Source organism: Lissotriton helveticus, chromosome 3_1 (assembly GCF_964261635.1).
Source record: "Lissotriton helveticus chromosome 3_1, aLisHel1.1, whole genome shotgun sequence".
Taxonomy (NCBI): Eukaryota; Metazoa; Chordata; class Amphibia; order Caudata; family Salamandridae; genus Lissotriton; species Lissotriton helveticus.
The window spans coordinates 7616110-7904467 of record NC_136061.1 but is presented as its reverse complement, the minus strand read 5'-3'; the positions used below and the strand labels follow the sequence as shown (position 1 = coordinate 7904467).

Genomic DNA, 288358 nt, shown 5'->3' with positions numbered 1-288358 from the left:
AATGTTTGGGCCCCACCCCCATACCCTGTCTAGAGGCCAAGAATCTGGGAGTCTGGGTAGATTTGGCCCTCTTTTATGAAGGCCACATCCGCCGGCTAGTGGGGAAATTTTTTGGGGTACTAAAAACCCTCAACAAAACACTAGATCTGCGTCCACTAGAGGCCATTGCAAAAAACACAGTTGATGGACAGAATGTAGAACAATGTCATACATTCACCCCAGTACAAGGATCTGGGCCTAAATCCATCGTTTTTTTGCACTCCACACCTCCCTGGGTTAGACACTGGCTATATGCAAATCCGCTCTGACCCTGTGCCTCATGGGAACAGTCCAGTCCGAGCTACCAAGCCATGACTTTCCCAGACCGGAATCAAGCATCCAAGGACCGGTTTCTGGCTATCAGCCTTCATCAGCCTGGATAGCTTGACTCCAGTGGTGTGGAGAGCCTGGGACTCACGTCTGAGCATACCCAGCCCACTCGGGGTGAAAATTGCAAAAAACACAGTTGATGGACAGAATGTAGAACAATGTCATACATTCACCCCAGTACAAGGATCTGGGCCTAAATCCATCGTTTTTTTGCACTCCACACCACCCTGGGTTAGACACTGGCTATATGCAAATCAGCTCTGACCCTGTGCCTCATGGGAACAGTCCAGTCCGAACTACCAAGCCATGACTTTCCCAGACCGGAATCAAGCAAGCGAGAATGGGCGGTCACTCATTTCGCCTCTTAGCTGCACAAAACTGGAATAAACTCCCGCTCTGTCTGAGGATGGAACAATCAGAAACCAGATTTAGGAGTGTTCTTAAAACTCACCTGTTCTCTGATTAGTTCTTAGGATGAGTTTTTGGGCCTGTGGCTTCCCTCTACTATTTTGAACGAGCCTCTTCTCCACAGCGTGGGGACACGCCGGAAGGCGTAACCAGGCGCTTTATAAACTCCTTTATTATTATTATTTTTTTTCTTTCTGCGTGTTTCTTCCTCTTTCTGTACATGTCCTACCTCTGTAGGAAGAGTTAGAAATGATCATTTTACAAACCTTCAAAATTTACAGAAAAAAACATAGGTTTCTGGGACGTTACTGTTAGAAATAATCATTTAAAAAACCTTTGAAATTCACTGAAACAACCATAGGTTTCATGGAAGTTATAGTTAGAATTTCGCATTTTTTTTTAAAACTTTATTTCGTTCTGTTTAGACCATAAAAGTACATATAACATACATAGATATCTGGGACATAGCGATTGCATTTCTGAATATACATAATGGAATATACATATTGGAGGGGGGTATCACATCACACACAAATTCATCATCTATTTAGAATTAAAAAATTAATTAGTTTTATAAAACAATAAATACTATTTAAAAAGAGTCATTCTCTTTTTTTAAAAGTGGGAAACTGGCTCTCAATAACATAAGATATTCCATAGCACTGCATGATTATAAATCTAGATCGTGTCGCTAATTTCTAATAACATCAACAATTCATTAGAGGTTGCACCACACTTCATTGGACTAAAACAAGACTAATAGTTCCAATCCATTATTAAAATGTTTCCAATGCTTCTTAAAATCTCAGTCCATTTTTAACTCTAATGTACATCACATTGCAAAGATATTTGGATATACAGAAAACCACCATTTGCCTAGTATCAGATCTTAATATACGCTCAGCTTGTCGACAATGTCGCAATTTTAAGTTGTTACATAGTGGTTTAATCCATCTTTTCCTTGGACTTTCATAAGCGGGGCAGAAAAATAAAATATGCATGTCATTTTCCTTAACATTATACAGGTCTTTACAAAAAGTGCACTTGTCTAAGTCTTTGTCATTTGGATTGTTACCCCCTTTGGATTCGTTCTCTTTCGTAAGCAGAACCCCATATCTAAATTTCAGGTACAGAGATTTGGCAAATTGTGGACTTGTTTCATCTAGCAATGGTTCAATCATCTAGCAATGGGTCAAACTGTGAAGTGTCTTTAAACGAAAGAAAGGCTGAGGTTAAGGATCCTAGGCTGGTGACATGTAGTATGTTAGTACTTATGTAGTTCCAAAATGAAGTTTTTACAACCTTGCTACATGCCCTAGTTAACTCTAATGGGTTGTCCCAATAATGAGACAAACCTATTTTTTCAAACCAGCTCGAGATGTGTCTGAACCACAGGATGCCCTTTGAAAGCCCACAGGACATAACCTCTTGAAGACCCCTTCTGTAATGCACCAGTTCATCCGTTGACCAGATGCGTACCCAATATAAAAGGGGCGTAATGCTGCGAGACTATCCGTGCGCTTTAAATGAATGTCCAGGAATACCGAAAGCATCGGGGTTCTATTCGGCAAAGACAATAGCTTACGAATACATTTATTTTCTCCTATTTCTAAGCTACGTTTGCAGAAAGGACCCCAAAGTTCCGCCCTATACAAGGCGGATGACTGAGCCTTGAATTTAAAAACCTCAATAGCGGGGGAAACTGACTTAGTGATACTCCCTCCATGTTTCTTTGTGATCGGAATACTATTTTGTAGCAGGATTAATCTATTTTTCTCCAGCTGTGGTTTCCAAGTTAGCTTAGAATCCAGTGTGATGCCTAAATAATTAAAGCTACTCACATATTCTAGTCTTTGACCATTCAGCTCCAAGTTCTTTTTAAAAGCTTTTTTTGGATTAATAGACATATATTTTGTCTTAGATGGATTAATCTCAAGCCCTTTTTTAGTACAGTAGCAATGGAAGGAATTTAGCAAGTTTTGGAGACTGCTGGGTGTCTGAGAGATCAAGATGGTGTCATCTGCGAAAAGTAAAGAAGGTGTCACCTCCCCACCCAACTTGGGTGAGTCATTTGTGCATCCTCCCAAAAAGCTGGGGATGTCATTTACGTATAATGTAAACAAGGTAGGTGCCAGCACGCAACTTTGCCTAACGCCTCTTTTCACAGGTATTTCTCTCGTCAGTTCTCCCCTCGGTCCCCATCTAACTTTAGCATAATTCCTTTCATGCAATCTGATTATCTGTACTAACAATTCGATAGGAACCCCGATATCCTTCAGATGGCACCATAGTTTGCTCCTGGGGACCAAATCGAATGCGGCTCGTAAGTCCACGAAAGCTATATATAAAGTGCCCTGCCTAAACGTTATATATTCCAGCAAAGGCATAGAAATCTAAAGGCCTGGTCAATAGTACTGGTCTTCTTTCTGAATCCAGCTTGGAATTTTGTCAATATATCAACCTCTTCCATCCATAACGATAAGCGAGCCAATATATGTCTAGCAAATACTTTCTGGGGAATATCGATCAAGCTAAGATAATTCGTCGGGTCGAGTCTGTTTCCCTTTTTAAAAATTGTGACTATTTCAGCCCCCTTCCATGAATTGGGTATAGAATCGAATTTAGCAATCGCATTACAGAGCTGATTTATATAAGGACCCCAGATGCTCATATCGAATTTTATCCGGGCCTGGTGCTTTACCCGGTTTAACTATTTCTTGGACTAAGCTTGTTTCCTTCAATGTGAAGGTCAGATTTGCTGCCTTTGCTATAGTAATCATGTCCTCTGATATTTCAAAGCTGCTGCTGTCATCAAATTCAGAATAGAGGGCTGAGAAATGGTTCACCCAAGTATCTTCATCTAGAAGAGGTCCCTTTGGGCGTTACCTGTCCTGTTGCCCTTAGCAATCAGGTTCCAGAATCCCACCTGATCCTTTGCCTTGGCTGCCTGTAATAGATCTGCCCATACTTCCTCATCCCATTTTCTTTTTGTGTGATCTAATGTCTGTTTGTATGTGCGCCTTTCCACCCTTATATGTTCTACATCTTTGTCCTTAATGGCTGTGATTAGCTCATACTTCGCTAGTCTGCATTCTTTGTTGTAACATGGCTCACCATTTCTAGCCTTCTTGGAATTTTCTGAGTTCATTTCTTTGGGGACTTTACTTAGTGCCATGGAGGTCTGCCACCCTTACTTGTCCTACATCATTTTCCAAATACGAGGAAATTACATCTGAAAAAAAGTAAGTAGATGCTGGCCCATGTTCTATTGTCCCCAAGAATAAATGGCCATTTGACTACTCTATTATTCCTCTTTCGTATGATTTCATCATCTAGTCTGCCAGTGTCACCACCACCAGATAAAGTTATAGAAAATATTTCTGGTGAGGCCGACAAACTCAAGGGTCGGTGGTCACTCTCTGTTCTAGGATCTATTCTGAAATCACGCAAATGACTCCAACATTTCAGTGATACTAATATGTAGTCTATATGACTGCGTGAATTGCCTCTATTAAATGTATAGGCTTTGGGTCTATCCGATGGGAGTCTCCCATTGCAGGCCCTAAGACTATGGGCCATTGTAAACCTCAAAAGTTGTTTAGTGGATACTGTACATTTAGCTGCTTGTTCGCTAATCAGCTCTGGGATATTATATGCTTTGTCTTCATCTTCCATTAGTTCCCCGAAGCCCACTACAAGCTCGAAGTTGGAGTTGAAGTCACCCCCTACTACGATATTTGGGTTATGCCCCAGTGACTCAAGAGCAGAATCCAACCGGCTAATCACAGCTGATTCACTACTTACAGGGCAAGGTCTATTGTAGACGTTATAAAGGTGTATAATCCTACCATCCTTAGCCGTTAATTTTAGGCCTAATATATCTGGGGAAGAAACATGGTGAGGGGCAATAGCTATTTGTAAAGATACTCGTATCCAGATCACCAATCCACCTGAGGGCCTGCCTTTTACAGAGGGAGTCGCCTCCACCCAATATGTTTTATAACCCACTCTATGAGGAGTATCAAGTGACCAAGTCTCTTGCAGGAGAATATTACCATGAACCTCTATGTATTCATGCCAGGTGGAATCCCGCATGCTCCTTTTTAAGCCCGCAATATTCCAGGATATAATATTTATAGCTGGTGTAAGCCGTGATAATTCATTTATCAGCCTAGGGATATTGGGGTTTAAATCAGGTACTATTGGTGGACAAGAGGAAGGAGCCTCAATCTTTACAACAGAGTTGTCACTGAGTCCTTTTAATAATACCATATCCAGCACTTCAATTGTCGGTTCTTCCTGACCTTTGGGGTAATGGCCCAGCCCTGTCTGTTGGTCCAACGTGACTCTCTTGTCCAAACATTTTGCCCTTCCATTCGCTCTTAATATATCCAACCCAACAATCCTATCCTTTACAAGTCAATCTAGATCATCCAGAGTGGATAGGATCTCAAAAGCGTTATTCAACTGCACCACTATTTTGGGGTTTGTTTCAAGGCCTCTCTCTTTTGTGGAGAAGTGTGGCTCAGTGGTTAGAGGCGGCAGACCCGGAAGCTGAGATTGGCCGTGGACCAGGGTTCGATTCCCCGCCTCAGCGGGTCTTGGGCTAAAAAATTCAAAGGACTCGATAATTCTTGCTCCGGTGCCTACTCAACTCATGGGGTCACACTCTGCGACTCTGGGCAATAGCTTGCTCAATCTCCACTACGGCCCCTTGCGGCGGGATGCCTGGCTTTCACCTTGTGAATACCCTGCCGGGATATCTCACAGCGGAATACCAGGACGGGTTCCCTAAGCAAGCGCTTATATACCGGGTCGGTGATTTGCGCTATATAAATACATGTACATTTACATTTGTACATTTACATTTTGGTCTGTAGAAGTATCCCAATGGTAGGGTGCTGATGCTTGTGTACCCCCGGTCAGACATGTCTTTATTATCCAAAATTGCCCTAATCGTTTGTGGCCGCCTAAAATTTACAACCACGCAATCTCCACTTATATTCTTCCTGGATTCGCCCACCCAGCCCGCCCTGCGTACCATCAGAATATCCGCTTCTCTCATTGGATTGAATTGTCTGAATTTTGCTAGCCAATTAATTACTTTATTTTTCAAGCTTAGACAATTTTCTTTCTGTCCTCTCCGGAGCACGGGAACCCCTGTTAGTATTAGGGTATATGGACTTGATGCTGGTGGAAGCCTAAGTACATCTTCATTGGGAATTAAATCTGTGTCCTTTGGGTTATATATGGGTGGTGTATTCGCCTAGAGGCTTAGTCTTTTACTTCCTATGTTCCTAAATATCAACCCCCCGGTGAGGGAGGACAGGGAAGCCCTTCCTTTAGAAAGCCCACTAGGAAATCGGCTGGATTCCTGGCCTTACATTACCGTGGACACCTTAAAATTTTTGGCGACCTCCATTAAATCAGGCTCTCCGTGCGATCCCCTCCCTATTAACATTCTGTGCCAACTGGATGACGGTGCATTAGGAACTATCGCCGAGTCACTTAATGCTTCCATCCGTCTGGCAACAGTTCCGGCATCGTGGAAGCACGCTATGGTCAGCCCTCTGTTGAAGAAGCCATCTGCTGATCCAGAGGTTCTTGCAAACTACCGCCCAATATCTCTGTTGCCTGCTTTTTCAAAGATTTTAGAGAAGCACATCCATGGCGTGCTTTCATCGTACACGGAGAACAACAACTTGCTCCACTATTCCCAGTCGGGCTTCAGGGCAGGTCATTCGACCGAGGCTGCCCTCTTGGGAGTCACGGAGAAGATCAGGGGACTTTTGGACGACGGGCAAACGGTTGCTCTCGTCCTGCTCGATTTGAGCGCGGCCTTCGACACCATCTCGCACAACAGACTGCTTGCCAGGCTGAGTGGGGATGGTGTCGGAGGGACCGCATTGGACTGGATTAGATCTTATCTGAGCAACCGGACGTTTCAGATCTCGTCCTCACATGCCCAGTCGGATATTTTTCCGTCATCCCATGGCGTGCCCCAGGGCTCAATTTTAAGCCCATTATTTTTCAATCTTTATCTCCGCCCCCTCGCTGATTTAGCAGAGCGGGTAGGTCTTGAACTTATGACCTATGCGGATGACTCACAGATTATTTTTTCCCTCACCAACGCAGAGTCTTCATCCCCTTCAGCCCTGAAACTTGGTCTTCAGGAGGTCTTCAGCTGGATGTCAACAAACCAGCTGAAGCTCAACGGGGAGAAGACGGAGATTCTTCTCCTGGGAAAAAATCGTGATCTGTGGCAGGAGAGGCACTGGCCGCCATCTCTGGGTGCTTTCCCCAGTCCAGCTACCCAGGTTAGAAACTTAGGGGTGTGCATCGATGATTCTTTATCGATGAAACAACAGGCTAATAAAGTGGCTGGCATTTGTTTCACGATTATTAAATGGCTGCGGAAGATTATCTGGATGCTGCCTGTGGATACCCAGAAGACCGTAGTCAATGCGCTAATAACATCTAGGCTTGACTACGGTAACATTCCATACCTGGGCTCCAACCTAGCTGTAACCAGGCGGTTACAGCTGGTCCAGAACTCCGCAGCCAGGCTGTTGTGTAAGATTCCTAGGACAGCAAGGATCTCGAGCCACCTTAAAGACCTACACTGGTTGAAAGTTGAGAACCGGGTCCGGTTTAAGGCCTTGACCTACATGTTTAAGATCAGAGCGGGAACCGCACCACGGTATCTGCAGAAACTGGTTAGGCCCCATGTACCTGTACGGAATCTTCGCTCTTTAAATGGAGCAACTTTCACGGTACCCAGATTCAAACTGGCCCGAATGGGAGGTAAATCCTTTTCCCACCGGGGACCAGTTCTTTGGAACTCCCTTCCTTTAGCTCTGCGCAAAGAGGAGAACTTCGCCAGTTTTAAGAAACAAGTTAAAACCTGGCTGTTTAATAAATAACTGTTTAAATAAATAGCGATCATTGTGTTGCCAGCAGTTGCTTTCTGTGTCTTGTTCTCTTAGCCATGGCGCCGGGAAACCCTTTGTGGGTATCTGTGCGCATTACAAATGCAAAAAATAAATAAATAAATAAATAAATAAATAGGAGGATAGCCTTTCGATGTCTGTTGTGTATTATTTCCTTGTCCGCCCCCCGTTGCTATTCTATTCCCTGTTGCGTGCTTACTCTTTACACTGGGGCTACTTCCAATCTGTTTGCGACAAATAGTTATTTCAAGTTCAAGTGGGATGGACCTAAATTCTAATAGGTTTCCCTTGTCCTTGCTGCGTTCCCCAGTAATGCGGCTATTGATATTCTGCTGCCCTTCCAGAGGTCTTAGCGCCTCATTATTGTGCGCGGCTAGGGCAGATAAAAGATCTTCCTTTGCAGCATCTAGGGATCTTTTTAGAATCGACTCAAGGTCCCTATTATGATCTCCAGGGTGGGTATTGTTCTCATTAATGTTATGCTCTGTCTGGGTGTACACACTCCTCCCAACTATTCTAATTGGAACAGTGCTAGGTTTAGGTTTCCCTCTTTGTGTCACTGCCCCAGTCGTCCTGGTCTTTGACTTCCTAGGGAGTACTGATTTCTTTTTTGTGCCCTGTTTTTTTACCGCCAGCTGTTTCTGGTTCCTTAGTCTAGTCCCTATTGGTAGACTAGAGATGTCGGTTGATTCTATTGAAGTGGAGAGATTTGTACAGTCAAAAGGTAAATCATCCACTATTTCTGTTGCTGTTGACATCTGCAATGGGATTACTGGAGTCCCTGATAGTCTTGGTGGATTACTCTGCAAAAAGATAGGATCTAAGGACAACCTCTTTCCAGCAATTTGAATCTCATGATTTAAGAGTGATTCTGCCCTAAGAATAAAGGCGTCCAAAGTGCCTGCCGGACCTTCACGCTTACTCATGTTTACCTCTACTTAATCCAGGTATATAAGGGTGAAAGTAAGAGACGAACACACACTTTGACAATAAAACCCAACATTTGAGAAAGACGAAGATGAATGACGGTACCGGCTACTTCTTCGAGTTCTTTCTCACCGGTAGGCCAAGTCTTTATCTGAGGTGAGATGTTAGGGAAATGGCCCAGTCCAGTCTCTGTCAGGCTATGACTGGCGCGGAATGGCCCGCCCTTTGCCCAGGCTTGGCATTGCAGCACCAGGGCACGCCTGCGCGCGTCCCGCGCTGCGGGAGTGTATGGCCGCTCTTAAGGGCCTCAGGCGCCCTGATACCGCGTCACTGCCGTGCGCGCCGCGAGGCCCCCCTGGGAGTTGAAGTCCGGGGCCTCGCGTGTGACCAGCGCATCTCCGTTCGCTCCACCACCAGCAGGGGATTAAGGCACCAAAGGGTCCGGGAGAAGACTGCTCCGTCGAGGGTCCAGGTAGGGAGCAGCCAAAATGATGCCCGCATTTTAAAAACCTAAGAAATTCACTGAAAAAAACACAGGTTTCAGGGACGTTAAAGTTAGTGGGATATTTCACTTGGCGGAGTGATTGCATACGTACATGGTGCTGGCAGGGTGATTGGAGGTGTGAATGTGTGGGCAGTAACTGGGAAAATGAAGGTGTGAATGAGAAGCATGTAGGTTGTTAGGGGACTGCATAGATAATGCACATGTTACTGTAGCAGTGCATATGTTACTGCTTGCGTCATTCCATGAGTATATGGGTAGTGACTGGATGATTAGAGTGCTGCATGGAGAGTGTATGGTGAATTTATAAGAGCTTCTGTTTTGGCGCAGTGATTAGATAAGGACATGGAATTGGCTGGGTGATTGGAGTAGTGCATGGGGAGTGACAGTGTGTTTGCTGGACTGCGTAGGGAGTACCTGGGAAAATGAAGGTGTTAATGAGTAGCGTGTAGGTGGTTAGAGGACTGCATAGATAATGAAAATGTTATTGTAGGTTGCATTTGTTAGTGCTTGCGTCATTCCATGAGTACATGGGTAGTGACTGGATGATTAGAGTACTGCAAGGAGGCTGTATGGTGAATTTGCAAGTGCTTGTGTATTAACGGAGTGATTGGATTAATATATGGTACTGGCTGGGTGACTGGAAGAGTGCATGGGGGTAACAGAGTGACTGCTGGACTGCATAGGTAGTACCTGGGAAATTGAATGTGCGAATGAGTAGTGTGTAGGTTGTTAGAGGACTGCATGGATAGTGCACATGTTATTGTAGCAGTGCATATGTTAGTGTTTGGGTCATTGCATGAGTACATGGGTAGTGACTGGATCAATAGGGTATTTGAAGGAGAGTATATGGTGAATTTGCAAGTGCTTGTGTATTAACGGAGTGATTGGATTAGTATATGGTACTGGCTGGGTGACAGGAGGAGTGCATGGGGAGTGACAGTTTGATAGCTGGACCGCAGGGGTAGTTCCTGGGAAAATGAAGATGTGAATGAGTAGCGTGTAGGTGGTTAGAGGACTAAATGGATAGTGCACATTTTAATGTAGCACTGCATGTGTTAGTGTCTGGGGCATTGTATGAGTACATGGGTAGTGACTGGATGATTAGAGTACTGCAAGGAGAGTGCATGGCGAATTTATCAGTGCTTGGGTATTGGCGGAGAGATTTGATTAGTATATGGTACTGGCTGGGTGACTAGAGATGTGCATGGGGAGTGACAGTGTCTTTGCTAGTCTGCATGGGTAGTACCTGGGTGATTTAATCTTACCTGTTTCAAGTAGATATAAAATTATGTGTTACATTTTTTCACTTCTTTTATTGTAATGTAAATTTAAAATATTTTAAACTTCAGTAGTAGGGTCTGTAAAAGAGAAGACAATAAATGTGTTATTACGTATAATTTTTTAGTTTTTAAACGCTACATAATTATACAATTACATCACATATTCAATTTTCCTTTTTGATGTCTTCAGATTCTATTGAAATTCACTATGCACAGTGATTTCAATGTTGATCATCAGATGACAGCACAAAAAAACAATCAATAAGATTATTAAGAAAAAACATATTTGTCTTCAAAATATCTACAAAAAAACTCCACTCTGTATTCAAATTTTCACAGATGAACATCCTTACTAATTTCAATTTTTTATTCAATTTTATTTGAATATGATTCGGAACTCAACCGAGATCCACATATATAAAAAGACAAAAAACATGCTTACTAACATAGAATATAGTACAGAGATCAAATATATGAGCACTTTCTTTCAAACACAATTTTCCAAATGCAATATAAATGAACAGAATCAATAAATCAAACCGTAATTATAAACATCTTCCCAATTGGCCGAATGATGTTTCTGAAAACATTTGCGATGAGGATATCCAAGATAGACTTCTAAATTCATATTCACGTTTCCAATAGGGCGAATGATGTATCTAAAATCATTTGTAGTGAAAATATCCAAATTATGTACATTAATTCATGTTGACATCTTCTCAGAATTTTGGCATAAAAAATATTAGACATGCATTTGGTAGTTGATTAGGCAACCAATATTTGAACTCTAAATGTGCATCATTACATAATGTCCATCCTTTATTGCATTTTAAATACACAGTATAGTGTCCAGCTGTTGAAGTAGGTCCATCGTGGAAAATAGTAGCCACTGTTTTAAAAGTTCTTCCTGAAATAGACACTTGACCCGCTATACAATTATTAATTTTGCTCTCCATTTTTGTTCCATCTGGTCTACAAAGTTGCAGGATTAAAATTATGTATTGTCCAAATCTTTCTTAATATATCTTGATTGTTCAGTTCACAGCATGCACAGAAAGACATATTAGAAAAAACAGAATACACAGCAAAATAAACAGAAGTTGAAGATCAGGGTAGAAAATTAAATTAATAGGATTTTCACAACAACATTTCCATATGTTGCAGCATAGGTTGCCAGATCTTCAGCCCTAGTTACTTCTTCTTCACCGATTTAATACGATACCGTTTAATTTCCAAATGAAATACATTGTAGAACTTAGCTCGCCACATTTCGTAGGCAGGCGCCTCTGGTTTCAGCCACATTGTGGCTATGCATAAATCGAGCAACGGCCATTGCCATAAAAATAAAATAACGATAAGGATAGCAAATCTCTGCAGTTTCTCTGTCGTTACACACCCCAAATAATAACAGCTCACAGTTTATAAAGCATTGGACCTTAGTTGTTTCAGGCAAAAATTGTTCCAGATTTAGAAAAAATTATCAAAGCACGTTACAGTCAAAAAATATATGTACAATATCTGCTTCCTCAGCTTGACACCTAAAACATTTTCCATCATACCCATTTCCCCACTTCATCATTTTAACTGGCGTATGGTATAAATTAAACACAGTTTTATAGTGTTGGGAGCGTAAGTTTGCAGTCAAAAAAACAATACCGGCCATATCAATCGAATCTTGCAGGAATAAACCAGAGCTACTCAATCGATTCTGCCATTTGAAGTCTTGAGCTGCAATATCATCACTTTGCTTTGAAAGTAGTATTTCATACAGGATCCCAATCTTTGCCCCTTTAAACACTGCTTCAAGAAATTCATTACTTAAAATAGTCTGTGGTCTACAATGTTTATGTAAGAAGTCACGTAGCTGCAAATATTTAAAGAAATCATTCTTAGATATTGTATATTTTCCAATTAATTCCATGAAGGGAACCAATGTTCCATCTTTAAAAATATCCCCTAATCGATGGACCCCCTTGTGTCTCCATGTTTTCATTTTTGCATCCCAAAATACTAATGGAAATATTTCCATAGAGTCAAGGGGGGGTGTAATAATTAATCCGGTCTATGGACAAAATCTTACACAGCCATTTCCATAACTTTAAATCTTGTACGTTTAAAATAACTAGGCTCATGAAATTTAAGCAGAGCTTCACACGCCGGTTTCCCTATTAACATCTGGTAAATGTTGGGGATTTCAAACTGCCTTGTTTCTCCCCCAATTGCCCAGTAAGTCATATTTTGCATAAGACATACTAAATAATAAAAAGCAAAGTTTGGAACCCCCATCCACCTCGGGCCAATGGTAACATCATATATTTTGAAGCACAGCGTGCTTCCATCCCCAAATAAACCGATCCGTAATAGATTGAAGCTGCCTTAATTGCACCCATGTCAGCTCAAGAGGTACCGTCCGAAAAAAATATAGCACTTTGGGGAGTATACACATCTTTAACACATTTTGACGCCCGTCCATTGTTAAATGTAACCATTCTACTTTTTCTAACTGTCTTTTAACTGACCCTAATATATCCGCCCAGTTTACATCAATTATCTCCTGAAGGGACAGCCTGATTTTAATCCCCAAATATTTTGCCTCTGGTGTTACTCGCGGCTTGCCTGGGCACAACCCCGCAGTGCATAGTACCTGAGTTTTAGATATGTTTAATTTATATCCAGCAACCAAGCCAAACTCTTGAGTCAGACATTCAATCTCTCCTAATGCTTGCACAGGGTCCGCTGTCACCACCGCAATATCATCTGCGTAGGCGAGGACTCGCACCTCGTATCCACCCACTACCATTGATTGTATATCATTGGTAGACTCCAATAGCTGCAATAATAGCTCTATGTATATGGCAAACAGCAAAGGAGAACAAGGGCATCCTTGCCGTGTGCCTCTAGTAATATTGACATAAGATGACTCATGGCCCATGGTGCAAATCTTAGCACGAGGGCACTGATACATAGTTTGTAGTGCCTGCAGAAATGTAGGTCCAAACCCCATCTTGTGCAATATAGACCATAGAAAGACCCATGTGACTCGGTCAAATGCTTTTCCAGCATCTAAAAAAATGATTCCAATATCCTTTTGAAATGCAGTTGTATAATCAATTCCCGATATAACCCTATGTAAGTGATTGGACGTACGTCTGCCTGGAAGAATCCCGTGTTGATGCCGAGATACTAGCGACGGAAGAACATGTACAAGCCTGGTTGCCAACATTTTAGAATATACTTTTGCATCAGCATTTATTAATGATATGGGCCTATATACACCCGGGGGTCGGGGAGGCTTATCCTTCTTTTCAAAAACCACTATGTTTGCTTCATCCCAGGAGTCCGGAGGATTTCCACCCTGAGCAACCAAGAAAGTATTTAGCATATCTTCCTTTATAGTGGAGAATAACAACCGATAGACCTCCAAAGGGAGTCTGTCAGGGCCGGCTGCTTTCCCCAATGCTAAATCTTCTAATGCTGTCTGTAGTTCTTGCATGGATATTGGAGCTTCCAGTACTTCCCTCTCAGAAGGCCCCAAGTTAAGGAAATCAAAATCTTGGAGGTATTGTATAATCTGGTCCTGAGCAACAGGATCTTGAGTATATAGGTCTTTATAATACATACGAAATACCTCCATAATACCATCCATAGTTTCTACCATATCCCAGCTGTCATTCTCCAGAATTTCTATACTTTGAGATGCCTGTCTACCTCGCATTCTTTGTGCTAAGCATCTGCCCGTTGCTTCACCGAACTCATATCTTTGAGCCTTATATATTTTAAACTGAGTAACTATATCCTGATTCCAGGCCCCATTAATCTTAGCTTTACAGCAAGCAACCCTAGTTTGTGCTGCATGACAATCTGCATTTGAACGAATTGCAGAAATAAGTTCGCACTCTGCCTGTCTAAGTTCCTCAAGCAGGATTTTTGTTTTTTCTGTTTGGTCCATCCATAGCTACAAGTTTCGCCCCGAGACCAGCTTTAAAAGAATCCCAAACCATTGATTGAGTAGCTGTGCCTCTAATATATTCTAGAAACTCCTTGGCCCATAGCCTGATATGACTTATATAATCTTCATCACTAACAAGCTTTTTACTGAATGTAAACATTCGCACTTCCCGCGAGGTATTGAGGCAAGTCAAATCCAAAACCACCGGACTAGGATCGAAAGTAATTCGAGGCATTATTTGCATCCTTGCACCGGCAGTTAAAAACCGGGGTTGGAAAATATAATCAAGCCTAACTAACTTGGAGTGTGGAGAAGAAAAAAAAGTATATCCTAGATTCCCAGGATTTAACGTCGACCACCCGTCAACAAGGCCATGTTGGAGAATCAGCTGATGCAAGGCCCTAAATATCTTTGGTTTACGCCCCTTATAGTCCTTAAAATGAACATCCCATGTTTGAGGATCTCATGTATGTTAAAGTCCCCAAGTAATACCAAAAGGGTGGTCCACTGTGCTAATTCTACATTAAGAAACTCCAAAATTTCTGCCTCCTCTAAATTAGACCCATACAGTGTGCATATGGTTATCTTGGTAGCCCCTATAATGCATTCCGCAATGGCCCACCACCCAAGATTATCAGCCCGCACCCGGCCCGTACCTTTTACAGCGTGGCGGACCAAAATGGCCACCCCTCTATTCATTGTGGATTGTCTAGATGCCGAAAGCGAAGTAAATCCCAACTCAGATAACACCCTACTGTTAGACCATGGTATATGAGTTTCCTGTAGACCCACCACATCCGGAATAATTAAACGCAACTCGTTAATCACACGTTTCCTTTTCAAAGTATTATTTAGCCCACAAACATTAAAAAAGCAAATACGAAGACCCCTAACTGCCATTGCACCTTGTATATTGCAGGTCGTTGACATATAAACAAAAGAATAAACCTACCCATTGCTGCCAAAGACAGATGCTTTGAACTGACATTTTCCTTTTTTCTCCCTTACCCAAACCCCTACCCCAAACCCCTATCCCTTACCCAGTACCCCACCAGTGCCCCCAAAGCCTCCCCCACTCCCCCACAGCAAGCCCCCCCACCCACCCAATGTGAATCCCCCCCCCCCTTAACTAAGGCAATAGGGCTAGTCGCCCTTGTGAGGCTCGGTGAGTAGCTCACTAAATACTTGGCCCGCCAGCACTCCAAAATTAAAAAGTGATAACATTTCAAATCCATTTCCCTCCCCCAAATGTATAGTCAATAGAAGAGAATCAGCATTTTTTAAATGATTGCAATATTGCTGATAGAATGAACCACACCAAGATAAATTTACAGGTCCGTCAGACCAATGTATGAAGGTACTCCTTTGCAGCAGCCTCAGATGTAAAGAAGCAAGTCTTAAAGAAAGGGGAAAAAAACCTCTATTTTGTTTTTCTTCCTTGCAACTGGCTATATAATGGCGCCTGAGGTGGCTCGTGGTGGAAAAACAAGACCTGCTGGGGAAGGGGCAGTGGGGACATGCGCTGCACTTGCCGCAAGATCCAAGGAAGCACCGGGCAATGAAGATATCGGTAGCGCTGCAACGGGAAAAGACGTAGGTTTAGGCACTCCCAGGATACCACAAATGTTTCAGCCTGTAGTAGGGAAAAAAGCCAGCTCCTCTGCCTCTAATCCTAGTGTTGATATTCTTGAAGTAGGAAGTCAGGAAAGAAGTACAAGAGACACTATTGAGCAGCACCATTCGCTTCAGACTCCTTTGCCTTTCGATATACCTTCTGATATACCCCAAATTCTGGTGCAGGTAGGGGATAAAAACACGGGTCAAATGGAGGAAGGCGATGGGGCAGCTAGCGAAGAAGTACATTGAGTTCTATTCACTCTCGGAGCATTCGGAAGGATCCGATCTAGAAGGGGACATTTTGTTATCAGAAGATGGACAGAGTACAATCCCCCTACAGCACTGGATGGAAGTCAACATCAAAATGGCTCTTCTGGGGGCTCGTTTAGCCAGGCCTCTACTATTTGAAAGAAAGATAGGTCGGGCAGTTCGGGATCGGAAATGACAGATTGGGATCTCCCTGGCCAAACACCACCTATTGAGAGATTGGTCTGACAGCGCAAGCCAGCGGGGGGGGGGCAGTACCAGAGATATCTAGTCAAGTGTCGCTGGAGGAAATTTACCGGTCTATTACGACCACAGGCTGGAGGCTCGAGCTGAGCACTTAAAGACGCACACTGCATGTAGAAAACTGCAAAACACTGTCCGACGCTTGGCTAAAACATGTAACGATTTTACAGATCGGATGATAGAGGCCGAGGCTAGGATATCGTCACTAGAAGACCAGATGACGACTCAAAGGGCAGATGTTGCTGAAATAAAGGCACAGAAAGACAATGTCCAGGATAAGATTGTTGATTTAGAAAATCGTTTATGTCGTAACAATTTACGCATCCTTGGAGTTCCAGAGGGCCTTGAGGGTCAGGATATATCCAAATTTGTCGCGGAGCTGTTCGAGGAAGCACTCCCTGAAGAAAAAGAATGGAACTGGAGCCGCGAAATACAGCGGGCCCTTCGGTTCCCATTTCGGCAATCAATCAATCAATCAAAGCATTTGTATAGCGCGCTACTCACCCGGAGGGTCTCAAGGCGCTTGGGGAGGGGGGTCCGCTACTGCTCGAACAGCCAGGTCTTGAGCTGCTTCCTGAAGGCGAGGTGGTCCTGGGTCAGGCGGAGGTGGGTCGGGAGGGAGTTCCAGGTCTTGGCGGCGAGGTAGGAGAAAGACCTTCCCCCTGTGGTGGCTCTTCGGATGCGGGGGACGGCGGCGAGGGCGTGGCCGGTCGATCTAAGCTGGCGTTTGGGAGCGTAGAAATTGAGGCGGCTGTTGAGGTATCCTGGGCCTTGGTTGTGCAGGGCTTTGTGTGCGTGGGTGAGGAGACGGAAGGTGATTCTCTTGTTGACCGGGAGCCAGTGCAGGTCTCTCAGGTGTCCGGAGATGTGGTTGCGACGGGGGATGTCCAGGATGAGTCTTGCTGAGGCGTTCTGGATCTGCTGGAGTCTCTTCTGGAGTTTGGCGGTGGTTCCGGCGTAGAGGGAGTTGCAGTAGTCCAGTCGGCTGGTGACAAGGGCCTGGGTGACCGTCTTCCTGGTCATGGAGAGGGAGGAGTCCAGGATGAAGCCCAGGTTGCGTGCGTGGTCTGTTGGTTTGGGTGCGCTGCCAAGAAGTGGGCAAGTTGGTCCCCAGCAACCACGGGCTATATTGATTTCCTTGAATAATTTCTTGGCAAGGCAGGTACTATATGACATGGCCAGACCCGACCGGAAGAGAACCGGAAAAGGCATACAGTTTTTTGTTCGACCAGATTATTGCCATCACACCGTCGAAATGCAATGGAAGTTACGGCAGTTAATTACTCCTTTCCAAGCTAAGGGCCTACAAGTCTTTTTGTTGCAGCCAGCAACTTTAAAAACAGTATTGTCCAAATCTTTCTATAAATAATGTTGACAACATTTCCAATTTCCTCTGAGTACATTCCATATCTTGATTAGCTGATTACACGAATTTGTTAAAAGACACTGTTTTGCAATCTGGTATTGTTAAATATATGAATCATTCAGTGTCTATTTTAGTGGTAGATGAAAATGAACAGCTGTCACATGTATGATCCCATTTGTAACATAGTACAAACATATTTTCTATTTGTATTCCTTCATCTTCCAAAACTGCAACCATTTACATAAGAAATTCTTGAGCATCTTGCTGTAAATTGTGAAGAACCAGCACATGGATCCAAAAGATGCCGCACGCCAGAAGTAGAATGGATTTAGTTTTATCAGTATTCAACTTTTCAAAAATGTAATGTAACAAAGAATCAAATCTTTTGTCTCGATTTTCCATAGTTGCTTGCTTTAGATTGTCTAAAAAAACACAACGCTTACATTACATTGGCTTAGCAGTTGATACCTGAACTATTTTCTAACTGATATCCTACAATATTAGCAACCGTGTCCATATTTTCTTTTCAGACTCATCATTCTTTTCAATTATTTTCCTCTTTGCAACCTCACTTAAATTGTTATCATATTTTCATTTTGGACATATCAAAGGTTTTCTGTAAATAGGATATTCACCTAAGCTAGGAGCAGACAGGCACATGCATCAAAGCCTTTTGTGATCGCAAACGGTGAGAATCGCAAAAATCAGCCGTTTGCGATCGAAAAGTTAGTTTTTGCGATGCATCAATGGTCATGGCCCTCACAATTTCAGAATTCGCAATTAATTGAGAGTTCTCAAATTGCAATTGCATTTACGGAATCACATTTTGCGATTCCTTAAATGCAATGCATTAAAGTTAAAAAATCTGCGATTTCGCAAATAGGGGGAGCAAATTACCATGAAGTTGAATTTGATGGTAATTTGCACAACTTTGAAAAATGCACTTTTGTGCATTTTTCAAAGTTTCATGTTGTGCACACAAATGTGCACAGATCAATTTTAGGGGTTAAACAGGGTGTACTTTTGACACCATGGCACCCTTGAAATTGCCTTCTCAATTTGCGATTCTCTAATTGAGAATTGCAAATTGAGAATGTCATTAGGCCTATAGGAATGAATGGGGAGGTATTCCTTAATTGCGGTTCGCAATTTGCGAGTCGCAATTAAGGAATGTTAAGAAATCGCTATTTTTTAAGCGATTTCTACATGCATAGGCTTTTGCGATTCCTTAATTGCGATTCCGTACAAATCGCAATTAAGAAATCGCAAAAGCCAACATTGATGCAGGTGCCTGAGAGAGTCTTCTTAACCTATTGTACTCTTTTATACAATTTACATCTGCACTAGACTTGTGCTCATCAAAATCAATCAAATACAATCCAGATAATGTTCTTACTCAAGACAATGCAACATATGCCATAACCTTTTTAAAAACAGAACTTCCAATATTTACCAAAGCACTGTCTACACTTAAACCTTGAGATGGTCTGACACCCCAATCAAAAGGTGGGCGTAGTTCGCGAAGTAGCGCTGCGCGAAGCTACGCGAAGTGCACTTCACAGTACGCGAACTTCACGTAGCACTACGCAAGCTGCGTAGTAGCATGTTCGCACTGTGCAAGATGCATTTTCAATGATTGCACAGTGCGAACAAGCATCTGGCACTGTGCAATCATTGAAAACGGCATCTTGCACAGTGCGAGCTGTAGTTTTCTGCCGCTCGAGTAGATTTTTACTCGAGCGGCAGCTTTCTCAACGCAAACAGGTAGTTTCTCATCGCGAGCGGTCGCGAGCATGCACGACCACTCGCAATGAGAAACCTGACCTCCCCGCGTTGAGAGTCTCGTGGGGATGTCATTTTGCTTGCTCACGGTCGCGAACATGATGTTGAGGATCGCGAACAAGCAAAAAATTACCGCTGCACTAGGCTACACTGCGCTACACGTGTTCGCACTGTGCTACGTGCAGCTCGCGTAGTTGTGAAGTTGCGCAAACTTCGCAAACTACGCGAGCGTAGCGTAGTGCTTCGCCCAGGGTTACAACATAGCCACTGGCAGAACGTGTTGAATGGCATTTGGCTGGCAGTGTGTGTGTGTGTGTGTAGTGACCAGCAGAAAGTCAATGCAAATACACATATTGTTACCCAGCCCACCCCCTTCACACACACTGCCAACCAACTACCTGTTCAAACACACATGCATGCCAAATGCAAGTTCAGAAATGCAGCCAATCAAATGCCATCCCCACAGTCTGCCAGCCAGTGCCAGACCATACACACCACCAGCCAAACAGTAGTTCACACACATTGCCAAGCAAAGGCCAGCCACACACACTGCCAGCCAGATGCCAGTTCACATATATCACCAGCAAGACACCAGTCCTCATACACAGCCAGCCACATGCCAGTTCATATACACCGCCAGCCAAAGGCCAATTCACAAACACCTCTGGACAAACACCAGTTCACACACATTGCCAGCCAATTGTTAGTCAACACACACCACAGGTAAACACCAGCAATACATGCTGTCAGTCAGATTCCAGTAAACACACATTGCCAGCCAAACAGCAGTTCACAAACACGACCAGTCAAATGCCATTCAGATATCCTCATGAAGCTCAATACCACTTTCATTTCTAAAATACTTCTGCAATTAGCAGACTGCACACAGGAAAAACTAAAACATTCAACTTAAAACATAATATCATATATAAAATGAACCTGTTGATAGAAGATAAAATACCAACTATGACCATACACAACTGGTGTTACTAAAAACATCAGACTAATACCAACCAGGGCACAGATTTACAAAACCGTTGTGCAGGCATTTCTCACACAAGACAATGAAAGACAACACAAGGGCCTAACTGATATTTATTATTTACTAAGCCAGTAGTAGTCGAGATGCCTTACTAAGACAAGTAGAGATACCTTGCATGGCTCATGGCTCTGCGTGTCTAAGTAAATCCACAAAAACTCAAGGAGTGCAAATCACAGCTTTGCATTACTCTGTGTTGTAATGGCATTCCATTAGTGGAGTTTCGGCATTCCCATGCATACACCCATGGATATAGGTATCAAACCTGGGAGTGCTTTAAAATGCTACACCATCCCAACAGAGGCATAACTAGGAGAAATATGTTTGTTTTTCCTTGGTATTTCCTCTTTCTATGTGTCTACATCCCTCAGCTAGGTCAAGATATTCCCCTAACATTTTAATTATCAGTTTTTGTCTGCACACACCCCTGGACCGGAAAGAGAACTTAAGTCATATAAAATCACAACTTGTTATTTGTGGAACCTATTGGAAGCCACAGGGCTCTCCTCTACCCGAGACTCTAGCCTCGGATTTCCCGCCAACTCCTAAATCCTGAAGTCGATCCTCCCCTACACTCCACCTGCTCCAGACACCACCTACTTCCAACTCTGACCATATCATCTCCGCAGGATCCACACTGCCTGTCCTTGTCATTTTTCCTCCCCCTTTTTTTGGCCTAAGTTCTCTCCTTCAAATGTCCTCGATGTCCCCTAATTCTTGCTCTAGGCTCTCTCCACTATCCACACCTCTTGTCCTCATCATTCTCCCTCCCCAAAGCTCCTGCCCTAGACTCTCACCACTGCCCACACCACTGGTCCTCACCATTCGCACTCCAACCTCTTCCTGTCCTAGCCTCTTTCTACTACCCTCATCAGCTGTACTCGCATTTTACCTCCCTCCTTTTCCCACCCTTGGCTCTCCCCGCGACCCACGCCTCCTGTTATCACCATTCTGCCTCTCCACAGTTTCTGACCTAGGCTCTCCCCACTACCCACACCTCTTGTCCTTACAGTTCTCCTTCCCCACAGCTCCTGATCAAGGCTCTCCCTATCAAATGTTATATCCATCTCTCTCTCTCCCTCTTTCTGCCTTACAATCTCCCTACTAACAACATCAGCTGTCCAACCTGTTCTCCTCCCTCTTTGTGCCCTAGGCTGGCCTCACTACCTACTAGTCCTATCCTTGCTGTTTTGCCTCTACCCTCTTCCTGATCGAGGCTATCTCCCTACTAGCCACACTTCCTGTCTTCACCATTCTCCATCTCTGCACCTCCTGTCCTTGGCTCTCTGCACCTCCTATCCTCACTATTCTCCCTCTGTGCACATCTTGTCCTAGGCTCTCCCAACACCACCTGTCCTTGCAGTCTCCCTCCCTCCTCTTCCTGCCTATGCTCTCCACACTTTCTTTCTTCTTTTTTCTCCCTCCCTCACCTCCTGCCCTAGGCTCTCCACATGGCCTGCTGTCACCGTTCTCCTCCCCCTCTTCCAGTTCTAGGCTCTCCCCACTGCCAATATCTCCTGTCCTCACCCTTCTCCCTCCCCACAGCTCTGTCTCTAGGCTTTTCCCACTACTCTCATCACCTGTTCTCACTGTTCTACCTCTGCCCTCTTCCTGTCCTAGACTGTCCTCTCTACTCACACCTCCTGTCCTCCCTCCCACAGATACTGCCCTAGATTCTCTCTAACACATGTCTTTGTCATTCTCCCTCCCCGTATGTCCTGCCCCTGTCTCTCTCTATCACCGGTCTTTTCTGTTCTCCATCTGCTCTCGTCCCGCCCCAGACTCTCCTCACTACCCACACCTCCTGTCCTTGCCGTCTCCCTCCCCCTAGTTCCTGCCCTGGCTCTCTGTAGCACCTGTCTTTGTAGATCTCCCTCTGCCCTCTTTCTGCCCTAGACTCTCATTACTACCCACACATCCTGTCCTCCACTCCATAGATGCTGCCCTAGTCTTTCTTCTTCACCTGGGGGTAAATCATCTCTGGACGTGCGGTGCTGAGGCTCCGCGATCGGGCCAGCAAGTCCTACGCTTCCCAGCGCCGATTTGGACAACAGACACAGCAGACAAGTGTCGGAGGGTGAGCGGCGCCCAACGATCCCCTCAAAATCCGGCACCAGAGGGGTTTTTGCGGAGCGGGAGACGGAAAAAGGAGACCGGGACGGAGTGTGCCGATAACAAAATGGCAGCCGCCCGTTATTAGTTGCTGGCACGCACGTCGAAGATCACAGCAGACAGCCCCAGCAGTGACAGAGAGCTGCGGCCTGCCTCCGGTGTGGCCCGCAAAGAATCAACAGCGACTGGAGGCCCACTGTGCCCTCAGTGGGAGTGGGGAGAGCCTTAATGAACAGCGACTGAAAACGCAGCAGGATATCCTCTAGAAAACAGTTTTGTCGGCGAGGGAAACACCGGAGGTTCTTTGCGATGCACCGTAGGGGCCCAGAGGCGGTGAGTAAGAGGGCAGCTGGGGTTTCCAGAAGCCCCCACGGGAGTCTAGGAGATGGGAGAGAATCTCAGAGCAACAAGGATCAATATTTTATAGGTCGGAGTACCGCACCTGACCTTAAGATGACAGAGGATCCAGACACTGTTGGTGACACTTTGTCAACACTTATCCCTGCCTGACCTTAATATGGTGGACACCCTACTAACGATTTTGATTGTTTAGCTTCTCTGGGCCAGGTCCACTGCTCACACACCAATATTTGATGATCATTCTGAGGACTCTGTTTTTCACTTGGAACTTCCAGCACACTCTGGAAATCTTTTATCCGGACTACATTCATGGAGGTCATTTTGAAACCACTTTGTGCTCCCACAACCTATAGTTAAGCGATCCCTGCAAACTAAAATAACTTAGAGGACTGAGCAATCCCTCCCGAGAGAAGAAGAAGGTTCCAAGCAGGAAACTAAAAAGGGAAACAGTACTTCCAGCAACTAAACAGAAGCTTACTAAGCTAAAGAGTCAGCCATCTTGCAATGGTATTGACTGCTCCCATTCACACCCACAACAAAGTTGCAAGAAAAATGATCCCCCTTCACAAGATGGCAGCACAGCAGTGGAGGTGAAGTTAGGCCACGGGGATGCCTTGCGCAACTGAGCTCCTTCGGAGTGTTGACCGAGGGGGCTCCAGGGTTTCCCAGCGGCCGCTGAGAGCAGGAAGAGCTGAGAGGCTGCGACGGTGATACCCTGCTGGGAACGGCCCAAGTGGAGAGGTGCTACAGTCCAGCAGTCCTGGAGTCATGGGAGTGCTTTTGTGTGTGCGTCTGTGTGTGTATGAGGGTGTGTGCAGACGCACGTGTGTGTGTGCGCCTTTGCGTGTTCTCATTTGTGTGTGCTTGTGCTTGTCTCTGCCTGTGATGGTGTGACATGTATTTGGGTGTTTTTTGTATTAGAGCATGTGATTCTATGTGTGCTTGTGTTTGTGCACGCAGATGTTTCTGTTTGTGTGCTTATATCTGTGTGTGTGATGGTGTGTGCATGTATTTGAGTGTTTTTGTATTAGAGCATGGGATTGTCTGTGTGCTTGTGCGTGTGGATGTTTCTGTATGCTTGCTCGTATGCGCCCTCTGTTCGCGTATGAGAGTGTGTGTGCACATTTGTGTGTGCTTGTGCAGATGTTTCTGTTTGTGTGCTTATATCTGTGTGTGTGATGGTGTGTGCATGTATTTGAGTGTTTTTGTATTAGAGCATGTGATTGTATGTGTACTTGTGTTTTGGATAGTTTATGTATGTGTGCTTGTGTGTGTGTGGGTATATGCTAAATATGGCCGCAAAATCCGCTCCGCTCGCGAAATTTGCGAATTTTCGGCAATTTCCCGATCCTTCAATCTCGCGAAATTGCCAAAAAATTTGCCAATTTATGAGCGGGTGGATTTTTTTTTGCCCCACAGGAAAAACAGTTAAGGCAGTTGCTCGAGTTGAAGCTAACTTTGTAACCATTTTAGAATGGCGCCTGCAAGCTGACAGAGTGCTTGCTGGCGCCATTCTAAAATGGTTACAAAGTTAGCTTCAACTCGGGCACCTGCCTTAACTCTGTAAGTGCTTCCTGTGGGCCAAAAACTAAACCTCAACAGGAAGCACTTACAGATATAAATAAAGCAGGTACCTGAGTTGAAGCTCAAATTCAGTAACGTTTTAAACAGCCCAAAGTATTAGTGAGCACGGTCGAGGCTGGGCAAGTGTGCTTTAACCCCATATCTGCCGTCGAAAATTAACTGTAATACCTGAGGAAGGTCTTTGCATCCCTGAGTTTCTCGAGTGCAATCCCCGTTCCTGTGACCAGGAGGCTGCTTTCTCCTCACCTGCTGCCCTGCTTGCTCTCTGCCCCTTTATACATGAGGCATGTTGACACGCAAAGGAGCCCCGCACCACACACTAGCGGTATCAAACATCTTCCCGCCCTTTCCAACTATGATGGACAGCTCACTCAAGGGACCTCGGTGCCTTTTGGCGCTGTGGCAAAGTTACAGGCACACATGGTCAGTGGAGACAAATCTTCTGGCCCTACGCAGCTGCAGTGTAGGAAAAGCACTATCATTTACCCAACAAGGTAGCACTTACTGATGAGCCAGTAAAAGTACTCCACTTGAGTAGAGGTATTGCACTAAACTGTGGCATCTTCGTGGATAACTATGCAGGGCAGGATTCATTCTGGCATGAGGCTCCTGTCACAAAAATTAAACCTCAACAGGAAGCACTTACAGATATAAATAAAGCAGGTGCCCGAGTTGAAGCTCAAATTCAGTAACGTTTTTTATCATACCAAAAGCATTAGTGAGCACGGTCGAGGTTGGGCAAGTGTGCATTAACCCCATATCTGCCGTCGAAAATTAGCTGTAATACCCGATGGAGGTCTTTGCATCACTGAGTTTCTTGAGCGCAATCCCCGTTCCTGTGACCAGGAGGCGGCTTTCTCCTCACCTGCTGCCCTGCTCGCTCTCTGACCCTTTATACACAAGAAGCATGTGAACACGCATAGAAGCCCCGCACCACACACTAGCGGCATCAAACGTCTTCCCGCCCATTCCCAACTATGATGGACAGCTCACTCAAGGGACCTCGGCGCATTTTGGTGCGGTGGCAAGTTTCAGGCACACATGGTCAGTGGAGACAAATCTTCTGGCCCTTTACGCAGCTGCAGTGTAGGAAAAGCACTGTCATTTACCTAACGAGGTAGCACTTACTGATTAGCCAGTAGAAAGTACTGTAGTTGAGTAGAGGTATTGCACAAAATGTTGGCATCTTCGTGGTTAATTATGCAGGACAGGATTCATTCTGGCACGAGGCTCCTTTCACAAAAATTAAACCTCAACAGGAAGCACTTACATAAATAAAGCAGGTGTCCGAGTTGAAGCTCAAATTCAGTAACATTTTAAGAAGCCCAAAACATTAGTGAGCACGGTCGAGGCTGGGCAAGTGTGCTTTAACCCCATATCTGCCATCGAAAATTAGCTGTAATACTTGAGGAAGGTCCATGAGTTTCTCAAGCGCAATCCCCGTGTAGTTCCTGTGACCAGGAGGCTGCTTTCTCCTCACCTGCTGCCCTGCTCGCTCTCTGACCCTTTATACACAAGAGGCATGTTGACACGCATAGAAGCCCCGCACCACACACTAGCGGTATCAAACGTCTTCCTGCCCTCTCCCAATTATGATGGACAGCTCACTCAAGGGACCTCGGCGCCTTTTGGCGCGGTGGCAAAGTAACAGACACACATCGTCAGTGGAAACAAATCTTCTGGCCCTTTATGCGGCTGCAGTGTAGGAAAAGCACTATACATTTACCCAACGAGGTAGCACTTACTGATTAGCCAGTAGAAAGTACTCCAGTTGAGTAGATGGAAATCTCAAAAATCCGCGTTTTTGCGGGAAAATCCGCAAATTTGCGGACTTTTTTGCGATTTCGTGCAAATTCGCGAACCGCAGATCCGTAAAATTCGCCCATTCTTAGTATATGCGAGTTTGAGAGTGTGAGCACATTTTTGTGTGCTTGTGCATGTCGGTGCATGTGATGGTGTTTGCATGTGCATGAATTTGGGTGTTTTTGTATTTGAGCATGGGATTTTATGTGTGCTTGTGTTCTTGGATATTTTCTGTCTATGGGCTTGTGTGTGTGCATCAGTGCGCATATGAGAATGTTTGCTCACATTCGTATGTATGTGCGTGTGATGGTGTGTGGACGCTGTCCTGGATATTGACTTTAACTGCCAGATACCTGACCTTAGGATGGCCACCAGTGTACCAGTGTACAGTACAGTCCCCTGCCTGACCCCAAGGATGGCTTCCTTAGTCGTCCCCTACATGTTTTTACTTCCCTGGGACTACAATTGGACATTGACCAGACCTTGAACCCATTCCATAACCTGCCGTCACATCAGGACTTGGAACCTGGGGAACTTACCCCAGACTGTGGCGACATAGCGATTTGGCCGAAGCCCGGTGGAGCTACCACATAGCTAAAGAGGAGATGCGTTGTGGACTCCCCCCCTGCCGTCACCTAACCAGCCGGACCTTGGGCAGATTTTCCCCTCGTCTCTACATCCTATCTCCCTCCTACCCCTTTACCCTACCCCCTTACACTGCATTGCTCCATTCACCTTATCCCCTATCTTCTTTAAATGCTTTTCTTGATACTTATGTAACTTTTAACTGCTGTAAATTCCAACATTATTGTTCCTCATATAAAGCGCTCTGATTCCTTCGGGTCTAGCCAGCGCTATATATTATCTCATTAATCTAATTTGTTTCCATTTAGTACTCTTTCTCTCTTTGTCTACCTCCCTAGCTCCTAGCTCCTATCCCCTCTCCCTTGAATTTTCTCTCCTTTATTGCTAGTCTACCTAGCCCCCTGTCCTTTGTGCCCTTTTACTAAGCACTCCTTCTCTCCTTGTTAGGGAAATATCCAATATTTATACTCTGGAGTCTCAGCGAAGTCGCTGAGAGAGTCCACTGGGTCAAGGGAGGCACTCATAGATGAGGTAGGGTATGGCACCCCTTGCCAAAGCACTTCCTCTCCCCTTTTTGGGGAAGTATCCATAATGTAGGCCTTGGAGTCTCAGAGACCCCTCTGAGAGAGTCCACGGTGTAAAGGGAGCCTCCCGCAACTGAGATAGGGAAGTGATACCACTTCCCCTGGGATCACAGCTTACTGGACTTTGGACGTTGCTTTGACGTAACTATGTTGCTATGCTCTAATTACTGTGTAACCTTTGTAACAATGTAACCTGTAACTATGACCTGATGCTCATGTAAAGCGCTCTGATACCTCCGGGTCTAGCCAGCGCTATATAAAACCTATAAATAAAAAAATAAAAAAATTAATTACCTCCCACTTCCTGCCTTAGGCTGTCCCCACTACCTGCACACACATGTTCACAGTAATCGGAACAGGCAGCTGGCAGATTTAACCGACAGGAAGTGGGAGTGGAACGGGGCCTTGTACTTATGTTTCCACTCTTTTTACCTCAAAACCTCAGTGCTTGAGAAATGTAGCCAGACAGGAAGTCCCGATAAGCTATTTTTACTAGGCAGTCAGCAGCCTACATCCCATCCACCCAACCTTCGAAGCACAGTGTGAAGAACATACACCTTAAGTGCAGACCTCTCCCCCTCTACGGTCTCAGGTCCATCATGGACGGCTGGTTTTCATCACTCACCCTCCTAAGCCTCCTTCTTGGTGAGAACTTGGCATTGACTCAATGGTAAGAGATGAGAGCACTGCTATAGATTGATTAATTGTTGTTTTTTCAGCAGGTGCATTCACGAATGATGAGATGCTACAACTGAGATCAGAGGTGTGGGGTAAGCAAGGAGATACAGAGACGCTGAGCTGTAGTTATTCCACAGACAAAAACTTCCCCTGTCTCTTCTGGTACCGCCGGTCCCCCCACCAAGGTCTGCAGTATCTCCTCCGAGAGGCAGGGAAACCCTCTGCCTGCTCCCCGGACATTGCAAGTATCACTGGCGGGAGACTGACGGCTGTGGCCAACTCAAGCTTCACCAGCATCACCATCCACCACCTGGAGATGGGAGATTCAGCAGAGTACTACTGTGCCATGGGCGATGGTGCACAGTGGCACATCACCGCCCCAGCATGGTACAAAAACTCACAGTCTGTGACCCCGATTCAAGGGCGGTGGAAGAGGCCGCACCACCACCCAGTACTGCAAGCCTCACCGTCTCTGACCTAGAATCAAGGGCCATGCAAGACGCCACTGAAAGAACCTAGTTCTGAAATAGAAATTCAACTTGCAGGCTATGTTGGAATTGTGCGTTAGAAACACTTTTCAGCTGCTGCAGAAATGTTTTCACTTAGAAAATGATGCAAACAATAATTCGCCCACCCCATTACATGAAGAAATCCTTATTAACACTGCAAATAGATATATTGGGCCCGATTCACAGAACTAACAAAATCCTAAACTTACTACCATTGTGGTATTCACAGAATGCACTTACACATTTGGGTATTTACTGAAGTTAAGACTCCTAAATGCCTTCTTTGAATACCGAAAGTCTTAAAAATAGGATTTTTCTCAGTTTAGGATCAGTAAAGTTAGGACTCCTAAAGTGAGAAACCTGCTTAGAATGTGGTGGTTTGAGGTTCATGCTTTAGTCAGTTTCTTCACCCAATAACAGATCATTGACTGTAATACAATAAGGCTTGTGGTGTTTCTTATGATAAATAATGATGACATCTTCTAGCGTAGGTCAGAAGGATCTCATGAGAACTTTCCTCCGTGTAGCAAGATTTTAAACAGTGTTTTACTAATGTAACAGCGTTAATATTTTTCATTTTTGGCTTTAGAAAATGTTATTGAAATTAAAACACATTACAGTAGAAGCATTCAAATAATACATTCTGGCAGAGATGGGTTAGCGTTATACATTAATAACAACGGCACAGAAGGTTACACAGTGACAAATCAATCAGCCAATTGTACCGGTGTCTACAAGGCGGTCATGGGTTTATGGTGTAGGACATCATGGACATTGGGCTTATGAGTTTGATTCCATAGCGATTTGCGCAGCAGCTGAAGGTGGCAGGAATTGGGGATCTGCCCCAGGGGTATTAAGGTGCTCATCAGCATCATCTAATTAATAGAGGTATGTCACTGGGAGGCCCAGGTGTCATGTGGTCGGCTCGCAAGGGAAATGAAGTTCCAATATTCAGCCAGGTATATCTGGCAATGTACTGCGTCCGCAAGCCAAGCTTTGGTCGACGGGACTGGTCTAAGCCCCAATGGATCGCCTCTCTGTGCCTGGCCAGCAACAACAGCATCGACACCAATCTGCAACTAGCATCAGGGATCTCTTTGACATAACCCAGTAGACACGTAAGCGGGTCTGGCACAATGTGATCAGAGGTGATGGCGCTAATGATTTGGCACACTGTCTGCCAGTAATTGGCTATCCTCGAGCATGCCCAGGCCAGGTCAGGTGTGTGAATGTGGCACCAGTTGCTGAGCAGCACGTGCATCTCGCATCTGCGATTAGGCCCATTTTGTGGAGGGCTACTGGGGTGCGATATAGTCTATGTAAGAATTTGAAGTGTATCAATCGTATCCTATAATTAGGGGAGAGTCTTTCAGTATGATTGCAGCAGTATTGCCACTGTTCTGGTGATGGCCCAATAGCCAGGTCTGCCATCCATATGCAACGTGCGCGCTCAGTATCCATCAGGGAGGCTGCATGGGTAAGCGCATATAGCCTGGTGACAAGTTTGCAAGGCAATGCAGTAGTAGTAGTATGTAAGTGCTGTGTTAGGTGGTGGAGGGTTCGGGAATGCACTATTAATGTTACTACAAGTGGCTCAGATTTGATAACACAGCAGGTGGTCAAGCAGGGTGAGCAGCATAGTTTTGGTATGCAAGGGGAGAGGGCAGAACTTCCCATTAGGATAAAGGTCTGCTTTGGTACATATGCCCAGGAACTTAGCACAACATGCCATCTTTCTGTTGTGCAGTGGAGGAAAAGAGGGCTTCTCTGCCAGATTCATTGTTGGCGCATATTGTGTCAGCATCTGTGTAGGCCAGGGTGGTAAATTCCATTCCACTTGCTGTATTTGCAGAGTTGGGTAATTTTGTGTTCCGCAGAGAACGTGGAATTGCCAAAAATTCCACGATCCACAGCTTTACGGAATTTTTTGCATGTTCGCTCAAAATGTGTGTTTGCGAGATATTTCCCCCCGAGCACACAAACAGCATTCGCGAACAGGAAAAAAGCATCGCAAGCGGGTGGAACAAGCAATTCCATGTGTTCTCGGAACTCTGCGTGCTCGTGGAGATTTTTTACCTTTTTGCAGAATTTTGCGTAGTGCGACTATGCAAATTCCATCCACCCCTACACCTGTAGTTTTGTGAATGCCCTCCCATGCCGGGTGCACGTACTCAACAGTGTTGATTTCTTGCATGGGAACTCTGTACAGCAGACATAATGCCATCTGAAGTGGGCAGGGGGATGCCAGGTCCGCCTCAAATACTACATGTGGCTGAAAGGGTGTTGGGTGTAGCCAGAAGTGGAGGAAGCTGGCTTGGGCAAAATATGCATTTATTTTGAAGTTTGGACCCCCATCCTGCCACGCAAGAAGGGTAATGTCAAGGTTTTGTAGGCAATGCGCGATTGCCATCCTGCCCACAGAAACATAATTATGTTTGAGTGTAGTCACTTGAAGAATTGTTTGGCAAGGGGAGCAGAATATTCAGAAACAAGAATAATAGTTTCCCCAGCACCACCAGTTTTGTTATGGCAATGCGACCTTCCAGGAAGAGTGGGAGTTTATTCTAAACCGGTATATTGGTTTTCATCCATTCAATTGTAATGCCAAAACTTGCTTTCCAAAGCTCCTCCGGGTCTCTGCACTGCCATATACCTAGGTACCTGGTTGGTTCATTTGAATCAAAATAATGCATTACACCATAAAACGCCTGTTTACCTTGCACAGAAAATCACGCTGTCAGGAGGAAACCGAAGCACCAGGAGAAAAGACAATCTACTTCTGAAACCAGCTTGTTTTTGTAAGAAAAGAACTTATGACCGAGCGCTCTCTGGAGCAGCACCACAAAGTTGGAACGCACTCTCCCCTAGCATTAGGAAAATTCCATCCATCGCAGCATTCAAAAAAGAAGCAAAATTGTTTTAAAGGAGAACATTTCTACAATGAGACCTTGCTGCAGTACCTATGGATTCAGTCATTCCATGCTTGCTTCCAGTCATCCGCCAGCCTCTCACTTCACACACATGAGAGGGTATTCTTGTAGCACATGTGGTGGTGTGACTTAATGCGCCCGATACTGACTCAATTACTGATTCGTTATTTTGTTTATACGCTTCCCTGAAGTGTACTGTTGTAAAGAGTTTGTAAATTGCAATCTTTGGTTCTAAATGGTTCTAATGTTGAAATACTTCTGTAAAGCGCTCTGATACCCCTCGCAGGGTCATGTTCGGGCTATAGAAAACACTAAATAAAATAAAATAAATGAAATAAAGAGTACAGCTTCCGCAATAAGATCACCAGCATTTTGCCAGGGCGATCTTCCTCTCCCTATCAGCAGGCCTGCGCCGCCCGACCCAGATGATTCACTTCGTGCTCGGCTTCAGTATGATATTCGGAGAGCTTTACCCTAATGTACACCAACGCAGTGGGGTTAGGGTGGAAATTGTACCCCTGGTCTAGTTTTTTGATTTCCACATCTGGCCTCTCCTGGGTATCTCAAATGGATTGACGCACTCCCGATTGTTTGGCGATGATTACTCCCGATTTCACCACCTTAAAGGTTTCCCAGAGGGTTGAAGGAGACTCCACTGAGCCAGTGTTCAGCTCAGAGAATTTAATTATAGTGATGCACAGTTCTTCTTTAACCCCTTTGACGCTCATGACGAGCTCAGCTCGTCATGAACAGCGGGTTTTTTAAAAAGTCAGCGCACAGCGGGAAAACCCGCAGCGCGCATGGTGTTAAATGCAATTTTTCACAATGCGAAGGACTGCAGGTGCCATGCAAATATTTGCTTCGAAGTCTGAGGAATCGGTAGGGTCAGTCGTACAGTAGAATGGTCGAATACGGTGCGCGCCATATGCTCTACAGAGGTGGTTGTTATATTCTAAGCCATGCACTGTACCTTTAATGAAATTGTTATGTTCTACTGTCACTGTGTTGTGAGGTCATCGCATCTTGGTCATGGTGGAATGTTATGATTCAATGCATGAGACAAACTGCATCAAGCACAGATTAGACTGGCAGTGAAGAGCTGTGTAGATTTTACTCAATAAATCTTATTTTATTTATCCACTTGTCTTGTGGATTTACTACAGTGGTCCAGCAGACGACATCGAGGGAGACCAGCCACAGATCAATGCGGGACCAGGAGCCATGTGTGTTTGAAATGCAGGTGCCCTCGTGGCTACCGGTGTAGGCATGGCGGCAGGTATATTCTCGCATTCATGAATGCAATGTGGCAGTGGCCTTTGAGGGCTGCAATCGCGTGCCTGAGTGGGCTAGTGCGCTTTGTAGTGCAATATTGACCTCGCTTCCCCCTACCAATGGGCAGGCGCCGAGGGAGGAGATACATTCAATCAATCAATCAATCAATCATGGACATTTATAGAGCGCACTACTTACCCGGAGTGTCTCAAGGCGCTTGGGGGGGGGGGTGCTGCTACTGCTCGAACAGCCAGGTCTTGAGCTTCTTGCTGAAGGAAAGGTGGTCTTGGGTCAGGCGCAGGTCGGTCGGGAGGGAGTTCCAGGTCTTGGCGGCCAGGTGGGAGAAGGACCTTCCTCCTGTTGTCGTTCTTCGGATGCGGGGGACGGCGGCGAGGGCGTGACTGGCTGATCGGAGGTGGCGTTTGGGAGCGTAGAAGTTGATGCGGTTGTTGAGGTAGCTCGGGCCTTGGTCGTGTAGGGCTTTGTGTGCGTGGGTGAGGAGACGGAAGGTGATTCTCTTGTTGACGGGGAGCCAGTGCAGGTCTCTCAGATGTCCGGAGATGTGGCTGCGTCGGGGGATGTCGAGGATGAGTCTGGCCGAGGCGTTCTGGATCCGCTGAAGTCTCTCTGGAGCTTGGCGGTGGTTCCGGCGTAGAGGGCGTTGCTGTAGTCCAGTCGGCTGGTGACGAGAGCCTGGGTGACCGTCTTCCTGGTCTCGGTGGGGATCCACCGGAAGATCTTTCGTAGCATGCGCAGGATGTTGAAGCATGACGAGGAGACGGCGTTGACTTGTCTGGTCATGGAGAGGGAGGAGTCCAGGATGAAGCCCAGGTTGCGTGCGTGGTCTGTCGGTGTGGGTGCGGTGCCCAGGGCGGGGGGCCACCAGGAGTCGTCCCAGGCAGAGGGCGAGGAGCCCAGGATGAGGACTTCCGTCTTGTCTGAGTTCAGTTTCAGGCGGCTGGTCATCATCCACTCGGCTACATCTTTCATCCCTTCATGAAGGTTGGCTCTGGAAGCGGCGGGGTCGTTGGTCAGTGAGAGGATCAGCTGGGTGTCATCGGCGTAGGAGATGATGTTCAGGTTGTGTTGGCGTGCGATGGGCGCGAGGGGGCTCATGTAGACGTTGAAGAGGGTGGGGCTCAGCGAGGATCCTTGAGGGACGCCGCAGATGACTTTGGTGGCCTCTGACTTGTACGGTGGTAGACAGACTCTCTGTGTTCTTCCGTCGAGGAAGGAGACGATCCATTCCAGTGCCTTCTCCTGAATTCCGATGTTGCTGAGACGCTGCACTAGGGTGCGGTGGCAGACAGTGTCGAATGCCGCGGAGAGGTCCAGGAGGATGAGGGCCGCTGTTTCTCCGTTGTCCATCAGGGCTCGGATGTCATCGGTGGCAGCGATGAGGGCGGTCTCGGTGCTGTGGTTGGCTCGGAAGCCAGACTGTGAGGGGTCGAGGGATCCATTTGTCTCGAGGAAGGCGGCCAGCTGTTTGTTGACGGTCTTCTCGATGACTTTGGCTGGAAACGGGAGGAGCGAGATGGGGCGGTAGTTCTTGAGTTCGCTGGGGTCCGCTGTTGGTTTCTTTAGTAGAGCGCTGAGTTCGGCGTGCTTCCAGCTCTCTGGGAAGGTGGCGGTGTCGAAGGAGGTGTTGATGATGTCCCGCAGGTGGGGTGCGATGACAGCGTCGGCCTTGTTGAAGACGTGGTGAGGGCAGGGGTCGGTCGGAGATCCGGAGTGGATGGAGTTCATCATGCGGGCGGTGTCGTCGGTGCTGATCGGAGTCCAGGCGCGGAGGGTGGTGGTGGGCGGCGTTGCTGCGGTCGTTGTGTGCGATGGTTGACTGCTGAAGCTGTTGTGTAGGTCCGCGATCTTGTTGTGGAAGTAGGAGGCGAGGGAGCTGCAGAGGTCTTGCGATGGGGTGATGTCGTTGTTTCCGGCGTTGGGGTTGGAGAGCTCTTTCACGATGTTGAAGAGTTCCTTGCAGTTGTGTGCGTTGTTGTCCAGTCGGTCCTTGAATGCAGTTTTCTTGGTGGCGCGGATCAGTTGGTGGTGCTTCCGGGTGGCAAGCTTGAGGGTGGTCATGTTGTCCGGTGTTGGTTCCCTTCTCCAGACTTTCTCGAGTGCTCGGCAGTTCTTCTTGGAGTTCTTGAGTTCGTCGGTGAACCATGGGGCTTTCTTGCTGCCGTGTCTGCTGGGCGGGGTCCTCAGAGGGGCGAGTTCGTCCGCGCAGTTGCTGATCCACTTCGTGAGGTTGTCCGCGGCCTGGCTGGGGTTCGCTGAGCTGGCGGGAGGGTGCTGACTCAGGGAAGCGGCGAGCTGGTCGGTTGTGATCTTGTTCCAGCTTCTTCGGGCAACCTGTTGCTGGTGGTGGTGGGTCGTCGTTCTTCTGAAGGTGAAGTGGACGCAGCTGTGGTCCGTCCAGTGGAGTCCTGTGGCGTGGCTGAAGGCGATGTCTTTGCTGGATGAGAAGACGGCGTCGAGTGTGTGTCCGGCGAGGTGGGTGGGGGTGGTCACCAGTTGCTTGAGTCCCACATCTGGGGTAATAAATGTGAATCATCTGTGCTCGGGCCATATACAGCTATACAGCCACCATAATTAGTGGTTGTGCATAGAGTGTCCCTACCAGTATCACGTATCTGCCTGCTTGGTCAATATAGGTTTGCTAAGTGTGGCAAGGGAGGTCTCTTTTAAGCAATATGGTAACGCTTCTCGCATTTTTAGAGTAGACCGAGGAATAGGAGTCACTCCAGCAGCCAGTGCGCAGCCTAGCTGTGGTACTGGCAGTGAGGTGAGTCTCTTGTAGAAAGCAGACATCGATCTTGTGTCTAGCAAGGTAGATGTGTGTATCAGTTGTAATTTACCATGGTCGTTCATGCCTCTAATGTTCCAATTTGAAAATGTCCCTTCAGCCATGCCTGAAGCCTGAGGGGTGTTTGGTGTCGTGAACGCTGTTGCTGGCCTTGTAGCATGGGGATGTTGTGCCATTGAGCACAGTGTAGCTGACATTGAATGCAATGAGTATCATATTTGAGGTCAACCATTTGTAAAAACTTAGCAAAACCCAAGGATATGGATGTGGTACCATACATCCTGTTTAAACCGCCCATCCTCTCCCCCCTCCCGCTCCAACCTCCCAATTAGGTTAAGACTCAGTACCCCTCCTCCCGAGGAACACCAACTTGAAAAGCGCCGAAAGAACATGGGAATTATCTCTGGGGATTTATGGGCTCATCCAGACTTTGCCCTTGCCATGAGGCAGGGTGGCTGAGTGAAATTGTACGCAATTGCACGCGGTATGTAAAAACTTGGTTGGCTACAATCAGACAGATGCGAGGCAATAATGTACGGTGACGGCCCTGCCATGCTTCAGTTATGGAGTCCACTTCAAGCGGGGCACTGCACCATGGGAGCCATTCTCTTGCATATATAGTTAGTCATTGTCATTGGTGCAGCTATTTTCAGATGCAACGGATGGTCCTCGGGGACAGAATTGTGTAATTGTTTAGCAAATGTCATAACTGCTTTCGGGTCTGTGAAGTAGCAAGGCTTGTCATCGGAGTCCATCCGCAGGTTGGCTCGGTACATGAGGGCTGTTGTAAGTTGCAGCTGCTGGAGCAATCGTTTAGTAGGTAGACAGTCTTGCCCAGTAGAATACACATTCAGGGTGAAGTCAGAGTAAAATGAGAGAATGTTGCCTTGGTGTCTAACCATGCCCATTTCTCTGGACACTCACAATGCTTCACAGATTTTGGCAGATTTTTTCGCTCAGTCAGAAGAGCTCACTCAGGGTGCAGCCATCTTGCCTGCGGTGAGACCACGCCCCCCACCAGCGTAAATGTTTACTGTGGGAATTGGATGAAGAGAGATCGGAAGCTGACAACACCATCAAGGTTTTAATGATTCAAAGTGTTGAGGTGGTATTGCAGCCTACTCCCTAGACTCACAGTAGTTTTCAAGCACAAAATATATATTTTGTATCTTTCCTAGTACTATACTCACTATTTATCATAAATCGCCTCCCTCCAAGTCTCGACCCATGACATTTCACCTGTGATAGCCATGAGTGACCGATGAGCTGCATGGCTAATTCAGCTGCACTACATTGTTAGCTGTGCATTATGCATCTGCCTCAGTTAATGTGTAGGCCCCTTTACCAATGTCACGGCAATGCAAAAAGAAATTGTTGTGTTTTCCTTCTCTCCCTGTGCTCACTCACTTACTTCCTAGTACATAAGTAACTGCAGTCCTTTCCTAACTTCCTTGTTCTGTCCCAGCCTACCATGAAATAATAAGCAAGCATTTACAATGCAATGGTCTCGGCATTGTTAAAGGTAGAGGTATTGGCATTGCTCATGACATTTTTTTTTTATTTTGCCGAACCAACAAACAGGCAACAGATAGATTGACTAATACAGGCTAGTAAACGTGTGCACACATACAGTCAGGCTACACACAAACTGGCAAACACAGACTGACAAACACAACCATGCATACACACTGCCAGATTAACAAACAGACAACATAGAAACTGCCAAATAGATACAGAGACTGGCGAACACAAGCATACACACCCACTCTCAGGCCAACACACAGCCATACCAACAAAAAAGACAACACGCAGACTGAGAAACAGACACTGATAAATACAAGTATACATATCAGGCAAGCAAACTACCACAGGAACACACCAATGGACGGACTAACACATGGACTGCAAAACACAGAGACAAATGCACAAACAGCAGTACATAGTTACACACAGTCACACACACTCACCAACTGGCGGGTAGACAGAAAGACATGCAGAGATTGACTATCACGGTTATAGCTCAGCCTGACATGCGGGAGAGCCATCCGTCTTTGAGGCTAATAGAAGCAGGGCACTGACGTCTGGTCCTGCCTACCAGGCGAGAAATACGTCACAGCCCCTCGGGGTGGCAGGATCATTAACCTTCGCCCTTCCGACACGGGTTAGACTGGGGAATGGCCTCAACCTTCATTTGGCAAACCTGTATTTAGCAAGTCAGCTTTCTCCCATCTCTGCCCGCCCGACCCCCGCCTCCTCCCAGAGACAACTGGAAGACAACGGGTGCAGCACAGGGGTGAGCAGAGACTGGCCGGGGAGCCTTCTGCCTCTAAGTTTCCGTGGGTGCAACCCACACAGGGCAAAGCAGGCAACAGGGAAACGTATTTAACATTTTTCGAGCTGCAGGTCTCACATAGTACATCGGCATACAGGCAGATGGACATGCACAGTAAACATGACTTTGTGGGCAGGAAGTTTGTGGGGTGAACAAGGTGGGTGGGGTGGGTAGGAGGGGGGCGGCGACTCGCACGGGGGTTAAAAAACACATTTAAAGAAAGCTTACCTGACTGCTCGTGTCCGCGCCAGAGCAGAGGAAGCGGCTCTTGTTTTCGTCGTCAATCGAGGAAACTGCGGTGGACGGAGATCGTATCTTGGATGGCATCTGCACGCTGGGGAGCAGCGGGGAGAGCACGTGAGCGGGCACCAGCAGGGGTCCCCAGACTGGCTGCTAGAGATACAGCCATGGCGATGTGTGGGCGGGGGGAGCGCCGGATCCTCTGCACGTAGTGTGGACCTTGAAGGCCGGCTTTTTTTCGGAGCCTCACCCCCCGGCTGGGCTCCACTGCAGTGGGAGAGACATCAGAGGTTTTGCTTTGGAGTCTCGGTGGTTTTCCTGTGCTGGGACCCTTCGGCAGTGGCGGGAGCTATGGGCCTTGTGTTCAACACAGCGTGTGTGAAAGGAAGCGGCAGGAGCAATTTTCACCACCTCCTGGGCCCCCGTGCACTCGCAGTCCTCGGTGGTGTACCACCCTTACAGCCACCACCAGCCGCACATTGGCACCGGCGTGAGGTGCGTGCGCTCCTGGCTGGAGCCGCTCTCCGGGGCCGTGTTCTTCCCGGGCTTCGCGGCCACCAGCAGGCATTACGGGCTCAAGCCCGACTCCTTCCCCGGCAGGATGGGCGACTGCGGCCCTAGCGACCCGCGCAGCTACCCGGATTACATGTACGGCTCCCCCGGCGACTTCCGCGACAGGACCCCGCAGATCATCCCTTCCCCGGAATCTGAAGCCCTGGGCTCCAGCAAGCACAAAGACGACAAGGCGGACCTGGACCCGAGTAAGTTTGCACTTATTGCTGTTTACAACCGGGAGTGGGAGTGGTGGATGGATGGAGAATTATAGACGTGCCTTGAAGTGTCCTCCATAAAATGTAACTACCTTGGGCTGTTAAGGAGCCCTTTATAGGGCTTCTCCGAAAGCCACTGTTCCTGCAGAGAGGCTGTAAAAACAGAAGATGCAACACCAGATGTGCTCGCGTGTGGGCGGAAAAGACTGCAGCTGGGCTCCGAGCCGCTGGGCGAAAGCCCCATCTACCGTTTGTGCCGGAGCATGTGCGCTGCATCACCGTACTCGGCGCCGGCTGGGCAACAATGGCGGCCACAAAGCTTACGAAAAATTCGGATTCGGGGGCGTGTTTTGCTGTGCTGAGTGACGGAAGACGTCACGAGCTAAAGAAGAGCAAAACTTATGCCTCTGAATCCGAAAGAGACGGGGCTTGTTTGGAGTGACTCCCTTCTCTTCCAATGGCTGGCCTCCATTTAGGAAGACAGCCAATGGAAGCGAACGGAGCACAGAGGCGGGTTTAAACTGCCCTACCCCAAACCATAAGATCTCCGGACCGGAAGATGCGCTTTGCGCAGCTTATAGGTCCCTCGACCTAAAAATACGCTATTTGCTTGCACCACTTTCCTCTGGCCAAGTGATATATTTTATTATTGCTTACATAACGTATTACGCCAGTTACAATTTTTCCCTTTCAACAATTGCCGAACAAAGTGACTCACTACTAGCAAAAGCTTAGGGACTTTAGAATGATAATGCGGATCTTTGAAATGTCTACCTATGTGGCTTATTCCCTCTCACTTACCTGCAATCGACTGAGTAAAAAAATTATTTTCTTTACTGCCAAGCAAATCTATTTTGTTGGAAACCAGTAATGTATAAAGTGGTGATGGAGGTTGAGGCCAGGGATTATAGTGGGACTAAGAGTAGTAGCATTTTGCGGATGGGATAGGCTGTGATGAGCGTGCCAAATGCAATATCCTGTTACTTAATCCTTTCCCTGTAATTTAATGCATTGCTTTTCCGAATTAGCAGACAGGAGGGTGTCTGGCTGCACAATTGTCTTTTTTATAATTAGTTAGTAGTACACCAAATGATGTAGATCTTTCTTATTAACTATTCATTTGCCTTGTTGTAATCGGAGTGAAATTGAGGCCTTTAACAGAGCATGACCATGACAGGAAAAGAGATGATTGTCCAGTACAGCTGCCCCACCTGCAGACAGTAGCATGGTACCGCAATACAAGTATGTCTGTCTAGGGCGTGAGATGAGCTGGCATGCCTACATTAATCTAGCTCAACAAAAGAGAGAAGAATACTTGTAAACTCCATAGTCCTCAATGCCTGAAACTTTAATCACAACAGAATTTAATGGCCCGAACATATCACCAAATGTTATGTACTGCTAGTGCTACTGTACCACTATATCATTTTATGTGTATTGCTAAGAGAATTAGTTACAATTCATCTTCTTTCTTTCTTGATGGAGCTACTCCTGCCAATCCGACTTAACCTAACAGGAAGCTGGGGGCCTTCAGGGCCAAATACCAGCGTCTGGAGACTGAGGAGAAAGAGATGGCAGCAGCTCCAGCTGGGCACCAGCCAGGCCCCAGTGCATCTGGTAGTCACCCGCCATGGTCAGAAAGCAACCGCCTGCCGCCATTCTACCACTGCTGCTCCCCTCTATTTTAGAGCCTTTCAGCATTGCATTCTCCACAAGCTGGTGTGCATGGAAGACAGGATTGAGGAGCGTTTGGACAATTTAGAGAGGAAGCCCCTAGCTCTACACTAGGCTTCTCTCTTTATTATTCTTTTTTTGGTGGGTGGGACCTGTTGGGGAGAGGGTGGGAATGTGGGAGTTTGAGGCATTTTTGAGGTTTTCCTATTTTTTCTTTAAGGACAGTTATGTAATTTGACTTTTATTTTTGACTAAGCTTACTTTAAACATTTGTAGGGGTTAGGGAGATGGGTGGACCAGTTGTTGTGGGTTTACTAGTTTATTTACATTTTTATAGTTATGTATTATTTAAATCTTTTTGTGGTTGGTACTGTTTTACTACATACTACTGCCTTTGCAGCAGGCCCACTGCCAGATTTAAAATCTGCTGATAGTACAACAGCAAAAAATAGTTATGCGGTACCCTCACTTGTCCTACTATGCTATGCACCTAGTCTCTGCAATCTGCAACTATATTAACCCCTAAGGACTCGGAGGGGGTGGGTGTGTGAATTTCCATTCATATAGAGTATTGCAGTTCAACTATAAATCCCCAACAGTTATTCTCTTACATGATTAGATGAAGCGATGGCTGCATGGTGGTTTCTCAAGGTGCCATAGTGGTGGTAGCAGACAGTAGCAGCAAGCTAGCTCACTAGTCAAAGAGTGAAAGCCCTAGACCCAGAAGTGAGGTCCCACTGTCTCGTAGCCGAACTCAAACTGAAGGATACTGAATATTCATTACAGGGAACTAATTCATTTGTAATAAAAACAGAGTTAATGCAGTTGTTATATGCAATGTTTACAAAAATAATGAGATAGTCACCAGAGATAGACTATTAGTACACAAGAAGAGAGAGACAATCAAAAACATATGATAACAATGCATAATTACAATAATCAGAATGGTGAGCTAGTAAAAGTTTCAAAATTTAGTCGACTTAAATTAAGAAGTGGACAAGGGTAACCTTGAGGTAATACAGTGCCTGAAAGATGATGCTAGCATTTATGTTCCTCTGAATTTTTTTTAAATATTGAATACTGTGCGTGGGTGGTTAATCTAAATTTATTACCAGTGTTGGCTATGCAAAGACTTGAAGAAGATCCTTGCCCTTCACAGAGTTGGTGTTACTTTTACCACATCCGCCACACCAAATGTGAGCTCAATTAATGGTATAAATGTAATTTAGCCTAACCTCAATAGATCGCACAGCCCTGGGGAAGCGGAAGGGTAGTTCAATGAATGATGGGAAGGGGGATTTGAGGGAAAGGAAAACATTCATCTTGGCAGCCGACCATCATAAATCTGTCCTGGGAGGAAAAGGAAATGGAGGAATGATGATTAGAAGTACAGGTAAACCAAATCAAATTATCCGTCTGCTCCTAGAGAGACTAAAGTTACATTATGTTCTGTGGTATCTACTTTGAAAGATAGCAAATAAAATTTAAATATTTGTAGGAGTCAATTAAACAAACATAAACAACACATGCACAGTTATAATGATTAAGGAGAAAAAAATGATACTGTGATGCCAAATTGGGAGTTGCATCTGCATTCCTCATAGACTGTCCATCAACCTTGGGTGCCTGGTGGATGCAGTTCGATAAGGTAAGTGTGAATATGTTATATTGTTTTTCCAGTATGGCTCACGCCAAGGGGGCCTGTAGATTGAAAAACAAAAATGACGTTGAAGAATCAAGGAGAAGAAAGTTGAGCCGCATAAGGAGTGCACCAAGACAGTATGGCTAAATATCTGTTCCAGTTATTTTAAACAACAGGTTCCCCCACCTAACCACCACTTAGCTTCGAGTTTTAGCCAGACAGCACTGGGCACACACACACACCCAGCAACATAGCAGATTCCCAATCAAGTAAAAATCAATGCAGGCCTGTCACTCACGACTCACCACCACTTCACAGAGTTGTGTAGGTCCGTTGTTTACCTTTAGGCCACTGTATTCTTTGGCGATTTCTGAGTTAGTGTATGCCTTACTGCTTACAAAAAACTGTTTACTCTTCCTTTAGAAATTATAGGACATGGGACTCCGAAACAACATTTTGTACTAAAGTTCCCTTTACACTTGTATTTTGGAAGGCAGTATTTCTCACATCGATGACTTTGAAATTGTAAAACTTGTTGTCTCAATATTTTTTCTCCTCCTTCTCTTGGAAAGACACTTGTAAGATATTGTTCAATGAAAGAAAAAACAGTTTCATCAGTATCAGTTTCAAATGTTGGTGCATTCTTTATCTACAATACCATCTGTATATGAGGAGCACCTCTGGCTTGATACTCCTTTCTCCCAAAACAATCTGCTACCTTTCCAAGATTTGGATTATTTTTATTGCAGACCAGCTTACCCGTCGCGCATTGCTGCGATCTCGGAAGAAAGGAAATTCAAGGAAACTCGTTATGATAACATTCAATTTACATTGTGTCATTTTTATTGAAACTTATATTTTAATATGGAAAACATTTCAAAGTGTCGTTTTAATTCTATTTATTTATTCGAGTGCTTGTGGATACACGATTTTTTGTTTTTCCGTCTCGTACGTACATCAGTATTCGAAAGATTATGAGGGCCCTGGGGGGGCCGATATTCAAAAAAAAATTATGCCAGAAACCTTTGCGGGAGTGTACTTAACAACTTCCCAAAGTTTCCTGGCGATCGGATGAATGCTGTTTTATTTCTATTTATTTATTCAAGTGCTTGTGGATACACGATTTGTTGTTTTTCCGTCTGGTGTGTACATCAGTATTCGAAACATTATGAGGGCCCTGGGGGCCAATATTTAAAAAAGTTATTATGCCAGAAACATTCGCGGGTGTGTACTTAACAACTTCCCAAAGTTTCATGGCGATCGGATGAATGGTGTAGTAATGCATAAAGGACAAATGGACAGACAGTCAGACAGACAGACATACTTTTGTTTTTATATATATAGATAAATGACATCATAGCTTGAAACCTATAATTAAAATATCTGCACACATTTACAGGATCCAAGGAACAGAGTTCTTCAACTGTCTTCAACTCAATGTTTTACACATTTGAATTTGCTTCTTGTAGAAATTCAAGTAAATCGTCCCACACATATATTCAGCACAGCTAAGTGTTACAAACCATGTAGCAGTACCTAAGTTTCTTAACATGTATTAAGTTCTCCATGATGACGATACCAACACCCATTGGTCCCACATTGGCACACCATCAATTGAATTAACTGAGATTATAAATGTTCATCTCTTTGTTGAACTTTGCCAATGAATTCTGTTGCAGAAGCATGTGGAAGATAAACACCTGTTTTTTAATATGTGGTTCATTGCATATGAATGTGCATACAAATCACTTTCAAACAGAAGATGAAATATATATGAATGCACTGACGTAATCTTGGATCTTCAGAGAACAAGCTTGCTGAGCCCTGTTCTGAAGCTGGAATCCATACAGCCCACTCATCAAATTGTCCACCTTCTTCAGTAGCGAAAATAGGTGTGGAAAACAACAGGTGTCTAAACTTTTCTCCACATACACTCATCAGAGTTCCCTTAGCTTCCTTCATTTTAAATAATTAAATGCTGTTTCCAATCATTTCCTTTGAATGTAGAGGATGTGTAGTATTTTGTTCATTAATCTCTTATCTCTTATACTTGTCTAATTTTTCCATTTGGTCACTTGAAATTTCTGTTTCATCTTCAAACAAGATTACCTGTTCATCATCATTTACATTCTATTAATAAATATTATTTTAAACCAGATATAATGTAACCTTTTGAGGTTTATTAACATCTACAAACTCTTGCCATATTTTTTTACTCTTGGTTGGTACTTCATTTACTAGAATAACTATTGGCTCATTTTCCTCCCTGTCTACACCAACAGTTTCAATATTTTTCTTAAAACATAAAGGTAAGCACACAACTCTTCCTTTCAGACCTCTTTGTAAATCTATTGGTGGCAGATTAACTGTTTTAGGCTCCATACAAACTATAGCCTGAAACCGGTGTACAGATTGAATAATAATGCACTTATATGTATTTAAATCTACCAGGTCCTGAGAACCCAAATCCGGAGCCCTGAACCCTAACCCGGAGCCCTAAACCCTAAAGCCTAGCTACCAACTCTAAGTTGTTATGAACTGCTCTAGCTGGCATTTTGTTCTCTTCTATATTTTGTTGTAACACTATTTACAAAGAACTTGATCAGTAGCCAACTCAAACCGACCTTCTACCAACAAATTGCTGCCACTTATCATTGTTTTCCTTTCCACTTTGTAAATATAAATCAACATTCCTAGTTTGACTTCTAGGTGACTACATCAAAAACAAATACAAATATAGTTTTGTTTTTCAGATGAAACTGTCTTAAACTTTGTAATTTCTTCTGCAAACTTGTCAATACTAATATGTTACACCTGTTCTTCAATACCTACACGTATCAAGCTCTAACGTTCTCTACACTCCTCTTGTGAACCAAAAAAACAAAACTGTATATCATCACAAACTTTTTGTACATCTGATAGTGAACCGTGCAGAAGAGCTGTGTTCCTTTCACTTAAACATAATGCAGGACACTTTATATAGTAAAGTCTCCTTACTAACTTCCACATTTCTGAGTTGTGTACTGCTAACATTCTTAAATGATGAAAAGTACTTTGACACACTTTTCTTGATAGACAAGCTAGAGAATGACCCTGCAAGTTAGTAAATTTTCTTATTTTACATGGATCTAGTACTTACAACTTCTCAATCTTCTGTTTAAGACTTATATTGCATATTTTTGTAAAATAATATGTTATATGACTATAGATTCCTGTTGGATTCTTCAAATACTACTACAATCCCACTTATATACAGGAGCTTGTGTATGCTTCCGTTGAACATCATCAGATTTTACTTCTTCCACACTCCTAATAACCATTTTTTTCTTTTGGAATGGGACAACCATCTTTCATCTCATAGCATCGACCCCTATGATCAACTGCATGAATTACGGCTGCCTGTTGAAAATAGCTTTCTTCAATGTTCTAAGTGTAGCCATTGAATGTAAAGGGTAACTTATTTTATTTTAGAAGTTCTGTCCAGATTGGGTCTTTGGACTAGATTAAAATCGCCTCCAATAATCACTGGGCTATTAGTTAACAAAAGGGCAGCCTCCAATTTCAGTAACGGATCCGGGTTGTAAGGATTTGGACCATAGTAACTAACACAGACAATTACCCTGTTCTGAATTTTAATATTAGCTAATATCCATCTCCCCAAATAATCTGTAAAATTACTTTCCAGTTTAATTCCACTGTTTGATCTTATAATTGCAGCTTCTCCTCTTGTACTACCCCTCGGATTTGGGCTAACTACATCCTGAACCCAAAAACATTTTTTAAGCATAGTCACACGTTCGCTTTTTTCTAAATGGGTTTCCTGTAGAAGAATAACATTTGCCTCGGATTTCTTGAGAGACTCCATAATACGGGCCGTTTTTTCACAGATATCACCCCATTCACATTCCATGAGGTGAGATACACCAAGTCCTTACTCATTCATTAATTGCAGAGGGCCCCTCTCTCTCAATCTATAACATGTAAAAATGATCGACTCCACGTTCATAAAACAGGCTAAGAAAAACAAAACATTTAATAAAAGGATACCAATAGTAAATGGAAGATTAAGGGCACCATTTTTTTCATTTTTCTCCCAAATGCTCCCAACACCCAGTGACCCCCTCCCACCCGCTCAGAGTCCTTAGACCAATGGTAAGAAGTTGGTACAGAAACTGGAATAGAAAAGACAGAGTTTATTAAACCTCATGAGGTGGAACTACATTCACACAACACCCATCGGTATAGTATGAGGTAGCACACTGACTGGAAGGAGCTGGGTCCTTTTATACCCACAAAGGGGCTCAAAAGAAGGCGGTACAAGTACAAGCTGCTGTTCTCAGGCACATACAAGGCCATACAGAAAATCCACAGTCGACACGTGGGAGGAGCTAACAGTTAGCTAGTTGGAGTAAACACATCCTGACAGTTACATGCTAGGGACAGCTGTATGCTCTTCTGTGCATGTGCAAAGTAGAGGAGACTAAACATATCTTGTCTCTAGGCAGATTTCAAGAGCAGTTGACAGAAAGGTAGGACAGAGCACATGGCATACAAAATGGCCGATAGAAATACAAAATGGATTCTGTAAAATGGGCAAGATAGTCTCTAAATACGACATGTCTTCTGCTAATGCTTAGCCCAATTACTGTTAAATTACCACAGACGACCCTTTCAGTATTTGCTGAAGACATTCGTGTGTCTAGGGTAATCTGTATCTGCATCCTGTATATTCATATTCATCATATTAGAAATGTCACTGCTTAACATATGCTGTTCTTTTGTAACACTTCTCTTGGCAGGTTTACAAGCAGTAATGCACATAGAGCAAATCATGGGACCACATTGTATACAAGTACAGCATGTAAATGGTATCACCAGTAGTACACATAGAAAAGTCAGTAGTTTCCAGCCCCAAGTAACAAAGAGTGTCCATATCCAGTTTGATGTCCATGTACCAGTCTCTGGGTGAATGTCTGCAGAAATCTTATGCAGTTTAGAGATTGCGTCATAACTGAAGGCGAATGGTCTGGGATGATGACACAACAGCTGCTACCGATGATGCGGCACGCACCACCACGATCAGCCAAGATCACATCGAGCACCATCTGATTTTGGAGTGCTACAATTCTTGCAATTTGCAGTTCTTCTGTAATGTTCCCAAGTGCCATAATGGTCTGATTGGTGACAGCTTCCACTACACGAGTCAATTGTCTGATCTTTCTACTGTTTATTGCAGCACCCACGAAGAAAAACAAACCCAAATTGAAATCAACATACTGTTGCAAATTGGTATCTGTCTGGTCAACCTAATCTGTACTTATTGTCCGTTTATATCTATTTTTAGAAACATCATTATATAGTTTCTTTTCAAGATGATATGATGCAGGTGCTAAAAACATAGGTGGTAACAGAAATGATATGTTGCATATTCCTGACCATCCAATAGGTAATTGGTAAATTCCTTTATTACCGCATATGAAATAGGTGTTGTGAGATGATGTAAAGCTACTATTATTCACGCCTTCAATATTCAATACAGTAATACATTCATTTTGTCCTACGGGAATTCTCCCAACACTGCCAATACATAAATCTGCTTTTGCTTGGGTTACAGATATCACAAAGGGTCCAATGTTCTTCATATTCCTCACATTTGTGAAGACAGATGGTGTTGAAATATTGGCCGGTTGGTATTCATCCCATTCCCATTTAGTCCCTTTGGTTTGAGGATAACCGTTCTCATCTTGGTAACATTCTTTATTCAATCAAAAAATGATTCCACATACTGAAGGCTTTCCATAGGCAAACAAAAGGGCATACCAAGTTGACATGAACCATTATGAAAAAACGGTAGAGGATTAAAATGCGTTCCTCCTTTCTTCTGGTGCGCAGGTATCATCCCACACACCCAACAATTGATAGTATTTGTAGCGTTATGGGTATGTTGCAACAGCTGAATGAATGTGTATTCAGACAGGACTGTCGATGTTTCTGCTCATGATAAGGAAGGGTATAATAGTAGTGCTCCAGAGGAGCTGGAGTAGTTACAACAAAAAGCTGTCGAGCAGAAACTGCTTTCTCAATGAACCAAGTGGTTATTGCCAAAACCACCAGGGCAACAACAAACCCTACAGCACAAATCATTTTCTTATTCGTTTTAATTGACAACGATGCTCGATCTTTCTAAGAACTTGTTAAAAACAATCGTTGGAGCTCTTATCCCTTGGGTAGGCGCTGATTTCTTCACCACGAGCCAAGACGGGTGTCACTACACTAATGCAGGGCTGAGCCCCCCCCTTGCCTCATTGGCTCTCCATTTCACAAACCCAGTGATTTAGCTCAACCAGTCTCGTTCAAAACTGCAAATTCTTTCCTCGGTCTCAAATTGTATCACGATGTTCCAGGAATCGTGTGGTCCGGGAAGACTTCCGTAGACTCGTCAGATGAGATAGCTTGACCTTTCTCCATTTCCAGAATCTCTCGATGGTCGTTCAGCACAGCAGGTTCCACTAAGGCGGGCCATACACGCTTGCAGTGTGTGGTATGGAGCCGGTTATTTTTGTTCGTCACTCAAACCGCTGTCCTTGTAGCCAACAGCACCTGCTCCGGACCTCGCCACCTCAGCTCCAAGCTGTTCGTTATGTCAAACGCCTTGACCATTACATGGTCACCAGGACGGAAATCGTGGGCCTCACCTGTAGATATATCAGGAAGAGCTTCTCGAACCTGTTGATGAATAGAAGTCAAACTGTCAGTTATAAAAAATGTAAATGTCGGAATTTGTAAAGCGCACAGCTACCTCCACCGGAGGTGTCCCGGCGCTGTCTGTATACCGCTTAGGAACCCTTCCTGGCTTTCCTGGGAAATGTCCACTCCTGGGAACCCCCCAGGTGCAGCCAGGCATCCCAGCGCTTTTGGGGCCGTTGTGGAGACTAAGCAAGCTATTGCCCAGAGTTGCAGCGTGGGACCCATGATCAGAACAGGCACTGAGGCGAGAATATCCAGTCAGGGGAATTAATGAGCCGGAGACCCACCGAGGCAGGAATCGAACCCTGGTCCCTGGCCAGAGCTCTGCATTAAGGTCTGCCTGCTCTAACCATTGAGCCACACTTCTGAGCCAGTTAACTGTGCCAAATAATCGCTCAACAGAACACAAGGAACATCATGTATGGGGCTTGGTTTAGGAACTCCCCAAATGTTCATCGGTCTTCCAAATACTACCCCATATGGTGTGAGACCTGATCATGACTGTGCTACTGATCTTATGGACAACAGTGCCAAAGGCAATGCATCCTGCCACTTTAGGGACGTAGAAGCCACTATTTTCGCCAGCTTCAATATCAAGGTAGCATCATACCTTTTCACCAATCCTGCTGATTGTGAGTGGAAGACTGCATGGAATTTCTGTTTGATTCCTAATCCTTTCATGACACGATCAACAACTTGCCCAATAAAATGAGGTCCGTTGTCGCTCCATAAAATTTGGCAAACACCATACCTGAGGAAAAATTCCTTCAGAAGCAACTTTGCTATAGTAAGAGCAGTATTATTCTTTGTAGGGTACGCCTCTATCCATTTACTGAAGGCACATACCACCACTAGGACATATTTCAGATTATTAAACCATTCAAGCTGGATGTAATCCATCTGCAAAACTTCAAAAGGTGCGGTTGGTGTAGCAAACCCTCCTGTAAGAGTTTGTGTCCCTTTTCCAGGATTGTACTGCCAACAGATCAAACAGGACTGTACCACTCTTTTAGCTGTGCTGACAATCTCAGGATGCTCCCAGACTTGCGTAAGCAATTTAGTTATTGCTAGAGCTCCAACATGTGCCAGCCCATGTGCCATTTGAGCCATAGGTTGTAAATAAGCTGCAGGTAACTTCCACTTATCCATGTCTTAGTTGCGCCAACAACCCTCATCGTCCAATATTCCTTCTTTGGACCATTGCTCAAGTTCTGCTACAAAGGCAGATCTCTGTACATCTAGTACTTCCTCCCTAGCATCATGACATTGTTCAGCTTGAGATTTCACTACGTACATGGAAGTAGTGGTTCGTTGAATCGCAGTTTCACGAGCTACATGATCTGCAAAGGCATTTCCTTGTCCTATTTTGTCAGTGACCTTCTTGTGTGCGCTACACTTCACAATCGCTATTTTTTGGGATATGTCAGTGCAGTCAAAAGGTTATGCACTAGTTCTCCATGCATTATCTGCATCCCGTGGGACGTAAGGAAGCCTCTTTCCTTCCAAAGTAGGCCAAAATCATGGACCACTCCAAAAGCATAGCGGCTATCTGTGTAAATGTTCACACATAAATCAGTACTAAGCTCACACACTCGTGTCAAACCTATTAGCTCAGCTGCTTGAGCTGACTTCTGAGGTATGCAAGCTGTTTCCACTACTGTTTCAAGTGTGGTGATTGCATATGCAGCTGAGGTTGTGCCATCTGGCAATTTCAAACAGGACCCATCAACCCATAATTCCCCATCTACATCTGAAAGGGGCGTAGAGTGTAAAAGCTTTCGTATAATCTGGTGTACCTAACACTGGTGCAGAGCAAAGAGCTTGTTTCATCTGCCGAAAAGCAATTTGACATTCATCTGTCCAAGGAAGAGGAATCGGAGTATTTTTAGTCAAACGTGCTAACAGTGGTTTAACAATGTGTGAAAAACCCAATATCAATTGCCTACAAAATGAAGTTAAACCACTGAATGCATGGACATCTTTCTGTGTGGAACGTACTGGAGTGTCTAAAATTCCTTGAATGCGATCTGGTGTCAATGCACGTCCCTCCTTAGACAGAAGATGACCTAAGTAGGTCACCTTCGGTCTACAATATTGTAATTTCTTCCGTGATACTTTATGGTGTTGTGTCGCAAGAAAAGAAAGCAAGGACAAAGTACATGTTTCACACTGTTCAGGTGTATTTGCTGCCAACAAGATGTCATCAACATATTGTATGAGAGCCACTCCATCAGGCAAAATTAAAGAATCGAGTTGTCATTTCAAGGCTTGACTATAGATACTCGGACTCTCAGTGTACCCTTGAGGAACTCTACAAAATCGATATGATCTATTATTCAAAGTGAAACTGAACAAATATCGGATATCAGGATGAATAGAAAACAAGAAGAAAGCATTCTTCAAATCTACTACTGAAAATGTAGTTGCTGTTGGAGGGACCAGGGTAAGCAATGTCGTAATGTCAGATACTACAGGATACTGTGGTACTACAATCTTATTGACCTCCCTCAAGTCAGTGATAAATCTATAAGTCTTAGTGTCAGCATCTTTTTTCAAAATAGGAAGAATTGGACTATTCCAACATTGTAAGGAACTTCTTCCACAACCCCCACTTTAATTAAGTCATGAACAATGCGTGTAAGTGCTTCCTCTCCTTCTCGAGAAATTTTATACTGAGGCAATCTTGGCAGTGTAGCAGTATAGCACCCTCCTTGACACTGCTATGCCCTGGTGGAATATCCATAACCAAACTGAGCACGATCATTTGTATTACCTATAGGCCCTGAATATCCTGAACGATTTCTAAGTTGTCCCCGACCACGTGAGCCCTGCTGAGCACGTAGCACCGGACAATTAGAAATCCAATGGCCAAATTGGCTGCAATACGCACACTGATTAATAGACAAATCTCCACGAGTAGAGGGTGGAAAAGACAAACCACAAGATCAACGTCCTCTTCTATTATCACCTCTATAAGGCGAGCCATAAGCTTGAACTATCATAACCTTCATTTTTAACTCCTTAGATTTTTTATCCTCCTTACTTTTCGCTTCTAATTCTTGCCGTTCATAATATTGAGCCATAGTTAGAAAAGAAACCGGAGAGGAGGTTGTCCATGAACTTTCGCTATCCTTTAGGCAACTAGCTATTTCTGCAACAGGTTTGTGACATATTTATTGACAAACAGATGCCTACCCGTGTCATCTGTCAATGACTGGCCACTAAAATCGTTTAATGCTTCTTCAAAGCGTGTGAAAAAATCGGAAACTGATTCATCTATTTTTTGCTTGCATGACGCTAACATAGTCCAATCTATCTTTTTAGGGGTAATAATCGTTTTTTTAAATTTAACCAATATAGCTGCTGGAAGATCTAAAATTAGTCGACATGGTTTTTGTGCAGGCTCTCTATCGTTATCTAATTGTTCTATATCTGACCATATTACCCCAAATGTCGCACGATCATCAGTTTTACGCACAGTTCTCCACATATCAGGCGGTAATATTAATCAAAAAAAACAATTCAATGTCAGACAAAGTCATAGTACAAGAACTAATGGCACTCTCAATTTCATCATAAAAAGCTGTCGGATTCTTTAGTGGATCAGGCAATGCATTTTTAAGAGCCATGACATCTGCTCTATTCCAAGGAGTGTAAACCCAATTATAAATAAAATTCTCTTTTGTATCAGTAGAAGTCTTATCATCACTTGTGCCTGTTCCTTTAGGAGGAACATATAAAGGCAAGGCTTCCCGCATAAGTTTCACATTTACAACATTCTTATCTGTTTCGAGCGTCGGAGCTCGTGCCATGTTGATTCGAGATGTTTGTGCAGCTGCGTCTGCTGCCTTTTTTTCCTCCGGCAAACGGACTGCTTCATCACGTAGTTTAACCAAGCACCTGATCGTGTCAGACACTTGGGAGAAGACAAAAGAACCTTCACATAATTGCTTACAGTCTGCCGCTATATCAATTGGCTCTACTTTCATTGAATATTTCCTAAATCGCTCAAGAACCTCTCCAGCAAATATCTTGGTGAAATATTTTTGTTCCCTTTCCGACCAATTCCGAATAGTATCTAAAATTTCAGAAACAGTATTAGTACTACGATAGGCTTTACGCGCCGCAGATCTAATCTGTGAGGAACGTTCGGCATTGAGCGAGTGTCTCGAGCTTTATCGTGATCCGTAGGAGAGTCCTCATCTGACTCATCTGGAGCAGAGGGAAGAGTATATGGAGGTAGAAAACGATCTAATAAGAGAGAATCATCTTGGGATTTATTCAGAATAGGATAAAGAGGCCTACGAATAGCGTATTGGCCATTTACCTGTAACTGACGCTCCCTATCTTCCCTTTCTTTAATTTCTTCATTTCTCATTTCCAATGCTTTCGCATGCACACTTTTACGCTGTTCTTTTTCAATCAAGGCCTGTTTACGCTTCATTCGCTCTCGCACTTTTTTCTCCCACTTTCGCACACAGTCAAACATGTCTTGCCTAGCCTTTCGCTTGAACATCCGTTGCTCCACATACTGAATCTTTCGCAAATCAAATGACCCATGCATAGGCCAATGCAACTCAGGATCCTTATGGGTATATTTGTTCAATAACGTGCTGTACATTATGGACGAAATACCATATTTCATATACATATCCCTATGTGGTGTCGCCTCCGGGGGGGGGGCGGATGTGCCTCATTGATTCTCAAATTGGTATCACTATAAAAGCAACACATCTTACGAAGTTTGCTGGAAACAGGCATGCCAAAAATAGTGCAAAATATGCAGTATTATAAAAAAGTAGCGCTTAAAGTACTCTTCGTACGTTGCGCCGTTCAAATTTCATAGGAATAGAGAAAAATCTCCTCATTACCTGCCTATATGTGTTGCAACACAGATATGGTTCATTTACACATACAATATTTTGGCCAATTCATATACTAATGCCGTAGTAAGCGTTTCTAAACTACCTTACTAATTCAAGGCTTCATACTTACAGCAAGTGCCATAAAACGGCTCTTACCAGTGAAATGATGTCCAGGTTCCTCCTGCCAAGTTCTCAAATCGACCAAATGGTCACTACACAGCGGATCAACAGAAGAGATCTCAGTCGAGGACCGGCACCACCTGGATGGTCAGATCAGAAAGAAAGGAAAAATGCCGTGGATGCCAAGACTCGGGTCTCCTTTGGCAGTGATCACGTCCAAAGCGAGATTCTAATCCTTCGTCTCGACCAGTCCTTCGGGCATCCGAGTCGCCGATAAGCCCCACGTTGGACGCGCCAATTTGTAGTAGCAAGCCTCAGCCAGTCCTACTAGTGCAAGGGTTCGCCCTTCTCTGCTCAGAGTCCTTAAACCAATAGAAAGAAGTTGGCAAAGAAACTGGAATAAAAAAGACAGATTTTATTAAACCTCATGAGGTGGAACTACATTCACACAACACCCTTTGGTATAGTATGAGGTAGCGCACTGACTGGAAGGAGCTGGGTCCTTTTATACCCACACAGGGGCTCAAAAGAAGGCGGTACAAGTACAAGCTGATGTTCTTAGGCACATACAAGGCCATACAGAAAATGCACAGTCGACAAGTGGGAGGAGCTAACAGTTAGCTAGTTGGAGTAAACACATCCTGACAGTTACATGCTAGGTACAGCTGTATGCTCTTCTGAGCATGTGCAAAGTAGAGGAGACTAAACATATCTTGTCTCTAGGCAGATTTTAAGAGCAGTTGACAGGAAGGTAGGACAGAGCACATGGCATACCAAATGGCTGATAGAAATACAAAATGGATTCCGTAAAACGGGCAAGATAGTCACTAAATACGACATGTCTTCTGCTAATGCTTAACCCAATTACCGTTAAATTACCACACCTCCACTCCTGTGCTATTTACAATTTATTTACAAATTAAATCTCTTCGGCCTGAACTGAGATAGATTTACAATCTATTCTGCTCCTCCCATCTGTTGTAATAGTGCATCCACTTCCTCCGGTTCTCGAATATTATACATCTTGTTTTACCACATGATCTTCAGCATGGTGGGGAATTTTATATGGACATGCCTCCCCTAGACCGGAGTCCCTTCATTTTTTAACCTAAAAGCCATTGCCGGTCTGCTGTTCTTTTGCCCATATCAGATCGTATTGAATAGGTGGAATCTCCAAACATCAATGACCGATCTTTTAATGCCCGAGCCAAAACAAGCTCTTTGATTGAATAGGTGAGAAAAAAAAACAATACCTTACTCGGGGCTTTCCTCCCAGTCTGTAACCTATAGGGGTCTCTATGCACTCTCCGGAGCTCTTTCCCCCAATCTATATCTGTTATATATTGGAGAATCTCCCCTACAAACGAAAACTTTTATATCCGCCCCTTCTGCATTTTCATTAATTCCAAGAAGGCGGATATTATTTTACCAGGCCTGCAGCTCAAGCCTTTCCATATCCTGTTTTAATGCCTTTTTCCCTTGTTTGAGCCTCTCAATGTCTCTGAGATTGGAAGCAGAGGTCTCGCAAGCGCCTTCACCTCCTTTTCCAAAGTCTCCGTACGTTTAGCTTATCCATCAATCTTCTGCACGAGGATCTCCCCTCTATCTTCGATAACCTTTTGATTACTTTCAGAAGTCTTGAATTTAGCTAAAATCTCTTGCCTCAGACTATTTAAAAGGTCTACCAACTGACCGACCGCCTGAGACCCCTGAAGTGACTTCATCTCGAGGAACATGCGACAGTTCAGGACACAAAGCATCATTTGAAGTTGACCATATGTGTCGTTTTTAATCGCTGCCCCATTCTGGGATGATTCAAGTGGGTTTTCCTGAGCCTCTGCAAGCGGAGTAAAACGATTCTCAAGCCTCAATTGACTACCCTGAAACACAGGGGATACCATGTCCTCCGCTGAATTTGGCACACTCTTATTCTCTCCGGCAACCGGTTTTGAGCCTGCAACCTGTTCCATTATTTTGAAATATGACTTGAGAGAAGGGAGTGGTTTGGGTAATGTCCAGAGTTTCTTGACCTACACTTTTTAATTCGAGATTTTTTAGAGTCCTTTTGAAGAGGTTTTTTAGGAGTCCCCACTGAAGAGGATTCATCAGCTTTATCTTTACTTGTCATTTTCTTTTTCCTTTCAAGAGCTGAACGAAGCTGATATCTACTCCTAGCTGACTGTGACCTCCCACCTTTATTATTGATATTCTCACTCCGAGGGTTTAGCTCTTCCGAAAGCGCGTTACCTAGTGTAGGCACCCTGCCCCTCCTTCACCAGAGCTTATGGGGTGTTCTATTTTAGATGTTAGGGCACGGGGTGAGAATCGCTCTCAAACCACTCCTTCCTGCCTTAAATATGGCTGCTAACCCCGTCCCGCAGCTGAGAAGAACCCAAAAGTGAAGAAATTGGTGAAAAAATTAGCACGCGGGGTCACAAGCAATCTAGTCAGGCAATCCAGGAAATATAGGTTGGCCATTTCTAAACTTAGGGACCTTGTTTGTCACATGCTTTTTGTGAGCCAAAGTAGAAAAAATACCGCACTTACCTTATCCTGTGTTTTGGCTAAGTGTTTAGCTGGTCTAGATGCTTTGGGCACTTTGCCAAGGCTATTTAGTGCCAAAGTGCATATGCTCTCTATTGTAATTTGTTGTAATGGACTAGTGACTCCATGATTAGATTTTTAGAATTCCTTGTCAGACGCTAGTACAGTGCACCAGGATTGCCAGGGCTTGTAAATAAAATGCTGCTGGTGGGCTTGCAGCACTGGTTGTGCAACCCACAGAAGCAGCCCGTAAAGTGTGTCTCAGGCCTGCCATTGCAGAACCTGTGTGCAGTCTATTACTGCTATGTTGACTTGGCAGTACATCAACTTACCAGTCCCTAAACCTTCCCTTTTCTTCATATCAGACACCCCTAAGGTAGGCCCTAGGGCAGGGTGCATTGTATGTGAAAGATAGGACATGCCCTGATGTGTGTGGCATGTCCTGATAGTGAATTACAGCCAATTTTGTTTTTTGCTATTGCAAGGCTACCTGTTTTCCGTAGGCCAGATTGGGCAGTTTGATTTTACCATTTTATAATCCCAACTGACTCAGGGAACTAGGTAGAAATTGGAACTTGGTATGCCTGAACTCAGAATGTTAAAATACATCTTTTAGTGAAGGTGGTTTTTATATTCTGTGTTTGAAAATAGCACTTTTAGAAAGTAGGTATCTTCTTGCCTAACCATGCAGTTGTGTCTGCTGGGTTTGTGTATTCAATGTCTGGTTTGTAAGTGACAGGGGGCTAGAGAGGGCCTTGGCTCAGCAGTCTGATGAGTCAGGGCTGGGCTGAATAGGGCCTGCATTGAATAGAGAGTGGGGGGGGGAGATTTCCTTTCACTGCCCTGAGCCCTCATAGAATAGAGAGTCGGGGGAGGAGATTACCTTTCAGCTACTTGAGCCAGGTCTGCTTTCAATAATGCTGTCCCCACCTCCTGCCAGAAAGCTGCACAGAATGGGTTTTGGCTGGGCACAGGCACCCTCTGCCTTCAGAGCACATTTACTGGTATAAATATGAGGTCCCAGACCCCAGAACATTAGATCACCTCTGGGAATCAAGACAAACCTTTACCAGCTCCCCTGAATTCCCTTGCTGGGAATTCTACCTGCAGAGAGGTACATACAGTTGGTTGGGCCCTCTGAAAAAACTGCATGTCGTTGGGAGCTCGAAGCGCAACGCAACAACGAGATGCGTGTCACCACAACAGCAGTTGCCGTTGCATCGCTGAAGAAGCGAGTCACCGGCGCAGCTGTTCGCCGTTGCATCATTGCACTGCTCACCCACATCGCCCGACTGCATGATCTTAACATCCTCTCCTACGCTGATGACACCCAGTTGATCTTCTCCCTCACCAAGGATCCCCACACCGCCAAAACCAACCTCCATGGAGGAATTAAAGCTGTCGCGGGGTGGATGATGAACAGCCGACTGAAGCTAAACTCGGACAAGACGGAAGTCCTCATCCTTGGATATACCCCCTCGGCCTAGGACGACTTTTGGTGGCCATGCGCACTGAGATCAGCTTCAACACCCTCCAACTACGCACGCAACATAGGGTTCATCCTCGACTCCACCCTCTCCATGACTAAGCAGGTCAAAGCTGTCTCGTCCTCCTACTTCAACCCCCTGTGCATGCTCCGAAAGATCTACAAGTGGATCGCCACCCAAACTAGAAAAACAGTCACCCAGGCCCTCATCAGCAGCAGGCTGGACTATGGTAACACCCTCTACGCAGGAGCCTGGGCCAAACTCCTGAAACGACTTGAACGCATTCAGAACGCCACCCCATGCCTTATCCTCGACATCCCTCTCCGCAGCCGCTTCACACCCCACCTAAGAGCCCTGCACTGGCTCCTTATCAACAAGAGGAATACCCTTCAAGCTCCTCACCCACACACACAAGGCACTCCACAACACCGGACCAGCGTACCTCAACAGACGACTCAGTTTCTTCACCCCCACCCGCCAGCTTCGCTCCGTCAACCTCACCACAGTCCCCCGCATCCGAAGACCGACCTCCGGTGGCAGATCGTTCTCTCACCCCGCTGCTAAGACCTGGAACACCCTCCCCATCACCCTACAGCAGACTAAAGACCTGCTGACCTTCAGCAGACTCCACAAGACCTGGCTTTTCGAGCAGTAGCAGCATTCCCCCCCCCCAGCGCCTTGAGACCCTCACGGATAAGTAGTGCGCTTGACAAATGTTTTGACTGATTGATTGATTGATCGACGAAGTGTGTTGCATCACAGGAGAAGCATGTCCCCACCACAGAGGTCACCATCGCATCCCCGGAGGAGAGTGTCGCAGGGCCTGTCGCGGCTCAGAAGTTACCGAGTTCTCCGCATGGCCATCGCGCATGCACGCATCACACATAAAGTTGTCAAATCCCATCAAAGATTCCATTTTGTTGAATCACTGTGCCATCTTGCTGCATCGTCACCGGGCCGCAGTAAGAAATGACGCATTAACTCTCCACACAGTAAAGAAGCGAGCCTCAACTCCCATGCGCAGCAGTAACGAACCGAGGCATCCACCCCCTGAGTGCAAGGAACAGTGCATTAACTTCCCTGTGACCCTTTTGTTTGCATTGCGTGAAGCATCCCAGGTACATTGAGAGTAGAGTATTGCATTTACCATCTACACTGAACTAATCTATTTTCTACCAATTTAAAGACTTATGTTGGATTACAGTATTGTGGATTTTTGTTGTTTGTTCTTGTGTTAAGTATAGTAAAGATTAAAAAAAGTAATTAAACTGGTGTGGTGTCCATCTATAGTTACTGTATTACTGTATGTGTTCACAAATGCTTTACACAGTGCTTCTGAGATAAGCCTGTCTGCTCACGCCTTGCTACCAAGGGGGTGAGTAGGTGTTATTTGAGAAGTGTAGTCTGTTAGAAAGGCGATGCCAGGGGAGACAGAAGATGTCTGACTGACCACCCCGAGACCCACCTCTCTTTATGGAATAGGCCGAGCGCCGTCGAGAGGCCTCCTAGGCTAGGCTCCTCTCCTACAATCGTAACAGCCGAGCAATCACACCACTACAGAGGGACACCACACGAGAGTAGATTTAAGAGTCTTTATATAAAGAATAAAGGGAAGTTCTCGCAGCAATATGTACAGGGGGATCGGGGGATCCTCAAAAGTCTCAGTATCAGGGGGAAGGGGGTAGCGGGACAGTCTTGGTACCACTGGTACTAGGATACCCTACGCACAGCTCTCAATCCTCGAGCTGGGGGGGGTGCAAGGAGCCGCGACGTCGTCAGCAGGGCTCCGAAGGTGGTTCAGCTTGGTCGAGTCGCGACAGCGTCAGCAGGACTCTGAAGGTGGTTCAGCTTGGTCGGGCCGCGACAGCGTCAGCAGGGCTCCGAAGGTGGTTCAGCTTGGTCGGGCCGCGACATCGTCAGCAGGGCTCCGAAGGTGGTTCAGCTTGGTCGGGCCGCGACAGTGTCAGCAGGGCTCCGAAGTTGGTTCCGTTTGATCGAGCCGCGACAGCGTCAGCAGGGCTCCGAAGGTGGTTCAGCTTGGTCGAGCCGCGACAGCGTCAGCAGGGCTCAGAGGTTCCAGGCACAAGAGTTCTTATCAGGATCAGCCGCGACGAGGTCAGCAGGGCTTCGACTCCAGGATACAACTAGCGTCTGGACCCAGGGCTGGCCCAGTTATAGGACTGGAGTCCTTTGATGTCCGGACCCTCGCGCCTGGAGGGCAGAGGGGCCGGGATGAAGGTGTCCAGACACCCAGCAGGGGGGTGGAGCCTGCACCCAGGGAGGCCGGAGTGCGATCGATACCAGGCATCCGGGGACGGCCGGGGCCATCGAAACTCCCCTCCTCCTTGATCCGTCAAGTGGCCGCTCTACCACCTGGGCTGATCTTGGTGCCTCGATGTCGGGGCTTCGCTGGGGCCGCAGCCGGTGTCGGGCCGAGGCCACGTGCTCGGGACGTGATGGCCCCAAGATGGAGTCGGGCATGAAATGTTGGCCCGGGGTGGTGACCGGACCTGCAGAGTTGGGGCGAGCCGAGTTCGCCGGGTTCCAGCGGGGGAGAGCTGGGGGTTGCCAGGGGGGGCTGCTCTCGTCGAGAGTTCGTTGAGGGTGGTGTCCGGGGGGGTGACAGCGGGTCGATGGAGGGCCGATGTCGTCCAGGGTCCGCCATGCGGGAAGGGTAGGACCACGCCACGAGGCCGGGTCCAACACATGTCCCCTCCAGCTGAAGGCGGGGAGAGTCACCCATCTTCTTGGGGACTCTCCTCGTCAAGGCGGAAGAAGCGGGACAGGCCATCAGCGTTGGCGTGGTCGTTGCCAGGGCGATGCTCCACAGTGAAGTCCATCCCTTGCAGGGAGATGGACCATCGCAGCAGCTTCGGGTTCTCGCCGCGCATCTGCATCAGCCACCGCAGGGGCCGGTGGTCGGTCTGGACCCGGAAGTGGGTGCCGAAGAGGTAGGGCCGAAGTTTCTTTAGGGCCCACACGATGGTGAAGGCTTTTCTTTCGATGGTGCTCCACCGTTGTTCTAGAGCCAGCAGCCGCCGGCTGATGAAGGCCACAGGATGGTCAACCCCCTCGGGGTTAATTTGCGACAGGACCGCCCCGATGCCGTGCTCCGAGGCGTCAGTTTGGACCACAAACTCTCGGCTGTAGTCGGGGGCTTGGATCACAGGGGCGGTGCACATGGCAGCCTTCAGAGTCTCAAAGGCCGTCTGACACTCGGGGGTCCAGTGTACTTTCTGTGGTTGCTTTTTGGAGGTCAGCTCAGTGAGGGGCCCTACAATGCTCCCATAGTCTTTTATGAAGTGCCAGTAATATCCAGTGAGCCCCAGGAATGCTCGGACTGCTGTCTGGGTGACCGGGGGCTGCCAGGCCACGATGGCGTCAATCTTTGGTTGGAGGGGAGCCACATGGCCGCTCCCTACTTGGTGCCCCAGATAGGACACAGACCCTTGGCCTATTTGGCACTTGCTGGCTTTTATTGTCAGTCCGGCCCGTCGGAGGGCCGTTAGGACCTCCCAGAAGTGCCTCAGGTGCTCGTCCCAGTGGCGGCTGTACACCGCAATATCGTCCAGGTATGCGGCACTGAACTCCTCTAGCCCCGCTAGCACCCTGTTCACCAGTCTCTGGAAGGTAGCCGGGGCGTTTTTCATGCCGAAGGGCATCACCTTGAAATGGAATTGGCCATCGGGGTCGAGAAGGCAGATCGCTCTTGGGCACCAGGGGTGAGGCCGATCTGCCAATACCCGGCCGTGAGGTCGAAGGTGCTGAGCTACCTGGTGGCCCCCATGCGATCGATCAGTTCATCAGCCCGGGGGATGGGATGGGCGTCGGTCCTCGTGACGGCATTCAGTCCCCGGTAGTCGACACAAAACCGGAGTTCTGGAGGGGCGCCGGGGGCGGTGGCTTTAGGGACCAGGACAACTGGGCTGGCCCAGGGGCTGTCCGAGGGCTCGACCACTCCCAGGGCTAGCATTTTGGCAACTTCAGACTGGATGCAGGCCCGAACTCGGTCGGGAACTCGGTAGGCCCGGTGTCGCACGGGCGGGCTGTCCCCGGTGCCGACATCGTGGACACACCACTGTGTGACCCCGGGAGTGAGCGAAAACAGGTCCGCAAACTGCCCCAACAGCTCTTGGCAGTCCTGGCGCTGTTCGGAGGTCAGGGCAGAGGAGAGGGGGACTCCTCGACGGAGCCGTCTTTTTCAGAGTACTTCAGGAGGTCGGGCAGGGGCTCGGAGTCGTCTTCGGCTCCGTCATCTGTAGCTAGCAGCAGGCTCAGCTCCGTGCGGGCAAAGTGAGGCTTGAGCCGGTTGGCGTGCAGAACCCGGAGGGGGTTCCTTGGGGATTCCATGTCCACCAGATAGGTGACGGGGCTCTTGCGCTCCACTACTTTGAAGGGCACCGTCCATTTGTCCTGGAGGGCACAGGGTTCGACCGGGGACATGACCCAGACTTGTTGGCCCGGTTCGAACTGGATGGACGAGGAGTTCTGGTCATACCAGCGTTTCATCTCCTCCTGACTGGCCTCTAGGTTGGTCTCGGCAAGTTCCCGGAACTTCCGAGTCTGGTTTTGAAGGGTCAGGAGGTACCGGTAGACATCTGGCGGGGCATCTCGGACTGTAGTCTCCCAGCCTTCTTTGACCAGGCTGAGGGGACCTCGGACAGGGTGTCAGTACAATAGTTCAAAGGGGCTGAACCCCAGGGACTTCTGAGGTACCTCCCGATTGGCAAACAAGAGGCAGGGTAGCAGGACGTCCCATTTGCGGCGGAGGGGTTCTTTTAGGCCCTTGATTATCCCCTTGAGTGTTCTGTTAAACAGCTCCACAAGTCCATTTCCTTGGGGGTGATACGGGGTGGTGAACTTATATGTGACCCCGCACTGTTGCCACAGGGACCGCATATATTTTGATATAAAGTTTGTGCCCCAATCACTCACGACCTCTCGGGGGAACCCCACTCGGGAGAAGATCCCCATTAGCGCTCGGCCCACCACGGGGGCCGTTATGGTCCGGAGGGGGATGGCTTCTGGGTAGCGGGTGGCATGGTCCACCAGGACGAGGATGAAGCGGTGTCCTTGAGAGGTGCGGGGGTCCAGGGGCCCCACGATATCGATCCCCACTCGCTCGTAGGGGGTTGTTACCACGGGAAAGGGTTTGAGCGGGGTCTTGACTTTTCCCCCGCTCTTCCCGCTGGCTTGACAGGTCGGACAGGTCCTGCAGTGATTGCTCACATCGTTACGCATTTTGGGACAGTAAAAATGGGCCACCAGGCGGCTGTAGGTTTTGTCCTGCCCCAGGTGCCCTGCGAGGGGCACGTCGTGTGCCAGGTTTAAGAGGAAGTCTCTGAATTGTAGGGGGACCACCAACACTCGGCTGGGCCCCAGTTCGGCAATTTTCTGTTCACTGTCTAGGAGGTCGTGGTCCCAGTAGACCCAGTGGGACCCCAACGTGTCCCCAGCGGCTTGAGCTGCGGCTTGCTGCCGGGTCCCCTCGAGGGAGGGACAGGTCTTCTGTTCCTGCCGGAATTGTTCTCGGGTGGGACCACCTTCCTGGCGCCATTGGCCTAGTTCAGGGATGTCGCCGAGCTCGGCGATGTCTTTGCGGTTGGGCCCCGGGGGCCCGGACTCAAGGCCGGTTTCTTCCTCGACGGCGGGCGGCGGCGGCGCGGGCCACCATTGTTCTTCGGTCGGGGCGGCCTCGGTCGGCACCGGGGCCCGGGCTGCCATGGATCAGGTGGTTGCGCAGACCCACTCGGGTAGTCCCAGCATCCCCAGATGCTCTCTCCGCTCGACTTGGGCCCAGGGTGAACTCTCGAGGTCGTTCCGGAGGAGGCAGTCCACGGGGGCGTCGTCCCGGACAGTCACTTTTAGCATGCCCGAAACCCCTCCCCACTCGAAGGGGATTCGGGCCATCTGGCACAGGGTCTCGGAATTGTCGGCGGCCAGCACGGGGCACAGCACATTTGGTAGGATCTGTTCGGGAGTCACCAAGTGGCAGCGGACGGCTGTCACACTGGCTCCAGTGTCACGGAGTGCTTCGGCCCGGCGTCCATTAATGTTGACCCACTGACAGTATTTTTGGGTGTTGCTCGGGAGTGGAGCCCGGGGGATCATGTCTCTCTCGCCCAGACTGACTAGGGCCATTACGGCTGGCTCCCACTCGGTCTGGTCCTCGTTGTAGACCTCTTCTTCTTCCTCACCTCCTTCTCCCAGGGTTGCGGCAGCGATCTGGCGGGTCGGAGGCCCGGTGGGGCCGGGACGCTGGTTCATGGGGCAGTGGGGGTCACTGGCAAAGTGACCTAGCTGCTGGCACTTGTAGCAGGTAGCGTTCGGGCGGGGACCCCGCCGTGCTAGGGGGGGCCCTCTTCTGGTCAGGGATGGCGAAGTGTTGTTCTGGGGCGACCCCCGGGGTGGACTCCGGGGCGGTGCAGGCGGGAAGTCTCGGCTCCGGTTCTGGCCTCCTCCGCCACCTCGCTGGCAGGGGTGCCCCTGTGTGTTCCGTCCGGATTCTCCTATCCGGGTCCGGGGGACCCGGGTGCTCACCCATCGATCGGCCTCGATGGCGAGTTTCCGTGGCTCGGTCAGTTTGCTGTTGAATAGATGCTGTCTGAGCTCGACAAAGCAGTTGTTGGAGAGGTGCTCCCATACGATGAGGTCGAACAGCTGCTCGTAGGAGGTCACTTTGCTGGCCTTGATCCACCCTTCTAGCGCTCTGCTATAAACGTTCACGTACTCCACCCATGTAGTACTGGGGATCTTTTTACAGTCTCTGAATCTCTGCCGGTACATCTCAGGGTTGAGTCCATACCGGGTGAGCAGGGCGTCCTTCATGTGATCATAGGAGGACATCACGTCGTCGGCCAGTTCCAGCAGGGTGTCCCTTCCTTCGCTGACGAATTTCCCCCAAAAGCCGGCACCCCAATCTTTTCGGGGTATGTGGTGCGCGGTCATGGCGACTTCGTAGGCCTTAAACCACTGCTGGATGTTGTCATTTTTATAGTACTCTTTGACGACATCCTTGGGAATGTGGACCTTCGTGTCGGCAGGAGGCGGGGGGTTTCGGATCACAGTGGCGCCAGCTTCTTCGCTCTTGGCCTTGATCTCCAGTTCTTTGAGGCCACGCTCGTGCCCGAACGTGAGTTTCTTTTCTTCCAATTCTCTCTGCCTCCGTCTCTCCTCCAGGTCTTCTTGCAGCCGTAGTTGCTCAAGGGCCATTTTCTTTTCTGCTAGCTGGAGTTCTCCGTCCAGCCGGAGTCGGGCGAGCTCCAACTCGTGGAGCCGGCTTCTCTCTCGTTCTCGGGCGTCTTCGTGGGAGAGGGCCGTGTCTCTATCTGCGGGGGCTGCTAAGGTTTCCTGGTGCACGTCTGGGACCGTGTCACCTTCGGTTGGGGGTGGTGTCTCTCTGGCCTCCACCCATGTTTGCAGCGCTTCTTTAAAATCTTCTTTGGTACTTAGTCCGGTGGTAGCGATACCTAAGTCTTTGCAAAATAGTTTGAGTTCTTTATGTGTGTACCCCTCCAATAGTTCCTTCTGGAACTCTGCGGTCGTTCCGGCTTCCTTAGCACTCATGGTTGCTGTGGGTCTCTGTTAGTAGTGGGCGAGTTACTCGCTGTACGATATGCGTCGGCTCGGATCCTGTCGCCTGCCACCAATGTTAGAAAGGCGATCCCAGGGGAGACAGAAGATGTCTGACTGACCACCCCGAAACCCACCTCTCTTTATGGAATAGGCCGAGCGCCATCGAGAGGCCTCCTTGGCGAGGCTCCTCTCCTACAATCGTAACAGCTGAGCAATCACACCACTACAGAGGCACACCACACAAGAGTAGATTTAAGAGTCTTTATATAAAGAATAAAGGCAAGTTCTCGCAGCAATATGTACATGGTGATCGGGGGATCCTCAAAAGTCTCAGTATCAGGGGGAAAGGGGTAGCGGGACAGTCTTGGTATCACTGGTACTAGGATACCCTGCGCACAGCTCTCAATCCTCGAGCTGGGGGGGGTGCAAGGAGCCGCGACGTCGTCAGCAGGGCTCCGGAGGTGGTTCAGCTTGGTCGAGCCGCAACAGCGTCAGCAGGGCTCCGAAGGTGGTTCAGCTTAGTCGGGCCACAACAGCGTCAGCAGGGCTCCGAAGGGGGTTCAGCTTGGTCGGGCCGCGACAGCGTCAGCAGGGCTCCGAAGGTGGTTCAGCTTGGTCGGGCCGCGACAGCGTCAGCAGGGCTCCGAAGGTGGTTCAGCTTGGTCGAGCCGCGACAGTGTCAGCAGGGCTCCGAAGGTGGTTCAGCCTGGTCGAGTCGCGACAGCATCAGCAGGGCTCCGAAGGTGGTTCTGCTTGGTCGAGCCGCGACAGCGTCAGCAGGGCTCAGAGGTTCCAGGTTCCAGACACAAGAGTTCTTATCAGGATCAGCCGCGACGAGGTCAGCAGGGCTTCGACTCCAGGATACAACTAGCGTCCTGACCCAGGGCTGGCCCAGATATAGGACTGGAGTCCTTTGATGTCCGGACCCTCGCGTCTGGGGGGCAGAGGGGCCGGGATGAAGGTGTCCAGACACCCAGCAGGGGGGGTAGAGCCAGCGCCCAGGGAGGCCGGAGGGCGATCGATACCAGGCGTCCGGGGACGGCTGGGGCCATCGAAACTCCCCTCCTCCTTGATCCTTCAAGGGGCCGCTCTACCACCTGGGCTGATCTTGGTGCCTCGATGTTGGGGCTTCGCTGGGACCGCGGCCGGGGTCGTGCCGAGGCCACGTGCTCGGGACGTGATGACCCCAAGATGGAGTCAGGCCTGAAATGGTGGCCCGGGGTGGTGACCGGACCTGCAAAGTTGGTGCGAGCCGGGTTCGACGGGTTCCAGGGGTGGGAGAGCCGGGGGTTGCCAGGGGGGGCTGCTCTCTTCGAGACTTCGTTGAGGGTGGTGTCCGGGGGTGTGACAGCGGGTCGATGGAGGGCCGATGTCGTCCAGGGTCCGCCATGTGGGAAGGATAGGACCACGCCACGAGGCCGGGTCCAACATAGTCCCTTACCCTAACAAGAAGCAAGGGTCCCTATTTGAACAAAGGTATGTACCTCTGCCAACTCGAGACAGACAGTTCTACCGCTCTACTTCGAAACATTCAAACCCATATCTCTTTAAATTGTTTTTGTGATATGTTGTTGTTTTTACTAAAATGCATTTTTTTCCATTAAAATTCTTTGGTTCCTTGTGCTTTGTAGTTAAAAAAATATTTTTCCTTTCATTACTATTGTTTATCTTTAATCTTTCTGAAAATCTTTTAAGACATTGTTTAATACTGTTAACAGAACAGACTTTATCCTGAGTAACATTTTGGTCTTTTTGTAGTCCACTCTTTTTACTTTGGTTTACATACTTGTGTTTTCTTTGTTGTCTTCTCTTTTCGTGTTTTCTTGCCATCTTCAATTTTTAATCCAAAAAAATAATTTTCAAAAAAAGAAAGAATAGTTTCAATAGTTTCTTACTTCAATTAAGTATTTTAAATTAAGTACATGTCAATATTCATAATAACTAGCAAACAATTACAATTACATTGCTATTCTCTTTGTAACAAATAAAAAAGGTAGCGAAAAAAAGCAACAGAGATGAGACATGTGCAGAAAGATGAAATATAAATGGAGAAAGATGCAACAGAGGTGCAGAAACAGTCAAGAGAAGTGCAGAAAGAAGCAAGAGAACTCCAGAAATGCAAAACAGCAATCTTCGCAATATTACTATTGTAAGTCTCACCATGTTCCTAAAAATATGCATACATGCAGCTCCACCTGTTGATGCTGGCATCACACATAATAGAAACATACAAGTAGTTCTATACCTGTGTTACACACATATAGAATCTTCAGATGCCCAAAACGTATGAGAATGCATGTGGAATTATAGACATACCCCAGTCTCAGGACCATAAACATCTTAAAATGTCACAGACTGCACTTCCCATTTCAAGCAGACATGTAAAATTATGCGGCCTATTTCAATTGTACCTTTATGGCATGGCAGTAGGCACGTATGTGCTGTAGGATCCTTACGTGCCCTAGATTACTTGTGTTGTGTTGTCACCCCTGAGGCGGAAAGCCGGGGGCTGCTAGCTAGGAAGACGCTTTCTTTCCATTGCGCTCATTTTAATTATTTTTGCATTTGCAGACTATCGCTTTTTTAATCTTTTTTAAAAAGTGTATGTACTTGTGCCTTTTTTAAATATTGCTATTTGCACTTGAAGACTGCTCCTACCTCAATCCCACTCCCCGCACAGGCGATCAGCTGCTGGTGCGAGTGTGGGGTGGACGCCATTTTGGGTGAAGGCAGGGGTAGCGCTGTAGTTGCAGCTGCCTCCCGCCCTCTGAGGAAAATTGAATTTTGCCTTGTCATATGTGCCTACGTGTTCCCCATCCTATGTTATATGTGCATGATTAATATGCATATATCCCCCTATGATCGATTAAAGACGCAATTATAGTTGTGTCCAACGTTAGTATGCCAGTTTCCAGTTCTCGTGTAAGCAACGAGAATCAGGCCTATGTTGCCAACGTTTTACATTGTGCACGATAATTCACCCCATTGTCCCCGTTTCTAGGCCTCAAAAGGGCCCGGCCACCAGATTCAAGCTCCAGTCTCCTGAACCCACTCTGAGGAGCGATGCAGCCCCCACCTGCATCCCTGACCCTTCACTTACTTCCTGCCGCGCAGCGCGGTGCCCGGCCTGGCTCTGCCTGCCTGTCTGCCAAGAATATGTTATGCCTCTAGTTATCAGTTCAGCTCTCCGTCTTCACATTCCTAAGCTAACGAACCGCATAAACAGCTTCAGCTATAGTCTAGTCTTTCTGTCTCCATGCAAGAGAATTACTGAATTAATGTCCATAGAAGATTCATAGCACACGCAATACATGAAGAATATATGCATGCACCAGCCTTAGTGTCAAGTAGCCTTTGCCCTGATAACTTTTTAGATTCTATCAACATGTACTCCAAACACCAGATACCAGATATGCTATAGGTACATGTCGTCCTGACATCGCAGACTTTCGTCTCCTCTTCTAGTGCAGAAGTCAGAGCCCCCAGCTCTCCTTAGTTACACGTCATGGTCCGTTTGCGCGCACCACTAGGTTAAAGGTTCCAGCTGCCCAGGTAGCCCCCTCCATGTATCCACCCACTTTATGACACTTCTGTGACGTTCTCATCACATGTCTTTGTACAGGCCTTCTTTTTACGCCCATGTATTCTTATCTTACGTTTGTCACTTGTTACGCCTACTGTATTCAATGCAATTATAATGTTTTCCTATATATACTATGTACTGTTAATAAGACGTTGCAGCTGCCACTCGTGCCATTCTATTTCAGGCTGTTCCGATCCTGTCCCTTCCCTTATGCCTAATTAAAGCCTGTTCAACTCAGATTCCCCGGATCCTGCCTCTTATTTATTGAGCTATCTGTTTTATTGAATGTATAGAAAAATAGTACAGGTAATTAATTATTTATTTACCACACCTCCCTGACTACTTAAACCGCTAAAGAACGTGGCCGCACAGATTACTTGTGTTGTGTTGTCACCCCTGAGGCGGAAAGCCAGGGGCTGCTAGCTAGGAGGACGCTTTCTTTCCATTGCGCTCATTTTAATTATTTTTGCATTTGCACACAATCGCTTTTTTAATCTTTTTTAAAAAGTTTATGTACTTGTGCCTTTTTAAATATTGCTATTTGCACTTGAAGACTGTTCCTACCTCAATCCCACTCCCTGCACAGATGATCAGCTGCCCGTGCGTGTGTGGGGTGGACGCCATTTTGGGTGAAGGCAGGGGAAGCGATCTTGTTGCGACTGCCTCCCGCCCTCCTCCTATATATGAACACCATTCCCCGACGGCGCAGCGGGCAGGCACAGCGGGCACGCCGGTAGCGTGCCGGCGGCGCGCCAAAGGCAAGCTCGTCTGCACCCATCATCGCCAGGACATCGCCTCTCGCCTTTACCCCTGGTCGAGGTCTGCGGGAAGTCCGTCACTATGATAAAGAGGTATTACTTACACTGAACCCAGGTCAGAACTGTGGTAAGCTGTCGGGTCAACTAGGGCAAACATGCTTACAATGTACATCCTGTGAATTCGCTGTACCTAGGCCCTGTCTGGCTGGACAGAGATCGGGGTCTTCCAAACAAATACAGCTTACTGTCCTTCAATTGAACGTTAGATCACTCGCTAAGCATTACGTAGAGATACGGACACTCATTCTAGAGGAATCCCCTGATGTTTTCTTCTTGTGTGAAACGTGGCTGCACGATAACATGACTAGCTTACCCAATCTTACGCTTCCTGAAGGCTATCTGATTAAGTTTGTTAATAGGGATGCAAGGGGCGGCGGGATTACAGTCATTTATAAAGAACAATACACCTGCTCCTTCATCAAGGAAGATATTTGTGGTTGTGAAGGCGCTCGCTTTACGATTGTCATTAGCCCACGTTTCTCACTGTCAGGACTATATATTTATCGACCTCCAGGACCTGCTTCTAAGTTTATTGAATCTCTACTTGAGGTGGCCAGCTCCTTGGTGGTGGGATTGGCTAATTTTACGATCTTAGGAGATTTAAATCTCCATTTTGACCATGTTCACGACCCAACCATCAAGAATCTCTTGATGGACTTAGAGATTCCTTAATTCAGGGCGCTACGCACTCGGCAGGGCATATACTGGATCCACTGTTTTCCAACATCCCGAAGGTTAGCACGGATGTGCCTAAACCTATGGGATGGACGGATCATTACCTGGTTAAAGCCACCGTGGAGGTCATGGAGCCATTCAAAAGAGGGGTTGAATTGGGTCTTTAAGAGGCCATGGTATAAACTTAAATTAAAGGACCTCCACACCTCCTTAGGGACGTTTCCCTGTGGGGACATTGCGGATCCCAATACAGCATATACCACCTTCCATGACTGGATCGTGAAGGGACTTGATGCCCTCATCCTGGCTAAATGGACTAAGGGGCGTAGATCCCCCTCTAACCCCTGGTATAATGACGCCCTGAGATCCATGAGGAAAGACTGTAATAAGGCAGAGCGAACATACAGAAGGGACTATGAAGATGGGGATAAAATGATGTACCTAGCTAAATTAAAACTCTATCATAAAGCAATTTGTTCCACACGTGCGACTTTTTATGCGGAAGAAATTAATGCTAGTTCTAACACCACTAAATGTATTTTCAAACTGGTGCAGGAACAGAGTAATAGAACCCCTGCCTCTAGAATTACCTCCGCACAGCAGTGTGATGACCTTGCCAATTTCTTTGTAGAAAAGGTGCAACAAATATATAGGTCATTCCCGCAGCACTCTTTGGACCTACACGTCTCCACTAATACTAATAAATACTAATGCTGCGGTGCTGCCCTGACTCTCATACCAGAAATCACGAATGATGAGCTGCCCAAACTATGTAGGAAAGTTAAATCTGGTTCCCCGGCAGATCCTATGAGGCCGACACAATTCGTTGAGTCTCTGATGCTTTTCCAGCAGCCTTTGAGTTTTATACTTAACCTGTCCTTTTCTATGGCCAGTGTTCCTACTGCCTGGAAACAGGCATGGGTCTCACCAATGATTAAGAAGCCCACCCTGGATCCTTCTAAACCAGAACATTTTAGACCGATTTCCCTTCTTCCATGTGTGGCTAAACTCGCTGAGGCCCACGTTAATAATATGCTGTCTCAATTCATGCACGATAACGGAACCCTGGACCCATCACAAAATGGGTTCAGGTCGGGTCATAGTACCGAGTCTGCCCTACTGGCCACGACCGAACATCTCCGGACAATTCTTGACGCCGGTTAGAGTGCAGCGCTGATTTTGTTAGATCTCAGCACGGCCTTTGACACGGTATCGCATGACATTCTGTTATATCGTCTGGAGATAGCTGGGATTACTGGTCTCGCCCTGGAATGGTTTTGTTCATTTTTAAAGGACAGATCCTTCCGGGTGTCAGCACCCCTGTATCTTTCTCAGTCCCACCACAGCACTCAGCCCGTCCCTTTTTAATCTCTATGTGCAGCCGCTTGCTAAAGAGTGGGACCTTACGCTGGTATCATATGCAAATAATACTCAGCTGGTCATCACTCTTACTGAAGGGCCATCTACATCGGCCACGAGATTTAGGGACGGGATGGCTACAGTAGCCCAATGGATGACTGACAATTGCCTGCAGCTTAATGCAGGCAAAACGGAGGTGCTGCTTGTAGGGAAGAACACCACCCACTCGAATGAACATTGGTGGCCATCCTCTTTGGGCACCATGCCAGAATCCAAGTCACTAGGGAGTCTGGATGGACTCCTCGCTCAGCTTCCAGACCCACACCAAGAGAGTGGCAGCCACCTGTGTGGGTCTGTTGAGGGGCCTAAATCCGATACTGAAGTTCTTTGATTCTAAAGTACGGCAGCTTATTCTCCAAGCCACCATCCTTTCATGCCTGGACTACGCCAGTGTGCTGTTCTTGGGCGCTAATAAAGCCGTGATAGCACGTCCGCAGAGAGTTCAGAACTCTGCAGCAAGGACCTTGGTAGGCCTTCCTCGTAGATGCTCTGCCAGAGCTACGAACAGAAAGCTGCACTGGCTTCCAGTTGATTCTCGAATCCAGTTCAAAGCTCTCTGTCTGGCGTTCAAGATTCCTAAATCCAGGTGCCCTGATCTCCTGTGTCCGCTTCTTACTCCTTATGTGCCCCAGTGTAGTTTGCGCTCACTGGGACAACATCAAGTGATTGTACCTCGTACCAAGCTATGCCGCATTGGTGGTCGCTCCTTCCGGGTGCTGGGAGCCAAGCTTTGGAAATCCATCAAAACCTTTCTGTTTCCTCCTCCTTAGGGTTGCTTGTCCCAGCCTCTATCAACACTGCATTCATTGATCTACCAGCGCCGGGACGCCTCTTTGCTGGGGCAGCTGTCGCGCTTACACAAACTGCTAACATAACATAACATAACATGTGTATAGTGCTGCCTATATAGATCTTAGGTCATGCACACTGAAGAACCTATACCTCAAAGTCACTTGGGAGTGCCAAAGGATGGTCTTGGATGGTGTCCTGCCAAGCTATTGACATTCAAATTATGATCAACCTTTCTGCCAAGCTTTTTATGGTGTTACTGAGAAGAAAGGTTGCAACCGAGGTGAAAACGCTTCCTTTTTTCTGGATCCCACTTCAGAATCTATGTTGGACGCCGTTGTCCGAGCCCTTCCTGTGCTGCTACTCTCAGACCATGATGCTCAGCAACCCCATTTTGCCATAGCTAAAGGTAGACTCATCTGGCACTTACCTACCTTTACAGCAGAGAAATGTCACGCAATAAGGACTCCAACAGACCGGCAGTTCATCAGGAACATTGAAATCGGCTTGGGGGTATACCGCCAGCCCAATGGCAGCGGATTACTCCAGCCGCAACTTCATAATATGGCTGGTGGGAAAACCATCAGCTCAGAGGTGTACTCTGTCCTGCCGCGGAGGAGGTCCAGTGGTAAGACCGGCAAACTTGTTGTTATCCGGCCCTCAATTTCCTGTCAGAGACAACCTTCTAATTGATGGGAAACACTTAGTAATTTTCAGGAAGTCTCCAGGTATTAATGTGTGTGCTTACTCAGTCTTCTATTTCATGTCTTAGTCTCTTGCCAGAGATGGCCTCATATGAAATTATTAGTAGTCTTTCAAAGGCTCCTGGTAAACTCTGGATGGCAGGCTATAAACACTGCTTTCAAAACTAGCCCTCTGCTTGGCTTTGTCTATCTTTCTGAAGAAAGAGCTGTGTCTCCCGTCAGCTCTCTCTTTGGGTTCTAAGTTCCACTGTCTGTGAGAGAAGTAACCCAGACAGCTTTACTGGAAAGCTCAGTGCCAGCTTTCCCTCTTGGAACTCCGTTCCTTCACTAGAGCTTCCAACAAACTTGAAACCTGAAGCACAGTCATTTAGCTGTGTCTCCTTGACAACAACTATCATTGTGTCACCACTAGTCAATTCTAGCCATTATGTGGGCCTCAGGTTAGTGCAGTGTTGGACTTGGCACTTTTTGCAGGGTCATCCCTAAACTTTTTGCCTTTCTCCTAGCCTTTTTTCTGCTCTCTGTGTTGAATATAGTAAGATTGGTCTACACCTGTTTGGTCTATTTAATTTACCCGTCAGTACCTTGTAAAGTGGTATCTCATATACCCAGGGCTAGAAAACTAAATGCTACTGGTGGGTTTGCAGCGCTGATTGTGCCACCTACCAAAGTAGGCTTTCAAACCTATCCCAGGCCTCTGCCATTGCAGGGCCTGTGCGCGCAGTGCCACTGCCGCTGTGATGTGGCACCTAAAGTGTGTGCAATGTCTATGACCCCCCTTTTACTGCATGCCAGTCAAACCTAAGGTAGGCCCTAGCTAGCCCTATGGGCAGGGTGCTAGGTAGGACATGCACCTTAAGTGTGTAACATGTCCTGGCAGTGACAAACAGCCATTTTGGTTTCTCACTACTGTGTGGCTGCCGTCCATTAGGAATGTATGGGAAATTCGATGATAAGTGTTTCAGTGGTAATTCCTCATATGAGAGGAGCAGCTTGGTCAAGTTTGGTATCTTTGGGATGGTAATAATAAATGTAGCGCAATGATGTGCGTTGATTTATTACAACTATTTTGGACATGCTACTTTTAGAAGTTGGCATTTCTGTGTGCTATGTGTCCGCCTGGCTGATAATAATTGCATGTCTGGCTTTTGAGTGACAGGAGCTGGTGAGGTATGTGTCACTTCAGGAGGGGCAGGGTGAGTCAGCACTAGACTGAATGGGACAACTGCATTTGGAGTAGTGGGAGGAGAAGTACCTGGTCCCTGAATAGGTCTGGACCTAGCCTGTACAATACTGGCTCTGCCCCCTGTGGTTGGTCTGATGACGAGCTCCCACCTGACAAAGGGGAAGAGGAGCCTGGTAAACAAAGGGCTCCAATTCCCCCTGAACCAGTTTCTGCTGGTTCCCCCAAGCCCTGTGCCAGGGCAGACTGAGCCCAGAAGTAATATAAATATAGGGGCTGTGACCCTATGAAATGTTGTATTGTGCTTGAGACTGTGGGCTTGCTGCTGACGCTGGGTTCCAGGAGGACCTGCCTGAGGGACTGCCTCCCTGCTGGAGGGCCCTGTGTGCTGGCCTGACTGAGTCCAGCCTTGGCCCCATTAAACTTTAATGACTTCCAAGAACCTAGCGCCTTGTGGAGCGCTTCTATTTTATTTGCTGACAAAAGCAAGCGTGCCCCCTTTCTCAGTGACTCTATAAGTAAATACCAGATCAACAATCTCATTAAACCTGGTATGGTATTTTTATTTATACCTGTTTTTTTAAAAAAAATTATTTAGAGCAAGATTTCAAAAATGGCAGAAAAGAATACACAATACAACACAATTACTTTTCACATTAAGCGCAAAACATTTTTACACTATACATACAGATTATACAAAACAATTATAAAGACTTCAAATGTTACATTCAACACAAAATGCACATTACCGTGCCACGAATTTACAGTATATTGAACCATTCCATACTACAAGAATTATTTACATCAAACGATCTACTTCTTAAACAAGAGAAAAAGAACAAGAGAAAACAACCATGAGGCAATATTATTTTAAACCACACTAAGTATTGACTCTTGTTGAGTTTGCCAGCTCTTGCTGGTTTTGCCGACGCGTTTCAAGTAAGGACCAAGCGTATCCGAACTATCATCAGGGCTCTTGTTAATATTCTGTTGGAATGTAAAAAGATACCGTTTTACTATATTATTTGCCTCTTTTTAAGTACGTATTAAGGCTGTTTGGATAAACTTAAATGTACCTATATTTTCTTCTGAATATGACCTGTTTTGGTTTCTATTCATAAACAACATCCGTGTTTCAGGTCTCCATCGGTTACTCTTATGTACAAGCAATCTGGAGGGGGAACAAAAGAGAATTGTCCACATTCACCATGCAAACTTGTAATGCGTTGCTGAAAGTTCTATTTAGAAATTAGGGATCCATACCTCAGTCTTGTGGATCTTTCTATACCAGGTGGGGCAGAGGAGTTTCGTATCTTGTGATTTTTCCTGTTATGAGCAACATATATCTTAATTATAGTATCTAAAATTAAATAACTACAGCCTTTTGATATATATCACTGGCGCATGAATCGTACCTGTCTTGGATTTCGCTGGTGATTACTCTATTTCTTCCTCGTAAATGACACGTGTACCTGTATAAACAATGTACCCGTGAGTGCGACGTAGTTTAAAATCATTCACACAATGTCATACTTTGGGCCCGAAAAACTGTTAAATTAGTACCTGTATTTCTGCTCGACAAGGACTAGCCTCTAGCCCACACCTCCGGCCCCAGCCGGGGCTGTGGAAAACAAAGTCGCGCTTGTGTTGTATGGACGTTGTGTCCCTTTATACCCAAATTCCTCAGTAAGAAGCTCTAGAGGTAGTTGAATTATTCTTGGAGAAAAGGGAAGACCACACAGAGTACCTACTGCATTTATTCTCAAACTTGCAGCAATAGCTTTGCAGAAGAACTATTTCACATTTAATGACCAGTTTTACATGCAAATCAAAGGCACCGCCATGGGGTGTCCTTATGCTCCAGAAATGGCGATACTGTACATGGAACAATATGAGACCATGTTTGTGGACAGTAATAATCCATACAAGGACAACATTCTACAGTGGTGGCGATATATAGATGACGTCTGGCTCCTGTGGCAGGGGAGCCAGACCGAACTCTTAGAGTTCCACGATTGGATCAATAATAGACATATGGATATCAAATTTTCCATTGAAATGAGCACCACCACAATGACGTTCTTAGACGTGGAGGTCACTTGTGAAGATGGCAAGTTAAAAACATCGTTGTATAATTGTTTCGTATAATCTGTATGTATAGTGTAAAAATGTTTTGTGCTTAATGTGAAAAGTAATTGTGTTGTATTGTGTATTCTTTTCTGCCATTTTTGAATAATTGTTTTTTAAAAAACAGGCATAAATAAAAATACCATACCAGGTTTAATGAGATTGTTGATCTGGTATTTACTTATAGAGTCACTGAGAAAGGGGGCACGCTTGCTTTTGTCAGATTTATATAGGGTCCAGCCCCCCCTCAGCCCCGCTAAGGACCTATCTCCTTTTTGTTCACTTCTATTTTATTTGCAGCACGGGCTGCGACCTGGGGATTCCCCTACGTTGCATGTGTAGTCTGCAGCATGCTGCTGGCAAGATTGCTGGAGGCAACCCCGGCGTAGGGATTTCCCCTGAGTTCCTTCGGAGAGCGGATGCCCACCCAGCATTTGGAGCTTACTGGCGGATGCTTGTGTGCTTATTGAGAAAAGTGGATAACCACCCCGCAATTGCCTGGATTTGATGCAGTAGCCCACCCCGCATTTCACAGCCATGATCCAGAGAGAAGACAATGCTGCCAACCCAAAAGTCAGGCCATTTGCCTGATTGTGAGCGTGGGGGCAAACTAGAAGCAGGAAGTAACCGAGCCCTGTGGGCTCGCATCCACAGTCCGGAGGAGCAGGGAGAGGAGGTCCGAGTAGCGGAGGACCTGCAGGGCACACTGCTGGTGCCTGCCCCTGGTGGAGAGCTGAGGGAGCGGTGGGAGGAGGAGCAGCTTTGCTCCCCCGCAGTAGCAGCTGCCTCGGATTGTAGTGGCTTCGAATTTTCTCCCCGCATCGGAGCCCCTTTCAAGGCACATTGTCAGTGCCAGGGGTTTCTGAGCGGACCCACAGGAAAGCAGGCCGCTAGAACGTTGGGGACAATTTTGTTGAAAGAGCCCCAGAGCAGTGCCCCAGAGCACATTTCCTTCAAAGCTGCACCACACCAGTGCGGGCAGAGTGCAAGAGCCCCAGAGTGGGGCTCAGGCTGCACAGTGGTGCCAGGCCTTGTTCACAGCTGCACCACACCACCACGAGCAGCTGCCAAGGTGGGCACATTTGTAGGTCAAGTCCAAGTGGGGGCTCTGGCGGCACAGGAGTACCAGTGCCATTATTTCTGTGGGGGCAATTTTGATTGCTTTTCTGAGAAAGGAGTGAGGTGCACTCCTGCCCTGCCCCAGCGCATTGCGCCCTTTGATGTTGCTGCATTGGCAGCCAAGCCCTGACATTTCAGACATATAGCATTCGAGCCCCAGAGAGAAGGCCAGTTGGCCAGGGGGTCAGTGTTAGGTTGGTAGGGCACCAGGCCCTCATGTGATTTATGTAGTACCTATGATAAATGTGTTTTATGCACCATGATTTATGCTTATGAGGTTATTGCATACTGTGTTTATGCTGGCGCTGTTTATTGCCTAATGTGATTTATACTTATGAGGTTGGCGCATAATGCAACATCTCTAAGTACACATTTTTCACATATGATTCATTCTGGCTATCTGAACAGCCTGGCAAAACAAACAGCTTCGGAGCTTGGTACATGTTTAACTCTTTTTTCAAAGACTTGTTTTCAAACTGAGCGTTAGCCAACTCATGTCTCAGCTCACTATGGGCCATATGTAGGTAGCTTAATACCGGTCGGTAATGGCCAAAAATTGGTACATTTGCAGTTACCGACCGGTATTAAGCTTTTTCTAATAAAGGTGTCTTGATTTTAGAATTCGGTAATTTACCGATTCGGTAGTTTAAGGATTTGGTAAATTACCGATTCCTTAAAATACCGAATTGGTAAATTACAGAATCCTAAAAATCCTATGTAGGGAGCACTCAAGTGAGTGCCTTTTTCATTTAAGGATTCGTTATTTACCACCAAGTTGGTGGTAAATATCAAAAACCTTTTGATAGAAAAGCAATGTTATGCTTTTCTAAAAGTGCCATGTGGCAGACATACATGCCCTCAGGGCATGTATGTGTGCCACATGTGCACAAATGCACGATTCAGGGGTGCAACAGCGTGTCATTGTGACACCCTGCCACCCTTGAATATGTTCGCCCTATTTCCGATTCGGTATTTACCAAATCGTTAATGGTGAATGGCTTCCCATTCATTCCTATGGGCCCCCAGGACCATAGGAATGAATGGGAATTACCGAATTGGTAAATACTGATTCTTAAATATTGAATATTACCGATTTGGTAAAATTTACTGAATTATTACCTACATACTATTTACCGATTCTTAAATACCGAATCGGTAACATTTGGTATTTAAGAATCGGTAAATAGAGATTACCTACATATGGCCCTATGTTCTTTTTCCAAATATTAATTCTTTTGATACATGCTAAACAATACATTCAAAGTGACACCACTATTTCTGTCTGAAATACCAAAGTGATTTCCCTCTTTAAGAGAGGCAATCTCCCTCTCAAATAACTCAGTTGGCATCTGGGACTCTGCAACTGAAAACATATGCTTTTTAGAGAGCATTTTCCCATTTTAAAAATGAACTTGTTTTGAATCCTGGCAAGTGACGCCAAATGTTTTGCTTTAGCCTCTCAGATAATATAGCTCCCGCATGATGGCTCAACACTTAGCAAAGCAGGACACATAACACAAAATAAACAACACCTTCAGAAAAGGTTTTTATTTTACAAAATGCAATGACTCTCTTTTTTAGAATAAGGCTTGGGGTTTTATTTTACACAATGCTCTCTAGCAGAAAAGCTTTCCCTGATGCCAAATGCACAACATTGAAATATATAGAGAGATATGTTTATATGCAAGCAATACTAACACCCTTGGTAAATATAACAGCTACATGCATGAATAATACTGATGAATAAACAAGCAGCAAATCGTATGAGATATGACTCAAGCAAATATACTGGACGTCCTGCAAGAGATCAGAAAGATATATACATTGAATGATTACTTTGGATGTGCACCTCAACTCACTCACATATCACAAAGAAAACACCTCTGATCAAAGCCACTGGCCAAACATCACAATGGGAATAATCAAAGCTCAAGCACCTCAAATGACCACAGCCACTGGAACCCCACATCACAATTGCACTAGTCAAAACTTAGTACTTCACCTGGTGCATACACTGCATCTTAGCGCACTCCTGTCTGGGGGAATCAAACAGCTGTGGTCAAGAGCTCAGCAACCAGGGTTCCATGCTCCAAAGTAGACAAGTCCTACCCCGTTCTGATTCCAAACTCCTGGTTTCTAAGTCAACAACGTTCAGCTTTATAATCACAAAACACATACTAGAACGTTTGAAAGTTGTCCCTCCATGCCAGGAACTCTCCTGAAACTGGCCAGCTTACAGGCAAGCATTCCATGGCAGGAAGGAGTTCTCACGTTCTCTCGCTTGTTTCAGCCTTTATCTTGATGAAGCTCACGAAAGTACATTAACCAATATTTCACAAAAACAAAAAGACCTTGCATGTGATTAACCCACACAACTTGCAAGCGCTGCTGTGCACACAGATAAAGCTCAAGCAGGCACAGTAAGAATTCAGGATGACATGAGGCCATGTCAAAGCCAATAGTAAGAACTTCATAATTCTACCAATGTACAGCACAATGCACATTTGTGAACACACTGCTTATAGATTCACATACTTCATCTCTCAATGTCTTATAGCATTACATACTTCATCTCTCAATGTACAACACCGCACATATTGATGCATCACTGCACTTCAAGATCAAAATGTATATTCCACACCTCTCTCCCTCTCTCATGCTTTCAAATGCACATCCCACACGTTCTGTTCTTGGCAAGGCTGTCCTACTCCTTGACAGCTCCCGCTGAAAGACAGCAAGAGTACAAGAAATACACTTTTAAGAGAAACAGGCATATGTAGGACGTTTTACATTCAGGCTCAGATAAAATAACACACAAAAGTCAGTTAAAATAATGATGCTCATAGGTCATCACTCTAGTACTACAACACACTCTCAGGTGCAGTGTGGAGGTTTATATGCAGACACCCTGAGGTGCAGTAAGGAGTTTTTAATGCACACACCCTGAGGTGCAGTGTGTAGTTTGCCATGCACACACTCTGAGGCGCAGTGTGGAGTTTGTCATGCACACGCCCTGAGGTGAAGAGTGGAGTTTGTTATGCACACATCCTGAGGTGCAGTGTGGAGTTTGTCATGCACACACCCTGTGGAGCAGTGTGGAGTTTGTCATGCACACACTCTCAGGTGCAGTGTGGAGTTTGTCAATCACACATTCTGAGGTGTAGTGTGGAGTTTGTCATGCACACACCTGGAGGTGCAGTCTGGAGTTTGTCAAGAACACATTCTGAGGTGCAGTGTGCAGTTTGTCATGCACACTCTCTCAGGTGCACTGTGGAGTTTGTCATGCACACACTCTCAGGTGCAGTGTGGAGTTTGTCATGCACACACCTGGAGGTGCAGTGTGGAGTTTGTCAAGCACACACTTTCAGGTGCAGTTTGAAGTTTGTCATCAACACACCCTGAGGTGCAGTGTGGTGTTTGATATGCAGACACCCTGAAATGTAGTGTGGAGTTTTTGATGCACACACCCTGAGGTGCAGTGTGTAGTTTGCCATGCACACACTCTGAGGGGCAGTGAGGAGTTTGTCATGCACACACCCTGAAGTGCAGTGTGGAGTTTACCATGTGCACACCCTGAGGCGAAGTGTGGAGCTTGTCAAGCACACACTCTCAGGTGTACTGTGGAGTTTGTCATGCACACACTCTCAGGTGCAGTGTGGAGTTTGTCATGCACACACCTTGAGGTAAAGTGTGGCGTTTGTCAAGCACACACTCTCATGTCCAGTGTGGAGTTTGTCATGCAAACACCCTGAGGTGCAGTGTGGAATTTGATATGCAGACACCCTGAGGTGTAGTGTAGAGTTTTTCATGAACACATTCTGAGGTGCAGTGTTAAGTTTGTCATGAAAACAACCTGAGGTGCACACACCCTGAGGTGCAGTGTGGAGTTTTTCTTACACACATCCTAGGGTGCAGTGTGGGGTTTTTCATGCACACACCCTGAGGTGTAGTGTGGAGTTTACCATGTTCACACCCTGAGGCAAAGTGTGGAGCTTGTCATGCACACACTCTCAGGTGTACTATGGAGTGTGTCATGTAAACACTCTGAGGTGCAGTGTAGAGTTTGCCATGCACACACTCTGAGGTGCAATGTGGAGTTTGTCATGCACACACCTGGAGGTGCAGTGTGGAGTTTGTCAAGCACACACTCCCAGGTGCAGTTTCAAGTTTGCCATGCACACACCCTGAGGTGCAGTGTGGAGTTTGATATGCAGACACCCTGATGTGTAGTATGGAGTTTTCATGGACGCACTCTGAGGTGCAGTGTCGAGTTTGTCATACACATACCCTGAGGTGCAGTGTAGAGTTTTTCATGCACACATCCTGAGGTGCAGTGTGTAGTTTGCCATGCACACACTCTGAGGGGGAGTGAGGAATTTGTCATGCACACTCCCTGAGGTGCAGTGTGGAGTTTACAATGCACACACCCTGATGCGAAGTGTAGAGCGTGTCATACACACACTCTTAGGTGTACTGTTGAGTGTGTAATGTACACACTCTCAGGTGCAGTGTGGAGTTTGCCATGCACACACTCTGAGGTGCAGTGTGGAGTTTGTCATGCACACACTCTCAGGTGTAGTATGAAGTTTGTCATGCACACATCTGGAGGTGCAGTGTGGAGTTTGTCAAGCACACACTCTCAGGTGCAGTTTGAAGTTTGTCATCTACGCACCATGAGGTACAGTGTGGAGTTTGTCAAGCACAACTTTCAGGTACAGTGTGGAGTTTGTCAAGCACACACTTTCATGTACAGTGTAGAGTTTGTCACGCACACACCTGGAGGTGCAGTGTGGAGTTTGTCATGTACACACTCTCAGGTGCAGTGTAGAGATTGTCATGTACACACTCTCATGTGCAATGAGGAGTTTGTCATGTACACACTTTGGGGTGCAGTGTAGAGTTTGCCATGCACATATTCTGATGTGCAGTGTTGAGTTTTTCATTCACACACCCTGAGGTGCAGTGTGGAGCTTGTCATGCACATACTCTCAGGTGTAGTGTGGAGTTTGCCATGTGCACACTCTCGGGTGTGGTGTATTGTTTGTGATGCACACACCCTGAGGTGCATTGTGGAGTTTGACATGCTCACAACCCAAGGTGCAGTGTGGAGTTTGCCATGCACACACCCTGAGGTGCAGTGTGGAGTTTGTCATGCACACTCGCTTAGGTGCAGTGTCGAGTTTGTCAATCACACACTCTGAGGTGCAGTGTTGAGTTCGTCATGCACACACCCTGAGGTGCAGTGTGGAGTTTGTCATGCACACACCCTGTGGTGCAATGTGGAGTTGTTCATGCACACACCCTGAGGTGCAGTGTGGAGTTTGTCAAGCACACACCCTGAGGCAAATTGTGGAGTTTGTCATGCACAGGCTGTCAGGTGCAGTGTGGAGTTTGTCAAGCACGAACCCCGAGGTGCAGTTTGGAGTTTGTCATGCACACACTCTCAGGTGAACTGTGGAGTGTGCCATGTACACACTGTCAGGTGCAGTGTTGAGTTTGTCAAGCACACACTCTCAGGTGCCGTTTGAAGTTTGTCATGCACACACCCTGAGGTGCAGTTTGGAGCTTGTCATGCACATGCTCTCAGGTGAAGTGTGGAGTTTGTCATGCACACACCCTGAGGTGCAGTGTGGAGTTTGTCAAGCACATACCCTGAGATGAAGTGTGGAATTTGTCATGCACATACCCTGAGGGGCAGTGTAGAATTTGTCATTCACATGCTTTCAGGTGCAGTGTGGAGTTTGTCAAGAACACACTCTCAGGTGCAGTTTGAAGTTTGTCATGCACACACCCTGAGGTGCAGTGTGGAGTTTGTCGTGTACAAACTGTCAGGTGCAATGTGGAGTTTTATAAGCACACACTCTCAAGTGCACTGTGGAGTTTGTCATGCACAGACTCTGAGATGCAATTTTGAGTTTGTCATGAACATACTCTCAGGTGGGATGTTGAGATTGTCATGCACTCAACCTGAGGTGCAGTGTAGAGTTTGTCATGCACACACTCTTAGGTGCACTGTGGAGGTTGTCATGCACACACCATGAGGTGCAGTGTGGAGTTTTTCCATACACACACCATGAGGTGCAGTGTGGAGTTTGTCATGCACACACCCTGAGGTGCAGTGTGGAGTTTGCCATGCACACACTCTCAGGTGTAGTGTGGAGTTTGTCATGCACACACCCTGAGGTGCAGTGTGGAGTTTGTTATGCACATGCTCTCAGGTGCAGTGTGGAGTTTGTCATGTACACACAGTGAGGTGCAGTGTGGGGTTTGTCATGCACACACCCTGAGGTGCAGTGTGGAGTTTGTCTTGCACACACCTTGAGGTGCAGTGTGGAGTTTGTCAAGAACACACTTTCAGGTGCAGTTTCAAGTTTGTCGTGCACATGCTCTCAGGTGCAGTGTGGAGTTTGTCATGCACACACCCTGAGGTGCAGTGTGGGGTTTGTCATGCACACACCCTGAGGTGCAGTGTGGAGTTTGTCATGCACACACCCTGAGGTGCAGTGTGGAGTTTGTCATGAACATGCTCTCAGGTGCAGTGTGGAGTTTGCCATGCACACACTCTCAGGTGTAGTGTGGAGTTTGTCATGCACACACCCTGAGGTGCAGTGTGGAGTTTGTCATGCACATGCTCTCAAGTGCAGTGTGGAGTTTGTCATGTACACACAGTGAGGTGCAGTGTGGGGTTTGTCATGCACACACCCTGAGGTGCAGTGTGGAGTTTGTCTTGCACACACCTTGAGGTGCAGTGTGGAGTTTGTCAAGAACACACTCTCAGGTGCAGTTTCAAGTTTGTCATGCACATGCTCTCAGGTGCAGTGTGGAGTTTGTCATGCACACACCCTGAGGTGCAGTGTGGGGTTTGTCATGCACACACCCTGAGGTGCAGTGTGGAGTTTCTCATACACACACCTTGAGGTGCAGTGTGGAGTTTGTCAAGAACACACTCTCAGGTGCAGTTTGAAGTTTGTCATGCACACACCTTGAGACGCATTGTGGAGGTTGCCATACCCACAACCTGAGGTGCAGTGTGGAGTTTGTCAAATACACAACCTGAGTTGCAGTGTGGAGTTTGTCATACACACACCCTGAGGTGCAGTGTGGGGTTTGTCATGCACATGCTCCCAGCAGATGCACAGAATTATTTCAGTTTTTACAACATGAGACCCAAAAGTAGTTCAGGCTTGAATACTGACCTACTTGTTGGTAGCATCTCTTTCATCTTTTGCTGTGACAGATGTCACATTCATTTCAACTGTACAAGTATGGTGAGGTGTGCCATCTTGTAGACACATGAGTAATTGTTATAGAGCTAAACACTGTGGGACACTGGAAATAGGTAGATCCTTTTTGGAGGAGGAACCAAGCTAAGAGTCCTGCCAGGTAGGTGAAATGGCTTAGAGTGGACATCATTTAGTGGCACCTATTTTACCTTGTAGGTAGGTGACCCGCAGATAGTCAACAAAACACTGTGCCTGCCCTTACAACAAGGTGAACTATCCCTTCTCTTGGATATTTCAATCAGTCTCAGTAGTGGGTATATCTTACTACTACCAGTTTCAATGTCTCATGTAACTCTTTCTTTGGATATTCATATCTAAAACCACGTGTGTGTGTGCAAACTAATTCCTTGTGCTGTGCTGCTCTCTTACTCTACCCTTCTCTGGTAAAAAAGGGGAGGGGAGGTTGGCAACGCCTCACGGGAGCAACCACCAAGGGGGGATGTGTCAAACTGGTACTCGCTTGACTCCCCGCTATATCACGTCAAAGAATAAAGTGGAAAGTGCTAGTGGAGCCCAGTTCTTTTTAACTGAATAGGTCCTATAACTCATAACCTGGAGGTCAAGCCCTATCACTTAGGTGGGTCACTCACATAACTACACTGAGTTTCTTTTTGTGCACAGTTTTATCCCCTTTATTTTCAAGGTTGGCAACTGCTGATGATGATATAGCGGGGAGTCAAGCGAGTACCAGTTGCTCCCGTGAGGCGTTGCCAACCTCCCCTCCCCTTTTTTACCAGAGAAGGGTAGAGTAAGAGAGCAGCACAGCACAAGGAATTAGTTTGCACACACACACGTGGTTTTAGATATGAATATCCAAATAAAGAGTTACATGAGACACTGAAACTGGTAGTAGGAGTAAGATATACCCACTACTGAGACTGATTGAAATATCCAAGAGAAGGGATAGTCCACCTTGTTGTAAGGGCAGGCACAGTCTTTTGAGGAGTATAGTGAGTAGGGGGCAGCCTGTACCCAGTCCAAATCCCCTTTGGGCCCCTTGTTGTTTGCCGCAGATAGTCAACACATTGTTCAGTGGCAGCTGCATCGGTGTAGCTATTGGTACCCAAGTTAGGTGACCCAGATAAGTGTAGACATCAATCAAACAATCAATCAGGGGGCTTATAAAGAGCGCTACTCACTCGTGAGGGTCTCAAGGTGCTAAGGGGGTGAGGGCTGCAGCTCCGGTTCAGTCAAAAAGCAAGGTCTTTAGTTCCTTCCTGAAAGTGTGCAGGGTCGTGGCGTGTCTGATGTTCACCGGGAGCTCGTTCCAGGTCTTGGCCATGATGTGGCAGAAAGCTCTCCTGTCTGTTCTGTTTCTGTGGATGCGGGGGACCTCTGCCAGGGCGAGGATGGCAGAGTGGAGATTTCTCCTGGGTGCATGGAAGGATACTCTCTCATTGAGGTATTTGGGATCAATGCTGTGGTGGGATTTGTAGTCATGGGTGAGGAGTCTGAAAGTTACTCTCTTCTCGATGGGGAGCCAGTGGAGGTCTCGTAAGTGCTTGGTCATGTGTTCATGGCGCCATGTCCCGAGGACGAGTCTGGCTGCGGTGCTCTGGTTGGTTTGGAGTTTGTGTAGTAGAGTTCTGTTCGTTCCGGCGTATATGGAATTGCCATAGTCCAGTCTGCTGGTTATGAGCATGTGGGTGACGGTCCTTCTGCAGTTGTGGGGGATCCATTCGAAGGTCTTACAGAGGATGCGCAGACAGCTGAATCTGGTGTAAGCTGGAAGACATCACTTAGGGGCAGCTTTGTGGGTGAAACTAAGGGTACCACCATGTAGGCGACCCGGATTAGCCTAGAAATCACTAAGGGGCAGCTCTGTTGCTGGGGCGACGGCACTGCCAGGCAGGTGACCCAGTCCCAGTCTACACATCATTATAAATGCAGAGTGGATGTCGCAAGTTGGCTCCTTTACAATGGCAATAATGCTATTTCTGGTGACATCATATTGCATATCGTCAGATCTGATTAATCCTACATATCCTGTGTGTGCCTGTGTATGCCACAGACTGATCGCTTCTGTAGGTTGTGGCCGTCTGTCATAGTTCATTGGACAAAGGCAGAGAGCCTCTCCCCATTTCAACAAATGTGACAGGACGATCAGAATTGTTTTTACATTAAAGCTTATTTTACACTCTAGTCCTATATGTTTACTTCCTGACACAATCTTTTCATGTTCTTTGTTTAGTAAGAACCTGGTTAGAGCAGTTGATGCTGCAAATTTTTTTGTACAAGACAGGAGCTCTGGCTGAGATGGTTTTAAAGAGTACTGAGCTCTGCTTGTAAGTGTACAATATTTATGTGTACTGTTAATTTGTAAATTTAGTATGATTCTGGTGTCTATATTATGTTTTATTGGACTGTAAAGTTTAATAAAGTTGCAAAAAAAATAATAGCAAAAGGTGTTCTCCCTCGCATGTCTTCCCTGCTTAAACTCTTCTAACTAAATACATACTGGGCCATATGTACGATGAAATGACAAAGTGTGGTGTTAGCCTCTTTGACTTAACAACACGCTCCGCTACTTTGGAAATGCAAGGTGCACCTAACTTACGACGATATGGTGCAGCCTTGTGTTTCCCCCTGTGATGGAGCTAAGTGTAGCAACTTAGCATAAATGCAGGCACCCTTGCACCATAGTGCAAGTGTGTCTGCGTGCAGGGTAAGATTGTTTATGAGCAGGAAGGTGTCCCACCATCTCTCACTCTCTCTCTCTCTTTGACACACTCTCTCAGACGCTCAGACACTCTCTCTAACTCTCTCTCTGACACACTCTCTCAAACTCTCTCACGATCTCTCTCTCTCTCTCTCTTTAACACCCTCTATCACTCTCTCTTACTCTCTTAATTTCTCTCTCGCTCTCTCTCTCTCTCTCTCTGTCTGTGTCTCTCACTCTATCTTTGTCCCCCTCTCTCTCTCTCACTCTCACTCTTTTTCTCTGACACTCAGACTGTCTCTCACTTTCACTCACTCTCACTTTCTCTTTCTCTCTCTCTGTCTCTGTGTGTCTCCCTCTGCCTCTGTCTCTGTCTCTGTCTCTGTCTCTCACTCACTGTCACTCTGTCTCTCTCTTACTCTCTCTTACTCTCTCTCTCTCTCTCAGTCTGTCTGTCTTTCTTTCTCGCTGTCACTCTGTCTCTCTCTTTCTCTCACTCTCTCTCTTGCCTTCTCGCTCTTGTCAGAAACTCTGTGGAGTCTGTCCCAGGAAACACACAGTAACGAGGCCTCTTTATTGTAAAGGCCTCTCTCACTGTGTCAGTACGGAACCAACCAGGTGCTTTTTGGGGGAGGCACAGCGCTCTACGTCCGCCCAGGTGAGTGGATCACCCTGGATCTGTGTGGGTTCCATGCCACCTCTCTCTTCCTGTGGGTTCCATGCCCCCTCTCTCGTCCCATGGGTTCCATGCCCCCTCTCTCTTCCTGTGGGTTCCATGCCCCCTCTCTCGTCCCATGGGTTCAATGCCCCCTCTCTCTTCCTGTGGGTTCAATGCCCCCTCTCTCTTCCTGTGGGTTCAATGCCCCCTCTCTCTTCCTGTGGGTTCAATGCCCCCTCTCTCTTCCTGTGGGTTCAATGCCCCCTCTCTCTTCCTGTGGGTTCCATGCCCCCTCTCTCGTCCCATGGGTTCAATGCCCCCTCTCTCTTCCTGTGGGTTCCATGCCCCCTCTCTCGTCCCATGGGTTCCATGCCCCCTCTCTCTTCCTGTGGGTTCCATGCCCCCTCTCTCGTCCCATGGGTTCAATGCCCCCTCTCTCTTCCTGTGGGTTCAATGCCCCCTCTCTCTTCCTGTGGGTTCAATGCCCCCTCTCTCGTCCTGTGGGTTCAATGCCTCCTCTCTCTTCCTGTGGGTTCAATGCCCCCTCTCTCTTCCTGTGGGTTCAATGCCCCCTCTCTCGTCCTGTGGGTTCAATGCCTCCTCTCTCTTCCTGTGGGTTCAATGCCCCCTCTCTCTTCCTGTGGGTTCAATGCCCTCTCTCTTCCTGTGGGTTCAATGCCCCCTCTCTCTTCCTGTGGGTTCAATGCCCCCTCTCTCGTCCTGTGGGTTCAATGCCTCCTCTCTCTTGCTGTGGGTTCAATGCCCCCTCTCTTGTCCCTTTGGTTCAATGACCCCTCTCTCTTCCTGTGGGTTCAATGCCCCCTCTCTCTTCCTGTGGGTTCAATGCCTCCTCTCTCTTGCTGTGGGTTCAATGCCCCCTCTCTTGTCCCTTTGGTTCAATGACCCCTCTCTCTTCCTGTGGGTTCAATGCCCCCTCTCTCGTCCTGTGGGTTCAATGCCTCCTCTCTCTTGCTGTGGGTTCAATGCCCCCTCTCTTGTCCCTTTGGTTCAATGACCCCTCTCTCTTCCTGTGGGTTCAATGCCCCCTCTCTCTTCCTGTGGGTTCAATGCCCCCTCTCTCGTCCTGTGGGTTCAATGCCTCCTCTCTCTTGCTGTGGGTTCAATGCCCCCTCTCTTGTCCCTTTGGTTCAATGACCCCTCTCTCTTCCTGTGGGTTCAATGCCCCCTCTCTCGTCCTGTGGGTTCAATGCCTCCTCTCTCTTGCTGTGGGTTCAATGCCCCCTCTCTTGTCCCTTTGGTTCAATGACCCCTCTCTCGTCCTGTGGGTTCAATGCCCCCTCTCTTGTCCCTTTGGTTCAATGACCCCTCTCTCTTCCTGTGGGTTCAATGCCCCCTCTCTCTTCCCATGGGTTCAATGCCCCCTCTCTCTTCCTGTGGGTTCAATGCCCCCTCTCTCTCTTCCTGTGGGTTCAATGCCCCCTCTCTCGTCCCGTGGGTTCAATGCCCCCTCTCTCTTCCTGTGGGTTCAATGCCCCCTCTCTCTTCCTGTGGGTTCAATGCCCCCTCTCTCTTCCTGTGGGTTCAATGCCCCCTCTCTTGTCCCTTTGGTTCAATGCCCCCTCTCTCATCCCGTGGTTTTAATGCCCCCTCTCTCGTCCCGTGGGTTCAATGCCCCCTCTCTCGTCCTGTGGGTTCAATGCCCCCTCTCTCTTCCTGTGGGTTCAATGCCCCCTCTCTCTTCCTGTGGGTTCAATGCCCCCTCTCTCTTCCCGTGGGTTCAATGCCCCCTCTCTCTTCACATGGGTTCAATGCCTCCCCTCTCTTCCCATGGGTTCAATGCCTCCCCTCTCTTCCCATGGGTTCAATGCCTGCTCTCTCTTCACATGGGTTCAATGCCCCCTCTCTCTTCCTGTGGGTTCAATGCCCCCTCTCTCTTCCTGTGGGTTCAATGCCCCCTCTCTCTTCCCGTGGGTTCAATGCCCCCTCTCTCTTCCTGTGGGTTCAATGCCCCCTCTCTCTTCCTGTGGGTTCAATGCCCCCTCTCTCTTCCTGTGGGTTCAATGCCCCCTCTCTCTTCCCATGGGTTCAATGCTCCCTCTCTCTTCCTGTGGGTTCAATGCTCCCTCTCTCTTCCCATGGGTTCAATGCTCCCTCTCTCTTCCCGTGGGTTCAATGCCCCCTCTCTCTCTTCCCGTGGGTTCAATGCCCCCTCTCTCTCTTCCCGTGGGTTCAATGCCCCCTCTCTCTTCCCGTGGGTTCAATGCTCCCTCTCCCTTCCTGTGGGTTCAATGCCCCCTCTCTCTTCCCGTGGGTTCAATGCCCCCTCTCTTGTCCCATGGTTTCAATGCCCCCTCTCTCTTCCCGTGGGTTCAATGCCTCCTCTATCTTCCTGTGGGTTTAATGCCCCCTCTCCCTTCCTGTGGGTTCAATGCCCCCTCTCTCTTCCTGTGGGTTCAATGCCCCCTCTCTCTTCCTGTGGGTTCAATGCCCCCTCTCTCTTCCCTTTGGTTCAATGCCCCCTCTCTCTTCCTGTGGGTTCAATGCCCCTCTCATTTACCGTGGGTTCAATGCCTCCTCTCTCTTGCCGTGGGTTCATCGCCCCTCTCTCTGGCCATAGGATCTTTGATTCTTTGAAAGATTTGCTTGCTCAGGAGACATTTAAGTCATGAAAGGTGGCATATAATACTATATAATTGGCATGTTTCCAAGGCTGCAGTGTTTCTTCTAAGTTCACTATTTCAACCTCATAAGATGTAAAATGCCAATGTCATCCTGATCTTCAGAAGTATAGTGCCCGGACCATGCTGCCGCTCACAGCACTATCTCACAGAAGCGCTTGTGATGTTGAAGGGATTCTGCTTAGAAACAGAACTATTCCTGTGACCACAGGACGTCAATCCATCGGAACTGAGTCACCGTACCACATCAGTACCTGTGCGCCCCAGTCCAGACGGGCTCGTAGTGACTTCCCTGCGCTCTTAACATTTCCAGAGAACACATCACTCTAGACCCACTCTGGGGTCTGTCAGCCCCGTCTGCTAACACTAGCCCCTGTGCGGGGGTCTGTAAAGCCCCTGCCTGCTAACACCAGCCCCTGTGCGGGGGTCTGTAAAGCCCCTGCCTGCTAACACCAGCCCCTGTGCGGGGGTCTGTTGGTCTGTCAGCCCCTGTCTGCTAACACTAGCCCCCTGTGCTTGGGTCCATAAGCCCCTGCCTGCTAACACCAGCCCCTGTGCGGGGGTCTGTTGGTCTGTCAGCCCCTGTCTGCTAACATTAGCCCCCTTTGCTGGGGTCTGTCAGCCACTGCCTGCTAACACTAGCCCTGTGCTGAGGTCTGTTGGTCTGTCAGCCCCTCTCGGCTAACACTTGCCCCTGTGCTAGGGTCTGCCAGCCCTTGTCTGCTAACACTAGCCCCTGTGCTGGGGTCTGCCAGCCCCTGTCTGCTAACACTAGCCCCTGTGCGGGGGTCTGTCAGCCCCTGTCTCCTTACACTAGCCCCCTGTGCTGGGTCTGCCAGCCCCTGTCTGCTAACACTAGCCCCCCGTGCGGGGGTCTGTCAGCCCCTGTCTCCTTACACTAGCCCCCTGTGCTGGGTCTGTCAGCCCCTGTCTGCTAACACTAGCCCCCTGTGCTTGGGTCCATAAGCCCCTGTCTGCTAATATTAGCCCCCTGCGCTGGAGTTCTGTCAGCCCCTGTCTTCTAACACTAGCCCCCTGTGCTAGGGTCAGTTAGCCCCTGTCTGCTAACATTAGCCCCCTTTGCTGGGGTCTGTCAGCCACTGCCTGCTAACACTAGCCCTGTGCTGAGGTCTGTTGGTCTGTCAGCCCCTCTCGGCTAACACTAGCCCCTGTGCTGGGGTCTGTCATCCCCTGTTTGCTGACATCAGGTGACCTTGTATGGGGTCTCCTTGCCCGATGAGCGCTAGCACCGCTGTCTCCATAGGGATTCAACCCAGATCTGTGACTGGGGGTGAGTGTCTGAAAATTTTCAGCACTCCGTCCATCATCTCCTTGTGTTTGCTGTTCGCCATACTGGCCTCAGGATGCTTTTTATTGGTCCAGGGTAGACCGGGCTTGATAATTTGGGCTAGTCTGTTCCCATGAGGCACAGGGTCAAGACTGATTTGCATATAGCCATGTCTGAACTGAGGTGGCGAAGTGAGCTAAAGAACGATGATTGCATCAACCCAGATCTGTGACTGGGGGTGAGTGTCTGAAAAGTTTCAGTGGTCTGTCCATCACCTCCTTCTGTTTTCATACTGGGGTCTGCCTGCCCCGTCTGCTCATAGATGCTGAATGCTGACCCTGTTATGAGTGCTGTCAGCCACATTTCTGCTGATACCTACTTATGCTGCGGTCTTCAGATCCCTGTGTGCTTGCACCTGCCCCCCCTGTGGTGGTATCTCCAGTCACATGTGTGTGAGGAATTGTTCTTTCTCTACCAGGGTATAAAGGTCCCTGTCACCATGCATCTGCTCCCCCTGTGCTGGGGTCTCCCGACCTCCCTGTGTGCCAGGGCGTGCCCCCCCCCCCCTGTGCTGGGGTCTCCAGACCTCCCTGTGTGCCAGGGCGTGCCCCCCGACCCCTGTGCTGGGGTCTCCAGACCTCCCTGTGCTGGGGTCTCCAGACTCTCAGGCCTTCAGCTCAGGTGCCTCTTTTTGTAAGGGCATGTGAGGCTGTGTGAATACTGGCAGCGCCCAGAAGCTTGTGTTCGGAGCAGGCACCAGGCTCTCAGTTCAACCAAGTAAGTTGGAAAGAACTCAAAGGGCTGTCAATCAGCAGTTGGTTTTATCAGAAGGAAACTCCCTTCCCTCTGTAAGTGAATGTACAACCTTGTGGTGCACAAACTGAAAATAGTTGGAATACCTTTCAAACCATGACTTCCAGCAGAGGGGGCTGGGGCAGAGTCAGTCATCTGTAAGGCACCAAGGGGCCGGGACAGGGGTGGTGAGATGTCTTCCGGGGGCTGGGGCAGAGTCAGTCATATGCAGACAGCAGGGGCCGGACAGAGTTAGTGCCGAGTGTGAGTGTCTGCTGAGAGAACATTCTAGAATATGATGGTATAAAGAAGATTCTGAACCCCCCTTGAGGTGAGCCGGGCTCCAGGTGGTATAAACGGTGATCTAACCCCCCGTGAGGTGAGCCGGGCTCCAGATGGTATAAAGAGGGTTCTGACCCCACGTGAGGTGAGCCGGGCTCCAGATGGTATAAAGGGGGTTCTGACCCCCTGTGAGGTGAGCCGGGCTCCAGATGGTATAAAGGGGGTTCTGACCCCCCGTGAGGTGAGCCAGTCTCCAGATGGTATAAAGGGTGATCTAACCCCCCGTGAGGTGAGTCGGGCTCCAGATGGTATAAAGGGTGATCTAACCCCCCGTGAGGAGAGTCGGGCTCCAGATGGTATAAAGAGGGTTCTGACCCCCCCCCCCCCCCGTGAGGTGAGCCGGGCTCCAGATGGTATAAAGGGTGATCTAACCCCCCGTGAGGAGAGCCGGGCTCCAGATGGTAAAAAGAGGGTTCTGACCCCCCGTGAGGTGAGCCGGGCTCCAGATGGTATAAAGGGGGTTCTAACCCCCCTATGAGAGGTGAGCCGGGCTCCAGATGGTATAAAGTGGGTTCTAACCCCCCCATGGAGTGAGCCGGGCTCCAGATGGTATAAAGGGGGTTCTGACCCCCCGTGAGGTGAGCCAGGCTCCAGATGGTATAAAGAAGATTCTGACCCCCGTGAGGTGAGCTGGGCTCCAGATGGTATAAAGAAGATTCTGACCCCCGTGAGGAGAGCCGGGCTCCAGATGGTATACAGAGGGTTCTGCCCCCCCCGTGAGGTGAGCCGGGCTCCACATGGTATAAAGAGGGTTCTGCCCCCCCCGTGAGGTGAGCCGGGCTCCAGATGGTATAAAGAGGGTTCTGCCCCCCCGTGAGGTGAGCCGGGCTCCAGATGGTATAAAGAGCGTTCTGACCCCCCGTGAGGTGAGCCGGGCTCCAGATGGTATAAAGAGGGTTCTGACCCCCGTGCGGTGAGCCGGGCTCCAGATGGTGTAAAGAGGGTTCTAACCCCCCAGTGAGGTGAGAAGGGCTCCAGATGGTATAAAGGGGGTTCTGACCCCCCGTGAGGTGAGCCGGGCTCCAGATGGTATAAAGGGGGTTCTATTGAATCCCACATGTGAGGTGAGCCGGTCTGCAGGTGGTATGAAGCAGGGTTCTGGTTTTAACTGGGCTCTGACCCAAGCACAAAGGTATTTGTTTCGGCTCGCATCAGTGTGTGACTCTGCAGGCTACGGAAAGCTGACGTTTGGAGCTGGGACGTCTCTCTGGGTACAGCCCGGTAGGTGAGGGTGTCTCTGCATCTGCCCCTTCCCCTCTTGCCCGCACATGATCATTTACATAAGCTACGGTAGTGTATAGCACTTCCTTGCGTAGCCCGGCATTGGAAGGGCATTCCATCGGTGGAGCATGGGCGTTCACGGGCATCCACTTGATAAACACTTGTAAACCTGGGAATGTGTCAAAAAAGCTCTGCACCCCTGAAGCAGGCGTGAAGGGGCTTGTTACCTCCTCGTTCTACATGTGTTGTGTCTGCAGCAAGGACAGAAATAATACAATTACCTTTAAGGTTTGTTTAGGTTTTGCCTGGCGAAAAGATGCGCTCTGCGCATCTTTTTCGCGCAGGCGAAAACCTGATGAGAACTGTAGTGGGGTTTGGGTCGGCCCTCGTCATTTATTGGCTGGCTCCATAAATGGAGCCTAGCCATTGGACGAGGGGCCTGTCCGTCAATGCCGGACCAGATTCGGGGGCGTTCCCGAGATTCTTTGGCTTTTGCCGACGTCACGCTACGTCAGCCGAAAGCCGATTCTCGGGAACGCCCCCGAATCTGGTAAGGCACTAGTGGCACCCCGAGCGCTCGGCCGCCTCCTACTACGGTGCAAACGCTGCCTCCCTGATTGCCGCCGCTGCCCGGGGCCGAGAATAACTTGAGGATCTCGCCGGGGCCGCGGAGAGCAAGAACGAAGGAGGCTGCCCTCCCATTGGCTGAGGCGGTCGAGCCCCCTCAGTGCCGCCGCGCTAGGAGTGGTTATTGAGCCGCCACGTCATCGCTGGAGCCGCGCTGCGATTGGCCGCAGCTTCGCCACCATCGGAGGCTCGCCCTGAGAGCGGCGCATCCATCGGGAAACTTCGCCGCCCGCCTGCCTGAGCTAGAGACGGGCCGCCGCGCTGCCCGCGGCGACCCGGAAGTGACTAGCCGGCCGGCCAATCCTAGCGCGGCCGGCCGGAAGTGCCCGCCCCCCCCCCAGCCCGGGGGAAGAAGGAAGACGGCAGCCCAGGAGGAGAAGAAGTATGGCGGGGCTCCCGTGGCCTGGAGGGAGCCCCGGGAGAAGCGGAGGACGTTGCCGGTCTCCCATGCTGAAGAGGGAGACCGGAGAAGGGCCCAGGAGATTGCCGCCATCGCAAGGAGCCCCCGCCAGGACGGCGGCCCAGGAGAAGAAGTATGGCGGTCCACGCGGGGCTCCAGTGGCCTGGAGGGAGCCCCGGGAGAAGCGGAGGACGTTGCCGGTCTCCCATGCCGAAGAGGGAGACCGGAGAAGTGCCCAGGAGATTGCCGCCGTCGCAAGGAGCCCCCACCAGAGTGCCCGGTAAGTTAAATGGGCTACCGAGCACAGCAGCACCACCACCAGAGGCTTGGGGCTCGGAGCCGCACCATGGTGGACCTGGGCGGCTGCCCCAGGAAACACCTCTGCGAGCCCCTACTGCCCCCGCCCTGCTCTGCTGGGCCCTGCTGCTGCTCTGCCAGCATTTGTATGGGCACAATACTCACATTCCGAGATAGCACACTTGGTAAGAGTACCAAGATGAGAAGAGCGTGGAGAAATCGGTCGGTCTGCTTAAGGGATTTGATCTATATATGGATGAAACAGAATCAAGTTGACTCATAGTTCAAGATTTAGGTTTCTTGTACAGGGAGTGCTTTATTTACTTCTTTATTTTAGTTAACATTCTGTACATTTCTTCATAAATATACACTTGAAAACCTACAATAATATTTAAAATTTAAAATAATCAATCGATAACAGATCTAGTCGTCAACAACCCTCGTAATCACACTATGTATTTTCTCCTGTGTCTGCAAATCCCTCTCTCCTGATTGGTCACATTAACTTTGATCGTTGGGCATCTAAAAAGAATAAATTGCACATATTCTATCTCCTGTCACACAACCTACTCATCTAGTTTGCATACTTGAAAGCCACCCCAGAACCCTCAGTTTCACGAACTGGAATCAATCCCAGTGGGTACCAGGTACAATCATGTTGCTTCGACAGAGTGGGCCATTCAGAGCAGAGAACATGAAATAACTTCTCATGATTATATTTTTACAAGATGGTCAATGTTTGATGATGAGCCATAAAATAGCAACTTGTCTCATTTGCAATTTGCAGCATCCTCCAAGTTATACCCAAATCGCAAGACCCGATCAACCAAGGGTGTCTTACAACACCTAGTACTCCTTCACTGCTTGTTTGCCACCATGAGCCATAGTCTCTTTCAACTAGTAAACACGTAGGCGGCTATTGAGAATTTAATTGTATAAAGACAGGAGATGCTGCACCACCATTGTTGTACAAGAAGTGAGTCCCTTTTCAGATCGAATCAGGGCACAGCTGGTCTTGCGTTGCTTCTTTTCCAGTTCGGGGAGTACCCGTCCTGGCAGTTCAGGCTGGACTGTTCTTACTGATTTACATATAGCTGAGTCCAAAATGAAATGGCATGATGAGCAAAGAAGGAACGATAGATTGGGATGCAAGCATTCCTCCCATCATCTTTGGTGTGTTTATTTTTGGTTACTGGCATTAGTATTGTGCTCCCAAGGAATTACTTTTATGCATTTGGTCCTGTTTCCTAGTGGTAGATTAGATTAATAGGCGTTGGGTGTGATCAATAGTGGGGGTTGTGTAAGGTCATGAATATGGTTGGTGGGATGAGTAGATAGGATAGAGATGATTATGCACTGTAAGAGTGCAGGATATAGTTCCCAAAAGGGGGTGGTTGAAGGTTTTCAGCCAAGTTTACATTTTTATGCAGGGTGCCTCCGTGTGCCCCTGTTGCCTGCTTGTGCTGTGTGGGTGTGTGTGGAAGGCTCTGTGTGGTTGTGTGGAGGGCTCTGTGTGGCTGTGTGTGTGGGGGGCTCTGTGTGTGTTTGTGTGTGTCATTTGCGAGAGATAAAGCTAGTGGGATTGTAAATGACAATGCCATTTATTTATGTTAAAAAAAAACATAAATAAAAATAATGTCAAGAGCAATGCCAATAGCTCTAACTTTAACAAAGGCAAAACCATTGCATTGTAAATGCTTGTTTTCTAGAGGATGTTGCCTCTTCCTGCACAAAAGCAACCCTGCCTGTCACACAGACACCCTTGCACTATGGTGTGAAGTTGCCTGCTTTGGCACTCGGCAGCCATTAGTTCGTCAGCGCCGGGTGAGAGCCGAAGAGCGCCATTATCTTGGTAGATATGGCGCTTTGTGGCACTCTCCCTGTCTCCCAACGCAGCTCAGGAAGTTGTCTTGCTGCCCTGCGATGCGTGGATTGAAAATAAGTCTGCTTGAAGTGTAAAGAGTTAAACAAGGTTTGCGTACAACAGGTTTTTGGAAGGTCCATTAATGACTCAAGGCCAGGGATGACCCCTCCCCCACTCACCCCCTCGCCATCCATCTCTAGCAGGGCAGGTCTGTGTAATTTCAGAAATTCATAAAGTAAATTCAGACCAATAAAAAATGTGTCCAGTTCTTCAAAAAGGTTCCTCACAGTTCACAAGGTTAGATGGGTTGCATGCAAATATGGAGGAAAGCCTGGCATTACAGATGAGAAGCGCCTAGATGTTGCGGAAGGCGCTGTGTCGTGGTCACGTGGTTCCCTGGGAGGGTTCTTGTAAAGGGCACTTCCAGTGGGTGAATACGGCAGGGCAGAGGCTGCTCTTTGGGACAGGGACTCGTCTCACTGTCCGGCCCCGTAAGTATTGGAATAGATGTGACTCTTTATGCAACCAGTCCTATCTGTTGTGTGGAGTGCAACATTGATGTAGTGCTTCCTACCCCACTGCGGGGTGCTAAGGCGCTTGCCTACATGGGCAGCATGCTGCACTGTGTGGAGAGTGTGCCTGGAAGGAGCTGTCTTTGTTTTGGTTCAATGTGAGAAGCTTCACCATGTCAGCTGATCACTGAGCTGCGGGCATCGTGTTATGGCATGCAGCGCTTAGAAGTCTGATGGACGAAGAGGTGTGAGAGAAGGGGTGGTCCTACCTCACCGATAGCAGTAGACCGAGCGCCTGAGATCTCAGGTGTGCAGAGGGGGTGTCCCACCTTGCCCCTAGCAGGAGACAAGAGACCCTTTGACCCCAGGCATGTAAGGGGGTCCCCAGGAGGCTCTGGGATTCCAGGGTGTCAGGGTTCACTTTCCAGGACACTTTATTATTATTTTTAAATGTTATTTAAAAAGTTTTATATAGCGCTAGCTTGACCCGTAGGTATCAGAGCGCTTTACTTACACACAGTAAACAGCAGAAAGGACATTAACATTACATAGCAGGCCGGCAGTAAGGAAGCAAACCACAGAAAAAAATACAGCATGGGAAATAAGTATGCAGTGCAGCGGAGGGGGAGCGAGCAATGAAAAGAAAAAGGTGCGAATGACATAGTCCGGTCACCCACTGTCCGTGAATGTCAAGAGAGAGTGGAGACAACTCAGATATGGAAGTCTTGGTAAGTTGACGTTGGTCGTGAAAGTATTTGTATAGGAGATGGAGTTTCAGGTCCCTTTTGAAACAGGAGAAGGAGGGGTTGCATCTGAGGACTCCCGGGAGAGCGTTCCATATCCCGGGAGTGTTGCCAGAGAACGATCGGTATTGGGTGGTTTTCTTTTTCAGTTTCGGAGGAATAAGAAGGAGTGAGTTGGAGCTTCTCAGAGTTCTGGACTGACCTGCTATTACCAGTTTGTTGTTCAGGTATTTGGGGGCCGGAGAGTGAAGGGTTTTGTGTGTGATGCAGGCCAGCTTGTAAATACACCTCCCTTCCATGGGAAGCCAGTTAATGGAGTTGAGAGCTGGAGTGATGTGTTCAATCTTTTAACTCCCGATGCGAGTCGAGCGGACATGTTCAGCACTGCCCTTAGAGGGGCAAGGTGAGCTTTTGGAGTTCCCGTAGTCAATTTTAGAGAGAACTAGGGATTGGATTACTGTCTTGAGGTTATCGTGGGGTAGAAAAGGTTTCATTTTTTGGTCAGGAGATCAGTATGGAGCGTGGGCCAGGAGTCGCTAGGCCATTTCTGCCTCCCCTCAATCAGACCATCTTGAAAGATAGAGCTCTGGCCAAGAAGGAGTTGAATGAGTGTGATCGCGCATGGGGCAGAGGTGTAAGAGGGCCCCACTGGGGCTCCTCAGCCCCCCACCCAGCTCCCCTGAACCCTCCACCCCGGTCCAGCTCAGAAGTCTCTGACTCCCTGGGAGGGACCAGGGTCCAGCCCCTCCCCCCTCAAGTCCATGGGGGGGAACTGGTGTTGCATCACTGATGATGGGCCCCCCCTTAGGTCCACGGGGGCACTGGTGCTGCGTCACTGGTAATGCACCCCCCTCAGGTCCACGGGGGGGCTGGTGCTACGTACCCAGTGATGCACACCCCCTCAGGTACACGGGGGGACTGGTGCTGTGTCACTGGTGAAGTGCCCCCCCCCTCAGGTCCACTGGGGGACTTGTGCTGCGTCATTGGTGCTGCGCCCCCCTCAGGAACACGGGGGAGACTGGTGCTGCGTCACTGGTAATGCTCCCCCTCAGGTCTGCGGGGGGCACTGGTGCCGCGTCACTGGTGATGCGCCCCCCCTCAGGTCAATGGGGATGACTGGTGTTGCGTCACTGGTACTGCGCCCCCTCTCAGGTCCACGGGGGAGCACTGGTGCTGCGTCACTGGTACTGTGCCCCCTCAGGTCTGCGGGGGGCACTGGTGCCGCGTCACTGGTGCTGCGTCACTGGTAATGCTCCCCATCAGGTCTGCGGGGGGCACTGGTGCCGCGTCACTGGTGATGCGTCCCCCCTCAGGTCAATGGGGATGACTGGTGTTGCGTCACTGGTACTGCGCCCCCTCTCAGGTCTGCGGGGAGCACTGGTGCTGCGCCCCCCTCAGGTCTGCGGGGGCACTGGTGCTGCGCCCCCCTCAGGTCTGCGGGGGGCACTGGTGCCGCGTCACTGGTGCTGCGCCCCCCTCAGGTCTGCGGGGAGCACTGGTGCTGCGCCCCCCTCAGGTCTGCGGGGAGCACTGGTGCTGCGCCCCCCTCAGGTCTGCGGGGAGCACTGGTACTGCGCCCCCTCTCAGGTCTGCGGGGAGCACTGGTACTGTGCCCGCCTCTCAGGTCTGCGGGGGCACTGGTGCTGCGCCCCCCCTCAGGTCAATGGGGATGACTGGTGCTGTGTCACTGGTACTGTGCCCCCTCTCAGGTCTGCATGGGGGCACTGGTGCTGCGTCACTGGTGTTGCGCCCCCCTCTGACCCACGGGGGACTGGTGCTGCGTCACTGGTACTGTGCCCCTCTCAGGTCTGCGGGGGGCACTGGTGCTGCGCCCCTCTCAGGTCTGCGGGGGGCACTGGTGATGCGCCCCTCTCAGGTCCACGGGGGGGCACTGGTGCTGCGTCACTGGTGCTGCGCCCCCCTCAGGTCTGCGGGGGGCACTGGTGCTGCGCCCCTCTCAGGTCTGCGGGGGGCACTGGTGCTGCGCCCCTCTCAGGTCTGCGGGGGCACTGGTGCTGCTCGTGGGGTTTTTGTAAAGCCTTTCCTCAGGGTGTAACGTTTACAACAATAAACTCACTTTCGGACGTGGAACGAGCCTGACAGTGCAGCCCGGTAAGTAGCTCCTAGACGCATGTGGCATACTGCAGATAGTGCCTCGTGCTGTGACATTATTTACGTAGGCACTATTTCACTAAGTATCAGCAAAGGCTGGACAGGGGCCTTCTATGGTCCCTTAATGACACAGGAGCAGGGTTGGTGACTGATTCAAGCCCCTGCAGGCAGCTGCCTTAGGTCACTGCCATGAACTGCCACAAGAGGGCGCCAGGTACAACGAAGATCTGTTGATAAGTAGAGGGAGCACCCAATTGGAGAATTGTAATTTGTCTCTGGACTATGATAATTCTTTGAAATCAGATGCACAACGTCCCTGTCTGAGTGCTTTGGGGAAGGTCCCATTTCCTGGACATGGAGCTCACTGTGTGATCTTGCACAAACACTCCTGCGTCTCCCTGTGCTTCAGAATAATATAGGCTTTTTTAACGCTGTATTTAAAATGCGGTTTTACATTTTCTAGGCCCAGCCTCAGCAGGGTGGGGGACAGAATCTGCCCTGAAGTTTTGCTTCAGGTTCAAATACAATTTTTGTCCATGCATGCACAATGTCCTCGTTAGAGTCTTAGCCGTAGCTGATTGAGGATTCTTTTTTAAAAATAAAGAAAATGAGGCCCTAGTGTCGACATCAGCTCTCAAGAGACATCCCGAGTGGGCCCTCGGGGGCCTCGGGCTCTCAGGGTCTCCGGGACATGGATTTCAAACTTATAACCTTGAAAAAGGCCCAGTTCTTGCAACCCTGGCAGCGAGCAGCACACTTGTATCCTGGAAGTGTGTGTGTGTGTGTGCTTTGTCGTTTATACCTGGGGTCTGCGTGCCACACCATTGTGAGCCCAAAGTTATTGGGCCACGCCATACCATGTTGCACCTTGAGTGTGTGTGCTTTGTTGTTTTAAACCCGGGTTGTGTGTGCCACACCATTCTGACCCACAGTGTGTTCAGTGAGTGTGCTGCCCTGTTTTATACTTTTGTACTTAGAGCGAGTCTGCTTGCACAGTCTCACCCGGGAGAAACTGTCTGTAAAGGTTTGCACCAGAGGTGTGTGCTTCCACAGTCTCACCTGAAAGAGCTTGTCAGACTAGGGGCCCGATTCACAGAACTAACTTAAGACAAAATCCTACATTTACCATTATTTTGGTATTCACAGAAGGCACTTACTCATTTTGGTATTAACAGAAATTAGGAGTCCTAACTTTAGGACTCCTAAATACCTTCTGTGAATACCGAAAGTCTTAAAATTAGGATTTTTCTCAGTTTAGTAGTAGTAAAGTTGAGAAAAAACCTAACTTGAAGACTTTCGGTATTCACAGAAGGCATTTAGGAGTCCTAAAGTTAGGAGTCCTAACTTTACTACTACTAAACTGAGAAAAATCCTAACTTTAAGACTGTCGGTATTCACAGAAGGCATTTAGGAGTCCTAAAGTTAGGAGTCCTAACTTTACTACTACTAAACTGAGAAAAATCCTAACTTTAAGACTGTCGGTATTCACAGAAGGCATTTAGGAATCCTAAAGTTAGGACTCCTAACTTCTGTGAACTACGAAATGAGTAAGTGTCTTCTGTGAATACCAAAATGAGTAAGTGTCTTCTGTGAATTACGAAATGAGTAAGTGTCTTCTGTGAATTAGGAAATGAGTAAGTGTCTTCTGTGAATACCAAAATGAGTAAGTGTCTTCTGTGAGTTACGAAATGAGTAAGTGTCTTCTGTGAATTAGGAAATGAGTAAGTGTCTTCTGTGAATACCAAAATGAGTAAGTGTCTTCTGTGAATACCAAAATTAGTGTCTTCTGTGAATTAGGAAATGAGTAAGTGTCTTCTGTAAATTAGGAAATGAGTAAGTGTCTTCTGTGAATACCAAAATGAGTAAGTGTCTTCTGTGAATACCAAAATTAGTGTCTTCTGTGAATTAGGAAATGAGTAAGTGTCTTCTGTGAATTAGGAAATGAGTAAGTGTCTTCTGTGAATACCAAAATGAGTAAGTGTCTTCTGTGAATACCAAAATTAGTGTCTTCTGTGAATTAGGAAATGAGTAAGTGTCTTCTGTGAATAACAACATGAGTAAGTGTCTTCTGTGAATTACGAAATGAGTAAGTGTCTTCTGTGAATACCAAAATGAGTAAGTGTCTTCTGTGAATACCAAAATGAGTAAGTGTCTTCTGTGAATTACGAAATGAGTAAGTGTCTTCTGTGAATTACGAAATGAGTAAGTGTCTTCTGTGAATTACGAAATGAGTAAGTGTCTTCTGTGAATACCAAAATGAGTACGTGCCTTCTGTGAATAAGAAAATGGTAGTAAGTTTAGGATTTTGTCTTAAGTTAGTTCTGTGAATCTGGCCCACTGTTTGCACCAGGGTTGTGTGTTTCCAGAGTCTCACACCTGAGTTAAGAGGCTACACGTTACTCTATCTGCCTCCTCTGATCTTGATGTAGAGGTGTGATGAGGCTGTGTGTTATTCTCGCTGCCCCCTCTGATATTGAGGTAAACGTGTGAAGAGCAGTATCAATGCTTCTCAGTAGAGGTTCAGTACTTCTAAAGGGAGAGAATCAATACTTCTCAGTAGAGGTTCAGTACTTCTAAAGGGAGAGTATCAATACTTCTCAGTAGAGTTTGAATACTTTTAAAGGGAGACTATCAATACTTCTCAGTAGAGGTTCAGTACTTGTAAAGGGAGAGTATCAATGCTTCTCAGTAGAGGTTCAGTACTTCTAAAGGGAGACTATCAATACTTCTCAGTAGAGGTTCAGTACTTGTAAAGGGAGAGTATCAATGCTTCTCAGAAGAGGTTCAGTACTTCTAAAGGGAGAATATCAATACTTCTCAGTGTTGGTTCGGTACTTTTAAAGGGTGAGTATCAATACTTCTCAGTGGAGGTTCAGTACTTCTAAAGGGAGAGTATCAATACTTCTCAGAAGAGGTTCAGTACATCTAAAGGGAGAGTATCTATACTTCTCAGTGGAGGTTCAGTACTTCTAAAAGGAGAGTATCAATACTTCTCAGAAGAGGTTCAGTACTTCTAAAGGGAGAGTATCAATACTTCTCAGTGGAGGTTCAGTACTTCTAAAGGGAGAGTATCAATACTTCTCAGAAGAGGTTCAGTACTTCTAAAGGGAGAGTATCAATACGTCTCAGTAGAGGTTTAGTACTTCTAAAGGGAGAGAATCAATACTTCTCTGAAGAGGTTCAGTACTTATGAAGGGAGAGTATCAATACTTCTCAGTGGAGGTTCAGTACTTCTGAAGGGAGAGTATCAATACTTCTCAGTGGAGGTTCAGTACTTCTGAAGGGAGAGTATCAATACTTCTCAGTGGAGGTTCAGTACTTCTAAAGGGAGAGAATCAATACGTCTCAGTGGAGGTTCAGTACTTTTAATGCAAGAGTATTAATACTTCTCAGAAGAGGTTCAGTACTTCTAAAGGGAGAGTATCAATACTTCTCAGTAGAGGTTCAGTACTTCTAAAGGGAGAGTATCAATGCTTCTCAGTAGAGGTTCAGTACTTTTAAAGGGAGAGTATCAATACTTCTCAGTAGAGGTTCAGTACTTCTAAAGGGAAAATATCAATGCTTCTCAGTAGAGGTTCAGTACTTCTAAAGGGAGAGTATCAATGCTTCTCAGTAGAGGTTCAGTACTTCTAAAGGGAGAGTATCAATACTTCTCAGTAGAGGTTCAGTACTTGTAAAGGGAGAGTATCAATACTTCTCAGTAGAGGTTCAGTACTTCTAAAGGGAGACTATCAATACTTCTCAGTAGAGGTTCAGTACTTCTAAAGGGAGAGTATCAATGCTTCTCAGAAGAGGTTCAGTACTTCTAAAGGGAGAATATCAATACTTCTCAGTAGAGGTTCAGTACTTGTAAAGGGAGAGTATCAATGCTTCTCAGAAGAGGTTCAGTACTTCTAAAGGGAGAATATCAATACTTCTCAGTGTTGGTTCGGTACTTTTAAAGGGTGAGTATCAATACTTCTCAGTGGAGGTTCAGTACTTCTAAAGGGAGAGTATCAATACTTCTCAGAAGAGGTTCAGTACATCTAAAGGGAGAGTATCTATACTTCTCAGTGGAGGTTCAGTACTTCTAAAAGGAGAGTATCAATACTTCTCAGAAGAGGTTCAGTACTTCTAAAGGGAGAGTATCAATACTTCTCAGTGGAGGTTCAGTACTTCTAATGGGAGAGTATCAATACTTCTCAGAAGAGGTTCAGTACTTCTAAAGGGAGAGTATCAATACGTCTCAGTAGAGGTTTAGTACTTCTAAAGGGAGAGAATCAATACTTCTCTGAAGAGGTTCAGTACTTATGAAGGGAGAGTATCAATACTTCTCAGTGGAGGTTCAGTACTTCTGAAGGGAGAGTATCAATACTTCTCAGTGGAGGTTCAGTACTTCTGAAGGGAGAGTATCAATACTTCTCAGTGGAGGTTCAGTACTTCTAAAGGGAGAGAATCAATACGTCTCAGTGGAGGTTCAGTACTTTTAATGCAAGAGTATTAATACTTCTCAGAAGAGGTTCAGTACTTCTAAAGGGAGAGTATCAATGCTTCTCAGTAGAGGTTCAGTACTTTTAAAGGGAGAGTATCAATACTTCTCAGTAGAGGTTCAGTACTTCTAAAGGGAAAATATCAATGCTTCTCAGTAGAGGTTCAGTACTTCTAAAGGGAGAGTATCAATGCTTCTCAGTAGAGGTTCAGTACTTCTAAAGGGAGAGTATCAATACTTCTCAGTAGAGGTTCAGTACTTCTAAAGGGAGAGTATCAATACTTCTCAGTAGAGGTTCTGTACTTCTAAAGGGAGAGTATCAATGCTTCTCAGAAGAGGTTCAGTACTTCTAAAGGGAGACTATCAATACTTCTCAGTAGAGGTTCAGTACTTGTAAAGGGAGAGTATCAATGCTTCTCAGTAGAGGTTCAGTACTTCTAAAGGGAGAGAATCAATACTTCTCAGTAGAGGTTCAGTGCTTTTAACGGGACAGTTTCAATGCTTCTCAGAAGAGGTTCAGTACTTTTAAAGGGAGAGTATCAATACTTCTCAGTAGAGGTTCGGTACTTCTAAAGGGAGAGTATCAATGCTTCTCAGAAGAGGTTCAGTATTTTTAAAGGGAGAGTATCAATGCTTCTCAGAAGAGGTTCAGTACTTCTAAAGGGAGAGTATCAATACTTCTCAGTAGAGGTTCAGTACTTTTAAAGGGAGAGTATCAATACTTCTTAGCATAGGTTCAGTGCTTTTAATGGGAGAGTATCTATACTTCTTAGCATAGGTTCAGTGCTTTTAATGGGAGAGTATCAATGTGTCTCAGAAGAGTTTTGGTATTTTTATGGGTAGAGTACCAGCACTGGAAGTACAGGGTAAACTCTTTAATTGGAAGATTACCAGCACTTCTTGAAGAGGTCGGACACTTTTACAGCACTTCTCAGTAACTTTGAGGCACTTTGAGGTAGTGAGTACCCACACTTCTGCATTTCCACTCCAAACCCTGCTGATGAATGCACACAGGATGTCCCTGGGTGAAAGGGTTTTTGATGCACTGAGTGTCACTGTGTACAAGGGACAGGGAGCTGGAAACTTACTTTTGGAGCAGGAACCAAGCTCTCCGTGATACCCGGTGAGTGGTAGTGCCGCATTATTGCCCAGCCAGCCTCTGGGCGCTGTGCTGTGTGGTGGGCTAGACGTTGCCTGGTCGCTAGTTGCACAAGCCCGGAGCCGGGTTTGGGGTCATATTTACTCTATGTTTTGTTAAATGATTTACATGTCAAATGTTTCCAGGGCTCCCTTGTCTTGGCTTGGCTCTCCCTGCCAATCTGTCGGCTCGCGCACCTCTAGGGCGGTCGCCTTCAGGTACCTCACTGACCAGGTGAGTCTGCATCCGCCCTACGCTCCACCTGCATCTGACGGGGTCAGCAGAAGCAGTGACTCCTGCAGAAATGCCACTCTTCATGCAAAGAGCTGATTTCAATCATTCAAACACCATTAGAAGAATCGTTGTCACTCTGTTAACTCAGACAGAGCTGGAAAGACTCTTAGGAAGAGATTGCCTGAGGCTTTCATTGGGATTGCCCCTGTTTTATAGTGCATCCTCAACACAAAATCCTTGTTTTGGATTCACTCAGAGATGCACAGCCACTTTGCGTTGTTTAGTACATACAAAATAACACAAGGCAGCGCATAGTGCTGCCTGGTGCTACCTTGAATTAGGAAGGCGTTCCCCTGCATCGACCGTGTATCTTGGTGCATAACCAGATTTACTAAAGCTAGTAAACGAGGCGATCCGCCCAGATGCTGCGCCTCCTTGAACCAGGCTTAACAAGGGGATATATCTTTATTTCTCCGCGTTACTTCCTTTTTCTTTGTGTGCTGCATTCTACTTTGCTTTAAAGGGAGAGAGAAAACAGAAACCATATTTACTCAGATATGGTGCATTGTTTATCTCCCTGTTTGCTGGTGCACTTGTGGCATTCATGCAGCTTACGCCACAGCGCAAGGGTGTGCGCATTCTCTGAAGCTTACGTTTTGAGGGGTCACTTCCTGTATAAAACTGTGCTTTAAAGCTATTCGCACTCTGTATGTGTGCCACACAATGCAGCACAAATGTTGAAAGAACAAGGAGAAATGAAAACATATCTTGTTGTTACGCCTGCGTTGAGACGGAGCAGACTTCGATGCACACTCCTGTCTACAAATCTGTAGAATGAGTGAATTGGGTTGAAACTGATGGGTAGTTGCATGAGAACACCAAAGCGCCACCATGGAACGCCCCCTCCACGCAAGGCAGCGCGTAGCACCGCAATGCCTTACTTTGGGACGCTGTGCAGCATTAACCCTGCTTTGCGTTCTGTAGTAAATCCCACTGTAATGCTTTGTGCCAGGTGTGTGCGCCACAAAGTGGCACAAACCCGGTGCGTAGCATCAGTGAACCTGAGCGTCAGCATGCATGAGAGGAGTGAGAGAAAGGGAGTGACATCACCAGTAAATGCAAGTGAGTGAGAATGAATAAGAATGATTGTGAGGGGGTGTAAGAGAGTGTGAGTGAGAATGTGTGAGTGAGAGAAGGACTGGGGGTGAGGATGAGTGAGTGAGAGAAGGACTGGGAGTAAGAATGAGTGAGTGAGAGAAGGACTGGGGGTGAGAATGAGTGAGTGAGAGAAGGACTGGGGGTGAGAATGAGTGAGTGAGAGAAGGACTGGGGGTGAGAATGAGTGAGTGAGAGAATAACTGTGAGAATGAGTGAGTGAAAGAATGAGTGGGGGTGAGAATGAGTGAGTGAGAGAAGGACTGGGGGTGAGAATGAGTGAGTGAGAGAAGGACTGGGGGTGAGAATGAGTGAGTGAGAGAAGGACTGGGCGTGAGAATGAGTGAGTGAGAGAATGACTGGGGAGAGAATGAGTGAGTGAGAGAAGGACTGGGGGTGAGAATGAGTGAGTGAGAGAATGACTGGGAGTGAGAATGAGTGAGTGAGAGAATGACTGGGAGTGAGAATGAGTGAGTGAGAGAAGGACTGGGGGTGAGAATGAGTGAGTGAGAGAATGACTGTGAGAATGAGTGAGTGAAAGAATGAGTGGGGGTGAGAATGAGTGAGTGAAAGAATGACTGGGGTGAGAATGAGTGAGTGAGAGAATGACTGGGGGTGAGAATGAGTGAGTGAGAGAATGACTGTGAGAATGAGTGAGTGAAAGAATGACTGGGGTGAGAATGAGTGAGTGAGAGAATGACTGGGGGTGAGAATGAGTGAGTGAGAGAATGACTGTGAGAATGAGTGAGTGAAAGAATGACTGGGGTGAGAATGAGTGAGTGAGAGAATGACTGGGAGTGAGAATGAGTGAGTGAGAGAAGGACTGGGGGTGAGAATGAGTGAGTGAGAGAATGACTGGGGAGAGAATGAGTGAGTGAGAGAAGGACTGGGGGTGAGAATGAGTGAGTGAGAGAATGACTAGGGTGAGAATGTGTGAGTGAGAGAAGGACTGGGGGTGAGAATGAGTGAGTGAGAGAATGACTGGGAGTGAGAATGAGTGAGTGAGAGAATGACTGGGAGTGAGAATGAGTGAGTGAGAGAAGGACTGGGGGTGAGAATGAGTGAGTGAGAGAATGACTGGGGAGAGAATGAGTGAGTAAGAGAAGGACTGGGGGTGAGAATGTGTGAGTGAGAGTAAGACTGGGGGTGAGAATGAGTGAGTGAGAGAATGACTGTGAGAATGAGTGAGTGAAAGAATGAGTGGGGGTGAGAATGAGTGAGTGAAAGAATGACTGGGGTGAGAATGAGTGAGTGAGAGAATGACTGGGGGTGAGAATGAGTGAGTGAGAGAATGACTGTGAGAATGAGTGAGTGAAAGAATGACTGGGGGTGAGAATGAGTGAGTGAGAGAATGACTGGGAGTGAGAATGAGTGAGTGAGCGAATCACTGGGGGTGAGAATGAGTGAGTGAGAGAATGACTGTGAGACTGAGTGAGTGAGAGAATGACTGGGGGTGAGAATGAGTGAGTGAGAGAATGACTGGGGGGAGAATGAGTGAGTGAGAGAATGAGTGGGGGTGAGAATGTGTGAGTGAGAGAATGAGTGGGGGTGAGAATGAGTGAGTGAGAGAATGAGTGAGGGTGAGAATGTGTGAGTGGGAGAATGAGTGGGGGTGAGAATGAGTGAGTGAGCGAATCACTGGGGGTGAGAATGAGTGAGTGAGAGAATGAGTATAACGGGGGTGCAAGAGACTGTGCGTGAGAATGAGTGTGAGTGGGTGAATGTGGGTGTGAGAGAGAGTGTGATATGATGCTTGTGAGTTCATTGTTAACCCCTGCATGCTGAGGGCCATTATTGTTTTATAGACACACCCAGGGCACAATACTGGCACTGGCGTCCTCGCAACGATTCTTAGCATGGCAGAACCTGTGACACAGCCTTGGCACCGGCACACTGGGGGCATTTCTGGGCATAAGGGGCACCAATGGTAAAATACTGGCACATTGAGGACATTCTTGGCATGAGGACAGCAGCGGCACGATGCTGGGGTTAGCACAGGGGGGTAACTCTTCACTTAAAGGTGAGCAACCTGGCACATGGGAGGGTGGCAACCAAGCGACCATGCTGGTCCTGGCATACTGAGGTAGGTTTTGACATAAAGTCACCCATGGTACATGGACACATACATTGCAAAATTCTGGCATTGGCATTTTGATATGACTTTTGATGTAAGGGGCACCCATGGAGCATGTGGGCATCCATGATAACATGCTGGCCACCGCACAATGAAGCTATGTTTTACCACATTTAGAAAAAAAACAAATGTGTGAACTGGGGAACGTCATGTGTAATTGGCTGGGCACACCATGCAAGGATTTGAATATACAATGATCATCATTTCACACCTTTGGCACTTTAGCAAATGGATGTCACATTTGTGCTTTAAAACACACTATTGAGCGTATTCCTGTTGAGTTCTTCTTGGGGTAAGAATTAAATTTGATATTTAACCCCCTATAATATGTCTGGATTATTAGCCATAACACTCCCTGGCCCAATACTTTATGTATGAACGGTGCACAGACATAATATCGACTCCAAAATATCGTTTGGACAGAATATCGAGTTTTAAATATCGTTTGGAGAAAATATCGACTAGACAGAATATCGAGAGCCAAAATATCGTTTTTAAGGTAAGTGAAGTAATATCGACTGTAAATAATATAGACAGTGAAAATATCCAAGTATATAATCTAGATAGTAAAAAATATAGTTTTTTAAATAATATTTAATTATTTATAGTGTTTTTAGGTTATAATATGTGTGAAAAGTGTCATTTTATTTTATAATTATTTTTAATTAATGATTTTTTTTAATTATTGCGTAATTTTATTCTGTAGCAGGATGTGGGTTTATAGGGGAATAGGGTGGGAAGTAATTTAATTATAATTAATTAAATATGTACATTTATTAATTGGTAGTAATAATTAATTAATTGGTAATTAAATAATATATGTTAATTATTTAAAATTTAATTGGTAATTAATTTAATTTAATTGATTAATTGCTAATTATGTAAATTAAAATAATGTATTTTCTGTAGCGGGTTGTGGGTTTATTGGGGAATAGGGTGGGAAGTAATTTAATTATAATTAATTAAATATGTAAATTTAATAATTGGTAGTAATATTTAATTAATTGTTAATTAAAAAATATTTGTTAATTAATTAAAATGAAATTGGTAATTAATTTAATTTAATTGATTAATTGCTAATTATGTTAAATTAAAGGGGTATTTTTAGGGTTCAGGGTCAGTTTTTAGTTTTTGGGTAAAGGGGTATTTTTAGGGTTCAGGGTCAGTTTTTAGTTTTTGGGTAAAGGGGTATTTTTAGGGTTGAGGGTCAGTTTTTAGTTTTTGGGTAAAGGGGTATTTTTAGGGTTCAGGGTCAGTTTTGGGTTTTTGGGTAAAGGGGTATTTTTAGGGTTCAGGGTCAGTTTTTAGTTTTTGGGTAAAGGGGTATTTTTAGGGTTCAAGATCAGTTTTTAGTTTTTGGGTAAAGGGGTATTTTTTAGGGTTCAGGGTCAGTTTTTAGTTTTTGGGTAAAAAGGTATTTTTAGGGTTCAGGGTCAGTTTTTAGTTTTTGGGTAAAGGGGTATTTTTAGGGTTCAGGGTCAGTTTTTAGTTTTTGGGTAAAGGGGTATTTTTAGGGTTCAGGGTCATTTTGGGGTTTTTCGGGTACATATACAATATTGGCTATTATTTAATTAAATGTTGTTACTATATATATATATGTTTTAATAAATATGATTAAAAAATATTTTTTTTACTTTCATTAATTATTTAATTATTAAAAGTTATTTTAAGTATTGTTAATTATATTTTAGTAATTAATTTTTTATATTAATGTAATTAAACATTGTTTTTAGTAAAGTCGATATTTTTTACAACGATATTTTTGTAAACGATATTTTGTACTCGATATTTTTGTACTTACCTGTTTGTACATACAAACTCGATATTTTGGTTGTAGATATTTTTTCCTCGATATTTTTGGTAGTCGATATTTTGGTAGTCGATATTATTTCAGTGATCCTATATGAACAGCTTCAACAAGACATTACTGCATATTCTCTGTACATAATTCACAAAGGTTCTTCATGGACAGAGATGCTGTAGATCTTGTTCTTTGTTGGGGCTGTGCATGGTCCCTCTTTCAGCTCTGTCCCTCCTCTTCAAGCTGAACCAACCTTATCTCCACCGGGTTGAGGACAATGAGGACGTGGGGGTGCAGGGCCCCTGAAAGGTCCTTGCACTGTTGGCTGTCCATCGCGACCTCACTCCATGAGTATGTCAGGTTATCTCTGGCAGGGTGTCCTGCGCCTTGGAGGGTGGAGGGGACATGGAGGTTTTTGTTGAGGCCTCAACCACTGTGCCAATGTGGGCCAGAAGATCCTCTTTGGAGCAGGGACCCGACTGACAGTGCGGCCAGGTGAGTCCAGTGATGCAGAAGCACTCCCAGCATGCCCTGCATGGCACTCTTTGTTACTCAGAGGTCACAGATGGTTCTACAGTAAGACCTCAGTACCTCAGTTCTACCTCCTGTCCCACAAGCTCTCAGCAGCACCTCTCTTCTCAGGAAGTGTGTCGTAGAGGGGGAGCCCGAGGAACACGAGACCTACAGAAGTATTCTAGCGCCTGGCAGAGTTCCATAGCAGCTGAGGGTGGCCTGACTACATTCAAACCCTGGTTGCATAATAGAAGACAACTTAAACATATTGTTGCGTACAAATATTGTCATCAGATTATTGAGTACCATAATAATGTGCAGTTAAGTATGCATTGGTCAGTATAGATTTACCGCTCCAGATCCACATACCTTGACTATATAGTATATCTCATCAAGGTACATATATGTGGAGCAAAGTATGATTAATCTCAACTAACCCACAAATACTTTCATTCACCATTTCATAGGAAGATCATTTATGTGATTGAAATTCTGGTAGTATAGATCATACCCAGGGTGCAAACCTGCACTGCTTACTTTGCATATGTTGCAAGCCTGCACTGTTCACTTTGCATATGTTGCAAGCCTGCACTGCTTACTTTGCATATACAGCAAGCCTGCACTGCTTACTTTGCATATGCGGCAAACCTGCAATGCTTACTTTGCATATGTGGCAAACCTGCACTGCTTACTTTGCATATGTGGCAAGCCTGCACTGCTTACTTTGCATATGCGGCAAACCTGCAATGCTTACTTTGCATATGCGGCAAACCTGCAATGCTTACTTTGCATATGTGGCAAACCTGCACTGCTTACTTTGCATATGTGGCAAGCCTGCACTGCTTACTTTGCATATGCGGCAAACCTGCAATGCTTACTTTGCATATGTGGCAAGACTGCACTGCTTACTTTGCATATGTGGCAAGCCTGCACTGCTTAATTTGCATATGCGGCAAACCTGCAATGCTTACTTTGCATATGTGGCAAACCTGCACTGCTTACTTGCCATATGTGGCCCGCCTACACTGTTTACTTTGCATATGCGTCAAGACTGCACTGCTTACTTTGCATATGTTGCAAGACTGCACTGCTTACTTTGCATATGTGGCAAGCCTGCACTGCTTACTTTGCATATGCAGCAAGCCTGCACTGCTTACTTTGCATATGCGGCAAGCCTGCACTGCTTACTTTGCATATGCGTCAAGCCTGCACTGCTTACATTGCATATGTGGCAAGCCTGCACTGCATACTTGCCATATGTGGCAAGACTGCACTGCTTACTTTGCATATGCGGCAAGACCGCACTGCTTACTTTGCATATGCAGCAAGCCTGCACTGCTTACTTTGCATATACGGCAAGACCGCACTGCTTACTTTGCATATGTGGCAAGCCTGCACTGCTTACTTTGCATATGCAGCAAGCCTGCACTGCTTACTTTGCATATGTGGCAAGCCTGCACTGCCTACTTTGCATATACGGCAAGACCGCACTGCTTACTTTGCATATGTGGCAAGCCTGCACTGCTTACTTTGCATATGCAGCAAGCCTGCACTGCTTACTTTGCATATGTGGCAAGCCTGCACTGCTTACTTTGCATATGTGGCAAGTCTGTACTGTTTACTTTGCATATGCATCAAGCCTGCACTGCTTCCTTTGCATATGCGGCAAGCCTGCACTGCTTACTTTGCATATACGGCAAGCCTGCACTGCTTACTTTGCATATACGGCAAGCCTGCACTGCTTACTTTGCATATACGGCAAGCCTGCACTGCTTACTTTGCATATGTTGCAAGCCTGCACTGCTTACTTTGCATATGCGGCAAGCCTGCACTGCTCACTTTGCATATGAGACAAGCCTGCACTGCTTACTTTGCATATGTGTCAAGCCTGCACTGCTTACTTTGCATATGTTACAAACCTGCACTGCTTACTTTGCATATACGGAAAGTCTGCACTGCTTACCTTGCATATTGGGCAAGCCTGTACGGCTTACATTGGGCAAGGCTGCACTACTTACATTGCATATGCAAACCTCTGGACCAGAGATCAAGATCCTAGCTGTATTTATATAATAATATTCACAACACTCACTGGGGTTGGAATAATTGTGTTTAGTAGGAGAAAAGGAAAATCTTCCTTTTTCTTAGCTTCCCTGCATTCACCAGGGTTGCCCCATGGTGACATGCTTCATCATTGGGGCCATCCCAGCCCTCTACGGACTGGGGCGTGCTACGACTTGCAAACTACGTAGGAGCACTTAAATCAGACTATGTGTGGTGCGAGAACTGTGATGTGATGGAGTGGGATATGTGTAAGTGATTTAAAATACCTGTCTAGTAAGCTACAAATGATTTATTCTTGCTCCTAGGGGGGTAGAAAAAATAGGGTGCCTAAAGGACAAGGGGTTTAGGTGTACCTGTTAGTTCCTATCTGTCAACATGTTTCGAGCATTCCCCAAGCTCTTCCTCAGGACCACACAGGGACCAGCCCTGTGTTCGCCACTCCTAATAATGCCCAAATGAGCTAATAATAAAGAAAATAGAAAATACATCAATTTAATGCTGCAACCTATGAGGTATGAGCAGTGGAGCCGGATTGGGGGGTGATTCTACAGACGAGCAAGAGGGAAAATTAAATAAATAATGTATTTTTCCTTGTCATCGCATGTCAAAATATACCCCCCCACATGGCCCCACTGCCCCATAGCTCTTACCTCCATGGGCCGCAGCTGGGTACCACTGCCCACACTAAAAAACTACTGATGCCCAGGTAACACTGGTCACCCTCAAGAACCCTAATTCACCCTCAGATACTGCTGCTAACCCTCAGGTACCAGTGCCCACCTTCAGTTTCCGATGCTCACTCTCAAGTACCACCACTTATCCTCATGGAAAGAAATTACACATAGATTCTTCCTGGGTATAAACCGAGTGAAAAAACTGTAGGAGTCACTTAAGAGGCCCCTGAGAAGATGTTTACGATGATAAAATAGGTTGACAGGATGTAGGGTAAAAGGAGGTTCCCGCGTGAGAGGGAGGTTTTTGATGTAGACGCTGTCACTGTGTGAATACTGCAGGGAGCAGGAAACTTCTATTTGGGGACGGAACACATCTCTCTGTGAAACCAGGTAAGTTCACTGCTCCCCCTCAGGTTCTATCACTCTCCCGTAGGTACCGCTATTCACCCTCAGGTATCACTGCTTAGACTTGGGTACCATCATTTACCCTTAGGTACCATACATCATTCTCAGTTACCACTGCTCACCCACGGTACTACAGTTCACCCTCAGGTACCGTCCCTCACCCTCATGTTTTACTGCTCACCTCCAAGTACTGTTGTTCACACTCAAGTAACACTGCTTACCCTCAGATACCACTGCTCACCCTCAGGGGCTACTGCTCACCCTCAGGTACCACTGCTCACCCTCAGGTATTACTGCTCACCCTCACCCTCATGCTCTACTGCTGTGGGAAGCATTGAGAGAATGCTTCTCATTGGTTGTAATACATTATCTCATAAGAAGAGGGAAAAAATGCTATATTTGTGTCAAATATTCCTTAACCCCTTCCCTACAGGGAGTTTTCCCCCCGCTGTGCGGGGGGGGGGGGGCAGCGCCCCCATGCTGGTGACGAACTGAGCTTGTCATGAGGCCAAGCGGAGCTGCCCTCATGACGAGCTGAGCTCGTCACGGCCGCACCCACCCATTTTTAGAACGTTCAGCACAGCGGGGAAATTAGCCCTGTGTGCGAACGTTCCTATGGCCGTGACGAGCTCAGCTCGTCATGAGTGGAGCTCAACTGTACTCCATGACGAGCTCAGCTCGTCACCAGCATGGATGAGGTAAAACATCTGTCTACAGATGAAAATAATGGTCCGATACAGGATGGGAGGAATGGTGCTGCCAGTGGGCCTGGGCAGAACTCGTGGAGTTTCACTCAGTGGAATTCTGCAAATTTGCAAAAAAACTCTGCAATATTCTGCACAATTCCACGAAAATGCAGAAATAGGCATGTCGTGCTGCTCTTGCTGTGTATTAGTGCTGGGAGCTCGTTCTGTGCTGAAACATCAGCGTACGTCACCACGCAGCGTGCCAGAAGGCGCCGCTGTTTGAGTTGATTCTGCTACCGCTCAAGTAGATTTTCTACTTCTGCAGGAGCTTTCTGACCGCGAACGCCCTTGACCGTTTTTTTTTATTAACTTTCTTGCACAAGATCAATCCCCTGAGGCATATTACTATCTGTGTGTGTCGCGGAAGGCATCAGACATAGAGAGAGGACAAACGAGGAGAAATGAAGCTATTTCTCCTTGTTACGCCTCACCTGGGGAGGCGTGGCGTTTCTGGTGCATTCTGAGCACGGTCACTTATGGTGAATCTCAGAATGCATCAAGACCCACTGGTGCTGTGTGAGAACACGTTTCAAAATAAAAGAGAGATGCCCCACTGCTCAAAGAGACAGGGTTCCACATACAACTTAATTGTCAACAAAAAGTCTGTTGGAAAAATCAATTCATCAAGACTTCTTTAAAACTCTACACCCGCCTTTAAAGGGACCCAAAAGGCAATTCTTGGGAATCAGTTTGTAATATATTACTCCATATAAAGCAATTAATACACTTTACATGAACTTCATGTGTTTGAAAGCAGTATAAAAATCCAATAATTGGAAATATTGCAAAAATATCACAAATCCACTGTATTAAGAGAGACAGCATATAAGACATACACATTTGTCATTAAAACCTTTGTTAATTTGAAGGAATCAGAAAGGTATGATATCTGAGCATATACTGTTTTTAACACATGAATTTTATGTAAATTGTATTCATTGTTTTATATGGAGTGAGATATTAACCCGTTGGCTGCGCCGCCCGTTTTGCGGAAGTGCGGCACTTCGGCAAAGTGGGTGGAGTCACGTCGGCCATTGGCCGACGGCAGCATGGATAGGGTTGAAAACTGATTGCCAAGAATTGCCTTTTGTGTGCGTTTAAAGACGGGTGTAGAGGAGCGTATGGGTTTGAAAGAAGTGTAGTGCTGGAGAATTAAATGCATTGATTTATCAAGAGCTTTTTTTGTTGACAATTAAGTTGTGTGGGAACACGCACACACCTCCCAAAGGACTCCTCCCTGGGGCAGAGTAATCAATGCAATGATGTGAGCAGCAGCGCGTTACCCAGATTTCTCTGGCCACGCAAGGTGGCTTTGCACGGCTTGATGAATCACATTTAGTAGTTACGTCGAACCTGCACCCTGTTGCGTGGTGCAAATGCGATGCAACTACTCGATAAACAGGGAACTGAGGGTTTAGGGAAGAAAAACGGTTGGAGGAACACTGGGGATCACAAACAGGACCCTGTTTACTAACTTTGTGTACCTTCACAATGTGAATGAAAGATGCATTTGAATTTACTATCCAGGTTAAAAGTTATTTTATGCTAGGAAGGTGCCCTTTTCTGTTCACAAAAAGTGTTCTGCGCGTCTTCGCACTACGTTGTCTACACAATGGGGTATTTCTGGGGCATTACTTGGGAAGATCACCACAAACACTCATAGGTTTTGATGCAAAGCCCAATCTACTAAGATTGCCAGATGGTACTCTGTGTCAAACTCAACCGCAGCCTTGATGCGAGCACGAACAAGGGGGAATGTGTTTATTTAATTTTTTACTTTCTGAGTCTGTCTGCTCATGGAAGCTTGTGCGAGTAGAATATGCTCCATCGCTCCTTCTATGCTAGACAGCACACACACACCTCTGCACCATGGGGTGAGACTGTGCATTGCACAAGGCAGGCTAATCACAGCACCAGCACAGGGGACCATCCAGCAGCAGGACAATCTCAGGAGATCTGGCTCTGTGCTGCTTTTACTCCTTGTGTAACACGGCACAAACATGTGTGTTCTGCACTGCATGAACACTAACTAAATCTGTCCCAATGTGTTAATACACTGAGTAAATATTAGTACTGTTTGCCCTGTCCTTAAATCATAAATTGTATTTTATTTTCTGATATATTAATTTTGTGAGCTTGTGTTCTTTGAAAAGTACAACATCTCCTTCACTGCCACTAGGGCACAGGCGGCTGCGCCTTCACGATCATGACATATACACGCGGCGTCCATGTCCTGCTGAGCACTCCTCAGAGCCTTGGGGCTGCCTCAGAGGAAGTTCTTGCCAAGCCCTTCACCACAGTGTGAACAATAACTTCAAATTCACATGGGGATCAGGCACAAGGCTGGTTGTGACACCAAGTAAGTATGACTCAACTACAAGGAGTAGCCTTCAGTGACAAGGACAGGAGGGAGTAGGGTTGCCTCATAGGAAGCTCCTGGAAGGGTAGAGAGCAGCCAGGTACTTCTTGCTAAGCCCTTCACAGCTGTGTGAGTAGTAACCTCAGGTTTACCATGGGATCAGGCACAAGGCTGGCTGTGACACCAAGTAAGTGTGACTCAACTACAAGGTGTAGCCTTCGCTGACAAGGACAGGTGGGAGCAGGGAAGGGAGTGTGCAGCCAGGTACTTCTTGCTAAGCCCTTCACTACTGTGTGAGTAGTAACTACAGGATTACCTGGGGCTCAGGCACAAGGCTGGCTGTGACACCAAGTAAGTATGACTCCACTACAACCTGTAGCCTTCAGTGAACAAGGTCAGGAGGGAGTTGGATTAGCTGGTGAAATACAAACATGACAACTATACTGTTCATACGGATAGTAGGAGACACAGGTGCTAAAGCTGCTTCAGAAGTTATGTGTTGTGGGATTCTGCTCTCCCTCCTGCATCACATGAATTTGTAAACATATGTAATGAAGGTTCATGTATCTCAGTGGAGGTCTCCCCGATGCAGGTCTGCACCTCTCCTGCATCACACTGCAAGTTGAGTCAGCTGGTGAAGTAATTACATGATGTGGTATAAAGGTGTAATGTCAGCAATTTAGGCTCAAAAGTGTAACTCAAACCCCAAGGTTACTAGAATACATCAGCGTGATTTAAAGTTCACCCAGGCTTCATCTTGTTGTGAAGGTTTTCAAGGAGAAAAGAGGCTGGTGAGTGAGAGAGGGTGTCAGGGAGAGAAGAGGCTGGTGAGTGTGAGAGGGTGTCATGGAGGGAAGAGGCTGGTGAGTGTGAGAGGGTGTCATGGAGAGAAGAGGCTGGTGAGTGTGAGAGGGTGTCATGGAGAGAAGAGGCTGGTGAGTTTGAGAGGGTGTCATGGAGAGAAGAGGCTGGTGAGTGTGAGAGGGTGTCATGGAGAGAAGAGGCTGGTGAGTGTGAGAGGGTGTCATGGAGGGAAGAGGCTGGTGAGTGTGAGAGAGTGTCAGGGAGAGAAGAGGCTGGTGAGTGAGAGAGGGTGTCATGGAGGGAAGAGGCTGGTGAGTGTGAGAGAGTGTCAGGGAGGGAAGAGGCTGGTGAGTGTGAGAGGGTGTCATGGAGGGAAGAGGCTGGTGAGTGTGAGAGGGTGTCAGTGAGAGAAGAGGCTGGTGAGTGTGAGAGGGTTTCAGTGAGAGAAGAGGCTGGTGAGTGAGAGAGGGTGCCAGGGAGAGAAGAGGCTGTGAGTGTGAGAGGGTGTCAGTGAGAGAAGAGGCTGGTGAGTGAGAGAGGGTGCCAGGGAGAGAAGAGGCTGTGAGTGTGAGAGGGTGTCATGGAGGGAAGAGGCTGGTGAGTGAGAGAGGGTGCCAGGGAGAGAAGAGGCTGGTGAGTGAGAGAGGGTGCCAGGGAGAGAAGAGGCTGTGAGTGTGAGAGGGTGTCAGTGAGAGAAGAGGCTGGTGAGTGAGAGAGGGTGCCAGGGAGAGAAGAGGCTGGTGAGTGAGAGAGGGTGTCAGGGAGAGAAGAGGCTGGTGAGTGAGAGAGGGTGCCAGGGAGAGAAGAGGCTGTGAGTGTGAGAGGGTGTCATGGAGGGAAGAGGCTGGTGAGTGTGAGAGAGTGTCAGGGAGAGAAGAGGCTGGTGTGTGTAAGAGGGTGTCAGGGAGAGAAGAGGCTGGTGAGTGTGAGAGAGTGTCAGGGAGAGATGAGGCTGGTGAGTGTGAGCAGGTTTCAGGGAGAGAAGAGGCTGGTGAGTGTGAGAGGGTTTCAGGGAGAGAAGAGACTGGTGTGTGTAAGAGGGTGTTATGGAGAGAAGAGGCTGCTGAGTGTGGGAGGGTGTCATGGAGAGAAGAGACTGGTGAATGTGAGAGGGTATCAGGGAGAGAAGAGGCTGGTGAGTGTGAGAGGGTGCCATGGAGAGAAGATGCTGGTAAGTGTGAGAGGGTGCCAGGGAGAGAAGATGCTGGTAAGTGTGAGAGGGTGCCAGGGAGAGAAGAGGCTCTGAGTGTGAGAGGGTGCCATGGAGGTGGGATTGTGGCTAAAGGGGGTCTCAGAGATGGATGGGACTGAAGGATGAGATGGGATTTCAGCATGAGGGGGGCTGGTGGCTGAGGCGACTTCAGAGAGAGGGGGACCACATGGGGAGAAGGCCCACAGGGTGTAAGGGGTCTGCAGGATGTGGAGATCCCAGCAAGAGTGAGTTTTTGATGCAGACGACACCACTGTGTGAATGATGTAGGGAGCTGGAAAGTAACGTTTGGCTCCGGGACAGTGATAGTGGTGACACCGGGTAAGTCCACCCTTGGCCTCTGCCTCCCTAGCTTGAGCATTAAAGAAGCACTTTTAAGCAATCAGAGGCCGGTCTATGGCAGGGAGGGTGGGATAAATATTACAGAGCCACAGTTCTTTTTTGATGTTTAGCAATTAATGCAGCTTTTCATTTATATAAAAACTAATTAAAGGACTCTAAATAAAAATCAACCACAGCAATTTATTTAAAATATAAAACGGTTAAAATATACAAAAGTCAGTGACCTGGCAGCTGCCTGATCCAAAAAGCTCTTACCAAGGTGAGCTGTAATTGCCTAAAACTGTTTTGGCCTCTTATAAATGAGTTGTCCACTTGCCCCTCCCACAGTACTGCGGATGGTCATCACAGGCCGGATAGGGTAATTAGGAACTGGGTAGGAATCCAGTTTCATCACTCTGAACAAGATTATTGCAGGTTATTTCTCGCAGTTCAAGCCCACAGAAAACTACCCACCGTGCGTGGGAGGAACACCCTTCCATAGCTGGGGTACTTATAGTTCCCTTAGATACCACTTCCAGGAACAAGATTCCATTGACTGCCTTTGTGATAGTCCTTAAAGCCTCTGCAGCCTTCTAGCCCACACACAGTTGCCAGTAGAGTGTAAATCCAGGTAGATAGAAGTGAAATACTACTGCAAGATACTTACCCTCTATTGCAATAGATCTCCTCCTGGAAGCCCTTGAACCCATTTTCAAGATTTTAGATTTTGCTACAATTTGAGTCCCTAGAAAATGTAGAAAACTCCCAAGGAGATGTTTCTCTATTGCAGAATCAGCCCTTCATCATATGCAGACAGGAGAACGGTAGGGTTCCTGTATTTTGGGGTGGGTTTTGGGTATGTTTGGTGTCTATCGGAAGCGGCACAGTGCGTGAAGAGTGATGGGCTGGAAAGTGGTGCGAGTGATTATGAGTGACTGAGATTACATCATGCAAACCACCCACCACTGCTTTGTTTTTCCCAAATAGCTGAAGGACTCGGGCCCTTGCCAGAGATACTGCGCCTCTTCCGAAGAGGACCAATATAAAGTCTTATTCCAATACCTTGTCCATGAGCCGTGTCTTAAAAATCTTTGGTTCTTAGACTTTTTTTCTCAGTTAAACGTTTTTAAGACCAAATGTTAAATTTAACCGAGACAAAAGTCTAACTTTACTACTCGTAAATGAACTTTTTGAACACCGAAATTCGTGAAATTAGACTTTCATCTCAGTTTACCTTTGTGACTAAGGCCCTATGTTTTTATGACTTCTAGGGCACGTGACATGAAGGAAACAATTACGCACCAAGGTTATCTAAATTATGTTGTAAAAATGCAGGTCATTCTGCACAATTTTTGGCGGGAACATTTTCATCCATTTGAGCTGCGAAGAATATTTTTGATAAATTTTACCAATGATGTGGTAAATTTGGTAAATCTATAATTATACTGTAATGCTGCAGCCACAGAATCATGCAAATCCACTGACCCTCACCCTTACTCATTGTATTATTAATTATTTAAGAATGTGAAGGAACCGCTAAATATTCATTTAGTGTCCATTGTTAGTAGCACTTTGATGAAACCAGCTATTTCACACTAACTACCCCAACATAAAGGAGTAATCTTAAATAAAGCTAACATTGTGTAATATTGTACTTTATTGCCTTTTCCGGGTACTTGTGACGTTTACAACCTATGAAGCAGCAGACCCCTTACTAAGCGTCTCTCTGCCCTTCACCATATATCCTTGTCTACACGCACCTCTCCCTCATCTGTCCAATGTCTCCAGGGGGGGGGGGGGCAGGTGTTTTTGTTGAGCCCTCCCACACTGTGGCAATGCTGCCAACAGACTCTCCTTTGGAAAAGGCACAACATTGACTGTGAATCCAAGTAAGTTCACCAGAAATATTCCAGCAGGAAGTAAAAAGCAATAACTAATTTTTACAATATTGTCTCAATGCAGAAACTCATGTAAAAATCCCACAAATGATATGGCACTGGCTGGGTTCATTGGAAAAGGGGATTTTATAGCTGGTGTGATTTGCTTAAAATGTAACTCTATGCACCTTGTAATTAGTTTTAATTTAAAATAAATACATGTATGTTGCAGGTGCTAAACACTAATTAATGCTCAGTCCCAGATCTGGACAGGATTTGCAGGCAGGCTAAAAGAATAGAGATTTTAAACAGAACCCTAGAGACATATACATCTCTGCTGGAAGTGCGCTCACACATATAAAATCCTGTGCTCGGCAAAGAGAGCGCAATCACCCTTGAAAGAAACATACACTTCTTAGGGGTGGGCATAACTAGTGTTTTTCTCTCTTGCGCAATTACTCATAATTACGGCACAAATTACTCACACATTTGGGTAATTATGTGAGAAGCGTAATTCAGAATTCAGCGCTCTATACTTAGCATAAAAGAATGCATGTAGCGCTAAGAAGACAGCGTTAAATGCTACAGACACCAACAGCGGTAGCAGCGGTCACTCGCTCTCTCTTAGTTTCTTTGTTATTTTGCCCCAGAGGTGGGATGTTTGGCCAAACTACTCTTAATTACTCCAGCTGGCATAATTTCCGGATTTCATTATTTTGCATCACAATACTAATCTGTAATTACTAAAATTATTCTGATTACTTAAATATAATTAACATTTCTCGCAAGCCTACTTCATATCACAAGAAGAAAAACACTTGTCCACTGCACAGCCGCTGTTAAAAATCAATAGTCTCTTCTTGCTAATGACAGATTCAGAGTTAATAATACAAAAGTCTTAAATTATTCATCTAAAAATTGAAGCTCAGAGATGGCCCTGCCAGATTGGAAATAAAATATTCTAACTGCAGACAAATCTCTCCATACGGCTCATGTGCACGCAAACTATCACACTGGAATATATCGCAATGGATTATATCTGAGCAGATTATATCTCACTGGATTAAATCTCACCAGATTATATTTTACCAGATTATATTTCAATAGGTTATATTTTACCTGATTATATTTCACCAGATTATTGTTTACATGTTTATAATTTACTGTATTATATCTCACCGGATTATAGCTCACTTGATTATATCTTACCAGATTATATCTCACTGTATTGTATCTCAAAGAGATTATATTTCAATCGGTTATATTTTACCGGATTATATTTCACTAGAATATACTTTCTGTGTTTATATATCACCGGATTATATGTCGCCGGATTATATCTCGCCTGATTATATCTCACCAGATTATATCACACTGGATTATATCTCACCAGATTATATTTCAATAGGTTATATTTTACCTGATTATATTTCACCAAATTATATTTAATGTGTTTATATCTCACTGGATTATAGTGAGAGCAATTGATGAAAACCTTGGGGCAGATAGCCTAAGGTTTCACGTCAGGGTTGCATCCCTTTCATGGTGCAGCTCTGAAGTGAACTCCTTTATGGAATTTATTAAGACACAGCAAGACACTTTGCTTTGTTTGGTAAATACAAAGCATCACAAGGCAGCGTCGGGGGGGGGTGTTCCACAGGTGGGGCTTTGGTGTTCCCGTAAATCCAACCCTGTCTTTTGGCCTCAGTACTCTATTACTCGGACCAACCAATGAGCTCACGTATGTTGTGCTTTAGAAATATTGCTGAAGACCAGTCTCTCGTGATGAGCTGATTATAATTATCATGGATCTAAAATGAAACATGAGTTTAGCAGCTTTAAGTACCACTGAGCTGAATCTCCTTAGCAGGTGTTAATTAAAGCGCTGAGTGAGAGTCCATGGAGTGGAAAGCGCTATATAAATGTTTGTTTTACTTGAGCTCAGAGGGCCCAGTACCACATATGAGCCGCTCTTGTGCACGCGGCAGGTTTCTGCTATGCTTTGCACCAGAGTTGACAGGATGTAGGGTAAGAGGAGGAACCGACCGAGAGGGAGGTTTTTGATGTAGACGCCGCCACTGTGTGAATACTGCAGGGAGCTGGAAGCTTCTATTTGGGGAAGGAACACATCTCTCTGTGAAGCCAGGTAAGTCCAGAGCTCTAGATGATTGCGCAACTGACCCTCGGGTACCACTGCTTCCCCTCAAGTACCCCCTCTGTCCATTGGGTCTCACCGATCACCCACAGGTACCACTGCTCACCTGCAAGTACCGCAGCTCATCCTCAGGTACCACTGCTCACCTGCAAGTACCGCAGCTCACCCTCAGGTACCACTGCTTACCCTCAGGTACCTCCTCTGTCCTTTGGGTCTCACCGATCACCACAGGTACCACTGATCCCCTGTGTGGACCACCGCTCTCCCGCGAGGCCCACTGATCACCCTCAGATACCACCGTTCACCCTCAGCTACAATCCCGAACCTCAAGTAACACTTTTCACCCTCATGTACTACAGCTCACCCTCAGGCACCAGGGCTCACCCTCAGGCATCATCGTTTATCCGCAAGTACCACCCCTCATCCTCAGTTACCATTGCTCACACGTAGGTACTGCCGTTCGCCATCAGGTATCACTGTTCACCCTCAGGTACCACCGTTCCCCCTAAAAAAACTGCTCACGACCAGGTACCACTATTCACCCTCAAGTATCAGAGCTTGCATTCAGGCACCACTGCTAACCCTCCAGTACCACCCTTTACCCTCAGGTACCTCCCCTCATTCTGAGTTACCATTGCTCACCCTCAGGTAATACCTTTTGCCATCAGGTATCACTGTTCACCCTCAGCGGTCATCATTTACCCTCCGTTACCAACCACCCCTCACCTATTACCAAGCCCTTAAGGAATACCACATTCTCTGCAAAGTAGCTCAAGCTGAGTTCTTTACACATAAAATCTCTCAAACACAAAATTGCTCCAAAACACTTTTTAAGGTGGTAAAAGAACTATCCGGAGCGGAAACCAAGACTGCCGTCCTTGCTCTTACTGGCACCCAATGTGAAAAACTTGCCTTCTACTTTACTGATAAAGTTGAACAAATACACTCTGTGCTGTTTAGTAAATACTCTCAAAATATTGCCCCGGAGATTCAACCCACGAAAACTCATTCCGGATTCTGTGGGAAGAGAGCCCCACTAGAATAACATTTCCGCCGACAAATTGGAAACTTTGACCCTCTTGGAACCTGGCTCCTTTTGCCATCTTTTGGCAAACATTAAATCTGGTTCCCCCGTGACTTACCCCCCTTTCATGTGATTAAACAGCCAGACATGTCCATACTCTCGATAATTATTGATCTCCTTAAATCCTCCTTAATTGAGGGCGTAGTGCTGCGGGAATGAAACCATGCGATGGTACTCCCTCATCTGAAGAAAGCCAATGCCGACCCCACCAAGCCATCTAACTTTCGTCCCATCCTGCTGCTTCCGGCTTGCTCTAAAATCCTGGAAAAGCATATATGTGGTCAGCTGACCGCTTATGTAGAATATCAGAACGTTCTCCACACCTCACAATCAGGTTTTAGAGCTGGCTTCTCTACTGAATCAACTCCTCTTGGAGTTACGTAAATGATAAGGCATAGGTTAGATGAGGGTGATACTGTGGCGCTTATCTTACTGGACCTTAGCGCCGCATTCGACACAATGCCTCACTCTGTCTTGTTGCGAGCCTTGCAGACTGTGAGCTTGGCAGGATTAGCTTTGAACTGGATCGGATCTTTTCTAGAAGACCGAACCTGCCAGGTTTTCTCAGCATCAGATAATTCCAACTCTTATTCGTCCCCTTTTGGAGATCCTCAGAGTTCTGTGCTGAGCCCACGGCTGTTTCATTTGTCTGTCCATCCTCCGGCGGATGTCGTGGAAGGGGCTGGTGTCTCCCTCTCCTCCTATGCTGATGACACTCAGATCATCTTTGCCCTATCCTCTGTCAAGGAGTCGCACCCCTCTGCTCTTCAGTCAGGTTTCAGTAAAGTCATGTCTTGGATGCAAAACAACCTGCTCAAACTGAACGGTGAAAAGACTGAACTTATGACTTTAGGGAAAAAACTGATCTTTGGGGTCCTCAGCATTGGCCCCCTGAAATGGGTGTGTTGCTCTCGCCGGTACACCACATTCATAATTTGGGTTTCATCATTGACGAACATCTTTCTATGAAACAAGAAGTCACCAAGGTATCCGTCGTTTGTTTTGCTATTTAAAAATGGCTGAAATGTTTTATATGGATGATCCCCCTCTTTGCCTCGTAAAAGGGTAGTCCATACCCTAGTTATCTTTAGGCTGGACAACGGCAATGTTCTCTATCTGGGCTCCAATAAAGCTATAATCCAAAGACTTCAAGTGGTGCAGAATGCGGCTGCTAGACTGCTGTGTCGCATGCCTAAATGTTCCACGGTCACCGGTTTCCTTTGTAGCCTTCCTTGGCTGACAGTGGAGAACCAAATAAAATGTAAAGCCCTATGTTACATACTTAAAATTAAAATTGGAGTGGCCCCCAAATATTTGCAAAGGCTAGATAAGCGCTCCCAACCCTCACGCCTTTTGAGCTCTGCCCAGCAGATGAGGTTTTCTGTCCCAAAATTCAAACTCTTTTGCATGCGTGGCCGGTCCTTTTCTTATTTCGGAGTCGGACCAACCCTATGGAACTCTTTACCTATCTCACTCCATGGGGAAACCATATATGGTGTATTCCGCAGAAGCTTGAAGACTTGGGTATTCAATTCTTAGATCCCTTCTTGCTTGATCTCATCTTTCCTACCGGGCCGGTGCCAGGAAACCCCTTGGGCCCCTTGTGTCCTACAAATTCAATTTAATAATAATTTATTTTAATTTATTTTAAAATCTTATATAGCGCGCAGCTACCCTAGGGCATCCCGGCGCTTCAAGACAACATCGGATGGTAAAAGGAAACAGCATCAATGCGTTATGCTGGAAACAGGAAGGTTTTAAGACCCTTGCGGAAACGCAGTGTGCAGGGCTCAGCTCGGAGTTTTAGGGGAAGCGAGTTCCAGAGCTTTGCCGTGTTAAATGAAAATCTTCTCCCACCAGTGCGGGCCTTTTTGACTCTGGGCACCATCAAGAGATGTTTTGTGTCTGACCGCAACGTTCTGCCAGCTTTGTAGGGAGTCACTAGATTTTTTAAAATAAGGGGACCTTTGCCTGCAAGAATTTTATGAGCGGTGCAGAGTGCTTTAAAAGTCACTCTCTCCCGCACGGGGAGCCAATGCAGTGCCTTCAATGCTGGTTTCGCAGATTGTTTCCTCGGAATGTCCGTGAGCAGCCTTGCCGCTGCATTTTGGACCTGTTGAAGAGTCTTAAAGGTTGATTCAGGGGCGCCTAAAAAGATGGCGTTGCAATAATCGAGTCTAGATGTTATGAGACCCTGAATCAACAGCTTCCTCGATGTTACCGGAAGTAGGGGGAAGATTTTCCGAGCCGACCTGAGCAGGGCATAACATACTCCTGCTGTTTTCTTGGCTTGGGTGCGGAAAGACAAGTCTGGTTCCAGCCAGACTCCAAGGCTTTTGATCGCATCCTTGGGGGCCGGGGGATCGCCCATACATCCCGGCCAGCTAAGCGGCGGGAGAAGAGTAGTTTTACTCCCCAGCAGCAGTATTTCCGTTTTTGAGCCGTTTAACTTAAGGGAGGAATCTCCCATCCAAGTATGAACATCTGCCAGGCAGGAGTTCAAGATGTCAGGATTGTCGGCCAGATGTGATAAGGAAACCACTAGCTGCGTATCGTCAGCGTAGCTGACGAATTTGATGTCATATGGGGATACTACGTCCTCCAGGGGGGCCATATATACATTAAATAATGTAGGGCTCAATGACGAGCCCTGTGGCACTCCACACTGGAGGGGAATGGATTTGGATCTCTCGGGGCCATCCCACACCTGGTAGGAACGATTCGAAAGAAAAGATCTCAACCACTGCAGGGCCGCCCCGGAGACCCCTACCTCAGCCAGCCGTCGGATCAACACCTGATGGTTCACAGTGTCGAACGCCGCGCTTAGGTCCAGGAGGATCACCGCCACTGACCCTCCTGAGTCAAGGATGCATCTTGTCTCTTCGACTACTGCCAAGAGGGCCGTGTCTGTGCCCTGCCCTGGGCGGAATCCAGTTTGTGATGGTCGAAGGAGTCCATTCGACTCCAGAAAGGCTGACAGCTGCCTGTTGACCAATCGTTCAGCAACTTTGCCGAGGCCCGGCAAGAGCGAGATCGGTCTAAAATTTGACAGATCTTTGGGGTCCAAATTGGCCTTTTTTAAAAGAGCCTTAACAACAGCCATTTTCCAGGTGGGTGGCACCACACCCTGAGCGAAGGAAGCGTTCATAAGGTCTGTTATGGGAGCTGCAATGGACGCTATTGCCTGCTTGAGAAACTTCATGGGGACCGGGTCCATGGGAGAACCACTTTTAATCGACGATAAAGTTTTGGCAACGTCGCTCACTAATACTGGACCAAAGGTGTCAATGTGGAAAGTGTTCTCTCTGGCCCGAAGTCCCACATCCTGCTTGGAGATGTCCTGAGATGGATTCGGCTGGGGCAGAGAGATTAAGATCTTCTCAATTTTTGTGTGGAAGAACTCAGCCAGTTGTGTGCTTTTTTGTTTATCATGCAACACTTCCGGCTCCGGAACTTTGAGCAGTTCTTTAACCACTTTGAAACTCTCCCTGGAAGAGCTTGAAGCAGATTTAATGCGATCATCGAAGAATAGGGCTTTCGCGCTACGCAGGGCGGACTTATAGCCCCTGATTGCAGCCCTATATTCTTCTCTCCTAGAAACTTCCCAATTCATCCTCCATAACCTCTCCAACCTTTTACATCCCTTCCTGAGGGTGCGAAGTTCTCCGGAGTACCACGGAGCCGAGCCAACTCGTTTGTCCCTCTTAGGAACTCTCTTTTTAGGGATTAGAGCGTCCAACGAGGCGGAAAACCAGCTGTTGATATTGGCATCGGCCTTAACGGGATCCGACTCAGGAGGGGGAGGCGAATTTTCCAATATAGAGGTCCAGTTATCGACTGATAGTCTGGCCCAGGCTCTATCCACTAGGAAGGCCTGTTTGGTCCTTGTGGGAGGAAGGTCGATTTGCCACAGAGCTGATACCAAAAAATGGTCTGACCATGGGAGGGGAAGAGCCGGCTTAGCTGTGAAGCGGGGAATGTTAGAGAACATCGGGTCAAGTAGGTGTCCCTTTTCGTGGGTGGGGCCGGTGTTAATTAAGACCAACTCGCGCTCCTGTAAGTCGCTCTGGAGGTCCTGCGCCGTTTGGTCAGTGGGCTCGTTGAAGTGAAGATTGAGATCACCCAACACCATGAAGTTGGCCGTTACTGCGGCCAGGGCTGTCACTGATTCTACCAGGGAGCTCACAAAATTACCCAGTGCTCCCGGAGGCCGGTAAATCAGCAGACCCGATATTGATGTTGTCGGGGATATCCTGAGGGCGAAGTGACAACTCTCACAATCCGAGAGTTGGCCACTATACGTCCTGCAACCAAACAGGCTCCTGTATACAATGGCGAGGCCGCCCCCTCGTCCCTCTGGTCTGTCCACCTGACAGATAAGGTAGCCCGGTGGAAGGGCTTCCACGATATCCGCGTCGGAACTGGGAGTTAGCCATGTTTCCGTTAGAAACAAGATATCTAATGCCAGATCCTGGATGAGTAGGTTGATTTCTATAGCATGGCGTGGGAGGGATCTACAATTCAGTAGCCCTACAACCAGGTCATTCTTCCCTTTAGTAGCGGAGTGAATCCTCTCAGCTCCCTCAGCTAGGAGGGGGGAATGGGAATATATAGGCGGATCAGCTCTCTGAGGCAAGGCATGCCGAAGGGCCAAGAGTTCGTCGCGCTCATAAGCGTGCCTCAGGGTAGTAGATTTCGGCAGAGTGTCACGCCCTGGGCCCGTCTGGGCCCGGACGGGCACAGACGGGCTTGTCTTTGGCGGGTCTTCGGCGCGCGTTCGCTGCGCGTCAACGCTGCGCGTGTTATGCATCTGAGAGTTTTGTAGGGGCCGCGCTAGCATTCAGCAGCGCCTCCCTCCCCTCTAACCAATCCCTGTCCAGCACCGGCAAAGGAACCCGGAAGTAGGAAGCGCCCTGCACCCTCCACGTCAATCAAGCAGAGTGCTTGCGGTGGACCGGGGTAGCAGGAGCGCCAGTTAACACCACATACAGCGAGGTACAAATGCAAACGTGCTATTAAATCAATTTAAAAAGACAGTGTCAATGTCAAGATTCAATTTTTAAAATAAGATCGGGCGTCGTGTAATTTAAAATCAGTACACAGCGATCAGTTTCCTCATCCCGGTCGCGCTAGGAACTGTGGCATGCGCGTGTCTTAGGACGAGTGTCTGGATTCTCTGGGGCTTTGTAGGGGCCGCGGTAATAACTGACCATCAGAAACCACTGTTCACTCTCAGGTACCACCAGCCACGGTCCGTGCAGGTATGAGCAGTGGGGCAGTAAGGCCTGGTTGGGGGGGATTCGACAGACGAGCAAGAGGGAAAATTAAATAAATAATTATTTTCCCTCATCGTCATCTGTCTAAATACCCCCCCAACATGGCCCCACTGCCCCATAGCTCTTACCTACATGAGCCGCGGCAGGGTACCACTGTCCACACTAAAAAAACTGGTGACGCCCAGGTAACACGGTTCACCCTCAGTTACCACTGCTTACCCTCAAGTACAACAACTCACCCTCAGGTACCACTGCTTACCCGCAAGAACCATAATTCACCCTCAGGTATCGCTGCTCACCTGCAAGTACCGCAGCTCACCCTCAGGTACCACTGCTCACCCTCAGGTACCACTGCTTACCCCCAAGAACCATAATTCACCCTCAGATATCGCTGCTCACCTGCAAGTACCGCAGCTCATCCTCAGGTACCACTGCTTACCCACAAGAACCATAATTCACCCTCAGGTACCACTGCTCACCTGCAAGCACCGCAGCTCACCCTCAGGTATCCCTGCTTACCATCAGGTCAGACCTTCACTCTCAGGCACCAACCCTCACACTCAGGTACCAGTGCCCACCTTCAGTTTCCGATGCTCACTCTCAAGTACCACCACTTATCCTCATGGAAAGAAATTACACATAGATTCTTCCTGGGTATAAACCGAGTGAAAAAACTGTAGGAGTCACTTAAGAGGCCCCTGAGAAGACGTTTACGATGATAAAATAGGTTGACAGGATGTAGGGTAATAGGAGGTTCCCGCGTGAGAGGGAGGTTTTTGATGTAGACGCTGTCACTGTGTGAATACTGGAGGGAGCAGGAAACTTGTATTAGGGGAAGGAACACATCTCTCTGTAAAACCAGGTAAGTCCAGAGCTCCAAATGATTGCGCAACTCCCCCTCGGGCACCACTGCCCCCCCTCAGGTTCTATCACTTTACTTCAGGTACCATCATTCACCCTCAGGTACCACTGCTTAGACTTGGGCACCATCATTTACTCTCAGGTACCATACATCATTCTCAGTTACCATTGTTCACCCTCAGATAATACTGTTCAACATCAGGTATCACTGCTAACCCTCAGTTACCACCATTCACCCTCAGGTACCATCCCTCACCCTCAGGTACCACTGCTCAACCTCAGGTACCACTGCTCACCCTCAGGTATTACTGCTCAACCTCAGGGGCCACTGCTCACCCTCAGGTCCCACCTTCAACCTCAGGGGCCACTGCTCACCCTCAGGTACCACCTTCAACCGCAGGGGCCACTGCTCACCCTCAGGTACCACTGCTCACCCTCAGGTATTACTGCTCAACCTCAGGGGCCACTGCTCACCCTCAGGTCCCACCTTCAACCTCAGGGGCTACTGCTCACCCTCAGGTCCCACCTTCAACCTCAGGGGCCACTGCTCACCCTCAGGGGCCACCATTCACCCTCAGGTATTACTGCTCAACCTCACCCTCATGCTCTACTGCTCTGGGAAGCATTGAGTGTGTTCCAACTTATAACTCATCGCTCCTCAAATTTAACAGAGAAAGGGAGTCAATGCGTTTTGGTAGTTCGACAGAAAAGAACCACCTTCTTCAGGACAACAACAAATATGTTTATCCTCTAATTGAATATGCAGTATTTGTCTGCATAGATAATAAAACAAGTCTCAGAAAAAAATCTCATAGTCTTGCAATACAACCAAACTTTCAAATAATACGAAATTGTTCATCACCTCCCAATGGTCTCTAAAATATTCTTCTAGTTTTTATATCTCAACATTCCATTTCAAACCATCCTTTTGTCTGACAGGTGTTAGTACCCAAAAAATTCTAAAAGAGGATAATTGTCCAAAGGGCCCAATCAAGACCGATACATGTTTATTTTCTATGCAGGGAAATATTTCATATTCGCTTAGAGGGCTAAAAATATTTGTTGTTGTCCTGAAGAAGGTGGTTCTACTCTGCCAACCCACCGAAACGTGTGCACGCCTTTTCTCTGTTAAATTTGAAGAACCATGAGTTATATGTTGCAAAATGCTCAAATAACATAACTTTCTGATTTTTTCAAATTAACAAAAGTTTTAATGACAAATGTGTATGTCTTATATGTTGTCTCTCTTGATGCAGTGGATTTGTGATATTTTGTGGAATATTTCTTATTAATGGATTTTTAGACTGTTTTTAAACACATAAATTGTATGTAAATTGTATTAATTGTTTTATATGGAGTGATATATTTAAAACTGATTGCCAAGAATTACCTTCTGTGTGCCTTTAAAGACGAGTGTAGAGGAGCTTATGGGTTTGAAAGAAGTGTAGTGCTGGTGAATTGAATGAATTAATTTTTCGGGAGCTGTTTTTGTTGACAATTAAGTTGTGTGGGAACACGCACACACCTCCCAAAGGACTCCTCCCTGGGGCAGAGTAATGCAATGCAATGTTTGAGCAGCAGCGTGTTACCCAGATTTCTCAAACCACGCAAAGTGGCTTTGCATGGCTTGATGAATCACATTTAGTAGTTGCGTCACACCTGCACCCTGTTGCGTGGTGCAAATGTGATGCACTACTCGATAAACAGGGAACTGAGGGTTTAGGGAAGAAAAAGGGTTTGAGGAATAGTGGGGATCACAAACAGTACCCTACATCATAAATTGTATTTTATTTTCTGATTTATTAATTTTTTAAGCTCGTGTTCTTTGAAAAGTACACCATCGCCTTCACTGCCACTAGGGTACAGGCAGGCAGCGCCTTCACGATCATGACATATACAAGCGGCGTCCATGTCCTGCTTAGCACTCCTCAGAGTCTTGACGCTGCCTCAGAGGAAGTTCTTGCCAAGCCCTTCACCACAGTGTGAATAATAACGTCAAATTCACCTGGGGATCAGGCACAAGGCTGGTAGTGATGCCAAGTAAGTATGACTCTACTACAAGGAGTAGTCATCAGTGACAAGGACAGGAGGGGGTAGGGTTGCCTCATAGGAAGCTCCTGGAAGGGTAGAGAGCAGCCAGGTACTTCTTGGTGAGCCCTTCACTGCTGTGTGAGTAGTAACCTCAGGTTTACCTTGGGATCAGGCACAAGGCTGGCTGTGACACCAAGTAAGTGTGACTCAACTACAAGGAGTAGCCTTCGGTGATAAGGACAGGAGTGAGCGGGGAGAGCTGGTGAAATACAAACATGTCCACTATACTGTTCAAACTGATAGTAGGAGATGCAGGTTCCAAAGCTGCTTCAGAAGTTATGTGTTGTGAGATTCTGCACTCCCTCCTTCATCACATGAAGTTGTAAATATATGTAATGAAGGTACATGTATCTCAGCCGAGGTCTCCCTGACATAGGTCTGCACCTCTCCTGCGTCACACTGCATGTTGAGTCAGCTGCTCTACCTGAATTCACGTAACCTTTGCAATCTGCATCCATTTATACCTAAGAGCGCTCCGTTACTCCTTACATCTGGAGCTGCACTTTGTCAATGCAGTGAAAATAAAAATGACAGCGAAAGAGATTGATAAACATTAGGGCAAGACTTGCCCAATATTTTGCAAACTGTTACCTTAGATCAGTCTCCGCAGCTTGCGTTACCTTTTATTGCACAAACTAAGGGCTTCATTTATGAGGAATTGGCATAGGGCAGCGCCGCACGTCTTCTAGTTGTGCTGCCCTACGCCAGTGTGAAAGGGCAGGAATACACCATATTTATGAAATACGGGGCATTTCTTTCCTTTCCCCCTGCGCTGGCGCATAATCTGCTGCCTTGCACCAACGTAGGCAAACCTGCACCATGGTGGCCAACCTCAAACCTCAGTCTGGCCTTTACTCATTCTGGCAGACATGTGGACTCCATGTACTGTTCATTTTTTCTGTTTGTGGTTCACTAAAGGTGTGAAGGGATCGAGGAGTTTTGACTTCCTGGAGAATATTGCTCCCAGGATTAGAGTTAGATGAGAGGAAAGTCAGATCATAGTATGGACTTCCTGGTGAACACTGTCCTCTGATCTTAAGGTAGAGGTGTGAGGACGCTGCGTGTTATTCTCACTGCCTCTTCTGACCTTGAGGTAGAGGTGTGAGGAGGCAGCATGTTACTCTCACTGCCTCCTCTGATCTTGAGGTAGAGGTTTTAGGAGGCCTCCTGTTAGTCTCACTGCCTCCTCTGACCTTGAGGTGGAGGTGTTTTAGGAAGCTGCATGTTATTCTCTCTGTCTCCTCTGATCTCAAGGTAGAGGTGTTAGGAGGCTGCATGTTATTCTCACTGCCTCCTCTGATCTTGAAGTAGAGGTGTTAGGAGGCTGCATGTTATTCTCACTGCCTCTTCTGACCTTGAGGTGGAGGTGTTAGGAGTCTGCCAGTAATCCTCACTGCCTCCTCTGATCTGTGGTAAGAGGTGTTAGGAGGCTGCTTGTTATTCTCTCTTCCTCCTCTGATCTGTGGTAAGAGGTGTTAGGAGGCTGCTTGTTATTCTCTCTTCCTCCTCTGATCTGTGGTAAGAGGTGTTAGGAGGCAGCGTGTTATTCTCTCTGCCTCCTCCGATCTCTGGGTAGCGGTATTAGTTATTATGCAGTACGTTGTTGTCACTGCCTCCTCTGAACTCACGGTAGTGGTATTAGTCAAGTGGCGGTAATATTATCACTGTTGTCTCTATTCTCAGGAAGGTGGTATTAGTTAAACAAGGTTTTTGTTACCGCAAGAGGTGGCCATACGCTCCTGATTTAAGTTGATCCAGCTAAACTTTCTCCACAGAACATATTACACACCCATCACATTGGTTAAAATGGGTAGAATTAACTCTCCGCACTATCCGAGACAATGTGGTCAGACAGGCACGTTCCTCCATTTATGGTGGTCCTGCCCAAAAATACAAGAATATTGGGGCAAGGTCGCTATGTGTATGCTCACGGTGTGTGGAAAACAGATGGAGAAGACACCCCAATGGTGTTTATTATATGTTTGGGATAAGACAGACCTAATAGCGGAGGGAACAATCTGGATCACACTGGGCTTTACAGTGGCGAAGCGCAACATTGCCAGGATTGGAGGGCAGATGTGGCACCAAGCTTGAGAGGCAGGAACATTGATGAGGACTGGTGCATGGTAGGGGATGCCCACATAAATGTACTAGGGTTTGGGGAAAGTGGAATTTGGCGAGAGGATCGCTTTGTCCGCCTGTCAATACCAATGCCCCCATTACAGAGGAATGAGATCACAACATAATGTAACCATCCGTTGTAAATTGATTATTGTGATGGGAGATGACCTGTATGCCATGAGACCAAAGCTGATAATCCTGTGTTATACTTGTCGTGCTACTTTGAATATGTACCGATATACGGTTTGATTAAAAAAAAGAGGCTACTGTTGTTTTTGCTGCCTCTTCAGATGTCAAGATGTAAGTGTTAATTAGGAGGCTGTATTTTGGTTTTGCTTTCTCCTGAGATCTCTGGGTTTGACTCCTGAGTTCAGAGAGACAGCATGCTATTCTAGCAGCCTCCTACGATCTCAGGTTTATACGTTTTAGTGAATCTAATTTGCTCATTATTGTCACTGATCTCAAGGTTAGGAACATTAGTAATATGCGGCTGCATGACAGTCTCACTGCCTCCCTAGAAAACTGTTTGAGACGGAACGGCAGTGGTCTGTTCAAATCAAATGTAAGGTTTCTCCTCCACATCTGTCCATATGTACTTCAAAACATATCTGGAGAGACCCCTGTTAATGTACGGGTTGTGATTCATTAAAACAAATACATATATACATGGTTGTGGTATACTTGTCCCTATGGTGTCAGGCCACTTCGTGTCTTAGGTGTCATGCTTCTATCTCCCCAATGTCTTGGGTCTCACTCTCTGTGTGGTCTCAGGTCTCCTTCTCCATGTGGTCTCTGGTTTCCTTCTCCCTCTGGTCTTAGGTCTCCTTCTTCCTGTGGTCACAAGTCTCACTTGTTCTCTATATGTTCTCAGTGTGGTCTCATGCTTCCTACTCCTTGTTGTAACCACTGTTCTCCTTCTCCCTCTGGTATCATGTCTCCTTCTTCTTGTGGTCTCCAGTTCACATCAGGTTTCCCTGTGGTATAAAGTTCATGTGGTCTCAGGTGTCATTCTCCCTGTAGTCTCAGGTCTCCTTCTTCCTGTCATCACAGGTCTCAATCAGGGTTCCGTCTCCCTGTGGTCTCAGGTCTAATTCTTGTGGTCTTGAGTCCACATCGGGTATGCCTGTGATATCAAATATTCTTTTCCATGTCCTCTCAGGTCTCCTATCCCTGTGGCCTCAGGTCTCCTGATCTCTGTCATGACAGGTCTCCTTCTCCCTGTGGTCTTAGGGCGTCTTCTCCTTGTGGTCTCAGGTCTCCTTCTTCACAAGGTTTCAGGTCTCATTCTCCCTCTGGCCCCAGGTCTCCTTCTCCCTCTGGTCTCTGGTCTCAGGTCTCCTTCTCCCTCTGCTCTTGGGTCTCATTCTCCCTCTGGCCCCAGGTCTCCTTCTCCCTGTGGCCTCAAGTCTCCTTCTCCCTCTGGTCTCAGGTCTCCTTCTCCCTCTGGTCTCAGGTCTCCTTCTCCCTGTGGTCTCAGGTCTCCTTCTCCCTCTGGTCTCAGGTCTCCTTCTCCCTGTGGTCTCAGGTTTCATTCTCCCTCTGGTCTCAGGTCTCCTTCTCCCTGTGGTCTCAGGTCTCCTTCTCCCTCTGGTCTCCGGTCTCCTTCTCCCTGTGGCTTCAAGTCTCCTTCTCCCTCTGGTCTCAGGTCTCCTTCTCCCTGTGGTCTCAGGTCTCCTTCTCCATGTGGCCTCAGGTCTCCTTCTCCATGTGGTCTCTGGTTTCCTTCTCCCTCTGGTCTCAGGTCTCCTTCTCCCTGTGGTCTCAGGTCTCCCTCTCCCTCTGGTCTCAGGTCTCCTTCTCCATGTGGTCTCTGGTTTCCTTCTCCCTGTGGTCTTAGGTCTCCTTCTTCCTGTGGTAACAAGTCTCACTTGTTCTCTATATGTTCTCAGTGTGGTCTCATGCTTCCTACTCCTTGTTGTAACCACTGTTCTCCTTCTCCCTCTGGTATCATGTCTCCTTCTTCTTGTGGTCTCCAGTTCACATCAGGTTTCCCTGTGGTATAAAGTTCATGTGGTCTCAGGTTTCATCCTCCCTGTAGTCTCAGGTCTCCTTCTTCCTGTCATCACAGGTCTCAATCAGGGCTCCGTCTCCCTGTGGTCTCAGGTCTCCTTCTCCCTGTGGTCTCAGGTCTCCTTCTCCATGTGGTCTCAGGTCTCCTTCTACACAAGGTTTAAGGTCTCATTCTCCCTCTGGTTTCAGGTCTCATTCTCCCTCTGGTTTCAGGTCTCCTTCTCCCTCTGGTTTCAGGTCTCCTTCTCCATGTGGTCTCAGGTCTCCTTCTCCGTGTGGTCTCAGGTCTCCTTCTCCCTCTGGTCTCAGGTCTCCTTCTCCATGTGGTCTCAGGTCTCCTTCTCCCTCTGGTCTCAGGTCTCCTTCTCCATGTGGTCTCAGGTCTCCTTCTCCGTGTGGTCTCAGGTCTCCTTCTCCCTCTGGTCTCAGGTCTCCTTCTCCATGTGGTCTCAGGTCTCCTTCTCACTCTGGTCTCAGGTCTCCTTCTCCATGTGGTCTCAGGTCTCCTTCTCCCTCTGGTCTCAGGTCTCCTTCTCCGTGTGGTCTCAGGTCTCCTTCTCCCTGTGGTCTCAGGTCTCCTTCTCCCTGTGGTCTCAGGTCTCCTTCTCCCTGTGGTCTCAGGTCTCCTTCTCCCTGTGGTCTCAGGTCTCATTCTGCCTCTGGTCTCAGGTCTCCTTCTCCCTCTGGTCTCAGGTCTCCTTCTCCCTGTGGTCTCAGGTCTCCTTCTCCCTGTGGTCTCAGGTCTCCTTCTCCCTCTGGTCTCTGGTCTCCTTCTCCCTGTGGTCTCATGTCTCCTTCTCCCTGTGGTCTCAGGTCTCCTTCTCCATGTGGCCTCAGGTCTCCTTCTCCGTGTGGTCTCAGGTCTCCTTCTCCGTGTGGTCTCAGGTCTCCTTCTCCATGTGGTCTCAGGTCTCCTTCTCCCTGTGGTCTCAGGTCTCCTTCTCCGTGTGGTCTCAGGTCTCCTTCTCCCTCTGGTCTCAGGTATCCTTCTCCCTGTGGTCTCAGGTCTCCTTCTCCCTCTGGTCTCAGGTCTCCTTCTCCCTCTGGTCTCAGGTCTCCTTCTCCCTCTGGTCTCAGGTCTCCTTCTCCCTGTAGTCTCAGGTCTTCTTCTCCATGTGGTCTCAGACATCCTTCTCCCTCTGGTCTCAGGTCTCCTTCTCCCTGTGGTCTCAGGCCGTGGGAAAGATGGCTGATCAACCTTCTGGCGAGATTTTTCCTCATTCGCGATCATCAACATCAAGTTGGTGAGCATAGAAAATCAACCTCCATGCGAGATTTCTCAAAATGCTGGTCAGGTTTCTCATTGCGATGGGTAGCGAATGGTTGTGACCGCTCGCGTTGGGAAACTGCCCATTCGCGTTGAGAAAGCTGCTCCTCTAATAAAAATCTACTCGAGTCGCAGAAAAGGTAAGCAGGGACTGCTTGCGATGTGAATGGTTCCATTCACAATGATTGCACAGTGTGGACAAGCATCCGGCACTATGCAATCACCGTGAACTGCATTTGATTATCATACTTCGACACTTGCGGAGCTCCGCATAGTGTGGCAGAGTTCACTTTACACTTTGCGGAGTTCCCTGTATCGCAACCCCACGAAGTGTAGCAGGAACAATGAAAGCATTGGGGGTGCTTTCATTGTTCCTGCACCCCCTCACTAGCATCTTGCAGTAAATGGCAAAGTAATTACATGATGTGGTATAAAGGTGTAATGTCAGCAATGTAAGCTCAAAAGTGTAACTCAAACCCCAAGGTTACTAGAATACATCAGCGTGAATTAAATTCCACCCAGGCTTAATCTTGTGGTGAGGGTTTTCAGGGAGAGAAGAGGATGTGAGTCTGAGAGTGTGCCATGGAGGTGGGATTGTGGGTGAAGTGGGGTCTCAGCGACGGATGGGACAGAAGGATGGGATGGGATTTCAGCATGAGAGGGGCTGGTGGGTGAGGCGTCTTCAGAGAGAGGGGGACCTCAGGGTGAAAGGGCCCTCGGGGTGTAAGGGGTCTGCAGGATGTGGAGATCCCAGCAAGAGTGAGTTTTTGATGCAGACGACACCACTGTGTGAATGATGCAGGGGGCTGGAAACTAACATTTGGATCCGGGACAGCGCTGGTGGTGACACCGGGTAAGTCCACCCTTGGCCACTGCTGCCCTAACGTGAGCATTAAAGAAGCACTTTGAAGCAAACAGAGGGCGGTCTATGGCAGGGAGTGTAGTATAAATGTTACAGAGCCACAGTTCTTTTTGGATGTTTAGCAATTGATGCAGCTTTTTATTTCTATAAAAACTAATTAAAGGACACCAAATAAGAATCAATTGCAGCAATTTATTTAAAATATGAAACCATTCAAATATACAAAAGTCAGTGATCTGCCAGCTGCTTGATCCAAAGAGTTCCTACCAAGGTGAGATGCAATTGCCTAAAACTGTTCTGGCCTATTACAACCAAGTTGTCCACCTGCCCCTCCCACAGTACTGCGGATGGTCATCACATGTTGGATAGTGTAATTAGGAACTGGGTAGGAATCCAGTTCTATCACTCTGAACCAGCTAAATGAAGGTTATTTCTCGCAGTTCAAGCCCACAACAACTACTCACCATGCATGGGCAGAGCAGGGGTACTCATAGTTCCCTCTGATAACACTTCAAGAGACTAGATTCCAAAAACTCTCCTTGTGACAGTCCTTAAAGCTTCTGCAGCCTTCTAGCCCACACACAGATGCCAGTAGAGTGTAAATCCAGGTAGATAGAAGTGAAATACTACTGCAAGATATTTACCCTCTATTGCAATAGATCTCCTCCTGGAGGCCCTTGAGCCCATTTTTAAGGTTTTAGGTTTTGCTACAATTTGAGTCCCTAGAAAATTTAGAAACCCCCAAAGGAGATATTTCTCTGTTGCAGAATCAGCCCCTCATCATATGCAGACAGGAGAACGGTAGGGTTCCTGTATTTTGGAGTGGGTTTTGGGGTATGTTTAGTCTCTATTGGAAGTGGCACAGTGCGTGAAGAGTGATGGGCTGGAAAGTGGTGCGAGTGATTATGAGTGACTGAGATTACATCATGCAAACCACCCACCACGGCTTCGTTTTTCCCAAATAGCTGAAGGACTCGGGCCTTTGCCAGAGATACTGCGCCTCTTCCGAAGAGGACCAATATAAAGTCTTGTTCCAATACCTTGTCCATGAGCAGTGTCTTAAAAATCCTTACTTCTTAGACGTTTGTCCTCAGTTAAACTTAAGACCAAATCTTAAATTTAACTGAGACAAAAGTCTAACTTTACTAATCGTAAATGCCCTTTTTGAACACCGAAGTTCGTGAAGTTAGACTTTCATCTCAGTTTACTTTGTGACTAAGTCCCTATGTTTTAAGAAGCACTTCATTCACCTGCCTTTGCCCTCAGCACATTATTTAGCCATGTCAAATATGGATATTATTGTCATAATTATAGCCCCTGAACTACTTTACATATTTTTACTGTTTTTAGGACTTCTAGGGCACGTGACATGGAGGAACAAATTACGGACCAAGGTTATCTAAATTATGTGGCAAAAAATGGAACTCATTTGCCAAATTATTTGGCTGGAAAATGTTCATCTATTTGTACTACAGAGAATATTTTTGAAAAAATATACAAATTATGTGGTTTGGTAAATCTATAATTATACTGTAATGCTGCAGTTACAGAATCGCACAAATCCACTGACCCTCACCCTTACTCATTGTATTATTAAATATTTAAGAATGTGAAGGAAACACTAAATATTAATTGAGGGCCCGATTCACAGAACTAACTTAAGACAAAATCCTAAAATTACTACTTTTGGTATTCAGAGAAATTAGGATTTTGTCTTAAGTTTGTCTTAAGACAGACTTAAGACAGACTTAAGACAGACTCAAGAAAGACTTAAGACAGGATTTTGTCTTAATTTTGTCTCAAGTCTGTCATAAGCCTGTCTTAAGTCTGTCTTAAGTTTGTCTTAAGTCTGTCTTAAGTCTGTCTTAAGTGTGTCTTAAGATTGTCTTAAGACAAACTTAAGACAAAATCCTAACTTCTGTGAATACCAAAAGTAGTAAGTTTAGGATTTTGTCTTAAGTTAGTTCTGTAAATCGGCCCCTATGTGTCCATTGTTAGCAGCACTTTGAAGAAACCAGCTATTTCACACTACATACCACAACATAAAAGTGTAATCCTAATTAAAGCTAACATTATGTGATATTGTCCTATATTGCCTTTTCCGGGCACTTGTGACGTTTACAATTTGTGATGCTCAGGGCCCCTTACGAAGCCTCTCTCTCCTTCACAATATATCTTTGTCTCTATCTGTTCTGCCTAATGTCCTCAAGGGGAAACACAAGTTTTTGTTGAGCCCTCCCACACTGTGGCAATGCTGGCTACAAACTCTCCTTTGGAAAAGGCACAACATTGACTGTGAATCCAAGTAAGTTCACCAGAAATATTCTAGCAGGAAGTAAAAAGCAATAAGTAATTTTTACAATATTGTCTCAAAGAAGAAACTCATTTGAAAATCCAACAAATTATATGGCCCTGCCTGGGTTCATTGGAACAGGGGATTTTATAGCTGATGTGATTTGCTTAAAATATAACTCCATGCACCTTGTAATTAGTTATAATTTACAATTAATACATAATATTTGCAGTTGGTAAAGGCTAAGTAATGCTAAGTCCCATATCTGGACAGGATTTGTCAGACAGGCTGAAAGAATTGGGATTTTACATAGAAACCTAGAGAAATATACACCTGTTAAATAAAGTATTTTGCTCTAAGTGCACTCACACATATTAAAACCTGTGCACAGCAAAGAGAGTGCAATCACCCTAAAAGAAACTTATACTTCATGTTTGGGGTGGGCGTAGATGGTGTCTTTCTCTCTTGTGAAATCACTCATAATTACGGCAAAAATTACTCAAAGATTTGGTATTTATGTGAGAAGCGTAATGCAGATTTCAGCCCTATATACTTAGCATAAAAGGATGCATGTAGCGCTAAGATGACAGCGTTAAATGCTACAGACACGAACAGTGGTAGCCGCGGTCACTCGCTCTCTCTAAGTTCTTTCTTCCTGTGCCCCAGAGGTGGGATGTTTGCCCAGACTACTCTTAATTACTCAAACTGTTGTAATCAACAGATTTAATTAATTTTGCATCACATGAGTCATCTGTAATTACTGAAATTATTCTGATTACTCAAAGATAATTAACATTTCTCCAAAGTCTAATTCATGTCATAATATGAAAAACACTTGTCCACTACACAGCTGCTGTTCCAGCCTGATAGTCTCTTCTTGCTAACAACAGAGTCAGAGTTGATAATACAAATGTCCTGAATTATTCATCTAAAAAAATGAAGCTCAGAGATGGCCCTGCCGGATTGAAAATGAGATGTTCTAACTGCAGACCAATCTCTCCATACGGCTCTTGTGATAGCTAACTATCACACTGGAATATATCTCACTGTATTATATCTGACCAGATTATATCTCACTAGATTAAATCTCACCAGAATATATTTTACCATATTATATTTCAATAGGTTTTATTTTACCTGATTATATATCACCAGATTATATTTTACGTGTTTATATCTCACTGGATTATATCTCGCCAGATTATATCTCACTTTATTATATCTCACAAGATTATATCTCACTGGATTTTATCGCACCAGATTATATTTCAATATGTTATATTTTATCTGAATATATGTCACCAGATTATATTTAACTTGTTTATATCTCACTGGATTATATCTCACCCGATGATATCTCACCTTATTATATCCCACCAGATTATATCTCACTGGATTATATCTCGCCGGATTATATCTCACTTTATTATATCCCACCAGATTATATCTCACTGGATTATATCTCACCAGATTAGATTTCATCAGAATATATTTTACGTGTTTATATTTCACTGGATTATATCTCACCGGATTATATCTCACCTGATTATATACCACCAGATTATATTTTACTGGATTATATTTCAACAGGTGATATTTTACCTGATTATATTTCACCAGATAATATTTTACGTGTTTATATCCCACCAGATTATATCTCACTGGATTATATCTCACCAGACTATATATCAATAGGTTATATTTTATATTTCACAAGATTATATTTTACGTGTTTATATCCCACCAGATTACATCTCACTGGATTATAGTGAGAGCAATTGATGAAAACCTTGGGGCAGATTTACTTTGTTTTCACGTCTGGATTGCGTCACTTTCATGGTGCAGCTCTGATGTGAACTCCTTTATAGAATTTATTAAGAGACACCAAGACACTTTGTGGTGTTTGGTAAATACAAAGTATCACAAGGCAGCGTCAGGGGGTGTTCCATGGGTGGGGCGTTGGTGTTCCCATTCATCCAACCATGTCTCTTGGCCTCAGTACTTTATCACCAACGAGTTCACGTGTGATGTGCTTTAGAAATATTGCTGAAGAACAGTCTCTCGTGATGAGCTGATTATAATTATCATGGATCTGTAATGAAACATGAGTTTAGGAGCTTTAAGTACCACTGAGCTGAATCTTAATAGCAGGTGTTAATTAAAGTGCTGCGTGAGAGTCCATGGTGTGGGCCCAGTACCAGAGATGAGCCGCTCTTGTGCACACGGCAGGTTTCTGCTATGCTTCGCACCAGAGTGTGAATAATGCTGCTGGGTACAAAATTATATTTGGAGAAGGCACTCAACTAAGGGTCAAACCAGGTAACTGCCACTGTGTGAAAGCTATTAAGAGGTTGCATGTGTCTTTTCTAAACTCTAATTTACTTCACTGAGAGTACATATGTTTTAATTTTCAATTTGTGTTCATTAGTAAAAAATATTTGGATTTAAATACTGGGCTGAAACATATGTATTTTGTTTCAGAAACATTGGAGTTAAGAGTGCTTTTCTGAAAGAAACAAGGAGGTGGCATAATTCCTCTGGAGGTTTTATGGTATAATAGTTTTAAAAATATTATTTGTGATCAGTAAAAAACAAACAATGAAAACATCAAAATCAAAATAAGAAGAGATGAAGCAAATATTATATTTTTTTATGGATGTGATTATTTGTTTCAACTAACAGACAGCCAGATAAAGAGATATAAAAGAAAAGCTAAGAATCCATCGGGGATAAAGGACATTCTAGTGGTGAGAGAACATTGCATAGTTTTATCTTTAGTTTGAGAATACATTTTACTTCAGAAATCAGCATAGACCTTTGGAAGGAATTATGACCATGTAGATTTAGAGGGAAGCAGAAAACTTTAAAAGAAAAAGTAATGAAAGATGCAGTTGTCCACCTGCACCTCCTACAGTACTGCGGATGGTCATCACAGGTCGGACAGGGTAATTAGGAACTGGGTAGCAATCCAGTTTCATCACACTGAAGCAGATATTTGTCACAGTTCGAGTCCACACCATGCTATCCATGTTGCATTGGCGGGACACCCTGCCAGAGCTGGGATACTCATAGTTCCCTCTCATATCACTTCACGAGACAAGATTCCAATGACTGCCCTTGTGAGTGCGCTTAAAGCGGGGAACATCGTTTACAACGCGGTGTTTACACCGCAGTACCTTTACAACGGTGCCATTACAACGCAAGCCGTTACTACGACTTGCGCTGGATGGTGCTGTTGTATAAGGAATATTGTAATTTTATATTCCAACACCTTCCCTACTGGTACGTGGGCTGGTGTTAGAATATAAAATTATAATAATCCACAATCCACGCACACCAACGCAAGTCGTTGTAACGACTTGCGTTGTAAAGGCAGCGTTGTAAAGTACCGCGATCTAAAAGATCGCGTTGTACTAACGTACATCCACTTAAAGCCTGTGCAGTCTCCTAGCCCTCACACAGTTACCGGTAGAGCATAAATATAGGCAGGAGAAGTGAAATACAACTTCAAGGGCTAGATGTATCAAGCCTTTTACCGGTCGCAAACGGGACGATTCGGCTTGAACCCTTGAATTTCATTCCAATTTGTCAATACCAATTTGGTAATCACCAATTGCGATAGCCTTTCCATACATTCCTATGGACCACTAGGACCATAGGAATGAATGGGATGTCATTCCTTAATAGCGAATCGCAAATTTTGAATCGCTATTAAGGAATATGTAGGAATCGCTATTTATTTTGCTGAAACCGACATACATTTCATTTTGCGATAGTATATTAGCGAATTAGTAAGATAAATAGATCTCCTAGAAGCCCTTAAACCCATTTTCAAGATTTCAGATTTTGCTACAATTTGAGTCCCTAAAACGTTTAGAAAACTCCCAAGGAGCTGTTTCTCTGTTGCAGAATCAGCCCCTCATCATATGCAGACAGGAGCAAAGTAGGGTTTGTGTATTTTGGGGTGGGTTTTGTGGATGTTTGGTCTCTATCGGAAGCGGCACAGTGCGTGAAGAGTGATGGGCTGGAAAGTGGTGCAAGTGATTATGAGTGACTGACATTACATCATGCAAACCACCCACCACTGCTTGTTTTTCTCAATTAGTTGAAGGGCTCGGGCCCTTGCCAGAGATACTGCGCCTCTTCCGAAGAGGACCAATATGAAGTTGTGTTCCAATACCTTGTCCACGAGCCGTGTCTTCACTCCTGGACACACAAAATAATCTGACACATTTCTTTATGAAATGACATGACAGGCATATCTGTATGGCATATGAATGAATGAGTGCATGAATAAAAGAATATGATTCACTTATAGAGTGATGATAGTGACCTCATTGAGGTATCTCAGCACTGAGATGAGCATGGTAAAGGCCAGTCCAGCCATAAGATGAGAAGGCTTGACAGAAGATACAGGGTTTTAGGACTCTACTGACTGGTTCAAGATAGGCCTGATAGTGGACGGTCGGTCATCCGTGCTTTAGATGTCAAGTATGTGAAGACATAAATAGATTGCCTCACTATACTACAGTTTCTACTGGATAAGTCTTCACATATAGAAAGCCTGAGAAGCCTTTGATGATTGTTTTTGTGCAGGAAGGTGTCCCGCGGTGCAACGGTGCCTGCACTGTCGCTCGGCAGCAGTCCGTGCACCAGCGCCGGCAGAGAGCAGGAATGTCTGTATCGGGATAGATGTGGCACATTCCCGCCGTCTCCCTTTCACATAGAAATGTGCAGTGCAGCAAGGTGTCGTGCTGTGTGGCTTCAAATAATCCTGAATACGACCCAAGCATGTGGGTGAGAGGTGAGAATGAACACGTCTGGTTTAGGAGATGGAGATAAGGATTCAAATACACACATAAGCACACAAGCACACACACATGAAGGTGCAGACACACACACAAACACATACAGACTCTCTCTCTCTCTTTCAAACCTTAAGTTACCGCACGCAATGAACATCATAACTCTCACCGCCTGCCATATTTCTCTCTCTGAAGTTAGTCTTTTTTTCCTGTGCCGTTGGCAAATCACTGTGTTGTGTGATGCGTACAATAACTGGAGACTGCATGGTATTTTCATGGTTTGCTTTCCCTGAACCTTAACTAAAGTTTATTTCTGTTAAACTCTATGGGCCTCATTTCCATCAATTGGCGTCGGGCAGCACCGCAGGTAATTGTGCTCCGCTGCCCTGCACCGAATCCAAAGCACAGGAATGCACTGTATTTACAAGATAGGGTGCATTCATGTCTTGCTGCGTCCAAGGACTTACAATCATCGGGTGCCTAGCACCAACGCCGGCCCCTTGCACTGTGGTCGAAGGGTGTCAGTGTGTCGGCTGGATTGTTTTTGTGCAGGAAGGGACAGCTGCCTGCACAGAAAGAATGCATGGAGGTGTTTTCCTCTTTCTGCAGGACACAAAGAGAGGAAGAAACTAGGAGAAATAAAGTTATTTAAGGTTCCCAGGTTTACAGATTCTCAGGCTTACACATCCTTGTAAATCTGCGAACGTGTCGAAACCCTTGGGTGCCGCATGGGAAAGCCCAAGGCAACGCCCATGAAACACCCTCCGAAGCAGTGTACGGCAATGCGGTGACTTGCATTGTGTGCCTTTCACCGTATCTACGAGGCCATGAAAAGCCACACAAAGTGGACTTGCGTGAGCTCGTAGGTATGGGTCTGCACTCTGCACCGCCAGAGCATCATAAAAAGTGACACACGGGCGGCACAAGGGATTTCTAAATAAGCCCCTATGTTTCTGTGTAGTACTTCACTTCCCTGCCATGCGCACGGCCGGCCCTCTGCGCAGCCTTCAGCCCTGTCAATAATGACGGCCTCTGACCGCTTTGCATAGTTTTACCATTGTCAGGACTCGCGGCACGAAGGAACCCATCATACACCAAGGACATCTAAAGGATTTGGCCAAAAATGTAACTCATTCGGAACCGTCTCGGGCTGTGATATTTTCTTCCATTTGAGATTCAAAGAATATTTTTGCTAAAATATAGAAGTGTTGTGGTAAATGAAGCTGAGGACCCCTTCACCATATATCTTTGTCTACATGCACCTCTCTCTCCTCTGCCCAATGTCTCCAGGGGAGGCAGGTGTTTTTGTTGAGCCCTCCCACACTGTGGGAATACTGGCTACAAAGTCATCTTTGGAAAAGGCACAACATTGACTGTGAATCCAAGTAAGTTCACCAGAAATATTCCAGCAGGAGGTAAAAAGCAAGAATTATTGATTTACAACATTGTCTCAATGCAGAAACTCAGCTGAAAATCCCACATATGATATGGCACTGCCTGGGTTCATTGGACAAAAGGGATTTTATAGCCGGTGTGATTTGCTTAAAATGTAACTCTATGCACCTTGTAATTAGTTATAATTTACATTAAATACATGAACGTTGCTGTTGCTAAACACTACTTAATGCTCAGTCCGAGATCTGGACAGGATTTGCCAGAGAGGTTGAAAATGGAGAGGTTTTAAATAGAACCCTAAAGACATATACACCTGTTAAATAAAGTATCTCTGCTGGAAGTGCGCTCACACATATGAAAACCTGTGCACGGCAAAGAGAGTGCAATCACCCATGACAGAAACATAGAGGCCGATTCACAGAACTAACTTGAGACAAAATCCTAAACTTACTCCTTTTGCTATTCACAGAAGTTAGGATTTTGTCTTTAGTTTGTCTTAAGACAAACTTAAGACAGACTTAAGACAAAATCCTAACTTAAGTTTGTATTAAGTTTGTCTTAAGTCTGTCTTAACTCCTTCAATGCTGATGACGGCCCCCGGCCGTCATGCACTACCAGGGTTGGATTGGGAAAGAAAATCGGCCCGGGCACGCAATAAAAAACGGCCCACATTTGCATAAACACTCCTCATATCACTGCTTTGGTGTAACCTTATAAAAAAACTTTTGGGGGGTGGGGGGTAAAAAAATGCACCCGTTAGTTTACACTGGTGAAACAAGTGAGGCCATTTCTACTAAGGCCCCCCTGCCCCCGCTCAGTATGTGCAGCCATTAATGGGCCGGCCCGAGAGACAAAGGGAGTGATACCTCTACTAAACGGAGGTAATGAGCGCACATCCGCCTCTATAAAGGCCACTCAGACACCCACTGGGCCGCTGACTGTATCAGAAGAACAGAGACAGCGCACAAATAGCCCCCCAGACTGCTCAAAAAAGCAGCCCACAGCATAACTCGGACACCAGCCCCTCGGGCATTGCCCGAATGCCCTCGTTACCAATCCGACGCTGTGCACTACGGTAGGCGTGTGCTGATGACGGCTGGGGCCGTCATGAACCCGCCCACTCATTAAAAGTGCCGCACAGGCGCAGAATCGCGGCTGCGCCCAAGGGGTTAAGACAAAATTAAGACAAAATCCTAACTTCTGTGAATACCAAAAGGAGTACGTTTAGGATTTTGTCTTCAGTTAGTTCTGTGAATTGGGCCCATACACTTCATGTTTGGGGTGGGCGTAGCTGGAGTTTTTTCTTTCTCGCGCAATTGCTCATAATTACGGCAAATTCATTCATAATTACCGCATAGATTTGGGTAATTATGAGAGAAGTGTAATCCAGAATTCAGCGCTATATACTTAGCATAAAAGGGTGCATGTAGCTCTAAGACAGTGTTAAATGCTACAGACACGAACAGTAGTAGCCGCGGTCACTCGCTCTCTCTTCGTTCTTTCTTACTGTGCCCCTGAGGTGGGATGCTTGGCCAAATTACTCTTAATTACTGAAGCTGGCGTAAATGCATGATGTCAGTCATTTCTTTATCACAAGAGTAATCTGTAATTATGGAAATTACTCTGATTACTCATGGATAATTAAAATTTCGCCCAACCCTACTTCATATCATCATAAGAAAACCACTTGTCCACTGCAGAGCTGCTGTTAGAACTCAATAGTCTCTTCTTGCTAACGACAGATTCAGAGTTAATAATACAATGGTCCTGATTACTGAACTCACAGGGATGAATCTCAGAGATGGCCCTGCCGGATTGGAAATGAGATGTTCTAACTTCATACAAATCTCTCCATACAGCTCATGTGCAAGCAAACTATCACACTGGAATATATCGCAATGGATTATATCTGAGCAGAATATATTTCAATAGGTTATATTTTACCTGATTATATTTCGCCAGATTATATTTTATGTGTTTATATCTCACCAGACTATAGATAGCGCGAGTTGATGAAGGGTTTGTGTTGTGATTGCATCACTTTTATGGTGCAGCCCAAAGCAAAATCCTTTTTGGCATGTATTAGGCAACAAAAAGCCACTTTGCTTTGTTTGGTAAATACAAAGCAGCACCAGGCAGCGTCAGGGGGGTGTTCCATGGGTGGGGCGTTGGTGTTCCCATTCATCCAACCGTGTCTTTTGGCCTCAGTACTTTATTACTGGTACCAACCAACGAGTTCATGTATGTTGTGCTTTAGAAATATTGCTGAAGAACAGTCTCTAGTGATGAGCTGATTATAATTATCATGGATCTAAAATGAAACATGAGTTTAGCAGCATTAAGTACCACTGAGCTGAATCTTAATAGCAGGTGTTGATTGAAGCGCTGCGTATCAGTCAAGACTGTGGAAAGCGATATATCAATGTTTGCTTTACTTGAGCTCAGAGGGCCCAGTAACCGCTGATGAGCCCCTCTTGTGCAAATGGCAGGTTTCTGCTATGCTTTGCACCAGAGTGTGAATACTGGCTCTGGGTACAAACTGACATTTGGAGAAGGCACTCAACTGAGAATCAAACCAGGTAAATTCCACTGAGTGGGTAGTATTGAAGATTTAATTCCTTCTCGGTAGCTTGTGCCTATTCTAAATTTTACTTTACTTCATTAATAAATCATATCTGGATTTAAATACTGGGCTTAATCATATGTATCTTTTTTTGGAAACATTAAGAGTTAAGATTGATATTCCGAATAAGCAAATATGTGGCATAATTTGGAGGGAGGTTTTTTTTTATCGTAAAATGGTTTTAAAATATTAAATTGTGTTCGGTAAAAAGCAAACAATGAAAATATGGAAAATTAGAATAAGAAGAGATGAGGCAAATGGTTTATCTTTTTAGGGATGTGATTATTTGTTTATGCTAATAGACAGTCAGATAAAAACGTTTAAAAGTAAAGTTAAGGAGCCCTCGGCTTGAATGTAGAAAGGACATTATAGTGATGAGGGAACATTGCATATTTATATCTTTAGTTTGAGAATAAATTTTACTTCAGAAATCAGTTCATACTTTTGGAAGGAATTATGATATTGTAGATGTAGAGAGAAAAAAACAACTTTAGAAGAGAATGTAATGAAAGATGCATTTGTCCTTCTGCCCCTCCTACAGGACTGCGGATGGTCATCACAGGTAGTATTAGGTTCATTAGATACTTTGTAGACATCCAGTTTCATTACTCTGAATCAAATTAATGCTGGCTATATATTGTGGTTTAAACCCATAGCATGTAGCATGAATCCCTGCCAGAGCTGGGGTAGTCATAGTTTCCTCTGATATCACTTTACAAGAAACGTTTCCAATGACTGCCCTTGTGAGGGCACTTAAAGCTTCTGCAGCCTTCTAACCCACACACAGTTTGCAGTAGAGTGAAGATTTAGGAAGGAAAGTGAATTACTACTTCAAGACACTCCATCAGAGCGAAGATTTAGGAAGGAAAGTAAAAGACTACTTCAAGACACTCACCTTCAAATGCACATTCTCCAAAGTCGGTCCTGGAGGGCCGGATTTATGTCTGATTTTTATGATAACTACATTAATCTTAATGTGGCTATCCTAAAAATATGGCATGGATTTTAGATTTTGCCTCTGTTTGTTTCCCTAGAAACTTTGGGAAACACTCAAAGAGCTGTTTATTTGTTGGAGCACCACGTCATATGCAGACAGGAGAAATGTAGGGTTTGTGTATTTTGGGTATGGTTGGTCCCTATCTCAAGTAGTACAGTGAGTGTATGCATGAATGAATGAATGACGTTTATAGAGTGCAAACAGTGACCTCATTGGGGTATCTCAGTACTGATATGAGTGTGTTAAAGGCAAGTTCAGACATAAGTTAAGTAGGCTTGGTAGACGAGGCTGGGTGTAAGCACTCTACCAACTGCCTGATGGTTGAAGATAGGCCTGATAGTGGACGGTAGGTTGTTCGGTTCTTCAGATGCAAAGAATGAGAAGGGTCTACCTGAAAGTCTTGAGTGCCTGTTGCAAGGAAGCACTGAATGGCTTGAAGAGGCTCACGGCAGAGAGTCGTTGGGAATACATCAGCCAATTTGAGAGCTGGTGAACACAGGGCTATGGTTCGCGAAAGCATTGTGCCAGAGTCACAGGGTTTCAAAGAGGATTTGTTCATAAATGTGAAACAAGTGCAAGGCAGCTAGATGTCCAGAGCTCTGAGCTGGCCTCAGAAGGACAAACACCAGCAGGCGGCATATTCCGAAGTGGCGGAAGGCGTCGCAGTATAGTAGTAAACCTAAATAGATTGCTTTGCTATAGTCCAGTTTCTACTAGATAAGTGCTCAAACAGTCATCTTGCAGCAGCAGACTGGGGGAGGTGGCATTTTTCAAATGACTCCGAACATCATAACACAAGAAGCAGAGGGTTTTGCAATCCATGATTGGAATGCAGTTTAGTATTAAAAACTATGATTAGTTCATTGTAAAGTTCAATGGCTGGAGGGGCATATGTCAGTTTTACCTGAGTAAAATTTTCAAGTATCTCAGCCTTATCCAAGTTCAAACTCAAGTGGTTGGATTTCATGCATGAAGGAACATCATGTAATCCAGGTTTAAGCACCTTTTGAATGAGAGCCATGCCCAAGGCGGCTTGCACTTCCTGAAGCGGTGGGTAGGAGAGTCAGATAAAGAGAAATTATCTTGGGTCACTTAGTACCTCTTCTGGATGTGGGGCTAAGGCTGAGCAGAAGGGGGGAAGTTAAAGTGCTTATCATCTGTTTGCTAAAAAGGGAGTATCCACCCTTGGACCCTGTCCCTCACTTCCGTCTCTCAGGATGGGGTGGGAGACCGTGTCAAAGGCTGCTGAGAGATCCAAGCACAGCAATATGATGCTTCATCTGCTACCAAGACGGAGGTGCAACCGATCAAGGGCAGCAAACAGGACAGACCTGATCCCCTGACCTTGGGTAGAGCAGCTTGTCCCAGAGGGAGAAGATTGTTGGTTTCTAGCGAGGAGGAGAGATCATTAATGGGCACGGATTCCATAGCGTTTGCCTCTAATGAGAGAAGCTAAAGCAGACCATCATTAGCAGGTACACGGGGGCCACCAAAGGTTGTTTCCGAAGGTGGGGGTCACCATGGCTTTCTTCCAGGACACTGGAACAGAGTCGGAGGACTACAACAGAAGACAGACAGAGGAGCAGCGATTTGATGAATCATCAATGTAAACATTGCGTCAGGAGAAGGATCAAGGCGGGACCCAGAAGTAATGAAGAGCAGTTTAGCTGGGAGAGTTGTAAAAGGCACAAACTCAAATGTAGTGAGCAGTAGACAGGTTCCACCCTAGAGGGTTCGGGATCCGTGGTGAGCCGAACAGTGGAGTGGTGAAGGGATCCACCCAGGATGGCTCAAGATCCATGATGAGTGGAACAGTGGAGCGGTGACCTAGGGTTTTGTGGTCACACACCCTGTAATTTTTTGAATCAGAAAGGCTCTGTCTCCCACACCTATGTTCCCCAGTCAAGTGCTTTACTTTTCTATGGACATCGCCTCCTCTGGGCCACAGCCCCAAATATTCACTTCTGACTGCTTAATAATGACTGTGTTCTCAGCAGAGAAGAGTGTGTGTCAGGGCCGGTTTTCCTTGTTGTATGTCATACTTTCCCCACAGTAATTTTGACCCATTAAAGAGATCAAGCAGTTCTGGTGCTTCCAGAATCAGGATTTCTGCTTCCAGAGGGAAAAGACTATGAGACCCTTGGGCTGATGGTAGGTGGGTGGGAGGTTGTTCCCAAGTTAATGTACCCTAGGGTATTGTGGATTATTTCGCGTTCATCGTCTGTGGATCAGGTGTGACCAGGGAGGACGCTGAGTCTTAGGTGGTAAATACTTGCGCTAGAGGAGCGCGCACTTAGGTTTATGTGAAGACACGCTCTACTGTGTGAATGCGGGCACTAGAACCGTCTTTGGAGCTGGAACCCGGCTGACAGTGGCACCAAGTGAGTAGATTTATATCAGTATCACTCAAACATGATTCTAAGTGACTGGGGCTCAAAAGGTGAACCCTGGTGACTAAAACATAATAACTTTTCATAAAATGGCAAACACAATTCACATAAAGTTCAGTTCTATGGGGCAGGCAGGTCACAGAGTAGGGGCGAGAACAAGAGAGGGTATCAGAGTCTTCATTTGTTGTGTTGATCACATCTGTTATGTTATGTTAATGTTATGTTAAAATGGGACTTTTATAGCGCAACGGCTACTCCAAAGGAGTGTCCCGGCGCTTTGAGCTCCTGGCCATGGAAAAGAGCAAGAAACATAACAATAACAGAGAAGGGGCACCCGGAGGGGAAGAAACTATCCAGCAAACAACCAAGTTTTCAAGTCTTTCCTAAAGACAAGCAGATTAGAGGTGCTTCGCAGAGACAACGGTAGCGAGTTCCAAAGCTGAGGAGCAAGGAAGCTGAAAGACCGGCCGCCTAGCCGAGCCTTTTTAATGCGTGGTACCCGAGCCAAGGCCAAGGTTTCTGACCTGAGGGATCGTGCTGGTCGATAGAAGTCCAGCCTCCTCTGAAGATACTTAGCACCAGTGCCATGTAAGGCCTTATGGGCAAGAGTCATGGTCTTAAACAGTATCCTCTTCCGCACCGGAAGCCAGTGGAGGGATACAAGAAGATTAGAGGCGCTGGTGCGACGATGAAGGCCATAGATGGCACGCGCAGCCGCGTTCTGGGTGATCTGCAGACGTTGGAGGAGATATTCAGGCAGGCCCAGATATAGATGTTAGGTTCAAGGGTTGGCATCAGGTCATCCCATAGACCTTGGGACGGATTACAGGACATTTCTGACTGGGGCTAATTTATGTCCTTGGTGGTAAATGAAGGTTGTGCTTGCTCCACACACCGTGGACCACGGAAATACTATTCAGAAGGTGTGACACACATGTTTGTGCATATTTGCTGTGTTGCGTGTTGCGTGGTAATATGTTCCGTTGTTTTCCATATCGCTGTGTATTTGTGTTGTCGTAAAGCAATGTGATTTCATTGTTAAGTACTGCAGTTGTTGTGTTCTCTCTTGACTCTGATTTTGTGATCTCCCTGTTAAGTTGGAATTGTGTTGTCATGCTGCTTTGTGTAGTCTCTTGTGTTATTCTCTGTTTACTTTAGATAGGTAAAAAAATGCAGCTACGATGTTCAGCCACAAGCATCGCTCGCCTTAACCTTTTCTATGAAGAGCAACCATTAACCTCTGTCTAAGGTGGTGAAATAGCGCTGCTCCAGCTCTTCATGTGCACAAGACACCAGTCAGCCCCAAATCATGGCAGGGCGTGTCGCAACTTTTCATTTCTTTTGCAGTTTTATAGAGTGTGAACTCGACCCAAAGGTTAGAGAGCGTTACATCAGCACCCGTTACATTACACAAAATCACATCCATTTTTTGTTTTTGTTTTGTTTTGGGGCACTTGGATATTAAGTGATTTGCCCAGAATCACAGGATGTTGAGCTGATGGTGGGACTCCAATGGCATAACAACAACTTCAGTGCAGTATGGGGGTGGCTTGAGCTCCCCGGATCCCCTCCAGCACTGTGCACAGGTGGCAGCCCCTGGCCAGAGAGCTCCTGACTGGGTCCAGAGCATGGGGACCCCTCGATTACTAGAGTTGAGTCTGGCAAGGAGTAGTGAGTGGCCTAGCTTTGCCTGCTGGAATCAGTTTTAAAGGGTCTTTTCAGCCCCTTTCCTGTGAGTCTCCGCATGAAAGCGAAGGTCTTATGTGACATCATCAAGTCCTCTCGCAATAGCTGCAGGGACGCAAAGGGGCACATTTGTGAGACATTTGTGTCTTTCTTGCACCACACAATATGGTTCATGGCTGACACAAACCTCTAAGTCATATTTTTGAAGTGACGCAAAGCTTCTTCGTATGGCTTTGAATGGCGTTAAAAATATGGACCCACCCTTGTACCATGCAAGGGGGCGTGCGGCAATGCAAAACCTATCATCAGATTCACCAAGCCACGCGAGTCCACCGTGCGTGGCTTGGAAAACCTGGAGTGATGAGCGGCAGCAATCGCCACTGCTCTGCAACACTCTTCTCCAGGGAGGCTTCCAACGGGTGGAGTGTGGGTGTTCACACACAGCCACCCATGGATTCTGAAGTATTCCCACATTTACTAATACTGGTGGACCAGGGAAGGTGTCAGAATGCTACGCCTTCCCAGGGGAGAGGGGGCGTAATGAAGAGAAATAAACATGAGCTGCATCGTGCAGCACACGTGAAAAGAGGAAAAAGACTCAAAGGATTGTTTTTGTGCAGGAACGTGCTTGTTGTGCAGCGGTGCCCACATGGGCACTCGGCAGTAGTTTGTGCACCAGCGCAGGCAGAGAACAGGAATGCCGGTATCTTGACAGAGATGGCATAATCCTGCCTTCTGCATAACACGAAATGCAAAGCAGCACAGCAAAGTGTCTTGCTGTGCTGCATGAAATAATGAAAAATATGGCCCTGAGCACGTAGGTGAGAGGGTGACATGGAAAGTGTTTGGATAGGGGATGGAGATAGGACTCTCTTTATGAAAAGGCACAACATTGACTGTGAATCCAAGTAAGTTCACCAGAAAGATTCCAGCAGGAAGTAAAAAGCAATAAGTATTTTTTACAATATTGTCTCAATGCAGAAACTCATCTGAAAATCCCCAAAATTATATGGCACTGCCTGGGTTCATTGGAAAAGGGGATTTTATAGCTGTGTGATTTGCTTAAAATGTAACTCTAAGCACCTTGGAATTAGTTACAATTTACAATAATTACATGTATGTTGCAGGTGCTAAACACTAATTAAAGCTAATTACCAGATCTGGACAGGATTTGTCAGAGAGGCTGAAAGAATAGAGGTTTTATATTGAACCCTAGAGACATATACTTATGATAAATACAGTATCTCTGCTGGAAGTGCGCTTATACATATGAAAACCTGTGCACGGCAAAGAGAGCGCAATCACCCTTGAAAGACACAAACACTTCATGTCAGGGGTGGGCGTAAATGATGTAAATCTCTCTTGCGCAATTACTCATAAATAATAAAAAATGACTGGAAATTATGGTTATTTATGTGAGAAGCGTATTGCATAATTTAGTGATATTTTCTAAGTTCAAAATGCACTTTTGAGTCCAAAATGGACCAGAGGAAGCGTGTAGCGCTAAGAAGACAGCGTTAAATGCTACAGACACGGACAGCGGTAGCCGCGGTCACTCGCTCTCTCTTCGTTCTTTGTTATTTGGCCCCTGAGGTGGGATGCTTTGACAAATGACTCTTAATTACTCGAGCTGGCATATTCGCCTGATTTCAGTAATTTTGCAAGACAAGAGTTATTTGTTATTACTAATATTACTCTGATTACTCAAGGATAATTAAAATGTCTCACAAGTCTACTTCATATCACAATAAGAAAAACACTTGTCCACTGCACAGCCGCTGTTCCAACTCGATAGCCTCTTCTTGCTAACGACAGATTCAGAGTTAATAATTACAAACGTCCTGAATTATTCATCTAAAAAATGAAGCTCAGAGATGGCCCTGCAGGATTGGAAATAAGATGTTCTAACTGCAGACAAATCTCTCCATACGGCTCTTGTGATAGCTAACTATCACACTGGAATATATCTCACTGGATTATATCTGACCAGATTATATCTCACTAGATTATATTTTACCAGATTATATTTCAATAGGTTATACTTTATCTGAATATATTTCACCAGATTATATTTTACGTGTTTATATTTCACTTGATTATATCTCACCAGGTTATATCTCACTGGATTATATCTCACTAGATTATATTTTACCAGATTATATTTCAATAGGTTATATTTTACCTGATTATATATCACAAGATTATATTGTATGTGTTTATGTCTCACTGGATTATATCTCGCCGGATTATATCTCACTTTACTATATCTCACAAGAAGTGTGGCTCACTGGTTAGAGGAGGCAGACCTGGAAGCAGAGGTCAGCCCGGGACCAGGGTTCAATTCCCGGCTCGGCGGGGTCTTGAGTCCTAAAATGTCCCTGGACTTGACAATTCTCGCTCTGGTGCCTACTCGATTCACAGGGTCACACTCTGCGACTCTGGGCAATAGCTTGCTTAATCTCCACAACGGCCCCTCGCGGGGGGATGCCTGGCTTTCACCTTGCGGATACCCTGCCGGGGTTATCTCACAGGGGAATACCGCTTAGAAACCGCTTGGTGATTTGCGCTATATAAATTCCTGTACATTTACATATCAAACTGGATTATATTGCACCAGATTATATTTCGATAGGTTATGTTTTATCAGAAAATATTTCATCAGATTATATTTTACGTGTTTACATCTCACTGAATTATATCTCACCCGATTATATTTCAACCGATTATATTTCACCTGATTATATCCCACCAGATTATACCTCACTGGATTATATTTTACCAGATTATATTTAATTAGGGTATATTTTATCTGATTATATTTCACCGTATTATATTTTACGTGTTTATATCTCACTGGATTATATCTCACTAGACTATATATCAATAGGTTATATTTTATATTTCACAAGATTATATTTTACGTGTTTATATCCCACCAGATTACATCTCACTGGATTATAGTGAGAGCAATTGATGAAAACCTTGGGGCAGATTTACTTTGTTTTCACGTCTGGATTGCGTCACTTTCATGGTGCAGCTCTGATGTGAACTCCTTTATAGAATTTATTAAGACACACCAAGACACTTTGTGGTGTTTGGTAAATACAAAGTATCACAAGGCAGCGTCAGGGGGTGTTCCATGGGGGGGGCGTTGGTGTTCCCATTCATCCCACCGTGTCTTTTGTCCTCAGTACTTTATTACTCAAACCAACCAACGAGTTCACGTGTGTTGTGCTTTAGAAATATTGCTGAAGAACAGTCTCTAGTGATGAGCTGATTATAATGATCATGGATCTAAAATGCAACATGAGTTTAGCAGCATTAAGTACCACTGAGCTGAATCTTAATAGCAGGTGTTAATTAAAGCGCTGCGTGAGAGCCCAGGCTGTGAAAAGCGCTATATCAATGTTTGCTTCACTTGAGCTCAGAGGGCCCAGTACCGCAGATGAGCCGCCCTTGTGCACACGGCAGGTTTCTGCTATGCTTTGCACCAGAGTGTGAGTAATGCTGCTGGGTTCAAGATTATATTTGGAGAAGGCACTCAACTGAGGGTCAAACCAGGTAAATGCCACTGCTTGAAAGTTATTAAGGGGTTGCATGTGTCTTTTCTAAACTCTAATTTACTTCACTGAGTTTACGTATGTTTTAATTTTTAATTTGTGTTCATTAGTGAAAAATATTCGGATTCAAATACTGGGCTTAAAACAAATGTATTTTGTTTTAGAAACATTGGAGCTAAGAGTGCTTTTCTGAAAGAAACAAGGAGGTGGCATTTTTTCTCGTGAGGTTTTATGGTAAAATAGTTAAAAAAAAATATTTGATGATCATTAAAAAGCAACGATTGAGAAAATGAAAATCAAAATAAGAAGAGATGAGGCAAATTATATATCTTTTCAGGGATGTGATTATTTGTGTCTACTAACAGACCGCCAAATTAAAAGATATAAGAGTAAAGCTAAGAATCCATCGGGGATAAAGTAAATTCTAGTTGTGAGAGGACATTGCATAGTCATATCTTTTCTTTGAGAATACGTTTTACTTCAGAAATCAGTACAGATGTTTGGAAGGAATTATGACACTGTAGATGTAGAGAGAAGCATACAATTTAAAAGAAAAAGTAATGAAACATGCAGTTGTCCACCTGCCCCTCCTACAGTACTGCGGATGGTCATCACAGGCCGGATAGAGTAATCAGGAAGTGGGTAGGAATCCAGTTTCATCACTCTGAACAAGATTAATGCTGCTTAATTGTCACAGTTCTTGCCCACAGCAAACTACCCACCGAGCATGGGAAGGACACCCAACTAGTGCTGGAGTACTTATAGTTCCCTCTCATATCACTTCACGAGACAAGATTCTAATGACTGCCCTTGTGAGAGCTCTTAAAGCCTCTGCAGCCTTTTATTCCACACACAATTGCCAGTAGAGTGTACATCTATGTAGGAAAAGTGAAATACTACTTCACGTGCCAGATGTAGCAAGCATTTTACCAGTCGCAAACAGGCCGGTTTGCCTTGTATCCTTCAATTTCATTCGCAATTTGCAATTGCCGATTTTGTAATCGCAAATTGTGAATGCCTTCCCTTTTTATTCCTATGGGCCTCTAGGCATTCCTTAATAGCGAATTGCAAATTGTGATTCGCTATTAAGGAATATGTAGGAATTGCTATTCATTTTGTCGAAACCTACATACATTGCAATTTGCGATTCTATAACAGCAAATCGGTAAGATTTGCTAGTATAAAATAACAAAATGCAATGTTGATACATCTGGCCCTAAGATACTTGCCCTTGAACCCATTTTCAAGATTTTAGATTTTGCTACAAATTGAGTCCCTAGAAAATGAAAACTCCCAAGGAGATATTTCTCTGTTGTAGGATCAGCCCTTCATCATATTCAGACAGGAGAAAGGTAAGGTTTGTCTATTTTGGGGTGGGTTTGGGGGTATGTTTGGTCTCTATAAGAAGCAGCACAGAGTGTGAAGAGTGATGGGCTGGAAAGTGGGGTGAGTGATAATGAGTGACTGAGATTAGATCATGCAAGCCTCCCCCACCGCTTTGTTTTTCTCAAATTAGCTGAAGGACTCGGGCCCTTGCCAGAGATACTGCGCCTCTTCCGAAGAGGACCAATATGAAGCCTTGTTCCAATACCTTGTCCATGAGCTGTGTCTTCACTCCTGGACACACAGGATAATCTGACACATTACTTTACTAAATGACATGACAGGCATATTTGTACAGCACATAAATTAATGAATGAATGAGTGAATGCATGCATGAAAGAATGTGATTTAATGATAGAGTGATGATAGGGACCTCATTGAGGTATCTCAGCACTGAGATGTGTGTGGTAAAGGCCAGTCCAGCCATAAGACGAGTAGGCTTGACAGAAGATACAGAGTTTAAGCTCTCTACTGACTGCACGATGGTTCAAAATAGGCCTGATAGTGGACGGTCGGTCATCCGTGCTTTAGATGCAAAGAATGCGAAGACGTAAATAGATTGCTTCGCTAATCTGCAGCTTCTACTAGATAAGTCCTCACATGTAGAAAGCCTGAGAAGCCTCTGAGGATTGTTTTTGTGCAGGAAGGTGTCCCGCGGTGCAACGGTGCCTGCACTGTCGCTCGGCAGCAGTCCGTGCACCAGCGCCGGCAGAGAGCAGGAATGTCTGTATCCTGATAGATGCGGCACATTCCCGCCGTCTCACTTTCACATAGAAATGTGCAGTGCAGCAAGGTGTCGTGCTGTGTGGCTTCAAATAATCCTAAATACGACCCAAGCATGTGGGTGAGAGGTGAGAATGAACATGTCTGGTTTAGGGGATGGAGATAAGGATTCAAATACACACATAAGCACACAAGCACACACACATGAAGGTGCACACACACACACAAATACATACAGACTCTCTCTCTCTCTTTCAAACCTTAAGTTACCGCACGCAATGAACATCATAACTCTCACCGCCTGCCATATTTCTCTCTCTGAAGTTAGTCTTTTTTTCCTGTGCCGTTGGCAAATCACTGTGTTGTGTGTTGCGTACAATAACTGGAGACTGCATGGTATTTTCATGGTTTGCTTTCCCTGAACCTTAACTAAAGTTTCTTTCTGTTAAACTCTATGGGCCTCATTTACAACAATTAGCGTAGGGCAGCACCGCAGGTAATTGTGCTCCGCTGCCCTGCACCAAATCCAAAGCATAGGAATGCACTGTATTTACAAGATATGGTGCATTCATGTCTTGCTGCGTCCAACGGCTTACAATCATTCGATGTCTAGCACCAACGCCAGCCCCTTGCACTGTGGTCGACGGGTGTCAGTGTTGTCGGCTGGATTGTTTTTGTGCAGGAAGGGACAGCTGCCTACAGAGAACAATCCAGAGGTTTATTCATCATTCCCCAGGACACATAGAGAGGAAGAAACGAGGAGAAATAAAGTTATATAAGGGTCCCAGGTTTACAGATTCTCAGGCTTACACATCCTGGTAAAACTGGGAATGTGTCAAAACCCTTGGGTGCTGCATGGAAAATCCCAGGCAACGCCCATGAAACGCCCTCCGATGCAGTGTACGGCAACTCAGTGACTTGCATTGTGTGCCTTTCACGGTATCTACGAGGCCATGACATGCCAAACAAAGTGGACTTGCGTGATCTCATAGATATGGGTCTGCACTCTGCACCGCCGGAGCATCATAAAAAGTGACTCACTGGCGGGACAAGGGCTTGTAGATAAGCCCCTATGTTTCTTTGTAGCACTTCATTTCCCTGCCACGTGCAGTGCCGGCCCTCTGCACAGCCTTCAGCCCTGTCAATAATGACGGCATCTGGGTCGCTTTGCATAGTTTTACTATTGTCAGGACTCGCGGCACGGAGGAACCCATCATACACCAAGGGTATCAAATTATTTGGCCAAAAATGTAACGTATTAGGAACATTCCCAGGCAGTGATATGTTCTTCCATTTTAGATCCAAAGAATATTTCTGATAAAATATAGACATTTTGTGGTAAAATAAAACAAAGACCCCTTACAAAGCCTATGTCTCACTTCCAACATATACCTTTGTCTACACACACCTACATCTCCTCTGTCCAATGTTTCCTCTGGGGAGGCAGATGTTTTTGTTGAGCCCTCCCACACTGTGGCAATGCTGGCTACAACAAAGTCATCTTTGGAAAAGGCACAACATTGACTGTGAATCCAAGTAAGTTCACCAGAAATATTCCAGCAGGAAGTAAAAAGTAAGAAATATTTTTTGACAATTACACAAACAGTAGTAGCCGCGGTCACTCGCTCTCTCTTAGTTCTTTGTTCCTGTGCCCCTGAGGTGAGGTGTTTGGCCAAATGAATCTTAGTTACTCAAGCCGTCATAATCGCCTGATTTCATTAATTTAGCCTCACAAAAGCAATATGTAATTACTGAAATAACTCTGATTACTCGAGGATAATTAAAATTTCTCTTAAGCCTACTTCATATCATAATAAGAAAAACACCTCTCCACTACAGAGCTGCTGGTCCAACTCAATAGTCTCTTCTTGCTAACGACAGATTCAGAGTTAATAATACAAATGTCCTGAATTATTCATCTAAGGAAATGAAGCTCAGAGATGGCCCTGCAGGATTGGAAATAAGATGTTCTAACTGCAAACAAATCTCTCCATACGGCTCATGTGCACGCAAACTATCACAGTGGAATATATCTCACCAGATTAAATCTCACTGGATTATATCTCACTGGGTTATATCTCAGCAGATTATATCTCACTGGGTTATATCTCACCAGATTATATCTCACTGGGTTATATCGCACCAGAATATATTTCAATAGGTTATATTTTATCTGAATATATTTCACCAGATTATATTTCAATAGGTTATATTTTATCTGATTATATTCACCAGATTATATTTTACATGTTTATATCTCACTGGGTTATATTGCACCAGTATATATTTCGATAGGTTATATAATTTATCTGAATATATTTCATCGGAATAAATGTTATGTGTTTATATCTCACTGGATTATATCTCACCCGATTATATCTCGCCTGATTATATCCCATCAGATTATATCTCACTGGATTATATCTCACCAGATAATATTTCAAGAGGTTATATTTTACCTGATTATTTCCCAACAGATTATATTTGACTTGTTTATATCTCACTGGATTAGATCTCACCAGATTATATTTCAAAAGGGTACATTTACCTGATTATATTTCAGTAGATTATATTTTGTGTTTATATCTCACTAGATTATATTACAAAATTTTTTATTTTACCTGATTATATTTCACCAGTTTATATTTTATGTGTTTATATCTCACTGGATTACATCTCACCAGATTATAGTGAGAGCAATTTATAAAAACCTTGGGGCAGATTTACTAAGATTTCCCATCAGGTTTGTGTCAATTTCATGGTGCAGCTCTGGTGTGAACTACTTTATAGAATTTATTAAGCCTCAGCATTATTTAGTAAATACAAAGCAGCATAAGGCAGCGTCAGGGGGTGTTCCATGGGTGGGTAATTGGTGTTCCCGTGTATCCAACCGTGGCTTTTGGCCTCAGTACTCTATTACTCGGACCAACCAACAAGCTCACATATGTTGTGCTTTAGAAAAATTACAGATGAACAGTCTCTAGTGATGAGCTGATTATAATTATCATGGATCTATATTGAAACATAAGGTTAACAGCAGTAAGTACCACTGAGCTGAATCTTAATAGCAGGTGTTAATTAAAGTGCTGTATATCAGTCCAGGCTGTGGAAAGCGCTATATAAATGTTTGCCTTACTTGAGCTGAGAGTGCTCAGTACCCGCAGTTGAGCCGCTCTTGTGCACACTGAAGGTTTCTGCTATGCTTTGCACCAGAGTGTGAACACTGGTGCTGGGTTCAAACTGATATTTGGAGAAGGCACTCAACTGAGAGTCAAACCAGGTAATTTACATTGTTTGGGATAGTATTGAAAATGTAATTCCTTTTCTGTTACAGCCTAATGCTTCACCTTAGCGGTAGCTTGAGCCTATTCTAAATTTTACTTTACTTCAATAATAAATCATATCTGATTTTAAATACTGGGCATAAATTAATGCATTTTGGTGTGGAAACAGTAGAGTTAATATTGCTATTCTGAAATAAGCAAGAAGGTGGCACAATTTGAAAGGGAGGTTTTATGGTAAATTAGTTTAAAAATATTAAATTATGGAAAATTAGAATACGAAGAGATGAGGCAAATGGTTTATCTTTTTAGGGATTTGATTATTTGTTTATGCTTATAGACAGTCAGATACAAAACGTACAAAAGTAAAGTACAGGGTCCCTCGGTTTAAGTGGAGAAAGGTGAAGAGGGAACATGGCATAGTTGTATCGTTAGTTTAAGAATACTTTTTATCTCAGACATCAGCTCATACCTTTGGAAGGACTTATTACACTGTAGTTGTAGAGAGAAGCAAAAAACTTTTAAAAGAGAAGGTAATACAAGATGCATTTGTCCATCTGCCCCTCCTACAGGATTGCGGATGGTCATCACAGGCTGTATTAGGTTCATTAGGACATTTGTAGACATGTAAATGTAAATGTATGTGTCTTGTAAAGCGCACTGCTGCCCTGAGGCGTCATGGCACTTTAGACCGTTGGCGAACCCGTCCTGGCTATCCCTGTGAGATGGTCCCTACTGGGTATCTCCAAGGTGAAACCAGGCATCCCCGGCGAATGTGGGGGGCCGTTGTGGAGATGAGGCAAGCTAATGTCCAGAGTTGCCGAGTGTGATCCCTGGTTAGAGTAGGCACCGAGGCGAGAATTATCGAGTCCGCTGACCCTGGTCCACGACCCTGCCGACCCTGGAAATTGAACCCTGGTCCCGGGCCGTTCTCTGCTTCCAGGTCTGCCGCCTCTAACCAGTGAGCCACACCACCCACATCCAGTTTCATTACTCTGAATCAAATAATGGTGGCTATTTATTGCAGTTCAAGCCCACAGCATGAAGCATGAATCCCTGCCAGAGCTGGGGTAGTAATAGTTCCCTCTGATATCACTTTACAAGAAACTTTTCCAATGGCTGCCCTTGTGAGGGCACTTAAAGCCTCTGAAGCCTTCTAACCCACACACAATTGCCAGTAGAGTGACAGGTCATACATACTTTACCAACTGCCTGATGGTTGAAGATAGGCCTGATAGTGGACCGTAGGTTGTTCAGTCCTTCAGATACAAAGAATTAGAAGGATCTACCTCAAAGTATTGAGCGCCTGTTGCAGGGAGGCACTGAATGGCAGGAAGAGGCTCACAGCAGAGAGTTGTTGGGTACAAATTGAGATCTGATGAACACAGGGAGATGGTTCGCCAAAGCATTGTGCCAGAGTCACAGTGTTTGAAAGAGGATGTGTTCATAAATATGAAACCAGTGCAAGGCAGCTAGATGTTTGGAGCTTTTAGCTGCCCTCATCAGGACTAAGACCAGCAGGCAGCATATTCCAAAGTCTTGAAAGGCGTCTCAGTATAGTAGGAAGACCTAAATATATTGCTTGGCCATAGTCCAGTTTCTACTGGACAAGTGCTCAACCGGTCATCTTGCAGCAGGAGACTGGGGGAGGTGGAATTTTCCAAACATCTCTGAACATCATAAAACAAGAAGCAGAGAGTTTTGTAATCCCTGATGCGAAGGTAGTTTAGTATTAAAAATGATGGTTAGATCATGGGAATCTTCAACGGCGGGAGGGGTACCAAGAGAGAATGTGCACCAGGGGACTCTACAGGCAGAATTAGAACAACTGCAAATAAATATCTCAGTCTTATCCGAGTTCAATTTCAAGTGGTTGGATGTCATACAAGAAGGAACATCGTGTAATCCAGGTTTAAGAACCTGTGGAATGAGAGCCATGTCTAAGGCCGGGTCGCACTTCCTGATGAGGTGGGCAGGTGGGGCCATGCAAAAAGAAATTAGCTTGGGTCGCTTAGTACCTTCTCTGGATGTGGGGCAAAGGCTACTGACATGAACAATAGTAGCTGCGGTCAGTCACTCTCTCTTTGGGGCATATTGGCAAGAAGCTCGTTAAAATTATCGCCATTTTAGCGGCAGGAAACTGCCGCAAAAACGGCAATAATGGGCTTGCTAATATGCTTTTTAGAGTTCCAATAGAAGCTCAGGTTAGATGTGCAGGACATCTAACCTGGGCTTCTATTGGAATTCTATAACGCATATTATCAAGCCAATTATCGCCGTTTTAGCGGCAGTATCCGGCAGCTAAAACACCGATAATTTTAACAAGCTTCTTGCTAATTTGCCCCCTGGTTCTTTGTTCCTGTTCCCCTGAGGTGAGATGTTTGGCCAAATTACTCTTAATTACTCAAGCTGGTATTATCACCTGATTTCATTAATTTAGCCTCACATGAGTCATCTGTAATTACTGAAATTACTCTGATAGCTCAAAGATAATTAGCATTTCTCTTAAGCCTACTTCATCATAATATTAAAAACACTTGTCCACTACACAGCCGCTGTTCCAGCTTGATAGTCTCTTCTTGTTAATGACAGATTCAGAGTTAATACCACATTCCTGAATTATTCATCTCAAAAGATGAAGCTCAGAGATGGCCCTGCCGCATTTGAAATAAAGATGTTCTAACTGCAGACAAATCTCTCCATCAGGCTCATGAGCCAGCAAACTATTATATCTCACTGGATTATATCTCACCAGGTTATATTTTACTAGATTATATCTCACCAGATTATGTCTCACTAGATTATTTCCCACCAGATTATATTTCGCAGGATTATATCTCACCTGATTATATCTCACTGGATTATGTCTCACCAGATTATATTTCAATAGGTTATATTTTAACTGATTATAGTTCACCAGACTATATTTTACGTGTTTATATCTCAAAGGAACATATCTCACCAGGTTATAGAGAGAGCGATTTGATGAAGGGTTTGCGTTGTGATTGCATCACTTTTATGGTGAAGCCCTGAGGCAAAATCCTTTTGGCATATATTAACAATACAAAAAGCCACTTTGCGTTGTTTGGTAAACTCAAAGGAATGCAGGTTTGCTTTACTTGAGCTCAGAGGGCCAAGTACCCGCAGATGAGCCGCTCTTGTGCACACTGAAGGTTTCTGCCATGCTTTGCACCAGAGTGTGAGTACTGGCACTGGGTACAAACTGATATTTGGAGAAGGCACTCAACTGAGAGTCAAACCAGGTAAATGCCACTGTGTGGATAGTCCTGAAGATGTCATTCCTTCTCTGTTACAGCCTAATGCTTCACCTTAGTGGTAGCTTGTGCCTATTCTAAATTTTACTTTACTTCATTAATAAATCATATCTGGATTTAAATATTGGGCTTAAACATATGTATTTTGGTTTGGAAACATTAGAGTTAAGGTTGCTATTCCGAAAGAAGCAAATATGTTGCATAATTCAGAGGGAGTTTTTTTTATCATAAAATAGTTTTAACATATAAAATTGTGATCAGTATGAAGCAAACAATGAAAATATGGAAAATTAAAATAAGAAATGATGAGGCAAATGGTATATCTTTTTTAGGGATGTGATTACTTGTTTATGCTAATAGACAGTCAGAAAAAAATGTACAAAGATTAAGTTAAGGAGCCCTCGGTTTAAGTGGAGAAAGGACATTCTAATAATGAGGGGACATTGCATAGTGATATCTTTAGTTTGAGAATACATTTTACTTCAGAAATCAGTTCATATCTTTGGAAGAAATTATTACTCTGTAGATCTAGAGAGAAGCAGCAAACTTTAAAAGAGAAAGTAATGAAAGATACATTTGTCCATCTGCCCCTCCTACAGGACTGCGGATGGTCATCACTGGCAGTATTAGGCTCTTTAGGAACTTTGTAGACATCCTGTTTCATTACTCTGAATCAAATTAATGCTGGCTATTTATTGCAGTTCAAGCCCACAGCATGAAGCATGAATCCCTGCCAGAGCTGGGGTAGTCATAGTTCCCTCTGATATCACTTTACAAGAAACTTTTCTAATGGCTGCCCTTGTGAGGGCACTTAAAGCCTTTGCAGTCTTCTAACTTACACACAGTTGCCAGTAGAATGAAGATTTAGGTAGTAAAGTTAAATACTACTTCACGACACTCACCCTCAAATGCACATTATCCAAAGTCGGTTCTGGAGGGTCGAATTCATGTCTGATTTTTAAGATAACTATATTTATCTTAATGTGGATATGATAAAAATCTGGCATGGATTTTTAGATTTATTTTGCCTCTGTTTGTTCCCCTACAAACTTTGGGAAACACTCAAAGAGCTGTTTCTTTGTTGCAGAATCAGCACCACATCATATGCAGACAGGAGAAAGGTAGGGTTTTTGATATTTTGGGTATGGTTGGTCCCTATCTGAAGCAGCACAGTGATTGTATGCAGGAATGAATGAATTACATTTATAGTGTGTAAAAAGTGACCTCATTGAGGTATTTCAGCCCTGAGAAAAGTGTGATAAAGGCAAGTGTAACCATAAGATGAGTAGGCTTGGTAGAAGAGGCAGGGTGCAAGTACTCTTCCAACTGCCTGATGGTTGAAGATAGGCCTGATAGTGGATGGTAGGTTGTTGAGTGCTTCAGATGCAAAGAATGGGAAGGTTCTACCTCCAAGTCTTGAGCGCCTTGTTCAAGGAAGTAGTGAATGGCTGGAAGAGGCTCACGGCAGAGAGTCGTTGGGAATATATCAGCCAAATTGAGATCCGATGAACACAGGGCTATGGTTCGCCAAAGCATTGTGCTGGAGTCACAGGGTTTCAAAGAGGATGTGTTCATAAATGTGAAATCAGTGCAAGGCAGCTACATGTCCAGAGCTCTGAGCTGGCCTCAAAAGGACTGAGACCAGCAGGCGGCATATTCTGAAGTATCAGAAGGCGTCTCAGTATAGTAGGACGGACCTAAATACATTGCTTTGCTATAGTCCAGTTTCTACTAGATAAGTGCCCAAACAGTCATCTTGTAGCAGGAGACTGGGGGAGGTGGATTTTTCCAAACAACTCTGAACATCATAAATAAGAAGCGGAGGGTTTTGTAATCCATGATGCAAAGGTAGTTTAGTATTAAAAATGATGCTTAGATCATGGGAATCTTCAACTACTGGAGGGGTACCAAGTGAGAATGTGCACCAGGGGCATCTCCAGGCAGAATTACAACAACTGAAAATGAATATCTCAGCCTTATCCAAGTTCAAACTCAAGTGGTTGGATGTCATTCAAGAAGGAACATCGTGTAATCCAGGTTTAAGAACCTGTGGAATGAGAGCCATGTCTAAGGATAGGTTGCACTTCCTGATGAGGTGGGCAGGTGGGGCCATGTAAAAAGAAATTAGCTTGGGTCGCTTAGTACCTCCTCTGGATGTGGGGCTAAGGCTGAGCAGAAGGGGGGAAGTTTAAGTGCTTACCCTATGTTTGCTAGAAAAGAGGTATCCACGCATGGACACTGTCCCTCACTTCCGTCTCCCAGGAAGGGGTGGGAGACGGTGTCAGAGGCTGCTGAGAGATCTAAGCACATCATATGTTGGATCATCAGGTACATAGCAGGAGGTGCAGCCGGAATATCTGCTACCCAGAAGGATGTGCAGCCCATCAAGTGCAGCACGCAGGACAGACCTGGTCCCATGACTTTGGCGAAAACCAGCTTGTCACATAGGGAGAAGATTGTTGGTTTCTAGCGAGGAGGAGAGATCATGGAGGAGAAGTGTGGCTCAATGGTTGGAGCGGCAGACCCTGATGCAGAGGTCTAGCCCGGGACCAGGGTTCAATACCCCGCCTCGGCGGGTCTTGGGCTCAAAATTCCACGGACCGGATAATTCTCGCCTCGGTGCCTATTCCAATCATGGAGTCCCACTCTGCAGCTCTGGGCAATAGCTTGCTTAATCTCCACAACGGCCCCCACAACGCTAAGGATGCCTGGCCTCCACCTTGGGGGTGCCCAGGAGTGGACACCTCACAGGGAAAGCCAGGATGGGTTCCACACCGGTATTCGTACAAGCGCCTTGAGACCCTTGCAGGTGAGTAGTGCGCTATACAAGTATCAATTTACATTTACATTTACAATTTACATCATTCATGGGCACGGATTCCATAGCGTTTGCCTCTAAGGAGAGAAGCTAAATCAGACCATCATTAGCAGGTACACGGGGGCCACCAAAGGTTGTTTCCGAAGGTGGGGGTCACCATGGCTTTCTTCCAGGACACTGGAACAGAGTCGGAGGACTACAACAGAAGACAGACAGAGGAGCAGCGATTTGATGAATCATCAATGTAAACATTGCATCAGGAGAAGGATCCAGGCGGGACCCAGAAGCAATGGAGAGCAGATTAGCTTTGACAGTTGTAAAAGGCACAAGGTCAAATATAGTGAGCAGTAAACAGGATCCACCCTAGAGGGTTTGGGATCCGTGGTGAGCCGAACAGTGGAGTGGTGAAGGGATCCACCCTGGATGGTTAATGATCCATGATGAGTGGCGACCCAGGGTTTTGTGGTCACACACCCTGTCATTTTGTGAATCAGAAAGGCTCTGTCCCCCACACCTGTGTTCCCCAGTCAAGTGCTTTACTTTTCTGTGGACATCGCCTCCTCTGGGCCACAGCCCCAAATATTCACTTGTGATTGCTTAATAATGACTGTGTTCTCAGCGGAGAAGGGTGCGTGTCTGGGCTGATCTTCCTTGTTGTACCGCGTACCTTCCCCACACTCATTGAGTATTTTGACCCATTAAATATCAAGCAGTTCTGGTGCTTCCAGAGGCAAAAGACTATGAGACCCTTGGGGTGATGGTAGGTGGGTGGGTGGTTGTTCCCAAGTTAATGTACCATAGAGTGTTGTGCATTATTTCGCGTTCATCGTCTGTGGATCAGGTGCGACCAGGGAGGACGATGAGTCTCAGGTGGTAAATACTTGCGCTAGAGGAGCACGCACTGAGGTTTATGTGAAGACACGCTCTACTGTGTGAATGAGGGCACTAGAACATTCTTTGGAGTTGGAACCCGGCTGACAGTGGCACCAAGTGAGTAGATTTATATCAGTATCACTCAAAAATGATTCTATGAGAATGGGGGCTCAAAAGGTGAATCCTGGTGACTAACACATAATTACTTGGATACAATGGCAAAGACATTTCACATAAAGTTCAGTTCTACAGTACAGGCAGGTCACAGATTAGGGGAGAGAACAAGAGAGGTTATTGGAGTGTTCATTTGCTGTACTGATCACATCTGTTGAGTTCAAGGGTGTGGATCAGGTCATTTTTATATAGTGTGAACTCGACCCAATGGTATTAGAGAGCGTTACATGAGCACGAGTTACAGTACACAAAATCACATCCAATTTTTGTTTTTGGCCACTTGGATATTAAGTGACTTGTCCAGAATCGCAGGATGTTGAGCTGGTGGTTGAAATCCAACGGCATAACAATAGCCTCCGTGCAGTATGGGGCCACTAGAGCTACCCGGGTCCCTCTCCAGCACTGTGCACAGGTGGCAGCCCCTGGCCTGAGAGCTCCTGACTGCGTCCGGAGCATGGGGGACCCCTCGATTACTATTCATAGGGGCCCCCTCATGTTTCGTTATGCCACTGCGAGACTTAAACCTGGTTACCCAGTTCCAAAGAGGGCAGCTCTGGCCGGAACGCCATCTTAATGCCCCCCAAACTCGCTGTATGTGATAGAGCCCCTCGGGTGGCTGTAGGATTTTGTAACCACTTTTACTCTCTTCTAATGTGGTGCAGCTCCCATGGGAGAACAACAAAAACATGTGGTAAAGTGAGAATTTGAGGACGTGTGCATTGTGGTGGTGCACACTTGAGGTTTAATGCATCAATGTTAGCTAAAAGGAAGAATAAAGAAAGTATGTTCTTAATACTCCAACCCTGTATTTACTTTGCCCCACAGAACTCTATAACAGCCCCTTTGAAATAGCAAGCGCCATTTTAGCATAACTTATAGACAGCTTTTTTTCTTTCTTGGCTTAGGACCAAACACAACACTTTCAAGTTAGAGTGATTAAGAGTTGAGTCTGGTAAGGGGTAGTGAGTGACTTAGCTTTGCCGGCTTGAATCAGTTCTTAAGGGACTTTCCAGCACCTTTCCTGTTGAGTCTTCACAAGAAAGTGAAGGTCTCAAGCGACGTTATAAAGTCTTTTCGCAAAAGCTGGAGGGACGCAATTGGGCATATTCATGAGATCTTTGTGTCTTGCTTGCGCCACGCAACGTGGCACATGGGTGACACAAACCTCTAAGTCATATTTTTGCATGCCGCATAGCCACTTTGTGTGGCTTTAAATGGCTTCAAAAATATAGAGTACGGCAACTCAGTTAAAACGCGGTGTTGTCTTACTCCGCCCGGGGTGGATGTTCCATGGGCACTGCGTGGATGTTCCATGGGCACTGGATGGATGTTCCATGGGCACGGCGTGGGTGTTCCATGGGCACGGCGTGGGTGTTCCATGGGCACTGCGTGGGTGTTCCATGGGCACTGCGTGGGTGTTCCATGGGCACGGCGTGGGTGTTCCATGGGCACTGCGTGGGTGTTCCATGGGCACTGCGTGGGTGTTCCATGGGCACTGCGTGGATGTTCCATGGGCACTGCGTGGATGTTCCATGGGCACTGCGGGGGTGTTCCATGGGCACTGCGTGGGTGTTCCATGGGCACTGCGTGGATGTTCCATGGGCACTGCGTGGATGTTCCATGGGCACTGCGTGGATGTTCCATGGGCACTGCGTGGGTGTTCCATGGGCACGGCGTGGGTGTTCCATGGGCACTGCGTGGGTGTTCCATGGGCACTGCGTGGATGTTCCATGGGCACTGCGTGGATGTTCCATGGGCACTGCGTGGGTGTTCCATGGGCACTGCGTGGATGTTCCATGGGCACTGCGTGGATGTTCCATGGGCACTGCGTGGGTGTTCCATGGGCACGGCGTGGGTGTTCCATGGGCACTGCGTGGGTGTTCCATGGGCACTGCGTGGATGTTCCATGGGCACTGCGTGGATGTTCCATGGGCACTGCGTGGATGTTCCGTGGGCACTGCGTGGATGTTCCATGGGCACTGCGTGGATGTTCCATGGGCACTGCGTGGGTGTTCCATGGGCACTGCGTGGGTGTTCCATGGGCACTGCGTGGATGTTCCGTGGGCACTGCGTGGGTGTTCCATGGGCACTGCGTGGGTGTTCCATGGGCACTGCGTGGATGTTCCATGGGCACTGCGTGGATGTTCCATGGGCACTGCGGGGATGTTCCATGGGCACTGCGGGGATGTTCCATGGGCACTGCGTGGATGTTCCATGGGCTTTGCGTGGATGTTCCATGGGCACTGCGTGGATGTTCCATGGGCACTGCGTGGATGTTCCATGGGCACTGTGTGGATGTTCCATGGGCTCTGCGTGGATGTTCCATGGGCACGGCGTGGATGTTCCATGGGCACTGCGGGGGTGTTCCATGGGCACTGCGTGGGTGTTCCATGGGCCCTGCGTGGATGTTCCATGGGCACTGCGTGGGTGTTCCATGGGCACTGCGTGGATGTTCCATGGGCACTGCGTGGATGTTCCATGGGCACTGCGTGGATGTTCCATGGGCACTGCGTGGGTGTTCCATGGGCACGGCGTGGGTGTTCCATGGGCACTGCGTGGGTGTTCCATGGGCACTGCGTGGATGTTCCATGGGCACTGCGTGGATGTTCCATGGGCACTGCGTGGATGTTCCGTGGGCACTGCGTGGATGTTCCATGGGCACTGCGTGGATGTTCCATGGGCACTGCGTGGGTGTTCCATGGGCACTGCGTGGGTGTTCCATGGGCACTGCGTGGATGTTCCGTGGGCACTGCGTGGGTGTTCCATGGGCACTGCGTGGGTGTTCCATGGGCACTGCGTGGATGTTCCATGGGCACTGCGTGGATGTTCCATGGGCACTGCGGGGATGTTCCATGGGCACTGCGGGGATGTTCCATGGGCACTGCGTGGATGTTCCATGGGCTCTGCGTGGATGTTCCATGGGCACTGCGTGGATGTTCCATGGGCACTGCGTGGATGTTCCATGGGCACTGCGTGGATGTTCCATGGGCGCTGCGTGGATGTTCCATGGGCTCTGCGTGGATGTTCCATGGGCACGGCGTGGATGTTCCATGGGCACTGCGGGGGTGTTCCATGGGCACTGCGTGGATGTTACATGGGCACGGCGTGGATGTTCCATGGGCGCTGCGTGGGTGTTCCGTGGGCACTGCGTGGATGTTCCATGGGCACTGCGTGGGTGTTCCATGGGCACTGCGCGGATGTTCCATGGGCACTGTGTGGATGTTCCATGGGCGCTGCGTGGATGTTCCATGGGCGCTGCGTGGATGTTCCATGGGCTCTGCGTGGATGTTCCATGGGCACTGCGGGGATGTTCCATGGGCACTGCGGGGATGTTCCATGGGCACTGCGGGGATGTTCCATGGGCACTGCGGGGATGTTCCATGGGCACTGCGGGGATGTTCCATGGGCACTGCGTGGATGTTCCATGGGCTCTGCGTGGATGTTCCATGGGCACTGCGTGGATGTTCCATGGGAGCTGCGTGGATGTTCCATGGGCGCTGCATGGGTGTTCCATGGGCGCTGCGTGGGTGTTCCATGGGCGCTGCGTGGATGTTCCATGGGCTCTGCGTGGATGTTCCATGGGCACTGCGGGGATGTTCCATGGGCACTGCGGGGATGTTCCATGGGCACTGCGGGGATGTTCCATGGGCACTGCGGGGATGTTCCATGGGCTCTGCGTGGATGTTCCATGGGCGCTGCGGGGATGTTCCATGGGCTCTGCGTGGATGTTCCATGGGCACTGCGGGGATGTTCCATGGGCACTGCGGGGATGTTCCATGGGCACTGCGGGGATGTTCCATGGGCTCTGCGTGGATGTTCCATGGGCACTGCGGGATGTTCCATGGGCACTGCGGGGATGTTCCATGGGCTCTGCGTGGATGTTCCATGGGCGCTGCGTGGATGTTCCATGGGCGCTGCGTGGATGTTCCATGGGCGCTGCGTGGATGTTCCATGGGCGCTGCATGGGTGTTCCATGGGCGCTGCGTGGGTGTTCCATGGGCGCTGCGTGGATGTTCCATGGGCTCTGCGTGGATGTTCCATGGGCACGGCGTGGATGTTCTCACACAACTCCCAAACTTTTTGACACATTCCAAGATTTACTAAATCTGGTAAACCTAGGAATGCCACAAAAAGGGCGATTGTGCAGAAGACATATAAAGAGGAAAAAACCTCAGGATTGGTTTTATGCAGGAAATTGCCCTAGGTGAACAATCCTGATGACAACATAGGCTCCAAGCGCAAGGGGAAAGGACAGAAATGTGCTGAATTGGATGAATGCAGCAAATTCCTGCCCTTTCCCCGTGACGTGGAGCATTGCAACAAGATGACTTCTTGTGCTTCCCTGTCCCACTAGTGTCATAAATATGCCCCTACGTACCCATTGTTGGTTTATTCATACTGGGTGGAAATGCCGAAGCGGCTGTTCTGGCAATACTGAGACATTTAGGGCTAAGTCAGAGGTACATTCCCAGGCGGGAACACAAGGCCTCCTGGGGTTTAAGAAGGAACTTCACGTCTCATCAGAACCTGCACCCACCCATGGATTCTGAAACAATCCCAGATTTCTGAATACTGGTAGACCAGGGAATGCGTCAGAATGCTACGCCTTCACAGGGGAGGCGTATTGAGGGGAAATACACATGAGCAGCATTGCATAGCACACGTTGAAAGAGGAAAACGCCCCAGAGGATTGTTTTTGTGCAGGAAGCTGCCCCGTGGTGCAATGGAACCTGGATTGGCGCTCGGCAGCAGTGTGTGCACCAGCGCAGGCAGAGAGCAGGAATGCTCCATATCTTGAATATATGTCACAATCCTGCCCTCTCCCTTTCATGAGCGCAAGGCAGGATAGCATGTGGGTGAGAGGGTGAAATGGAAAGTGTTTGGTTAGGGGATGGAGATAAGGATTCAAATACAAACATGTACACACTCTCACACGTGCACTCTCTCACTCTTCCTCACACTCTCTCTCTCACAAACCCTAAGTTACTGCTTACAATGCACAACATAACTCACACCGCCTGCCATATTTTACTCTCCGTAGTAAGTCTTTTTTATGTGCCTTTAGCAAACTGGTGTGTTGTGTGTTGCATAAAATAACTAGAGACTACAAGGTATTTTTATAGTTTCCATTACTTGAACCTTAACTAAAGTTTGCTTCTGTCAGATTCTATGAGGCATATTAGCAAGAACGGTGTTAAAATTATCGCCGCTTTAGCGGCAGGAAACTGATGCTAAAGCTGCGATAATGGGCTTGATAATATGCCCTTGGGAATTCCCATAGAAGCCCAGGTTCTGGTGGTAACCTGGGCTTCTATGGGAATTCACAAGGGCATATTATCAAGCCCATTATAGCCGATTTAGCGGTAGTTTCCTGCCGCAAAAGCGGCAATAGGGTTATCGACGTTCCTTGCTAATATGGCCCTATGTTTTTTTTGTAGCACTTTACTCACCTTGATGTCCACTGTCAGCCCTCTGCTCAGCCCCCGACCCGGTCATAATCACAGCCCCGGCACTGCTTTACATAGTTTTACTATTGTCAGGACTTCGAGGACACGTGACAGGGAGGAACAAATTATGCACTAAGTTTATCTAAATTATGTGGCAAAAATGCAACTCATTTGGCACAATATTGGGCTGGAATACTTTCATCCTTTTGAGCTACAAAGAATACTTTTGATAACATGTACAAATTATGTGGTCAATTTGGTAAATCTATAATTATATGTAATGCGGCAGAGACAGAATTGAGCAAATCCACTGACCCTCACCCTCACTCATTTTTCTATGAATTATTTAGGAATGTGCAGGAACCACTAATTAGTCAACGAGTGTCCATTGTAAGAGGGTGAGAATTACAAACTATGAAGCCGCAGACCCCTTACTAAGCGCCTCTCTCCCCTTCACCATATATCCGTGTCCACACGCCCCTCTATCTCCTCTGTCCAATGTCTCCAGGGGGGGGGGGGCAGGTGTTTTTGTTGAGCCCTCCCACACTGTGGCAATGCTGCCAACAGACTCTCCTTTGGAAAAGGCACAACATTGACTGTGAATCCAAGTAAGTTCACCAGAAATATTCCAGCAGGAGGTAAAAAGCAATAAGTCGTTTTTACAATATTGTCTCAATGCAGAAACTCATCTGAAATTAACATGAATTTTAGGGCGCTGCCTGGGTCAATTGGAAAAGGGGATTGTATAGGTGGTGTGATTTGCTTAAAATGTAATGCAATGCACCTTGAAATTAGTTATAATTTATTATAATTACATGAATGTTGCAGTTGGTAAAGGCTAAGGCTAAGGTCCCAGATCTGGACAGGATTTGCCAGACAGGCTGAAAATGGAGAGGTTTTAAATAGAACCCTAGAGACATATATACCTGTTAAATAAAGTGTCTCTGCTGGGAGTGCACTCACACATTTGAAAACTTGTGTACGGCTAAATGTGTGCACTCACCCTTGAAAGAAACATACACTTCATGTTAGGGGTGGGTGTAACTGGTGTAATTCTCTCTAGCGTATTTACTCATAAAAACTGAAAAATGACTGGAAATTATGGTTATTTATATGAGAAGCGTAATCCATAATGTAGTGATATTTTCTTAGTGCAAAGTGCATCTTTGTGTCCAAAAGGTGCCAGTGGAAGCGTGTAGCGCTAAGAGGACAGCGTTAAATGCTACAAACACGAACAGCGGTAGCCGCGGTCACTGCTCTCTCTTCGTTCTTTGTTCCTCCGACCCGCAGGGGGGATGGTTGGTCAAGTTACTCTTAATTACTCCAGCTGGCATACATGCATAATGTCCGTAATTTTTCATCACAAGAGAAATGTGGAATTACGGAAATGACTCTGATTACTCCGGCATAATTAAAATTTCTCCCACGGCTACTTCATATCACAACAAGAAAAACACTTGTCCACTGCACAGCCGCTGTTTCAACTCAGGGGTCATCATCATAAAACTGTATTTCGGTCATAAAACTATAAAAGTGCAGGTGCAATACAGTTCATACAAATGATAAAAAGACAAAAAACATTTGTTAATATCCAGACAAAAAATAACAATTTACCCATAGCCTAAAATTCATTAGATTAAAAGTTAAGCCTTTAGTTCACAATGTAAGACCAAAGCAACACAAACCTGTGCGAGTTCCAAGATTGACGACATGGCCGCTATGTTGACTGAGGTCTAGAGATGCAGCTCACTCCTGACCGGTTAGATATTAACGTTAAATTAGCAAACAGCCGGGTTAAAACAATTTCAGGAGCTCAAAAAATAAAATATGCAACAGTCACTCTTTCAGCAAATTCCTTCTAAATGCCCACACGTGCCAGCCAACAAGTTTGCATATGTTGTGCTGCAGAAATATTGCAGAAGAACAGTCTCTCGTGATGAGCTGATTATAATGATCATGGATCCAAAATGAAATACAAGTTTAGCAGCATTAAGTACCACTGAGCTGAGTCTTAATAGTGGGTGTTGTTTGAAGCGCTGCGTGAGAGTCCAGGCTGTGAAAAGCGCTATGTAAATGTTTGCTTCACTTGAGCTCAGAGGACCCAGTACCCGCAGATGAGCCGCTCTTGTGCACACTGAAGGTTTCTGCTGTGCTTTGCACCAGAGTGCGAGTACTGGTGCTGGGTTCAAGCTGATATTTGGAGAAGGCACTCAACTGAGGGTCAAACCAGGTAAATGACACTTTTTGGATATTAATGCAGATTTAGTTCCATCTCTGTTGCAGCCTAATGTTTTACATCAGCGGTAGAATATGTCTTTTATAAATTTTAATTTAGTGAGCTTACGTCATTTTTAGTCCATCTTCATTAGATGCGCCACCCTTGTAAATATGGGCAGCATCGAAATCAATGGGTGTTGCGGTGGAACGCCATTGCCCTCCCCTTTGGCGCTAAGTATATGGTGAAAGGGGGCATTATGTACAAGGCAGCATTAAGCAACGTTGTAAATAAGGCGAAGCCCCTATCGTCACCACAATGTCGGCTTCTGAGCTGTGACCTTGTACCCAGGACATCTGAACATAAGCATTGTTGACTCGTGCTGTTTGCTGAGGCCTCTCCGCTCCTCCTCTGTGCGCCTGCACCTTGCCTGACTCAGGCTCCCACCTGCTCCCTCTATAGATGCCTCCGTGCTGTGCCCCTGAGCCTCATGTGACTCAGGCTCCTATCTGCCCCCTCTATAGATGCCCCCGTACTGTGCCCCTGAGCCTCATGTGACTCAGGCTCCTATCTGCCCCCTCTATAGATGCCCCCGTGCTGTGCCGCTGAACCTCATGTGACTCAGGCTCCTATCTGCCCCCTCTATAGATGCCTCCGTGCTGTGCCCCTGAGCCTCATGTGACTCAGGCTCCTATCTGCCCCCTCTGTAGATGCCCCCGTGCTGTGCCGCTGAACCTCATGTGACTCAGGCTCCTATCTGCCCCCTCTATAGATGCCCCCGTGCTGTGCCGCTGAACCTCATGTGACTCAGGCTCCTATCTGCCCCCTCTATAGATGCCTCCGTGCGGTGCCCCTGAGCCTCATGTGACTCAGGCTCCTATCTGCCCCCTCTGTAGATGCCCCCGTGCTGTGCCCCTGAGCCTCATGTGACTCAGGCTCCTATCTGCCCCCTCTATAGATGCCTCCGTGCTGTGCCCCTGAGCCTCATGTGACTCAGGCTCCTATCTGCCCCCTCTATAGATGCCCCCGTGCTGTGCCGCTGAACCTCATGTGACTCAGGCTCCTATCTGCCCCCTCTATAGATGCCCCCGTGCTGTGCCGCTGAACCTCATGTGACTCAGGCTCCTATCTGCCCCCTCTATAGATGCCTCCGTGCGGTGCCGCTGAACCTCATGTGACTCAGGCTCCTATCTGCCCCCTCTATAGATGCCTCCGTGCTGTGCCCCTGAGCCTCATGTGACTCAGGCTCCTATCTCCCTCTATAGATGCCCCGTGCTGTGCCGCTGAGCCTCATGTGACTCAGGCTCCTATCTGCCCCCTCTATAGATGCCCCCGTGCTGTGCCCCTGAGCCTCATGTGACTCAGGCTCCTATCTGCCCCCTCTATAGATGCCTCAGTGCTGTGCCGCTGAACCTCATGTGACTCAGGCTCCTATCTGCCCCCTCTATAGATGCCTCCGTGCTGTGCTCCTGCCCCTTGCCTGACTCAGGCTCCTATCTGCCCCCTCTATAGATGCCTCCGTGCTGTGCCCCTGAGCCTCATGTGACTCAGGCTCCTATCTGCCCCCTCTATAGATGCCTCCGTGCTGTGCCCCTGAGCCTCATGTGACTCAGGCTCCTATCTGCCCCTCTGTAGATGCCCCCGTGCTGTGCCCCTGAGCCTCATGTGACTCAGGCTCCTATCTGCCCCCTCTATAGATGCCTCCGTGCTGTGCCCCTGAGCCTCATGTGACTCAGGCTCCTATCTGCCCCCTCTATAGATGCCCCCGTGCTGTGCCCCTGAGCCTCATGTGACTCAGGCTCCTATCTGCCCCCTCTATAGATGCCTCAGTGCTGTGCCGCTGAACCTCATGTGACTCAGGCTCCTATCTGCCCCCTCTGTAGATGCCCCCGTGCTGTGCCCCTGAACCTCATGTGACTCAGGCTCCTATCTGCCCCCTCTGTAGATGCCCCCGTGCTGTGCCCCTGAGCCTCATGTGACTCAGGCTCCTATCTGCCCCCTCTATAGATGCCTCCGTGCTGTGCCCCTGAGCCTCATGTGACTCAGGCTCCTATCTGCCCCCTCTATAGATGCCCCCGTGCTGTGCCCCTGAGCCTCATGTGACTCAGGCTCCTATCTGCCCCCTCTATAGATGCCTCCGTGCTGTACCGCTGAACCTCATGTGACTCAGGCTCCCATCTGCCCCTCTATAGATGCCTCTGTGCTGTGCCCCTGAGCCTCATGTGACTCAGGCTCCTATCTGCCCCCTCTATAGATGCCCCCGTGCTGAGCCGCTGAACCTCATGTGACTCAGGCTCCCATCTGCACCTCTATAGATGCCCCCCGTGCTGTGCCCTTGAGCCTCATGTGACTCAGGCTCCTATCTGCCCCCTCTATAGATGCCCCCGTGCTGTGCCCCTGAGCCTCATGTGACTCAGGCTCCTATCTGCCCCCTCTATAGATGCCTCAGTGCTCTGCTCCTGCCCCTTGTCTGACTCAGGCTCCTATCTGCCCCCTCTATAGATGCCCCCGTGCTGTGCCCCTGAGCCTCATGTGACTCAGGCTCCTATCTGCCCCCTCTATAGATGCCTCAGTGCTCTGCTCCTGCCCCTTGTCTGACTCAGGCTCCTATCTGCCCCCTCTATAGATGCCTCTGTGCTCCGCTTCTACCCCTCGCATGAGTGCCCCTCAGTCCTTTTTACCTGCCAGTGTTCGTAGGAGGGTTCCTCATGCAGCCTCACAGTTACTCGTCACGTGATGTCCACCCTTACCAGTCAGAGGTATTAAATGCATCCCTTGGTTCAGGTCTTGGCATTAAACTGAGCGAGGCCTTGTTGTCCTCCGTTGTAAAACTAAGCTCAGAGGTAAATCACTTTACATGTCTCACCTGCAGACTATGGCCAGAGGCGCTTTCTGGTTCAAAGCTCACTTCCCTCACTTTACAGAGTGTGTGCTCCTGGGCAAAACTCTCTAGAACAGGGCCTCACATAACTTAGCAGAGAAGTTTCAGAGCACAGAATTGTGTTTCTTTTCACACTGGGCTTTGTGAGCTTTGATTAACACAAGATTTGAAAGACTCCATTGCTGCTGTGATAATGTCCAGTAAAGTATATGATTCTTTCTGTGTTTCTGGTCTTTCCATGATTCTCAGGGCCAGGCAGACCCTGCTCAGCTCATGTCCACATTCTGCAGTACACATACAAAGAGGAAATAGCCTCAAAGGATAGATGTTTGCAGGGTGATATCCCTTCCTAAACAAAAACGACACTGACCACAGCCCAGACACCCTTGTGCTGTGATGCAAGGGCGGCTTCATTGGCGCTAGGCTGCCACCAGTGCCCCACCCATCTTTTCACCTTGAGGGGTCTCTTCCCACCACCTCTTGGTTCCCCTTGACTGGTGCATCTTCAAGGGTCTCATGTCTCCTCCTCCACTGGGGGCTCCATCTGTAAGTCTTGGGTGGTCTCATCTCTCCATCTCCTTGGTCAACTCCATCTGTGAATCTTCGAGGGTCTGATCTCTCCATCTCCCCGGCCCCTCTATGGGCCCGATTCACACAGTAAACTGAATTTAAAGTCTACGTTTCTGACTTACGGTATTCTCAAAGGACATTTACAAGTTGGAAAGTAAGATTTTTGTCATATCTTTTGTACCTTTGCTGTAGGGGGTTGCGTGAAATGTTAGTAAATATTAAGATGATACAATTAAATCATTCTGCGAAATGAAAAGTATAGAAAAGTAAATCTGAAGCAAAGTATGAAAGTGAAGCCACCCACAGACTGCCCTCTTGTTGGTTTCCTAGTCTTGTCCTGGGTGAGTTTTCACAGTTCTTTGGGATTCCTAAGTGCAGAGCTGGGGGGAGCAGCTTCTTGTTATGGGAGTGAACACTGTGCGTCTCAGTGGATACACACTGGTGTTTGGTGCTGGGACAAATCTGTTTGTGACACCAAGTAAGTAGCCTTTTGTTGACACATCTGTACAGAATATGGGTGCATGCACACTTTCCATGCATGAGCAGAAATGCCTGTTGGCTGAAGACCCCATGCCCTCCTGAGGGAGCTACAATGTAGTCGCAGACCCCTGTCTCACTGAGGGAGTTGCCTGGTGGTTGAAGACCATTGTCCCTCCTGAGGGAGCAGCCTAGTGGTTAAAGACCATTGTCCCCCCTGAGGGAGCTGTGGTAGTTGGAGACCCCTGTCCTACTGGGGGAGCTGCCTGGTGATTGAAGACCCTTGTCACTCCTGATGGAGAAGCCTGGTGGTGCTGCTTCCCTTGAGTGAGCTGCCTGATGGTTGCCGACCCCGTTCACAGCTGCAGGAGTTGCCTCATCACTGAAGACCCCTGTCAGTCCTAAAGGAGCTTCTATATGATGAAAGACCCTGCCCCTCCTGAGGGAGCTGCAGGTGGTTGAAGACCCCTGTCCCCTCTTGAGGGAGCTGCAGGTGGTTGAAGTCCCCTGTCAGTTGTGAGGAACTTGCCTGGTCATTGAAGACCCCTGTCTGTCCTAAGGGAGCTGCCTTATGATTGAAAACCCCTGCCCCTTCTTAGGGAGCTCCCTGGTGTCTGAATCCCCTGCCCCTCCTGAGACTTCTGTCTCTCCTAAGGAATCTGCCTGGTGGTTGAAGGGGACTAAGGAAGTGGAGAAATCTCACGATCGAAGATGTCCAGTAAAGTATATGATTCTTTCTGTGTTTCGGCTCTTTCCATGATTCTCAGGACCCGGCAGACCCTGGTCAGCTCTGGTCCACATTCTGCAGCCGGCACACAAAGAGGAAATAGCCTCAAAGGATATATTCTTTCAGAGAGATATCCCTTCCTAAACAGAAATTTCACTGACCACAGCCCAGGCACCCCTGTGCTCTGATGCAAGGGTGGCTTCATTGGCGCTAGGCTGCCACCAGTGCGTCAGCGATAGGAGAGAGCACAACTGTGCCATAGCTTTTGTACCTTTGCTGTAGGGGGTTGCATGAAATATTAGTAAATATTAAGATTATGGAATGAAATCATTCTGCGAAATGAAAAGTATAGAAAAGTAAATCTGAAGCAAAGTATGAAAGTGAAGCCGCCCACAGACTGCCCTCTCCATCAGTTCTTTTGTCTTGTCCTGGGTGAGTTTTCACTGTGTTTTGGGATTCCTAAGTGCACAGCTGGGGGGGAGGAGCTTCTTGTTATGGAAGTGAACACTGTGCATCTCAGTGGATATGCACTGGTGTTTGGTGCTGGGACAAAGCTGTCTGTGACACCAAGTAAGTAGCCTTTTATTGACACATCTGTACAGAATATGGGTACATGCACACTTTCCATGCATGAGAAGAAATGCCTGGTGGCTGAAGACCCCATGCCCTCCTGAGGGAGCTACAATGTAGTCGCAGACCCCTGCCCCACTGAGGGAGCTGCCTAGTGGTTGAAGACCCCTGTCCCTCCTGAGGGAGCTGCCTAGTGGTTGAAGACCCCTGTCCCTCCTGAGGGAGCTGCCTAGTGGTTGAAGACCCCTGTCCCTCCTGAGGGAGCTGCCTGGTGCCTGGTACTTGAAGACCCTTGTCACTACTAAAGGGAGCTTCCTGCTGGTTGTAGAGCCCTGTCCCTCCTGAGGGAGCTGCCTGGTGTTTAAAGATCCTTATCTCTACCAAAGAGAGCAGCCTGCTGGTTGGAGACCCCAATCCACCTGAGGGAGCTTCCTGGTGTTTGAAGACCCTTGTCACTACTAAAGGGATATTACAGCAGTTTGGAGACCCTTGTCCCTCCTGAGGGAGCTGCCTGGTTGTTGAAAACCCCTGTCAGTCCAGAGGGAGCTGGCTAGTGGTTAAAGAGCCATGCCCCCCTGAGGGAGCTCTGGTAGTTGGAGACCCCTGTCTCACTGAGGGAGCTGCCTGGTGGTTGAAGACCCTTGTCACTCCTGATGGAGAAGCCTGGTGGTTGAAAACTGCTGCTTCCCTTGAGTGAGCTGCCTGATGGTTGCAGACTACGTTCACTGCTGTAGGAGTTGCTTCGTCATTGAAGACCCCTGTCAGTCCTAAAGGAGCTTTTATATGATTAAAGATCCCTGCCCCTCCTGAGGGAACTCCCTGGTGGTTAAAGGCCTCTTTCACTCCTAAGGGAGCTGCCCGGTGGTTGAGGTCCCCTGTTCCCCCTGAGGGAGCTGCCTGGTGGTTGAAGACCCGTGTCAGTCCCCAGGGAGCTGACTGGTGGTTGAAGTCCCCTGTCCCCGCCTGAGGGAGCTGCCAGGTGGTTGAAGACCCCTGTCCCCGCCTGAGGGAGCTGCCAGATGATTGAAGACCCCTGTCAGTTGTGAGGAAGTCGCCTGATCATTAAAGACCCCTGTCAGTACTAAGGAAGCTGCCTTATGATTGAAAACCCCTGCCTCTCCTTAGAGAGCTCCCTGGTGTCCTGATCCCCTGTCCCTCCTGATGGAGCGGATTGCTGGTTGGAGACCCCTATCCACCTGAGGAAGCTGCCTGGTCCTTGGAGACCCTTGTCACTACTAAAGGAAGCTTCCTGCAGGTTGGAGACCCCTGTCCTGGGGGAGCTGGCTAGTGGTTGAAGACCTTTGCCCCCCCCCTGAGGGAGCTCTGGTAGTTGGAGACTCCTGTCTCACTGAGGGAGCTGCCTGGTGGTTGAAGATCCCTGTCACTCCTGATGGAGAAGCCTGGTGGTTGAAAACTGCTGCTCCCTTGAGTGAGCTGCCTGATGGTTGCAGTTCACTGCTGCAGGAGTTGCCTCGTCATTGAAGACCCCTGTCAGTCCTAAAGGAGCTTCTATATGATTAAAGACCTCTGCCCCTCCTCAGGGAGCTCCCTGGTGGTTGAAGACCCCTGTCAGTCCTAAAGGAGCTTCTATATGATTAAAGACCTCTGCCCCTCCTGAGGGAGCTCCCTTGTGGTTGAAGACCTCTGTCTCCTCCTGAGGGAGCTGCCAGGTGGTTGGAGACCCCTGTCAGTCGTGAGGAAGCTGCCTGGTCATTAAAGCCCCCTATCAGTCCTAAGGGAGCTTCCTGGTGGTTGAAGGACTCAGTCCCCCCTTGAGGGAGCTGCCAAGTGGTTGAAGACTGCTGGCCCTCTCGAGGGAGCTAACTTGTGGTTTAAGACCTCTTGCCCTCTTGAGGGAGCTGCCTGCTGGTTGAAGGCCTCTGTCACTCCTAAGGGAGCTGCCAGGTGGTTGAAGATCCCTGTCAGTTGTGAGAAAGCTGCCTGGTCATAGAAGACCCCTGTCAGTCCTAAGGGAGCTGCCTTATGATTGAAGAACCCTGCCCCTACTGAGGGAGCTCCCTGGGGGCAGATTTATGAAGGCCTTGCGCCGCCGGTGCCTCACTTTTTCCCATGTTAAAAATGACGCACCGGCGGCGCAAGGCCTTCATAAATCTGCCCCCAGGTGTCTGGAACCTCTGCCCCTCCTGAGGGAGTTGCCCAGTGGTTGAAGACCCCTGTCCCCTGAAGTAGCTGCTCATGTTTGAGTTTGAAGACTTTTTCCACTCTTGACGGGGCTGCCTGGCAGCTGAAGACCCCTGTCCCTCCTCAGGGAGCTGCATGGTGGTTGAGGGTCCCTGTCACTCCTAAGGGAGCTGCCTGCTGGTTGAAGTCCCCTGTCCCCCCCTGAGGGAGATGCCTGCTGGTTGAAGTCCCCTTTCCCCTCTGGAGGGAGCTGCCATGTGGGTGAAGACCCCTGTCAGTCGTGAGGAAGCTGCCCTATGATTTAAGAACCCTGCCCCTCCTGAGGGAGCTCCATAGTGTCTGGAACCCCTGTCCCTCCTGAGGGAGTTGCCCAGTGGTTGAAGAGCCCTTACCCTCTTGAGGAAGCTGCCTGGCAGTTGAAGACCTCTGTCACTCCTAAGGAAGCTGCCTGTTGGTTGAAGGCATTTGTAACTCCTAAGGAAGTTGCCTGGTGGTTGAAGTGGACTAAGAAAGTGTAGAAATCTCACGATCAAAGATGTCCAGTACAGTATATGATGATTATTTCTGTGTTTCTGGTCTTTCCATGATTCTCAGGACCAGGCAGACCCTGGTTCAGCTCATGTCCACATTCTGCAGCACACATACAAAGAGGAAATAGCCTCAAAGGATAGATGTTTGCAGGAAGATATCCCTTCCTAAACAAAGACGACACTGACCACAGCCCAGGCACCCTTGTGCTCTGATGCAAGGGTGGCTTCATTGGCGCTAGGCTGCCACCAGTGCGTCAGCGATAGGAGAGAGCACAACTGTGCCATATCTTTGCTACCTTTGCTGTAGGGGGTTGCATGAAATATTAGTAAATATTAAGATTATGGAAATCTGAAGCTAAGTATGAAAGTGAAGCCACCCACAGACTGCCCTCTCCGTCAGTTCTTTTGTCTTGTCCTGGGTGAGTTTTCACTGTTCTTTGGGATTCCTAAGTGCACAGCTGGGGGGGAGGAGCTTCTTGTTATGGGAGTGAACACTGTGCGTCTCAGTGGATATGCACTGGTGTTTGGTGCTGGGACGAAGCTGTCTGTGACACCGAGTAAGTAGCATTTTGTTGACACATCGGTACTGAATATGGGTACATGCACACTTTCCACGCATGAGCAGAAATGCCTGGTGGCTGAAGACCCCATGCCCTCCTGAGGGAGCTACAATGTAGTTGAAGACCCCTGTCTCACTGAGGGAGCTGCCTGGTGGTTGGAGACCCCTGTCACACTGAGGGAGTGGATTGCTGGTTGGAGACCTCTATCCACCTGAGGGAGCTGCCTGGTGCCTGGTGCTTGAAGACCCTTGTCACTACTAAAGGGAGCTTCCTGCTGGTTGTAGAGCCCTGTCCCTCCTGAGGGAGCAGCCTGCTGGTTGAAGATCCCTATCAGTCCTGAGGGAGCTGCCTGGTGGTTGAAACCCCTGTCCCTCCTTAGGGAGATGCCTGGTGGATTGAAGACCCCTTTCAGTCATGAGGAAGCTGCCTAACCATTGAAGACCCCTGTCAGTCCTAAGGGAGCTGCCTTATGATTGAAGCCCCCTGCCCCTCCTGAGGGAGCTCCCTGGTGTCTGGAACCCCTGCCCCTCCTGAGGGAGTTGCCCAGTGGTTGAAGACCCCTGTCCCCTGAAGTAGCTGCCCATGTTTGAAGACTTTTTCCACTCTTGAGGGGGCTGCCTGGCAGCTGAAGACCCCTGTCCCTCCTCAGGGAACTGCATGGTGGTTGAGGGCCTCTCTTACCCCTAAGGGACCATCCTGGTGGTTGAAGTCCCCTGCCCCCCCCCCCGAGGGAGCTGCCAGGTGTCTGGATCCCCTGCCCCTCCTGAGGGAGCTCCATGGTGTCTGGAACCCCTGTCTCCTCTTAAGGGAGATTCTATATGATTAAAGACCCCTGCCCCCCTTGAGGGAGCTGCCTTGTGGTTGAAGACCCCTGTCCCCTCCTGAGGGAACTGCCTTGTGGTTGCAGATCCCTGTCCCCCTGGGGGATCTGCCTGGTAGTTGAAGATCCCTGTCCCCCTGAAGAGCTGCCTGGCAGTTGAAGACCCCTGTCCCCCTGAAGGAGCTGCCTTGTGGTTGAAGACCCCTATCCCCCTGAGGGAGCTGCCTTGTGGTTGAAGACCCCTGTCCCCTCTTGAGGGAGCTGCCTTGTGGTTGAAGACCCCTGTCCCCCCGAAGGAGCTGCCTGGTGGTTTCAGACCCCTGTCCCCCCTGAAGGAGCTGCATTGTGGTTGAAGACCCCTGTCCCCCTGAAGGAGCTGCCTGGTGGTTTAAGACCCCTGTACCCCCTGAAGGAGCAGCCTTGTGGTTGAAGACCCCTGTCCCCCCTGAGGGATCTGCCTTGTGGTTGAAGACCCCGGTCATTCCTGTGGGAGCTGCCTTTATTGTTGAACAATGTTGACCAAGGTGGAGACGCCTGTCCTTGGACCATCACCGCTGCTGGGAGCGGCAGTAGATCGACAGCACAGGGCGAGGCGCGCTGCACGAGTACCTTGTTGTACAGTGAAGTATGCGGGTGTTTCGTATTAACCTCACGTGTACCAATTTTTGTCGATTTAATCTCAGATGGATGTTCCAGTGTTGTCTTTATTAAGCATAACTGAAACTTGTGTCATTTTCTGTTGAAATGATTTGAAATGGCAAAAAACTGCTCAAAATGATGTTTCATCATGTGAAATGCCAGACAAGATCCTTGTGTCTGAAATAGAGAGACATTTAGTGATAAGAAGACAGCATAAAAGCATGAGCACTATGGACTGCTGCTCATGTCCAGTTCTTTCCATCCTCCCCAAATCGCGTTTATGCGGCACAGGGTTTTGGCATAACACTCAGCCCTTCACATAACAATCGTGATGTGAAATGCAAGAATTACCTGAAACGCTGCCGTAAAAGATGCTTCACTTGGGCTCACTCTATACGGAAAGATGACGTTACCTAGACACCATTGCTCGTTGATTGAAACGTCATGTCGTTTATCAGCCAGACCCACAGCTGACCCTCTATTCTGAAGATGCTCCCGGCTGAGCTCAAGGCCCTGTGCAGGTGAAGCCTCAGGTGAACAATTAGTTAATGAGTAGTATCAGCCTTCAGAGGCAGCACTAATGAGTAGTAACAGCCCTCCGAGGGAGCAGTAATCCTTGATTCTAGTTAAGAGAAGGCTGCAGGTTATTATAACTTCCTCCCTGATCTCAGGAGCATCTAGTTAAACTGCACACAATTGAAGGAGGGGGCAGCCAGCCCCAGGAATTTGTTGTAAGGTGCAGTACTGGACAGTGGTGAGCCCCATCAGTGAGAGGCCAGCAATAGAATGGTCAGAGTTAAAGGGTGCAGCACTGGACAGTGGTGCTGCCCCATCAGTGACGGGCCAGTGTCGCTCTCCCACAGCTGAGGCTTGGGGCAGCCATCCACGTGTTTTTGTCGCAGGCTGCTCTACTGTGGCACTGATGGCTTCCGCGTCTTCTTTGGCTCAGGCACCACGCTCACTGTCCGGCCGGGTAAGTACCTTTACACATCTTGAAGGTGAGTTTGTGGTTCTGCGTCTGTGTGAACGCCTACTAGGCCCAGATTTACAAACACTTTGCGTCGAGGTTGTGTTTCTTTTTTATCGAAAACCCAAAGTATTGTGGAGGGATTTACAATCCAACATGATTTGGATTCGATGTCACTAGGGAGTAACCAAAACTGCACTGTGTGCTGCGTTGCGTTACTTTGCGTCAAGGGGGCGTTCCATGGGTGGTGCGTGGGCGTTCCCATACAACATTAAATTAGTTTTAACGCAACTCCCTACATACAACGAATTGCGGAGAGGGATTGGGCGCCGGGATGCCTACGGGTAGTTGTGCGCGTAACAAATGTGTAATTCATTCATTAGCTTCAAAATCCTGCCCCTCCTTGAGGCAGGCATAATGAGGACAAATGTGTTCTTTTCTCCTTGTTACTCCACTTTGCCTGGTCAGGCTCCTATCTGCCCCCTCTATAGATGCCCCCGTGCTGTGCCCCTGAGCCTCATGTGACTCAGGCTCCTATCTGCCCCCTCTATAGATGCCTCCGTGCTGTGCCGCTGAACCTCATGTGACTCAGGCTCCTATCTACCCCCTCTATAGATGCCCCCGTGCTGTGCCGCTTAACCTCAAGTGACTCAGGCTCCTATCTGCCCCCTCTATAGATGCCTCCGTGCTGTGCCGCTGAACCTCCTGTGACTCCGGCTCCTATCTGCCCCCTCTATAGATGCCCCCGTGCTGTGCCGCTGAGCCTCCTGTGATTCAGGCTCCTATCTGCCCCCTCTATAGATGCCCCCGTGCTGTGCCGCTGAACCTTATGTGACTCAGGCTCCTATCTGCCCCCTCTATTGATGCCTCAGTGCTGTGCCGCTGAACCTCATGTGACTCAGGCTCCTATCTGCCCCCTCTATAGATGCCTCCGTGCTGTGCCGCTGAACCTCATGTGACTCAGGCTCCTATCTGCCCCCTCTATAGATGCCTCCGTGCTGTGCCGCTGAACCTCCTGTGACTCCGGCTCCTATCTGCCCCCTCTATAGATGCCCCCGTGCTGTGCCGCTGAGCCTCCTGTGATTCAGGCTCCTATCTGCCCCCTCTATAGATGCCCCCGTGCTGTGCCGCTGAACCTTATGTGACTCAGGCTCCTATCTGCCCCCTCTATAGATGCCTCCGTGCTGTGCCGCTGAACCTCATGTGACTCAGGCTCCTATCTGCCCCCTCTATAGATGGCTCTGTTCTGTGCCCTTGAACCTCATGTGACTCAGGCTCCTATCTGCCCCCTCTATAGATGCCCCCGTGCTGTGCCCCTGAGCCTCATGTGACTAAGGCTCCTATCTGCCCCCTCTATAGATGCCCCCGTGCTGTGCCGCTGAACCTCATGTGACTCAGGCTCCTATCTGCCCCCTCTATAGATGCCTCCGTGCTGTGCCGCTGAACCTTATGTGACTCAGGCTCCTATCTGCCCCCTCTATTGATGCCTCAGTGCTGTGCCGCTGAACCTCATGTGACTCAGGCTCCTATCTGCCCCCTCTATAGATGCCTCCGTGCTGTGCCGCTGAACCTCATGTGACTCAGGCTCCTATCTGCCCCCTCTATAGATGCCTCCGTGCTGTGCCGCTGAACCTCCTGTGACTCCGGCTCCTATCTGCCCCCTCTATAGATGCCCCCGTGCTGTGCCGCTGAGCCTCCTGTGATTCAGGCTCCTATCTGCCCCCTCTATAGATGCCCCCGTGCTGTGCCGCTGAACCTTATGTGACTCAGGCTCCTATCTGCCCCCTCTATAGATGCCTCCGTGCTGTGCCGCTGAACCTCATGTGACTCAGGCTCCTATCTGCCCCCTCTATAGATGCCTCCGTGCTGTGCCGCTGAACCTCCTGTGACTCCGGCTCCTATCTGCCCCCTCTATAGATGCCCCCGTGCTGTGCCGCTGAGCCTCATGTGACTCAGGCTCCCTTCTGCCCCCTCTATAGATGCCTCCGTGCTGTGCCCCTGAGCCTCATGTGACTCAGGCTCCTATCTGCCCCCTCTATAGAGGCCTCCGTGCTGTGCCCCTGAGCCTCATGTGACTCAGGCTCCTATCTACCCCCTCTATAGATGCCCCCGTGCTGTGCCCCTGAGCCTCATGTGACTCAGGCTCCTATCTGCCCCCTCTATAGATGCCCCCGTGCTGTGCCGCTGAACCTCATGTGACTCAGGCTCCTATCTGCCCCCTCTATAGATGCCCCCGTGCTGTGCCGCTGAACCTCATGTGACTCAGGCTCCTATCTGCCCCCTCTATAGATGCCTCCGTGCGGTGCCGCTGAACCTCCTGTGACTCCGGCTCCTATCTGCCCCCTCTATAGATGCCCCCGTGCGGTGCCGCTGATCCTCATGTGACTCAGGCTCCCACCTGCCCCTCCTTGAGGCAGGCATAATGAGGAGAAATGTGTTATTTTTTCTCCTTGTTACTCCACTTTGCCTGTCGGCTGCATTGTACAGCACACATTCAAAGTGGGGAATGCCTGAAAGCACAGGTGTTGTACTGGATGGGACCCCTCACAGCCCAAAGCTAGACTTCCCATAATAAAGCCCCCCCGGGTGTTTGTGACAAGTATGACTTCGCTGGGGCAGTATTGTGCCTGTGCAGGGGTAGCAGAGGGGGCCACATCTTAGTAGATATGGTGTGTTCTGCTCCTTCCCATATACACAACGCAGCAACGTGACCCGTTGAATACGCTTCCGGTGCTAAATCACGCACAAGCGGTGTGACGTGTCTATTTCCGCTCATTGGCGGAACTCCAAGGAATCTTGCAGAGGTTTTATGTAACTCCACGGAATTCCACAGAGTGAAATTCATGGGTTCCACCTATGCCAACAGCATATTTAAGAATATTTTGCCAGTAGTACTACTTTAGTGAACTTAAATATGTTTTTCAACTGTCTTACTCTTATGTGGTTGTATATTTTGTACTAGAAGTTTCTCTTTAAAGGCCTTGTTCAATTTTGGTGAGGCCACCATATAGGAGTAACTTCTCCCCATTTGCGAGCCCCTCCCTTGTCCCGCCAACACTTACTACGACATGGTTGAATGTTGTACCTGGGTGTGCAGACCTCCTCCGCCCAGGCAGAGATCTCTGTACAGTAAAAGATAAGAGAGGGAGGTGGAGATTTCCAGATGTGGTTTTGAGGCATACGTTTTAGAGTATGTAAGGTAGAGCTATGTTATGTAACCAAAGTGCCTATTATGACTGGGCCTCAGTAAGTCAAGGAAGCCAGTGATGGTGAGAGGGCACCAGAGATATTTGCTTTCATATGTATTAAGGTTTTGCATCACCCTCGCATCACACAAAGGAACCAGGGCCGGACTGGGAACCAAAACCGGCCCTGACAAAGTGCTCGGCCGGCCCCACACCCCCACCCTCTGGGTGTTGGGGGTGCCGCCAAGCTCTTTGCCAGGGCAGGTTTTGGGCCGATTTTGTTACATGGCCGATTTTGCAGCTATGCTTCAAAAACGGCCCTGTAACAAAAACGGCCCCCACCCATGAGGCGCACCGGGGGATTGCCCGGTGCCCGCTACGGCCAGTCCAGCCCTGAAGGGAACACAGGGCGATGCAAAACCCAGGATGAAATTTATTAATTCACAAAAGGCCACCTGTCATGCCTTGGTTAAATTGGGGTACATCAAGGGAGCACGAGTCGCTTGGTAGGGACGCTACATGGGTGGAGCGTGGGTGTTCCCATGCATACATCCATGTATTCTGAGGCATTCCTTGATTTACCTACAATGATAGGCCTCATAATGTGGTGTCAGAATTGTATGCTTTCCCACCTGAGGTGCAACGAGGAGAAATATCTTTATTTATTCTTGCTGCTTCCTCTTTCTACGTGTGCTGCATCCTGCAGCACACTTATTAAAAGGAAAATCCCTCAAAGGATAGTTTCTATGCAGCTTCCCCTTCCTACACAAAAACAATCCTGCCTGCAATGCAGGCCCCCTTGCTCCATGGCGTAAGGATGCTTGCTTTGGCGCCGGGCTGCAGGTTGTGCTCCAGCGCAGGCAGAGGACAGAGTTCACTGTATCTTGTATATATGGCGCATTCCTGCTCTCTCCCTTTCCCGCAGCACAGGAGGTTGTCTTGCAGCATAGCGTTGCATGAAAAAATGATACATATGGCCCTTCGTAGAAAAGATATGGATTTTCTAACTTTTATAGTTTAACTTCAGTTCATAGGGAATGAATTATGTTTTGTAAATTAATCTGAATAGACTCAGCTTTGGATTGTATTCACAAACGTTCTCCTCGACCTTCGATGTTTCAGATTTACGAAACTCGCCACCTTCGGTGTACCGCCTGAAGCCAGCCGCCGGCAGCGAGAACCAGACGGGGCCCGCCTGTCTGATCACAGACTTCTTCCCCAGTGACCAAGTGAAGGTTTTCATTAACAACAAGGAAGGACAACGGCCACCCACACTGGTGGAAAGTGGGAAGAGGTGGAGCTACGGGGTGGTGGAATGGAGCAGCGACCCGCATGGCCAACCCGTCAACTGCGCTGCGTCGTACAAGGCGAGACACAACTACACGTACGAAGGCAAAGGCAAGTGGTGTCACAGTGCATGGTCACTGCAAGAGGGGATGTGAGTGGAATACAAGACTCTGATAATGTTGATGAAATATGAACAATCTCTGCAGACATGTAGGTGTGGTCTTCAGTTACAACAGACAGGACTGAGATGAAACATCAGGCACAAAGATCAGAACCTAAAAGTGGCATTTCTAAAACAGTAATGTTAAATCATCTTCGCCAGTAAGTATCGTCATAGATGGTTGAAGTCTCACAAGTGAGACTTGAGGATGGACTAGTGCCCTGAAGCATTCTTACAGGCTGTTGGCACATTCATAGGACCAGTGTACCTTTAAATATAAAGTGGGTGTGTCTGGGGCTTCACTCAAAGGCTTTTAAAGCTCTGTGTTACCCTCCATGGATTGCTTCGCACAATCCATTAGGAAGATGCAGAGTTGCAAACTCTGGTGGGTCTGTCATGTGGCCAGCGTGGGACGGGGCCAAGAATAGATCCGAGCCTCAAAATAACAGTGTCCTCATTAGCAAAGCCAATAACTAAAATAGAAAAAGTGGTCATATCAGGGAAATCAACTGTAAAACATGGCCCATCTGCCCATAAACCGCCCCACACCGGCCAGACACTGACCTGTCGGACCTGCCCATCGGGTACTGCCGGATTGCACTATAGGCCAGTCCGACCCTGCTCATGGCATGGCCTGTTTTGTGAAATCATTGAGTGCTTGGGCCAAATTATTGCATTGAGCCTGTAGATTCCGCCCCCACCCACCCACCAGCCTTACCGCTCTTACCTGCACAGGCCGCGCCTGCTGGTTTGTGTCTGGTGCCCTCTCTAGTGCACCACCGCTGGCCAGAAGTGGAACTACAGCGTGGGGGGGGGGGGCAGAGTCTGTACATTCTGTTCCATCCTTCTTTTTGGGTTTGAGTCACACCATGGATCCTCCAAAGGCTACACTCACAATGTGCTAACATGAAACAAACTCTTGCATAGAAAAACAGATGTTGTCCCAAAAGAGTTTGCACCATCCTTTTTTGTGAGCCTTTAGAAGAGTGGTCTTCAAATGTATTTTATACCGTGCCCCACATTTGATAAAGTAAAAAACTATTCGCGCCCCCCACTCCCAGCAAGGCAAACCTATTTTCTTAAAATTATTCTATAAAAGTGGCAGCTCTGAACATATTTGGAAATTCAAAGTTATGTTCACTTATATTTAAAATCCTTTCAAATACCTAATTCCCAACATTATTGAGGAGCCTGAACTCCCTGAGAGTGGGGAGGGGTCCAGTGTCAGGCTTCTTCAAACATGGCAGGAGACGCTTTGAGGGGTGTGAGAGCCCCCATCCTTTCACCTCCTGTCCCCCCCACACTCCTTGTCACCCACCTCCAACCAGGACACGAGGGAAAAGGCCTTACTGAAGACTTGTTGCAAAGTGGTTCACTACTACTCACTGCTACTCACTACTACTCACTGTGACTTACTGTGACTCATGCTACTCACTGCTAATCACTCCTACTCATTACTACTCACTGCTGCTCACTGCAACTCACTGCTACTCACTACTACTCACTGCGACCTACTGCTACTCACTGCTACTCACTACTACTCACTGCGACTTACTGCTACTCACTGCTACTCACTGCTACTCACTGCTGATCACTGCAACTCACTGCTGCTCACGTCTACTCACTGTGACTTACTGTGACTCACTCCTGCTCACTACTACTCAGTGTGATCGCTGCTGCTCGCAGCTAAGCACTGTGACTCACTGCTACTAACTACTACTCACTGCTATTCACTACCACTCTTTGCTACTTATTACTAATCACTGTAAAGCACTGCTACTCACTGCTACACACTATGGCTCACTGCTACCCAGTGCTACTCACTGTGGCTCACTGCTACCCAGTGTTACTCAGTGTGACTCACTGCTATTCACTGTGGCTCATTGCTACTCACTCCTACTCACTGAGACTCAGTGCTACTCAATACTACCTACTGTGACTCACTGCTACTAACTGTTACTCACTGTGGCTCACTGCTACTCACTGCTACTCAATGTGACTCAATGCTACCCACTCCTACTCACTGAGACTCACTCACTCACTCACTGCTACTCATTGTGATCGCTGATGCTCGCAGATATGCACTGTGTCTCACTGCTACTAACTACTACTCACTGCTATTCAGTACTACTCTTTGCTACTTATTACTACTCACTGTAAATCACTGCTACTCACTGCTACACACTATGGATCACTGCTACCCAGTGCTACTCACTGTGGCTCACTGCTATTCAGTGTTAGTCAATGTGACTCACTGCTATTCACTGTGGCTCATTGCTACTCACTCCTACTCAGTGAGACTCAGTGCTACTCAATACTACCTACTGTGACTCACTGCTACTAACTGTTACTCACTGTGGCTCACTGCTACTCGCTGCTACTCAATGTGACTTAATGCTACCCACTCCTACTTACTGAGACTCACTCACTCACTCACTCACTGCTATTCACTACTACTCACTGCCCCTCTGTTTTTCTGTTTTCTGTAAAACCAGAGCACAGTTTTACTCATGATGTCAGTCTCTCTTTCAAATTAAAAGCTTCTCTGGACCAGAGGCTGCCCCCCTCCACTAGAGCAGGTCAGAGTGCCCCTCCCCGAACTCTGCTTTACAGGATCTTCACCTATATTCTTATAAGAGTTATTGATTGATATGGAATTGGTCTATCACTCGTACAAGGCCAAGGAGCTCATCCCACTGGTTATGGAACAAGATCATGAACTAAACCAGAGGCACTGCTGGAAGGACAGGAAAACAAAGCATGGAGTGAATCAATGGACCGAGCTTCCTGGGATGAGAGAGAGCCGAGGGCAAGGATGGGAGACTGAGAAGCAATGGAGGGAGGGGGGAGGTGGTATGAAGGGAGAGAATGGGATCCAGACTTTGGGGTTGCAGCCAGGGACATCAGAGGTGTGTTTATTTGGACAAATGTGCACTTCTTGATTTTGTTAATGTCCAGCTCTCTTAAGAAGACTTCTGTCAGCCCTACAGACTGCAAGGGTCATTGAGAAAGAAGGGCTTTTATTTCAATTATAACCTGGTTGTAAATGTCCAAAGGGGGGGGGGAAGTATCAGATACTAAGAGCTCCTATAGAGAAATGATGGGCCTTCCTTGTCATCTCCGTCACCTGCGTGGCGGATGTCCCGTCCATCCCCAAGGGCGTTGCAGCCTCTGGAGCTCATGGTCAGGGGATGGGGCAGCCACCGCACAGAGTCCCGCACCCTTTGATGTCTAAATTGGGCCCTAAATTACTATTTTTCTGCTACGTTGTGAAACATCCACCAATAATCCTCAACATTTTCTCTTTTTCAGATGATGTTCAGAAGTCCTGCCCTGTGATGTCAGTCGATGAAAGTTTTCAAACAGGTATGACAGCCATCATCTGACTGTGGTAAACCCAGTGTCCATCAGGCAGTCTTGAGTTAAGGACCAGAGGGATGATGACAACAATGAAACATTAGCCTCCCAAGTCACGACAACCAGTGCCCTCCTAAGGCTAATACCCCTTGGTGAGGAGGACTTTATGACCTGTATAAACCAGTTTAGGTAGAAAACCAGAGCCTTCATAGCCACACTAACTCATTGGAACTCCGGAGTAAGTCACAACTGAGTCCACAGCAAGCTATAATCACTGAAAGTTTATCCATGTTGACCACCAGATGAACTCTTTAGGTTAATGTCCATTTAGAGGAAAAGTAGCAAAACAGATGTGACTGAGAGGTTCATCCACTCCAAGATAGCAGGAGGTCGGAAGAACTGCCCAGCGAGGCCTTCAATCCGTCTATCACCTTTCGATTTCAAACCGATCTAAGATCTCTCTGTCTGCACATTGTCTCTCTTTTTCAAACCGCTCTAAGATCTCTCTGCGTGTCATCTCTATTTTTCAAAGCACTCTAAGAGCCCTCAATCTGCACATCACCTATTTTTTTCAAACTGATCTAAGATCTCTCCATCTGCTCATCCCCTCTCTTTGTCAAACTACTCTAACATCTCTCCATCTGCACATTGTCTCTCTTTTTCAAGTTGGTCCAAGATGTCTCCATCTACTCCTGACCTCTCTTTCTCAAACCTCTCTACCCTCTCATCCCCTCTCTGTCTTAAACCTCTCTAACCTCTCATCACCCCTCTCTGTCTTAAACCTCTCTAACCTCTCATCACCCCTCTCTCTCTCTCTTAAACCTCTCTAACCTCTCATCACCCCTCTCTCTCTTAAACCTCTCTAACCTCTCATCCCCCTCTCTCTCTCAAACCTCTCTAACCTCTCATCCCCTCTCTGTCTTAAACCTCTCTAACCTCTCATCACCCCTCTCTCTCTTAAACCTCTCTAACCTCTCATCCCCCTCTCTCTCTCAAACCTCTCTAACCTCTCATCACCCCTCCCTCTCTCTTAAACCTCTCTAGCCTCTCATCCCCCCTCTCTCTTAAACCTCTCTAACCTCTCACCCCCTCTCTCTCTCTCTTAAACCTCTCTATCCTCTCATCCCCCTCTCTCTCTCTCTTAAACCTCTCTAACCTCTCATCACCTCTCTCTCTCTCTCTCTTAAACCTCTCTAACCTCTCATCACCCCTCTCTCTCTCAAACCTCTCTAACCTCTCATCACCCCTCTCTCTCTTAAACCTCTCTAACCTCTCATCACCCCTCTCTCTCTTAAACCTCTCTAACCTCTCATCCCCCTCTCTCTCTCAAACCTCTCTAACCTCTCATCCCCCCTCTCTCTCTTAAACCTCTCTAACCTCTCATCACCCCTCTCTCTCTTAAACCTCTCTAACCTCTCATCACCTCCCTCTCTCTTAAACCTCTCTAACCTCTCATCACCCCTCTCTCTCAAACCTCTCTAACCTCTCATCACCTCCCTCTCTTAAACCTCTCTAGCCTCTCATCACCCCTCTCTCTCTCTTAAACCTCTCTAACCTCTCATCACCCCTCTCTCTCTTAAACCTCTCTAACCTCTCATCACCCCTCTCTCTCTTAAACCTCTCTAACCTCTCATCACCCCTCTCTCTCTTAAACCTCTCTAACCTCTCATCCCCTCTCTCTCTTAAACCTCTCTAACCTCTCATCACCTCCCTCTCTCTCTTAAACCTCTCTAACCTATCGTCACCCCTCTCTCTCTCAAACCTCTCTAACCTCTCATCACCCCTCTCTCTCTTAAACCTCTCTAACCTCTCATCACCCCTCTCTCTCTCAAACCTCTCTAACCTCTCATCACCCCTCTCTCTCTCTCTCTTAAACCTCTCTAACCTCTCATCACCCCTCTCTCTCTCTCTTAAACCTCTCTAACCTCTCATCACCCCTCTCTCTCTTAAACCTCTCTAACCTCTCATCACCCCTCTCTCTCTTAAACCTCTCTAACCTCTCATCACCTCCCTCTCTCTTAAACCTCTCAAACCTCTCATCCCCCTCTCTCTCTCAAACCTCTCTAACCTCTCATCCCCCCTCTCTCTCTCAAACCTCTCTAACCTCTCATCACCTCCCTCTCTCTTAAACCTCTCAAACCTCTCACCCCCCTCTCTCTCTCAAACCTCTCTAACCTCTCACCCCCCCTCTCTCTCTCAAACCTCTCTAACCTCTCATCACCCCTCTCTCTTAAACATCTCTAACCTCTCATCACCCCTCTCTCTCTTAAACCTCTCTAACCTCTCATCACCCCTCTCTCTCTTAAACCTCTCTAACCTCTCATCACCCCTCTCTCTCTCAAACCTCCCTAACCTCTCATCCCCTCTCTCTCTTAAACCTCTCTAACCTCTCATCACCTCCCTCTCTCTCTTAAACCTCTCTAACCTATTGTCACCCCTCTCTCTCTCAAACCTCTCTAACCTCTCATCACCCCTCTCTCTCTTAAACCTCTCTAACCTCTCATCACCCCTCTCTCTCTTAAACCTCTCTAACCTCTCATCACCCCTCTCTCTCTCAAACCTCTCTAACCTCTCATCACCCCTCTCTCTCTTAAACCTCTCTAACCTCTCATCACCCCTCTCTCTCTTAAACCTCTCTAACCTCTCATCACCCCTCTCTCTCTCAAACCTCTCTAACCTCTCACCCCCCCTCTCTCTCTCAAACCTCTCTAACCTCTCATCACCCCTCTCTCTCTTAACCCTCTCTAACCTCTCATCCCCCCTCTCTCTTAAACCTCTCTAACCTCTCATCACCTCCCTCTCTTAAACCTCTCTGACCTCTCATCACCCCTCTCTCTCTTAAACCTCTCTAACCTCTCATCACCCCTCTCTCTCTTAAACCTCTCTAACCTCTCATCACCCCTCTCTCTCTTAAACCTCTCTAACCTCTCATCACCCCTCTCTCTCTTAAACCTCTCTAACCTCTCATCATCCCTCTCACTCTTAAACCTCTCTAACCTCTCATCACCCCTCTCTCTCTTAAACCTCTCTAACCTCTCATCACCCCTCTCTCTCTTAAACCTCTCTATCCTCTCATCCCCCCTCTCTCTCTTAAACCTCTCTAACCTCTCATCACCCCTCTCTCTCTTAAACCTCTCTATCCTCTCATCACCCCTCTCTCTCTTAAACCTCTCTAACCTCTCATCACCCCTCTCTCTCTTAAACCTCTCTATCCTCTCATCCCCCCCCTCTCTCTTAAACCTCTCTAACCTCTCATCACCCCTCTCTCTCTTAAACCTCTCTATCCTCTCATCACCCCTCTCTCTCTTAAACCTCTCTAACCTCTCATCACCCCTCTCTCTCTTAAACCTCTCTAACCTCTCATCACCTCTCTCTCTCTCTCTCTTAAACCTCTCTAACCTCTCATCACCCCTCTCTCTCTTAAACCTCTCTAACCTCTCATCACCCCTCTCTCTCTTAAACCTCTCTAACCTCTCATCATCCCTCTCACTCTTAAACCTCTCTAACCTCTCATCACCCCTCTCTCTCTTAAACCTCTCTAACCTCTCATCACCCCTCTCTCTCTTAAACCTCTCTAACCTCTCATCACCCCTCTCTCTCTTAAACCTCTCTAACCTCTCATCACCCCTCTCTCTCTTAAACCTCTCTAACCTCTCATCACCCCTCTCTCTCTTAAACCTCTCTAACCTCTCATCATCCCTCTCACTCTTAAACCTCTCTAACCTCTCATCACCCCTCTCTCTCTTAAACCTCTCTAACCTCTCATCACCCCTCTCTCTCTTAAACCTCTCTATCCTCTCATCCCCCTCTCTCTCTCTCTTAAACCTCTCTAACCTCTCATCACCTCTCTCTCTCTCTCTCTTAAACCTCTCTAACCTCTCATCACCCCTCTCTCTCTTAAACCTCTCTAACCTCTCATCACCCCTCTCTCTCTTAAACCTCTCTAACCTCTCATCATCCCTCTCACTCTTAAACCTCTCTAACCTCTCATCCCCCTCTCTCTCTCTCTTAAACCTCTCTAACCTCTCATCACCCCTCTCTCTCAAACCTCTCTAACCTCTCATCACCCCTCTCTCTCAAACCTCTCTAACCTCTCATCCCCCTCTCTCTCTCTCTTAAACCTCTCTAACCTCTCATCCCCCTCTCTCTCTCTCTTAAACCTCTCTAACCTCTCATCCCCCCTCTCTCTCTTAAACCTCTCTAACCTCTCATCACCCCTCCCTCTCTCTCTTAAACCTCTCTATCCTCTCATCCCCCTCTCTCTCTCTCTTAAACCTCTCTAACCTCTCATCACCTCTCTCTCTCTCTCTCTTAAACCTCTCTAACCTCTCATCCCCCTCTCTCTCTCTCTTAAACCTCTCTAACCTCTCATCACCTCTCTCTCTCTCTCTCTTAAACCTCTCTAACCTCTCATCACCCCTCTCTCTCTTTCATCTGCAGATGAGAAGCTCAATACCTTGTCGCTCACGGTGCTGGGACTGAAGATCATCTTCATGAAGAGCATCGCCTTCAACATCCTCATGACGCGGAAGCTGTGGACCCGCTGACGGTGTCTCCCCAGGAGCAGCCCCTCAGACAAAGGTATTGTGGGTGTCACTGAGTTGCCTCCTATGGCTCTTCCTCCTGCAGTGGTCGGGATGTGCCTTCTAAAAGCATCCCCCAAGCCCAGCCTCTTCCCATGAACACCCCCTGGCACAAGGACAGCTGGGACCCCTCTGCCTTTTTGTACTAAGTCAAGTGAGGCCTCCCCAGCCACACACAGCGCTTATGGACCGCCTCTTCACTGTCTCAGCAGACCCCACAGCTCAACTACCCTCACCTAGTAATGAAAGGCCCACTGGTTTCCAGGAGCTGGACTTCAACACACAGGGCATCTTCCCTTTTTTGTCGGATTCTAAACACAGCCACGTTGATGGTATCAAAACGTCCCAACGTGCACTGCTGGTGGTCTGAATGGTCTCTGCTAATGTTAGCCTTATTTTCCCTCAACAAAAGACACATCACATCTAGCTTCGGTCAGTAACCTCCTCTCCGAGCTGCGTGAAAGTGGCCGGGAGCTGATTTGCAAAATCCTTTGAAGTGTCATCTTTGCTGAGTTTGCATATCAATGCTTTGAGAAACATGAGTCAGATCTATGACCCGGTGTGTGTTGCTTTTCCACATCACAAGATGGGGCAAGAGCTACGCAAACTTTAAGACAGATTTATAAAGCCACACAAAAACACTTTGTGAGCCTCTAAATGGGTCGAAAAATCTGAAGAAACACAACACAGAGCAAATCACTGCGTTGCATTACTCTGCCCATGGAAGGTGTTCCCACGCAACTCCCATGGATTTTGAAACGTCCCCAAAATGACCGGAACTTGCAAACCTAGGGATGTGGCAAACTGTTACACCTTCCCAGAGGAGGCGTAATGAGGAGATCTATTCCTAGCTCTCCTTGTTTCTTCCTCTTTCTACTGTGCTGCAATCTGCAGCAGACATAGAAGAGGCAACAGTGTCCCTTCCTGCACAAACATGAATCCTGTGTGGAACACAGGCACCCTTGCAACATCCCTTCTTCAAGGATCCATTCCAGACATCCTGAAAACAGGGCAGGTATCGCCTATTCTAAAGAAAACTACATCGGACCCTAATAACTATCGTCTGAACTCTAACATCCTTATGTTAGCCAAACTCCCGGAAAAATAGGTTAACATACAGCTGAACAGTCACATTGATCGATTCAACCTGCTGAACCAATTTCATTCTGGCTTCAGAGCAGGTCACAGCACAGAATCAGCCATGACACATGTATGAGATGACACTCTAAAAATCCTAGACCAAAATGAAGCCTGTCTTCTAATCCTACTCAGCCTGTCATCAGCTTTTGACACCGTCAAACACGACAACCTGCTGGATCTCCTGAAACACAGAATGGGTATGTCTGGAAATTTATTTAACTGGTTCGCCTCTTTCCTCCAAAATAGATCCCAAAGATTCAAGGTCAACCAATCCCTGTCCATCCCCTTGCCTGTCACACTGTTCCACAAGGCTCCTCCCTCTCTTCCACCCTGTTCAACCTTTTCATGGAACATCTTACTGATCTTCTCAGCCTCTCCAAGATACACTTCCACATGTACGCTGACGACACCTAAATGTACATCAAGATCCACTCACTGGAGGACATCAAATCACTCAACACCACATTACAAAAACCCAAACTTGGCTGGCCGAAAACCATCTGAAACTTAACTCCCTCAATACGGAATTCCTTGTAATCGCCCCCCCTAACAAAACTCAAACTATCGCAGACTGGATGAATCACCTAACAGCTCTCAATGGTCAACCACTCATAGTCGACTCAGCAAAATCTCTAGGGGTAAGGCTGGACAGTAACTTAAAGATACAGAAACACATCAGCGCCTCAACAAATGAAGCCAACTTCCACCTAAAGACCCTGCAAAAACTGAAACCCTATCTGCCAGCCTACGATTTCAACCAAGCAGTTCAAGCCCTAGTTATCCCCGCATGGAATATGGAGCAGTAACCTTATGCGGCCTCCCAAGGCGTTCGACAGACCCGCTAAGAGCCACGATCAACTCAGCAGCGAGACTCATCACAGGTTCCAAGAGAAACGCTCACATATCCCCACACCTGAGAGCCCTCAACTGGCTACCGTTTGAAGCCAGAATTCATTTAAAAATCACTGGTATGATGCACAAGCCCCTCTACCACAACGCCCCACAATACCTAGCTCAGAAACGGGTGCTCTCTGCGGGCAGCAGAGACTTCAGGCGTGCCAAGACTCTTCTACAACCTCAACAATTTGCCATGACATTTTTTTTATAACCGGTCCTTTTCTGGTATGGCACCGAGGATATGGAACGCTTTGCCCAGTGAAACAAGAATGAACCCTTCCACTGCCTCCTTCAAAAGAGAAGTGAAAGCTATCCTCATGGCTAAATTCATGTGAACTCTATGTCTATTCACTGTATTGTATTACTTGCTGATTCTTGCGCTCCTATTCGTTCTTCTGTGTATTTTGTTTGCGCTAGCTTATCACTGTCTTCTCTCGATTTAGAACTATGTATAACTTTAACACATAGTTCATGGCATACTGTATCTGACCTTCTACTTATGACTTGTAAAGCACTCTGATACTCGCAAGAGGCTTGTTTGCACTATATAAAACCTTCAAACCAAAATACATAAAATAAAATAAATAGTGTAAGGGTGGCTAGTTAACGCTAGGCTGCCAAAAGGGCACCAGCTCAAGGGAAAGGACAGGAGTGTGCTGCATTGATTTGAATAATGCGCATTCCTGCCCTTTTCCTTCCACTCAGTGACGTGCAGCAAGGTGACTTGGCTAAAAATATGGATCAAATCCTGTTCCAAATACCCTTTCCAAGCACCTTAAGTTGGGGGGAGCAGCTCCTTGAAAAATCAGAGCCTGACATAGATTCACTGTGGGTATTCTCTCTCCTACTTCTTTTACCCATAAGATGCCGATTTCTGGGACAAAACATCACCCGGAAACAGGGTCAAAGGTGAAAATGGGAAATTATTTCTTCAATTTCAACCAGGCGCAGAATGTAGAAGGAATGTTTTAAAGTTGGCAATTCTGGTATGAAAAATGATTACAAATTGGAAAAATGTAATGGCAACACTAGTTAGAACAATCCCTAGTTACCACACAGTGGTGAAATCATTCCAAGGGCAATAAGTATGTCTGGTATCTTGAATATACTTCTCATCTGCGGTGCAATCAAAGGTTGACTATTTGAACTGCACCGCCCTCCCCTGGCTCCCTGTAACTTCATTGGAGGAGTGAAACTGTCACAGAGGAAACGGGGAGGAGTGGAACTCGTCATGTGGCAGGAGTGTAAAAGAGTGAAAGAGCTGGAGGTGCAATCTTTGAGCATGAGATAGAGCGGCACTCGTCATGGGGCAGGAGTGTGAAAGAGTGAAAGAGCTGGAGGTGCAATCTTTGAGCATGAGAAGGAGTGGCACTCATTATGGGGCAGGAGTGTGAAAGAGTTAAAGAGCTGGAGGTGCAATCTTTGAGCATGAGAAGGAGCGGCACTCATTATGGGGCAGGAGTGTGAAAGAGTTAAAGAGCTGGAGGTGCAATCTTTGAGCATGAGAAGGAGTGGCACTCATTATGGGGCAGGAGTGTGAAAGAGTTAAAGAGCTGGAGGTGCAATCTTTGAGCATGAGAAGGAGCGGCACTCATTATGGGGCAGGAGTGTGAAAGAGTTAAAGAGCTGGAGGTGCAATCTTTGAGCATGAGGAGGAGCGGCACTCGTCATGGGGCAGGTGTGAAAGAGTGAAAGAGCTGGAGGTGCAATCTTTGAGCATGAGAAGGAGCGGCACTCGTCATGGGGCAGGAGTGTGAAAGAGTGAAAGAGCTGGAGGTGCAATCTTTGAGCATGAGAAGGAGCGGCACTCGTCATGGGGCAGGAGTGTGAAAGAGTGAAAGAGCTGGAGGTGCAATCTTTGAGCATGAGAAGGAGTGGCACTCATTATGGGGCAGGAGTGTGAAAGAGTTAAAGAGCTGGAGGTGCAATCTTTGAGCATGAGGAGGAGCGGCACTCGTCATGGGGCAGGTGTGAAAGAGTGAAGGAGCTGGAGGTGCAATCTTTGAGCATGAGGAGGAGCGGCACTCATTATGGGGCAGGAGTGTGAAAGAGTGAAAGAGCTGGAGGTGCATTCTATGAGCATGAGATAGAGCGGCACTCATCATGGGGCAGGAGTGTAAAAGAGTGAAAGAGCTGGAGGACCAATCTTTGAGCAAGAAAAGGAGAGGCACTCATTATGGGGCAGGAGTGTGAAAGAGTGAAAGAGCTGGAGGTGCAATCTTTGATCATGGGAAGGAGTGGCACTCGTCATGGGGCAGGAGTGTGAAAGAGTGAAAGAGCTAGAGGTGCAATCTTTGAGCATGAGAAGGAGTGGCACTCATTATGGGGCAGGAGTGTGAAAGAGTGAAAGAGCTGTAGGTACAATCTTTGACCATGAGAAGGAGCGGCACTCATTATGGGGCAGGAGTGTGAAAGAGTGAAAGAGCTAGAGGTGCAATCTTTGAGCATGAGAAGGAGTGGCACTCATTATGGGGCAGGAGTGTGAAAGAGTGAAAGAGCTGGAGGTGCAATATTTGAGCATGAGGAGGAGTGGCACTCATCATAGAGCAGGAGTGTGAAAGAGTGAAAGTGTTGGAGGTGTAATCTTTTAGCATGGGAGTGTGAAAGAGCAAAAGAGCTGGAGGTACAATCTTTGAGCATGAGCAGGAGCTGCACTTGTCTTGTGGCAGGAGTGTGAAAGAGTGAAAGAGCTGGAGGTGCAATCTTTGACCATGAGAAGGAGCGGCACTCATTATGGGGCAGGAGTGTGAAAGAGTGAAAGAGCTGGAGGTGCAATCTTTGACCATGAGAAGGAGTGGCACTCGTCATGGGGCAGGTGTGAAAGAGTGAGAGAGCTGGAGGTGCAATCTTTGAGCATGAGCAGGAGCTGCACTCGTCATGGGGCAGGTGTGAAAGAGTGAGAGAGCTGGAGGTGCAATCTTTGAGCATGAGAAGGAACGGCACTCGTCATGGGGGAGGAGTGTAAGAGAGTGAAAGAGCTGGAGGTGCAATCTTTGAGCATGAGAAGGAGCTGCACTCGTTATAGGGCAGGAGTTTGAAAGAGTGAAAGAGCTGGAGGTGCAATCTTTGAGCATGAGAAGGCGCTGCACTCCTCATGGGGCAGGAGTGTGAAAGAGCTCCTTACTGACACCCATTTAAACATGTAGGTTACAAGTTCCATATCTAACAGGGGTCTCCAGCTCTCATTCTGCAGAGGTCCAATCCCTGAGAACAAATGAATTCATGGAAACACTTACTACTTACAAGGCTTACAAACGCAAAGCTGCAGAATTACAACATACATTAAAATAATTTAATATTATTACTATGCAACCATAGTAATCCTTAAGGGGAGTCTTCCTTTTGTGCTCTGCAGCATGGCCAGTAGTGAAGGTTGATATTAAGTGGTGTAGTTAAGTAGGGTATAGTCCTCCCTTTGAGAAGAAACACCATCTTCTATCCACCCCTGCATTACCCTCTCAATAACTCACTAGCGCATAACACATGCAGAGAAGAGACATAATCAACACGCTGCTGTTTCAAGGCGCTGCAGTGTTAGCCAACAGGCTTCCTACCACTACACCAGGCAGCGGTTGGGTGGTGGGCAGGAGCGTGAAGGAGTCCACAACATGAAAACATTTGAATATTTAGTAAGCAATTTGTGGATGTGCTAAATAACACAATGACCTGTTGTAACAACTTTAAGACCACCTGCGGAGCTCATATGACACAGATCTGTAATGAATTCTCTTTGTCTCCGTTCCTTAGGATTGAAAGTATGGAAGATGGTCAGCGAAGCACCCTGATCATATGTACCCATTTCAGCGTGCATCGAGCCGGCCTATCAGCGCGGTAACCACAATGGTCTTATGTCCCCTGCCAAGGAGCTTTATGTCAATGATGATGAATTTGAAGAGATCTCCATCCTTCATCTTCAGCTGACGCAGTCACTGGTCTGGCCAAGGACAGCATCGCGACCCATCTGCTGAGCTGAAACTGCAGCAAAGACATTTCAATATTCAGTACTCATTCTGGCTAAAACTAATGAACATCCATCTGAGAGGAGAGGACCTGTGCCTGTGTCTATAAAGCATCAGAATTGTATTTTCTCATTCATAAACTGCCTCTATGTGTAGCTCACATACCTTGTCTCTGTCCTTGTCTTGTTGTTTCATAATACAACCAGCTTGTCCCTACCTGAAATGCACAGTGCATTCTGGATCATTAATGTCTCTTGTCTGACTCTAAAGCTCCACGTGGCTGCTCTTCTAGTGAAATGAGCCTTGTGGGTTCCTCTTCTAGGGGAGTGAGCTTCTAGCATCGCTGTTCTGGAGAAGGTGGCCTCCTGGATTAGTCTTGCAGAGGACTGAGTCCCCTGGGTTTCTCTCCTGGAGGAGGGAGCCTTTTAGTCTTGTATTCTAGAGTAGGTGGATTCCCCTCTACAGGAAGAAGCCATCTTAAGTTGCTCTTCCAGGGAAGTGAGCCTCTTTGGTTGTTCTTTTAGTGGAGGGGGCCTCTAGAACTGGTGTTCTAGAGAAGGTGGCCTCCTTGGTTTTTCTCGCATTGGAAGGAGTTCTTTGGGTTTTTCTACTAGTGAAGGGACCCTGTTGGGATACTATTCTACAGGAGCAGGTGCTCAGGTTTGAGCCACTTGGGGTTCTCTATTATCTGCACCTCTATCAAAAATAGGAGCTTCATTTTACACCTTTGTAGTTCACTGGATTCACATTGCCAACCAATCACAAACTTTAGTTAGTCTTTAACATCCTCTACCATACCCAATGGCTGCTCCTGCATCCAACATCTACCACAGAAGCCAAGGTCCACCATCACCACTCAATGCCCACCACACACCCAGTGCCCACCGCCAGCCTTTCATACCCACCATCACATCCAATGTCCATCACAGCAGCCGATGCCCACCACTTGCACCCAGTGCCCACCGCCAGCCATTCATGCCCACCATCACATCCAATGTCCATCACAGCAGCCGATGCCCACCACCAGCCATTCATGACCACCACCTGCACCCAATGTCCACCACAGCTCCCATCTTCTGCCACCAGCAGCCAGTGCTCACCTCACCATGCAATGTGCATTACCAGTCACCAACGCTCACCCTCCGTAACCTCTCTGGGACAACAACTCAAGAAGTGAAGATCATAAGGTGTTAAACAGAGGTCTTGTCAGCCGTGTAAGTGCTGCTTACATCGGGAATGTCCACTTGTGATACTGGTGGCTTGTCTGCTCTTATGAACAACTAGAGTTTGCCTGAGGCCATTAGAATGGTTTGTCCCAGAATGACACATGCAGCAGTGAGTAGCCTGCTGTGTGGGCTCCACAGGTGCAGCCAATATTGTGCTTAGTGGTTTCATCTCTATGAATGTATTTCATTTCTGTTTTATTACCTTCTGAAAAGTGTAAATGTAAATTATGTATTTTTTAGCAAAGATAAAGACAAATCATAGAGCTTTTATCTGAGGTTTACTTATTCAGTTATTTTTTCTGAAACAGATGCATATATGTTTTATCACTTTTTTGTATTACAATAAATGCTACAAAGAAAAGCCTTGCATCATGTGTGTTTGTGACTCAAACTATAGGGGAAGAGATACTCTATCTTTTCATGTCTCTTTTAACCGGGCTAGGTTTGATTAATTTTAGCAACCATTCTATCTCATTATCTGCATTGGGCTTTATTCCTTCTGCTCTTAGTATTAAACACTAGCTTGGATTTTTTGTCATTTGGGAGATTTAAGAGGGCACTACTGTATTTGAAATGTTAATCAGTCCAGGTGAAATCAGTTAATATACATGTACATGTTAGGATTATTGCCACTAGCCTAGGGCTCGCCCTTCACGTAAGCTGCCATTTTCGGGAGGTGGTCTTTGAAGGTATAGTGTTTCATGTACACGCCTCCATGGCAAAATATACGAGCAGCATCTGTGCAAATGTAAATGTGTTTGTATTTATATAGCGCACTTCTACCCTGAGGTCTCGTAGCACTGTATTCATACCGCTGTGGAACCCATCCTGGCTTTCCCTGTGAGGCACCCCCAAGGTGGAGGCCAGGCATCCAAGCACTGCTGGGGCCATTGTGGAGATTAAGCAAGCTATTGCCCAGAGTCACAGAGTGGGACCCATGATTAGACTAGGCACCGAGGCGAGAATTATCAGGTCCGAGGAAATTGAGTCCAAGAGCCGCCGAGGCGGGGAATTGAACCCTGGTCCCGGGCCAGACCTCTGCATCAGGGTCTGTCGCTCTAACCATTGAGCCACGCAGCATGTACGTGTGGCAGGTGTGTCGAAGGCACGGCAAGGGTAGTCCCGTCTGTGTCCGTCATAATCCCGAAAGTCCCTGTCAGCATCCTGGAAGCACATTTTGGTGTCCCGGAAGCCCTTGTCAGCATCCACGAGGCGCCCATCAGCGTCTTGGAAGTGTCAGACATCAGACATGCTGTCCCTTTTTGTCCTTCATTTTCTATATACTCAAGAAGAATTTCTGAACTTAAAAAAGTAGTTGAGTGAGATTCCTGAGGTAAAGAAAGCTTCTAATGAGAGGAGGGTGCTTCAGGGCTTTAAAACAGGTAGTAAAATGGTGACCCCAGACCCCAGGTTGAACTGCACGCTATTGTCACTCATAGAGAGGTGGATCCATCAATCTTTCAGGGGAGAGCACAGTAATGCGCCATATTTAACATTACATGGTGCATTGTAGTCCTCTCCTTGCACTGGTGTACTATGTTATGCTATGGTAAAATATTTCTTAAGCGCGCTTACACTAGGCGGTTTCATGGTGCTGAGAGAAGAAGAGCTGAGACGAAGGGTACTTATTGATATGCTTGAGAGAATAAAAGAGTTTTCAGGAAAGTTCTGAATTTAGTGTAGCATGTGGCCAGTTGGAGCTCATTAGGGAGGGAGTTCCAGAAACGGGGGGCTAAGGAGGAAAATCTCAGACCTCCATGCTTTTTCCGTCTGAAGGTGGGAATGGTGAGCAAGTGAAGATGGGAGGAACGGAGCTTGTGTGACGGAGTGTAGCGTTAAATCCGGGAAGAGATGAAGGTAGGGGATTGGTCGGTGAGAGCTTTAAATATGGTGCAGCCAAGTTTGAAGAGACAGCGTTTGGCTAAAGGTAGCCAATGCATGCTCTTCATGAGCGGACTAATGTGTTGGTGTCTGGGTTGGCGAAAGATGAGCCTAGCTGCCTGATTTTATAAGAGTTGCAGGCGATTGAGTTGGTATGCCGGGATACAGGGCGTTCGCGTAGTCGATGCGGGAGGTGACAAGGGCCATGATAACAAGGATGAGAGCTTCCTTGGTAGGGAATCTGCAGATTTTGCGGATTCTGCGGAGGTGAAAAAAGAAGGAGGAAACTACTGATTGATTTGGGGCTTAAGCCATAGGTTGCTACAGATGATTACTCCAAGGCTCTTTACAGAGTTGACTGGGTTAGGAGCGGGGCCTAATGAAGACGGCCAGAAGCTGGGATTCCAGGGGTTGAAGGAATCTCCAATTAAAACCGCCAACGCAGGAACACCCGCGTCATGTTACAAGGGAGCCTGCGTTAAAGACAAAATTCCTTTTGTGCATGAAGGGACATCTTCCTGCACAAAAACTATCCTCTGAGGTTTTTTCCTCTTTCTACTAGTGCTGCAGAATGAAGCAGACATAAGAAGAGGAATTAACAAGGAGAAATAAAGATATTTCTCCTCGTTGCACCTCCCCTGGTATAGGCATAGCATTTTGATACATTGCTAGAGCTACTGCTCATGGTAAATCTGGGAATGCGCAAATATCAATGGATGGATGAGTGGGAACCCCCACACTCCACCCCAGGAACGCCGCAGCGACTAGCGCTGCCTCGCGTTACTCCAGGTTCATGAAGCGCCGCTGGGACACACATGGTGGCCTTGCGTAGCTTGGTAAATCAGAGTTCAGTGTTGCATTGCCCTTGCCTTACCTTGCTTGGCACAAGGGCGACACAGCACTTTGACAAATCTTGCAAAAAATACTCATGCAGAGAAAATGTTTCTTGTCTTAAAACTGAACATCTTGATATGCTGGGTCTGATTGAACCTTGGCTGAGGGATTGGTCAGACCCTAACCTACATACAGCAGCCCCCCAGGTACAACAATATTAGAGGACAGAGAAGCTGGCTCAGCCATTCAAATGTGTTAATTAAAACAATTGAATGACCAATTTCCCATTAGCATTAACTTTTTATGTAACTCCACCCAAAAACAATGTGGGCTTGTTCACTATTATATTCCCAATACCCAGGTATAGTTTGAATTTTTGTTCCTCTCTAGCTGAAATGATTGCTCCACATTTATTATAATCTTAGAATTTTTATTTAATGGGCGGTTTCAATATACAGTGGAATGATCAAAATATTTCTGAGTCTACAGACCTGTCGCTCTCGCTGTCTGATGTAAACCTGGAACCAGTGCTTTTATCACACACAAGAAAGTCCACTAAATTCATCAAAATTTTTACAATGGAAGACACACTTTGGGAGGCAGCTGAAGATGGTATGTTCTGAACATTTTACATTAAAGATAACAGCCATGGCCGACCACCCATCAAAGTTACCCAACTATTGGGGTGATCTTGATCTTACATTTCACAAGTGTCCTTGGATAAAGTACGTGGGCAAACCCCCACCTTCTTTCTGCAGTGGTAAGGAAGTTAGGAAACCAGTGGAGCGCGTCAATGACTGAGTTAATGATGCTCTACATTCAGTGGTAAGGAGGGTACCCAACCAGTGGGGGCATCAGTGATTGGGTTAATAATGCTCTCGATTCAGGGGCAAGGAGGGTACCCAACCAGTGGGGGCATAAGTGACTGGGTTAATGATGCTTTAGATTCAGAGGTAAGGAGGGTACCCAATCACTGGAGGTAGTCAGTGATGAGTTAGCGATTCTCTAGATTTAGCAGTAAGGAGCGTACCCAAACCGTGGAGGGTATCATTGACTAGGCTAATGATGTTCTAGATTCAGTGGAACCCAACCACGTCAGGCTGGAACCACCACTCTAGTCAGGGTAAGCTAGACATAGAATAAAATAAACTGTGCTCACCGTCTGGTAGCTTGGCACCGAGCAGTCAGTTTTATCTACTAAGGCATTGTGTAAAGTATTTGTTCCACACATATACACAGTAACGCAATGAATACATCAAAAAGGACTCCACACAGATTTAAACATATAGATATTCGTTTTATGAATAAAACAAGACCAAAATGACAAAAATCGGGATTATGATTTTTTTTAAATAAAAAACCACAAACAGTGCTTAGAAGTCAATAGCACTACAAGGTTACTTTATGTCACACTAGGCTGGGGTAAATCCAAAGTTCAGGGCAAACGCGATGGAGCGCGTGTCAGATACAGTTCCAAACAGGTACTGCTGAGCTGAGCCAAGAGCCCCGTTCGTGGTGGACACGATCACTGGCAGCAAGTAGAGCATCACTAGCAATGATGCTGCAGGCACAAAGGGTCTGCCGGGTGTCACAGATGGCAGACGAGGCATTGCAGATGCAGGTGACAATGCTTACTGAGCATAGAGAGGATGCTGAGGTTGCTTGCGCTGACCCTTCGAGAGAGCGTCACAGTACGAGTGCAAACTGGGCTGTTTGCAATCATGAAGAACCCAAAAGCTTGATTCAAGGGGCCCAGGAGCTGTAGGTGAGTAAACAACTGCAGAACCCACTTCTGGGGCCTGGAGCTTGGAGACTACACCTCAGGCAAGTGTATGACTCACGTACGGGAGAGTCTATCAGCACCAGCAGAATTGTAGGAGACTTCAGAAAACAGAAGGTAAGCGAGCAAGCCCTTGGAGATCATTTGGAGGGAAACCAGAGTCCAGCAGAGGTAGGGAGAGGCAGCAGGGCAACAAGCATAAAAGCAGTCCTTCCAGAAAAGCAGTCCAGTTGAGTCATTCAAGCAACTCAGCATTCCTTCTGACCGATTCAGAAGTGTCCGGTTTTTAGGGGGTCAGAGACCCAGCACTTTTACCCAAAAACGCCTTTGATGTAGAGGGTGACTTCAAAGGAACTCGCTGAAATGCACAAGGATCCCTTTCAACCCAGTCCTGTCTGCCAGGCTAACCCTGTTGGGGTAGGTAAATCAGTGCTTTGTGTGAGGACAGGACACAGCCTACTCAGATGTAAGTTTGTGCCACCTCTCCCCTTCCTGCTCTGGAAGGCTATCAGAATGCAGAAGAATGCACAGGAGTGTCCTGTCACACCCAGCCCTTCCTGTGTTAGTGGTTGTCAAGAAGGAATGCATAAAGTGTAGCTGTCACCCAAACCAGCCTTGTATAAGAAACAGGCTGTCAGGCACAACGATCAGTACCTAAAAGTGGCATTTCTAGAACAGTAATGTTAAATCATCTTCACCAGTAAGTAGGGTTTTTCATCACCCTTCCAAACACATCAAACATAAATAAACTGCTCCTCTCTGATCAGGAATTACAGCTTAAAAGTGTATTACGGAATTTCCAATGCTGGCCTATGAGAGGGGTAGGCATCTCAGTAGTCAAATAGGAAATAGGCTATTTGTCACTACCAGGTAATGCAAAACATAAAGGTACATGTCCTAACATTTTCTTACATGGCACCCTGCCCTTAGGCATACTCATTACCTACCTTAGGGGTGACTTATATATAATAAAATGCGAGTTTAAGGCTTAGCATGTAGTTTTGAATGCCAAGTCAGAGTGGCAGTAAACTGTACACACAGGTCTTACAGTGGCAAGCATGAGACAGGTTTAAAAGGCTATGTGTGTGGGTGGCACAAGGAGTGCTGCAGGCCGACTGGTAGCATTTGAAGTACAGGCCCTGGGTATGTGGTATACCAGTTTACAAGAGACGTACAGGTACAACCAATTTGGCAATCAGGTATGGGCCAGAATCATTATGTTTAGTGTAGAAACATGTACACTTTAGCATTGGTAAGCAGTGGCAAAGTGCTCAGAGTCCTAAGGCCAACAAAAAGAATCAACAAAAAAATGAGGCAAAAGCCAACAATTTGGGGGAAAGACCGCTGTACGAATGACAGGTCTAACAGAGGGAGCCAGTGAGTCAGTCAAAATAACTTTGTTCGATTTATCATAATAAACCATAAACAAACATATAGTATAAAGTTGTTAAAATCCTCACAACACATTTAAAAAAAATCATCAGAAAGAGAGAAAAACTCCAGACAGAAACATAAAAAACAAACCGTGCAATTGTCTAAAAATTGTAACTATAATAAGGCTAGCCTCACTTGTCTAAAACCCAGTGGCAGCAATAAAACGGGACAAACTTATGTTGCAGAATCATTAACTTTGGACAAATAAAAACAATATGTAAAGTGTTGAGTGCAGCAGCCGTACCACAAGTTCAAAATAAAGGATCCTTTGGTTTATTCCAACCAACCAACAGCTGTGGAAATACATTTAGGTGAAAATAAGACAAGAGGCGCCTATAAAATACCAGCAGGCCTAGAGTTAAATGGCATTCACATTTACCAGAGAGTTTTACCATCTCATAGCGCTTACAGGAAGTTTTATTCAAAGCCCTCTCTGTCCTTTTTTCTGCATCCGGAACTAATAATCCTTTTTACAATTAACTCTGGTTGGTGAAACACCTCTGGACTACCCATCCCCCACAAGAGATCTGTATCCATGGGATCTGATGACCATCGATCAACCCCAGAGAGTCTCTCAGAATCATTGTGTTAAAATCCAGGTCATTTTTGAACCATAATAAAAAAAAACGTCGGAATTTGTAAAGCGCACAGCTACCTCCACCGGAGGTGTCCCGGCGCTGTCCGTATACCACTTAGGAACCCTTCCTGGCTTTTCTGGGAAATGTCCACTTTTGGGCACCCCCCAGGTGCAGCCAGGCATCCCAGCGCTTTTGGGGCCGTTGTGGAGACTAAGCAAGCTATTGCCCAGAGTTGCAGCGTGGGACCCATGATCAGAACAGGCACTGAGGCGAGAATATCCAGTCAGGGAAATTAATGAGCTGGAGACCCGCCGAGGCGGGAATCGAACCCTGGTCCCTGGCCAGAGCTCTGCATCAAGGTCTGCCTGCTCTAACCATTGAGCCACACTTCTCCACTAATAATGACAACCCTAATAATACAGGTGGATTTGGATTTAATGTAAGGTAAAAGTGACTCCCAGTTCTTCATGAAGAATTTCTGATGGGTCAGACTGAGGCAATCTCAGAATCCTCCTAAAAACATGTATCCTCTAAACCTGGATGAAAGAACAGAACACATACCCCCAGATCTCTACTCCCAAAGACAGACTGGCACATATGTGGCTCTTAAATAACCATCATTGCTTTAATATGCAGGCGTCCTAATCTTCTCGAAAAAGCATCAGTACAATGAGCCACTTTGCTAGAAGACGGGGAACGGCACTAACTAAAGAGTCGTAATTTAGTTCATCGGAACAAACACATACATAGACACATTTGTTCGTTCTGCTAATGTGCTGTCCCCATGTCCTTTGGGATTTACTTTGAACTCCTTTAGGCCCTAACACCATCAGGTAGGCTCTAGTCAAATTGTTTTTCCAGCCTAGAGTGTCATCAAATAAAAACAATCAATTAGAAGTTGCAGTCGATTGGCTGTAAGCACAGAATCATCCGCGTACAACAAGGCTGGCCCCTGCCTGTCACCCACCAGAGGGACACCCTGACACCACTAAAAACCATTCCAACTGATTCATATATAAAGCTAACAACAAAGGTGCTAACACTCAGCCACGACAGACTTGTCTTCCTATCCGAAAGTGCAAAGAGCAGGTCCCATCAACTGAGGCTTCCAATAAATGAATGACAGCCTTCTAGCCCCCATGTACACCCAAGGCACAGTCCATAAAGTGGCTCTATCAACTGTATCGAAGGCTGTGCTGAGGTCCATGGAGGCCATTTGTATTTCCTCCTTCCTCACCTTAACATACTTGGTGATTAATAAATAAAGATTACAGTTTTGCTTGATTGTTCCCCTCCCTGATCTAAAACCACATTGAGCTTCTGAAATAAAATTCCATTCTCCGCCCAGTCCTCAATCGATGTCACTGTCCCTTCCTCATCACCTTCACTTCAGCATCCACTAAAGAGATGGGCGAGAGCAGGCTGGCTGCATCCCCATTTTTTAAAACCTGTACAATGACAGATGGCAAGAAGATGGCAGCTGACCGCACACTGCCGCATTTAGCTGCTGGGTGACCAGAGGGCCCATACATCCACAAGTGGCTTATAAAGGTCTCCTGGAATCCCATCTGGCCAGCAGCTTTGTTTGAGTGAAGAGACGCAATCGCTTCTGCAACGTCTCTGGCATCGACCTTTGGAGGGCTCCCACTGCCAAAGGGGGGTCACCTCTACTGGACAGCGGATAAAGTGTTACCTGTGGCATAAACAGCTTCAGAATGGCTGCCCCAAACCTGTGCAGGAGTGGTGTGGGTCTGTCTGGGAGAGCTGCCTCATTAAAAAGTCCTGTTTCAATATTGTCCAGACTCACATACATCCCCTCACTCACCCCATGCCTCCATTTTAAGTACTGCCTTCCGGATGTTGCAAGCTCGACTAAACCGCTCTCTGGCCTCCATTACTAACTCCTCACCCTTGGTATTTGAGGTAAGAACTTCAACAGTTCCAGGGGCGGCCTTAGGCATGTGCAAGCTTTGCACCTGCACAGGGCCGCCAAAACCCAGGGACCGCCACACCAATGTATATCCTTAATATATTATTCCTCTGAGGATAGATACATATTTGTGTGGCGGCTCCTGGCAGGGGTTAGGCAGCCTCCGGCTCGGTTCCACTTCCAAACACCCTGACCCCCCCCCCCCCCCCTCTTCACTGGCCCCCAGTTCCGCCCTGCCCGGACGCCCTCTTCAGGGGCCCCTACCTACGCTCCCTGCCCAGGGCCGCCATGAGCCTAGAGCCGACCCTGACAGTTCCTTATGAACTGAAGAACAACTCTTGTTGAAGCACTCGGGCCTGGCTGCCCCCCCCCCCCCCCCCGGAAGTCCCTTATGCACTGATTCTCAGATATTAGAAAAGGAGATATTATGATCTGATCTGAGGCATCTGTCAATGAACAGTTTTCAAAATCAACGTGCTGTGTCTGGATCAGGTCATTTAAAAAGTCCTCAGGTCCTTTTCATTCCCCACGCAAGCCTCGGTCCTTGGTCCTGTAAACTGCAGAGGTACTTTACATGGAGCGACTACCTTTTCTTCTTCTCGATCAATCCACCTAAACTGCGACACTCGCAGATTGCGACCGCTACTAATGTCCATTCTGTGATAAAGGTAGAAGCAAGGGTATCAACCCCGCCGAAACCAAATAAAGTCAATAACAGAGCTACACTCTCTTCCCTTAAAAGGTGGTACAAAATCAGGGAAGGAATAACTAGATTCATCAGCAAGTTAAGAAGATTAAATGTGGCTGCTGGAATATTAAACATGACACCCTGGCAGGAATGAGAGACATTACCAGGATCTACCTCCGCCCATGTTGCCTCCTCAAAGACATGGGCGTGAGTTAAAATCACCTGCTAACACTATCCAAGGTGAAACTATGCCTTTGAAAATAACCTTTGGAAACTTAGATTCTTCTGTCTCTAAAACTTCTCCTGAGGAGGGTGAATTGTAAACATTAACCACAAGGACTCTTATATTCTCGGTAAATGGTAGAAGAACTCTCAATGTGATAGTTAAGCTGGAGATGGCCAACTTCATCTAACAGCCTAGGGTCAAGCATTGCCAACCCTCCCCTTGCTCTCAACTGCAATACTGGCGAGGTGTGTGCATAAAATGTGTTATAATGTGAGGTGAGCCCACCCGAACCATCCCATATCCCTTTTAGACGTATATTATGGAATGATTTCAGCACAGTAACCTCATGATCACCATTTAAAACAGATCTCAGCCCTGCCACATTCCAAGTCATGCTTCTCAGCTGCTTCCTGCTCCTTCAAGGTAGCTCTCTGGCTCCAGTAGTCTTCACCCTTTAACCTCTAATGCCAAAGGTTATTCCTGCTCTTCAAGCTGAGACAGGGCTTCAAACTTGGTACAATAATTAACTTCCTAATTAATAACCAAATAGGGTGGGGGCCCCCCTTGTCCTCTGTACCCAGTGCTCCAATGAACCCTGAGCTCCAAAGAATTTCATCAGAGATTAGAAAAATCCCAAAAGGGTGGGGAGGGGGGCGTGGCTGGTGCCCAAGGAGGATGGCGGCATCTCCCTGACTCTCCATGTCAATGAACAGTTTTCAAAATCAACGTGCTGTGTCTGGATCAGGTCATTTAAAAAGTCCTCATGTGACTGCTCCCTATGTGACTCAGGCTCCTATCTGCCCCCTCTTTAGATGCCTCCGTGCTGTGCCCCTGAGCCTCATGTGACTCAGGCTCCTATCTGCCCCCTCTATAGATGCCCCCGTGCTGTGCCCCTGAGCCTCATGTGACTCAGGCTCCTGTCTGCCCCCTCTATAGATACCTCTGTGCTGTGCCGCTGAACATCATGGGACTCAGGCTCCTATCTGCCCCCTCTATAGATGCCTCCGTGATGTGCCCCTGAACCTCATGTGACTCAGGCTCCTATCTGCCCCCTCTTTAGATGCCCCCGTGCTGTGCCCCTGAGCCTCAGGTGACTCAGGCTCCTAGCTGCCCCTTCTATAGATGCCCCCGTGCTGTGCCGCTGAACCTCATGTGACTCAGGCTCCCTTCTGCCCCCTCTATAGATGCCCCCGTGCTGTGCCCCTGAACCTCATGTGACTCAGGCTCCCTTCTTCCCCCTCTATAGATGCCCCCGTGCTGTGCCGCTGAGCCTCATGTGACTCAGGCTCCTATCTGCCCCATCTACAGATGCCCCCGTGCTGTGCCCCTGAGCCTCATGTGACTCAGGCTCCCATCTGCCCCCTCTATAGATGCCCCGTGCCGTGCCCCTGAACCTCATGTGACTCAGGCTCCTATCTGCCCCCTCTATAGATGCCCCCGTGCTGTGCCCCTGAACCTCATGTGACTCAGGCTCCCACCTGCCCCCTCTATAGATGCCCCCGTGCTGTGCCCCTGAACCTCATGTGACTCAGGCTCCCTTCTGCCCCCTCTATAGATGCCCCAGTGCTGTGCCGCTGAACCTCATGTGACTCAGGCTCCCTTCTGCCCCCTCTATAGATGCCCCCGTGCTGTGCCGCTGAGCCTCATGTGACTCAGGCTCCCTTCTGCCCCCTCTATAGATGCCCCCGTGCTGTGCCCCTGAGCCTCATGTGACTAAGGCTCCTATCTACTCCCTCTATAGATGCCTCCGTGCTGTGCCCCTGAACCTCATGAGACTCAGGCTCCCTTCTGCCCCCTCTATGGATGCCCCCGTGCTGTGCCGCTGAGCCTCATGTGACTCAGGCTCCTATCTGCCCCCTCTACAGATGCTCCCGTGCTGTGCCCCTGAGCCTCATGTGACTCAGGCTCCTATCTGCCCCTCTATAGATGCCTCCGTGCTGTGCCCCTGAACCTCATGTGACTCAGGCTCCTATCTGCCCCCTCTATAGATGCCCCCGTGCTGTGCCCCTGAACCTCATGTGACTCAGGCTCCTATCTGCCCCCTCTATAGATGCCCAGTGCTGTGCCCCCGAACCTCATGTGACTCAGGCTCCTATCTGCCCCCTCTATAGATGCCAATGTGCTGTGCCGCTGAACCTCAGGTGACTCAGGCTCCCTTCTGCCCCCTCTATAGATGCCCCCGTGCTGTGCCCCTGAGCCTCATGTGACTCAGGCTCCTATCCACCCCCTCTATAGATGCCCCCGTGCTGTGCCGCTGAACCTCATGTGACTCAGGCTCCCTTCTGCCCCCTCTATAGATGCCTCCATGCTGTGCCCCTGAGCCTCATTAGACTCAGGCTCCTATCTGCCCCCTCTATAGATGCCCCCGTGCTGTGCCGCTGAACCTCATGTGACTCAGGCTCCCATCTGCCCCTCTATAGATGCCCCCGTGCTGTGCCCCTGAACCTCATGTGACTCAGGATCCTATCTGCCCCCTCTATAGATGCACCCATGCTGTGCCCCTGAACGTCATGTGACTCAGGCTCCCATCTGCCCCCTCTATAGATGCCCCCGTGCTGTGCCCCTGAACCTCATGTGACTCAGGCTCCCATCTGCCCCCTCTATAGATGCCCCCGTGCTGTGCCGCTGAACCTCATGTGACTAAGGCTCCCATCTGCCCCCTCTATAGATGCCCCCGTGCTGGGCCGCTGAACCTCATGTGACTCAGGCTCCTATCTGCCCCCTCTATAGATGCCCCCGTGCTGTGCCCCTGAGCCTCAGGTGACTCAGGCTCCTATCTGCCCCCTCTATAGATGCCCCCGTGCGGTGCCGCTGATCCTCATGCGACTCAGGCTCCTATCTGCCCCCTCTATAGATGCCCCCGTGCTGTGCCCCTGAGCCTCAGGTGACTCAGGCTCCTATCTGCCCCCTCTATAGATGCCCCCGTGCGGTGCCGCTGATCCTCATGCGACTCAGGCTCCTATCTGCCCCCTCGATAGATGCCCCCGTGCGGTGCCGCTGGCCTCATGTGACTCAGGCTCCTATCTGCCCCCTCTATAGATGCCCCTGTGCTGTGCCGCTGAACCTCATGTGACTCAGGCTCCCACCTGCCCCCTCTATAGATGCCCCCGTGCTGTGCCCCTGAACCTCATGTGACTCAGGATCCTATCTGCCCCCTCGATAGATGCCCCCGTGCTGTGCCGCTGAACCTCATGTGACTCAGGCTCCCACCTGCCCCCTCGATAGATGCCTCCGTGCTGTGCCGCTGAACCTCATGTGACTCAGGCTCCTATCTGCCCCCTCGATAGATGCCCCCGTGCTGTGCCGCTGAACCTCATGTGACTCAGGCTCCCACCTGCCCCTCCTTGAGGCAGGCATAATGAGGAGAAATGTGTTATTTTTTCTCCTTGTTACTCCACTTTGCCTGTCGGCTGCATTGTACAGCACACATTCAAAGTGGGGAATGCCTGAAAGCACAGGTGTTGTACTGGATGGGACCCCTCACAGCCCAAAGCCAGACTTCCCATAATTAATCCCCCCGGGTGTTTGTGACAAGTGTGACTGCGCTGGGGCAGTATTGTGCCTATGCAGGGGGAGCAGAGGGGCCACATCTTAGTAGATATGGTGTGCTCTGCTCCTTCCCATATACACAACGCAGCAACGAGTCCCGCTGAATACGCTTCCGGTGCTAAATCACGCACAAGCCGTGTCACGTGTCTATTTCCGCCCATTGGCGGAACTCCAGGAATCTTGCAGAGATTTTATGTAACTCCACGGAATTCCACAGAGTGGAATTCATGGGTTACACCTATGCCAACAGCAGATTTAAGATTATTTTGCCAGTACTTTAGTGAACTTACATATGTTTTCAGCTGTCTTACTCTTTTGTGGTTGTATATTTTGTATTAGATGTCTCTCTTTAAAGGCCTCGTTCAATTTTGGTGAGGCCACCATTTAGGAGTAACCACTCCCCATTTGCAAGCCCCTCCCTTGTCCCGCCAACACTTACTACAACATGGTTGAATGTTGTACCTGCGCATGCAGACCTCCTCCGCCCGGGCAGAGATCTCTGGACAGTAAAAGATATGAGAGGGAGGTGGAGATTTCCAGATGTGGTTTTGAGGCATACGTTTTAGAGTCTGTAATGTAGAGCTATGTTATGTAATCAAAGTGCCTGTTATGACTGGGCCTCAGTAAGTCAAGGAAGCCAGTGAGGGTCAGAGGGCACCAGAGATATTCACGTTCATATGTGTTAAGGTTTTGCATCACCCTCACATCACACAAGGGAACACAGGGCGATGCAAAACCCAGGATGAAACTTAACAATTCACGCAAGGCCACCTGTCGTGCCTTGGTAAATTTGGGGTACATCAAGGGAGCACGCGTCGCTTGGTGGGGACGATACATGGGTGGAGCGTGGGTGTTCCCATGCATACATCCATGTTTCTGAGGCATTCCTTGATTTACCTACACTGGTAGGCCTCAGAATGTGGTGTTGGAATTGTACGCTTCCCCACCAGAGGTGCAACGAGGAGAAATATCTTGATTTATCCTTGCTGGTTCCTCTTCCACGTGTGCTGCATCCTGCAGAACACCTATTAAAAGGAAAATCCCTCAAAGGATAGTTTCTATGCAGCTTCCCCTTCCTACACAAAAACAATCCTGCCTTCAATGCAGGCCCCCTTGCTCCATGGCGTAAGGATGCTTGCTTTGGCGCCGGGCTGCAGGTTGTGCTCCAGCGCAGGCAGAGGACAGAGTTCACTGTATCTTGTATATATGGCGCATTCCTGCTCTCTCCCTTTCCCGCAGCACAGGAAGTTGTCTTGAAGCATTGCGTTGCACGAAAAAATTATAAATGTGGCCCTTCGTAGAAAAGATATGGATTTAACTTTTATAGTTTAACTTCAGTTCATAGGGAATGAATTATGTTTTGTAAATTAATCTGAATAGACTTAGCTTTGGATTGTATTCACAAACGTTCTCCTCGACCTTCGATGTTTCAGATTTACGAAACTCGCCACCTTCGGTGTACCGCCTGAAGCCAGCCGCCGGCAGCGAGAACCAGACGGGGCCCGCCTGTCTGATCACAGACTTCTTCCCCAGTGACCAAGTGAAGGTTTTCATTAACAACAAGGAAGGACAACGGCCACCCACACTGGTGGAAAGTGGGAAGAGGTGGAGCTACGGGGTGGTGGAATGGAGCAGCGACCCGCATGGCCAACCCGTCAACTGCGCTGCGTCGTACAAGGCGAGACACAACTACACGTACGAAGGCAAAGGCAAGTGGTGTCACAGTGCATGGTCACTGCAAGAGGGGATGTGAGTGGAATACAAGACTCTGATAATGTTGATGAAATATGAACAATCTCTGCAGACATGTAGGTGTGGTCTTCAGTTACAACAGACAGGACTGAGATGAAACATCAGGCACAAAGATCAGAACCTAAAAGTGGCATTTCTAAAACAGTAATGTTAAATCATCTTCGCCAGTAAGTATCGTCGTAGATGGTTGAAGTCCCACAAGTGAGGCTTGAGGATGGAATAGTGCCCTGAAGTATTCTTACAGGCTCTTGGCACATTCATAGGACTAGTGTACCTTTAAATATAGAGTGGGTGTGTCTGGGGCTTCACTCAAAGGCTTTTAAAGCTCTGTGTTACCCTCCATGGATTGCTTCGCACAATCCATTAGGGAGACGCAGAGTTCCAAACTCTGGTGGGTCTGTCATATGGCCAGAATAGATCCGGGCCTCAAAATAACAGTGTCCTCATTAGCAAAGCCAATAACTAAAATAGAAAAAGTGGTCATATCAGGGAAATCAACTGTAAGACATGGCCCCACTCCCCATAAAACCGTCCCACACCGGCATGACACTGACCAGTCGGACCGGCGCATCGGGCACTGCCCGATTGCGCTATAGGCCAGTCCGACCCTGCTCATGGCATGGCCTGTTTTTTGAAACCATCGAGTGCTTGGGCCAAATTATTGCATTGCGCCTGTAGACTCCGCCCCACCCACCCACCAGCCTTACCGCTCTTACCTGCACAGGCCGCGCCTGCTGGTTTGTGTCTGGTGCCCGCTCTAGTGCACCACCGCTGGCTAGAAGGGGAACTACAGCGTGGGGGGGGGGGGCAGAGTCTGTACACTCTGTTCCATCCTTCTTTTTGGTTTTGAGTCACACCATGGATCCTCCAAAGACTAATCTCACAATGTGCTAACATGAAACAAACTCTTGCATAGAAAAACAGATTTTGTCCCAAAAGAGTTTGCACCATCCTTTTTTGACTGAAAGTTTTTTGGAGACTTTGGAAGAGTGGTCTTCAGATGTATTTGATACCGTGCCCCACATTTGATTAAGTAAAAAACTATTCGCGCCCCCCACTCCCAGCAAGGCAAACCTATTTTCTTATAATTATTCTATAAAAGTGGTACTCACTGCTAATCACTCCTACTCACTGCTACTCACTACTACTCACTGTGACTCACTGCTACTCACTGCTGCTCCCTACAACTCACTACTACTCACTGTGACTCACTGCAACTCACTGCTACTCACTTCTACTCACTGTGACTTACTGTGACTCACTCCTACTCACTGCTACTCACTACTACTCAATGTGACTCGGTGACTCATTCCTGCTCACTACTACTCATTGTGATCGCTGCTGCTCGCAGCTATGCACTGTGACTCACTGCTACTAAATACTACTCACTGCTATTCACTACTACTCTTTGCTACTTATTACTACTCACTGTAAATCACTGCTACTCACTGCTACACACTATGGCTCACTGCTACCCAGTGCTACTCACTGTGGCTCACTGCTATTCACTGTGGCTCATTGCTACTCACTGAGAATCAGTGCTACTCAATACTACCTACTGTAACTCACTGCTACTAACTGTTACTCATTGTGGCTCACTGCTACTCACTGCTACTCAATGTGACTCAATTCTACCCACTCCTACTCACCGGAGACTCACTCACTCACTCACTGCTACTCACTACTACTCACTTAGACTCACTGCTAATCACTATTACTCACTGCCCCTCTGTTTTCTGTAAAACCAGAGCACAGTTTTACTCATGATGTCAGTCTCTCTTTTAAAATAAAAGCTTCTCTGGACCAGAGGCTGCCCCCCTCCACTAGAGCAGGTCAGAGTGCCCCTCCCCGAACTCTGCTTTACAGGATCTCCACCTATATTCTTATAAGAGTTATTGATTGATATGGAATTGGTCTATCACTCGTACAAGGCCAAGGAGCTCATCCCACTGGTTATGGAACAAGATCATGAACTAAACCAGAGGCACTGCTGGAAGGACAGGAAAACAAAGCATGGAGTGAATCAATGGACCGAGCTTCCTGGGATGAGAGAGAGCCGAGGGCAAGGATGGGAGACTGAGAAGCAATGGAGGGAGGGGGGAGGTTGTATAAAGGGAGAGAGTGAGTTCCAGACTTTGGGGTTGCAGCCAGGGACATCAGAGGTGTGTTTATTTGGACAAATGTGCACTTCTTGATTTTGTTAATGTCCAGCTCTCTTAAGAAGACTTCTGTCAGCCCTACAGACTGCAAGGGTCATTGAGAAAGAAGGGCTTTTATTTCAATTATAACCTGGTTGTAAATGTCCAAAGGGGGGGGGGAAGTATCAGATACTAAGAGCTCCTATAGAGAAATGATGGGCCTTCCTTGTCATCTCCATCACCTGCGTGGCGGATGTCCCGTCCATCCCCAAGGGCGTTGCAGCCTCTGGAGCTCATGGTCAGGGGATGGGGCACCCACCGCACAGAGTCCCGCACCCTTTGATGTCTAAATTGGGCCCTAAATTACTATTTTTCTGCTACGTTGTGAAAAACCCACCAATAATCCTTGACATTTTCTCTTTTTCAGATGATGTTCAGAAGTCCTGCCCTGTGATGTCAGTCGATGAAAGTTTTCAAACAGGTATGACAGCCATCATCTGACTGTGGTACACCCAGTGTCCATCAGGCAGTCTTGAGTTAAGGACCAGAGGGATGATGACAACAATGAAACATTAGCCTCCCAAGTCACGACAACCAGTGCCCTCCTAAGGCTAATACCCCTTGGTGAGGAGGACTTTATGACCTGTATAAACCAGTTTAGGTAGAAAACCAGAGCCTTCATAGCCACACTAACTCATTGGAACTCCGGAGTAAGTCACAACTGAGTCCACAGCAAGCTATAATCACTGAAAGTTTATCCATGTTGACCACCAGATGAACTCTTTAGGTTAATGTCCATTTAGAGGAAAAGTAGCAAAACAGATGTGACTGAGAGGTTCATCCACTCCAAGATAGCAGGAGGTCGGAAGAACTGCCCAGGGAGGCCTTCAATCCGTCTATCACCTTTCGATTTCAAACCGATCTAAGATCTCTCTGTCTGCACATTGTCTCTCTTTTTCAAACCGCTCTAAGATCTCTCTGCGTGTCATCTCTCTTTTTCAAACTGATCTAACATCTCTCCATCTGCACATTGTCTCTCTTTTTCAAACTGCTCCAAGATCTCTGCTCATCCCCCCTCTCTCTCTTAAACCTCTCTAGCCTCTCATCCCCCCTCTCTCTCTTAAACCTCTCTAACCTCTCATCACCCCTCTCTCTCTTAAACCTCTCTAGCCTCTCATCACCCCTCTCTCTCTTAAACCTCTCTAGCCTCTCATCACCCCTCTCTCTCTTAAACCTCTCTAACCTCTCATCACCCCTCCCTCTCTCTTAAACCTCTCTAACCTCTCATCACCTCCCTCTCTCTTAAACCTCTCTAACCTCTCATCCCCTCTCTCTCTTAAACCTCTCTAACCTCTCATCACCCCTCTCTCTCTTAAAGCTCTCTAACCTCTCATCCCCTCTCTCTCTTAAACCTCTCTAACCTCTCATCCCCTCTCTCTCTTAAACCTCTCTAACCTCTCACCCCCCCTCTCTCTCTTAAACCTCTCTAACCTCTCATCACCTCCCTCTCTCTTAAACCTCTCTAACCTCTCACCCCCTCTCTCTCTTAAACCTCTCTAACCTCTCATCACCCCTCTCTCTCTTAAACCTCTCTAACCTCTCATCACCTCCCTCTCTCTTAAACCTCTCTAACCTCTCACCCCCTCTCTCTCTTAAACCTCTCTATCCTCTCATCGCCCCTCTCTCTCTTAAACCTCTCTAGCCTCTCATCCCCCCTCTCTCTTAAACCTCTCTAACCTCTCACCCCCTCTCTCTCTTAAACCTCTCTAACCTCTCATCACCCCTCTCTCTCTTAAACCTCTCTAACCTCTCACCCCCCTCTCTCTCTTAAACCTCTCTAACCTCTCATCCCCCCTCTCTCTTAAACCTCTCTAACCTCTCATCCCCCTCTCTCTCTCAAACCTCTCTAACCTCTCATCCCCCCTCTCTCTCTTAAACCTCTCTAACCTCTCATCCCCCCTCTCTCTCTCTTAAACCTCTCTAACCTCTCATCCCCCCTCCCTCTCTCTTAAACCTCTCTAACCTCTCATCCCCCCTCTCTCTCTTAAACCTCTCTAGCCTCTCATCACCTCTCTCTCTTAAACCTCTCTAGCCTCTCATCCCCCTCTCTCTCTTAAACCTCTCTAACCTCTCATCACCCCTCTCTCTCTTAAACCTCCCTAACCTCTCATCCCCCCTCACTCTTAAACCTCTCTAACCTCTCATCACCCCTCTCTCTCTTAAACCTCTCTAACCTCTCATCCCCCTCTCTCTCTCTCTTAAACCTCTCTAACCTCTCATCACCCCTCCCTCTCTCTCTTAAACCTCTCTAACCTCTCATCACCTCTCTCTCTCTCTCTCTTAAACCTCTCTAACCTCTCATCACCCCTCTCTCTCTCTCTTAAACCTCTCTAACCTCTCATCACCTCTCTCTCTCTCTCTCTTAAACCTCTCTAACCTCTCATCACCCCTCTCTCTCTCCTCTTAAACCTCTCTAGCCTCTCATCACCCCTCTCTCTCTCTTAAACCTCTCTAACCTCTCATCACCCCTCTCTCTTAAACCTCTCTAACCTCTCATCACCCCTCTCTCTCTTAAACCTCTCTAACCTCTCATCACCCCTCTCTCTCTTAAACCTCTCTAACCTCTCATCGCCCCTCTCTCTCTTAAACCTCTCTAACCTCTCATCCCCCCTCTCTCTCTCAAACCTCTCTAACCTCTCATCACCCCTCTCTCTCTTAAACCTCTCTAACCTCTCATCACCTCTCTCTCTCTTAAACCTCTCTAACCTCTCATCACCCTTCTCTCTCTCAAACCTCTCTAACCTCTCATCACCCCTCTCTCTCTTAAACCTCTCTAACCTCTCATCACCCCTCTCTCTCTTAAACCTCTCTAACCTCTCATCACCTCTCTCTCTCTTAAACCTCTCTAACCTCTCATCACCCCTCTCTCTCTTAAACCTCTCTAACCTCTCATCACCCCTCTCTCTCTTAAACCTCTCTAACCTCTCATCACCTCTCTCTCTCTCTCTCTTAAACCTCTCTAACCTCTCATCACCTCTCTCTCTCTCAAACCTCTCTAACTCTCATCACCTCTCTCTCTCTTAAACCTCTCTAACCTCTCATCACCCTCTCTCTCTTAAACCTCTCTAACCTCTATCACCCCTCTCTCTCTTAAACCTCTCTAACCTCTCATCACCTCTCTCTCTCTCTCTCTTAAACCTCTCTAACCTCTTCATCACCCCTTCTCTCTCTCTTAAACCTCTCTAACCTCTCATCACCCCTCTCTCTCTCTCTAAACCTCTCTAACCTCTCATCACCTCTCTCTCTCTCTCTCTTAAACCTCTCTATCCTCTCATCACCCCTCTCTCTCTCTCTTAAACCTCTCATCCTCTCTCTCTCTCTTAAACCTCTCATCCCCCTCTCTCTCTTCTCTTAAACCTCTCATCACCCCTCTCTCTCTTAAACCTCTCTAACCTCTCATCACCTCTCTCTCTCTTAAACCTCTCTAACCTCTCATCACCCTTCTCTCTCTCAAACCTCTCAAACCTCTCATCACCCCTCTCTCTCTTAAACCTCTCTAACCTCTCACCCCCTCTCTCTCTCTTAAACCTCTCTAACCTCTCATCACCCCTCTCTCTCTCTTAAACCTCTCTAACCTCTCATCACCCCTCTCTCTCTTAAACCTCTCTAACCTCTCATCACCTCTCTCTCTCTTAAACCTCTCTAACCTCTCATCACCCCTCTCTCTCTTAAACCTCTCTAACCTCTCATCACCCCTCTCTCTCTTAAACCTCTCTAACCTCTCATCACCCCTCTCTCTCTTAAACCTCTCTAACCTCTCATCACCCCTCTCTCTCTTAAACCTCTCTAACCTCTCATCACCCCTCCTCTCTCTTAAACTCTCTAACCTCTCATCACCCCTCTCTCTCTTAAACCTCTCTAACCTCTCATCACCTCTCTCTCTCTTAAACCTCTCTAACCTCTCATCACCCCTCTCTCTCTTAACCTCTCTAACCTCTCATCACCCCTCTCTCTCTTAAACCTCTCTAACCTCTCATCACCCCATCCCTCTCTCTTAAACCTCTCTAACCTCTCATCACCCCTCTCTCTCTTAAACCTCTCTAACCTCTCATCACCCTCCCTCTCTTAAACCTCTCTACCTCTCATCACCTCTCTCTCTCTTAAACCTCTCTAACCTCTCATCACCTCTCTCTCTCTCAACCTCTCTAACCTCTCATCACCTCCTCTCTCTTAAACCTCTCTAACCTCTCATCACCTCTCTCTCTCTCTCTCTTAAACCTCTCTAACCTCTCATCACCCCTCTCTCTCTCTTTAAACCTCTCTAACCTCTCATCACCCCTCTCTCTCTCTCTCTTTAAACCTCTCTAACCTCTCACCCTCTCTCTCTTAAACCTCTCTAACCTCTCATCACCCCTCTCTCTCTTAAACCTCTCTAACCTCTCATCACCCCTCTCTCTCTTAAACCTCTCTAACCTCTCATCACCTCTCTCTCTCTCTCTCTTAAACCTCTCTAACCTCTCATCACCCCTCTCTCTCTCTCTTAAACCTCTCTAACCTCTCATCACCCCTCTCTCTCTCTCTTAAACCTCTCTAACCTCTCATCACCTCTCTCTCTCTCTCTCTTAAACCTCTCTATCCTCTCATCACCCCTCTCTCTCTCTCTTAAACCTCTCATCCCCCTCTCTCTCTCTCTTAAACCTCTCTAACCTCTCATCACCCCTCTCTCTCTCTCTTAAACCTCTCTAACCTCTCATCACCTCTCTCTCTCTCTCTCTTAAACCTCTCTAACCTCTCATCACCCCTCTCTCTCTTAAACCTCTCTAACCTCTCATCACCTCTCTCTCTCTCTCTCTTAAACCTCTCTAGCCTCTCATCCCCTCTCTCTCTTAAACCTCCCTAACCTCTCATCACCCCTCTCTCTCTTAAACCTCTCTAACCTCTCATCGCCCCTCTCTCTCTTAAACCTCTCTAACCTCTCATCACCCCTCTCTCTCTTAAACCTCTCTAACCTCTCATCACCCCTCTCTCTCAAACCTCTCTAACCTCTCATCGCCTCTCTCTCTCTCTTAAACCTCTCTAACCTCTCATCCCCCCTCTCTCTCTTAAACCTCTCTAACCTCTCATCACCCCTCTCTCTCTTAAACCTCTCTAACCTCTCATCACCCCTCTCTCTCTTAAACCTCTCTAACCTCTCATCACCCCTCTCTCTCTTAAACCTCTCTAACCTCTCATCACCTCTCTCTCTCTCTCTCTTAAACCTCTCTAACCTCTCATCACCCCTCTCTCTCTCTCTTAAACCTCTCTAACCTCTCATCACCCCTCTCTCTCTCTCTTAAACCTCTCTAACCTCTCATCACCTCTCTCTCTCTCTCTCTTAAACCTCTCTATCCTCTCATCACCCCTCTCTCTCTCTCTTAAACCTCTCATCCCCCTCTCTCTCTCTCTTAAACCTCTCTAACCTCTCATCACCCCTCTCTCTCTCTCTTAAACCTCTCTAACCTCTCATCACCTCTCTCTCTCTCTCTCTTAAACCTCTCTAACCTCTCATCACCCCTCTCTCTCTTAAACCTCTCTAACCTCTCATCACCTCTCTCTCTCTCTCTCTTAAACCTCTCTAACCTCTCATCACCTCTCTCTCTCTCTCTCTTAAACCTCTCTAGCCTCTCATCCCCTCTCTCTCTTAAACCTCCCTAACCTCTCATCACCCCTCTCTCTCTTAAACCTCTCTAACCTCTCATCGCCCCTCTCTCTCTTAAACCTCTCTAACCTCTCATCACCCCTCTCTCTCTTAAACCTCTCTAACCTCTCATCACCCCTCTCTCTCAAACCTCTCTAACCTCTCATCACCCCTCTCTCTCTCAAACCTCTCTAACCTCTCATCGCCTCTCTCTCTCTCTTAAACCTCTCTAACCTCTCATCCCCCCTCTCTCTCTTAAACCTCCCTAACCTCTCATCACCCCTCTCTCTCTTAAACCTCTCTAACCTCTCATCCCCCCTCTCTCTCTTAAACCTCTCTAACCTCTCATCCCCCCTCTCTCTCTTAAACCTCTCTACCCTCTCATCACCTCCCTCTCTCTCTTAAACCTCTCTAACCTCTCATCACCCCTCTCTCTCTCAAACCTCTCTATCCTCTCATCCCCCCTCTCTCTCTTAAACCTCTCTAACCTCTCATCCCCCTCTCTCTCTCTTAAACCTCTCTAACCTCTCATCGCCTCTCTCTCTCTCTTGCATCTGCAGATGAGAAGCTCAATACCTTGTCGCTCACGGTGCTGGGGCTGAAGATCATCTTCATGAAGAGCATCGCCTTCAACATCCTCATGACGTTGAAGCTGTGGACCCGCTGACCGCGTCTCCCCAGGATCAGCTCCTCGGACAAAGGTATTGTGGGTGATTATGGGTGTCACTGAGTTGCCTCCTATGGCTCTTCCTCCTGCAGTGGTCGGGATGTACCTTCTAAGGGCGTGCCCCAAGCCCAGCCTCTTTCCCATGAACACCCCCTGCCACAAGGACAGCTGGGACTCCTCTGTCTATGGTACTTAGTCAAGTGAGGCCTCCCCAGCCACACTCAGCCCTTATGTACCGCCTCTTCACTGTCCCAGCAGACCCCACAGCTCAACTACCCTCACCTAGTAATGAAAGGCCCACTGGGTTCCAGGAGCTGGACTTAAACAAGCAGGGCATCTTCCCTTTTTTGTCTGATTATAAACACAGCCACGTTGATGGTATCAAAACATCCCAACGTGCACTGCTGGTGCTCTGAATGGTCTCTGCTAATGTTAGCCTTATTTTCCCTCAACAGAAGACACATCCCATCTAGCTTCGGTCAGTAAACCTTGCTTTGGACTTTGCATGAAACAAGATTCCAGGAATGCTCACACCAAGAGCCTCATTCATGAGCAGACCATAACCCCAAAACCTCTTTATGAGGTGGGGGTGTCAGGCCTGTGGTGCAGGGACTGCTCTGGTCCCCACAGTAGAGCTGCAGCTGACTCTGATGTCACCACACTTTGACCTCTTTAGGGCGGGGCTCCCATGAGCAATGTTGCCTTTCAGGGGCGGTCACGTGAAGCATGGCGGTCCCGGACAGGAAATCTGAAAACTGTCACTGGCAAGCAGAAGGAAACCCCACTGAGCATCAGGGACATTTATTTTAATTCTTCCAAGGGATCCCCCTACCCTGGGGTCATTCTTGAGAACAGAGCAGGCTTGAATAGTGATGCTAGCAGCAACCGTGGTGGGCTCTGGGCTTTTGTCACCCATGGAGGATTCTGCCTCAAAGCGACTTTAACATTTTCCCTGCTAAGTTGAATGTTTCTGCTCTTTAATGCCACACACAGGGATCCTACGAAGGATTGTAGATTAGACAATATTCCACCAGGCATACCCTTCAGTCACCACAAACACTTAAAATGCAGATGTTCCTTTGTAACCACAACAACAACTTGCAGTCATGCTACTCTCCAAGCTGCGTGAAAGTGGCCGGGAGCTCATTTGCTAAATCCTTTGAAGTGTCATCTTTGCAGAGTTTGCATATCAATGCTCTGAGAAACATGAGCCAGATCTATGACCCGGTGTGTGTTGCTCTTCCACATCACAAGATGGGGCAAGAGCTACGCAAACCTTAAGACAGATTTATGAAGCGACACAAAAACACTTTGCAAGTCTCTGACTGGCTCGGAAAATCTGAAGAAACACAACTGAGAGCAAATCACTGCGTTGCATTACTCTGCCCATGGAAGGTGTTCCCACGCAACTCCCATGGATTTTGAAACATCCCCAAATTGACGGGAACTTGCAAACCTAGGGATCTTGCAAACTGTTACACCTTCCCAGAGGAGGCGTAATGAGGAGATCTATTTCTAGCTCTCGTTTTTTCTTCCTCTTTTTACTGTGCTGCAATCTGCAGCAGACATAGAAGAGGCAACAGTGTCCCTTCCTGCACAAAAATGAATCCTGCGTGCAACACAGGCACCCTTGCAACATCCCTTCTTCAAGGATCCATTCCAGACATCCTGAAAACAGGGCAGGTCTCGCCTATCCTAAAGAAAACTACATCGGACCCTAATAACTATCGTCTGAACTCTAACATCCCTATGTTAGCCAAACTCCCGGAAAACTGTGTTAACATACAGCTGAACAGTCACATTGATCGATTCAACCTGCTGAACCAATTTCAATCTGGCTTTGGAGCAGGTCACAGCACAGAATCAGCCATGACACATGTATTAGACGACGCTCTAAAAATCCTAGACCAAAATGAAGCCTGTCTTCTAATCCTACTCAGCCTGTCATCAGCTTTTGACACAGTCAAACACGACAACATGCTGGATCTCCTGAAACACAGAATGGGTATGTATGGAAATGTATTTAACTGGTTCGCCTCTTTCCTCCAAAGTAGATCCCAAAGATTCAAGGTCAACCAATCCCTGTCCATCCGTTTGCCTGTCACACTGGGAGTTCCACAAGGCTCCTCCCTCTCTCCCACCCTGTTCAACCTTTTCATGGAACCTCTTACTGATCTTCTCAGCCTCACCAAGATACACTTCCACATGTATGCGGACGACACCCAAATATACATCAAGATCCACTCACTGGAGGACATCAAATCACTCAACACCACATTACAAAAACCCCAAACTTGGCTGGCCGAAAACCATTTGAAACTTAACTCCATCAAAACAGAATTCCTTTTAATCGCTCCCCCTAACAAAACTCACACTATCCTGGACTGGATGAAGCACCTAACAGCTCTCAATGGACAACCACTCATAGTCGACTTAGCGAAATCTCTGGGGTAAGGCTGGACAGTAACTTAAAGATACAGAAACACATTAGCGCCTCAACAAAAGGAGCCAACTTCCACCTAAAGACCCTGCGAAAACTGAAACCCTATCTGCCCGCCTACGATTTCAACCAAGCAGTTCAAGCCCTAGTTATCCCCCGTGTGGAATATGGAGCAGTAACCTTATGCGGCCTCCCAAGGCCATAGACAGCCAGCTAAGAGCCACGATCAACTCAGCAACAAGACTCATCACAGGTTCCAAGAGAAACGCTCACATATCCCCAGACATGAGAGCCCTCAACTGGCTACCGTTTGAAGCCAGAATTCATTTAAAAATCGCTTGTATGATGCACAAGCCCCTCTACCACAACGCCCCACAATACCTAGCTCAGAAACGGGTGCTCTCAGCGGCCATCAGAGACTTCAGTAGTACCAAGACTCTTCTCCTACAACCTCAACGATTTGCCAATTTATTTTTTTCATAACCGGTCCTTTTCTGGTATAGGACCGAGGATATGGAACGCTTTGCCCAGTGAAACAAGAATGAAGCCTTCCACTACCTCCTTCAAAAGAGAAGTGAAAGCTATCCTCATGGCTAAATTCATGGGAACTCTATGTCTCTTCACTGTATTGTATTACTTGCTGTTTCTTGCGCTCCTATTTGTCCTTCAGTTTATTTTGGTTGCGCTAGCTTATCACTGTCTTCTCTCGATTTAAAACTATGTATACCTTTAACACATAGTTCGTGATATACTATATCCGACCTCATACTTATGACTTGTAAAGCACTCTGATACTCGCAAGAGTCTTGTTCGCGCTATATAAAACCTTCAAAACAAAGAAAATAAAATAAAATGAATAGTGTAAGGGTGGCTAGTTAACGCTAGGCTGCCATAAGGGCACCAGCGCAAGGGAAAGGACAGGAGTGTGCTGCATTCATTTGATTAATGCGCATTCCTGCCCTTTTCCTTTCACTCAGTGACGTGCAGCAAGGTGACTTGGCTAAAAATATGGACCAAATCCTGTTCCAAATACCCTTTCCAAGCACCTTAAGTTGGGGGGTGCAGATCCTTGAAAAATCAGAGCCTGACATAGATTCACTGTGGGTATTCCAAATTCGTCTTTCTCCTCCTTCTTTTACCCATAAGATGCCGATTTCTGGGACAAAAGATCACCCGGAAACAGGGTCAAAGGTGAAAATGGGAAATTATTTCTTCAATTTCAACCAGGCGCAGAATGTAGAAGGAATGTTTTAAAGTTGGCAATTCAGATGTGAAAAATTATTACAAATTGGAAAAATGTAATGGCAACACTAGTTAGAACAATCCCTAGTTACCACACAGTGGTGAGATCATTCCAAGGGCAATAAGTATGTCTGGTATCTTGAATATACTTCTCATCTGCGGTGCAATCAAAGGTTGACTATTTGAACTGCACCGCCCTCCCCTGGCTCCCTGTAACTTCATTGGAGGAGTGAAACTGTCACAGAGGAAACGGGGAGGAGCGGCACTCGTCATGTGGCAGGAGGGTGAAAGAGTGAAAGAGCTGGAGGTGCAATCATTGATCATGGGAGGGAGTGGCACTCGTCATGTGGCAGGAGGGTGAAAGAGTGAAAGAGCTGGAGGTGCAATCATTGATCATGGGAGGGAGTGGCACTCGTCATGTGGCAGGAGTGTTTAAGAGCTGGAGGTGCAATCTTTGAGCATGAGAAGGAGTGGCACTCGTCATGGGGCAGGAGTGTGAAAGAGTGAAAGAGCTGGAGGTGCAATCTTTGAGCATGAGGAGGAGCGGCACTCATTATGGAGCAGGAGTATAAAAGAGTGAAAGAGCTGGAGGTGCAATCTTTGAGCATGAGAAGTAGCGGCACTCGTCATGTGGCAGGAGTGTGAAAGAGCTGGAGGTGCAATCTTTGAGCATGAGAAGGAGTGGCACTCATGGAGCAGGAGTGTGAAAGAGTGAAAGAGCTGGATGTGCAATCTTTGAGCATGAGAAGTAGCGTCACTCGACATGGGGCAGGAGTGTGAAAGAGCTGGAGGTGCAATCTTTGAGCATGAGATAGAGCGGCACACATTATGTGGCAGGAGTGTGAAAGAGCTGGAGGTGCAATCTTTGAGCATGAGATAGAGCGGCACTCGTCATGGAGCAGGAGTGTGAAAGAGTGAAAGAGCTGGAGGTGCAATCTTTGAGCATGAGAAGGAGTGGCTCTCGTCATGGGGCAGGAGTGTGAAAGAGTGAAAGAGCTGGAGGTGCAATCTTTGAGCATGAGATAGAGCGGCACTCAGTATGGGGCAGGAGTGTGAAAGAGTGAAAGAGCTGGAGGTGCAATCTTTGAGCATGAGAAGGAGCGGCACTCGTCATGGGGCAGGAGTGTGAAAGAGTGAAAGAGCTGGAGGTGCAATCTTTGAGCATGAGAAGGAGTGGCTCTCGTCATGGGGCAGGAGTGTGAAAGAGTGAAAGAGCTGGAGGTGCAATCTTTGAGCATGAGATAGAGCGGCACTCAGTATGGGGCAGGAGTGTGAAAGAGTGAAAGAGCTGGAGGGGCAATCTTTGAGCAAAGTCTTATAATGAAGCGCACAAAAGTGGAACTTCCTCGCGAGGCCACCAGGCTGGCTCAGTGACACCAGCGCTCCTTACTGACACCCATTTAAACATGTAGGTTACAAGTTGCATATCTAACAGGGGTCTCCAGCTCTCATTCTGCAGAGGTCCAATCCCTGAGAGCAAATGAACTTATGGAAACACTTACTACTTACAAGGCTTACAAACGCAAAGCTGCAGAATTACAACATACATTAAAATAAGTTAATATTATTACTATGCAACCATAGTAATCCTTAAGCGGACTCTTCCTTTTGTGCTCTGCAGCATGGCCAGTAGTAAAGGTTGAAATTAGGTGGTGTAGTTAAGTAGGGTATAATCCTCCCTTTGAGAAGAAACACCATCTTCCATCCACCCCTGCATTACCCTCTCAATAACTCACTAGCGCTTAACACATGCAGAGAAGAGACATAATCAACGCGCTGCTGTTTCAAGGCACTGCAGTGTTAGCCAACAGACTTCCTACCACTACACCAGGCGGGGGTTGGGTGGTGGGCAGGAGCGTGAAGGAGTCCACAACATGAAAACATTTGAATATTTAGTAAGCAATTTGTGCATGTGCTAAATAATAGAATGACCTGTTGTAACAACTTTAAGATCACCTGCGGAGCTCAAATGACACAGATCTGTAATGAATGCTTTTTGTCTCCGTTCCTTAGGATTGAAAGTATGGAAGATGGTCAGCGAAGCACCCTGATCATATGTAACCATTTCAGCTTGCATCGAGCCGGCCTATCAACGCGATAATCGCAATGGTCTTATGTCCCCTGCCAAGGAGCTTTATGTCAACGATGATAAATTTGAAGATATCTCCATCCTTCGTCTTCAGCTGCCGCAGTCACTGGTCTGGCCAAGGACAGCATCGCGACCCATCTGCTGTGCAGACATTTCAATATTCAGTGCTCATTCTGGCTAAAGCCATAGAACATCCATCTGAGAGGAGAGGACCTGTGCCTGTGTCTATAAAGCATCAGAATTGTATTTTCCCATTCATAAACTGCCTCTATGTGTAGCTCACATACCTTGTCTCTATCCTTGTCTTGTTGTTTCATAATACAACCAGCTTGTCCCTACCTGAAATGCACAGTGCATTCTGGATCATTAATGTCTCTTGTCTGACTCTAAAGCTCCACGTGGCTGCTCTTCTAGTGAAATGAGCCTCGTGGGTTCCTCTTCTAGAGGAGTGAGCTTCTAGCATCGCTGTTCTGGAGAAGGTGGCCTCCTGGGTAAGTCTTGCAGAGGACTGAGTCCCCTGGGTTTCTCTCCTGGAGGAGGGAGCCTTTTAGTCTTGTATTCTAGAGTAGGTGGTTTCCCCTCTACAGGAAGAAGCCATCTTAAGTTGCTCTTCCAGGGAAGTGAGACTCTTTGGTTGTTCTTTTAGTGGAGGGGGCCTCTAGAATTGGTGTTCTAGAGAAGGTGGCCTCCTTGCTTTTTCTCGCATTGGAAGGAGTTCTTTGGGTTTTTCTGCTAGTGAAGGGACCCTGTTGGGATACTATTCTACAGGAGCAGGTGCTCAGGTTTGAGCCACTTGGGGTTCTCTATTATCTGCACCTCTATCAAAAATAGGAGCTTCATTTTACACCTTTGTAGTTCACTGGATTCACATTGCCAACCAATCACAAACTTTAGTTAGTCTTTAACATCCTCTACCATACCCAATGGCTGCTACTGCATCCAACATCTACCAGAGAAGCCAAGGTCCACCATCACCACTCAATGCCCACCACACACCCAGTGCCCACCGCCAGCCTTTCATACCCACCATCACATCCAATGTCCATCACAGCAGCCGATGCCCACCACTTGCACCCAGTGCCCACCGCCAGCCATTCATGCCCACCATCACATCCAATGTCCATCACAGCAGCCGATGCCCACCACCAGCCATTCATGACCACCACCACATCCAATGTCCATCACAGCAGCCGATGCCCACCACCAGCACCCAATGTACACCACCTGCACCCAATGTCCACCACAGCTCCCATCTTCTGCCACCAGCAGCCAGTGCTCACCTCACCATGCAATGTGCATTACCAGTCACCAACGCTCACCCTCCGTAACCTCTCTGGGACAACAACTCAAGAAGTGAAGATCATAAGGTGTTAAACAGAGGTCTTGTCAGCCGTGTAAGTGCTGCTTACATCGGGAATGTCCACTTGTGATACTGGTGGCTTGTCTGCTCTTATGAACAACTAGAGTTTGCCTGAGGCCATTAGAATGGTTTGTCCCAGAATGACACATGCAGCAGTGAGTAGCCTGCTGTGTGGGCTCCACAGGTGCAGCCAATATTGTGCTTAGTGGTTTCATCTCTATGAATGTATTTCATTTCTGTTTTATTACCTTCTGAAAAGTGTAAATGTAAATAATGTATTTTTTAGCAAAGATAAAGACAAATCATAGAGCTTTTATCTGATTTTACTTATTCAGTTAATTTTTCTGAAACAGATGCATATACATGTTATCACTTTTTTTGTATTGCAATAAATGCTATGAAGAAAATCCTTGCATCATGTGTGTTTGTGACTCAAACTATAGGGAAAGAGGTACACTATCTTTTCATGTCTCTTTTAACCGGGCAAGGTTTGTTTAATTTTAGCAACCATTCTATCTCATTATCTGGATTGGGCTATATTCCTTCTGCTCATAGTATTAAACACTAGCTTGGGTTTTTTTGTCATTTGGGGGGATTAAGAGGGTACAACTGTATTTGAAATGTTAATCAGTCCAGGTGAAATCCTTTAATATACATGTACATGTTAGGATTATTGCCACTAGCCTAGGGCTCGCCCTCAACGTAAGCTGCCATTTTCGGGAGGAGGTCTTTGAAGGTATAGTATTTCATGTACGCGCCTCCATGGCAAAATATACGCGCAGCATCTGTGCAGCATGTACCTGTGGCAGGTGTGTCGAAGGCACGGCAAAGGCAGGCCCGTCTGCGTCCATCATAATCCCGGAAGTCCCTGCCAGCATCCTGGAAGCACCTATTGGTGTCCCGGAAGCCCTTGTCAGCATCCATGAAGCGCCTGTCAGCGTCCTGGAAGTGTCAGGCATCAGACATGCTGGCCCTTTTTGTCCTTCATTTTCTATATACTCAAGAAGAGTTTCTGAACTTAAAAAAGTAGTTGAGTGAGATTCCTGAGGTAAATAAAGCTTCTAATGAGATGAGGGTGGTTCAGGGCGTTAAGACAAGTTGTAAAATGCTGACCCCCAGACCCCAGGTTGAACTGCACGCTATTGTCACTCATAGAGAGGCGGATCCATCAATATTTCAGGGGAGAGCACAGGAATGCGCCATATTTAACATTATACGGTGCATTGCAGTCCTGTCCTTGCACTGGTGCACTATGTGCCGCCAACGCAGGAACATCCGCGTCATGTTACAAGGGCGCCTGCGTGCAAGGCAGAATTCCTTCTGTGCATGAAGGGACATCTTCCTGCACAAAAACTATCCTACGAGGTTTTTTCCTCTTTCTACTAGTGCTGCAGAATGCAGCAGACGTAGGAAGAGTAATTAACAAGGAGAAATAAAGATATTTCCCCTCGTTGCAGCTCCCCTGGTATAGACTTAGCATTTTGATACATTGCTAGAGCGACTGCTCATGGCAAATCTGGGAATGCGCAAATATCAATGGATGGATGAGTGGGAACCCCCACACTCCACCCCTGGAACGCCCAGACTCCACCCCTGGAACGCCCACACTCCACCCCTGGAACACCCACACTCCACCCCTGGAACACCCACACTCCACCCCTGGAACACCCAGACTCCACCCCTGGAACACCCAGACTCCACCCCTGGAACACCCACACTCCACCCCTGGAACACCCACAATCCACCCCTGGAACGCCCACACTCTACCCCTGGAACACCCACACTCCACCCCTGGAACGCCCACACTCCACCCCTGGAACACCCACACTCCACCCCTGGAACACCCACACTCCACCCCTGGAACCCCCACACTCCACCCCTGGAACGCCCACACTCCACCCCTGGAACACCCACACTCCACCCCTGGAACACCCACACTCCACCCCTGGAACGCCCACACTCCACCCCTGGAACACCCACACTCCACCCCTGGAACACCCACACTCCACCCCTGGAACGCTCCACCCACACTCCACCCCTAGAACACCCACACTCCACCCCTGGAACGCCGCAGCGACCAGCGCTGCCTTGCGTTACTCCAGGGTCATGAAGCGCCTCTGGGCCACACATGGTGGCCTTGCGTAGCTTGGTAAATCAGAGTTCAGTGTTGCTTTGCCCTTGCCTTACCTTGCTTGGCACAAGGACGACACAGCATTTTGATCAATCTTGCAAAAAACACTCATGTAGAGAAAATGTTTCTTGTCCTAAAACTGAACATCTTGATATGCTGGGTCTGATTGAACCTTGGCTGAGGGATTGGTCAGACCCTAACCTACATACAGCAGCCCCCCAGGTACAACAATATTAGAGGACAGAGAAGCTGGCTCAGCCATTCAAATGTGTTAATTAAAAAAATTGAAATGACCAATTTCCCATTAGCATAAACTTTACTTTTTATGTAACTCCACCCAAAAACAATGTGGGCTTGCTCACTATTATATCCCCCCCATACCCAGGTATAGTTTGAATTTTGGTTCCTCTCTAGCTGAAATGATTGCTCCACATTTATTATAATCTTAGAATTTTTATTTAATGGGGGGTTTCAATATACAGTGGAATGATCAAAATATTTCTGAGTCTACAGACCTGTCGCTCTTGCTGTCTGATGTACACCTGGAACCAGTGCTTTCTATCACACACATGAAAGTCCTCTAAATTCATCAACATTTTTACAATGGATGAGACACTTTTTGGGAGGCAGCTGAAGATGGTATGTTTTGAACATTTTACATTAAAGATAACAGCCATGGACGACCACCCATCAAAGTTACAAAACTATTGGGGTGATCTTGATATTACATTTCACAAGTGTCCTTGGAAAAAGTATGTGGGAAACCCCCACCTTCTTTCTGCAGTGGTAAGAAAGTTGGGAAACCAGTGGAACGCGTCAATGACAGAGTTAATGATGTTCTAGATTCAGGGGCAAGGAGGCTACCCATCCAGTGGGGGTAGTCAGTGATGAGTTAGTGATTCTCTAGATTTAGCGGTAAGGAGCGTACCCAAACAGTGGAGGGTATCATTGACTAGCCTAATGATGTTCTAGATTCAGTGGAACCCAACCACGCCAGGCTGGAACCACCACTCTAGTCAGGGTAAGCTAGACATAGAATAAAATAAACTGTGCTCACCGTCTGGTAGCTTGGCACAGAGCAGTCAGTTTTATCTATTAAGGCAATGTGTAAAGTATTTGTTCCACACATACACACAGTAACGCAATGAATACATCAAAAAGGACTCCACACAGGTTTAAACATATAGATATTTGTTTTATGAATAAAACAAGACCAAAATGACAAAAATCTAATAAGTACAAACGGGATTATGATTTTTTTTTAAATAATAAACCACAAACAGTGCTTAGAAGTCAATAGCACTACAAGGTTACTTTATGTCACACTAGGCTGGGGTAAATCCAAAGTTCAGGGCAAACGCGATGGAGTGCGGGTCGGATACAGTTCCAAACAGGTACTGCTGTGCTGAGCCAAGAGCCCTGTTCGCGGTGGACACGATCACTGGAAGCAAGTAGAGCATCACTAGCAATGATGCTGCAGGCACAAAGGGTCTGCCGGGTGTCACAGATGGCAGACGAGGCATCGCAGATGCAGGCGGCAATGGTTACTGAGCATAGAGAGGATGCTGAGATTGCTTGCGCTGATACTTCGAGAGAGCGTCACAGTACGAGTGCAAACTGGGCTGTTTGCAATCATAAAGAACCCAAAAGCTTGATTTAAGGGGCCCAGGAGCTGTAGGTGATTAAAGAACTGCAGAACCCACTTCTGGGGCCCAGAGCTTGGAGAGGACACCTCAGGCAAGTGTATGACCCACAGAAGGCAGAGTCTATCAGCACCATCAGAATTGTAGGAAGTCATTTATGCCCCTGAGACTTCAGAAAACAGAAGGTAAGCGAGCAAGCCCTTGGAGATCATTTGGAGGGAAGCCAGAGTCCAGCTCTCTTTCCATCAGAGGTAGGGAGAGGCAGCAGGGCAACAAGCATAAAAGCAGTCCTTCCAGTTGAGTCCTTCCAGAAGCTCAGCATTCCGTCTGACAATTTCAGAAGTGTCCGGTTTTAGGGGGTCAGAGACCCAGCACTTTTACCCAAAAACGCCTTTGATGTAGAGGGTGACTTCAAAGGAACTCGCTGAAATGCACAAGGATCCCTTTCAACCCAGTCCTGTCTGCCAGGCTAACCCTGTTGGGTTTGGTAAATCAGTGCTTTGTGTGGGGACAGGACACAGCCTACCCAGATGAAAGTTTGTGCCACCTCTCCCCCTTCCTGCTCTGGAAGGCTATCAGAATGCAGAAAAATGCAGAGGAGTGCCCAGTCACACCCAGCCCTTCCCGTGTTAGTGGCTGTCAAGAAGGAATGCATAAAGTGTAGCTGTTACCCAAAACAGCCTTGTATAAGAAACAGGCTGTCAGGCACAAAGATCAGTACCTAAAAGTGGCATTTCTAAAACAGTAATGTTAAATCATCTTCACCAGTAAGTAGGGTTTTTTATCACCCTTCCAAACACATCAAACATGAATAAACTGCTCCTCTCTGATAAGGAATTACAGCTTAAAAGTGTATTACGGAATTTCCAATGCTGGCCTATGAGAGTGATAGGCATCACAGTAGTCAAATATGAAATAGGCTATTTGTCACTACCAGGAAATGCAAAACATAAAGGTACATGTCCTAACTTTTTCTTACATGGCACTCTGCCCTTAGGCATACTTATTACCTACCTTAGGAGTGACTTATATGTAATAAAAGGAGAGTTTAAGGCTTAGCATGTAATTTGAATGCTAGGTCAGAGTGGCAGTAAACTGTACACACAGGCCTTACAGTGGCAAGCATGAGACAGGTTTTAAAGGCTACGTGTGTGGGTTGCACAAGGAGTGCTGCAGGCCGACTGGTAGCATTTGAAGTACAGGCCCTGGGTATGTGGTATACCAGTTTACAAGGGACTTAGAGGTACAACAAATTTGGCAATCAGGTATAGGCCAGAATCATTATGTTTAGGGTAGAAACATGTACACTTTAGCATTGGTAAGCAGTGGCAAAGTGCTCAGAGTCCTAAGGCCAAGAAAAAGAATCAACAAAAAAGAGAGGCAAAAGCCAAATATTTGGGGGAAAGGCCGCTGTACGAATGACAGGTCTAACAGAGGGAGCCAGTGAGTCAGTCAAAATAAGTTTGTTCGATTTATCATAATAAACCATAAACGTACATATAGTATAAAGTTGTTAAAATCATCACAACACATTTAAAAACATTCATTTGAAAGAGTCAAAAACTCCAGACAAACACATAAAAACAAACTGTGTAATTGTCTAAAATTGTAACCATAATAAGGCTAGCCTCACTTGTCTAAAACCCAGTGGCAGCAATAAAACGGGACATACTTATGTTGCAGATTCATTAACTTTGGACAAATAAAAACAATATGTAAAGTGTCGAGTGCAGCAGCCGTACCACAAGTACAAAATGAAGGATCCTTTGGTTTATGCCAATCAACAGCTGTGGAAATAAATTTAGGTAAAATAAGACAAGAGGCGCCTATAAAATACCAGCATCCCTAGAGTTAAATGGCATTCACATTTACCAGAGAGTTTTACCATCTCATAGTGCTTACAGGAAGTTTTATTCAAAGCCCTCTCTGCCCTTTTTCCTGCATGTGGAACTAATAATTCTTTTTGCAATTAACTCTGGTTGGTGAAACACCTCTGGCCTACCCATCCCCCCCAAGAGATCTGTATCCATGGGATCTGATGGCCATCAATCAACCTCAGAGAGTCTCTCAGAATCATTGTGTTAAAATCCAGGTCATTTTTGAGCCATACTGACAACCCTAATAATACAGGCGGATTTGGATTCAATGTGAGGTAAAAGTGACTCCCAGTTCTTCATGAAGAATTTCTGATGGGTCAGAGTGAGGCAATCTTAGAATCCTCCTAAAAAATGTATCCTCTAAACCTGGATGAAAGAACAGGACACATACCCCCAGATCTGGACACATACCCCCAGATCTGGACACATACCCCCAGATCTGGACACATACCCCCAGATCTGGACACATACCCCAGATCTGGACACATACCCCCAGATCTGGACACATACCCCCAGATCTGGACACATACCCAAGATCTGGACACATACCCCAGATCTGGACACATACACTCAGATCAGGACACATACACCCAGATCTGGACACATACCCACAGATGTGGACACATACCCCCAGATCTGGACACATACCCCCAGATCAGGACACATACACCCAGATCAGGACACATACCCCCAGATCAGGACACATACACCCAGATCAGGACGCATACCCACAGATGTGGACACATACACTCAGATGTGGACACATACCCCCAGATCTCTGCTCCCAAAGACAGACTGGGCATATATGTGGCTCTATAAATAACCATCATTGGTTTAATATGCGGGTGTCCTAATCTTCTCAAAAAAGCATCGGTACAATGAGCCACTTTGTTAGAAGACGGCAAACGGCACTAACTAAAGAGTCGTAATTTAGTCCATCGGAACAAATACGTACATAGCTACATTTGTTCGTTCTGCTAATGTGCTGTCCCCATATCATTTGGGATTTACCTTGAACTCTTTTAGGCCCTAACACCATCACATACGCTCTAGTCAAATTGTTTTTCCAGCCTAGAGTGTTCATCAAATAAAAACAATCAATTAGAAGTTGCAGTCGATTGGCCGTAAGCACAGAATCATCCGCGTACAACAAGGCTGGCCCCTGCCTGTCACCCACCAGAGGGACACCCTGACACCACCAAAACCATTCCAACTGATTCATATATAACGCTAACAACAAAGGTGCTAACACTCAGCCCTGACAGACATCTCTTCCTATCTGAAAGTGTAAAGAGCAGTTCCCATCAACTGAGGCTTCCAATAATGAATGACAGCCTTCAAGCCCCCAACGTACACCCCGGCACAGTCCATAAAGTGGCTCTATCAACTGTATCAAAGGCTGTGCTGAGGTCCATGGAGGCCATTTGTATTTCCTCCTTCCTCACCTTAACATACTTGGTGATTAAGAAATAAAGATTACAGTTTTGCTCAATTGTTCCCCTCCCTGATCTAAAACCACATGGGGTGTCTGAAATAACATTCCATTCTCCGCCCAGTCCTCAATCAATGACACTGTCCACTAAAGAGATGGGCGAGAGCAGGCTGGCTGCATCCCCATTTTTTAAAACCTGTACAATGACAGATGTCTTCCAAGAAGATGGCAGCTGACCGCACACTGCCGTATTTAGGTGCTGGGTGACCAGAGGGCCCATACATCCACAAGTGACTTATAAAGGTCCCCAGGATCCCCATCTGGCCAGGAGCTTTGTTTGAGCAAAGAGACTCAATCGCTTCTGCAACGTCTCTGGCGTCGTCCTTTGGACAGCTCCCACTGTCACAGCGGGTCACCTCTGCTGGCCAGTGGATAAAGTGTTACCTGTGGCATAAACAGCTTCAGAATAGCTGTCCAAAACCTGTGCAGGAGTTGTATGGGTCTGTCTGGGAGAGCTGCCTCATTAAAAAGTCCTGTTTCAATATTGTCCAGACTCACATGCATCCATCCACTCACCCCATGCCTCCATTTTGAGTACTGCCTTTCGGATGTTGCAAGCTCGACTAAACCGCTCTCTGGCCTCCATTAGTAACTCCTCACCCTTGGTATTTGAGGTAAGAACTTCACCAATTCCTCATGAGCTGAAGAAGAACTCTTGTAGAAGCACTTGGGCCTAGCTGTCCCCTCCCCCCGGAAGTCCCTTATGCACTGATTCTCAGATATTAGAAAAGGAGTTATTATGATCTGATCCGAGGCATCTGTCAATGAACAGTTTTCAAAATCAACTTGCTGTGTCTGGATCAGGACATTTGAAAAGTCCTCAGGTCCTCTCATTCCCCATGTAAACCTGTGGCTTTGGTCCTGTAACTGCAGAGGTACTTTACAAGGAGCGAACACCTTTCCTTCTCGATCAAACCACCTAAACTGCGCCACTCGCAGATTGCGAATGCTTAATGTTCATTCTGTGATAAAGGTTGAAGCAAGGGTACCAACCCTGCGAAAACCAAATAAAGTCAATACCAGAGCTACACTCTCTTCCCTCAAAAGGCGGCACAAAATCAGGGAAGGAATAACTCAATTTCATCAGCAAGTTAAGAAGATTAAATTTGGCTGCTAGAATATTAAACATGACACCTTGGCGGGAATGAGAGACATTACCAGGATCTACCTCCGCCCATGTTGCCTCCTCCCCTCATCTGAATCACCACGAAGACATGGGCGTGAGTTAAAATCACCCGCTAACACTATCCAAGGGGAAAACTATGCCTTGAAAATAACCTTTGGAAACTTAGATTCTTCTGTCTCTAAAACTTCTCCTGAGGAGGGTGAATTGTAAACATTTACCACAAGGACTCTTATATTCTCTGTAAATGGTAGAAGAACTCTCAATGTGATAGTTAAGCTGGAGATGGCCAACTTCATCTAACAGCCTAGGGTCAAGCATTGCCAACCCTCCCTTTGCTCTCAATTGCAATGCTGGCGAGGTGTGAGCATAACACGTGTTATAATGTGAGGTGAGCCCACCCGAACCATCCCATATCTCTTTTAGACGTATAATATGGAATTATTTCAGCACAGTAACCTCATGATCACCTTTTAAAACAGATCTCAGCCCTGCCCCATTCCAAGTCATGCTCCTCAGCTTCCTGCTCCTTCAAGGTAGCTCTCTGGCTCCAGTTGTCTTCACCCTTTAACCTCTAATGCCAAAGGTCAATCCTGCTCTTCAAGCTGAGACAGGGCTTCAAACTTGGTACAAAAATTAACTTCCTAATTAATAACCAAATAGGGTGGGGGCCCTCATTGGCCTCTATACCCAGTCCTCAAATGAACCCTGAGCTCCAAAGAATTTCATCCGAGATTAGAAAAATCCCAAAAGGGTGGGGGGCATGGCTGGTGCCCAAGGAGGATGGCGGTGTCTCCCTGACTCTCCATGAGAGCGGCTACAAAGACGAAGAAGGAGCCTGCGAGCCGCTGAAAATTGGTTTTCAGGCTCCAAAATCAACGAGGATGACACGGCTGTCAGTATTTGGCATCTAAACACACCGTAAGCCTCCAACTTTGATTCTTGGTTCGGGGGTGGCTCTCAAGAGATGCCACCCACCATATTGAAGGATTAAGATCATAGGAGAAATGCAACGCAAGCATATTCTGCTCAGAAGCTTCAGAAGTCACAAAATCTCCTGTGAGCCTGGAAATGACGTTTTTGAGTTGCCAGCAACGAAATGGGAAATATTATTATTATGTAACTCATATGCTGCACTTTCTGAACTTTCACAGCAAAACCTTTCTGACTTCCTGCTCTTTTTCTTTAAAAAACAAATAAGACTCACAAATATATCCTACAGCACCGTACAGTATTAATGAATGCACATATGGGGGCCGATTCCGATTTGGGAAAAACTGCTCCGAATAGCCGTTCGGAGCATTTTTCCCATACAAATTGTACCCTGCAATGTCCCCCATATGTACGACAAAGTACGATTCGTACCAGGAGCCGTACTCCGCACGAGTCGTACGGAGACCGTACGACTCTAATCTCCCTCAGAACCCGCTGTACGCGACATCTGAACGGTTCGTGGCTGGTTTTTACGACCCAGCAAGTACGAGACGTGTCGGGTACGCACCGTACGACCCTTTTTCTACGGGAGCTGAAAACAGCCATAAAAGGAGAGTTTGCGCCGAAACAGGTACGGAACGGCCCCCCTGGGTATGGCACGTACCCCCCATGATCGTAGGGTTATGGTACGTACCCCTGCGATCATGGGTTGTATGCACCGTACCCCATGTATGATGGGTGTACGCACCATACCCCATGTACGATGGGTGTACGCACCATACCCCATGTAGGATGGGTACACCCATTGTACATGGGGTACGGTGCGTATACCCATCGTACATGGGGTACGGTGCGTACACCCATCATACATGGGGTACGGTGCGTATACCCAGTATACATGGGGTACAGTGCGTACACCCCATGATCGCAGGGGTACGATGCATACAGCCGCGTACATGGGGTGTACGGACCGTACGGTGTGTATGTGTTTGTGTGCTTTTCCTAAAACTCGCCCTTACCTGACGTGGACCGTACGAATCGCGTCCTCATACCCCAGTCCGGATCGTACTCGTCGGGTCGTATGGCATGTGTACGAGTCTTACGGCATGTGTACGAGACATACGGTTCACGGTTTCAGCCTTGCAATACGTACGGATCACGACGATTCGGACAGATTCACGGAATAAGGATCGTACTACGCGACTCGGACAGACGGGTACGATTCGTACGGAGAAGGCTCCGGATACAAATCGTACGGACTTTTTTTTCCCGAATCGGACTCGACCCTATGGTGTTTCATTTATTTAAATCTTACAAATACCTGTGAGAAATGCATTTATTGAAATAACAATTGATGGCCATGCAAGCGTCTTGAATGAAAACTGTTCCAAATTCTGGCTCCTTTCGGAAAAAGCAGCACAGGAATCTTTAATAACACCTCCTCAACTTTAGTGCTGACATAGCGTTGTGAGGCTTTGTTGACTTTCCTCATGCTATTTAACTATATGTAATGTCACTTCAAATAAACAATTACCTGATTTTTTTTTACTAGAGGACATCTACAGTAAAAGTTTTTAACACTGCTTCCTACTGCCTCCTCGTATGAGCAGACTGAAAAAAACTAAAACTTTGTTGATACCTTCAACTAACAAGCTTCTAAATCAAACACAATTTTTCACACAGATTAGCACAATGGAAGACTCTACGACCTCCTTACCTAAAGGTGCCTCATCATCAAATATTAACGCATCTTCTGCAGTTAGCAAAGCACCAACACAACATTTGAAAAAAGACCCCCCTTCCTGTCTAAAACAAGTCTTGACGGTTTATGTAGATCTTCTTCTACAAGAGCTTTGCGCTCTTCAACCATTCATAGAAGAGAATAATTCTAAACTGCATATTCTAACAGATAGGTGGTCATGAATGGAAGAAAGAATTGCAGCAGCTGAACATAATATTGAATCTCTAGGTTCAACCAGTCTTAAGGTAAATGCTATTCAGTCTCAGGTCTCGTCCGTTCAGAAGCAAGTCGAGTATCCGGAAAACAGGAACAGAAGGAATAATCCTCGGTTGTATGGTTTACAGGAAGGTTCAGAGTCAACTCTTCCAACAATTCTTAATTTGCCAGAAGGCAATCATCACAACGTTCAACGCCCCTATCAATTGGGTCTTCTAAATAAAGATACTTCCAACATTAGGAAACCAAGAGGAGTCATAATGTATTTCTTAGAATATACTGACCTCCTTGAGATTTTATCAGCAGTAAGAGCAATAAAACATGTCTCATGGTCAGGCAATCCTCTATTCTTCTCACAGGATAATGCAATGGATTCCGCTGATAGACACAGGGAGTTCCTGACTTAAGACCAGATCTTTGCTCCATTGGTGCACGTTTTTGCCTCTTCCATCCCTTTTTATTTAAAGTTACTCATAACAACAAGACTACTACATATGATGATCCGGTCAAACTGAAAAGCTTCCTTAATTCTCACAGAATGGATACTATGGACACCTCTACAGCATGTACTAAGTAGCTTGTTTAGTCCTATTGTCTATATTAATGTTATAACAGACATTTCTAAGGTTTTCCTGTTTTAGAATATGAAAACGGTTTTTGTTCAATGCAATTCATTTGATGTTAATAATCACTTCTTTGCTACTTACAGGTTACCAGAACTGTTTCCTTGTCATGTGACCCACCATTTTACATGTTGTTTGTGATGTGGTCCCCCATCAAGAGAAAACAAATATTATCATATTTATCTAAACTAGATGTCAACATTGCCTTATTACAAGAACTAGCAGCCCATCCCGACGTTGTCCGGGTATGAATTGCTGCCGCCCAGTAGTATATTATTTTGTAGGATTTCTATTTGATAGCATTTCTTATCTGTGACAGGCCTGTGAAACGCTCCAATTCACAGTGCACTGCTGATGCACTTAAGAGTGCGCGTTCAGTAGTGTGTGAACTCGAGTTTCCCTACTTTATTTTTCCTTGCAATATTATATAGCACGAACTCGACAACATGGCATGAGCACAATTTAGATTACAGAAGAACACATTCATTTGTGGTAGGCACGGGGAGACAAAGCGATTTGCCTGGAATCACAGGATGTTGAGCTGATGCCAAGATTCGAACGTAGCTCCCCAGCTCTAAAGTTCGCAATTCTAGAACTTGTGGCGGGAGGTGTGTCAAAAAGTGTATGTCAGTGCTGGCCATCAATGAGAGAGACCTGTGCATTTTTCAAATGGGTGGTGAAAAAATATGAGTATGTTGCTGGAGATGTGGGCCACCGTGCCACCAATGTACTTACCGGGGGAGGGTAAACACCCATTATTCCGCAACTTTCTTTCCGCATACCATCACTCCGCATACTTTCATTACGAAAGTACCATGACTCCGCAATGCCATTATAACGCATAGCATTACAATTTATATGCTTTTACCACGCATACATTTAGTTGTAAATGCATGATTGGTATAAGCATGTTTTTTTTAAATGTTTGGATAAGGTAAGTATGGGTATAGGGGTATATGTTTTGGGGTACTGAGGTATATGTTTTGAGGTGTTTGGGTATTTTAAGGGTTCAGATATAGTTTTGGGTTATGGGGTACAGGGGTAGTTTTAGGGTTTAGGGATAGGTATGGGTTTTGGGGTACAAGGGTATTTCGAGGGTTCAGGGCTAGGTTTGGGTTTTGGGGTATAGGGGTATTTTTAGGGTTCAGGGCTAGGTTTGGGTTTTGGGGTACAGGGGTATTTTAAGGGTTCAGGGTTAGGTTTGGGTTTTGGGGTACAGGGGTATTTTTAGGGTTCAGGGCTAGGTTTGGGGTTTGGGCTACAGGGTTATTTTTAGGGTTCAGGGATAGGTTTGGGTTTTGGGGTACAGGGTTATTTTTAGGGTTCAGGGCTAGGTTTGGGTTTTTGGGTACAGGGGTATTTTTAGGGTTCAGGGGTAGGTTTGGGTTTTGGGGTACAGGGGTATTTTAAGAGTTCAGGGCTCGGTTTGGGTTTTGAGGTACAGGGGTATTTTAGGGTTCAGGAGTAGTTTTGGGGTACAGTGGTATTTTTAGGGTTCAGGGCTAGGTTGGGGTTTTGGGGTAATGGGGTATTTTTAGGGTTCAGGGGTAGGTTTGGGGTTTGAGGTACAGGGGTATTTATAGGGTTCAGGGCTAGGTTTGGGTTTTGGGGTACAGGGGTATTTTTAGGGTTTAGAGATAGGTTTGGGTTTTGGGCTACAGTGTATATTTATAGGGTTAAGATGGGTTAGTGTTTAAGGGTGTTGGGGTATTTTAAGGAGTAAGGGTGAGTTATGATTATGGGGTGCAGGGGTATTTAAAGGGAGCAGGGTGGGATTAGCACACGATATGAGACATGACATGAAGGGAGGAACGTACCACACGCTCCCAGCGTTTGTCACGCCCCCAGCACACGCCCACAGCACAACGCAGACACGCCCACAAGGGACTACTTTGCTGGCACGGTTCTTTTACCTTTTAAATGTATATGGTGGGCGTCTGCATAGCCTATGTCCTTCTGCTGCAACTGCCCTTTCCAACGCTGTATTGGGTGTTGTGATTGGTGCTGTGGTTCCTGAGATTACCCGCCTAAAAGGTTTGGGCTCTCTCTTTATTATATTAGTATAGATCACAACTTAGTTTGTCTGAATCATTAAAACTCAAAAAGATCTGGAAAGGAGAAGATTTTGTCTCTCGTGGGGATGGTACAAGAAATGGTGTTATTAACCCTATACCATAAGGCACCTAATCCTAAGCTTTTATCTCAAGAATCAGATAATGAGGGCAAATGGATGTTCACCAATTTGCAGATTGGGAAGACTCCAGTCTCCTTGTTCAATATATACGGCCCTACTAATGGAGATGCTTATTTTTGGTCCGAAATATCACCGCCACTCTCAAATTACCCTGCAGAGAACTGTATTCTTGCTAGCAACTGCAATCAGGTAGTTGACCCTTTCCTAGACTGAAAATCCAAAGCTTTATGCGCTCCACATAAAGTACGTAGGGCCTCATTTATGAGGCCGTGCGTCACTTTTACGCCGCCAGTGCGTCACAAAAAGTGACGCACCAGCAGCGTAAAAAATGTGCCTTGTTGCATCATATTTACAAAGTGACGCATCATGGTAGATGCGTCACTTTGTAAACCCCTGCGCCACATTATACCTGCACCAGCTATAATGTATGCAAGGAGGGCGTATTGACGCAAGAAAGGTCGTAGAAGTGACGCAGTGAAATCTATGAGATTTCACTGCGTCACTTGTAGGACATCGTTGCGTCAAAATCTTACGCCTGCCTCACAGCAGGCTTAAGACTGACGCAGGCCCTTTCACGTGGGGCTTGCCCCATGTGAAAGGACGCATTGCTGGAGTTGCGTCACTTTTGTGACACACTCCAGAAATGCGTCACTTTTGCGCTTACAGATACGTCAGAAATACTGACGTATCTGTAAGTCCTTGCGCAATGATGCGTCATATTGTAAATATGACGCATCATTGGGGTCGCAAGAAGGGCGCAATGAAAAGTGACGCATCGCTGTTTTCTCGCAGCGATGCGTCACTTTTCATAAATGAGGCCCGTAATGCTTTTCTACAAACGATAAAATAACAAAATCTAACAGACTCTTAGAGACTTTGTAATCACAAGAGTATACCTTTTTCTCCCTACCTCATGAGATGCACTCCAGAATTGGTTATATTTTCACTTCACACAATCTTTCTCAATCTTTACATTCATCTGATATTAACCCCATTCTCACATCTGATCACGCTCCTGTTTGCGTTCAATTGGATGTTTTACCCCAAACGGTGTTTCCCAAGAGATGGTGATTCAACAACTCCCTACTTCTGCACCCAAATTCCAACTCTTCTTTTATACCCTTTTTTCAAGAATGTTTACAAATCAATCAAACTGACAATATTCCCTTCCATACAATTTGGCATGCATTCAAGACTGCTGCATGTGATTTTATCATCAGATGTATCTCCATCAAACGGAAAAAATCCCGACTACTCAATAACAAACCTTTAAGTACAATAAAGAGGCAGGAGCACTCCTTTTACACTTCCAAGTCAAAACACTGTTTGTCAGAACTTATACAGGCTAAGATTGAGCTTAATAAGGATTCCACAGAGAACGCCTCTTTGTATCTACTGAAAACTAGTGTGAAATTTTATGGGGCCAAAACAAATCTGGTAAATTGTTAGCCAATTACCTCAAGATTAAGCAGAACAGTTCTCAAATTGAATCCATTCTGGTGTGGAAAAGTAAATTTTGCCATGTTCTGTGTCCCTACGTGTCCTCCATCTTATGTTATGTGTGCATGATTAATATGCATATGTATTCCCCATGTTTGATTAAAGACGCAATTACAGTTGTGTCCATCACTAGTATGCCAGTTTCCAGTTTTCGTGAATACTACGAATATCAGGCCTATGTAAAGTTGCGTTGCCACGTTTCTCAGTGTGCACGTTATTTCATTGTAAAGTCCCCGTTTCTAGGCCTCAAAAGGGCCCGGACACCAGATTCAGCTCCTGTCTCCTGAGCCCTCGCTGAGGAGCGATACAGCCCCCACCTGTATTCCTGACCCTTCACTTACTTCCTGCCTCACAGTGCCCGGCTCAGCCTGGCTCTGCCTACGAGTCTGCCAAGAGTATGTTATGATTCTAGTTATCAGTCCAGCCCTCCTTCTCTGCATTCCTAAGCTACTGAATCGCATCAATAGTTTCCGTCATTGTCTAGCCTTTACGTCTCCATGTAAGAGAAATACTGTATTAATGGTCATTTCATATTCTTCAACACGCACTACATGTAGAATAATGCATGCTCCAGTCTTAGAGTCTGTTAGCCTTTACCCCGATAACTTTTGGATTCTATCAACATGTTCTCTAAACATTAGATACTAGATAGGGTTTAGGTACATGTCGCCCTGACTCTCCAGACTTCAGTCTCTGCTCCTAGCACAGAGTTCATAGCCCCCAGCTTCTCCTAGTGACACGTCATTGTCAGTTTGCGCGCACCATTAGGTTAGAGGTCCCGGCTCCTTAGGTAGCCCCCTCCATGTTTCCGCCCCATTTATGACATATTTTGTTACGTTTGCATCACATGTCTATGTATACGCCCCTGTTACACCCATTTTCACCCTTATCTTTCGCGACTGCTATTGACCACACCCACTGCTCCGCCTACTGTAATTCATTGTAATGTAACTGTTTTAGTATATATATTTGTGCACTGTTATTAAATGTTACGCCGATTCTGATCCTGCCCCCGGCAGCGCTGCCATCCTGTTCCCGTGCAGGTTGTCCTGTTCCTGTCCTTTATGCTGTATTAAACCTGCAAACTCCTACTACCTCGAATCTTGACTCTTATTTATTGAGCTATCTGTTATTGCTATGTCCAGTCAAACCTAGATCCGGTATTATTTATTTATATACCACATAATGGCGCCCGAATAGGGACTTGCCCTTTCCTCACGCGCCGGTGAAGCCACGCCGGCCCCCTGACCCTCTGCAGCCGTGACGGAACCATACCGTGCACGTGCAGATATTTCTGCTTCAAGTATCCCTCAGGCCCACGGAGGAGACGGAGGTGGCGGTCCAGCATCCAGACGAGGCGGTGGAGGAACGCGGCGAGTCCCGACCAGAGCCCAAGCCGAGAGTCCAAGGTCCGAGGTATCCGGAGGCCCACCCGTAACTGAAGTCCGAAGTTCGTCCGTCCGGCGTCGAAGCAGTCCAGTCCAGTCCGAGGCCTTCCGTTCTTGCTGCCCGGTGAGTACCATTGCTGGGGTAGTATCTAGACAGGGTCAATCTAATTGACTCTGGTCCGTGGGTTTTGGTGGTACACAGACCCAAAACGAAGTGTCCACTTCGGTGGATGCGGGTCCTGACGTGTCTCTTTATGAGACCGGTAAGTTTCGTACTGTTTCAGCAGTGCATCTAGTCAGTCCTGTTCTCGAGAAAATTCATGTATTCTGTTTTCAGTATTCCAGGTAGTATTCTGTTCGAACTGTTATTTTAAATGTTCTGCACGTATTTTAATGTCGTGGTATGAATGTGGAGTAATTATCGTGTTCATTGTGTATTGTATTGTGTCTAGATTACAGTTCAGTTATGCCCTTATTCTCTAAATTACGTCAGTTAAAAACCAGAAAAGGTCTGCTAGAAGCAGCAGTTCCTGTCCCGCCTAGGGACAGTCCAGGTCATTTTATGTATCAAAAGCATGGCATAAGTGCCATATTATATCTAGATTTATGGGTAGAGTATACCAAACAGTTAGAAGAAAAATATAGATGGCCCGTATCAGGTACGTGGGATGCCGAGTGCATCATGAGAGTAGAAGAAGCATTATGGAAAAAGAAAGCCAGACAGTCACAGAAAGATGCCATCGAGTTATGGCGCAAAGAATCTCATAAAAGAACCGAAAAAGAAATCAGAAAGTCAGAACTAAGTAGAGAATCCTTAGAACGAGCCCAAGAAAGGGAATTAATCGAGATAGGTGAACGAGTTAAAACCGAACAGTCAGACAGACAGAGGCATGCCCTTATTAAGGGTATGTATCCTCTTCTTGCCGAGGGCTTGCCAAAAGCGACCCCGGAGGCACCCAGTAATTTTCCGCCACCATTGGTTCCGACCAAGCTACGTCACAAACCGACCGCAGCTGATATTTTCATCTCGTCCTATTTGGACGACACAGTCCCAGAATATGCAAATCCTGTTCCGCCAGTCCCTGTAAATCAGGCAATTCCTGCTCCCCCAGACACCGGGGCACCTTTTGCAGTACCTGCTACGGTACCCCCGGTCCAGCCTACATTACAACTTCCCGCCACTCTGCCAATACGAAGAATGTCAGTCGACGATTCCAGTTTAGGGGCCGCAGGAGGAGGTCCTCCTGGTACCCCACCACCGCACCAACGTAGAACGTTGGCTGAGTTACATGAATGTGCGTTACAGCGTACGCCCAAATATAAGTCCGTTGCAGACATCCGACGAGCTCTCACTGAATGCCGCTATGATCCAGTTGCAGGTGATGATAGTACAGTAATATATTCCATCCGTGTAAGACGGGTGACCGGGTATTTAGACACCCTACCAGATATGAAAGGAGATCTAGACCGAATATATCGTTTCATCCGTACAGGGGATGATCCAGAAAGTATTGGCGAAGCCATGTCTCAAAGGAAAGCTGAGATCCAGCTCATGTTATTAAAGTTTCTGATTAATTGTCTAATAAGAGAACAAGATTACCCAACTAAAGATCCGGCCGAAATGAGAATCCTGACAAGGTGGAGTGATAATATAGCCGAGGGTAAGCACAAGACTATCAGTAGTATAGAGAGTATGTACAAGAAAATTCGTAAGGAAATACTAAAGTTACACGAACAACGTAAAGCAGCACAAGTAAGCGAGAAAGAAAATGACTCTACCGAAGAGGTAGACGACGAGAATCCCACTAGAATAGCGTATGTAGGAAAATCTAGATTTCCAGATCGCCATTTGCGCCTAGAACACAAGTCAGTTTTACATCATCCAGCACCAGAACAAGGTTCTCTAGAACAAGTATTTCAAGTTACCGATCACATTCTGAAATCACGAATCGGTTATAGTGAGTTAAGTACTATGCATGAACAAGAACTAGCCCGATCAGCAGTCCGATGGATTACTGATTCTACCACTTTTCCAGATGAAATAGTGGCTCAAATGTTTCTGAAACTGCCCCCAGCCGAGCAACGACTGGTGGGTATGTATATGATCCAGCACCTCATTACTCTGTATGAGGGTCAACATTCTGATCCAGGTCCGTTACACGATGTCCTGAACGAGTTACTCCAGTATAGATGGAAAGGTCTAGGTACCGATTTAATTAGTGTTATTTTAGAACAGCGCCACAAATATAGAACGTTTTTGAACCCGCATTTTGTTCATGTCTCACCCCCAGAAAGTAAACCCTTTTACATGGACAGACAGAATCCGTTACGAGAAGTACACCCAGTCAGGACAACAGATGGTGAAATGCAACGAGTGTTTGTTTACACTCCGATTACAAAGATGGAACTCTTAGAGATGAAGAAATTAATTCCCTGTCATGACAAAGATCCAGCAGGGTTCCACCGAGAATTAAAGGACATGCTCCGTATGGGAGAATACACGTATCCAGATATAATTAAAATGTTAAAGGTCCTGTTGCCCGCAGGGGTATATGAAAAACTCAAGGAAAAAGAATGGGAGGTGGGAGAGAAAAAGATCGATTGGGCAGTTCTAGAAGCTGAAGATAAGATACGAGTACCAGGTACCGGTCTAGGAGAGAAATGTAAAGAATTACCAGAATTGTTAATACAAGTTTTGCCCAGATTATTAGCCACTAAAAAGGAAGACTGGGATGCAATCTCAGCCTGTAAACAGAAACAAGATGAAGACACTAGTGATTTTTATTCTAGATTTGAGAAATGCTTTAGTATTAACAGTGGCCTCAAGACAAGTAGCGAGTCATACCCTCATCTTTTTGTTACTAAATTAGTCGAGAATTCAAGTCCACAAGTGAAGAATCGAGTTTTGAAAGTCGAAAGTACCTGGCAAGCTAATACCCCGTCCCAAATGTTACAGATGCTTCAATATCACCAGAATAGAATCAGAGAAGAGCAAGATCATGAGAGAAAACGTATGAAAGACACGAAAATGAAAGTACTAGTTGCACAATCTGTTCCTCAAGACAGTCAGAAGAGGGGTACGAATCAAGCCAGTCATCCTGGAGCTCCCGTTAAAGGGACATGCAATTATTGTAAACAGCCAGGTCATTTTATAAACGAGTGTGCAGTTCTGAAACACAACATAGCTACTGGTAAGACTAAAGAAAGACCACGTCCGCCTAGACAAGAACAAGTTTCACAGATTTCTCAGCCACAGAATGCACAACAGACAGTTCCAGCACCGCAGCCTATTGCTGCAACACAGCATGTTACACAGCAGATGTACCAGTATGCACAGTCCGAGTATCCAGAGTATCAGCCATATTCATGAAACAGCCTAGAGAGGGAGGTAGGCTTGCCTCTCATCGAGATTCCTGTAGATCAAGAAGGTCCCTATGTTCATAGTCAAGTATTAGGGAAAGACAGAAAGTTTTTGATTGATACAGGGGCAAGTAGGACCACCATCAGTCACGCCGAAGTTCCAGGGGCTCCGCTCTCAGGCTCTAGAAATGTTTCCCTTGGATTTTCAGGAAAGCCTATTGTAAACGAGATATCTAAGCCAGTTACTCTAGAAGTAGGTCCATTGTCCCGCACTACTGATCTGTTACTTACGAAGTCATGTCCAGAAAATCTGTTAGGTATTAAAACACTGAAAGAATTAGGTGCAGTTATTTGCTGCTCCCCAGAAGGAATACGACTGTTCCTACGTGACTTCAAGGGTCACTATGTATTACGAGATTTTGATCCGAGATTGTCTAATGTTCCGCAGCATCTATGGGCACAAGGTCCAACTGATGTTGGCTTCATGCAAATCACACCCCATCGTGTGACTCTCAAGCCAGGTGTAGTGTTACCACGAATCAGACAGTACAGATTGCCACCTGAGGCTGTAGCAGCCTTATCCAAAATTATTGACGAGCTCATCGCTCAAGGAGTAGTTGTAGAAACTGACTCCAATGTATGTAATTCTCCGATCATTCCAGTCATGAAACGTACTGATCCAAATGCACCCCCAGTATATCGATTAGTGATTGATCTTCGAGAACTCAATAAATGTATTATTCCCCAGTACCCAGTTGTCCCAGATATTTCTTCCCTATTGACAGCCATTGATCCCGAAGCCTTATTTTTTACAGTCATAGACCTCAAGAACGCATTTTTTAGTGTCCCCATTCATCCAGACAGCCAGTTCCTTTTCGGATTTTGTTTAAATGGAAGGAGCTATATGTTTACACGAGCTCCTCAAGGTTTCACAGAAAGTCCTAGTATTTACAGTCAAGCACTTAAGAGACAACTAGACAATATTCACATGCCAACTGACACTGCCCTGCTCCAATATGTCGATGATCTACTGATCACAGCCCGTTCTGAACGTGCTTGCGAGCGAGCATCCCTTACAGTCTTGTATTTCCTTGCCGAGATGGGGCACAAGGTGTCCCCTTCTAAGCTTCAATTCTGTGTCCAGCAAGTGATCTACTTAGGCCACTTACTGTCCAAGAGGGGTAGGCAGTTGACACCTGACCGTATCCAGTTAATAGCGAGTCTTCCTCAGCCCAAGACCCAGAAGGAGGTACGTGCTTTTATCGGCCTTACTTCTTACTGCAGACAATGGATTCCTCAGTATGCATTTCTAGCTAAGCCACTGATACAGTTAACGACACAGGAGGCAGCCGTATCGACTGTCCTCCCTTGGACATCTGAACATACACTTAGTTTCAACGAGTTAAAGAAAGCCCTATGCCAAGCTCCAGTTCTAGCTACACCGAACTACAGTAAGCCTTTTACACTTTTTGTCACTGAACGCGAAGGTACAGCATTATCTGTTCTCACACAAGATCAAGCAGGACAGTACAAGCCCTGTGCTTATTTTTCGAGCACATTAGATCCTGTAGCCCAGGCTTTGCCTGCGTGCCTCAAGTCAGTTGCAGCCACAGCACTAGCTATCAGACAAAGTGATTCCATAGTATTAGGACATTCCTTGACAGTACAAGTTCCACACTCCGTGGAAGTTCTTTTAAACCGAACACAGACTCAGCACTTGACAATTGCACGTTTAACAGGTTATGAACTGACACTGTTCCAGCCACACATAGAAATCAGACGCTGCAACGTTTTAAATCCTGCTACACTGTTACCGTCAGTTAATTCAAATCCTGCCACACACGACTGTGTGGAAGTAGTTAACATTATGACTAAGCCAAGACAAGATCTGACAGATATTCCATTACCAGATCCCGACCTGACACTTTATGTGGATGGTTCATGTATGAGAACAAGTACAGGAGAACTAGTAGCCGCGTATGCAGTGACTACTGACACTGAAGTTATAGAAACACACCGTATTGACACCCTGTCTGCTCAAGCAGCAGAGCTAGTTGCTCTGACTCAAGCCTGCATACACGCCAAGAACCTGAAAGTCAATGTTTACACAGATTCACGCTACGCATTTGGAGTCGTACACGACTTTGGAGTGCTCTGGCAGGAGAGAGGTTTCATGACTTCTCATGGAACCAAGATTCAGCATGGTCTCCTTATTCAAGCTCTGTTAGATGCCATACACTTACCGACATCTATTGCTATCATGAAGTGCAAAGCACATACGAAAGTTACTGACATCGTTTCTCAAGGTAATGATCTAGCAGATCGCACAGCCAAGCTTACAGCTCAGACACCAGACATTCCAGTTAATAAGACACCGACACACACTCCAGATCTAACTACCTGTATGACAGTTAAGGACCCCACTCAAGATGTCATAGATATCCAGTTACATGCTACTCCCGAGGAAATCAAGAAATGGTCCGAACAAGGAGGGGTCCAGACAGATCAGGGATGGGTAACGAAGGGTAAAGCCACATGGTTTCTCCCCGATTCTATGGTTCAAGTCATTATCAATACCGCACATAGTCCAGCACATTTAGGAGAAAAAGCTATGTTAGATAGTATCCAGACCATTTGGTTCAACAAGCATTTACGAGCTGCAGCCAAGCAGAAAGTCCGTACCTGTATGATATGTTGCCAGTTTAATCCAGGTAAAAGTGTCCCGGTGGAACAAGGTGGATTCCAGCCTCCTGACCACCCTTTTGAAGTCCTCCAGATGGATTATATTCAGATGGAGCGATGTCGAGGTTTCAAGTATGTCCTTGTAGTTGTATGCGCTTTGTCCAGGTGGACAGAAGCATATCCAGTCCCAGATTACACAGCCGCGACCACTGCCAAGCAGTTGGTTCGTGAATTCTTCCCCCGTTATGGACTCCCTAGGGTCGTATATTCTGATAACGGCCAGCCATTCTCATCTGAGCTTATGAAACATATTTCCCTGTTGTTAGGGTACCAGTGGAAGTTTCATTGTGTACGCCATCCAGAAGCAGCCGGTCTCGTAGAGAGACATAATCAGACCCTGAAAATCCGAATTGCAAAAGTATGTAAAGAGAAAGGTGTGGACTGGCTAGTAGCTCTGCCAGTTGCCCTATTTTATATGCGCATGGTCGCACATTCCAGATCAGGTCTGTCCCCGTACGAGGTCGTATTCGGCCGCCCCCCTAACATGTGGGGTACACCTAGACCCCGAAGTATTACCGATGTTTCAAGTAATATGCTGACAGATTACCTAGCTTCCTTGATGTCTGCCCTCAACTCTTGTCGTTCACAGGTTGCCGCCGCATTTCCAGACAATACCGAGGTGGCACCGCATGAAATCGTTCCCGGATCCATGGTTCTTCTCCGGAATTTTGATCGTTCAAGTCCGCTGGAGCCTCGCTGGAAGGAACCCCGACAGGTCCTCCTGGCCACCCGTACTGCCGTCAAGCTGGAAGGCAGGAAGGGCTGGGTCCACCTGTCACATGTGAAAAGATTTTTTGGACTAAAGCCTGTTTCAAAGAACATTTCCGAGGATTCTAAAAACTGCCAAAGTACTATTCTTAAGGACTGTCCCGCAAAAGACATTGCTACGAACCCTTCCCTGTTAGAGAAAACTCCGCAACAGGAGTATAAGCTTAAACTAAGGTCTAGTAAAATAAGTCAGCCAGTTTGATTGTCTAAGTCCTCCCCTAGGTGAAACGGTTAGACCGGTTTCTGACATGTATATAATAGACCCCCACAGAGAGAGAGTTAGTGAGAACTCTAGAAGTTGCACTATTATATTATGTTTTCTGCTATATTTTAGCATTATGATTTCCTGCACCAGTTATGCATTTTATTTGTATTTTCCAGTTTGTCATGTAAATAAGTCTGCTAATGTTACAGTAGAGCACACGTTTAGTGATCTGCCTCCTCATGAACTCTCATATCGTCTTGCTATGCGTAATAACTCCTTTATCCGCATGTTACATTATTCACACCAGACCAGCAATGCCACTAATTGTTGGGTGTGTGGTCGACTCCCCCCTTTCCAGACACCGAAGGGAGTTCTGCCACTCTTTCCTTATCCATTTTCACATAATGGTTCGTGTGGAGCATGGTCCACGTTAACGTCATCCTCAACAGATATGTCTTTACTTAACAGTACATGTTTCCCAGACAAGCAAGGTCTTCCCCACAGAACAGGGTTAGATCTAGAAAATGAAGTTTATAATCTAGGTAATTATTCTTCGAATTTTATGGTCCTGAATGTTCAGTCTGATTCTACTCCAGACTTACCTGCTATGTCAGTATTACCAGTCAAAGGTGAATTATGTGTCCGAAATAATGGTTCCGTACATGTAGGCCATAGTGATTGTACTACTATTGTCAAGTGTAGTGACAGTGGGAAATCTATTTTCAAAGCTTCACGTCATTCTTATTTTGTTTGTGGTCAGACCGCATATGTTCGTCTGCCCCTTGATTGGGATGGTACATGTTACATTGCCTTCCTACTGCCACCAGTTTTCCTAGCCCCACCTGACTATCATAGGAATTCCCACCTAGTACATACTAGACACAAGAGAAATTTCCCGATTGTCGATTATACTGAAACTGCTCTAGAACAATACATAGATATCAATAAAGGTGTCTTCCCCTACTTAGGTACTGTTGTAAATAGTAAACTGATACGTAGATTAACCAGAACCCTTGAAGCAGTAGTGATCGAGACTACTTCTGCTCTAGGTAACTTAACCGAAGAGCAATCCTTTATGAGAATTGTCGTGCTCCAGAATCGTCTCGTCCTTGACGTCATATTGGCCGATAGGGGCGGGGCATGTAGAGTCATCGGATCTAGTTGCTGCATTTTCATTCCTAATAACGCACCGTCTGTTTATTCAGCTATTACCAGACTCCATAAAATTGCCCATATGTTACACCAAGATCCAGGCACCTGGACATGGTCCGGTTGGTTCTGGAATATAATTTCCGCCTGGGGATGGAAAGTATTGTCATTTCTGGGTATTGCAGTAGCGATCATATTTAGTTGCTGCCTCTGTTTACAATGTGGCCCTGCGATTTGCGGCATTTGTGCTACATCTTGTATTCCTAGTCCCGAGTCCCGTCCTAAATCCCGTTCCAAGAAAATTCGAGACGAGCAAATGATACTGTATGAAATGATAGATGGTATCATGAATATTGATGTTTCCTGATGGAAACGTAGGGCACAAGGAGGGAATGTGGAAAAGTAAATTTTGCCATGTTCTGTGTCCCTACGTGTCCTCCATCTTATGTTATGTGTGCATGATTAATATGCATATGTATTCCCCATGTTTGATTAAAGACGCAATTACAGTTGTGTCCATCACTAGTATGCCAGTTTCCAGTTTTCGTGAATACTACGAATATCAGGCCTATGTAAAGTTGCGTTGCCACGTTTCTCAGTGTGCACGTTATTTCATTATAAAGTCCCCGTTTCTAGGCCTCAAAAGGGCCCGGACACCAGATTCAGCTCCTGTCTCCTGAGCCCTCGCTGAGGAGCGATACAGCCCCCACCTGTATTCCTGACCCTTCACTTACTTCCTGCCTCACAGTGCCCGGCTCAGCCTGGCTCTACCTACGAGTCTGCCAAGAGTATGTTATGATTCTAGTTATCAGTCCAGCCCTCCTTCTCTGCATTCCTAAGCTACTGAATCGCATCAATAGTTTCCGTCATTGTCTAGCCTTTACGTCTCCATGTAAGAGAAATACTGTATTAATGGTCATTTCATATTCTTCAACACGCACTACATGTAGAATAATGCATGCTCCAGTCTTAGAGTCTGTTAGCCTTTACCCCGATAACTTTTGGATTCTATCAACATGTTCTCTAAACATTAGATACTAGATAGGGTTTAGGTACATGTCGCCCTGACTCTCCAGACTTCAGTCTCTGCTCCTAGCACAGAGTTCATTGCCCCCAGCTTCTCCTAGTGACACGCCATTGTCAGTTTGCGCGCACCATTAGGTTAGAGGTCCCGGCTCCTTAGGTAGCCCCCTCCATGTTTCCGCCCCATTTATGACATATGCTGTTACGTTTGCATCACATGTCTATGTATACGCCCCTGTTACACCCATTTTCACCCTTATCTTTCGCGACTGCTATTGACCACACCCACTGCTCCGCCTACTGTAATTCATTGTAATGTAACTGTTTTAGTATATATATTTGTGCACTGTTATTAAATGTTACGCCGATTCTGATCCTGCCCCCGGCAGCGCTGCCATCATGTTCCCGTGCAGGTTGTCCTGTTCCTGTCCTTTATGCTGTATTAAACCTGCAAACTCCTACTACCTCGAATCTTGACTCTTATTTATTGAGCTATCTGTTATTGCTATGTCCAGTAAAACCTAGATCCGGTATTATTTATTTATATACCACACTGGATGCAAATCAAATATCAAAGCACAAAGACTCTGAGATTCTACTAGAGTTCGTACAATTCTATAAATGATTGTACATGCCAGAGAACACACCAACAGATGTGGCTATATTCCATTACCTTTCCACTATACAAAAGACTGCAGATCACCTAATAAACTTAGATAACTTGGAGTCCAACATAACTCAGACGGAAATGCTCAGTGCATTGAAGGCTCTCTGAAAGGATAAAGCACCAGGTCCGGATGGTTTAATAGTTGAATTTGATTTGCATTTTCCCCCAATAATCTTTCCACACTTGCACACCCTCATATCCTCTTTTATTACTTCACGCACTACCTCAAGTGCCATTTTAGAAGACCTAATTTGTCTCATCCCAAAAGAGGGCAATGATTTACGCTACTGCAAAAATCACATCTCCCTAGTCAATGAGGCTTTGGTCCTTCGTCTCGAATTGTATCTTCGCCAATTACTCGGCAAGGAACAATCAGGTTTTGTAAAAGGGAGCTATATAACTGACAACACACATTTATTCTTTGATATATTATCTAAAGCATCACATTATTCACAACCCCTTTGCGGTGATTGCCTTAGATGCAGAAAATACATTTGACAGAGTTTATTGGCCTTTTATTTTTCACACACTCATGTGGTTTAGATTTTGGTCCAAAAATCATTTCCTTAATCTCATTACTTTACCCTGCACCCACAGCTGCTATTTTTACTAATGGTCTCACTTCCACATATTTTTCTCTACATAGAGGAGTCCGTCAAGGCTGCCCTCTATCCCCCTTTCTTTTTTAATTTGGGACTTGAACCTTTTTCTATCTAAAATAGGACAAATCCATTCCATAACTGGATTAACTTGTAATACTTATCAGATCAATTTAGCAGCTTATGCAGACAACATCATGCAGGCATATGCATCGAAGGAAATACCGGGAGCAAAGGGGCAGATTCTCAGAATCTGCCCCTTTGCTCGCGGTATTTTTGCATTTGGGATGCATCATCCCAAATGTAAAAATCGCAATTTAAGGAATCTCTAAATTGAGATTCTGGATATTGCGATTGCATTTAAGGAATCCCAAATTGAGATTCCTTAAATGCAATGCATGAAAGTCAAAAAAATAGCGAATTCGCTAATAGGGGGAGCAAATTACCATGAAGTTGTACTTCATGGTAATTTGCTAAAACTTTGAAAAAGCACCTTTGTGCTTTTTTTTAAAGTTTCATGTTGCGCACACACATGCCCTTAGAGCAGGTGTGTGTACAACATGTGTGCAGATAACAATTTCAAGGGTGCAACAGGGTGTCATTTTGACACCCCTGCACCCTTGAAATTGCATGAGCAATTTGCGAGTACCTACTGGTACTCGCAAATTGCTCATGCAATCGCCAATTCATTCCTATGGGCCTGTAGGCCCATAGGAATGAATGGTACAGTATTCCTTAATTGCGACTAGCAATTAGCGAGTAGCAATTAAGGAATGTCTAGGAATCGCTATTTTAATAGCGATTCCTACATGCATAGGCTTTTGCTATTCCTAAATAGCGATTCCTTAAATCGCTATTTAGGAATAGGAAAAGGCTACGTTGATGCATCTGCCAGTTAGTATTTCTCTTCCAACCAAAAAGTACACTTCCAGCATTTTTGGAAGACGTTGACTCTGATATATAATGGTATCTGTTTAAAGAATTAACCAATGAGAAGTGTGAAATTTTGCCCTTGACCACATACACTTTTAAGGAGGACTTCTCAATTTCTAACTTTACATGGAGCCCCAAGCATATCAAGTACCTTGGCTCAGTGTTCACTTCGTCTATCAAAACATCAATTTCCCTAAACCTCTATAAATGCTTAGATAAATTATCTACACTTACTATGAAATGGCATCCTCGTTACCTGTCCTGGAGAGGTCATCTGGATACCATCAAAATGATGCTATCTCCTATCATACTTTACATCATATCCGATATTCCAGTATCCATACCAGCTTTGTCTTTTCTTAAAATTAATTCCATCCTTTCAACCTCTCTATGGAATAACAAAAAATCCAGAATGTCGATACACAAATGATCACGTCCAAAGTCGGAGTGAGGTGTAAACTTCCCTGATTTCCCTAAATATCATAAAGCATTACTTTTAAGGCAATTATCCAAATGTGTGTCTAACGCATCATCTGACTCCCCACTCTGGATTGAGCTTGAGAAATCTTTCCTTTCTCCCTTCTCATTCCCAGAATAACTATCCGTAACTCATAAACGGCAAAAGATATCCTTGCCACTTATTAAACACTCCTGCAAGATATTAAACACTGTCCTTCCTTCTACACCGAGTGATCTTGACACCTTTCTCACCTCAACCATTTGACACAATAAACATATACATGTCAAAAATAAACCCATTTACTGGAGAAATAAGGGACTACTCTCGGTTCACCAGCTTTTTGACCTACATACCCAGCTTACATTCTTGAGGGTGCACTCTCTTTTTCAACTCCCACTTTCCTTCCTTCACAAATATTCAATTTAACGAAATGCAATACTTTAAGCATACACCTACTTTCAATGTCTGAGCTCTTGCTCCTCTCTGACTGGCTCTACATGGTTTAACCTACTCCAGACATATCCCAAATCCTCAAGTATTTATTTTTGCCTGACTCACTCTTCCACAGATAGAGATAAAACAAACATATAACTTTTCTGGGAAGCTGACTTCGATACAGAATGGCCAATCTCCCAATGGAATAAGAAATGGACAAAAATCTGAAAATCATCGAGAGCAGCGAACACTCCACTTTTCATTAATAACGACTCTCACTAACACCCACGCCATTACCCAGAATGCACGCTTCCTGACATTTGCTGGTCATGCTCCTTTGAGCATGCTTATTTAAAGCATCTACTTTTTGATTGTCCATATGTTCTTAAACTTTGGCGAAAAATCTGGGCAAAGATTAATGTTATTTTTCATACCACAGCCTCCTTCTCATTCAATAATTTCTGGGAAGCCTATCTGAGAATTGGAATATGGGGCAATCACATGTACAAATCATAGACATTTTGTTAGCTGTTGCTTTTCAACAGATAACAAAGAATTTGAAAGATGCATTTAAATTGTCTTATATAACCGGGTGGTAGGCTGTAGGTCATAAACAAAGACTAGATAAAACTTGTTTATATCCCTTATCTCTGGCTAAGAAACATATACAGATATGGTCTCCTGTCACATTCTTAGATAATAGCGCAAAAAAGTATTTTGCTCCTATTTCCCTGCTACAAGAAGTTGGTCAGCCTCCCTAAATTGCCTTCTATTGATAATTACAATGTTTAGAATGTTATTCATCTCTTTATTTATTTACTTATTGATCTTCAGATCATTCCTGCTGTGGCAAATTCCTAACTTATTACAAACGTATTCTTTTTTATTTTTATTGCGGTTTTGACAAACCAGCTCTCTGTACATTAAACAAGTCTTATTGTTCTCCACTAGTCAGAATTTGAAATGTCACTTTTATTTCTTATGTAATCTTTAATATTTGATTGTACGAAGTATTGATGTTTGTTCAGTTTCTTCAATAAACTTACTCTTTGAAACAAAAAAACAAAAATCCCAAAAGTCGAATTATCATCCCCTTAATAAATCACTCGCAGAAAAAGACTAATACCTAAGGTAGACCAGATGTGATGCAACAAAGTGCTTTTCACTGAGCTTCCTTACAGCCCAGACAATGATTGGCTGTCCACTGGGAGGATGCAAGGTGTGAATGACAAAGCCAAGAGAGCTATCGCTGAAGAGGACTGACTATGTCCTTAGTCGTTTCTGTGCTGTGTCTGAGCTGATAAAACACGTGACCAGAAACACAACAAAGGAAGGCTGAGGGGGGCATCCCACACTCTCTTTTTTGTTAGTGTGATTGCTACCAACATTCATCATTACTAGTTCTCTCTGTCATTACTCAGAGGGGCATATTCACAAGGAGCTTTCATCAAATTAACTGCAATTTATTGCATCCAAAGTTGTAATAAATGTACCCCACCATTCACAAGCAGGTGCTAACAGCCCACAGCACCAGTTTTCCCATGACAGCAGCCATAAAAAACATTGCCAAATAGGACCCCCCAACTATCGCTAATGAGATGCAGAGTAGGCGTTTCCAGGACAAAAGTCGCGACAACACCACACCTCAACATTCACAATGACCAGACAGATCTGCGATAAGAACACAAAACACGCGATGAGGCGCGTTAGCAGCAGAAATTTTACACCTGCTCTGACCTGGTGTAAATTCAGACGGCAGCCTGCACCACAATAGGGAGCCCAGCCCAGGACATCATCGGAAGGGGAACAGATGCCATGGAGCCACTCATAATGCAGCCTGGACATGCAAGAGGTCCAGAACACCCACCGGAATACCCCCTCAGACCACCACAGAGGCAGCGCAGACAAAGACCGCAGCCCCGCAAGAAACGCACCTGCCTCACCGGCCTAACACCTGACAATGTCACTGTCCAATACAGGCTGAAAGGAACAACCATCCTATGCATCCTGGCCATCATCGCCCAACAGGCCAACTGCACCAAGACAGCGGACAACCAACATCCCACCCCACACCAAGCTGCTGGCTGTGCACCACCTGTTGGCCCCTGGCACACCACAAACAACACCTGCCAGAGACAGCAGAGTCTCACAGCCACCCACATCCAAGACCCCCACCACTGTCCTGGACATCACCATCATCCTGGCTCCCCAGTCCCCGTATGGCAAACAGGGAGAGCAGGAACCGCTGGAGACCAAGCAAGGACCATACACCATAGCCAGATGCACACATGTGTGAGAGGCAATCCACTGCACACATGTCCCACCTGTGCCCCCCCTGGTGACACAGCACACAATCAGCGTAACAGGAAGCGCATGTCACACATCAATGTGCAGGCAACATCAGAACACCGTGGAACCTTCATCAATGTCGCCTCAAAATACACAGCCAGTGTGCCTGATCCCTTCACCCTCTGTCAGTCCAATAGCAACCAGCCGTCCCAGGATGGCACCAAGGTAAATGCACAGCCCCTTGACAACTCCCCAATTAACACCCACTCACCTCAGCTCCACGCCATACAATCCACAGATCTAGCAATGCACACAACACAAGTCCACAACAAAGATGCACAACAACATGCCCACCCACCAGACACGATAGAACAACTCACAATGGTAAACCTGGGCAAACCGTGTACATGACCAATCTATGGCATGGCATCTCAGCCACACAATAGATGAATGTGGGTAGAGGAGGCAACCAGGCATTTGTGAAGGAAGCAGCAGAACCATGATTGGGAAAGTACACAATGTCAAGAGTGGCAGCGAAGTGCTGAACAAACTGCAGTGTGCAGAACACACCCATATCCACGGTGATATACACCTCTGGTGAATGGAGTGTAGTGGACAGACGACTCAACCATGCCACCCCAGCCAGAGGGGGTCAATGCGGAAATATTGCCTGTAAGCCCATAAGCGCGAGCAGAGCGGGATGGGCCGGTATATACCAGGCCAGCGTAGGGGTGTGAATAAAAAGCACGTAGCCATGGGCGCTGTCCTCTTCCGGAAAGCTCAACGTCTCTGCCAGGGAGATGCCTTCCACCCTGCCAAAAGGCTGGCGCCGTGCTCGTTAGCGGAGTTGCCTGATATACTGTGCATCTGCCATCCCCAGCCTGCTGAACCAGAAACCTGTCAGGGCCGACCCTAGGTATCCAGGCCACACTAATCTGCATCTAACACCGGCGTGTGTCATGCAGAGGCCCACCACGTGCCTGTGTAAGCTCCAAGCCAGAGCCAAAGTCACGTGGCTGTGGGCCACTGCGGACCGCTGCTTACGGCCTACACTGCGGTCCAGTAGGTCACAGACTCATGATTCTGCAGTGGAGGAATCCATATGAATGTGCCGGCTTCATCGCAGTCTGCATCCCCACTCAGCCCCATTGCCACTTAGTCTGTTCCTCGACAACCATGGAATCTCTCTGGTCGAACAGTGGCGGCATCTGAGCCTATGGACTAGGGGGCAGTTTTCACCCCCATGTAGCTGAAACAGAATTGGTGGTGGCAGCTGGCAGTCACATTTCACTCCTCCATTTGCTGCTTCCTGATAAAGTCATACCTTTCTGCGTCTTGCCCTGGAGGACACCTTCAAGGGTCCCCCGAAACACTCAGAAACAAACACCTCGGACAATGATGGTTACACGCTCAGGCCGCATGGCCCATTAGGCTGAACTGCAAGTCACCATCCCGTGGATGGGTGCCTGTGCCAGCCGCAGTGCATCTGGGGCCACTAACTCTGTGCTGGTCAAGTCTGGGACCCCTTCTCTGGATACATAGGCTGGCCCCTGAGGCGTGGGCCTTTGGCTCATCAACACCATGACTCTCTTGCCTTGCGCTGTACACAGCCTCCGAGCCCAAATGCATCCCACCAGGGCCCACACACCAAAGCGAGTCCAGACCAGCCCGGTCGACACACCACCGCAACGACCACCTCCAAATGCCATCTTCCAGAGTTGAGGGAGTGGTCCTGACAGACTTCGTGGTTCCTCAGGCCTGTTGTGGATGCCATCATCGGCCTGATTCACTGCTTAGCACTGCAGGTGCCAGTGACTCGGTGCACTGCAGGCCATTGTCCGTAGCTGATTGTGTTTTGTTCTGTGGAGCGGTTGTGCAGGTATGTCACCTCAAACAGTGTGGGAGCCCTGAGACATTGATGGTGAAGATGATGCAGGTTTGAAACACCCCACTGCATCTGTATCAGGAATGTATTGAAGGGACATAATCCAAGACTTTTTCTTCACATGAGCGCGCTCAGCTCTAGTGCCCCAACTTCAGTGAACTGCAACTCACGGACACTTCTGTTTGCATGTTGGCTGTCCTCTGGATTATCTCCATCTCACTCCATGTTGCTCAGCAGTTGACTCTGTTATGCATGTGCTTTCTGGTTCAGTTGAACTGGTGTCCAATGTTCAAGTGGTTGCCAGCACCAGACATTCCGTGTGGAATGGCTTATACTCACCCCACACACATCCAGCACAGGCATCACTGTACATGTGGTCCTGCCAATAAAGGGTCCGGGTGTATGTGCCTGTAGCCAGTCAACATGATATCTGCGAGTGCGGTGTTCTTCGGATGCAGACATGTCACCGGAGGCAGCCGGCTGCGGCTTGGACATGTAGCTTTGTCGTCACCCACTCAATTTCACTGTTACCCGCTCTCTGTCAGCTGTAGTGGGCATGTTTCTGTGCATGTGCAGAGTTAGCTGTGTCCTCTGTTCTGCAGTCTCAGCTATGCACTTAGTTCCACATTGTCGTCAATGTGGGTGTGCTGCAGTGTGCCAAGGGAATCTGGGACATGATCCTAGGTGTTTGTGGGTTGTGCAGTGTGCTACGCCTCGTTGTGCATATGTGCCATTGTGCCCATCTCCCCCTTCCCTTCTGGCTCTGTTTGTTGCACTCCCTGTTGGTGTTGTGTCTGGTCCTCTTGAGCTGTGTCCATACTCCATACTCCTTGCACCGTCTCCACACTGATGGCTGTGGGCTGGGTTTCCTCTAACTCCCCCTGTGGTGCTGGACTACCATCTCCTGTCGCCGTTGCTGCCTTTCTGTTCGCAGCGGGTTGGTGTCTGGTTTAGGTTGCCACGTCATGCTGTCACCTATTGGCCTCCTGGATTGGTCTCCTCAGCACTCTGACTTCATTCCAGGTGGTCTGCTAGTCGGTCAGTTACTAGTATTGTTCTGTCACCTCCGGGACGCTGGTCTTGTTTTCCTGTGGTCTGTATCCCTTCTTCCTCTCCCTCTTCTCCTTGGCCTTCCCCGACCCTGTGGTTCCTTGCTGGTGGTCTGTATGAGTTGTGGGGTTTAAGTAGGCCTCTGCGCTGGGTCAGGGTGCATCCATGTTGATACGTGCTTTGGCTTGTTTCTGGTGTATTTTTCACAGGGTTTTTATGGTTCATAGTCCCGGCAGACGCTTGGGATTACCAGGCCAGTGGTTGGTTTTCGCTACTTTTTGTCCCGCGTTTGGCCTCATTACATGTTTTTTTGTGTTCTTGTATCGCATTCTTGCGGCATGGTGTTGATTTTCACGTGGACATTTGCAGCGTCTTGTTGTGAATTCCACATTGACACAGGGTTATTTTCCTGCGATAGGCTGCAATGTTGAAAGGTGCGTTACGCTACTCTTGCGGTAGTTATCACACGGTATTGTGAATATACCCCTTAGTGAATCCAGGAGCCCAGACCAAACCATCAGTCAAGTGCTTGACAGGTTCAGATAATTTCCTTCCAAGATTGAATCATTCCAGTAAGGAGTGACCACAACCTGTAGCATGCCTGGAGACCCCTGAGTGATGAAATACACCTACAAACTCACAATAGCCGAAGATCCACGCCTAATGCCCTGGTGAGGACTGCAATAATCCCCGTCAGACCCTACCACACCACATCCTAATATCAAATGAGGAAGACAGAGCAAGGGCCACATGAAGCACATGCAGACCGTTCAAATACCTGTGCCAATGTCCAAGGGATGACTGTAAGAGCCCTTGTCTGGCTCATCTACCAGTCAATTATAATATTAAGACACCTAAATATATATTTTTGAAAACATTTACATTTCTAGCAACAACAAAAATATTAAAACATATTTAAAATACAACAATATATATTATAAATATTTTAACCCCTTCGCTGCTAGCCCTCCCCCCCCCCCCCTACTCCCTGAGCCAAGCATTATTTTTGGCTATTTAGGGTAGTTCACGATAAGGACCCTGTAACGTTTTGTCCACAAAAGGTATCCACTTCAAATTTATATCATTTTCTTGCAACATCATGTGGAGTATAAAGGTTCCCAGGGTTTGTGGATTCCCCTTGGAGGGGACCCAGAAAAGGGCCACAATACAGCAAAGTTGTTGTTTCTTATGAAAAATTGGGAAAAAGTGCTTCAGAAGAAAGTGTTTTTTGTCCATGCAAAAGGTATCAACAAAGGATTTGTGGTGCTGAAATCACCATCTTTCAAACTTTTAGGAACAGGAAGACCTTTTTCAGAAAACCAAAATATTCTACACAGTTTTGGCATTTTACTGGGACATAGCCTATGTTCCCTATTTTGTGTGCTTTCAAACTCCTTCCAGTTATTGGTAGAAATGGGTGTGAAACCAATAATGGATCCTGGAAAACTTTACATTTCTAAAAAGTAGCCAAAATTCAGCAAGGGGTCATTTATGTAGATCCTTCAAAATTGTTCTATAGAAACTAACAATTAAAAAAAAAAAATTGAAATTTAGTTGGAAAAAAACAGCCGTTTGTGGCAACCTTTTACCTGTAATTTCTGCTAACTATGGCAGATGATTGAAAGCAATATACCGTTACATCCGCTGGACACTTCTGGTTGAGGAGATGTAAAGGATTGTAGGGTCACTAAGAACCCGAGGTCAGCCAATCATTGAGCTGCATCTTGCAATTGTTTTTCATTGTGTACCTGGCAAATAGCAATTCATTTGGTAAAATATAAAGAGTGAACAATAGGTATCAAGGAAACATATATATTTCTGAAATGGGAACACAATATAGATTTTAGAAACAGTGGTTATTTGCACATGTCCACAATTGCGGGTACCCATACACGCATGTAGATTAGAGGACATTTTTAAAATGACTTCTTTTTCACACATTGTCTTACATTTGGCAGGCAAACATGCTAAGAAAGTCCATAGGTAATAACACTTGTTCTACTATTCTGTATTCCCCTAAGTCTCCCTATAAAAATGGTACATCACTTGTGTGGGTAGGTGTAGTTCCTGAGACAGGAAACGGCCCAACACAGAACGTGGACACATCACATTTTTGCAGGGAAACTGATCCTTTTTTCAAAGTACCTAGCTGTGGATTTTGAACCCTAGCTCTGCAGGCACCTTGGGAAACCTAGCAAACCTATACATTTTTAAAAACTAGACAACCAGGGGAATCCATAATGGGGTGACAAGTGTGGCTCTGTCCAGCTTCTGTTACCCAGAGCTTCAGACTGTAAAAAAAAACACACATCTTACACAAATTTCTGTGTTGGAATGTTCTGGATTTTGCATGGACCCACAAACTTCCACCCACCCAGCATTCCCCAAAAGCTATCAGTGAAAATGGTGTCTCACTTGTGTGGGTGGGCCTAGTGTCCATCGCAGGAAACAGCCCTAAAAGCAACGTGGACATATCACATTTTTCAGTGAAAACTGACCTTTTGTTTTGCAATGTGTCTCTAGTTGTGGATTTTGGACCCAATCTCTGCCGGCACCTAAGGAAACCTGGCAAACCTATACATTTTTGAAAACTAGATACCCATGGAAATCCAAGATGGGGTGACTTGCAGGGCTCTCTCTAGGTTCTGTTACTCAAAATCCCTTGCCAACCTCAAACTTTGTCCAAAAAAAACCACATTTCCTCTAAAGTTCTGGAGTCTGCGTGGTTCCACAATCTTCCACCCACCCAGCATTCCCCAAAGTCACCCGACAAAATTGGTACCTCACTTGTGTGGGTAGGCCTAGTACCAAAATGTACTGTCAAGAGGGGGGGTGGGACCTGCTCTTACAAGAGGGGGGGGGGGACCTGCTCTTACAAGGGGGGGGGCCTGCTCCTACAAGAGAGGGGGGATGGGACCTGCTCTTACAAGAGAGGGGGATGGGACCTGCTCCTACAAGAGGGGGGAAGGGGCCTGCTCCTACAAGAGGGGGGATGGGACCTGCTCTTACAAGAGGGGGGATGGGACCTGCTCCTAGGAGAGGGGGGATGGGACCTGCTCTTACAAGAGGGGGGAAGGGGCCTGCTCCTACAAGAGGGGGGATGGGGCCTGCTCCTACAAGAGGGGGGATGGGACCTGCTCCTAGGAGAGGGGGGATGGGGCCTGCTCCTACAAGAGGGGGGGGTAGTACCTGCTCTCAGAAGAGGGGGGGTGGGGCCTGCTCTCAGAAGAGGGGGGGTGGGACCTGCTCTCAGAAGAGGGGGGGTGGGACCTGCTCCTACAAAAGGGGGGGTGGGACCTGCTCCTAGGAGAGGGGGGATGGGGCCTGCTCCCAGAGGGGGGATGGGGCCTGCTCCTAGGAGAGGGGGGATGGGACCTGCTCCCAGAGGGGGGATGGGGCCTGCTCCCAGAGGGGGGATGGGGCCTGCTCCTAGGAGAGGGGGGATGGGGCCTGCTCCTAGAGGGGGGATGGGGCCTGCTCCTAGGAGAGGGGGGATGGGACCTGCTCCTAGGAGAGGGGGGGTGGGGCCTGCTCCTAGGAGAGGGGGATGGGGCCTGCTCTCAGAAGAGGGGGGGTGGGACCTGCTCCTAGGAGAGGGGGGATGGGGCCTGCTCCTAGGAGAGGGGGGATGGGGCCTGCTCCTAGGAGAGGGGGGGTGGGGCCTGCTCTCAGAAGAGGGGGGAGGGGACCTGCTCCTACAAGAGGGGGGATGGGACCTGCTCCTAGGAGAGGGGGGGTGGGGCCTGCTCCTAGGAGAGGGGGGGTGGGACCTGCTCCTAGGAGAGGGGGGGTGGGGCCTGCTCCTAGGAGAGGGGGGGTGGGGCCTGCTCCTAGGAGAGGGGGGTGGGGCCTGCTCCTAGGAGAGGGGGGATGGGGCCTGCTCTCAGAAGAGGGGGGGTGGGGCCTGCTCCTAGGAGAGGGGGGGTGGGGCCTGCTCCTACAAGAGGGGGGATGGGGCCTGCTCCTAGGAGAGGGGGGATGGGACCTGCTGGTAGGAGAGGGGGGGTGGGGCCTGCTCCTAGGAGAGGGGGGATGGGGCCTGCTCCTAGGAGAGGGGGGATGGGGCCTGCTCTCAGAAGAGGGGGGGTGGGGCCTGCTCCTAGGAGAGGGGGGGTGGGGCCTGCTCCTACAAGAGGGGGGATGGGGCCTGCTCCTAGGAGAGGGGGGGTGGGACCTGCTCTTACAAGAGGGGGGATGGGACCTGCTCTTCATCCCTGGAGCACAGCTTCATGTTCTTCAGGGCTGATACTGCTGAGGCTGAGAGTAGAGCTCCCCATCAACATAATTCTGTTTATAGTCTTCTAGGGCCTAGATTTGTGAACATTATGTTACATTCTACTCATGCCATGTGTCAGTTCTGACTCCTCCAGTGGGTACTGTGTGGTTGAAAGCTGGTTCCCTTATTACATAAGTGTCCTTTCATTTGCGTTCATATCTTAAATTTCATTTCTTGATTTTACTTTTTCAGTCAACATATTTAATTCGCTTTCATATTATTGATAGTAAAAACCTGGTATTTCAAACCACAGTAAAGTTTCCTATAAAAGTAAGCACAGATAGTGCCCGTATGCCGCGGCATGTCATTGGCAGGCGGCGCTTTATAAAACCATAGTTCATGAAAAACACATTGATGGATTGAACACGGCTCTGGCCCAGTTCCATGTTGAAATATCAGACACGTATAAATAGAGCCTGAGCGGTGCTCTCCGAGGGGTGCACCTGGCACCTCAAAATAGGCATTGGCCCCACCTGTGCCCCCTTTAGCAACCCTGGGAGGATGAGAAGCTTCCACCACCCTCAGAAAGGTGTAAAATATAAAACCTAAAGCAGGAAAATGGAAACTTGTACAAGAGCCGTGGTGAGACTGCAGCGCCTCGTTACTCATTCAAAGAGCTCAAGGAGGCGGCTTTGAAGACTGCAGCTGCCGAGGCCAGGCGGGGCGGACATCCTGCAGGGACCACAAACCTCTGAATATGAACTGTGGAGCCGGAGAGCAGGATGTGGGGTGCAGTGTGCTGAGACAGGAAGGTTTTAACCACAATTGCTTTGCAGCAGCAGCAAGAACTGGGACGAGTGACAAATACACCACACAGACACCCTGCAGCCCAGAGCTGCTCCCTGGAGTCAGACAGACACACAGACACCCTGCAGCCCAGAGCTGCTCCCTGGAGTCAGACAGACACACAGACACCCTGCAGCCGAGAGCTGCTCCCTGGAGTCAGACAGACACACAGACACCCTGCAGCCCAGAGCTCTCCCTGGAGTCAGACAGACACACAGACACGCTGCAGCCCAGAGCTGCTCCCTGGAGTCAGACAGACACACAGACACCCTGCAGCCGAGAGCTTCTCCCTGGAGTCAGACAGACACACAGACACCCTGCAGCCCAGAGCTGCTCCCTGGAGTCAGACAGACACACAGACACCCTGCAGCAAAGAGCTGCTCCCTGGAGTCGGACAGACACACAGACACGCTGCAGCCCAGAGCTGCTGCCTGGAGACAGACAGACACACAGACACCCTGCAGCCGAGAGCTGCTGCCTGGAGACAGACAGACACACAGACACCCTGCAGCCGAGAGCTGCTCCCTGGAGTCAGACAGACACACAGACACCCTGCAGCCGAGAGCTGCTCCCTGGAGTCAGACAGACACACAGACACCCTGCAGCCGAGAGCTGCTCCCTGGAGTCAGACAGACACACAGACACCCTGCAGCCGAGAGCTGCTCCCGGGAGTCAGACAGACACACAGACACCCTGCAGCCCAGAGCTGCTCCCTGGAGTCAGACAGACACACAGACACCCTGCAGCCGAGAGCTGCTCCCTGGAGTCAGACAGACACACAGACACCCTGCAGCCCAGAGCTCTCCCTGGAGTCAGACAGACACACAGACACCCTGCAGCCCAGAGCTCTCCCTGGAGTCAGACAGACACACAGACACCCTGCAGCCCAGAGCTGCTCCCTGGAGTCAGACAGACACACAGACACCCTGCAGCCCAGAGCAGCTCCCTGGAGTCAGACAGACACACAGACACCCTGCAGCCGAGAGCTGCTCCCTGGAGTCAGACAGACACACAGACACCCTGCAGCCCAGAGCTACTGCCTGGAGACAGACACACACACAGACACCCTGCAGCCGAGAGCTGATCCCTGGAGTCAGACAGACACACAGACACCCTGCAGCCGAGAGCTGCTGCCTGGAGTCAGACAGACACACAGACACCCTGCAGCCGAGAGCTGCTCCCTGGAGTCAGACAGACACACAGACACCCTGCAGCCCAGAGCTGCTCCCTGGAGTCAGACAGACACACAGACACCCTGCAGCCCAGAGCTGCTCCCTGGAGTCAGACAGACACACAGACACCCTGCAGCCGAGAGCTGCTCCCTGGAGTCAGACAGACACACAGACACCCTGCAGCCGAGAGCTGCTCCCTGGAGTCAGACAGACACACTGACACCCTGCAGCCCAGAGCTGCTCCCTGGAGTCAGACAGACACACAGACACCCTGCAGCCCAGAGCTGCTCCCTGGAGTCAGACAGACACACAGACACCCTGCAGCCCAGAGCTGCTCCCTGGAGTCAGACAGACACACAGACACCCTGCAGCCCAGAGCTGCTCCCTGGAGTCAGACAGACACACAGACACCCTGCAGCCGAGAGCTGCTCCCTGGAGTCAGACAGACACACAGACACCCTGCAGCCGAGAGCTGCTTCTTGGAGTCAGACAGACACACAGACACCCTGCATCTGAGAGCTACTCCCTGGAGTCAGACAGACACACAGACACCCTGCAGCCCAGAGCTGCTCCCTGGAGTCAGACAGACACACAGACACCCTGCAGCCGAGAGCTGCTCCCTGGAGTCAGACAGACACACAGACACCCTGCATCCCAGAGCTGCTCCCTGGAGTCAGACAGACACACAGACACCCTGCAGCCCAGAGCAGCTCCCTGGAGTCAGACAGACACACAGACACCCTGCAGCCGAGAGCTGCTCCCTGGAGTCAGACAGACACACAGACACCCTGCAGCCCAGAGCTACTGCCTGGAGACAGACACACACACAGACACCCTGCAGCCGAGAGCTGATCCCTGGAGTCAGACAGACACACAGACACCCTGCAGCCCAGAGCTGCTCCCTGGAGTCAGACAGACACACAGACACCCTGCAGCCCAGAGCTCTCCCTGGAGTCAGACAGACACACAGACACCCTGCAGCCCAGAGCTGCTCCCTGGAGTCAGACAGACACACAGACACCCTGCAGCCCAGAGCAGCTCCCTGGAGTCAGACAGACACACAGACACCCTGCAGCCGAGAGCTGCTCCCTGGAGTCAGACAGACACACAGACACCCTGCAGCCCAGAGCTACTGCCTGGAGACAGACACACACACAGACACCCTGCAGCCATGAGCTGATCCCTGGAGTCGGACAGACACACAGACACCCTGCAGCCGAGAGCTGCTCCCTGGAGACAGACAGACACACAGACACACAGACACCCTGCAGCCCAGAGCTGCTCCCTGGAGTCAGACAGACACACAGACACCCTGCAGCCCAGAGCTGCTCCCTGGAGTCAGACAGACACACAGACACCCTGCAGCCGAGAGCTGCTCCCTAGAGACAGACAGACACACAGACACCCTGCAGCCGAGAGCTACTCCCTGGAGTCAGACAGACACACAGACACCCTGCAGCCCAGAGCTGCTCCCTGGAGTCAGACAGACACACAGACACCCTGCAGCCGAGAGCTGCTCCCTGGAGTCAGACAGACACACAGACACCCTGCAGCCCAGAGCTGCTCCCTGGAGTCAGACAGACACACAGACACCCTGCAGCCCAGAGCTGCTCCCTGGAGTCAGACAGACACACAGACACCCTGCAGCCCAGAGCTGCTGCCTGGAGTCAGACAGACACACAGACACCCTGCAGCCCAGAGCTGCTCCCTGGAGTCAGACAGACACACAGACACCCTGCAGCCGAGAGCTGCTCCCTGGAGTCAGACAGACACACAGACACCCTGCAGCCCAGAGCTGCTCCCTGGAGTCAGACAGACACACAGACACCCTGCAGCCCAGAGCTGCTCCCTGGAGACAGACAGACACACAGACACCCTGCAGCCCAGAGCTGCTCCCTGGAGTCAGACAGACACACAGACACCCTGCAGCCGAGAGCTGCTCCCTAGAGACAGACAGACACACAGACACCCTGCAGCCGAGAGCTACTCCCTGGAGTCAGACAGACACACAGACACCCTGCAGCCCAGAGCTGCTCCCTGGAGTCAGACAGACACACAGACACCCTGCAGCCGAGAGCTGCTCCCTGGAGTCAGACAGACACACAGACACCCTGCAGCCCAGAGCTGCTCCCTGGAGTCAGACAGACACACAGACACCCTGCAGCCGAGAGCTGCTCCCTGGAGTCAGACAGACACACAGACACCCTGCAGCCCAGAGCTGCTTCTTGGAGTCAGACAGACACACAGACACCCTGCATCTGAGAGCTGCTCCCTGGAGTCAGACAGACACACAGACACCCTGCAGCTGAGAGCTGCTCCCTGGAGTCAGACAGACACACAGACACCCTGCAGCCCAGAGCTGCTCCCTGGAGTCAGACAGACACACAGACACCCTGCAGCCCAGAGCTGCTCCCTGGAGTCAGACAGACACACAGACACCCTGCAGCCCAGAGCTGATCCCTGGAGTCAGACAGACACACAGACACCCTGCAGCCGAGAGCTGCTCCCTGGAGTCAGACAGACACACAGACACCCTGCAGCCGAGAGCTGCTGCCTGGAGTCAGACAGACACACAGACACCCTGCAGCCCAGAGCTGCTCCCTGGAGTCAGACAGACACACAGACACCCTGCAGCCGAGAGCTGCTCCCTGGAGTCAGACAGACACACAGACACCCTGCAGCCGAGAGCTGCTCCCTGGAGACAGACAGACACACAGACACCCTGCAGCCCAGAGCTGCTCCCTGGAGTCAGACAGACACACAGACACCCTGCAGCCGAGAGCTGCTCCCTAGAGACAGACAGACACACAGACACCCTGCAGCCGAGAGCTACTCCCTGGAGTCAGACAGACACACAGACACCCTGCAGCCCAGAGCTGATCCCTGGAGTCAGACAGACACACAGACACCCTGCAGCCGAGAGCTGCTCCCTGGAGTCAGACAGACACACAGACACCCTGCAGCCGAGAGCTGCTCCCCGGAGTCAGACAGACACACAGACACCCTGCAGCCGAGAGCTGCTCCCTGGAGTCAGACAGACACACAGACACCCTGCAGCCCAGAGCTGCTCCCTGGAGTCAGACAGACGAACAGACACCCTGCAGCCCAGAGCTGCTCCCTGGAGTAAGACAGACACACAGACACCCTGCAGCCGAGAGCTGCTCCCTGGAGTCAGACAGACACACAGACACCCTGCAGCCCAGAGCTGCTCCCTGGAGTCAGACAGACACACAGACACCCTGCAGCCCAGAGCTGCTCCCTGGAGTCAGACAGACACACAGACACCCTGCAGCCCAGAGCTCTCCCTGGAGACAGACAGACACACAGACACCCTGCAGCCCAGAGCTGCTCCCTTGAGTCAGACAGACACACAGACACCCTGCAGCCGAGAGCTGCTCCTGGGAGACAGACAGACACACAGACACCCTGCAGCCCAGAGCTGCTCCCTGGAGTCAGACAGACACACAGACACCCTGCAGCCCAGAGCTGCTCCCTGGAGTCAGACAGACACACAGACACCCTGCAGCCCAGAGCTGCTCCCTGGAGTCAGACAGACACACCGACACCCTGCAGCCAAGAGCTGCTCCCTGGAGTCAGACAGACACACAGACACCCTGCAGCCCAGAGCTGCTCCCCGGAGTCAGACAGACACACAGACACCCTGCAGCCGAGAGCTGCTCCCTGGAGTCAGACAGACACACAGACACCCTGCAGCCGAGAGCTGCTCCCTGGAGTCAGACAGACACACAGACACCCTGCAGCTGAGAGCTGCTCCCTGGAGTCAGACAGACACACAGACACCCTGCAGCCGAGAGCTGCTCCCTGGAGTCAGACAGACACACAGACACCCTGCAGTCCAGAGCTGCTCCCCGGAGTCAGACAGACACACAGACACCCTGCAGCCGAGAGCTGCTCCCTGGAGTCAGACAGACACACAGACACCCTGCAGCCGAGAGCTGCTCCCTGGAGTCAGACAGACACACAGACACCCTGCAGCCCAGAGCTGCTCCCTTGAGTCAGACAGACACACAGACACCCTGCAGCCGAGAGCTGCTCCCTGGAGTCAGACAGACACACAGACACCCTGCAGTCCAGAGCTGCTGCCTGGAGACAGACAGACACACAGACACCCTGCAGCCGAGAGCTGCTCCCTGGAGTCAGACAGACACACAGACACCCTGCAGTCGAGAGCTGCTCCCAGGAGTTAGACAGACACACAGACACCCTGCAGCCGAGAGCTGCTGCCTGGAGACAGACAGACACACAGACACCTTGCAGCCCAGAGCTGCTCCCTGGAGTCAGACAGACGGATGTACCATGTTACTCCGCATACTTTTACTCCGCATACCGTTACAACGCGACTTTTACAACGCATACCATTACAACGCATAGCGCTTTGGGGTGCTGGATAGTGAATAGTTTAATTTACTATTCTAACTCCAGTCCCCGTGGACCCTAGGGAAGGTGTTGGATAGTAAATTATACTTATTCCCTATCCTAGAGCGCCCCCCAGCGCAATGCGTTGTAATGGTATGCAGAGTAAAAGTCGCGTTGTAATGGTAGTGCGGAGTAAAAGATGCGTTGTAACGGGTGTATACCCAGACAGACACACAGAAACCCTGCAGCCCAGAGCTGCTCCCTGGAGTCAGACAGACACACAGACACCCTGCAGCCGAGAGCTGCTCCCTGGAGTCAGACAGACACACAGACACCCTGCAGCCCAGAGCTGCTTCCTGGAGTCAGACAGACACACAGACACCCTGCAGCCGAGAGCTGCTCCCTGGAGTCAGACAGACACACAGACACCCTGCAGCCGAGAGCTGCTCCCTGGAGACAGACAGACACACAGACACCCTGCAGCCGAGAGCTGCTCCCCGGAGTCAGACAGACACACAGACACCCTGCAGTCCAGAGCTGCTCCCTGGAGACAGACAGACACACAGACACCCTGCAGCCGAGAGCTGCTCCCCGGAGTCAGACAGACACACAGACACCCTGCAGTCCAGAGCTGCTCCCTGGAGACAGACAGACACACAGCCACCCTGCAGCCCAGAGCTGCTGCCTGGAGACAGACAGACACACAGACACCCTGCAGCCGAGAGCTGCTCCCTGGAGTCAGACAGACACACAGACACCCTGCAGCCGAGAGCTGCTCTCTGGAGACAGACAGACACACAGACACCCTGCAGCCCAGAGCTGCTCCCTGGAGTCAGACAGACACACAGACACCCTGCAGCCGAGAGCTGCTCCCTAGAGACAGACAGACACACAGACACCCTGCAGCCCAGAGCTGCTCCCTGGAGTCAGACAGACACACAGACACCCTGCAGCCCAGAGCTGCTCCCTGGAGTCAGACAGACACACAGACACCCTGCAGCCGAGAGCTGCTCCCTAGAGACAGACAGACACACAG

General features: G+C 47.1%; 1 protein-coding gene across 1 annotated transcript; it reads left to right on the top strand.

Moving 5' to 3' along the window:
* Positions 1 to 83011: 83011 nt before the first annotated feature.
* Positions 83012 to 241076, top strand: LOC144825364 (uncharacterized). Its single transcript, XM_078684151.1, has 9 exons — positions 83012 to 83120; positions 93574 to 93642; positions 196534 to 196803; positions 200171 to 200224; positions 204656 to 204757; positions 226354 to 226623; positions 229238 to 229291; positions 235048 to 235188; positions 240850 to 241076. The coding sequence occupies exons 1-8, from the start codon at positions 83012 to 83014 to the stop codon at positions 235152 to 235154; spliced, it is 1035 nt and encodes a 344-aa protein (XP_078540277.1). The 3' UTR covers positions 235155 to 235188; positions 240850 to 241076.
* Positions 241077 to 288358: the final 47282 nt, after the last annotated feature.

Coding starts and splice junctions, on each gene's coding strand:
- LOC144825364 (XM_078684151.1), top strand. CDS start 83,012: ATGAGGTACAGTGTGGAGTTTGTCAAGCACAACTTTCAGGTACAGTGT. Junction 83,121..93,573: donor TGTCACGCACACACCTGGAG/GTGCAGTGTGGA, acceptor AGGGCATGTGAG/GCTGTGTGAATACTGGCAGC. Junction 229,292..235,047: donor CGATGAAAGTTTTCAAACAG/GTATGACAGCCA, acceptor TTGCATCTGCAG/ATGAGAAGCTCAATACCTTG.